Here is a 217990-nt window from a genome sequence, read left to right as displayed (position 1 = left end):
CAGCACCAGTGTTAGCGCTTTGTGACTGAAGCAGACCCACCCAGGCAGATTCACAGAGATGCCGCCTCAGTATGGGAAGTGGTCCAGATTGTGTCAGTACTGGTTTCTGAAGGTGTTTCAGGGCAGGACATGGTTTAGTAGTAGAGCCTTTTATCGGGGTATTTCATGTCCATTATCACATGGGGATCCTCCATAAGAGGGAGACTTCTCCATTTTCTAGACTTGCTCTGTCCACTACGGTAGCCATTAGTCATGTAGCTATTTAAGTTAAATTAACTAAAATGAAACAATTAAAAGTTCCTCTATCCCACTAGCCACCTTTCAGGTCCTCGGCGGTCACGAGGCCAGCAGCCACCACGTTGGACAGTGCAGATACAGAACATCTCCGTCGTCATACCAAGTCTGATTGGACAGCCCTGGCCTGGAGACACTGTCTCAAGCTCAGTGAGCTGTTCTGTACTGGAACAGGCAGGATTTAGACCCAGGTTTTTCTGACGCTAAAACCCATGCGCTGTACTACCTTCTCCCTGCCGCTCACGTATTTCTAAGAGATTTGGGGCAGAACAGAGGCACAACCACACTCTAACATCAGGCACGAGGAACTGAGGGGCAGGACAGCAGTGGGGGAACGTGGCTCAGACAGGCGGGGCCCCGGCAGGCAACATGCGTGGTGGCAGAGCATCTTGAAATTAGCCTGTGACTCACCTACTCTGACATTTGTTTTATTTGAAGTCTTACGACTGGACGGTTAGCACACCACATGTATAAGAATCGTCCCCCTGCTCTCCCCACGCCACGCCCCAGCCTGCCTTCACTGCCACTGGAAGATTGGATGAATGAACTAAGAGGGACTCTTCTGAGGCTTATTAAACTCATTTTTGGGTTTGCTTTCAAGGTCGTTTTCATTTCCCTTGAATAAAGGGCGTTATTTATTTATTTATATAATGACTGTGTTGGGTCTTTGTTGCTGTGCGCGGGCTTTCTCTAGTTGCGGCAAACAGGGGCTACTCTTCGTTGCGGTGCGCGGGTTTCTCATTGCGGTGGCTTCTCGTTGCGGAGCACGGGCTCTAGGCGCGCGGTCTTCAGTAGTTGAGGCATACGAGCTCAGTAGTTGTGGCTCGCAGGCTCTAGAGCACAGGCTCAGTAGTTGTGGCGCACGGGCTTAGTTACTCTACGGCATGTGGGATCTTCCCGGACCAGGGCTCGAACCCATGTCTCCTGAATTGGCAGGTAGATTCTTAACCGCTGCACCACCAGGGAAGCCCCTAAAGGGCGACTTTTAATGGCCATATTTTATCTGGTACAAAAAATGTTTTGTGCCATGTCCAAAAGCAAAGCAATTATTTTTAGACACTTTGTTTTGAACTCTAGCTATTAGCAGTCAGAACTGTACTTTGCAGTGTGTTATTATGTTCCTCAGCAAACACATGGGGATACCGTTTGATTCAGTCTTTTGGAGACCAAACCTTGAGAATGTAGTTTGCCTTTGACTTGGTGAACCCATGTTTTTTGTTTTGTTAATTTAAAGCAGCTTGGGGGCATTCCTTGGCAGTCCAGTGGTTAAGATTCAGCGCTTTCACTGCCGAGGGACGGGGTTCAATCCCTGGTCGGGGAATTAAGATCCCACAAGCCTTGCAGTGCAGCCAAACAAACAAACAAACAAACAAACAAAACCCAGCAGGGTCACGAGGAAGGTGTATAGCCTGGGTTTGAAGTTTGGCACCAAAGGTTAAGTTCTTGAGCCTCCGTTTCTCCAACCTAAAAAATAAGGCTATTTGTTTTGTTGTTTTGCTTAATGAGATATTTTAAATGTAGAAAAAATCGAAAATAATAAAACAAACACTTGTATTATTTAACTGGGTTTACCTATCATCCAGTTTAATAAGTAAAGCATTAAAATACAGCCGAAGAGCCATATACCCTTGCTATTCCCATACCCCTCCCTTGCCAAAGTAATCACTATCGTGAACTTGATGTTTACCATTCCCATGCAAGTCTGTATTCTTTAACTGTGTAGGTATATATCCCTAAAAAAATACAGTATTACTTAAAATTTTAAATGTTATTTTCTATGGATCCTTCCTGCAACTTGCTTTTTTTCCATTCAATATTGATTTTGAGATTGATCTAGGTTGGTACATGTAACTCCAGTTCCTTTTAACTCTTGCATTCAACCATACGAATTTAGCCATCCACTCACCTCAGTAGTTTTCAGATGATCATTATACCATCAAAGCTCTAATGAACATCTTTGTGTCTCTGTGTGTCCCTTGAGAATATGCGCCAGTTTCTCTAGGGCTTTGCTATTTAAAGTGTGTCCCTGGACCAGCAGCAATGACATCACCTAGGAGTTTGTTAGAAATTAAGAATCTCAGATCTTTCCAGCCTACCGAATCAGAATCTGGGTTTTAATAAGATCCCATGGTGATTTGTATGTACATCAAGGATTGAGAAGCACAGCTTTAGGTATGCTAAGAAGTAGAATTGCTGAATGAAAGAGTAGTGCAAATCATATTAAAGATTTGCCAAATTGCTCTCAAAGGTGGTTGCACCACTATAAACTTTGACCAGCAGAATTCTTTTTTTTTTTTTTTTTTTTTGCAGTACGCAGGCCTGTCACTGTTGTGGCCTCTCCCGTTGCGGAGCACAGGCTCCGGACGCGCAGGCTCAGTGGCCATGGCTCACGGGCCTAGCCACTCTGCAGCATGTGTGATCTTCCCGGACCGGGGCACGAACCCGTGTCCCCTGCATCGGCAGGCGGGCTCTCAACCACTGTGCCACCAGGGAAGCCCAATTCTGTTAACTTTTTAAAAGAAATGATATAAACAAGAGGACAATGGGAAAATCCCTTCAACGTGCTGAAATAAGCAACTTCCAACCTAAATTTCTGGGCCCAGACAAACAAAAGTTGAAGGAATTAACCAAAAGTAGAACAGCTTAAAGAAATATGAAATGGTATTCCTTGGTCTAAGAAACAAATGATCCCAAATGAAAGCTTGAAAATGCAGGAAAAAAGATAAAAAGCAATGATAAGAGTAAAAATGCATATACATTTGACCCTTGAACAACATGGGTTGGAACTGCACAGGTCCACTTATAATAAACTTTTTTCCCAATAAATACGTACTAAACAATTCACAGTTGACTGAATCCATGGATATGGAACCACATATAGGGAGGGGTGACTATTCAGATTTCTGACTGTGCAGGAGGTTGGCACCCTCAACCCCCATGTTGTTCAAGGGTTAACTGTATACTTAATGACAGTGGCTGTATAAAACAATACTTTCTTGTGGGATTTAACACTGATATATCATTAAAATCCAACAACGATAGCATATAGGTTGGGTGAGAAATAAACAGATTTAAAGAGTTCTAACGTTCTTGCATTGTCTGGGAAGATGATAAAAGTACCAATAAACATTCGACTCAGATAAGTCTAATAAGCAAGTTGGCATCTAGTGTAATCAATAAAAGAATGGTAAAAGAGTGTATGATTTCCAAATTAATGGGAAAAGTTATTTCAGCATTCCATTAAAATGGGAAAGAAAATAACTCAAAAAAGAACACAAAGAAAATCTAGGAAAAATAAAACTACAGAGTAAGGTGGTTCACTTAACCCCAAATACATAGGCAATTACATTAAATGTAAATAGACTAAATGTTTCAATTCACAGGTAAAGATTGTCAGAGTGGATTAAAACAAAACAAAACAAAACAAAACTACATCCTATTTACAAGAGAGACATTTATAATATAAGGATTCCAAAAGGTTGCAAGAAAAAAACACACCATGCAAACACTAACCAAATGAAAGCTAATATAACTCTATTGATATCAGTTAAGCAGACATTGAGGCAAAACACATTACCAGAAACGGTTTAACACTTTAAAATAATTTTTTTAAATGGTTCAATTCATCAGGGATATAAATCATCTCTAAATTTGGATGCACCTAATTATATTGCTTCAAACTCTGTAAGATAAAAATTGACATAACTAGAATAAGCAAATCCAAAACCATACGGTATTTTAACTTATTGTTTTCATAAATGCTAGGCAAAAATTCAGTAAAAATATATAAATTTAAACAACATAGCAGAATTGATCTGATGAACCTATGTAAAACAGCTGATCAAAAGCTGCAAAATATGGATTTTTTCATGTGCACACTGAACATTTATAAAACAGACGATACTGTGAGTCATAAAAAAAATAAGTCCCACAAATGTGAAAGAATTTAACTCATAAATAAGTTCTGTGAATGCCATCCAATCTAGAAATCAATTTTAAAAATGAGAAAATCCATCTGTATTTGGAAATTAATAAATACTTTGAAGTAACCAGCACGTCACAAAGAAACCAAAACGATAATCAGAAAATATTTTCTATTTAATGGTTTTGAAAAGACTTCATATCAAAACTTATGGGATGCAGATAAAGACTGTTATTATAGAAGCTAAAATTGATCAGCTAAGCAACCATTTTATAAAGTTGTAGGAGAGCAATAACAGCAAAATAAACACAAATAAAGTAGAAGGAAGGAAATAATAAGGGTAAAAGCAGAGTAGAAAACAAACATACAACAGAGGATCAAAAAGGTCAAAAGCTTATTTTTGTAAAGACCAATACAATTGAAAAACCTCTAGTGAGACTAAAAATAGAGAAGGCACTAACCAAAACCAAGAATGAAAAGAGGACATCACTATCAATCCTGCAACATTAATGAACTCTTAACACACGGATTACTTTATAAAAATAAATTTGAAAAGGTATATGATATGGACACATACCTAGAAAATCACAACTCTTCCAAACAAACACAGTAAGATATAAAAATCTGAATATTCCTCTAGCTATTAAAGAAATTAAATCCATACCTCAAAGAAACATCAGACATAGTCACTAGCAAAATTCTATCAAACTTTTAAGTAAGAAATAATGCCAATCTTACCTGTGTTATAAGGTCACCAAAACCTTGATAACAAAACCTGAAACAGACCTTAAAAGAAATTTATGGAACAATCCCACTGATGAAAATAGACACAAAAATCCCAAATGAATTATTGGCGAATCAAGTCCAGCAATATATTTTTAAAAAGATAGTACATCACAATCAAGTTGGGCTCATCAAGGAATATAAATATTTGGTTAAATATTTGAACATCAATCAATATAACTCACCAAATGAGTAAAACCGTATGATCATCTTTGTAAAATGTAGAAAATAACTTGATAAAATTCAGCATCACTTCATGATTTTTGAAACAAATCCAGTGGGAATTGAAACATGCTTCCTTAACCTAGTAAAAGATCCAGGTTCCAGAGCAAACACCATACCTAATATGGAAGACTTTCCCTTTGAGATCAGCAAAAGGTAGAATACTGCTTCCATTCAACCTTTTCTTGGAATTCCTAACCAGTGCAGAAGGTCAAGAAAAAGAAATAAAATGTTGAAGGGAATGGAAAGAAAGAAATAAAGCTACTAATCATTTGTAGATGATACATGCAAAATCAAAATAATTTCTATAAATAAATCGTTAGGATTAATTAGAATGTTTGGTATGTCTGAGAATAGAAATATTATTTGTATATCTATTGATTGCTCTGAAACTTTAGTTAAAACTATTAAAATACAGGTTGCTCTATTCTATCTCCCAAGTTTCTGATTTAGTAGGTCTGGCGGGGGTGGGGGTCAAGAATTTGCATTCTAATCAGTTCCCAGGTGATGCTAATACTCCTAAGTCAGAGGACCACACTTTGAGAACAATTGCTATATAACAGATCAACAACAAGGAAACTTAAAATCACTTACCCAGGCAGGACAGGAACAAAGATGCAGATGTAGAGAAGACTTGAGGACACGGGGAGGGGGAAGGGTAAGCTGGGAAGAAGTGAGAGAGTGGCATGGACATATATACACTACCAAACGTAAAATAGCCAGTGGGAAGCAGCCACATAGTACAGGGAGATCAGCTTGGTGCTTTGTGACCACCTAGAGGGGTGGGATAGGGAGGGAGGGAGGGTGGGAGACACAAGAAGGAGGAGGGGGCTTCCCTGGTGGCGCAGTGGTTGAGAGTCCGCCTGCCGATGCAGGGGACACGGGTTCGTGCCCTGGTCCGGTAAGATCCCACATGCCGCGGAGCCGCTGGGCCTGTGAGCCATGGCCGCTGAGCCTGCGTGTCCAGAGCCTGTGCTCTGCAACGGGAGAGGCCACAACAGTGAGAGGCCCGTGCACCACAAAAAAAAAAAAAAAAAAAAAAAAAAAAGAGGGAGGAGATATGGGGATATATGTTTACGTATAGCTGCTTCACTTTGTTATATAGCAGAAACACACCTTTGTAAAGCAATTATACTCCAATAAAGATGTTAAAAAAAAATCACTTACCCAGGAATCTAACAAAATATAGACAAGGCTCTCCATAGAAAACTATAAATCACAGTGGATATAAACTGAAGACTAAATAAAAGCTACTCCATTGTCATGGATTTTAAGAGTCAATATTCTGAAGATGTCAATTTGACTCAACCTAATCTACAAGTTAGTGCAATTCCATTTAAAATTTCCATATTTTGGGCATCTCAACAAGCAGATTCTGAAATGTATACTGAGGCATCATTGATAACTGAATAAAGAGCATGGACACTTAAGACAAACTCCCTGAGTTTGAATACTGGCTCCTACTTTGTGGACAAAGTGCCTCCAATTTCTCATTTGCAAAGTGGGAAAGAACAACTGTACCTATCACACAACATTGTTAAAAGGATTAAATATATACAGTTTAGATGCATGCCTAGCACACAATATGTACTATGCATGAGTTTAATAATTAAGTAAAATAAAATAAAATAGGGAGATGAAATCTACTGTATATCTTCTAGAGTCCAGAAGCAGACTCATGCATATATGGACAGATGGTTTATGACCAAGGGGGATACAGAACAGTGGGGAAAGAAGGATTATCTTTCCAAATAAAAGATAATAGGAAAAAACACTTCATACTATATATAAAAAGCAATTCCAGGTAGACTACAGATCTAAATGGATTAGGGAAAAAATGAAGCTTTCAGAAGGTCATCCAGGAGAATATCTTCATGACCTTGGGATAGGGAAAGATTTCTTAAATACCACACAAGGGATATTAACCACAAAGGAAAATAATAATAAATTCGACATTAAAATTAAGATCTTGTGTTATTAGAAGAAATATAAGGCTTGTAGACAAAATATATACAGAATTTCACATAACAAAAACCAAAAAGCAAAATTAAAAAATCCTTCCTTAAAACAAAATACCAAAATGACAGGTAACCAAATTAATAAATGGATAAAGGACTTAAGAAGGCATTTCACAAAGCAGAAAATCCAAATGGCCAAAAACAAACATGAAAAAGCAATTCAATGTCATTACTAATCAATCAGGGAAATGCAAATTAGCTCACTATAAACACCAGAACAGCTAAAATTTTTTAAATGTTGGTTAACCGGGTGTTGGTGAGAGTGTGGAGCAACAAGAATTAAGTACCAGGAAAAAATAAATTGGTACAACTACTCATTATAGCATTACTTGGTAAAAAAAAAAAAGATTACATAATTCTATGACCCATCAATTTTAATCTTAAATATATACATCCAAAGAAATATGTACATATGTGAAGCAGGAGATAAATTATAATTATCACAGCAGCATCATTTGTAATAGCCTCAAACTAGAATCAACCTGTATGTGTCCCAACAGTAGAAAGGATATGTAAATTATAGGGTATCCATAACATGGAATACTATACAGTGATGATAAAGAATGAACTGGAGATACATGCAACTAAATGGCTGAATCTTACAAACATGATGTTGAGGGGAAGAATCCTGATGATTGCCATAAAAGAAGAGGTGGTGATTACCTTGGCAGAGGGAGTCTTCACCAGGAAGGGGAATTTGTAGGGTTCTGAGGTGTTGTCAGTGTTCTTTCTTGACCTGTGTGGTGTTTACCTGGATGTTTGCTCTATAATATGCTAATATTATTTATATGTTACTGTTTTATGCACTTTTCTGTGCCTTTTTCCACAATAAAAAAAGGTAGAAGGTGGAGAAGATCTGAAAGGCCAGACCTCGAAGTGTTAAAACTGGGCTTTGCTAAAAGTAGAAAGGTATCAAGAGTTCCAAAAATCTATTAGTTATACATTTCCATGTAGGAATAACCCAGAAAGTGTTGTCAGACAGACCGTTTTTCCATCATTGGAAAAGGGGACAATACTACTGCTATTGAAAGAGGAAGAGGCTCCAGGATGACATGACTGGTGTTTAGATCCTACCTGGGAAGAGATGCAGCATTCTGATGTGCAGGGAGGGGAAGAGGCAGGTAGAAATAAGCAATTGCTGATCCTGTTAATGCCCATGAATCATGCTTTATATATGCTGTACCTTCCTGCCTAATATGCTCTTCCCATTACCTCTTCACCTAACTCCTATCTGGCCTTGAAGACAGCTCAGAGGCCCACTTCTCCAGGAGGCCACAGCCCCTGCTTCCTCCCTCCTAAGAGCTGTTTGTCCCCTATAGTCAGGGTCACATGGCATGGTACCTCTCTGCTTTCCACGTCATGGACCAATCTTTCCCCTTCTGCAGACAAGTGAATCCTGCATTACAGGCTGCCTGGCTACGATCTGGTGCTGACAGTCAGGGATATGGGCTGCACAAGGCAGAACTGAGAATGCACTGGAAGACAGGAGACAAGCATAGAGCTCTGGAAGGGGTTTCCCTTCCCTGGAATTCCTCCCTTCAGGAGGGGAAAGCAGGGAAAGAAAGGAGATTGCCTCTGAGTTGGGACTCAGCACACGTTCCAATCACAGTCTTAAACTAGCCTCTCCCACAGAAGTGAGTAGGGCAGTTATTACCAATCCCACTTTACAAACAGGAAGCTCAGATCCTGAGAAAGAACATAAATACCTTACTCCAAGGTCAGAGGGGTAGAGCTGGATTGCAAATACTCGCTTCTGCAGCCCAGGGTCTTGAATAGAGACATGAGGAGAACACTCAGGAATTCCTTGGTCAACAAAGTCATCCTTTGTCTTCCCAGTCCAGGGTAGACACAGATGCTGTCCTCAAGTATGGAAATGTACAGAGCTTCCAAAATCTTGTTTTTGGAAATAACCGAAAGACAGGGAGCCAAGGCATTGGGTAACCAGCCCCCAGGCAAGGAACTATTCCTACAGCCCAGACCCCTAACCTGCTCTGTTGGTTGGCTATCCTCTGCCTTCCACCTCCATCTGTCTGGCTCAGGCGAAGCCCCTGAGAATCAGGGACATGCAAGTCAGCAAGTGTGTAGGGAGCACCTGGTAGGAGTGCTCAGCAGCTACTGAGGGCTATCATGCTATCTATGGGGGGGGTCTACGGCAGAGGTGGTTAAGTGCCATGCTGGCCTCAGGTCCAGCACTGTCTGGGGAGGTTCGTTTCACTTTCTTACTCTTAAAGACATTCACATTCACCGATTTAGCATATATTTACCAAGGAACCTATGGGCTGAGGAGACCGCTCTGGAAACAATGGTGCCCACTTCTGCCTGGCAATGCTCACCACTCTCCAAACCCCTGACCCGTAACCTGGTACATGTAATGGTGGACTGCTGTCAGACAAAGATCCCTGAACAAACCTGTCCTCCTACAGTCCTATTTCTGCAACTCTCACCAAGTCTAGAACAGCCCTGGGAATGGTCAGTTCAGAGTTCAGTCCCCATCATCAGCTGAGTTATTTCCAAGAAACTGTGCTCTGAGCACCTGCCCAATGGAAGAGAGCTACAAAGTGGCTAGTCTGGCCTTGGGTACCGAGTAACAGAAGGGACATTCTTCCAGACCTCAGGATACCTCCCGAAGGCATGGAAAGTCAGTGAAGACGCCTTCTTGCCTCAGGCTCCCAACCGAAGTCCAAAAGGCCTCCCATACTGCTTGATGGGGTTGGGAAACAAGGAGAGAAGTCACGGAAGAGACCATGAGCCTTAGCTTACCCCTGAGGTTTGTTTGTCTATCAACTTGACCATTTCTTAAAGAGTCCCAGTGCCAAGGTCCTGTGCTGCCCATAAAGAAGAGGCCCACACATCCCAAGAGCAGCCAAAACCAGCTCACCCATTTATTTGACTGAGAACATTAAGGAAGACAACAAAATTAAACAATCTTTTAATAAAATTCCTATAGAAAACTCAGTCGCAGGGCAAATACTCAGTTCTCTTTCCCATGTCATTGAGGATTGAGAGCTCCCAATAATAGTCTTTGGAGAATAAGCGGTAGTTTTGCTGGATGTTGCCAGTGCTCAGAAAGAGCCTCCATTTACACATTCAAACCAGTAGTTCCTATTGCACATATTAACATTTTCTGCCATCTAGCACCCTAAATATATGGTACCTCAACAAATAAATTAAAGAATTACATGTGGCATGAAACATTTCAATTTGAACTAATATCCTTGAAAAATCACATTATTACAAGTTTTAATAAATACAGTAAGAACAGCTGGCATTTTACTAAAATACTGAATTTTAGGCCTGGAGTTTATTCCATAAATAGTTTCCTTTTCATTTGCTTTCTGTCTTGGATACATTTGCTCAAGTATTATGCTCTATGAAGTGAACTCTTTCATAGATGCCATGTAAAAACTGTATTAATATGTGCCTCATTATAGAAGCAGCTGGAAGAACTGGATCACACAGTTAACTAAGAAGTACCTTAGGAAAAAGCTCTGCTTTTGTAAACCTTTACAACACAGGCTGAAGAAAATCCAACTAACATCATTTTTATATAGAACTCCCACTAGAAATTTTATAACTATAGATATATATGTGCCTCACCAAGTAGATTTTCATCAAGTCTGGCTGGGGTGCTGCTCTCACAGTAAAGAAGTACCGACAAAAGAATGAATGTTGCCACAGGTTTAAAAGATTTCTTTTCAAAAATAATCATAATTTCAAATTATATTATAACTTGTAGTTTACACAATTCAAAAAGGGAAGAAAGAAAGCTTTCTTTTAAGCCTCATTTGGAAAGTAAGAACAGCTACGAGTCCCCAGGTGTGGAAAAGTTGGCTGAGTGATAACACTTGGTCACAATATGAAAAAGAAGTATTTACACCTTTCCAGAGAAGTACCAAATACTTACAAAAAAAACAAAAACAAAAAACAGAAGACAAAAAACAATCTCTAGTAGCATTCCTTGGCGTGCAAAGTCAGCAGGAAATGATTATCCATAATGTTGACAGTTTGCATGATGAATCTTGGAAGCATTCAAAAGCAGAGGGTGGTCATCAGGGATTGTTCAGATTAGGTTTCTGTGGGATGCCATTGTTTTTAATTTAACTCTGAGTTCCAGGATTTCATTCCCTTTATAACATCTCTGGCAGGGTCATGTTCAATTTAGTGCAAGTGCAAAATGAAAACTAAACGAAACCAACAAATACATTAGGAGCGAAGGCTGATCGTTAGGATCTGTAGTCTTTCCGAACCGTGTGGGCCATCCAGTTCACTTTAGTAGTCCAGCTTTCCCTGAGTGCCTCATCAAATTTTTGCTTAAATTGCTTCAGTGCTTCTTCTTCACTCTTCCCTAAGGCCAGAGAGTCCTGAAAACGAAGGGAAAAAGTCTGATTTTATATATTCTCTGTAGTGAGGTGCAAATCTCAAACTCTGCAGGAGGCTGACTTGGCCACACAGCATACCCCGTGTCCTTATTCAAATACCATTTATGGGAGAGAGAATGAACACCAAGGTATGGTGATAATATGACCTCTGCCAGAGGGTTTTTGAAGATGAAATGAATTTATGACTACTGTTAAGACAACTACTTAGCTGCTTGTCACTACCACTCCTGGGTAAAACTGTCTCACAGGAAATGACTTTGTTCCATTCCCTTTGAACATCTGAATGAAATGGGTAGGTACGGCTGAGCTCTATGCTCACAAAGTCCAATTTACAAAGAAAAGAGGTTTATACCTTAAGATACTGTATATCCTTGACTGATGTGAGCTCAGGAAGCCCTGCAGTCAACATCAGTGCAAAGAGAGTGATGAAGAGATTCCCATGCCGTCGTAAAATCAGATATGCATCCTCACAACACTGGCGGAACCTTTAGTTGGTGCAGCAAATCACAAGAGTATGATGTTAGAACAGAAATAGCAAATTTCATAAAGGAAAATGAGAGATATAGCTAGACTTTCCATAAGAGCTGGAAAATTTCTACTGAACTAAAGGTTCATTTCTGAGTTTTACCCTTTTGAAAATTGTCCCAGGACTAAAATTTACATAAAATAAATCAAGCTCTCTAAAACCACACGTATCTTTTTCAAAAACAAAATTAAATAGAAATTATATGATAAAAGGCAATTTAACACTTAACCTAGGCTTTTTAATTCTATGTGTCACAAAAATTAATTATAAAAAAGTGGTGATTATAATCCATAAGGATTTCTAACCATACTTCTAGATTCTAGATTTGTGGTCTGACTCCAGAGACTTTTAATTTCTTTAATGCCCCCCCAAATCAGTGTCAACGGATTTGCATTGTACCTTCCTGTCATCTTGCCTTCCCTCTCTCTCCTCTTCAAGCTGGTCATTCAAGATGACCACCCAATCCTATCTCCCTAATTTTGCCAAAGAGGAAAATGGATCCAGAGTTATATTCTGCAGAAACCCATGCGGAACTGGAAATGATGATAGCAATCATTTGGTAAACATATGGATGAGTTGATCACATCATGTAACATATCTCTCATTATCAAAATATCCCTGAAATATAATTATTTTTGTCCCCATTTAAAATGAAGAAGACAAGATGACAAGTAATGTGCTTGGAAACCTACAAATAGCAAGGAATAGATCAGAGATCACAAAGTCTTTCCCTGAACCCTGACTCTCTTACTGCACTTCACATAGAATGACAGCAAAATGCCAGTCCCTCTCAGCATCTCACTATCAAATGTCTTAACAGTTTCAGAGAATTTTCTAATACAGGTAAAAGGTGGTATACTATTGGAATAAAACAATAATTTATTTCAAATTTCTAGCATTTTTTTCCTCTTCTTTGAACCAGAACAGGATCTGACAGGCAAGTTCCCCCAAAGCCTCCTGTTAGCAGACTGACTATCTCCCCAGTCTAAATATACCTCTCAGCTAAATGCTAGTCTAGCCGGTCAGTTGAGAAAACATTAGATGCGTTTACGCTGACACGAGGACAATACTCACCGGCCAAACTTTTCCGTGTTTCCTGTTTTTCCTTGTTGAATCACATGAATGAAATCATAGGTAAGAATAAAAGGCACTCTCTCCCTTTTAATGCCAAATTTAGACTTGAAATTTCCAAGAATATGTCCAAAGTCAATGTGGAAGAGCTGGAAAACAAATGGGATTTAATTTCCCCTTTTTTTCTGGTGGGTTCCAAATAAAAACGCAAGGCCTCAGCAGTCCTAGACCCCCACGCACTACATCAAATGGAGTAGTAGTAGTAGAGACACTACACAGCCTCCTGGATCATTTGGGAAAAGAGTGCTCTGACATTCGAAGGTCTTTTATATTCAATAATAACCCTGATATTAAACTGCATATACACAGTGGGAAAGATGAATCTTTAAAAAGAAAAATACATCCAAATAATAAACATGTTTGATTTTAAAAAATCAAATAGTTTTACACACAGAAACAAAACAAAAAGAGAGTACATCCTTGCCCCACCAGTTCCCTCACCACCTTAAGCACTACTACTTAGAGGTAACTTCTCCCAACCCTTCCATGTGTTTTTCCTGATATATGTCTCCATTTTTCGAAATAATATGTTTATAATTATTTTTTACTTCCTAATTTTGGATTATTATGGAAGGTAAAGATTTAGTACTCCTGTGCTGATGTCATGCCTCATAATGCAACACATTATATCATAATTTCTGGTTAAATCAATATCCAGTGTTTATATTGTTTGAAGTACATAAGCCATGTGGTAATAGTATACTATGATTACACTTCCTTTTCTTGCTCATCTTTTTTCTTGAGAAAACTATTTTTTGTCTTAGTGTTCTATGATCTATGGTCATTATATGTTCTATGGTCATTATATGTTCTATGGTCATTAATTCTTCACAAAATCTTAAAAATCTAAAAATCATTTCACAACGGTTTTCCACATGGTCAGGTAATCTGTTAGCTCCTGTCTGGGCTGGCTGTTCTCTAAGCCTGCCAAAGAACCATCACCCCGTGCTCAACCTTCACTCTCCTCCCATTTGCAGTCCCTGTTTCCTGGGTTCCACATCATTTTCTCTTTTGGTGTACACCAGGCTTTCTCACTTTTGGCATTACTGACATTTAGGCCCTATAATTTTTTGTTGTGAGGTTCTATCTTACATACACTATAAGATGTTTGCTGTAGACCAGGCTTTCTCACTTTTGGCATTACTGACATTTAGGCCCTAAAATTCTTTGTTGTGAAGAATATATAAGATGTTTGGCAGCACCCCTAGCCTCTACCCACAGATGCCTGTAGAATACCCCCTCCCCCATCCTGACAGCCAGAATTGTCTTCAGGCATTGACAAATGTCCCCCAAGGGCAAAAGCACCCCAGTTGAGACCCTTATTTTCATGGATGCCCTTCTTCTGGCATCCTCCTGAAAAAAGATGCAGAAGAGATACAGCTTTTGAAACCTTATGTTCGAAAATGTCTTTGTTCTACATTCATACTGAAAGTCCGGTATAGAATTCTAGGTTAGAAATCATTTTCACTCAAAATCATGAAGGCTAATTCCCACTGTCTTATATAGTTTCCAACGCTGCTATTTAGAAGTCAAGTCTTTCTGACTCCTGAACCCTGATAAATGGCTTGCTGTATCTCTGGGAAGGTTTTAAGACCATCACTTTATGCCTGATGCACTGAAATGTCACAGTGAATGGCCTTAGTAAGGGTTTTTTCATCTACTGTAAGGGAACTTTCGTGCCCTTTTGACTGGATAGTCACAAACATCAGCTTTGGGAAATGTTTTTGTATTATTTTTAGGTAAGTTCCTTCCTTTCCTCTTGTGCACTACTTCTTCTGTAACTTTTATTAGGCTAGATGGTGAACCTCCCTGGACTGATCCTCTATCATTTCTGGATCCTCTTTCTTCTACTTATCAGATATCTTGGTCCTTTTGGGGATATTAAAGGGCAATATATTGCCTGGTGCCTAAAAAACAGAATCTGGGCCAAACTGCCAGGATTTAATCCTGGTATGTCCACTCTCTGTTGTGTCCATCTTCTCACCTGTAAATGGGGATAGCACTACCACTTACTCTGTACGGTTATCATAAGGACTGAAGGAGTTCACGTATATAAAAAGAACTTAAAGAACTGTGCTTTCCACAAGGTAAAGCGTTCAAGAAATGTTAGCTGATCCTTAGTTTATACTTCTTCTATTTTAATTTTATTTGTTCCTCTTTTTAATTTCTAAGAATTCTATTTTCTAATTTTTAAAAATAGAATCTTACTACTTCATAGATGCAGTATCTTTTCTGTTTTTACTTCTTAAATCATCCTCTGTTTACTTCAGGTACTGTTTTCCCAGAGTTCTTCTTTCCCCCTCCCCCCATTTTGCTTGATTTGGTCTGTTTCATGGTGGAGGCTTTCAACAAATGTCTGATCATCTTTGGCTGACCATTCATATTTAAGAATGAGTCACTAAAAAGATGAATGAAAAATCTATGGACATGGTAGGATTGTTGATCAGTGGGCTTCCTTGCAGAGTATCTGGGGAGAGACCTCAAAAGTCAGCATGTGTAAGCCTTTTCACTGCAACTGATCAGTTTCTCTTGAGAAGAACCATCTAGTCGATTGCGAGAGTGGGAATATACACCTGGTTGCTACTGTGCTTGGAGCAAAGCAAGAAGAAATGGCTGGGAATCATACCATTTATCATGCCAACTTTCACTCCGTCCCTATTTTTCATATGGCACCTTACCCTTAGCTTCCATAGAACCTGTTTGTCCTTGAGGCAGAAGAATTGGTTTCTTCAGGGAATAAATCCTCTAGTCCTTCTTGGAGTTGGGAAGGAGATATAAGCACCTAATTGCTCCATATATAAACTGCCAATCAATCCTGTTTTCAGCCTCTTCCCCTTTCCCCACCTTCAGCAGCACCTAGTGCCCCTGATTCCAGAGCTTTCCTCAGACTGACACACCCTTCCACAAGTAGCCATTTTCTCAGCTTCGCCGAGTCACTGCTATTTTTCCATTTTGCTTTTGCTCATCCCCAAATCTGTTGATGTCTTTCACCCACTGTTGGCCTCTTTTCCTATTATCTTTGACTTCTTGGATTTACATATTTCTTATTCCTCAATATATTAGAAGGGCATCAAGAAAGAATGGAGAAAAACCTGTGTTTCAGCCTGATTAACCAGAAGTCGGAGGGAATCCTTTTAAGTGTGAACACAAGGTTCAACTCTCAAAAGCTCAAGCCAGAACTACCCAGATCTCCAAGGAGGTGTAAAACTCTGGGTCCCACCTAGAGCCAGAGTTCACAGAGTGACTCAGAGTCTTTACTCTGGAATGCCCCTAGTGTCAGGGAATTCTAAGGGTGGCTAAACTGAAAAAGTCTCAAATTATTTCATCTGTCTTTGCTTAATATTAAAGAATTTACAAACAAAAGTCACTCTGAAGAATGAGAAAATTTTCACTTCAAAACTAAGAGCTTCTTTATATTAAATAACCTGGTCTAGCTCCCTAGCTACCCCAAAATGATATTAGTCATACTCCGTATCGCCTTACTCCAACAGATGATTATATTTGATATTCTAAAAGAAAAAATGACTCAAGTGGGGTTTGTCTCAACTTTTTCTTTTTTTAACACTTATCTTCTTTTTTTTTTTTTTTTTTTGCGGTACGCGGGCCTCTCACTGTTGTGGCCTCTCCCGTTGCGGAGCACAGGCTCCGGATGCGCAGGCTCAGCGGCCGTGGCTCACGGGCCCAACCACTCCACGGCATGTGGGATCTTCGCGGACCAGGGCACGAACCTGTGTCCCCTGCACCGGCAGGCGGACTCTCAACCACTGCGCCACCAGGGAAGCCCCAACACTTATCTTCTTTAAAGTTAATACATCCTGCACATTATCTGCTCCTTCTGCTCTTAGGTACATGTGTGTCCCCAATACAATTTCTTATATTGAAGAATAGGTCACTTGTAAATAACCTAAATATTTTTTAAACATTTAAATAAATGCTTATCACCTAACTTCAAGCAAACAAACCAATATATGAAGCAGGTGGCATATGATACAAAGGGTGGGAAATAAAAGGAAAGACAAATCATGACTAAGACTCATAACGAATCTGAGTTTCACAAGAGACTGTGCTGCACATAAGTAACAGCATCACTGAGGCCCTTGGCACTCTGGGAAGTTGCTTACCTGGCCAGTTTTTTTGACCATGATGTTATCACTATGTCTGTCACCAATCCCAAGGACATAAGAAGCTACACAGTAGCCGGCACAGGACAGGGTAAACTCCTCAATGGCTCGGTCCAGGTCATCCCTGAATAAGAGAAAAAAATAGGAGCAAGGAAGGTTTTCAGCCTCCAAATGTGTGGGATGGAGCCAATCCACACTTCTGTTTCCTTTTTAATGTGAGAACAACTGCAACACAGAGCCGCCAAAACCATATAAGGAGAAGATGCCGGATCAGCCAAGACTGAGGATGATGATCAGAGGAGCACGGCAGGGAGGAGTCAGCAGCAGGCTTGTTCAAAGACATCAGGTAACTGGACATCAACTATTCAAACTGCTGTGTCCTGGCGCTCACATTTCCGTGGGCGATTGGGGGGTAGGTTCATATGCATAGTAATGAGAGGAGACCATCAGCTTGGCTGAATGATGCTGGGCTTTGGAACATTTTTGTAGTTTTGACTGAAGACTAGAATTCCATATTTAAGAGTTAAGTATTGCAGTTCCAACAATTAAAGTCACTGACTTAAATCAGAAGTAACTAATATAGACCCTTTAGGGACAAGGCCCTAAAATCAAAATTTGAAAACTAATTCTCACATACAAGTTCTTGGATTTTTTTTTTATTCATTTATTTATTTTTGGCTGCATTCGGTCTTCACTGCTGCATGCAGGCTCTCTCTAGTTGCGGCGAGCAGGGGCTACTCTTCGTTGCACTGCACGGGCTTCTCATTGCGGTGGCTTCTCTAATTGTGGAGCACGGGCTCTAGGAACGTGGGCTTCAGTAGTTGCAGCATGCGGGCTTCAGTAGTTGCAGCACGCGAGCTCAGTAGTTGTGGCACATGGGCTTAGTTGCTCCACAGCATGTGGGATCTTCCCAGAAGAGGGCTCGAACCTAAGTCCCCTGCATTGGCAGGTGGATTCTCAACCACTGCGCCACCAGGGAAGTCCAAGTTCTTGGATTTTGCCAGTGATAACATTTAAGTCTGACTTCAAAATCTTCAGCCAAAAATACTTGCAGTGTTTTCCCCTCACTGTGAAATTCCTTAATTTCCTATGTATTAGGGCTTTTCCAACACAATAATTGTAAATAACACAATTCCTAGCACTGTATTTTTTAGTTTGGAGAGATCAGTCTACAAACTCATTTACTTCTATTTTAAAAATCTATTGAAAATTTACTTAGGTTCACACATTCACATAATTATGGAAGTTCATGCACTTAAAAAGTTATGTTATTTGTTAAACACTTAAATTCTTAGATTTTTAAACTACTGCCCAGCTCTGAAATTTGATCTAGATGAAGCAGAATTCAATGCTAATCTTCTGTAAGATTTTAGGAAGGCCTATTTGTCATTTTGATCCAACCTGAAACGAAGCAATAAATAACACTAATATTTCCTCTAGGACACTGATGATTCTAACTGCGAGAACAGTTATTTGTTTGGCGGTTTGTTCAGAAGAATGATAATCAAACAAAATACACTAACCCAGAATTGTATTCTTTAAGCCAGTTCAGAAGGGCATCTTTGTTGAAGGCTGCTGCTGCAGCCACATTGCTACTGTTCAGCTGAATGTCAGCAATCGTTTCAGAGGTGCTCACAACTTCAATGAGGCCAGAGTGGTCTCCTGTTGCTAAACAGCCATAAGGCAGCATCCTGAAAAGAAAAAAAAGGGGCATAAAGAGTCACATGTGTATGCTATCCATAAAATGAAACACTGACAGAGTATGTTTTTTCTTTGATTTTTAAAAAAGTTTTATTACTATTGATAACCTTGCCATTACTGTATCAGTCATATAGAAAAATATTAGTTCCACTTTCTATTAGAGTGTAAATATCCTGGTGAACAGATGGAGTAATTTACTAAACTCCAACGTGCCAGCTAAATGTGTAATTTGTTATCTAATTATCCTGGTGAAATATTCTATTTGTTTGTGTAGGTGGACACAAGCACATCAGATAAAGGAAAAGTCTTTCATTTTTACCCTAAATTTCGGGGAAGGGAACCGCCCTTTCTGTAGCATCTAGTAGATGCCACACAGCAGGCTAAGCACTCTACACATTACCTTGGTTAACAACGACTCCATCCTTCCAGTTGTCCAAGCCCAAGACCTTGTAGTCTTTCACTTTATCTCTCATGCCTAATATTTACGTACCTTGAAAATGCACAGAGTCTAAGTAGTTCTCTGTCTCCACCCTTCCTTAAGCTACCACCCTAGTCCAGGTCACCATCAACCCCTATTCAAAATTCAAGTTTCCTAATTAGTCTGCCTGCTTCCACAGCACAGCTGTTCTAAAGGCAACAGCAACATAATCCATTTAAAATATACACATATTATGGCATTCCCCTGATTGAAGTTTCAGCCATGACTTCCCACCTAATGAAAGCCAACCCGCCTGTTGCAGCTCACAAGGCCTTCAGTCTCGTCCCTCTTCAACCTCTCTTAGTATCTGCCCCTTGCTCACTTGTTCTTACTATACTGGCTCCATTGCTATTCCCCAGACATATCAGGTACAATATTCCCTCATTCCTTTATCTGTGTTATTTTCTCTACTTGGAACATTCTTCCCCAAGACATCTACATGGTTTACTCCCTTACCACTTTGAAATCTTTGCTGAAATGTCACCGTCTCAGTAAGGGATTCCTGAATCATCCTATTTAAAATAGAAACACAGTGACATACTACCTGCCATCTCTTCCTTCCTTTATTTTCCTCTATAGCCCTCAACACCAGCCAACATCCTGTGTACATTTTATTTATGTGTTTGTTTACTATCTGTCTCTACCATTAGGATGTAAATTCCATCAGCCAGGGATAATTTGTTCACTGTGTATCCTCAGTACCTGAGAATGTGTCTGGGCACAAAGCAGGCACTCAATAAGTATTTCTGAATGAATTAAACAAACAATAACAAAATCCCTATAAATAGGTAAATTCCCAATTTTACAAATGAGACATAAAATTAATTTGCAAAAAAGTCATACATTTAACCAAGTGGAAGATCCAAGACTTAAAACTAGGTCTGAGTGGCTCTAAAACTATCTTTTTTACCTAACACAGTCTACAGAGTCACTGTGTAAGAGGTCTCTCAGGCTGCTTCTTGTGCCAAATAATTTTTGCTAAATCTATAGGTAGGATTTTGCTTTGCTTTGCATTTATATGATCCCTAGTGAAAATAAGCATTTTCTCAGGTCTCTTTTAGCCATTTTATGTAGAATTTCTTTTGTGAATTAGCTAATCACATACTTGGTCTATTTATTAGAGTTTTAAACATTTTCCTTAGAGATTTATATGAGTTCTTCATATATTAATATTATCCTTTTCTCATTTTGGTTGTCAACATTTTCTTCAGTTTTCTAAAAATGGTATTATCACTAGAGCAAATACAAAATGGAATAAGATACCTCGCAAAGTTCAAATACAAGTCAGGTGACTACAGAAAATGCAATGGATGGAATTCACGGGTTCTATACATATATGAGTGCCGCTATGTGCCAAGCATTGTGTTAGCTGCTGGTGACACAGAAATGAGCCAAAAATGCAGTCCCTGCTCTCACTGATCAGACAAACCACAAATGCACAATGTGCATATGATCAATGGATAACTGAGAAGTGCCAGTAGAACGTGTCAATAGTCAAGAAAGACCTCTGTGAGGAGGAAGGACATGTGGGACAGAGGAAAGTACAGGGGGAGCACAAAAGCCAGGTGAGGAGAAGAAAGAGTCAGTGTTGGAAAGACCACGCGGACCTCTACCTGCCACATAAGGACTTCACCAAAGAGAAAAAATGTGTGAGTGTGTGTGAGTGTGTGTGTGTGTGTGTGTGTGTGTGTGTTGGGGGAATGAATGCGTGTGGTAGTGTGTGTAATAATCAGATAAAAGAGGAGAGTTTCACTTAATAGTCCCTAAATTTCCTTCCAAACAACAATTCAATTTTATGCCTCTTTAAGCACTTCCCTAGTTCTAGCAAAATACGGTTTGGAAGCAAAATTGTGAAACTTCATGCTGACAGCCTGATATACCAATAGCCTGCTTTACATATGCATTATTAATTTATTTCTCTTTTTTAAAGTTTATGCTTCACTGGAAAAGGTAGCTATGGAGAATGAAAGTTTTTACCAATACCCCTATCCTTATTGTGACACAACACATGTGAAGTAAACACTGTCTGGTTAAAGTGCACTTTGGCTCACTTTCCTACATCTCCTGCTACCCCACTTGCAGTTAAACTGGGCAAAAGTCCAACAATTTCCTCTTCAAAAGCAGACAATGATGAAAGCATTTAGTGTCTTGAGGAGGGAATGTTCACAATGGGAAGGAAAAAACATCCTTGTCATAGAGACAGTTTGACAGAAGTCAAGCTGGGGACAAACTCTTGGAGCCCTGACCACCTTACGGGGGTACCCTTTGTACTCAACTTCTTATAAAGGCCATGACAACGCTTAGTAATGTTTATCTTCCTTTCTCAGACTCTCTGACCCAAGGAGCAATTTGTTATCTTTCCATTAAAGCAAGAATTGTAAAATGAGATAAATTCTACAGCACTGGGGATGGCAGCCCCATCACCCTACTCTGAATGAGTATGTAGAAAGTTTTCTCTGGCCTTGACTCCAAGTCTCAGTGGTACCTTAGCCCATTGCTTCAAAAGGAGGCAAGTATAATTCTTTTACCTAAGGCTTGCATTGCTTCCATCTTCTTCCTTCATCCTTCTAACTACTGAAACCAGTGTCATTAGAACTGCTGTGTAGCTCTCTTAAAAGGGAAGTAAACCCCATTAGTGCAACTCAAATATGAAGTCACAGTGAAGACAACTCTCCAAAATTCAATGTCATCTGTATGGGGGCGGTGGGGGAGGGCATGAGATGGGACTGTCAAATCTACCAAAAAGCCAGGTAGATTTACATGCAGCCTATCAGACTTGACAGAAAAGTCTAATTACCTATTTGTTGACCAAAGGTCAGGGTGTTCTAACATATTGATGGCTTACAAATGTTCTAATTTGGCATGGAAGATACCAAAAGAATATTTTGAGACATCAGAGAAAAATGAAAATGAGAAATATGTATTTTCATTCATGCTAACATGGCACTTTTGCAGGTGCTAAAATATTCTGATCAAAATAGTAATGTGTAGAAGGTATCTGAAGATTTGACATTGAACTTAAAAGAGTGTGTGCTACAGGAACAGGTTTAACCTGAACAGCTGGCCAAAAGAAAAACATGTACAACAGGAACACTGGGGCATGTATATTTATAGAAACAGTAAAAAATGTTTGGTGGGAAAAAAAAGCTATTGGTTTGAAAATGAACTCAAAAGAATTGAAGTCCTGCATATTTTTTTAAACATGGGGTCAGAGTACAAAAAGTCAGCAAAGATCTCACTGAACAGACAAGTTCCTTTTTCTTGTTAGACACACATTGCTTCCCCTCAGACAGATACCAGGTTTATTTCTAGCACTCCCACATGTGGCTGCCTCCCTTTGCCTGAGGTCACAATGAATTTTATTTGATGCTAAATGTGCTTTACAGTTAAATAGAATGGGTAAAACAAAAAACTAAGAGAAAGGAACTTAGTTGAGGCTTTCAATTAGTCTGACTGAACTGAGGACAAAGGCTTTAGCTCAGCCTTTCGTAATTAACAAGACTCATCATATGGCCAGAATCTGCTCTTAGCAAAGGAGACCACTATGTAGCTCATGTGCTGACCTTGGAAAGAACCAACAAGTTACGAGCCTATGCTTGAAAAGTTTTCCCCATTTTTTATGGACAAATGAAGTAAAACCATTTTCATTGGGGTTTACTTTATAAGAAGGGTCAATAAACTTTTACTGGACTGAACCAGATAGTAAATATTTTAATTTTAGGTGCTGTAGACTATAAGGTAACTAACTCAATTTTGCAGTTATAGCATAAAAGCAGCCATAGACAATATGTAAACAAATGGGTTGTGGCTGTGTGCCACTAAAACCAAAAGAAAAAAGAAAAAAGGTAGGCCAGACCCCTCTGGGTTTGTGTTCCCCAGGGAGAGTTTCTTACAATCACCCATTCTCCTCTTATCTACATAGTGTTTCTTATGAGTAAGTGACTGACCAAAAATTTTGCTACCTATTCAAAACCACCTATTCTATTTTTACAGAGCTGTATTAGAAATTACTGCTAATTTAAAAGCAAAACTCTTTGTCATTTATGGTACTCAAAGGTCCTTTATATATGAACTATAATCTCACTTCTGTATTCCAATACTTCTGTATTTGGTATTCCTACAAGTCCCATTCAAGGAACAAAACCCACAGCAAATTGTTCTTTCTACCTCAATAGCACTAGAAAAGTTTATGCTGGAAAAAAATCTAAAGACTAAAAACCTCTTAAAAAAATCAATGGACAATTACATATTTGGGGCACCAGAATACTTTGATAAACAAATAGTTACTAGATAGGTCTTACCACAATTTTTCTCACTTACACTACCAAAATAACAGAACTGAAACCAAGTTTAGTGTCTGACAGACCCCAATTTGAATCTAGCTCCACCACTTATTATTTTTGTAACCTCTGACAAACTGTTTAAAGTCCCTTAAGTTTAAATTTCTCATCTGCTAAAAAGGAATAACACAACTTCATAAAGTTGTAAATTACATGTCATTACACATGTGAAGAACCTAATACAAAACCTGGTTCAGTCAATAAATATCAACTGTTTTAAGTTTTTAATAAATTAAACTTAAAATGAAATCAAGAAATACTCATAATCTTGCAGGGATAAAGTCAATCACAAGTGTAACTGTTTCTAGCAACCTTGTGGACAAAGTTGCTGTAGATACTAAAACACATTAAAAAATAACAGATAAAGTAAAAAAGTTTTTTAAAAGTTATGATTAATAAAGAAAAAAAGGAGACTTCTATATCTCAGAAATATAGATTATTCATAGTAGTGGCTCAGGAAGTTACTGACTTGGTTAACATTTTAATGCCCATGAGAAAAGAGACATGGTCTTGAGTCCATGAGAGGCAGGATCTGGACTCGGCAGGAGCTGGGGATCTAAAAGGGTTGTCAAATGTATATCGGGAACTAGAAAAGGTCTGCTCATTGATGAGACAATATACCATGAAAGTCTGCCATCTAACCTGGGCCCTGGGTGGGCAATAAAAATGGGTGGGGGGTGTTCATGAAAGTGCAAAAAAACTCAAGCCTTCCCATATTCTTATGAGATTCAAATATAATATAAATACTTGTGAAGTATGAGAGCCTGAAGGCAAAGAATTAACATAAAAACTGATTGATCATGCATAAAGAGCTTGGGCAAAAGCACAAACTAGACCAAAATTCATTTTGGGGGGCAAACTTCCACACCCTAGGGAGGAAAGGACCTTTACAGAAAACACAAAACTCACCAATAACAAATTCAAAACCAAATATTGTTAACTACACAAGGAAATGAATAAGATTAAGCAGATAAATGAAAAGGTGACACCCTAAGAGATAAAACAGAACAATATGAAAGAGATGCTAAAATGATGAAAGACATGAAGAGGAATAGAAAGCATAAGAAGAGTACAGTATTAAAAAAAGAACAGGCATACAAAACAAAATCAAATACAACTCCTAAATAAAGTCATTGAAATAAACATACTATACTGATACACAAGAGATTAGACAATACTGAAGAGATAATTAGTAAAATGGAAGACAGAATAAAAGAAACTACAAAAAAATGTTGCATAAAGAAGGAGAGAAATAGGAAAGAGGTTAAGAGAAATGCAAGGCAGAACAAGGAAGACCAATATACATCTATTAAAGTTGCAGGAGAAGACTGTGAGAGTGAGAGAACTGCAATGTTGAAGAACATGGATACATTCTGTAGAAACTAAAAGAGGTGATTTTCTTCGATTGAAAAGATACAGTAAGAATGGGGAGGTAAAAATAAATTTAAAAAATCCATACACAGACAAATTACAATAAAACTGCAGAAATGAAAGGCAAAGAGAAATTTTTTTCTGCAATGTCAGTTTAGACTGACAGCAGACTTTAAAAAATAACAACAGAGGGCTTCCCTGGTGGCACAGTGGTTGAGAGTCCACCTGCCAATGCAGGGGACACAGGTTCGTGCCCCGGTCCGGAAAGATCCCACACACCGCGGAGCGGCTAGGCTCGTGAGCCATGGCTGCTGAGCCTGCGTATCCGGAGCCTGTGCTCCGCAACAGGAGAGGCCACAACAGTGAGAGGCCCGCATACCGCAAAAACAAAAAACAAAAAACAAAAAACCATGGAATAACATCTTCAAGGTTTCTTTGGAAAGCAGCTGTATAACCAGGTAATGTCAGCAAAAACAGGGAGTTAAGGACATTTGAAAATCCACTCTTCCATAAAAACAAGAAGATTGGCAAAAAATTGTCAAGAATCAACTATTTCAGTAATATGGAAATACAAAAATGGGTTGCAACAATCTGGGGAGTGTTTCTTGAAGAAAATGGCTGAATCTCAGTTGAGTTTTACTGTTACTTATTCCAATTTTACCTACTTCCCAGTTCTGCAGTAGACTTGGCAACAAATGGCACATAATCATTGTGACTACAGCAATCTGGTAGCCACTAGAGGGGGCAAAAATGGGGTTGGAGCTCCTTCAAAGCCTCATTTCTACGTAACTGTCATTCTTTGAACTCTCTAGTAGTTTCCAGGAAGATCCCACTCACACTGTTTCTTTGACCTGACTCAGACCTTGCCTACTGTGAACTGCCTTTTAGCTGGCGGTGTTTCTCAAAAATAATCTGAATCAATTGTTTAACACTGCAGCTGTCTTAGGGGTAAATAACAGTTGGGGCAAACAATAAGCTAACTAAAAAACTTAAAGAATAAACTGTGGAATGAGATGTTCACAGGAACAGTGAAAGACTACAACATTCCCATAGGAATCTAGAAGCCATGTGCATGGCGATGGTTGTATGCATTCCTGGGGCTGTGCAAATGGACAGGAAAGAAGCTAGAAGGCCCTAGCTCTCACCTCTTACTAACTCTGAGGCTTACACAAGTTAAGGCTAAGGCACAGCTCTGAACTACCTGGCTGACTCCTGACGGAATGCCCCAACATGCACACAGAACCCCTCAGTAAAGACTGAAAGACTTAAGAATTCCAGGCATTTAGGGAAATCTGTGGTCAATCATTAGCTGACCAATAAACTAACCAGGCAGAGAAATCAGTGACCATACACAACAAAGAACAAAAACCTTACATAATTAAATGAGAAGTCACAAAACAAACAACAAACGGCAACAACAAAAAATCCTAAACAAGGGAGAGAATTTGATTTTCAGGGTTGTGAAATTTAAAACCCCTATTTTAAGTAAGTTCAAAGAAGTAAAAGGAACCATGTCTAAAGAAAAAAAGAGAAGTACAAGAATGATGAATTACCAAACAGAGACTATAAATAGATATCATTTAAATGAACCAAATACCATGACATTTTTCACAGAACTAGAACAAATAATCCTAAAATTTATATGGAACCACGAAAGACCCCAAATAGCAAAAGCAATCTTAAGGAAAAAAAGAACAAAGCTGGAGGTATCACACTTCTAGACTTCAGACTATACTACAATGCTACAGTAATCAAAACAACATGGTACTGGCACAAAAACAGACACATAGATCAATGGTGCAGAACAGAGAGCCCAGAAGTAAACCCATGCATGTATGGTCAATGAGCCTACGACAAAGGAAGCAAGAATATATAATGGAGAAAAGATGGTCTCTTCAGTAAGTGGTGCTGGGAAAACTGGACAGCTACATATAAAAGAATGAAAACAGGGCTTCCCTGGTGGCGCAGTGGTTGAGAGTGCGCCTGCTGATGCAGGGGACGCGGGTTCGTACCCCAGTCCAGGAAGATCCCACATGCTGCGGAGTGGCTGGGCCCGTGAACCATGGCCGCTGAGCCTGTGCGTCCGGAGCCTGTGCTCCGCAACGGGAGAGGCCACAACAGTGAGAGGCCCGCGTACCGCAAAAAAAAAAAAAAAAAAAAAAGAATGAAAACAGAACATTTTCTCACACCATATATGAAAACAAACTTAAAATGGATTAAAGACCTAAATGTAAGACCTGAAACCATAGAACTCCTGTAAGAGAATGTAGGCAGACAATTCTCAATTTCAAAACTTACTACAAAGTAATCAAGACTGTGCACAGAGACAGACATGTAGGTCAATGAAACAGAATTTAGACTCCAGGAAAAAACCCTCACATTTACAGTCAATCCATGTTTGACACAAGTGCCAAGATAATTCAATGAAGAAAAAACAGTCTTTTAAACAATGATGCTGAGACAACTGGATACCAATACCAAAAAAATGAAATTGGACTCCTACCACATACCATGTAAAAATTAACTAAAAATGGATTAATGACCTCCTAGATAAGGGCTAAACTAAAATTTTCCGAAGAAAGGATAGGCATAAATCTTCATGACACTGGATTAGACAATGGTTTCTTAGACCTGACACCAAAAACACATGCAGCTAAAGAAAAAAACAGATAAATTGGACTTCATCAAAGTAAAAAATTTTGTGTACCAAAGGACACTACTGGGCTTCCCTGGTGGTGCAGTGGTTAAGAATCCGCCTGCCAATGCAGGGGACACGGGTTAGAGCCCTGGTCCGGGAAGATCCAACATGCCGCGGAGCAACCAAGCCCGTGTGCCACAACCCCTGAGCCTGTGCTCTAGAGCCCGTGAGCCACAACTACTGAAGCCCATGTGCCACAACTACTGAAGCCTGCGTGCCTAGAGCCTGTGCTCTGCAACAAGAGAAGCCACCACAGTGAGAAGCCTATGCCCTGCAACAAAGAGTAGCCCCTGCTCGCCGCAACTAGAGAAAGCCCGCGTGCAGCAGCAAAGACCCAATGCAGCCAAAAATTAAATAAATGAATAAATAAATAAATTTTTTAAAAAAAGGACACTATTAAGAAAGTGAACAGACAACCCACAGAATGGGAGAAAATATTTGCCAGTAATTTATTTACTAGAAGTCTAGAATTCAAAATATATAAAGAACTCACAACTCAAAAGACAAATAATCCAATTCAAAAATGAGCAAAGAACTTGAATAGATATTTCTCCAAAGAAGATATACAAATGACAAACACATGAAAAGCTGGCCAACATTATTAGTCATTAGGAAAATGAAAATTAAAACCACAATTAGAAAATTAACAAAATTGCAAGCAGAAATTGACAAATGCCACTTATAATGGTTGGTTTTAACATATCTCTGAAGTGACAAACAGGTAAACGTTTGATGAGAATAAAGACTTGGGCATAATTAACAAATTTGATCTAATGGACCGATTTACAATCTTATGGTTAATAATTACAGCATCTGGAACCTTTTCAATCACAAATGTGACAGAAAAACTAGACATATGGTAAGGCATAAATAATCTTAAGAAATATGACCCTGATCTTATACAGACCACATAATCTGACAACAGTCAGTTACAATAAAATTAGACGTCACAGGGACAACAACAACACAAAAAGTCCAGTGCAATTTGGGAGTCAAAATAATTTAAACTAGTTCAGGAGTTGAAGAAATACAAATGGAAATAAAACATTTAGAACTGAATTCCACGGGGCTTCCCTGGTGGCGCAGTGGTTGAGAATCTGCCTGCCAATGCAGGGGACACGGGTTCGAGCCCTGGTCTGGGAGGATCCCACATGCCGCGGAGCAACTGGGCCCGTGAGCCACAGCTACTGAGCCTGCGCGTCTGGAGCCTGTGCTCCGCAACAAGAGAGGCCATGACAGTGAGAGGCGCATGCACAGTGATGAAGAGTGGCCCCCGCTCGCCACAACTAGAGAAAGCCCTCACACAGAAATGAAGACCCAACACAGCCAAATAAATAAATAAATAAATAAATAAATTTAGAACTGAATTCCATATAGTGTGATATGATATGAAAATGCATAAATAAGTACATTTTAAAACTTATGGGATGCAGCTAAGGCAGTAGTTAGAGGAAACATGGTTTTAATTTGTATATATGAAAAAAATGGAAATTAATGTTCTATGTGTTCATCTCAAAAAACCAGTACAGAATTAACACAAGTAAAAGGAAGGAAACTATAAAGATGTAATCAATGATAAAACAGAAAATGAAAACATAAAACTAGAAGGCCACTCTTTTAAAATACTAAGATGGAAACCTCTAATAAGGCTAAAAAGGAAAAAATATTGCATACAAAATAATTTTACAAATGCAAAAGGAGAAAAAAGTTAAACATAGCAGAGGTTTTTAAATTACAAGAGGATATTATAAAAAAAAGTATGGTAATAAATTCAAAAACAATGATGAACTGGACAATTCTTAGCCTCCAAGTGACTCAAGAGGGAAAACAACCCAAAGAGTCCAATAACCATTAAGGAAAATCAGTAGTCAAAAAAAACCTAAATTCCAAAAAATCAACACTAGGACCAAACTTTTGCAGAAACAGAAGAGAAGAAAGCATATCACGTTTAAAATTTGGAAGATAAAATATAAGACAGCATCTTTAAGATAACTGTACAGGGAAGGATTTTTTAAAAATAATAAAACAAAAAGCATAAACCTTGAAGTAACCTAGGTAACTTATAGCAGAGAGAAAACACAATACGTATAAACATTGAAAAATTACTCAACCCAACAAATGCAAATTAAAATTCTATGAGATACTGTGTTGTATCCATTAGATTTGCAAAAAATTAACAAGTCTGATTGGCAAAGAGATATTTCTAAGTAGAAACGTAACACTGGGACAACCATTCTGGAAGCCACTTGGGCACTGGTGGTAAGGTTGAAAATATGCATGCCTTATGACCTGGCAATTCCACTTCTGGCTATATAAACTGAAGAACTCTGCCAAACGTAAGAGAAGTGTGTAAACTTTAGGTTTAAAAAAATAAATAAATAACAAAAACAAATGAACCCAAATAGCTTCTAATAGGGGAATGGATAAATTTTTGTATTTACTCAAAACATTAATAGAGAAATGAAAACAACAAATTAGGACTTCACATATTAATCTTGATAGATCTCAAAGCATGTAATAAAAAAAGTAAACTTCAGAAAGTTACATGTGATACGACACTATTTCCTGGAAGTTCAAAGCATTCAATGTATACACAATATAGAGTTAAAGCACAACAACATATATATCACAGTTTAGAATAATGGTAAATCCTGAGTTGTGAGAAAGTAGAAGAGGATTAGAATGCATTAAGTTTATCTGCATATTTAATTCCTTTTTTAAAGAAGTAAATATGGAAACATGTGAACATCTGTCATTTAGTAGCTAAATGTATACTCAAGTCTGGGTTTAAGAACACAAAAAATGTTGTCAAGTATCATCTATATTTCATGTTTGAAATATTCCACAATTAAAAAAAGAACTAGGTAAAAGATGAAGTTATTCATTAATAACTAGCATAGAAAAAATTTTTTTAATTGTATGGCCCTGTATTGTATCATGAAATATGTTTAATGTCTTTTCCCCCTTGATTAAAAAAGGAGTACACCATAGAAAACTAGCTAAACAGGTATACCAAAAGGGGGAACAGGGAGGAGAGATTGTATCACCTTTAATCCTACCACCCAGAAGTAATGTCTACTATACATTTTAGTTTCTGTCAACAATTTAGTGTGTCATTTTTCAGGAATTTTTAACTGGTTGAAATCATTCTATAAAAATATTTTTTTGTATCTTACTTATCTCATTTGACATTTGAAGACAGTACTTTCTCCAAATTGTTAGCAATTCTCCATAAACAATACTTTTAAATACCTGAGATGTTTGGTCACGTGTGAAAGCTAATCATCTTTTAAACTGTTATTCTATTGAGCAAATGTTCAAAAGAGTGGCCCAATGGTTTTTTTACTGTAAATAAGTCAAGGATGAATATCTCTGTGCATAAGTCACTGTTCACATTTCTAATTTTAAATTCTGGAAATATTGGATATAGGGAATAAATAAACTTGATTCAGAGAGGTTTATATTCATTTAAAATGGTATATGACAATATTTGTGTTTTTGTTACTTCAACCATGTTCCAGACTACATTTCACTTAACAGATTTTTGCAAGGAAATCAATGCTATCTAATTGTTCTTTTAATTCATACTTCTACATTAGAACTGACAGTCTTCGCATAATTATTAGTTTATTTATTTCATAACTTGAATGGCCTTTTCATATCTTCTCCCCATATATTTATTTCTATGAACTCTTTAAATATTTAGAATTATTATCCCCCTGTCCTGTTGATTATGAATATAATGCCTAGAGGCTTGACTTTTCTTTGTTGGCATTCAAACCTTATATTTTTATGTGGTCTTATTTGCAATTATCTTCATCTGCTCTTTATCTTAAAAGATTTTATAATAATTAAACTTTAAAATCCATTATGTTTCCTCTTTCTTTGTCTCCATAAACCTGTTCTACTCATTGTCTACCCCTAACAATGGTGGCCCGCAAAACACCCTGAAAGCCCACCTAAACACTTCCCTTTCGGGAAGGTTAGAAGAATCAGTGTTACTAAGCTAAGTAAGAAGAGAGGCAGGCCCTTCTCTGGCTTATCACTCCCATGACCACCAGTCATCCTTCCTGAGACCACCTTCAAAACCACAGATTGGGCTATGACTCTTCCTGTCACATGTATAGTTTTATACTTGATGAGGTTTCAATAAGATAATGTGTTTGAGAGCACAGTGTAAACTATAAAGCGTTATATAAATATAATTATGAATATGACCAATAATAATAGCAGGAAGAAATCAAAAAATCAAGTTTTTATAATTTTTAAATTCTACTGTAGAAGGACTACAACATGAGATAAAAATAAATTCACTAGAAATCTCACCTAAGATCCAGACCAGCTTCTTTCCAGAGTAAATCCATCAAGCGCAGCATTTGGAGTGTCAACATATCCTGCCGTAAATCTAAGGGGAAAGAACCCTGCTATGTTATAAGTGCTTTCCACTTTATGCTTAATAACATTTATTCAAGATTAGCTAATTCAACCAGAATTAACTGGCTGGGAAAAAACATTGACAAATAACTGCTCTGTTAATTTTTTTCCAGAATTTTAATGCTGACCATATTCATTATGTTAAATACTAGGTTTGTTGGTTAGCATGCTCCTATAACTATTTCAGAAATTAAGTTTAAAAATATTTTTAGTTGTTTACCATGTGCAAGCTACTATACTAATTGTACGGGTGCTGTAATACTGCTATAATACAGTAATGCTGTGTTACAGCATGCATACAATTCACATTGCTAATTTTTTTCTGCTTGGTTGTCTTTTGTGATGCAGAAGAAATTCTTAAGAATCACATAAGTGGGCTTCCCTGGTGGCGCAGTGGTTGAGAGTCCGCCTGCCGATGCAGGGGACACTGGTTCGTGCCCCGGTCCGGGAAGATCCCACATGCCGCGGAGCGGCTGGGCCCATGAGCCTTGGCCGCTGAGCCTGCGCGTCCGGAGCCTGTGCTCCGCAACGGGAGAGGCCACAACAGTGAGAGGCCCGCGTACCGCAAAAAAAAAAAAAAAGAATCACATAAGTAACTGTATGATGGGTTCACAAAACTGTAATAGTTGATTTTATTTATTATCATGTCCAAGAGTAATTTTTAGGTAAGAGGTGGTGAAAGTACAGACTTCCACATAATGACATTTATACTATCAAGTGGGGTTAAATGTCTAGGAAATACTAAAACTTCTTTTAAAAAGAGTTGTAAGCAAGAGGAATGGATAAAGAAGATGTGGTAATATATACCATGGAATATTACTCAGCCATAAAAAGGGACGAAATAGTGCCACGTGCAGAGATGTGGATGGACCTAGAGATTGTTGTACAGAATGAAGTCCGAAAGAGAAAAACAAACATCGTATAATATCGCTTATATGTGGAATCTAGAAAAATGGTACACGTGAACTTATTTGCAAAGCAGAAATAGAGTCACAGATGTAGAGAACAAACTTATAGTTACCAAGGGGGGAAGGTGGGGTGGGATAAATTGGGAGACTGGGATTGACATATATACACTACTATGTATAAAACAGATAACTAATGAGAACCTACTGTATACCACAGGGAACTCTACTCAGTGATGTGTGGTGACCTAACTGGGAAAGAATCTAAAAAAGAATGGATATATGTATACGTATAACTGATTCACTGTGCTGTATACCAGAAACTAACACAGCACTATAAAGCAACTATATTCAAAAAAAAAAAAGTTGAAAGCACATTCTATGCTCAGCACATATACTTATGTTATCTCACTTAATTCCATTTAATAAACCCAACACAGAGATGCTATAATCCTCATGGACAAGAAGATCCTGAAGCTCAATGAATTTTATGTGATTTGCCTGCAGTCGCAAAACTAACAAGTGGTAGCAGTCATGACTGCCTCCTGGTTGGTGTGATGACCTCACAGGCATTGCCTTCATGCAGTGTGGGTAAGATATGTTAATTAAAACACAAAACTATGGCGGCACTATCAAAATTGCTATCACTGAAACAGGATGTATGAATATATTATTGAAAATATTCTCTTGCATTTCAGAAGCTTTTTACCAAAGGAGTAGACAGCTTTGTATTTTGTAGGAAAAAAGGAAGGTTTATTAGAACAGTGTATGTAAGTAAGCTGTAGAAATCATTCTCCAAAGCGAAAAAAAAGGGGGGGGTTGGTTTATGACATGCCAAATTCAAATTTAGGACCACTGATAGCTACCTCTTGGCTGCCATCTGTTTGTTATACATTTACACATCACCTTTCAGATAAAGCAAATGGACAGCAAATGAAAAATACTAAGGAATTTGGCACTGTAAAAACCTCCGTACATACCATCACCATTTTTAAAAATCACTCCAACTGAATCCTCACCAAACACCTTGTTGTTGTACACCAGCCACAAAGGCTTCATTTTGGAATCCATGTATTTACACTTTTCAATACTGAAAGGAAGAAAGGGGAAAATTAGCCCACTTCAGTTTAAAGATACGGCAAGACTGTAACGTTGCCATGATATACTAGGCTTGGGAAAACCCCTCACCTGTTCCAGGTATACAGAAGTCAGAACGAGAACATTTCCTCTTGGCAGAAAAGCAACCGCAATGCTAGCCTTGGCTGGCATGTAGTGACGCCAGGTGAGCTGGACTGAAAACCCAGATTTGCCCTTCTCATGGCTACATTTAAAATTCCTCCTTTTCTTCCCTTATTCTTCCTTAACTTTATGTTATTATACATAAACAATAAAAATCAGAATTGGATTGTAAGTCCATTCTTGATTCCTTAAAGAGGGATCAATTTTGCATACTGATGTACTGAACATAATTATCACTTTCCCATTATTACTTTTGTAGGGAAAGTAAAAATGAGAAATAATTTTCTAAATTCATTCAAAAATCTCATTTTGAAATACAAAAGTTTAATTAGTAAATAATCTATGATGGCTGCCAACATTTTGCTTACATAGGATTTTCAACTCTTAGAAACCAGTAGTATAGAAAGCAAATTTAATTACATACAATTGAAAGGAAATGAACTTGCATTAACTTTCACTAATCCCACAGGTTAAATTTAGCTAGAAGGCATATGTCCTATTAACACAAGAATAACTTTTGAGAACTTTAACATTTTCCTTTTTTAATTATATTCCACTTACTGAGGCTAACAGCTGTCCCTACTGCTCCCCTAAGGCAGTCACTCAGAAATCCCTTCTGCATTGCTATTTAATGGGAGATTCACTAAGCACAGTACAGAAGGTCACTTACTAGAGTTCTGAGAGGATAACACATGGGTTCAGAGGTGATTGCAGGTCAGAGAGGGCTTCCCGATAAGCATTCTGTTTTAAACAAGTGTGCATTGCTTCTTTCCCTTTGGCTCTATTTAGCTTCATTGCATTCAGTTTGATTAAACTATTTAAAGTTTTTAATTTATTGAGTGCTTCAACCTGAAAAATAAGTTTCCCCACCACCAAAATTCATTTATGTTAAAAATAATATCATGTGATAATATTAATCAATACCATTCCCTCACCACCCTCCTCCCCACAATACACACGCAGGACAACCAGCTAACGTAAAAACAGTGCTTGCTTTATGGCAAGAATATTAGATACAACGAAATAAATTAATTGTTACCACTTGTTACTTAAAGCACCATTTTTCAAATGTTCTTGAACGCTTTTCTTAAATAAAATCTTATAAATTAGAGAAAAGTAAAGAGACGTAGATTATAGGTAAGAAGATAAGTATGAAACTTTACTCAGAACTCTGCAACTAACTGAGTAACAGAATTTGAAACAATTAATCTGAACCACTCTAATTGGGCAACTCCATAGTACGAAAAGCCTGGGGTTGACATTCAACCTTACTATCTTTGTCATCACTCTTGTATAACATCTTCTCAGTATGTCTCTTTCCACTAAGAGTATAAAGTAAATTTCTGTGCAGTAAAATAGATATGAATATAGACAACAGTAGCTATTGTTCAAGTCCAAATTAAGTGGTTTTTATAATGAGGTAACTCTGGCTATCAAAACTTATGCAAAACAAAAAAAAATCATGCAAGTAGTACAAGGGGAATCAACAATGGCCAACTGAATCAAAACCATGTGTTTGGGACTTCCCTGGTGGCGCAGTGGTCAAGAATCCGCCTGCCAATGCAGGGGACACGGGTTCGAGCCCTGGTCCGGGAGGATCCCACATGACGCGGAGCAACTAAGCCTGAGCGCCACAACTACTGAGCCTGCGCTCTAGAGCCCACGAGCCACAGCTACTGAGCCTGTGTGCCACAACTACCGAAGCCCACGCGCCTAGAGCCCCGTGCTCCACAACAAGAGAAGCCACCGCAATGAGAAGCCCGCGCACCACAACAAAGAGTAGCCCCCGCTCGCCTCAGATAGAGAAAGCCCATATGCAGCAACGAAGACCTAGTGCAGCCATAAATAAATAAAACCATGTGTTTAAAAGTCAACTTTACTGGGCTTCCCTAGTGGTGCAATGGTTAAGAATCCACCTGCCAATGCAGGGGACACAGGTTCGAGCCCTGGTCCGGGAAGATCCCACATGCCGTGGAGCAACTAAGCTCGTGCGCCACAACTACTAAGCCTGAGCTCTAGAGCCTGCGAGTCACAACTACTGAGCCTGTGTGCCATAACTACTGAAGCCCGCACGCCTAGAGTCTGTGCTCTGAAACAAGCCACTGCAATGAGAAGCCCCCGCTCGCTGCAACTAGAGAAAGCCCGCACACAGCAACGAAGACCCGACACAGCCAAAAATAATAAATAAAATAAATAAATTTATAAAAAAAAAAGAAAAGTCAACTTTATTGTTTAGTAACTCAAGGTCTTTCCATGTAATATTATGTAAGACCCAGCCTCAGCCAGCTATAAAACATAAAAAGGAATATTTTATTTTATCATTATGTCATTAAAACTGGAAACAAATGATAAAAACAGAATACATATATCAACATGTGAATTGTGTATAACAAGCATATAAAATATGTAGGCAACAAACATTATGAACACCATGGCTTGCATTTTGATGAACAGGAGATTTATTTTACACCATGTTTTCATTTTTGAACTTTGCTTCTATGCAAGGAAACCACTAAGACTCTGTAGGGAGGTGAATTCGGCATGCAGTTTCTACAGACAGGCTGAGGGCTTGCTCACAGGAAACTGGGAAGGTTCTATGTAGCTTGATGATAAAATTGAGATTGCTAAAGCTTGCCAAGTTAACCATCTGTCAAAACCACAGACACCCCATTTCTCAACAATTTCAGGAGCTGTTAAAAACACTGGTGAAAAGGGAACTCGCTGAAAAATGGGCTATGCAAACAGGAACTTTTTGAAGTATTTCAAATTTGAATTTCTTCCATGTTTGTACAGTTGTGAATTTTCAGGGCCTAACCCTAATTATGTTGATATCCATTTCCTGGAACAGCGTTCTGAATACCCACATGGCCATAAGTCAAATACTTTAAGTGTTTCAACACCTTGTCACACTACAGGTTTACAGTGATAACAAGAACTGCCATGTAAAGGGTACAATCTTCCCCTGGCTGTTCATCAGTCAAGAAAAGAGTAAAAATAATGTGATCAGACATATGTCATATGTTTGCTGGTATAAAAGTCAAAGCGAGGTTCCCAGAGAACCAAAAAAACGTCCAGTGTTGTCTGCTCATATGAATGAGGCCAAAGAAGTAGGGACCTCATCAAGTGGGGTCTTAATAGACTTTGTTAAAATTTGGATTTTGTTCTCTATGCAATGAAAATTACTGCAGGGATTTTAAAAAAGGAATACATCTACATTTTTTTTTTTTTTTTTTTTTTTTTTTTTTTTTTTTTTTTTTTTTTTTTGCGGTATGCGGGCCTCTCACTGTTGTGGCCTCTCCCGTTGCGGAGCACAGGCTCCGGACGCGCAGGCCCAGCGGCCACGGCTCACGGGCCCAGCTGCTCCGCGGCATATGGGATCCTCCCGGACCGGGGCACGAACCCGCATCCCCTGCATCGGCAGGCGGACTCTCAACCACTGCGCCATCAGGGAGGCCCTACATCTACATTTTAAAAAGATCATTTTATCTGCTGGGTAGAGAATGAAGGTACGTGCTGTGTGTGTGTGTCTGTGTATGTGTGTGCGCACATGCATGCGTGCAGAAGAATGGAAACAAGGGGCACAATTTATGAGGTTAATGAAGACATCCAGGTGAGAAAGGATAGTGGGTTGGACAAGGATGGTAGCCATGAACACAAGAGAAATTGATAGGTATGAGATATCTTTAAAAGGACTATAAAATTAAGGGGACTAATAGTATCTATCTCATATTCTTGTGAAGAATAAATGGCCCACAATAAGTGGTGAATAAATGTTAGCTATTATTACCATCATTAAAGGGCTTTCCAAAAAGGAGGGATCAGATACAGTTATTTTAACATGAATAAAAACCCGTAAATATTAAAATCATCTATGAAAACCTACGGTAGTTCCTCTGGCAATGCAAATGAGTTAAAAACGTGTAGTGGGGGCTTTCCCTGGTGGCGCAGTGGTTGAGAGTCCGCCTGCCGATGCAAGGGACACAGGTTCATGCCCCGGTCTGGGAAGATCCCACATGCCGCAGAGCGGCTGGGCCCGTGAGCCATGGCCGCTGAGCCTGCACGTCCGGAGCCTGTGCTCCACAACGGGAGAGGCCACAACAGTGAGAGGCCCGCGTACCGCAAAAAAAAAAAAAAAAAAAAAAAAGTGTAGTGGAACTGGAAATTATAATACTACAGAGAGCTGATATAAAAATAGGGTGTGATACCACAGAGGTATAGGAATGAACAGAAGGTTAGGAGTGGGTAAACAAATGGCCTTCAAATGAGATAGAGAAGTTAGAAAAGGTAAAAAGGTAGGGGAGTCTTTGCCACAAGGAAAAAACAAAGTAGTACCAAATAGTAAAGTCTGGGAGAGAATATTTAATACTACAGAAAGTTTCAGTTAGGTGGATTGAATATACTGATTTCAGTTTATATCAGCTAGATGAAACTACCCTGCTAATACTTACAGCTTACATACTGTAATACTTACAGTCACATACAGCTTATGGTCTATGTTTACGCCATGACAATAATAAACACCTCATTTCTCTAACATGTACTCATAGGCTTAGACACACTAAAAAGTTAATAAATCCCCCAATACTTTCATCAACGCTGAATGATGCCTGTGAACTCTCCTATATCAATCAGACTGAAACTGACTTTCCCCTGGCTTCCCCAAAGGGACCCATGGCCTTTTACCATAGCAACTGCACAATGGGGGAAAGGAAATAATCAGAACTTTCAGGGACTTCTGGACACTGGTTCTAAATTGACACTAATTCGAAGAGACCCAAAACATCACTGAGGTCCACCAAAGTAGGGGCTTATGGAGGCCAAGTTAACAATGGAGTTTTAGCACAAATCTGTCTCATGGTGGGCCCAGTGGATCCCAAACCCATCTTGTGGTTATTTCTCTAGTTCTGGAATGCATAACTGAAACAGATATACTCAGGAGCTGGTAGAATCCCTATGTTGTCTCCCTGACCCGTGGAGTGAGAGCTATTATGATGGGAAAGGCCAGGTGGAAGTTATTACAACTGTCTCTTCCCAAGAAAACAGTAAGAACATTCCTGGAGTAACTGTACACATTAGTATGATCATCGAGGACTTGAAAGATGCAAGGTGGTGATTCCCATCACATCCTCATTCATCTTGCCTATTTGGCCTGTGCAAAAGATAGATGACTCTTAGAGAATTACAGTGGATTGTTACAGCATTAACCAGGTGGTATACCAGATATAGTTTCCTTGCATAAACACACCCCCTGATACGTGGTATGCAACTACTGATCTGACAAGTGCTTTTTTTCTCCGTATGTGTCAATATGGACGCCCGTAAGCAATTTGCTTAAGTTAGCAAGGCCAACAGTACACTTTCATTGTCCTAACTCAGGGATACATCAATTCTCCAGCTCTATGTAATAGTTTAGTTTGCCGGAATCTTGATCGACATTCCCTTCAGTAAGATATCATGCTGATCCATTACAGTGATAACATTATGCTGATTGAACCTAGTGAGTAACATGTAGCAACTACTCTAGACTTAAAGAAATTTGTATGTTAGAAGGTGGGAAATAAATCCGACAAAAATTTGACGCCTTCAATCTCAGTGCAACTTCTAGGGTTCAAGTGGTATGGAGCATGTCAAGATATCCCTTCTAAGGTGAAGAATAATTTATTTGCTTACAAACAAAAAGAAGGCACAACACCTAGTGGGCCTCTTTGGATTTTGGAGGCAACATATTCCTCATGCACTTTAGCCTATTTACTGAGTGATCCAGCACCTCAAAAGGGGCCGGGTTTTTTGTTTTGTTTTGTTTTTGCGGTACACGGGCCTCTCACTGTTGTGGTCTCTCCCGCTGCGGAGCACAGGCTCCGGACGTGCAGGCTCAGTGGCCATGGCTCACGGGCCCAGCCACTCCGCGGCATGTGGGATCTTCCTGGACCAGGGCACGAACCCGTGTCCCCTGCATCAGCAGGCGGACTCTCAACCACTGCACCACCAGGGAAGCCCGAGGTGCCGGTTTTGAGGGAGGCCCAGAACAAGAGAATGCTCTGTAGCAGGTCCAAACTGCCACGCAAGTTGTGGCCACATGATCCAGCAGACCTAATGGTGCTTGATCTGTCAGTGACACATAGGGATGCTATTTGGAGCCTTTGGCAGGCTTCTATAGGTGAATCACAGCACAGGTCCTTAGGATTTTGGGGAAAAACAAACAAAATCTACCATGCCCTACTGATAACTACTCTCCTTTTGAGAAATAGCTCTTAGCTTGCTTCTGGGTTTTAGTAGAGACTGAACGCTTAACCACTGGCCACGAAGTAACCATGCAACCCAAGCTGCCCGTCATGAACCAGGTGTTATCTGACCCACCACACATAAAGATGGGCAAGCACAGCGGCATTCCATCATCAAGTGAAAGTGGTTATATACGAGACTGGGCCCAATCGGGTCCTGAAGGCACAAGTGACATAAAGAAGTGGCCCAAATTCCGTGGTTTCTCACTCCTGTTATACTACTTTCTCTATCCTATCCTGCAGCATGGCCTCATGGGGAGTTCCTTATGATCAGTTGACAAAGGAAGAGAAGACTTAACCATGGTTTACAGATTATTGGATTACAATATGTAGGTACCATACAAAAGTGGACAACTGTGGTACTAGAGCCCCCTTCTGGAACATTCCTGAAGGACAGTGGTGAAAGGAAATACTCTCAGTGTGAAGAACTTCAGAAAGTGCACCTGGTTGTTCACTTTGCTTGGAAGGAGAAATGGCCATATGTGCAATTATATACCAATTCACGAGCTGTGACCAACACTTAGCTGATGGTCAGAGACTTAGAAGGAACATGACTGGAAAATTAGTGACAAGGAAATTTAAGGAAGAGGTATGTGATAGACCTCTCTGAATGGGCAAAACAATAAAAGATATTTTTGTCCCACTCTATGCTCACCAAAGTTTAACCTTGGAAGATTTTTATAACTAAGTGGATAGGATGACCCATTCCATGTATACCAGCCAGCCTTCCCTCAGCCAACCCGGTCATCATCCAATGGAGAACAGTGGCAGGGATGGAGGTTATGTATGTGCTCAGCAACATGAACCTCCACTCACCAAAGCCCACCTGCTACGGCCACTGCGGAGTGCCTGATGTGCCCGCACCAGAGACCAACACTGAGTGCCCAATGTGGCACCATTTCCTGGGGGTGATCAGCCAGCTATGGAGTGACGGGTTGATTACATGGGACTGCTTCCCTTTTGGAAAGGGTAGTGTCTTATTCTTACTGGAACGGACACTCTGGATATGAATTTGCCTACAAACAATGTTTCTGCCAAAACTACCATCCATGGACTTATAAAACACCTTAGCCACCATCATGGCATTCCACATAGCATTGCTTCTGAGCAAGGAACTCATTTCACAGCAAATAAAGTACAGCACTGGGCTCGTGCTCATAGAATTCACTAGTCTTACCACGTTCCCTACCATTTTGAAGTAGCTGCCTTGATAAGACAGTGGAATGGCCTTCTGAAGACAATTACAGTGCTGGCTAGATGTGAATACCTTGCAGGGCTGGGGCAAGGTTCTGTAGAGGGCTGTATATGCTCTGAATCACCATCCAATATATGATGCTGTTTCTCCAATAGCCAGGATTCACAGGTCCATGAAGGTGTGAAAATGGAAGTAGTACCCACTCATTACTACCCCTAATGACCCACTAACAAAATTTTTGCTTCCTGTTCCTGAAATCTTATGCTCTGTTGGCACACAGGTCTTAGTTACAAAGAGAAGAATGATTCTACTGGGAGACACAACAATTCCATTGAACTGGATGGTAAGACTCCTGCCCAGCCATTTTGGGCTCCTCATGCTTCTGGATCAACAGGCAAAGACGTACATTATGGTGCTGGCTAGAATGATTGATCCTGACTGCAAAGCAGAAATTAGGGAAGAGTATTTCTAGAATATAGGTGATCTCTTAGTATTACCATGTCCTGTGATTAAGATCAATGGGAAATTACAAGTCAATCCAGGCAGGACTACTAATGGCCTAGACTCTTCAAGAATGAAGGTTTAGGTCATCCCAGCATGTAAATAACACAACCGAGGTGCTTGCCGAAGACAAAGGGAATACAGGATGGGTTAGAAGATGGTAGTGATAAATACCAGATGTAATCACGTGATCAGTTACAGAAATGAGGACTGTCATGAATATCTTATTTTGTTATGAATATGGGTGTATGCACACATATATACACACATATATAACAAATATCTTTGTTTCCTTCTCCCTCTTATTCCCTTAACATGTAACATAAGATACATTAACTTTATATCATTACTTAAATCTTAATATTTAAGTATTATTAATTTTACAACACACTATTTAATTTACAGGGCATTAAGGAGAAGAACAAACGCCACTCAAGGATATTATCTCCTCCTCTGAGAAAGAAGTTAATGAGTAATTGGTGGTACTCAGCGTCGTTGTATCATGTTAGGTGGAATTTTGACCTTGTTATTGGCTTTATTTAGAGATTAAGTAAGGGTTTAAGGAGCTACATATGGATGCCAAGTTGACCTGTGGTGGCTAATTTTACATATCAACTTGACTGGGCCTCGGAGCGTTCAGATATTTGGGCCAACATTATTCTAGGTGTTTCTGGATGAGATTAACATTTGACTAGGTAGACTGAATATAGCTGATTGTCCTCCCTTATGTGGGTGGGTGGGCCTCATCCAAACATTTGAATAGAACAAAAGGCAGACCCACCCTCCTGCAAGACAAAGAAGGAATTCCACCTGCCTGACTGCCTTGAGCTGGGACACTGTCTTTTCCTGCCTTCAGACTTGAACTGAAACAATGGCTCTTCTTGGGTGTCAAGTCTGTCTGCTTTCAGACTGGTACTCATATACTATTGGCTCTCCAGGTTCTCAGGCCTTCAGACTCAGGCTGGAACTACACCACCAGCTCTCCTGGATTTCCAGCTTGACTGACTGCAGATCTTGGGACTTCTTGGCCTCCATAATCACATGAGCCAATTCTTCATAATAAATCTCAATCTCACCCACCTGCCCCCTTCACTCTTTCTCTATATAGACACAAACACAACTGTCTCTCTGTAGAGCACTGACTACCACACTCTCCAACTAGCTAACGAGATCATCAAAACCCACAACAAGTGTCATCTGCACTGTGACCTCTTGCCTAATGCCCTAAGCTAGAATATGTGCCTCTTTCTTGTGCTACCGTACATAATACTCCCATTCATAACACTGCCATCACAATATCACTAATTTGTATACCTACTCTGTGGAATATAAAATCCTTGATGACAGCAACATAGCTAATATGACTTCACATCGCCAACAGCAACACAAACCCTAGCACACAGCAGGTTCTGAGTAAACAGATATTAAACCATTTAAAAAAATCTTCTTGTGTTATGTTAGATAATACTCAATTTAGGAAAAACTACTGCTAGGGAACAAGAGCATATCGTTGCTATCTGTCAATGAAGGATTCCAGCATGAAGAAGCTAATACAGGGCTGCTTTACCTGAGGCAGAAATGCTCTCATCTCATCCTTCAGGGGACCAAGAAGCCACCAACAAATCAAGCTTGGGCCAGGGTTACGTTTCTCATTTGCAAGAAAGCTCTTTAAAAACCATTACTATTTGTAATTACTTAGCGGTATAAGTCAGGATTATCTCCAAAATAAAATACACAAATAACTGGATACTGAGACAACTGTCAACAATAACGCCCAGTGAAATTCTGTGTTCAATAAAACAGCATCATGGTTCTGTTTAATGGCTTATGTTTTATTTTAGCTTCAAAGATACATTTATATTGATAAAATGACATTGTTGTCTATTTTGTAAAATGGATCTATCTTTAAGTTTTGATTTAAAAAAGGGAGGTTTTGCTAAAAAGGTTTGAAAACTCCCGGTATAATAAAAAGAGATTTAGTTTTATAGTTGGACAGAGCTAAGTCTGAAACTTACTCTTTTACTTAATAGTTGTGGGTTTTTAGGCAAGTTACTTAATCTCTTGGAGAGACTGTTTTTTCACCTTGTCAAATCCAGACAGTAACAGTAAATACTGTGGCACATTATTAGGAGAGTAAAATAGCATACTTTAAACACTTAGTATACTTCCTGGCATACAGTAAGCATTTAATATCTGACCTATTAGTATCACTAATAACTCATCACCTGAAATGATTAGAAAATGAAGGCCTAGGAAGAAAATGAGGGAATGTGGGAGAGCATCACAATTTCAGGCATGTATATATAGTTTGAAAAAGCAGCTTGAGGATTCTGAATTCTAGAAGCTGTAACACCTACAAACTTAGGTGTCAAAATATCTCAGTTTAAAACAAATGGCAGAGTGTATGAATCATAAATACTATACTAACTGGAAAGAGTAACTCAGGGGTATGGAAAAACAGCATCTAAAGATTTCATAATCTTTGTTACCATCAAATCCATTGTTAAGCATGTCTAAATAGGTATTTCCTACTAAAATTTAAGGCATGGTGTTAATACTATGAGGAATCCTAATTTTTCAGATAGCATTCAATTAATAATATTCTGCTGAATTTGTTGAAACTTCATTTCTTGGCTTACAGTTTGATTAAAAAATGTATTAACTGGGTTCCGTTATTGAAACTTCTATGAAATACTGTGATAGGAGAACTAGCACATGACACAATTTATCAAATACCATGTGACAAAGTGAACATGAAGATTAAAATAAGCTGATACCTGCTTGGAAAGCGCTTTCATGTGACCTACACTTCCCCGGCAGTACGCTTCAAGGATGACACCAAACTGTACTGAAACAGCAGGAATGTGCACTTCTGACCTGCAGAAAGTTAATATTATGGAGATTTATCAAACACTTCAGGTCACCAAATAAAAATACTGACTTCTTTATTCTATTATGAAATTAACTTATTATGCTAATCAAAGAAAGGGAGAACACATCATCTTGTACACAATCACAGATGGGATGCTCAACTTTTAATTCTTTAAACACTATAGTTCAAAAAGATATGTGATTTTATCATTAGTTAGTTGTTTACTCCAAGAAATCCAAAGTTATCACGTCTTATTTGTTTTTTGGAGTGAAATGGTAATATTACCAATTTACAGACAACTCAGATGAAACACAGATCTGACTCAGATCACAATTGACTAATCCCTCAATTAGCTTCTATGTGATATTTTTTTTCACTTAAAGAATGGTGTACACATTTGAAAAAGGAAGGAATACCTTATTTTGTTATTCCTTGAGGGATTTAAAAATAAGAAGATTGAAATGGATGAGAAAAGAAGACAAGTTAAAAACAAGAAAGGAAAAACTATGGATAATAAAGAAATCAAGATTCAGAAATATAACTCCTAAAATTAACATCAAAATACTATACAGCTTATTTTCCTTAAGAAGCTTAGCCAAAAAGGAGAAAAGTTATTTTTTTCTGTTAATGATTAGCTTCAGTACTCTGAAGTCCAGATGGAAAAAAATCACAAATGTCCAAGTATAGTCAGAAATGAGGAATTAACAACCATCCTAGGAAACAAAAGAACTTTAGTTCTCTCTCCCTATTTTACTCCTATATAAACTTGGTTTAATAAGATTCATGTATTTCTGAAAATGACCTAGTTAATAAAGAAGCTAAAAATAAAGTTGCTGTTGTTATAGGAAAACTTTAAAATCTTTATTTATGCAATGGTAGCAATGATGATACCACTACCCAATAAGTACGTTTTTAGTCCAAAAATATTAACACAATAAGTATACTTTACTGGAAAATAGCAATACATTATAATAATAATTATTATTAATTATAATAATTATAATAAAAATTATTAATTTCAGTTATAAATCAAGGAGGCCTAAAGGGACACTTATCTCAGTTACTTTTCCAAATCATGAAAATTGAGAGTCTGGGTATCAAGAAATAGGAGTAGATACCAAGAAAGCATAAATGTTATGGATGGCTCAGAAACAACTAAAGCAGCTAGACTGTTTTACTACATGCCCTGTATTATGCTGGTTAATATTTACAAAAGCACGTGGTGGACTTGATTTGAAATATAAAAGACTTACCTAAGGTGCCAAAATAAAAACTGCCCTATCCTCCGATTAGCAAGTGCTCTTTCTAGTAGGAATCTAGAGAGGGCACAATCAAGAAAAGGCTCATATTTTAAAACTTGCACCAACTGTAAAAGATATTGAGAGAGTTCTTCATCACTGAAAGAAACAAAAGACAGAGTAAGTCACTCAACAATCGGTGCTGGAAAAACACCCCTTCCTATCAAACTTAACAAATACTAACTTACTGAAACACAATGGTTCTTTTGGGTCAAGCTTGGGGCACACTTACATTCACTGTTTCACTGTTACAATAACATAAGAAAAGCTGAGAACTTCTGATGGGCAGAAGAGTGAAAAGGAGCAAAGAACAGATATATGGGGCATTTTTGTTACGTTAACTAGGTTTATAAAACTGATGATTGTATTTACAATCAGCCGAGAGTTATAATAAAATTAGGTAATAGTTTTCTGATCATGCTGAAAAAGTTACGTACTCAGTCAACCAACCAGCTTTTTAAAATACAAATTCCATCAGTACTTCAACTTATTTTCCTTTCATATCATTGGGATTAAGTAATTTTTGCTCCCAGAAAATGAATGAACAATTAAAATCTTCAAATAGTTTGAAGGATAAAGAGTGTATTTGTAAGTGGGAACGGATTCATTGAATTGATGCAATATTATAATTAAATGAGCTGAATTATTTAATGTTCGGGCTCTCTATTTTGTATCCACCTCCAAACCATTCACATGTAAACGCACTCCCATCAAAGGCAATTCCAGTAGTCAGGTAAGATATGTATCCCAAGTCCTCTACTTGGTGACTATAGTCTTGGTCAATAAATGGTTAAGCAGTAGTCTAAAGCAGACCAGGGAATGAAACCTAGGATACTGACCTGGGACTGAAACTTAGGATACTATACACCAGAAAAAAACCTCATACCAGAAAATTTAACATAGGAAGACACATTAGAATTACCTATATGGAACATGGGGATCACAGCAGTCTCCTCCTAGGGATTAATATACTTAAGAAAAACACTTAGCTCAGTCCAAGGGGGGCCAGGTAGCCCCTCCCCTTCAGATCTCCAATGCAAACAGAGAGACTGAGGAACAACTGGGAGGCTCATTTTTTAAAACTATCTATAAAACCATCTTAAGTTTATTGTAAAATCCATGCCCACTATAAAATCTATAAATAGTGTGAAAGATAGAAGTATAGAAAAGAAGAGGCCTCCTCTTTCCTTATACTTCTTATTTCACTCCCCCAAAATAACCACTGTTGAAGAGTTTGTATAATTTGTTTTGGAGATCACACAATTTAAAACATAAATGATTTATTTTAAAAAGAAGAAAAGGAAAAAAAAGTATCACAGTATCCATAATTTTCTGAGAACTTTTGTTTTTCAAATAACCATACAGTATAACCCCTCATTTTGAGGCTAGTAAGAAACTGGATAAACCTGAAAATGCCCGTTGTCTAAGACTGTCTCAATAATGACATTTCATCCAATAAATCCCATAGATTCTCACACATGTACTACCCTAAAGAGACTGTACAAGCATTTCACTGTAGCATTGTTTGTTAAGAGGGAAACTTTGAGAAAATTTAAAATGTTCCTCAATAGAGACATGGAGTAAATATCATACATCTCTATGAAAGAATATTACACAGTAGTGAAAGGAATAAACTACATTTATATGTAACAGGAGAGACTGACCTCAAAAACTTAATGTTGAATAAAGGAAAAAAACTATGTAAAACAATATATATGGCAAGACACAGTTGTGTGGTTTTTAAATGTACAATATTAACCCATATCTGTATTTTATAGATATATAAATGTGGTAAAAACAGAAAATTATGGTATAGAAGGATATACACCAAATTCGTGATAACAGTTGCCTCTGGGAAGTGAAAATCATCAGGATTGAGTAAGGAAACTATGAGGACTTTAGCTGTAACGTTAATTGCTTTAAAATACAAACTTAGGGCTTCCCTGGTGGCGCAGTGGTTAAGAATCCGTCTGCCAATGGGGGACACAGGTTCAAGCCCTGGTCCGGGAAGATCGCACATGCCGTGGAGCAACTAAGCCCGTGGGCAACAACTACTGAGCCTGTGCTCTAGAGCCCGCGAGCCACAGCTACTGAGCCTGCATGCCACAACTACTGAAGCCTGCGTGCCTAGAGCTCATGCTCTGCAACAAGAGAAGCCCATGTAATGAGAAGCCCGCACACTGCAGTGAAGAGTAGCGCCGCAACTAGAGAAAGCCTGTGCGAAGCAATGAAGACCCAACACAGCCAAAGAATAAAAAAAAAAAAAAAACTTTTTTTTAAAGTTTAAAAAAATAAATAAAATACAAACTTTAAAAAGTCAAAAATATTAACATTTAAAAAAAGAAAAAATATTAACATTTCTTAATTGTGGGTAGTGGACAGAAAAGAGTTAACAGAGGGGCAAGCCTGACTGCTATCCTTTGATAAAGCATGCTTACAAGGTTAGCCCTTGACTGGCATCTGAGAATGTAGATTTCGGAAGGCTTCCCACCACCCTAACAGATAAGAGTGGCTTACTGTGCCTAAACTGTTTTTGCAAAGAGTATGTTTTATGCTCAACACCCATTTTTGTTCCAGGAGTCTAGAATTTGGGAATATGCTAGGCAGAGGGTGCTTATGTGACTAGCACTGCCCTCCCTGCAAAAAAAAAACAACCCTGGCCACCAAGTCTCTAACAAGATTCCCTGGTAGACGGCATTCAGGTGTACTGCCACAACTTGGTGCTAGGGGAATTAAGTGTATTCCGTGTGACTCCACTGGGAAAGAACTCTTAGAAGCATCTCCCTGGTTTCCTCCAGACTTTGCCCCATGAATTTGTTTCCTTTGCCAGTTCTGCTCTGTATACTTTTTCTGTAATAAATCTTAGCCAAGAGTGACTATATGCTGAGCCCTATGAGTCCTCCTAGTAAGTCATGGAACCTGAGGGTGTTCTTGGGGACCACCCGATGCAGTTTTTGCTTGCTTTTTTGTTTTATCATATAGAGTGGTGGCCCAGTGGTTAAGACTCCATGCTTCCACTGCAGAGGGTGCAGGTTCGATCCCTGGTCAGGAACTAAGATCCTGCATGCCAGGCAGCCACGCCAAAAAAAAAAAAAAAAAAAAAATAGAGAGCAAGAGTGGGGGAGGATCGGAGGAGATGGGGCGGGGTGGGGGGGGAGAAAACAGGAGAGACTGAGAGTGGGAGAGAGTGGGAGGAAGGAGGGAACAAATGCTTTGAACTCAATCATCCCTATCCTTTTCCTTTCTTACAAGACATTCAAGCAGACATCAACTTCTCTTCCCACCCACAAGTTATTCCTTGACCCAAAAAAGCCTCCTGCAGGAGATACCTCATCTGTTGCAGACAGCCCACAGCATATTCTCGCACGTACTGATCTGGATAGTTGAAATCTAGAAGCTCCAGGGCCTCCCGGGGGGGCAGTTTAGGCCAAATCTGAAGTAGTGCCTGAAGCTGTTTAAAAATTGAAACTGGTTCAGAAATTACAGGAGAGAAAAGTAATCTATTTTCCTTGGTACACAGGAGTAGAGATGGGTCAAAAGAAAGGAGAAGCATACTTGCAGTTACTAAGGCCTCAAAAATCCACTGTTGTTAATACAGATTAATAAAGATTGTCTCTGTTGAAAGATTCTATCGGTAAGCAAGTGAAAAAGCTATTATGTACTTACCTGGAAGTAGAATGATACATTGAATATATGAATTCTACAATCACTAGCCATTAAATAATTTTTTAAAGGAAAAAAAGATGGGGGCAGAAGGTGGGGGGGAGGGTGAGAGGAAGGGGAGAGGGGAAACAGCAGAGGGAAATAATCAAGAAATACTTAAAGGTCAAATTCAAAGTACAAATAAATATAAGCTGCAAGGCTCAAACTAATGAAAGGCAATTTACATATAAAAAAGTATATTAATAACAACATAAAATTATCTTGAGGAAGTTTACTTTTAGTTCTTAATATTTTTAAGAGTATCACTTTACAAAACTTTATTGACTATAACATGTTTAAATCCGTTAAATCACAGTACCTAGTTATTTTATATACACAAGATAAATACAGCCAGTTTCCCATTTACAGATGCCACTTGGAAATGATCTAGATATAGGATAAAAAAGAATCCCATGGGGCAATGAGCTGGGAGTACTGGTGAAGGGGGGGTTCAGGTGGACATGGCCACACCTTTGGAAACCCTAGTTCCAGAAAACCCAAATCTCTAGAAAGGATTCTTACCTGCCTCCCATAAGAACACAGTGAGACTCATCAGGGTTGATTTTTTTTTTAAAAGGTCGATTTTGGAAAGAGTCCCTTCTTCCTCATGGTTTTGATATGTTTATAGCTTACATTCTTATCAGGGATGGTAAGTTGGGAAGAAAAGTGGTTATGGAGGAAAGCGAAACATTTTTTGATAATTATGATTTGTGGCCCTCCAAAGCTCAATCTTATCGGACAAAATCTTATTCCTTAATATCTGATTTATATTGTTGGGTTTTCTTGGGTATCACTTATGTAGCACTGACATCAAGTCCAAGGAAGAAACACAAAATGTATGCAAGATGAGAGCTACAAGAATATGGCAAATAGATGGCAATGGTTGGAGGCTTTTCTCTCAATTGCCTGCTCAATCTCAAAGTCATGTTGCAAGAGATGGCCTGCAGTACCTGCTGCCTGCCTTGTCGTTTGTCACTTGAGCATCTGTGAGAGACTTGGGCTTTGAAAATTACATAAAAATAATTTACATTTTATCATTTTAATTCTCCAAATTACTCAACCTCTCATTAACTTGCCAAGTGCTCAAAAAAAGTCAATATCTAAATGAGTATCTAGCAGCTAAGTTAAAAGGTATCTTCTCATATGAATCATATTTAAAAGTTCAGTTCCCTAATGATATAATTTTTTTAAATTAATTTTCAATTATTTTACATTAGCAGAAAAAATAACCCTTTTGAATAATTTTTAAAAGTTGACTGCATTGCCTTTTTAATATACATTTACATAAATTACTAACATGGATATGAAATGTGATACATTACAATTTACATAATGAATTACATCAGTTATTCAACAAATACAACAAAATGTTAGTTTTTACATTTTAACTTTTACCTTAAATTTTGGTTCAATTATTCTTAAACTTGTACTGAATAAAAAGATTGTCTTATACTTGTTCTTTTAACATATAAAGTACATATATGCATACACTACATAGGCAGATATACACTTATCTGTGGTATCAAAATCCCACGGGGATGGGGCTATTAGGGGAAAATATGTAAAAAGGGTCCTAAGGAGTGTAATAATGAACAAAAGTTTGAGCAATACTGCTTTAAAGATATGAAACACCTACGTCACCCCACGTTTTATCACTGATGGGGCTCCCTGCCCACTGTCCCCAAGGCCCTAATGGACTAGCAGTCCTCCTTATGGATAAAGGGGACTGTTTCTTGAGGGTCTGAAATGATAGCTAAAAAAACCCTCCTAGCATCCCCAGTTAACACGTGGAATATACACTGCTCCACAAAAACAATACCGTAAAGGATAGATAATGTTATGTAATACCAGAGATTCAACTATGGTATAGGTTAAAAACAGCCCTACTATTGAAAAGTTATAACTTTTGCTAAGATTATTTATAATTATTAAATCAATAATATAAACATAAAATTAAATAAATTACCAAAACTCATCACTTCAGTTTGGGGAAAGCTATGGAAGCAAATAGGGAAGGGAAATCTGACTCAGCCATATAAATAGTGAAAGCAGTGCTGACTAATTAATTACCTGTCTGCTGCAGAGACTATTGAAACCCCTTCTGCAGTATGCCAACAGAATGTTTTCCTGTGGATTAATGGGAGGCTACCCTTCTATAGAATTTTCACCCGTGGCATATGCCTGCAGAATATGTGCACCAGGCTCTGACTCTCCACTTCTCTTAGGTAGTCAATTCATTGAAAATACAGTTTATATTCTCTTGTACCAGTTCAGTGTAACTGGCAATGGGATAGGGTTGGGGGAGAAGCCAAAACACACTACTTTTTATTCTGCTGATTTTCTTTTCTAGACTACTAAAAGGGGGAATTAGGATCGTGAAATTCATGCCTTCCCATACTTCCTTACACACATTTAGGTTTTTCTATAAGAATATTAAGTTACACTACAGACTTTCTTCTACCACAATGGAGGAAGTTAAGTTATATCTGAAAACAGTGCTCTTTAGATTTACTCATGGAAATGAAACAAGTATACTAAACTAAACTCCTCAGTGTAAAAATTTCTGCCCCTGGGGTTCGAATAAAGAAATATTAAGCCTGAATTGTCTCATTCCATTTTCTGACAGTTGACATACAAAACCTCCCTCTCAGATATCTTAAGAGTACAGCAAGAAATTTTTTTCTATTCTAATTATATGCAAAATAATAATATGATGCATTTCTTGGATAGGCACTTAGAACTGAATGCTATTCATTGAGAAGTAGGCAAATGTGCCAGTTAAAAAATGCTTATATTCAGGCTTCCCTGGTGGCGCAGTGATTGAGGGTCCGCCTGCCGGTGCAGGGGACGTGGGCTCGTGCCCGGGTCCGGGGGGATCCCGCATGCCGCGGAGCGGCTGGGCCTGTGAGCCATGGCCGCTGAGCCTGCGCTCCACGGCGGGGGAGGTCACGGCGGTGAGAGGCTCGCGTACCGCAAAAAAAAAGAAAAAAAAAAGCTTATATTCAACCATTAGGGGGTTTCATGGAAAACTAACCTTGAATTTAAATAAATAAATGGTTAGAAGACAGCTGTGTCAGGACAATTAAAATCTATCTAGATGACAAAAATAGTTCCTTTTCAGAGTAATTTTCATGTGATCTGTGTAACCAGTTTAAACAAGGCACATCATATAATTTTGTAACATGATTCCAAAAAAATTGTTAGACCCTAGGAATAAAGTCAAAAGAAATACTTTCTAAACTTAATTTATGAAGTAAAACAATAAAATCAAAGATTTAAAAAAATATACCTGGTTAAAAGAAATATACATTTCTTGACTAAATTTTTAAAGTCATTATAGATTTAATAAGACAAGAAATATTTTAAAAAGATCAGCTGAATTCAAGTAAGGTGAATATCGTTATTTTAATATGCCAAATGTATTCATTCTGATTAAGAAATAATTTCAAGAATCTTTCTGTACAGCACTGATAACCAAGTGAATTTAATAATGCCAGTGCTTTTTCACATAGTCTTGAAAATTAAATCAAGTAGCTAACATTTGGTGGCTTTTTTTGGATCAAACATTTTTCCCCCTTTTTCTTTTCTGCTTAAAGGCAAATATTCCTCAATACTGACCAACTTTAAATAAACAGTAAAATTGATCTGAATGGCTTATGATCTAAAATGTTAACTTTTACAAATAGAGATAATTTTCAAACAATACATATTTATTTTAGGAGACTCACTGCAAAGAGTCTTAAGATTAAAACCTTGGAGTTCATTGATGAAACTGTTAGAAGTAGCCCAGAACCTACCACATGCTGGTAGTAATTACAGATGATTACACCAAGACCTAAGTCTTAATTATCTTTAGTAAAAGATATAGAAAACCTACCCGGAATCTGGGATTTTGAAATCTCAAAACTTTCTGGTTTACCATTTAGACCAGAATATGTAAGAGTTTAAAACCTCAAAATTTCTCCTGCAGGGCTTCCCTGGTGGCGCAGTGGTTGAGAGTCTGCCTGCCGACGCAGGGGACACGGGTTCATGCCCCGGTCCAGGAAGATCCCACATGCCGCGAAGCGGCTGGGCCCATGAGCCATGGCTGCTGAGCCTGCGCGTCCGGAGCCTGTGCTCCACAGCGGGAGAGGCCACAACAGTGAGAGGCCCGCGTACCGCAAAAAAAAAAAAAAAAAAAAAAATTTCTCCTGCAGAAAATTACCCAACCTTTGGAAACATACCTATGTAGGAAAGGACAAGTTACATGAAATCAACAAAGTAACATATACTGCTGAATGGAGTTACAGAAATGATCTTTTGTTACCTGAGCAACATCCTCAAGTTTATTCCACTTGATTGACAGCAGTAATTTTGGCAATGACTGTGGGAAATTCTCTCTGCAGTCTTGTCGCAAAGTCCAAATAAGATCCATTTCATTCTCACACAGTTGAGACAACGGATCCCTGTCCAAGATTTCTTTCAGTACAGCAAGAAACTTCTTTCCACCTCGACTCTAAGAAAGTAAAATTATTCATTACAGAACTAAACTGTGTAAACATCACGGGCAAACCTTGAACACAGGGGTTAGAGGCACCAACCCTCAAGCAGTAGAAAATCCCTAAATTCACAGATTCAACCAACCACGGTTCACGTAGTACTGCAGTATGTGTTTATTAAAAAAAAATCCACGGGCTTCCCTGGTGGCGCAGTGGTTGAGAGTCCGCCTGCCGATGCAGGGGACACGGGTTCGTGCCCCGGTCTGGGAAGATCCCACGTGCCGCGGAGCAGCTGGGCCCGTGAGCCATGGCCACTGAGCCTGCGCGTCCGGAGCCTGTGCTCCGCAACGGGAGAGGCCACAACAGTGAGAGGCCCGCGTACCACAAAAAAAAAAAAAAAAAAAAAAAAAAAAAAATCCACTTGTAAGTGGATCTGCACAGTTCAAACCCGTGTTGTTCAAGGGTTAACTACACAATGAATTTTTCAACAATTTATGAGCTTTAAAATTTGAGATATTGGGCTTCCCTGGTGGTGCAGTGGTTGAGAGTCCACCTGCCGATGCAGGGGACACGGGTTCATGCCCCGGTCCGGGAAGATCCCACATGCTGTGGAGTGGCTGGGCCCGTGAGCCATGGCCGCTGAGCCTGCGCATCCGGAGCCTGTGCTCCATAACGGGAGAGGCCACAACAGTGAGAGGCCCGCATACAGCAAAAAAAAAAAAAAAAAATTTGAGATATTAACAATCTAATTCTGTAAAAAGTTGGATACCCCTTTTAAAGTTTTTATTAAGCTGAATATTAAATTAGTAAGCTAAGGATGAAGGAAAAAATTATTGTTTTTTAAAAGGAAGAAAAAAGAATACTGTTAAAAAATCTGTATGCAAACACTAGGTGGCAGAATTGTAATTTGGATTAAAAAGAAGTCATTATTTGAACTGAGTTTCTCACCTTCCTTTTTTAATTTTTAATTTCTATAAAGAAAAAATCAAAGATGAACCAAATTTATAAAGTTTTTTTAAAAAGTTAATAGGTGCCTTCTTGGCTCTGAGGCATTAAAACATTTAGAGTAAGGACTGAAACTTGGCTAAAAGTAAACAAAAAATCCCATTTTATCCCATTTTCTTTCCCAATCCTTATAAGAACATATTAAAATAAAGAAAATGGACCATACTATGTTTTGGATCCAGACTCTGAATTACACTAACATTAAAAGAAAAAGGGGGGCTTCCCTGGTGGTGCAGTGGTTAAGAATTTGCCTACCAATGCAAGGCACACTGGTTCGAACCCTGGTCTGGGAAGATCCCACATGTCGTGGAGCAACAAAGCCCGTGCGCCACAACTACTAAGCCTGCACTCTAGAGCCCGCGAGCCACAACTACTGAGCCTGTGTGCCACAACTACTGAAGCCTGCGTGCCTAGAGCCTGTGCTCAACAACAAGAGAAGCCACTGCAATGGAAGCCTGAGCACCGCAATGAAGAGAAGCCCCTGCTTGCTGCAACTAGAGAAAGCCCATGCGCAGCAATGAAGACTCAACGCAGCCAAAAATAAATAAATAAAATAAATTTATTAAATAAAGGAAAGAAAAAGGTACATTTCCCCATACTTAAAGATAAGCTAAACCATTTAGGCGAAAGCATATCCCTTCCTTATCCCCCACCTCCCCAAAAAAATCTCCAGAATTATCTGACAAGATTCTGTAAGGATTTATATTCCATTAGCATATTATTTTGTACTTGAAATTATTTTAACTGGGATTTCATATAAACATTAAAATAAATAAAAGTCACATCACTAATTTTTTAAAGTAGTGAGATTCAAAATAGTATATGCATATGTAAAAATAATTAGGATGACATGATTGTCGATGTAGAAAATCTGAAAGAATCAACAAAAACACCATTGGAACTAATAAGCAATTACAGCAATTGTGGGATACAAGGCCAATATATAAAAGTAAATCCTTTTCTTATGTATTAGCAATAAATAAGTGGAATTTGAAATTTAAAATGCAGTAACATTTACATTAGCACCCCAAAATAAGGAAACAGGTATGAAATTAACAACATACGTACAGGATCTATATGAGAAAACTACAGAACTCTTATGAAAGTAATCAAGGAATTAAACAAATGGAGATATATTCCATGTTCACGAATAAGAATATTGTCAATATTCTTATCCATGAACTGACAATCACAATATTGTCAGTTCTTCCCAACTTAATATCAACAGATTCAATTCAAACCCAATTTAAATCCTAGTAAGTTATTATGTGGGTATCAACAAACTGATTCTAAAATTATATGGAAAGGCAAAAGACCCAAAATAGTTAACACAGTATGGAAGAAGAAAGACCAAGGTTGAGGGACTTCCCTGGTGGCGGTTTCACATTTCCTTATTTTAAAACTTACTACAGGGACTTCCCTGGTGGTGCAGTGGTAAGAATCCGCCTGCCAATGCAGGGCACATGGGTTCGAGCCCTGGTCCAGGAAGATCTCACATGCCGCGGAGCAACTAAGCCTGTGCGCCACAACTATTGAGCCTCCACCCTGGAGCCCACGAGCCACAACTACTGATGCCCACACGCCTAGAGCCCGTGCTCTGCAACAAGAGAAGCCACTGCAATGAGAAACCTGCGCACTACAAGGATGAGTAGCCCCCACTCGCGGCAACTGGAGAAAGCCTGCACGCAGCAACGAAGACCCAACGCAGACAAGAATAAATAAATAAAATTTATTAAAAAAAAAAAACAAGGTTGAAGGACTGACACCATCTGACTTAGATGAAAATAAACGTGAAAAGCAAAACTATAAAACTCCTAGAAGAACACATGAGAAAATCTAGATGACCTTGGGTTTGGCAATAACTTTTAACCTATAACACCAAATGCATGATCCGTCATTGAAAGAATTGATACCTTGGACTTCATTAAGTTTAAAATTATCTGCTCTGCAAAAGACTCTGTCAAGAGAATGAAAAGATAAGGCACAGACTTGCAAAAAGACATATCTGATAAAGGACTGTTATCCAAAATATACAACGAACTCTTACAACTCAACAACAAGAAAACAACCAGACAAAAAAATATGGATCAAAGACCTGAACAGACACCTCATCAAATAAGATATACAGTTGGCAAAAATATATATATAAAATGATGCTTAATATCATATGTCAGCAGGGAAATGCAAATTAAAACAAAAATGAAGTATGACTGTATACCTATTAGAATGGCCCAAATCCAGAACATTGACAACATCAAATGCTACTAAGGATGTGGAGCAACTCTTATTCATTGCTGGCAGAAATGCAAAATACTACAATCCCTTAAGAAGACAATTTGGCGATTTCTTACAAAACTAAACATACTCTTACCATACAATCCAGTAATCAGGCCCTTTGGCTATTTACCAAAAGAAGTTGAAAACTTATGCCCACACAAAAACCTGTAAACGGATGTTTATTTGGCTTTATTCAAAATTGCCAAAACTTGGAAGCAACCAAGATGTCTTTCAGTAGGTGAATGGATAAACTGTAATACATACAGACAATGGAATATTATTTAGCACTAAAAGAAATGAGCTATCATCCCACAAAAAGACATGTAGGAACCTTAAATGCATATGACTAAGTGAAAGAAGCCAATCTGAAAAGGCTACAGGTAAAATGATGCTGACTACAACATTCTGGAAAAAGGCAAAACTATGGAGACAATAAAAAGATCAGTGGTTGCCAGGGATAGAAGGTAGGGTAAGGGAATGAACAGGCAGAGCACAGATTTGCAAGGCAGAGAAATTACTTGGTATGATATTATAATGATGGATATATGTCATTATACATGTGCCCAAACCCACAGAATGCACAACAGCAAGAATGAAATCTAAGGTAAACTATGGACATTTGAGTGTTATGATGTATTAATGTAGATTCATCCTTAGTAATAAATGTACCATTCTGGTGAGTGATGTTGATCATGAAGGAGGCTATACATGTGCAGGGGCACGGATATATGGCAAACCTTTGTACGGTCCCCCCAATTTTGTTGTGAGCCTAAAATGCTCTTAGCAAAAATAAAGTCTTAAACACACACACACACACACACTCTCTCTATGTATGATTACAGTTTTATATTCAGAGCCTCAATCTAAAAAGGGTATGCTTTATTTTACAAACTTGACTGAATTTCTTTTTTCTTTGCAAAATGATCATGAGAAGTTATCAGAATTTGAAAATGTAACTCCTACACTTACATATAAAAGTGAAACCTGTTACTGCAAACAACAAAAAGTATAAATTGTTCATGCCTGAGAAAGGCAGACTGCTGTTAAGTTAAATAGCGCAAAACCTAGCAGACTACTGTAATTTCATGGATCAAAATTAGACGCTACAGACCTACTGTAAGTAAATATCCTGAAGACTTAGGAATAAATAAAGAGGGAAGAGCAGGGGGTTAGCTGTATAACTGTAGTGTGATTGTTTAATGAGCTATGAAAAGCACAGCACTGGATAAAGCCAAGGTAAAAACAAACAACTACCAGAAATGTGGCAGTAAGCCAAAAAAACCCCACAGAATCTTACATCCTTTTACAAAACTCAAAACAATCAGCAACTGATGAACTTACACACATATTAAAATGCTTGCATTAAAATAATGGTAGAGGGCTTCCCTGGTGGCGCAGTGGTTGAGAGTCCGCCTGCTGATGCCGGGGATGCAGGTTCGTGCCCCGGTCCGGGAGGATCCCACATGCCGCAGAGTGGCTGGGCCCGTGAGCCATGGCTGCTGAGCCTGTGCGTCCGGAGCCTGTGCTCCGCAATGGGAGAGGCCACAACAGTGAGGGGCCCGCGTACCGCAAAAATAATAATAATAATAATGGTAGAAAGCAATGAAAGTTAACACCTATATTCTCTGCTTTGTTTTTGTTTAGATTTTTCATAATTATATATACATTATGATATAATAGTGATTACTGACCAAAATAAAACACAACATATATATCTTGCAAATGAAAAAAATGACTATGGCTCTTTCCCATTCCTTACTGGGGTGGTGGGCCTGGAAAACTCATCTGTCATATTCAGAGGGGCTAGAAACTCAAAACAGCGTGTTAGCTGTGTGCTTGTCAAGGATGGAATTAACTATGTGTTGGCCAGACTGACCAACACACAACTGGGGATGAGACAGCCCATGTAGTCAGGGCTGGTGGGAAAGAGACTGAGAAGATGTTTATACGATTGGGAGATTGATTACAGAGGATTGAGCAGATAAGTAAATATGTTAAGGTTCATAGGAATCCAGATTTCTCACTGTCAGAAAAGGTAATTTAAAATATGTTAAGGCAAAGGCTAGAATAAAATCCTGTGGTGGTGAATCCAAATTGGAGACATTGATAAGAACTCATAGTTTTTAACAGACAGATAAAGAAATATATCTCCGTGCCTATATATGCTCAAATAGTATGCAGTCAAACACATACTACCTAGTTCTGTTTCAGGAAAAGGCCTAGATGCAATTGCATGCCAAGGGTAATGAGCATACCCAGTGCCCAGAACTTGGATTCTAAATACTTTTAACAAGTAAAAGGAATCAGGTCTCCTGGGAAAAATGACTGAATCCGAAGCTAGGGTAGAGAAAATACCAGATGAGCCTTGGAACACTTTGTTGTACCAGAAAGAAGGAAATGCTCAAAGAATGATAAAGACATGTCAAAAAGACTCAAGACGGAACATGAATGGGTTGCCACTGGCCAAATCTAGGAAAAATCTGAACATCAAAATTAATGACAGTTACTAATTATAAGTCATTAAATAAAACAGAAATCAGAAATCCAATAATTTTTTAAAGTAAATAAATGGGGGAGAAGAAAAACCTCGACCCTATGGTATGTCAAACTAACAAATCCAAAAGGAAAATAAATTTGAAAATCAGCATATGGCAAACCACTGTAATAGTACTGGTTCAGGCAAGATATATTAATATTAAAACAAGTGGGTGAAAGTTAGATGTGAAACAATATGTTTACTTAGTCTCAAAATATGCCCACAAACTACTTACTTATTAACTTTACTGTAGAAAAACCTAGTAGACACTATCCTAACCAAGTGATAATAATTAACATCAATAGTAATAGGACAAGTTGACACTGTTTGCCTTTGAGTAAAATGCAGTAAGAACAAACTACCACTTCAATCTATTTATGCTAAAAATGCGTAGCTGGAATCTGATCATGACAAAACATTAGGCAAATCCAAACTGAGTGACATTCTACAAAGTAACCGGCTTGTATTCTTAAAAAACATCGGAGTCGTTAAAGATAAGGAAAGACTGAGAAACTATTCTAGAATGAAGAAAACTAAAGACACATGTTAAAGAAATGCAACAAGTAATCCTGGGTTGGATCCTGGACCTATAAAGGACATTACTGAGACAATTGGCTAAATATGAATGGAATGTGTGAATTAGACAACAGAACTGTATCAATATTATTTTCCTGATTTTTATGAATTGATTCTGGTTAGTTATGAGAATGTCCTTGTTTTTAGGAAATATACACTGAAGAATTAAAGGATAAAATGTCATGATGTATGCCACCTCATCTCAAATGATTCAGAAAGAACTGAATACACACACTCAAAACGATAAAACAAATGTGGTAAAATGTTAACCGTTGAGGAAGCTGGATGAAAGTTGTATGGGAATTCTTTGTACTCTTCTCCCAAGTTTTCAGTGAGTTTGAAATTTTTAAAACAATGTTTGCTCTTCCCTTCCCTAAAATTGAAGGCTGTAAAGACCCCAAATCATTCTACTAAGAAAACATTCTAGGTAGATCCCCAGAACCTCTGAACTAAAGGCTGAGTCATCATCTTCATTAACAAAAGCCAGCCATTAAGATTTTGTGTCTGGGTTTCTGCAATTAGAAAATAAGACAAACTTGATAATACACATTTTAAATTAGAGCAGGGTTTCTCAACCCCCATGCTCTCTTGTTGTAGGAGGATGGTCCTGTACATGGTAGACAGTTTAGCAGCCCCTGAACTCTACTCACTACGTGTCAGAAACAACCTCCCATGACTTGAGATAACTAAGAAAATTTTGAGACAATGCCAAATGCCCCACTGAAGGCAAAATAGCCTCAGGTTGAGAACCACTGGATAGGAAGATCAAAAGCTGCCAATTCAATAATCATAATTCACAAAGATCACATTTTTTTCTATTCTACAGACCCACCATCCTTGGCAACCACCTGTTTTAAAAAATGCCAACACTGGGACTTCCCTGCTGGTCCAATGGTAAAGAATCCACCTTACAATGCAGGGGATGCAGGTTCGATCCCTGGTCAGGGAACTAAGATCCAACATGCCATGGGGCAACTAAGCCCATGAGCCCCAACTAGAGAGCCTGCGTGCCGCAAACTACAGAGCCCATGTGCTCTGGAACCCTCACGCCACAACTACAGAGCCCACGTGCCCTGGAGCCTCCGTGCCACAACTAGAGAGAAGCCCATGCACAGCAACAAAGATCCTGTGTGCCGCAACTAAGACCTGATGCAGCCAAAAAAAAAAAAGAAAAAAAAAATTGCCAACACCTATTAGGCTTAACACCATCAAAAGAACAGAAGTGTTGGGAAGGATATGGAAAAACTGGAATCCTTTTGCAGTTGGTGGGAATGTAAAATGGTACAGCCACTGTGGAAAACACTGGCAGTTCCTCAAAAAATGAAAAATAGAATTACCATATGATCCAGAAATTCTACTTCTGGGTATATACCCAAAACAATTGAAAGCAACATCTCAAAAATATATTGTACACTCATGTTCACAGCAGCATTATTCACAACAGCTAAAATGTGGACGCGAGCCAAGGGTCCATTGATGAATGAATGGATAAACAAAATCTGGTTCATACATACAATGGAATATTATTCAGCCTTAAAAAGGAAGGAAATTTTGACATGCTATAACATGGATGAACCTTAAAGACATTACACTAAGTGAAATAAGCCAGTCACAGGAAGATAAAATACTGTATGATTCCATTTATATGAGGTTTCTAGAATGGTCAAATTCATAGAGACAGAAAGTAGAACAGTGGATGTCACGGTCTGAGGGGAAGGGAAAATGGGGAGTTGTTTAATGGAAAAAGAGTTTCAATTTTGCAAGATTAAAAAGTTCTGGATATCAACTGCATAACAATGTTTTAAGTATATTGTGAATATACTTAACACTTGTGAGCTGTACATTGGAAAATGATTAAGACGGTAAATTTTATGTGTACTTTACCACAATTAAAACATTTTTTTAATTCCAAAAGCAGGTTTAAGTTCCTTAGTAAGATGTTGGTAAATCAAAAATAAATTTTATGTGTGTACATATTATATGTATACATGTTTTTTATATATATATATACACCTATAAATGTACACACACACAATTCAACAAGTCAACTTACCATGATCTTATTAAGGAATGTAATGCTCTTGGCATATACATGAAAGTGGATTACACAGTGGAATGAGAACTTAGTTCTCTTCATTCCTTTCATTCAAAAGACCATGAAGTGCCTTAAGTATTTAAAAATACTAATCAGTGGGACTTCCCTGGTGGTCCAGTGGTTAAGAATCCACCTTCCAATGCAGGGGACGCGGGCTCGATCTCTGGTTGGGGAACTAAGATCCCACATGCTGCGGGGCAACTAAGCCTGCATGCTGCAACTACTGAGCCCACACACCACAACTAAAGAGAAGCCTGCACCACAACAAAAGATCTCGCATGCTGCAATGAAGATCCGCGGGCTGCAACCTTAAGACCTAACGCAGCCAAATAAATAAATAAAAATATAAATATAAAAATATAAAAATATAAATCAGTAACAGTTCTAGGATACAAGGGAAAATGCATAACATAGGAATCCTTTAATGAGAGAAAGTAGACAGGATCAGGGATCAGATCTGCTGAGATTCGAGTGGTAGTGAAACACACAGTTCCAGGAGGCATTCCGGCTCAGAATCAGAGGATACAGGGATGAGAGGAGGCCAGGGGGAGTCGTCAGGGGAGTTATCACAGGATCTGCATATGGAGCAGCTGCTTTGGTCAGGCATGCCCCTTGCTCTGTTTATGCTGAGCTGAAACAGCAATGGGATCAGCCCTAGACTAAGGTGAGGAACATGGGTACTGAGTCATAAGGAGCCACCTGATCTCAGAAGGTATGGAAATCTTCATACAGGAGACCCACTGTCAGGACAGTCTACCCTAAGTCTTACAGATATTGAACACAGATTACAGTGAATAAGCAAACAACCAGGGAGTCACAAGTACAAAAGAGCTAAACTAAGAATCACCAAATATTGAGAAAAATCCATATGAAGACAGATAGATGTCAAAAGCAGAAGCAAGACCACTTCAAAAACAAGATTATTTAATTCCTCAGAGAGAACTAAGGTGACATTATAGCCATGAAAAAGGAATTAACAGAAATCTTTTAAAAGATTAATAAAATTTTGAAAAGAAAAAAGAAACAAACTCCAACCTAATAATAAAAGAATGCAAGTTAAAATAATGTGACACCATTTTTATGTTCACAGTGTGGGTGTGTTGTAAATTTTACCTGTTTTAGGGTATGCAATTTGGCAGAATTCTTATTAAAAAGGGACATACTTTTCAATCTATAATTTCATTTCTAGGAATCCATTGTACAAAATACAGACATGTATATAAAGATGTACAAAGTATTCATTGCAACACAGCTTCAATGGAAAATAATTAGAAATAAGCAAAACATCCATCAGTAGAGGTATGAATATTTAATAACTAATGGCTACCAATAGTTAATGCCATGAAATATAAACAAGGCTTTATAAAGAGAGCAGTGGAGCTCTTCATACAGACATAACAAGATCCATAAAATGCGTTACATGAAAAAGGACGAAAGATCTCATATATTTTTAAAATATATAGATATTTACACACAAAGCTAAACTGCTTATATAGTTATCTCTGGGTGAGAAAGGTGGCAGTTATTTTAAAAACTTTCATTTTTGGTTTCACACAATTTATTAACGTACCCACCAAAAAAAAAAAAAGTACATCAAACCTGGGCAAGAGGGACTTCCCTGGTGGTCCAGTGGCTAAGACTCCACACTCCCAATGCAGGGGGACTGGGTTTGATCCCTGCTCAGGGAACTAGATCCCACATGCTGCAACTAAGAGTTTGCGTGCCACAACTAAAGATCCCACATGCAGCAACTACAAGATCCCGCATGTCGCAACTAAAGATCCCGCATGCCACAGATAAAAAAAGATCCTGCATACCACAAAGATCATCTTGCACATGGGATTATTAAAAAAAAAAAAAAAAATCCAGGCAAGAATATTGCATCGGCAGTAAGGAGGGAACTCTCTGATTTAGGTAAGGTAGCAGTAGATCACAGCAGAAATAATAAAAATTAATTTACGCTTCTGATGTTCAAGGAGCAATATTAAGACTAATAAAAGGTAACTAGGGCCTCCCTGGTGGCGCAGTGGTTGAGAGTCCGCCTGCCGATGCAGGGGATACGGGTTCGTGCCCCGGTCTGGGAGGATCCCATATGCCGCGGAGCGGCTGGGCCCGTGAGCCATGGCCGCTGGGCCTGCGCATCCGGAGCCTGTGCTCCGCAACGGGAGAGGCCACAACAGTGAGAGGCCCGCATACCGCAAAAAGAAAAAAAAAAAAAAAAAAAAAAAAAAGGTAACTAAAAATAGGCATAAGAATGAAGATAGGCCATATAAGTGTTATTTCTTTCTTTTCTCTTTTTTTTTTTTTTTGCGGTCCGCGGGCCTCTCACTGTTGTGGCCTCTCCCGTTGAGGAGCACAGGCTCCGGACGCGCAGGCTCAGCGGCCATGGCTGACAGGCCCAGCCGCTCCGCGGCATGTGGGATCTTCCCGGACCGGGGCACGAACCCGCGTCCCCTGCATCGGCAGGCGGACTATCAACCACTGCGCCACCAGGGAAGCCCAATTTCTTAAACTGTAATTATATGTTTCAGTAATTGCCAGACAAGCTGGTAAGTGTATACTTATAATAAACTTACTTCAGGGCTTCCCTGGTGGCGCAGTGGTTGAGAGTCCTCCTGCCGATGCAGGGGACGCGGGTTCGTGCCCCGGTCCGGGAAGATCCCACATGCCGCGGAGCGGCTGGGCCCATCAGCCATGGCCGCTGAGCCTGCGCGTCCGGAGCCTGTGCTCCGCAACGGGAGAGGCCACAACAGTGAGAGGCCCGCAGACCGCAAAAAAAAAAAAAAAAAAAAAAAAAAAAACTTACTTCATTAAAGAGAGCTACACTTGACCCTTGAACAACATGGGGATTAGGGATGCAGACCACCTGCACAGTCGAAAATCTATGTATAATTTTACAGTTGATACTCTGTACCCAAGGTTCTGCATCCATGAATTCAATCAAACTGCAGATCATGTGGTACTGTAGTACCTATTTAATGAAAAAAAATCTGTGTTTAAGAGGACCCACACAGTTCAAACCTGTGTTGTTCAAGGGTCAACTGTACTCTTAAAGCATTTGTAGTAGCAGATAACTTGCACTGAAAGGCTACTGAAATTTTTGAGAACTCTAATGGTAAAGCAGAAAACAGCCTGCGGAACAGCCAAAACAATCTTGAGAAAGAAGAATGGAACTGGAGCAATCACGCTCCCTGACTTCAGACTATGCTATAAAGCTACAGTAATCAAAACAGTATGGTACTGGCACAGAAACAGACACATAGATCAATGGAACCGAACAGAAAGCTCAGGAATAAATTCGCACACTTATGGTCAATTAATCTACAACAGGGCTTCCCTGGTGGCGCAGTGGTTGAGAGTCCGCCTGCCGATGCAGGGGACACGGGTTCGTGCCCCTATCCCGGAAGATCCCACATGCCGCGGAGCGGCTGGGCCCGCGAGCCATGGCCGCGGAGCCTGTGTGTCCGGAGCCTGTGCTCCGCAACGGGAGAGGCCACAGCAGTGAGAGGCCCGCGTACAGCAAAAAAAAAAAAAAAAAAAAAAATCTACAACAAAGAAGGCAAGAACACAAGATGGAGAAGACAGTCTCTTCAATAAGCTGCACTAGGAAAACCAGACAGCTACATGTAAAAGAATGAAATCAGAACATTCTCTAACACCACATACAAAAATAAACTCAAAATGGTACTATAAAAATCCTAGTGGAAAACATAGGCAAAACACTCTGACATGAATCAGAGCAATATTTTTTTGGATCTGTCTCCTAGAGTAACTGAAACAAAAGCAAAAATAAACAAATGGGACACAATTAAACTTAAAAGCTTTTGCAAAAAGGAAATCGTAAACAAAGTGAAAAGACAACCTACAGAATGGGAGAAAACATTTTCAAACGATGCAAGCAACAACGGATTAATTTCCAAAATGTACAAACAGCTTTTACAGCTCAATATCAAAAACAAACAAACAACCCAATAGAAAGATGGGCAGAACACCTAAATAGACATTTCTCCAAAGAAGACGTACAGATGGAAACAGGCACAAGAAAAGATGATCGACATCTCTAATTATTAGAGAAATGCAAATCAAAACAACAATGAGGTACTACCTCACACCAGTCAGAATGGCCATCAACAAAAAGTCTACAATTAAGAAATGCTGGCAAGGGTGTATAGAAAAGGGAACCTTACTACACTGTTGGTGGGAATGTAAACTGGTGCAGCCACAATGGAAAACAGTATGGAGTTTCCTTAAAAAACTAAAAATAGAGTGGCCATATGATCCAACCATTCCACTCCTGAGCATATATCTGGAAAAGATGAAAACTCTAATTTGAAAATATCCATGCACACCGATGTTCATAGCAGCACTATTTACAACAGCTGAAACATGGAAGCAAACTAAATGTCCAATGATAGACGAACAGATAAAGATGTGGTATTTGCATGTGTACACACACACACACACACACACATGCCACAATGGAATATTAGTCATAAAAGAATGAAATAATTCCTATTGTACAGCACAGGGAACTACATTCAATATCCTGTGATAAACCATAATGGAAAAGAATATGTGTATATGTATATATATAACTGAATCAGTTTGCTGTATAGTAGATATTAATACAACATTGTAAATCAACTATACTTAAATAAATTTTTAAAAAAATGAAATAATGCAATTTGCAGCAACATGGATGAACCTAGAGATTATCATACTAAGTGAACATACAAATGAACTTATCTACAAAATAGAAATAGAAAGAGACATAGAAAACAAACATACAGTTACCAAAGGGGGTAAGGTGGAGGGGATAAACTAGGAGTTTGGGATTACAGATACACACTACTATATATAAAATAGATAATCAACTATATTCAATATCTTGTAATAATCTATAATGGAAAAGAATGTGAAAAAAATATATAAATATATATGAAACCGAATCAGTTTGCTGTACACCTGAAACACTGTAAATCAACTATACTTCAATTAAAAAAGAAAAAAAGGTCTTCCCTGGTGGTGCAGTGGTTGAGAGTCCGCCTGCCAATGCAGGGGACACAGGTTCGTGCCCCAGTCTGGGAAGATCCCACATGCTGCGGAGCGGCTGGGCCTGTGAGCCATGGCCACTGAGCCTGCGTGTCCGGAGCCTGTGCTCTGCAATGGGAGAGGCCACAACAGTGAGAGGCCCGCATACCGCAAAAAAAAAAAAAAAAAAAGAAAGAAAAAAAGAAAAGAAAGAAAGGGAAACAAATGAAAAAAGAAGACAGCCTGGGCCAGATGTTTCTCCGACTAACCAACATTAAATAGTGCTTTCATTCTGTGTAAATAACAAAAGCATATACATTATCTCCATTTGCCTCCTGGCTTCTATCGTCCATTCTATATAGAATGGCATTACTAAAGTCACTTGAAAGTTATAAACTGGTGACATGAAAAGAAAAAAACAGATTAAAACTCAGCAAAGTCTTAAAGTGAAAGTCAAAAAATTAAATTAAAAAATATAGATGGTAGAAATATTATATATATTGTAAACTAAATAAACAAAGTAATCTATTTTGTAGTCTTTGGGCAGAAACTATGGGAATGGTGTATGTAGCAGAGACTGCTATTTGTCTCTCAAATGCATTCTCCCCTTCTTACTTTATTAACTACAATCTCTTACTCTTAGCCAAGCACAGGACTGCCGGCTAACGACTACATTTACAAGCCTCACTTATAATTAGGTATGGCCATATGACTAAGTTATGGCTAGTCAGACATGAGCAGAAATGAAGCATATTAATGATATCCTCAAAAAGAATGGGTACAGCCTCTAGTTTTGCTTTTCCTGTTCCTGTGGGCTGGAAAGTAGTAATGTAGGAAGCTGAAGCACCAATATTACATGAGACAAAAACTACATATCAACATGAAAGAGCGCCAAGATGCAAGAAACCTGGGTCCCCAGCACTGCGAAACCTGCCTTGAATATATCTGCTCTGTTATATCAGAGAAATAAAGAAAATTACAGCCTCCTCATTCAACTGAATAATATTAAAAAAGATGGTATTGTTAATCTATGAAGTGTCATAGCATCCCTTACAGACTACCTGCTGAACCTGTGCTTGTATCAGAAAAGGGCTTACCAGCTGAACACGGACCAACCACAAACAGCTGCCATTTAACAAAATATTAGCATGTTCATACTCACACACACTCAGACTGTTCTTGCATATGAGTATGGTCTCCTGTAAGACATGAAGGTAACTAATAATGAACACAACTTTGTAATAATGGCTATTTTAAAACCTTGATACTTACTGATACATTAGCACTATCACTGCTTGCAATCTCAGCTGCCTTTTCAATAATCTGTTTAAAAAAATTAAGAAAATTAAAATTTGGCTCTTGTATTCGTAAAATTTTAAGTGTAAATTACTACACTTGTACATAGACTATAAGGAGCTACATATGATCTGGCATTTCTATGGTTTATAACCTAAGCATGAATTTTAAATGCAAAATGGTATTATGCAGTGATTCCCAGTCTTCAAACTCTTGACAACCAGGAAGCAATGGTATTACTATAAAGGACTGTTAACTCCCAGGGTACACTAGGATTGTCTATAGATAAAATAAGCAGTGGCTTGTATATGTGAACAAAACTTTAATATAGGTAAATATTTTCTGGTTAAGAAAATGCAAAGTTATGCAAGAGTTATGAAACAAAGAATAAGTTTTTGTCATTTGTCATGTTTTCTTCTGAATTAACAGATATCAAAAGTAGAAGTAATGTCAAGGGAGAACATAAAAATATTTTTAAAATTCATCAAGTTCAAAAGAGGCCCTGATTCTTGAAAAGATGGGGAACCCACTAGTCTACTGGGAAGGCTCAGCAGGTAAAAAAAAATCTCAAGATCCATGTCCAGTTACTGAGTTGACTAATTCTCCACAAATAATTTAACTGAATCCTTATGTGTAAAATGTACTGGTAATTTCCATCCTATTTCATAAGGTTGTTATGTGATAAAATGAGATTATATTTAATAAAATTAAGCAATAACCATAAAAGTTGATTTGAAAAGCAAAATGTATACAAGTACAGCAAAAAACATTAAATAAAAATACAAAGAACTTTCACTTTTTATATCTGCATTATATTTTTAATGATCATATATGAAATTGTACAATTAAAAGAAAACCAATAAATATAAATATGTTATACATATTTAAAGACTAAAATCTCCATCCCAAGTAGATCTTCAAAGACAGACTCTCTACGGGATCAGAAAGGCAAAAGCAAAGTTTAGTGGCCAGTTGTAGACGACTCTGTTGACAACAATGCTGAAACAGAACATTTTAAAGAAATTGGATTTATCTTGAAATATTAGATTAAAAATACTTAAATTTGCCCAAGATGTTATATTTGTAAAAACACTTCAAAAAGCAACTCATTTGATACAAAAGAAATTATAAATGACCACTGAACACATACCATAATTGAACACAAAAAAAGTCAGAGCTTGGACTTTTAACTGTATCACAAGTAGCTATAGTTTATGGATAAATTCCTATTCTAAGGAATAAAGCCATAGCAGAAATGTAATGGATGCATTAAAGTGTACCTTCTTCTACTCTATGTAACACTAAGGTATATGGTTCTTGACATGTGAGATTTCTACTATTGTAATAATCAGAAATTTTAATTTTGTTGTATATTACTGATCGGAAGAACAGTTTAAAAAATGAAATGAAAAATTACTTCTAACGTGGATAAAATTCAACTAAATTGAAAGTAAAGAAACATTTGAGTTACATTAATTTAATTTACATACTATATTTAAAATCTACTCTGTATAGGTCTGATAGTGCTGAATGTTAAATACAATTAAGTGTATAGGTAGATTCGTTGAAATTTTAGTATAATACCAATTTTTAAAGGCAGCTTGGTCTCACATGGATTAAGTAAATCAAATAAAATTCCTGTTTATTATGTGAGAATTTGCTCAAAGATTTCCTCACGAAAATCAGCATCAATCATACCTGAAACAAAGAGGCCAAACCTGAAGGTACAACATATGACAGCTCAGCTCTCTTAGCATATAAATGATCACAGCCCAGTTTTCAACCCCCACCAGACACTCTCCATATCCCCAAAACATGCAGCTTGTAGACTTAGGAAATGTGTTGAGAAACAGAAGCCCTTGCTATAGATTCTACAAAAATAACAGCACCTTAGGAAGTCCTACTACATTAATATTCAACATAAATAATCTGTTCTTTGAATACCAACTCTAACACAGTAGTGATTGTCTTTAATCTAACCAACATGCTGGGCACGTTTCACATGTTTATTAGAGTTACATATGAATGCATTTATAGCCCTTGTAACTGAAAAGGACCTCAGAGAACAATTATGATTTCCTCATTTTATAAATGAGGAATCTGAACTCCAGAGGGGCCATGTCTCACTCGGTCAGTGATAAAGCCAGTACTAAATACAGTTGGCTTCCTGCTCAGTGGTCTTTCCACTGAACCAAGATGTAAATGTATATGACGTCTTGAAAGAAAAAGACATATATCACTTAAATGATAAACATATAGAGCCGAGAACTAATAATCCAATTATTTCATACACACTGGACCTTTAAATAATTAGCTTACCTTATCAAAGGGAGGATAGTAATAAGGTTGTTTTTTATTCTCTGGGAATCTGATGTGCAAAGCTGTTGCATTTTCAGTATATGGATTTGTTTGAACAGTTCCCATTGGATTCAACATTTCTTCAAGTTCATCTAAAACATGCAAATAATTTTGATTCTTAGGAAAATGTTTTTGAAACTAAAACAAAACTTTAATGGATTTCAATCCATTACTTTAAAAGCGTGTCACCTAAGGAAGTTCGGCAGACAGTATCAGTAAGCCTCTAATTATCTTAATGCTTGGCACAAAATTTGAATATGAGTTTATATACATCTTTAAAATGAAAAAGTTAACAGGAATTAATAGCTACCTCACCTCTTTCTTCAAATGTGTTCAAGTATTCTCAATCTACAAAAAAAAAAAATTGGAACTGCTCTCGTCCCATCAAAATTAGGTGGTCTATAGGAATTTTTATTATTTCATCACTATATATCAATTTCTTAATCACATATGTTCTGATTTCCATGGTCATCACAGTACCCAAACTGATATTTTGAGAGTCGTTAGTAACATTCCTTTTGACAAACCTAATGTTGGTAATGTTTCTCTATGATCTCATAACTGCTGATGTAGTTAAACACCTTCTCTGGTAGTTTCACAAACATTCCATCCAAGTGGTACTTCTTTTTTTTTTTTTTTTCCCAAGTGGTACTTCTTTAACCTCACCAACTGTGACATTCTTCAAGGCACTCCCTCCTCTTCTCTACCACCCTAAATATGTTCCATTCACAGATTGGGCATGGCAATCAGAATTTCAATGTTATCTTAAACCCTAGAGCTCATATAACTTTCTCATTTCACAGAGAAGTAAACTGCTGAAGAGACACTAAACTCTGAGAAAACAAGAGTTAGCAGTACAAACTAAAGTCTCCCCTCTGCAAACTAATTTCTCTTTTCTTATAACTGATTTTTTGCACAGTTGTTCTTTTGTACTTCCTAAGGAAATAAAAGATACAAGTACATTCTGTCCAGGCCTAATGTCCAGGTAGTATGCACACTGAGAATTATCTCCCAAAGCTGGAAAATCTTTACTAAGTATTGGGTGGTCCAAAAGGTTCGTTCAGTTTTTTCCGTAAGATGGCTCTAATAGCACTTAGTTGTCTTTAACTTCATTCAAAACAATTTTGTTAGATTGTATGTGACAGCTGTCATATAAGCGTGCATTTAAAAAAAGACTTATCAAAATTGGTGAATTTTTGTGTAGACATTTTAATATTGAAGATGGAAGAAAAAAAGCAACATTTTCGGCATATTATGCTTTATTATTTCAAGAAACGTAAAAACGCAACTGAAACACAAAAAGATTTGTGCAGTGTATGGAGAAGGTTCTATGACTGTTCAAATGCGTCAAAAGTGGTTTGCGAAGTTTCGTGTCATAGATTTCTCGCTGGATGATGCTCCACGGTCGGGTGGAACAGTTGAAGTTGACAGCTATCAAATCGAGACATCAACTGAGAACAGTCAACGTTATACCACACGGGAGACAGACGACATACTCAAAATATCCAAATCAAGTGCTGAAAATCATTTGCACCAGCTTGGTTATGTGCATTGCTCTGATGTTTGGGTTCCACATAAGTTAAGCAAAAAAAAAAAACCTTCTTAACCATATTTCCGCATGCAATTCTCTACTGAAATGTAATGAAAGCATTCCGTTTTTAAAACAAATTGTGACGGGAGATGAAAAGTGGATGCTGTACAACAATGTGGAATGGGAGAAATCGCGGGGCAAGCGAAGTGAACCACTACCAACCACACCAAAGGCCGGTCTTCAACCAAAGAAGGTGATGTTGTGCATATGGTGGGATTGGAAGGGAGTCATCCATTATGAGCTCCTTCCGGAAAACAAAACAATTAATTCCAACAAGTACTGCTCCCAATTAGACCAAGTGAAAGCGGCACTCGACAAAAAGTGCCTGGAATTAGTCAACAGACTGATCTAAAACGCATAATCTTCCATTAGGATAATACAAGACTGCATGTTTCTTTGATGACCAGGCAAAAACTGTTACAGCTGGGCTGGGAAGTTCTGATTCATCTGGCTGTATTCGCCAGACATTGCACCTTCGGATTTCCACTGATTTTGGTCTTTACAAAATTCTCTTAATGGAAAAAATTTCAATTCCCTGGAAGACTGTAAAAGGCACCTGGAACAGTTCTTTTCTCAAAAAGATAAAAAGTTTTGGGAAGGTGGAATTATGAAGTTGCCTGAAAAATGGCAGAAGGTGGTGGAACAAAAAGGTGAATATGTTGTTCAAGAAAGTTCTTGGTGAAAATGAAAAATGTGTCTTTGATTTTTACTTAAAAAACCGAAGGCACTTTTTTGACCCATCCAATATTTACAAGTTTCAGCTCCTTAATCAACCCTTTGTTTATCCTGTTTAATACTCTCACATCTCACAGATTCCATTTTGACCTGGACTGAAGGAATTCTCATAATTTATACACTTCTGAAGCTGATTTCTCAGCAAATTAATACCCTATATTTGTGCTATCTAGTAGCGTTATATTTATTAGTCCTATCAAATGCAACCTATCTAAAGTCAAGTGTAGCAATTTAGTATTATCTGCCCCAAACATATGGAGAACAGAACACTGCACAGAATATGCTATTTTATTTAAGAATAGGAAGAAAAGTAGAAATTTATATTTGTATTTTCTGCTATATACATGAAGAATTCTGGAAATATAAAAGCAACCAATAAATGTGATTATAAACCTTCTAATGATGACCTAGGTACTCTAGAAATTAGAGTATTTGTAGTTCCTGTGTTTCTGGCTTGCTCGTACTAGGATAAATGTGAATTCTAGAACCAAACATGCAGAACAAACATCTTTTGTTAGAGATAAATTCAGGCCATGATATGCCAAGTTAATTGCAAAAAATTGTCAATTTTTCTAAAAATATCAGTTAAGTTGCTTACTGATTTTGGAGAACATGTGTGAGTCTAAATTAAGATTTTCAAAAAAGTTTACTGCTGAAATGAATAATTTTTACTCTAACTGTGAAACTACAGTTCCTCTTAAGAAGAGCACACTGCTCTCCTATATTTGGGGAATAATGTGCTTAGTGAAAATTATTGGAGGTATATGCAGGAAAGGGTAGGAATAAAAGAATATACACAAATAAAATGCTAGGATGTGAGCAGTTTATAAATATGTTCATGGATAACTGATTATCCAAAAACAATTTCTCAGGTAGCAATTACTAAAATAGAACATTTTTAAATGTCTGTCACCCACAAAATAATTTTTAAATGCAAGTAAGGGCACAATTTTACTATATATATTAACCAACTATGAAGACCAAAAAAAACCCCTCACTATTATAATGCAAAGATAACACTGAAAATTTCCCACATTTGGGAAAGCAGTAGGAACAATGGAAAGAGTCAAGCAATCTTTTGCACAAATCCTAGGTTTGAAGAACCAATTATGTAAGACTGACTTATGGCTGAACTTCACTTTTCTCATCTATAAAATGGGACAAAGCCATCTACCTCACAGGGATACTCTGAGTAGTATTTGAGAAATATAGGCTTGTGGAAGGTGTTCCTCTTAGCTCAAATTTCAAGATAACACCAACTAAAGAGGAAGTGTCTTTACTATCCTTCCCATGTTAGTTAATGTTCCTTCTAGTGCAGAAGCAGAAATTTAGTACAACTAGGAACCACAGAGATTGTTATAAAGAAGACATTGTTCCTTAGGAGAATGTCTCAAAAACCTGTAACAATAAACATTTAAAGTGAGAAAATAGTTATCAAAATAAATATATTCAGATACAAATCACTTCTAAGTATATTAAAATAATCTTGGGAAATCTGTTTTGGAATAAACAATAAAAATACGAAAAGATGGTTTCTTTACCGGACTGAAAAAAGAGTGAGTCATAAAAAAATGTTAACTAGTCCACATGCCAAAAATTATTCTTTAACACTAAGGATTAGGATGTAAATCTTACCAGGAAATGAAGACCAGCTGTGCAATATTATATCTCCAGATCTCAACTGTCCTTTAAAGTCAAAAACCATCGTATTTACCCAGGCTACAGGATAATCCTGTTGAAAAGATACCACTGCATAAATATCCTAAGAATAAACTTTAAGGTGTGAACACGCACATACCCTTTGCTTCAGTAATGTTAGTTCTAGAAGTTTCTAGCTTTCTAGATGATTTCCTCCAAAACCATCCAATATAAAAACAAGATGTACATGGAAAGATGTTCAACATCTTTATAATGGTTAAAGAAAATCCTAAAAGCCAATTAATGTCTCAGAATAAAACACAGTATCCAAAAAGTAGAATATTTATTGTGCAGCCATTGCAAACGATGAAGAATTTTTAATGATTCAAGAAAATATGTGTGATATGTTAGATTATATGTTTTAAGAGCTTTCAGTCTATATAAATCTTAATTTAGCAGAAGGCAATGTCTCTAGGTATTGTAGAACTTATTTATATTTCTAAAAAGGAAGCACCAAGCTATTAGGACTTTTACGTAGACACTCAGACTAATTAATCTGGTCACAGTCTATGAAAAAACTATAAATACTTGAACACTCTGAGTAAAATTCTCTATCAGTGGAGGAAAAAAACTAAGGAAATAACTCTTATGTGACTTTTTAGACAATAAAATTCATTTTTTAAAAAATTATATGATAATAACCAGAGGAAAGGCTTATATTCTCATGTTAAGAATAAAAGGATACAAATTCATGTAGATAAATAGTCACGAGACTTTTTAAAATTCATAAAATTCATGTCTCCATCCTCCAAAAAGAAACTTTCCATAAAGAAAATTAAAAAGACTTGAATAAATATATGAAATGGAAGATGAGAACATAAGAACACGTTCACCATCCTTTATCCACAATTTCAAAGTCTAAGAAACTCTGACAACTAAAGCTTTGTTCGTAACTCATTTAACAGTAAAACATGACCAGAAATAACATGAAGCTAAATGACAGTCTTCATTTGTCTCATTTAGTGTGAATATTCATATATTTCACTGCTAGAAACTGATGTGTTTGATTACAGAGTTGTGTCCCAGACTCTACAAGGTGTGTTGAGTGATCTATGATCTTTCTAAAATGGATAAAATTGTGAATTCTCAAACATATCTGGCACCTGAAACTTCAGTTAAAGGACTGTGGACCTGTAATATTTTAAATCTCTTCATTCTTTTTAAACTATTTTCTGAAAAGGATTACACTTATAATAGAACACTTACAGTATGACATATACTAAAATAAAGTTGCCAAAAGAAAAATGACAAGGACATAAAATGGAGACTTACTGTCTTTTTTAGAAATCAATTCTTAGGGACAAAAGTTATATGACATAATTTCATTTATATTATTCTATTATTTCAAAGTTTTAAAATTATTCCATTATGTTATTATTAGTCCATTATAAAAAATTTTCAGAAATTAGTATATAATTACCACTTTTCCAGATTTCCTGATGGTCTGATATTTAGAGGGATTAATAGCTTTAGTTGATTTCTTCGTTTTCACTTTATCCAAAACTGCATAAACAGCGAAACATAATCGAGCCATTCGTGGCAGGTCACAAGTATTTATATCAAATTCCAGTGGTTCATTCCAAATATGATCATTTTTCCCTGATATCTCTGAGCTTACGACGGTTTTACACAGGAGTTCAGTACCATGAAAAAGGCCAGCCCTGACATGAACCTGTAATGATGGAGACAAAAACAAATACAGAATCATGAATACTGCACCACTAAAACACCTTTATTTGGGAGAATGAAGAAACATATACTGGCAGAAGCAGACAAACTCTAGGAAAGCCTATTCGTCCACAGAACCATTAGACTATAATTCATGAGCATATAATTCACCACACTGTTAGTATAACCTATTGTTCACTTACTAAGCAGACCAGCTAAAAAATGCCAAAGGTCTCAATGGTATAAATGGGTCTAAAGAAACCAAGACCATAAATATAAAAACTACTATCATATGCTTACTTCCATTCACTTCATTTACTTGGGGCCTTGTCTTAGTTATCTGTATAGCTGGGAAGGAAGGGGTGGATAAAATGTCTCCAAGGTCTCCTTCTACTTCCAAATAATTTATGAATTGGTCAGTATAAAAGTCAACTTAAAGTTTTCTAACCATATTTATGATTATCCTACACACTACTGTCTTTCATTTTTCTCCTAAAGACTCAGGTCCAGAGTGATGCAGGACACAGGTAAAGTATTCCAGAAACTTTTTTTCAGTCATTTACATGGATTTTTTAAAACAACATGACATGATTATCTCCGATTTAAAACTGAGTGGTAAAAGTAGAACTAAAAACAGTACTAAAACACAGAGACTGGGAATTCCCTGATGGTACAGTGGTTAGGACTCCATGCTTCCACTGCAGGGAGCATGGGCTCGATCCCTGGTCGGGGAAATAAGATCCCACAAGCTGCAAGGCACAGCCAAAAGAAAAAGAAAAAAAAAAAAATGAAATACTTTAAGATCAAACTTTTTTTAATCAATTAATTCAGATGTGACATCAGCACACAGTAGTACTCAATATAATATTTACAGATGAAATAAATGTATATGTGGAATTATTTAGGTTTATCTTTCTTTAGTTTAAAAAAGCTTATCAGAATTCCCTGGTGGCGCAGTGGTTAAGAATCCGCCTGCCAATTCAGGGGACACAGGTTAAAGCCCTGGTCCGGGAAGATCCCACATGCTGCGGAGCAACTAAGCCCATGCACCACAACTACTGAGCCTGCACTCTAGAGCCCGCGAGCCACAACTACTGAGCCCTCGTGCCACAACTACTGAAGCCCGCGCGCCTAGAGCCCATGCTCCGCAACAAGAGAAGCCACTGCAATGAGAAGCCTGCGCACCGCAATGAAGAGTAGCCCCCACTTGCCGCAACTAGAGAAAGCCCACATGCAGCAACAAAGACCCAACGTGGCCAAAAATAAATAAAATAAAATAAATAAATTTATTTTTTTAAAAAAGCTTATCAATAAGAATTCTGACTTGTTAAAAGAGTTACTGTCCTAATTTTGAGTAGATACCAAAAAATGTCTAGATATTAAAACATATTCTATAGTAATATAAAATTTTAAATGTTGATAATAGCTTTAATTTTTAAAATTATTACAAATATTTATAATATATTACAAGTATGAGTTTTAAACCTATAAAATAATTAAAATGATGCTGTACTGGCGTAAATAAAACTATAGGTTAGTAGACTACACTCTTCATAATGTGACAAGGAAAGGACAGCTTACTTTAATAAATAGTACTCATTTATCTAACTCCTGCAAAATAAAGAGATGGATTAATGGTTAAATATTTTAAAATCACAGAAAAGCAAGTTAAAAAGAAAAATCTTTAAAAATCTATCAGAATAATCATTGAAGCTGGGTGATTAGTTCACGAAGTCGATTATACTATTCTATTTTTGTGTATGTTTGAATTTTCCCTTAAAAACATTTTTAAACTAAAGGAAGAAAATTGAAGGACTTCCCTCGTGGTCCAGGGGTTAAGACTCCGAGCTCCCAATGCAGGGGGCCCCGGTTCGATCCCTGGTCAGGGAATTAAATCCTGCATGCCGCAACTAAGAACCCGCAAGCTGCAACTAAAAGATCCTGGGTGCAGAAACTAAAAAGATCCCACGTGCCGCAAGGAAGATTCCCGTGTGCCACAACTAAGACCTGGTGCAGCCAAATAAATAAATAAATATTAAAACAAAAAGAAGAAGAAGAATATTGATCATTTACTCCAAATACAGGTAGATCATTATAACACTAAAGATTAAAGTATAGGAGTTACAAAGGACTACTAAAAACACTTTCAGTAAACTCTCAGGCCACCAGGAATTTTCATCTGAATACACAGCTGATTCCCCTCAACTTCACGGGAAAAGGGGTATTCTTTCTGCTCAAGGCCCCTGGTTCCATCTTGCTCCAACTTCCCAAGTACTCAGACCTTTCTCCTTTGCTCTTCTACATTGAAAAATAATCTTCCTCCCCAGGAGGCAATGAACCTATTAAGTCTCTCCCATATCAAACTCAAACAAACAAACAAACAAAACAAAAACAAAAAACTTCCCTAGAACCTAACTAATCTTAATGAGAATAGCATCAACAGCTTAGACACTCTATGTCTCCTACATTCAATCCATCATGAAGCCTACACTGTATACAAGGAGGAAATTATTTGATATAATCTTAAATGAAAAATGAAATAATACTATATATACTCATTAAAAGCATATTCACATTTTGACAGTGTGCAGAGAAGAATACAAATAAAAGCAGTTTATAGTAGGATACCAAGAATATTGGTGTTCTGTCATTCTCTTAAGTGATCTTGGATTATATTTCATAATTTTATCTTTTTTCTTGGTGACTGAATGCATGGCATAGGATTTTTTTTTAAATAGATCTTTACTGGAGTGTAATTGCTTCACAATATTGTGTTAGTTTCTGTTGTACAACAAAGTGAATCAGCCATATACATACATATATCTCCATATCCCCTCCCTTTTGAGCCTCCCTCCCACCCTCTCTAGGTCATCGCAAAGCACCGTGCTGATCTCCCTGTGCTATGCTGCTGCTTCCCACTAGCTATCTATTTTACATTCGGTAGTGTATTGCATCACTATTTACAATAGCCAGGACATGGAACCAACCTAAATGTCCACTGACAGATGAACGGATAAAGAAGATGTGGCACATTATACAAGGAATATTACTCAGCCATAAAAAGAAACGAAATTGAGTTATCTGTAGTGAGGTGGATGGACCTAGAGTCTGTCATACAGAGTGAAGTAAGTCAGAAAGAGAAACAAATACCGTATGCTAACACATATATATGGAACCAAAAAAACAAATGGGGGCTTCCCTGGTGGCTCAGTGGTTAAGAATCCGCCTGCCAATGCAGTGGACACGGGTTCGAGCCCTGGTCCGGGAAGATCCCACATGCTGCGGAGCTACTAAGCCTGTGCGCCACAACTACTGAGCCTGCGCCTAGAGGCCGTGCTCTGCAACAAGAGAAGCCACTGCAGTGAGAGGCCCGCACACTGCAATGAAGAGTAGCTCCCGCTCGCTGCAAGTAGAGAAAAGGCCACACGCAGCAACAAAGACCCAACGCAGCCAAAAATTAAAAAAAAATAATTTATTTTTTAAAAAATGGTACTGATGAACCTAGTGGCAAGGCAGGAATAAAGACGTAGACATAGGGCTTCCCTGGCGGCGCAGTGGTAGAGAGTCCGCCTGCCGATGCAGGGGACACGGGTTCGTGCCCCGGTCCGGGAAGATCCCACATGCCGCGGAGCGGCTGGGCCCGTGAGCCATGGCCGCTGGGCCTGCGCGTCCGGAGCCTGTGCTCCGCAACGGGAGAGGCCACAACAGTGAGAGGCCCGCGTACCGCAAAAAAAGAAAAGACGTAGACCTAGAGAATGGACTTGAGGACACAGGTGGGGAGGGGGAAGCTGGGGCGAAGTGAGAGTAGCGTGGACATACACACAGTATCTTTTTTTAATTGAAATACAGTTGATTTACAATGTTGTGTTAGTTTCAGGTGTACAACACAGTGATTCAGTTATATGTATATTATATGTATTATAATATATATAATTCCTTTTCAGATTCTTTTCCCTTATAGGTTATTACAAAATATTGAGTACAGTTCCCTGTGCTATACAGTCCTTGTCGTTCATCTGTTTTATATACAGTAGTGTGTATGTGTTAATCCCAGCCTCCTAATTTACACCCCCCTTTCCCCTATGGTAACCATAAGTTTGTTTCCTATGCCTGTAAGACTCTTTCTGTTTTGTAAATAAGTTCATTTGTATCTTGGACAACCTAAATGTCCATGGACAAATGAACGGATAAAGAAGGTGTGGTACATACATACACAATGGAATATTACTCAGCCATAAAGAAGAATCAAATAATGTCATTTGCAACATGGACGGACCTAGAGATTATCATACTAAGCGAAGTACGCCAGAAAGAGGAAGACAAATATGATATCACTTATATATGGAATCTATAATTTTATCTTTAAAATATTTTAAGATTAATATTCTAGAAAGTATCACATAAAATAGACGGATGCTCTAAATTTAAGATTGTAAACACCAACATAACACCAAATGCACATGATCAATCCAAAACTCATTAAATTTAATGAAGGTATGAATGAAAAGGGAAATGATTTTTTTTGGTATTACTTTTTTAAAACAACCATTCAGGTTTCTCTCCTTGTTTTTAAACCACTAGTTTCAAGATTTAGTAGCCGTAGCCTTAACCAACCTTTGTTTAAGTCCATGGCTCTATACCACCTTAAATGGTGTTTCCCTGTGTATCCTGAAATTAGGCAAAGAAGTCTGGGGGCTTTCATTTTTAGTTTGTGAAAAACACAATAAGGATAATTACAAAGAAGGATTTACATAACAATACTTTTAGGAAACCTTTGTGTCTATCTTTATGCTATTCTCAAAGTATCTAAACTATGAGAACCTGACAAGACTAGTATTTTTAACAGCCAGGACAGAATAGGAATAAGCAAAAGCATACTGAAACACAATTTCTCATTTTCATAATTACTTTATTCTGTAAAGAAAATTTTAGTTGCCTGTAAGAGCTATAAAACAACACTTTCTCCTAAGCAATTAAGAAATGGTCCCATCATGAAATGCTCAATAAATGGCATTTAGCATTAGTATAATTATATGAAAGGTAGGAAGAGAGAGAGCACCAAACCTGGATTTCTAAGTTTTCTCTCCCTTTCTAATATACCTCAGGAAGACAGGCAATGGGTGGGAGGTCTTAATTTATCAGGAGGTTAAGAAGGGTTCCACCACTGTTGTACCAAACATTATATCAAAAGGAGTTCAACAGGCAGACAAAAAAAAATGGAGAAACATACTGTCTGTGCAGAGACAAACTCCCCTGGCATGCCTGAAGAACCAAAACACAGCCTAGTACAGCTAGATGCACATGAGGACCATGGCAGGTGCCTGAGTTGGAGAGGCCAGCAGCAAAGTCCGTGACACTTAAGACCACTAAACAGAATGCAACTGAAACAGCGAAAGAACTACTTTGTCCTCGGGGTAGAGATGCTTGGGTATAAGGAAAGGTGTGAAAACAGAGGCGAGGAGAGCAGTGAGGAGGCTGCTGTTGTAATTCAGGGAGAGACAGTAAAGGCCTGGACTATGCAAAGGTCTGGAAGGCAAAGAGGAAGAAACAGATAGTAAAGAATATTAACGAAGTAGGATCAACACTATGTGATCAATTGATTATAGATGGTAGGTAAGGGGGAAGGGCAACTCTAGCTGCCTTACCAATTATAAGAGCAAAGGCAGCCTCAGGGGGAAGAGAATGAGATGGGGAAATTAAACATAAGTTGGCTTTAAAAATGTGTATGTACCATGCGAAAATAGAGAATGGAACTGAGTAGATACCTGGGCTGGAAGCAAAGGCTTGAGAACCATAAGCAAAGGGAGTAGAGTTTTTTCAATTTTCTTACAAAGAAGATATTAGTTATTGTTTTCCAAGATCTGAAGAATATAAGCGAGAGGTAAACCACTAAGAGGTACTGAGGCAGAGTCCACATGCCTGAAGCCAACAATCCACCTGACCTCTGAGGACCTTGCCATCAAGATCTCCACAGTACTTCCTCTCACTCCCTTCAGCCACACAACCCACGATCACACCCTGAATTTGACTTGACCACACCCTAGCACCTCCAAGTCAATAACTCCTATAGCTTACTCTCCAACTATCTCACCTTCCAACTCCCTCCAACACTCCCAAAGGAACACTTCCCTGCCCTCACTAAGGCCTCCATTTCAATAATCAACACCTCCCCATTTCTCCATTAGCTTTGTTTGCCTTCACCCTCACCAAAACCCTTTGCCAGTGCCTGTCTCTCCTTTGCCATACTCATCTGAGGCCCATGTCCTGGATAAACCTGATTACCTGCCTCTCCTCCATGCCAAATATTATTGGGCAGACCAGCACCATGACCACCCAAAGCCAAATGTAAAATTATTCTTTCATCACTACAAGAATTATTTCTTACCTTTCCTTCACTGCTGAGAACTTCCACAGAGTTACTCTCCTCTGAAAGCCCTATTTAAGCTACTTGTTTTGTCGGGTTGTCTATTACTTGAAGATGACATGTTCTGAAGGATATGTCCTATCTGTCAATCTACTCTGTTTAGAAGTTATGAAACATTAGGGCAATAAAGTACTAAACAACTATTATTTATAAGGAAAACAAGTAATGAGGAAGACCAAATTATGTACCGACTATAAAAATCAGAATCCAGTACTTACCAACTACAGATAGATCATTGTTACTAAATTCTGAAGTCATGTGGGTGGCGCAGATTGAGGATAGGGCGTACGTTACATGAAGTAGAAGAGGCTTAAGGTGTATTTTCTTCCTGAAAAATGCAGGTTAATTCATAGACACCTGACACTCCACAGATCTCCATGTAAAGGTGTATGGCTGATGGGATGGGGTTGTCATCTATTCATATGTAAACCCCATGTAGGAAATTCATGTCTATAAGACTACTTTAATTCCACTCTAGGCTTTGATCTTATATATATCAATAATCAATATCAGATATATATATATATATATCTGAGCTTAAATGGCCACAACAAAGTCTCTGCTGCCTAATCTTTATCCAAAACCCATTTTTGAGTAAAAATACATATACGGAACTTCCAGAAAGTCATGCAATACATTTATTTCTTCGGAAAGTCCAAATATTACCATTCAACTACATACTCACATGGTTGAGTATAGTACTTAGACTGAATTACACAGAATGACTTTGGTATCACACAGAGTGATTTTTTCTGAATTGCACTGTCAATATTATATTTTAAGTCTACCCAGTGAAAGATATTATAAGAGACAGATATGTGAAACATTATTTTACCTACTATAATGATGTTGTCAGGGATTTTGGTGTGCACTTTATCACCCACTGTGTCTCCTTCATAAGGAACTGCTAAACATCTCTCCATTTCCAACATAAGGATGAACTACAACCATATGAATAACTAGATTATTTTTATCTCAAGAGATCCTAAATATTATAACTGATCATGTTTCCTTTGCTTTGGCTACTATGTATACTGTCAGCAGAGAGTGAAATCGGTAGTCCACATCAAGCAGTTATACAGGATCCTATTATAAAACGACCTACTGCGAATCTTGCTCTTGGCTTTTTCAACTATTAAATATCCTCGATTATTTTTTAAAAAGTCACACTTTGTATATTTTTTTGTGTATATATGAGAGACTGGGTGTGCGTGGGGGGGGGCGAGGGGGGGACATGCAGCGAGCTTACCTCAAACCATTTGTGAAATGAGATTAGATAAATCATAAATAAAACAAAACACACATAAAACTTTCGTATGATAGGATGGAAGATAAGCATTTCAGAATAAAAATGATATTCAATACTTACTCTCAGTGACATTAAAGACTTAGGAATTTATCACCTTTTGTATACAGAATATATAGTTTATTCAGAAAAATCACAAGTTTAAAAATAAATATTTTTCCATGTTTTTGTGATAAAAACAAGCTACTTAAAATAAATTGCTGAGCTTAAAAACGTTTGCGTCTCTTGGTTTTTGACAGTTTTTGAGAAATAAAAACAAATGAGCCCACTACGTTATAAGTACTCAATAAATGTTAATACTTAAAAACCAAAACAAAAAATGCTGGTTATAGTTCTATCAACCAACCTCTGGCAAAATTCAGATATATGGAACACAGTAAAATTATGGATCAGTTGGATACAAAGCTCAAAAAAGAACTCAAGTATAATGACCTAGGAGAGTCCTATACTAGCTGTAAACAGCAACAGCCAAGGGTGTGGTGTGGAAAAGGGTAACAATAAAGAATGAATCTAACTTGGGTGTGGTAACAATAAACAAAAATGACCCTGCACATTCTGAAGAAAACTGTTGAAATATCAATCATTCTCTAATAGTCAAAGTGTGATATATTTAAGACCAAGTCATTAGGACTATGTCTGATAGAGAAATCTCCTGGTAATTCACTAAAATGATTGAAATTCATACATGATTAAAAACAAACAAGAGAAGAAAAAATTATCTACATTTAAAATAAAGTGAAAAAATCTGTGTTTTCTGAGCTTAGAATTTCCCGTAGTAGAAGACATTAAAGAAGGTTTTTGTTTTCAGAAAAAGCAGTAAGAAAAACCATTCTCTAAATTTATATCATGTGAAATTTTGCCAAAATTGTCACATTTCCTGATGCTTTGTCTGAATCACCCTCAGGCTCTGAAAAGTTGAGAATTTTAAAGGACCATCATGTTTAATTACAGTCACATGTTTCATTGTCCAACTTCAGTAAGCTTCCAAAGACACTTTTTCACAAGTCCCAGAATACTTGGAGATGGAGAGAAGGCAGGCTTTGTTATGTAAAGGACGTTCCACTGTGCTACAGCAAGGGTGTGCCAAGCCTGCAGAGACCGCATTCCTGAACTCACCAATTAAAAATGTTGTGTTGGCCAAGATGTGAAACTTTTTCCCAACATCAACACCTCATTTCCTTCTTGTTCGAAGATATGGCCCAAATCCAATACATTTACCCTTCTGATATTAGATACCCAAAGAAAGATCAGTAACATGAATAGGCTGAAATTCCCAGGGTTTCATGAAGTATATCACAATAAAAAGGCAGGTTTGTTCTGGCTTAGTGGGAGGAGTCCTGTGCTACCTTTAACTAAGGATATAAAGATGTTAGAGACAGTTACATTAAAATGTATTCATTCATTGCACAAATATTTATTGAGTGTTCTAGGTACTGAAATAAGAAGATAAAAAGATTAAGATAGTTTTTTCTTTCCGGAGGTTGTATCTATTTTAACAGGTTAGGAGTGGTGAGAGCCATGTAACTACGCTTATAAGGTGTTATGATTTTTAACTAGGAAGAGTCAAGTTATGATGTTTTGTTTTTGTTTGTTTGTTTGTTTTTTGCGGTACGCGGGCTTCTCACTGTCGTGGCCTCTCCCGTTGCGGAGCACAGGCTCTGGACGCACAGGCTCAGCGGCCATGGCTCACGGGCCCAGCTGCTCCGCGGCATGTGGGATACTCCCGGACCGGGGCAGGAACCCGTGTCCCCTGCATCGGCAGGTGGACTCTCAAACACTGCGCCACCAGGGAAGCCCTCAAGTTATGATTTTTGATACGGAGTATATCTGAGCTTGGAATTCTCTGGGTTTATCATGCTTAGGGTTCATTGGGCTTCTTAAACATGTTATATTTATGTCTTTTGCCAACTTTGGAAAGCTCCCAGTGATGATTTTTAGTGTAGTTTTTCTCAGCTTCATTCCTTCCCTTTTCCTTTTGAGATGCAGATTACACACGTGTTAGACCTTCTGATATTGTCATATAGGTATCTGAGACTCTGTTAAGTTTTTTCTCCTCCAACCATTTTTCTCTCTGTTCAAACTAGAAAATTTTATTGATTAATCTTCAAGTTCACTACTCTTTCCTTTCACACTACTTCTATTATTGAGTCCATTGAGGGTCTTTTTCCCCCAGTTTTTTAATTAGCTGGCCCTCCTTATCCACAGGTTCTGCAACCACAGATTAAACCAGCCACTGATCAAAAATATTTGGGAAAAAAACTTCCAGAAAGTGATAAAAAGAAAAACTTGAATTTGCTGCACTTCAGTAACTATTTATGTAGCATTTACATTGTATTCGGTATTATAAGTAATCTACAGATGATTTAAAGTACAGGATGTGGGGCTTCCCTGGTGGCTCAGTGGTTGGGAATCCGCCTGCCAATGCAGGGGACATGGGTTCCAGCCCTGGCCTGGGAGGATCCCATATGCTGCAGAGCAACTGAGCCTGTGCGCCACAACTATTGAGCCTGCACTCTAGAGCCCATGTGCCACAACTACTGAAGCCCGCACACCTAGAGCCCACAAACCACAGCTACTGAGCCCGTGTGCCACAACTACTGAAGTCCGCACACCTAGAGCCCGTGCTCCGCAATGAGAAGCCACCTCAATGAGAAGCACACGCACCGCAATGAAGAGTAGCCCCTGCTTGCCACAACTAGAGAAAGCCCACGTGCAGCCACGAAGACCCAATGCAGCCAAAAATAAAATAAGTTTATTAAATTTAAAAATAATAATAATAAAGTACAGGATGTGCATAGGTTGTATAAGAATACTATGCCATTTAATATAAGGAACTTACTTGAAATTCTGTGGCTTTTGGTGCCCTCTGGGGGTCCTGGAACCAAACCCCTGCAGATACTGATGGACAACTGTATATCTTGGCTGAGACTTTCTATTTTTCCATTCCTTTTCATTGTTTGTGTTTTGCCCTTAGTTATTAGGGCATTTTTATAATAACTACTTTAACAGCTTTGTGAATAATTCCAACATCTATGTCATCTCAGCACTGATGCCTGTTGATTCTCATGGTCCATACAACTTGAGATTTTCCTGGTTCTTTATATGCCAATTAATTTTGAAATATATCCTACACATTTTGACTATTATGTTATAAGACACTCGGTTTTGTTTATATTCTACAGAGAATGTTGATGTTTGTTTTAGGAGACAATGGTTAGGTTCAGGCTGCAAGTTCCAACAAACCTTCTGCGAGTTGTGGTTCCAATCCCAGTTCAGTTTTCAAATCCTTTGCAGGGCTATCTGGATCTGTCCTGCATGTGCACCACAGAGTGACTAGCCTGAGACTTGGGTGGTGGTTCAGGCCACAGTTCAGTTCTCAAAGTATATAGGCAGTTATGACTCTGATCCATATATGTACAGCTCAGGAATAAACCTAGAAGTTTCCTGAGCTCGTCCTACTCTGAAATCATCCAAGTATTTTTTGGTTGCCTGGGGCTCCCCTCTTCTTGTCACCTAGCCAGAAAACTGAGGCATTATTCCACCACATTTCCTACAACTACGCCAAAAAGAGAAGGACAGAAAGGGAAAGGTGGGAGGCCAATCAGTATGTGTCCCATTCTCTTAGGGCTACAACCCCTCTAGTCAAAGAGGAAGGCTCAACTCTGCATTTTAGGCCTGTCCCCAACGCTGTTGCTCCTGCCACTGCCACTCTGCCACTGCTGCCACAGGACTTCTTGGGAGACATGGGCAAGTAAGAACAGAGAAAAGAACAGAAAACAAAAAAGAGAGGGAGAAAATGGGGAGATCCCCACTCTCTCTGAGAATTAGAAGAACCCATTCCAACTAGTGCTATAATTAGAGGGCTTTCTGAGTTCTCTCTGTCTGCACTAATACCATCTTCTAGATTTTGAGCAGCACTGATATAAGGCTTCTGCTGAATATTAAGATGCAGACCTGAAAAGGGAAATGCCACGAGGCGGGGAAAAGATCAACCAGGAAGCTGTATACTACAGAATTCTAAGCGCTTTAACAGTGAAAGCCATTCAAATGCCAGTCAGGCAGAGTAGTGAATCTTCACTGAACACCTAGGATTTCATTACAGACTCCAGAGAATCATTTGCCCAGTAAGATCTCTGGGACTGCCATTACAATGGATTTCACTACCGTGATTACGTTTTACTATATGACATAGGTTACTTTAAGGAAGAGAGGGATTTCCCTGGCGGTCCAGAGGTTAAGACTCTGTGCTTCCACTGCAGGGAGCGCCAGTTTGATCCCCGGTCTGGGAACTAAGTTCCCACATGCTGAGTGCCATGGCCAAAACAAAACAAAATAAAACAAAGGAAGGGAGATTATCCTTCAAGGGCCTGACCCACTGGTGAGCCCTTAAAAGGGACCAGGATCTTCTGGCAAGAGATTCAAAGCAAGAAAAGGATTTAATGCTTAAGAAATTCTCTGTTTCTAGAGTTGAAAATAGAGAGAGCCACACAGCTAGGACCTGAAAGGTGCTTCTAGTAACTGAGAGCAATCCCTAGCCAAAAGCCATCAAGCAAAGAAAACCTCAGGCCTACAACTGCAAGGAACTGAATGTGGCCAATAACTTGAATCATCCTGGAAGCAGATTCTTCCCTAGAGCTTCGGGAAGGAATGTAGCCCAACTAACACCTGGATTTCAACCCTGTAAGACCATAAGCAGAAAACCCAGCCAACCCATGCTCAGACTTCTGAACAACAGAAATATGAGCTAATAGATAGGTGTTGTTTTAAGCTGCTAGGTTTGTGGTAATTTGTTACACAGCAACATAAAACTAATTTGAGGGGTTATTATGAACTTAATGACAATAAATTTATCAACTTAAATTCTTCAAAAGACAAAAATTATCAAAGCTGACACAAAAGAAACAGAAAATATGACTATCTATATATCTATTAAAGAAATTAAATTTCTAATTAAAAACCTTCCCATAAAAAAACTCCAGGCTCAGGTGGCTTGGAGTAAATCCTACCAAATGTTTAAGGAAGAACTAATACCAATCCTACATAAACTTGTTCAGAAAATTGAGGAGGGGCAGGTTTCTCAACTCAATTTATCAGGTCAACATTTTCCTGATTCCAAAACCAGAGGAAGACATTACACAAAAAGAAAAGTGCAGACCAATATTCCCCGCGAACACAGACATAAAAATTCATAACAAAATATTAATAAATCAAATCCAGCAATACATAAAAGGGCTACTACATCTTCAACGTGTAGTACGTATTTCAGAAATGCAAGGTTGGTTTTAACTTTTGAAAATCAATCAAATTAACTGACCAAAATATAAAAACTACACAATCACCTCAATAAATACAGAAAAAGCAGTGAACAAAGTGCAACGTTTTCTATCCCTTTCAGGATAAAATCTCTTGGCTAAGTAGAAACAGAAGAGAATTTCTTGAATAAAGGACAGGTACGAAAAACCTACAGGTAATAGTATACTTAAAGTTGGAAGACTAACTGCTTTTCTTTAGGAACAAAACAAAAATGTCTACTGTGATGGTTAATTTCGTTTGCCCGTTTGACTGGGCCTTGGGGCATCCAGATATTCTGGGTGTTTCTGTGAGAGTGGTTTTCCCCCCCACCCCCGATAAGATTGACATTTAAATGGTAGACTGGCAGAACACAGATCACCCTCCTTAGAGTAGGTGGTGGTAATCCAACCAGTGGAAGAAATGAGTAGAGCAAAAACACTGGCCCTACTTAGAGTAAGAAAGAACTTTTGCCTGACTACCTAACACCAGCTCTTCCTGGGCCCTGAGCATATCGGACTTCAACAGTAACTCCCTGATAGGCGCCTCCAGGTTCTCAGGCCTTCGGACCAGACTAGAACTAAACAATCAGCTCTTCTGGATCTCCGGTTGGCCAACTAATCATGTGAGCCAACTCCTTAAATAAGTCTGTGTGTGTGTGTGTGTGATTATCTTCTGCCCCCTTTGGAGAATCCCGACTCATACATCTACTCTCAGCAGTTCCACTCAACATTATACTGGAAGGCCTAACCAGTACACTAAGAAAAGGAAAACGTTTGGAAAGAAAGGAAGGTCCCTGCTCCGCATCTACCCCTCGCCTTTTTTTTCCCCCCAGATATCTCTTCAACATTATAATGGAACTCCTAACCTGTGAAGCAGTTAAAAAGAATGAGGTGGACCTACAAGAAAGTCATGCCATAACTGCATTAATTTACTTAAATTCAACTATGTAACCCCACTGGAAAGAGGAAAAGGTAGAAGAGGGGGAACTAGAGAATTAGCTGGAGTGGGGGGGAGGGTACTTTAAACTAAGCCCATTATTCCTATGAATATATGACCACAAACTATAGAATCAATCCAACTTGAAATAGCTGATGGAAGTTGTTAAAACCTATGGAGATAAAGTGTCCTCACAAATAATCTGCCAATGACAAAAATAAAGCATAATGCTCCAGAAAAATAAAGCATGTAGTGAATGCTTATTTGGTCTCCTTCAGGAAGAAACTAAGTAACAACAAAAGGCTGTAACAACAAAAGCATTAAATAAGTAATAAATACAATAACCTAAAAAATGGGAAGAACAAGTAGGAATTCCAATTTTTAGACTATAAATTATACACGTATACGTTCAAACTACTAAGCAAAATCATACATATATGTTAAAAAAAACACTCCATAAGACTTGAGGGTATCTTTGCCCATACGTGATTTCTGCCTTTAGAAATCAGGGAGGGAGGAACCAAGATGGCGGAGTAGAAGGACGTGCTCTCACTCCCTCTGGTGAGAACACCAGAAGCACAACTAGCTGCTGGACAAACATCGACAGGAAGACACTGGAACTCACCAAAAAAGTTACCCCACATCCAAAGACAAAGGACAAGCCACAGTGAGAAGGTAGGAGGGGCGCAATCACAGTAGAATCAAATCCCATAACTGCTGGGTGGGTGACTCACAGACTGGAGAACACTTATACCACAGAAGTCCACCCACTGGAGTGAAGGTTCTCAGCCCCACATCAGGCTTCCCAACCTGGGGGTCTGGCAATGGGAGGAGGAATTCCTAGAGAATCAGACTTTGAAGCCTAGTGGGAATTGATGGGAGGACTTTGACAGGACTGGGAGAGAGACTCCACTCTTGGAGGGCACACACAAAGTACTGTGCACATCAGGACCCAGGGGAAGGAGCAGTGACCCTAGGGGAGACTGAACCAGACCTACCTGCTAGTGTTGGAGGGTCTCCTGCAGAGGCAGGCAGTGGCTGTGGCTCACCGTGGGGACAAGGACACTGGCAGCAGAAGTTCTGGGAAGTACTCCTTGGCATGAACCCTCCCAGAGTCTGTCATTAGCCCCTCCAAAGAGCCCAGGTAGGTTCCAGTGTTGGGTTGCCACAGGCCAAACAATGAACAGTGAGGGAACCCAGCCCCACCCATCAACAGTCAAGTGGATTAAAGTTTTACTGAGCTCCTCCCACCAGAGCAACAATCAGCTCTACCCACCACCAGTCCCTACCATCAAGCCTCTTAGATAGCCTCATCCACCAGAGGGCAGACAGCAAAGCAGAAGCAAGAAGAACTAAATCCTGCAGCCTGTGGAACAAAACTACATTCACAGAAAGAGAGACGAGATGAAAAGGCAGAGGGCTATGTACCAGATGAAGGAACAAGATAAAACCCCAGAAAAACAACTAAATGAAGTGGAGATAAGCAACCTTCCAGAAAAAGAATTCAGAATAACGATAGTGAAGATGACCCAGGGCCTCGGAAGAACAACTGAGGCAAAGAGCAAAGATTCAGAAGATGCAAGAAATGTTTAACGAAGACCTAGAAGAATTAAAGAACAAACAAACAGAGATGAACAATACAATAACTGAAATGAAAACTACACTACAAGGAATCAACAGCAGAATAACTGAGTCAGAAGAACGGATAAGTGACCTGGAAGACAGAATGGTGGAATTCACTGCTGTGGAACAGAATAAAGAAAAAAGAATGAAAAGAAATGAAGACAGCCTAGGAGACCTCTGGGACAACATTAAACGCAACAACATTTGCCTTATAGGGGTTCCAGAAGGAGAAGAGAGAGAGAGAACGGACCAGAGAATATATCTGAAGAGATTATAGCCGAAAACTTCCCTAAAATGGGAAAGGAAATAGCCACCCAAGTATAGGAAGCGCAGAGAGTCCCATACAGGATAAACCCAAGGAGAAACATGCCGAGACACACAGTAATCAAATTGGCAAAAATTAAAGACAAAGAAAAATTATTGAAAGCAGCAAGGGAAAAACGAAAAATAACATACAAGGTAACTCCCATAAGGTTAACAGCTGATTTCTCAGCAGAAACTCTATAAGCCAGAAGGGAGTGGCATGATATACTTAAAGTGATGACAGGAAAGAACCTACAACCAAGATTATTCTACCCCGGAAGGATCTCATTCAGATTCGATGGAGAAATCAAAAGCTTTACAGACAAGCAAAAGCTAAGAGAATTCAGCACCACCAAACCAGCTCTACAACAAACAACTGCTAAAGGAACTTCTTTAAGTGGGAAACACAAAAGAAGAAAAGGATTCACAAAAACAAGCCCAAAACGATTAAGAAAATGGTCATAGGAACATACATATCGATAATTACCTTAAATGTGAATGGATTAAATGCTCCAACCAAAAGTCACAGGCTTGCTGAATGGATACAAAAACAAGACCCATCTATATGCTGTCTACAAGAGACCCACTTCAGACCTAGGAACACATACAGACTGAAAGTGAGGGGATGGAAAAAGATATTCCATGCAAATGGAAATCAAAATTAAGCTGGAGTAGCAATACTCATATCAGATAAAACAGACTTTAAAATAAAGAATGTTATAAGAGACAAGGAAGGACACTACATAATGATCAAGGGATCAATCCAAGAAGAAGATATAACAATTATAAATATATATGCACCCAACATAGGAGCACCTCAACACATAAGGCAACTGCTAACAGGTATAAAAGAGGAAATCGACAGTGACACAATAATAGTGGGGGACTTTAACAGCTCACTTACACCAATGGACAGATCACACAAAATGAAAATAAATAAGGAAACTGAAGCTTTAAATGACACAATAGACCAGACAGATTTAACTGATATTTATAGGACATTCCATCCAAAAACAGCAGGTTACACTTTCTTCTCAAGTGTGCACGGAACATTCTCCAGGATAGATTACATCTTGGATCACAAATCAAGCCTCAGTAAATTTAAGAAAACTGAAATCATATCAACCATCTTTTCTGACCACAATGCTATGAGATTAGAAATGAATTACAGGGGGAAAAAATGAAAAAAACACAAGCACATGAAGGCTAAACAATACGTTACTAAATAACCAAGAGATCACTGAAGAAATCAAAGAGGACATCAAAAAATACCTAGAGACAAATGACAATGAAAACACAACAATCCAAAACATATGGGATGCAGCAAAAGCAGTTCTAAATGGGAAGTTTATAGCTATACAAGCCTACCTCAAGAAACAAGAAAAATCTCAACTAAACAATCTAAACTTACACCTAAAGGAACTAGAGAAAGAAGAACAAACAAAACCCAAAATTACCAGAAGGAAAGAAATCATAAAGATCAAAGCAGAAATAAATGAAATAGAAACAAAGAAAACAATAGCAAAGATCAATAAAACTAAAAGCTGGTTCTTTGAGAACATAAACAAAATTGATAAACCATTAGCCAGACTCATCAAGAAAAAGAGGAAGAGGACTCAAATCAATACAATTAGAAATGAAAAAGGAGAAGTTACAACACACAACGCAGAAATACAAAGCATCCTAAGAGACTACTACAAGCAACTCTGTGCCAATAAAATGGACAACCTGGAAGAAATGGACAAATTCTTAGAAAGGTATAACCTTCCAAGACTGAACCAGGAAGAAACAGAAAATATGAACAGACCAATCACAAGTAATGAAATTGAAACTGTGATTAAAAATCTTCCAATAAACAAAAGTCCAGGAGCAGATGGCTTCACAGGTGAATTCTATCAAACATTTAGAGAAGAGGTAACACCCGTCCTTCCCAAACTCTTCCAAAAAACTGCAGAGGAAGGAACACTCCCAAACTCATTCTATGAGGCCACCATCACCCTGATACCAAAACCAGACAAAGATACTACAAAAAAAGAAAATTACAGACCAATATCACTGATGAATATAGATGCAAAAATCCTCAACAAAATACCAGCAAACAGAATCCAAGAACACATTAAAAGGATAATACACCATGATCAAGTGGGATTTATCCCAGGGATGCAAGGATTCTTCAATATACGCAAATCAATCAATGTGATACACCATATTAATAAACTGAAGAATCAAAACCATATGATCATCTCAGAAAAAGATGCAGAAAAAGCTTTTGACAAAATTCAACTCCCATTTATGATAAAAACTCTCCAGAGAGTGGGCATAGAGGGAACCTACCTCAACATAATAAAGGCCCTATACGACAAACCCAGAGCAAACTTCATTCTCAATGGTGAAAAACTGAAAGCATTTCCTCTAAAACCAGGAAAAAGACAAGGATGTCCACTCTCACCACTAATATTCAACATAATTTTGGAAGTCCTAGCCATGGCAATCGGAGAAGAAAAAGAAATAAAAGGAATACAAATTGGAAAAGAATAAGTAAAACTGTCACTGTTTGCAGATGACATGATACTATACATAGAGAATCCTAATGATGCCACCAGAAAACTACTAGAGCTAATCAATGAATTTGGTAAAGTTGCAGGATACAAAATTAATGCACAGAAATCTCTGGCATTCCTATACACTAATGAGGAAAAATCTGAAAGAGAAATTACGGAAACACTCCCATTTACCACTGCAACAAAAAGAATAAAATACCTAGGAATAAACCTACCTAGGGAAACAAAAGACCTGTATGCTGAAAGCTATAAGACACTGATGAAAGAAATTAAAGATGATACCAACAGATGGAGAGAGATACCATGTTCTTGGATTGGAAGAATCAATATTGTGAAATGACTATACTACCCATAGCAATCTACAGATTCAATGCAATCCCTATCAAATCACCAGTGGTATTTTTTATGGAATTAGAACAAATCAACTTAAAATTTGTATGGAGACACGAAAGACCCCGAATAGCCAAAGCAGTTTTGAGGGAAAAAAACGGGGCTGGAGGAATCAGACTCCCTGACTTGAGACTATACTGCAAAGCTACAGTAATCAAGAAAATATGGTACTGGCACAAAAACAGAAACATAGATCAATGGAACAAGATAGAAAACCCAGAGATAAACCCACGCACCTATGGCCAAGTAATCTATGACAAAGGAGGCAAAGATATACAATGGAGAAAAGACAGTCTCTTCAATAAGTGGTGCTGGGAAAACTGGAGAGCTACATGTAAAAGAATGAAATTAGAACACTCCCTAACACCATACACAAAAATAAACTCAAAATGGATTTGAGACCTAAATGTAAGACCAGACACTATAAAACTCTTAGAGGAAAACATAGGAAGAACACTCTTTGACATAAATCACAGCAAGATCTTTTTTGATCCACCTACTAGAGTAATGGAAATAAAAACAAAAATAAACAAATGGGTCCCAATGAAACTTCAAAGCTTTTGCACAGGAAAGGAAACCATAAACAGACGAAAAGACAACCCTCAGAATGGGAGAAAATATTCGCAAACGAATCAACGGACAAAGGATTAATCTGCAAAATATATAAACAGCTCATGCAGCTTAGTATTAAAGAAACAAACAACCCAATCCAAAAATGGGCAGAAGACCTAAATAGACATTTCTCCACCGAAGACATACAGATGGCCAAGAAGCACATGAAAAGCTGCTCAACATCACTAATTATTAGAGAAAGCAAATCAAAACTACAGTGAGGTATCACCTCACACCAGTCAGAACGGGCATCATAAGAAAATCTACAAACAACAAATGCTGGAGAGGGTGTGGAGAAAAGGGAACCCTCTTGCACTGTTGGTGGGAATGTAAATGGATACAGTCTCTGTGGAGAACAGTATGGAGGTTCCTTAAAAAACTAAAAGTACAATTACCATATGATCCAGCAATCCCACTACTGGGCATATAACCAGAGAAAACCATAATTCAAAAAGACACACGCACCCCAATGTTCACTGCAGCACTACTTACAATAGCCAGGTCATGGAAGCAATCTAAATGCCCATCAATAGACGAATGGATAAAGAAGTTGTGGTACATATATACGATGGAATATTACTCAGCCATAAAAAGGAACGAAATTGAGTCATTTGTTGAGACATTGATGGATCTGGAGACTGTCACACAGAGTAAAGTAAGTCAGAAAGAGAAAAACAAATATCGTATATTAACGCATGTATGTGGAACCTAGAAAAATGGTACAGATGAACTGGTTTGCAGGGCAGAAGGTGAGACACAGATGTAGAGAACAAATGTATGGCCACCAAGGGGGGAAAACCGTGGTGGGGTGGGGATGGCAGTGTGCTGATTGGGATTGACATGTATACACTGATGTGTATAAAATTGATGACTAATAAGAACCTGCAGTATAAACAAACAAACAAACAAACAAAAAATAACTAATTAAACTTTCTTTGGGTTATTTGTATGGAAATATGTTAATATAAATGTTTCAGACATTTCATGAAATTTCTAAAAATCTTATATGCTCTGGTATAATGTTATAAGTCATAATTCTAGTTATTACTTTAAAATGTATATCTCAGAAATAACTAAATTTCCTTGTCAATTGCATTATTATGAACTTTCATCAAATCTTTAACCGTGGTCATTTTTAAGTCTTTTGTCACTTAGAGACAGTTCTGGGTGTACTCTGATGCTTTCGCAAAAATGTTCCTATAAAATGGTTTCATCTTCAGGGAATTCATGGAAAAGACTCTGACAAGTACAGGCTTCTGGTAACTGACTACTGCCGAACTGAATGAATAAGCATTTTCAGAACTCTAGTGGAAAACTGATGAATTCATAAAAGTGCTAACAAAAGATCAAGATAAAAAAAAAATTTAATTACATGGGACTGAGTGAACTGATGAGGATGATTATAATTTTTGTGACTTTCTGTTTGAATAAAAAAAAAAAAAACCCACAAGGACTCAGAGGCAAAAAATATACAAATTAATTTTCACCTGCAAAGTAAAGGAGCTGTTACAGTGAAGGATTACTGGACTGAATGTCAATATTATGACATAGTATAAGTGTGTTTCGTGTTTGGTAATTGCAATCTTTGTTGCTTTTGTGGTCATCCATTTACAATGCTTGGTGTCAGTTTATCTCTTGTAAAAATAAAATACAGTGTGTGTGCGTGAAAAAAAAAGTCAAAAAAACCAAAAACCATAAAAAAAAAGAAATATAATTCCCTAGGAACTCTACTAAATATTTAATAATCCAGAGGACCATCCAAGATATAAAGTGAAGAAATCAAATTACAGAATAATATACATAACATCATCCCTTTTCTTTAGGAAACCGACCAATCAACAAAATAAACACAACCATATGTTTATATATATTTGTATAAACCATATGTGTATATATATTTGTAGAAACATGGAGGTCACTCAAGGCCTGTTGACCTTGAATCCCATATGATGGTAAAGAGATGGGGAGGAGAATCAGCAACCTTTTTCCTTAAATCATGTTTGGACTTTTATTGCCTGTACCAACAATCATGTTATACTTTTGCCATTGGAAAAAATTAATAAAGAAAATTTAAAGGGAAAAATTAAATTACCACTAAAATAGAAAACAAAGGCTAATTGGCCATAACCATACTCATTAAGAATTAAAATCTAGCTAAGAATAAAAGTGAAAAAAATCCCTTATTTTAATGACAGCTACCCAAAGAATCTTTAATGTCCATTTATAAAAGCAAGCCACTGGTAATCTTTGGCAAGGTGCTCCTGAATATATCCTCATGCCAGCAAACATCTCAAACTAACTGAATCTCCTTCTTGGATCACAAAACTATTCACTTAATTTCCTGCCAAGCAAAATAGAGGAAAATGTATGCTTTATACTTTCAGACAAAATGCCTTGTTAAGTCTTAACTGTAGGGGTGGTGCGATAAATCCTCATGTGTTAACAAGTTGTGGTCTACAATAGTCATGTATTTTATTTCAGGAAATAATATTACATTTTCTGTGTTTTCAGCAAGTTTAAGTGGAAAAAAAGGGGGGAAGGGGTAAGAGAGGCTATTGTGCAGCTCTAAGCAAAGCTGAGAAAGGAGAGTAAGCCTGCACAGAAACTTGTGACCTATAGGTTTGGCTCAAATTTCACTTGCTGAATTCTTGATCTAACCCAATTTCTTTTCCATAATATACACTGGGAAAATGTCAATCTATCCAGTACATCTCAAACTATTCAAAGAATATTTTAAAACAAAAATTCTTTTTTTTTTTTTTTTTTTTGCGGTATGCGGGCCTCTCACTGTTGTGGCCTCTCCCGTTGCGGAGCACAGGCTCCGGATGTGCAGGCTCAGCGGCCATGGCTTACGGGCCCAGACGCTCCGCGGCATGTGGGATCCTCCCGGACCGGGGCACGAACCCTTGTCCCCTGCATCGGCAGGCGGACTCTCAACCACTGCGCCACCAGGGAAGCCCAAAACAAAAATTCTTAATTGTCCTATATACCATACTCTATCTCCTGTAGTTAACCAATATGGGTAAAATTCATCTCCAATGTGACTTTCACTGAGCATATCAGTGACTTATTCAAATAATGGAGCAGAAGATAGATTCAAATCTTAACAAGTACTCACTTTTACAGTTTCTTCTGTGTTAAGTTTATTTCCCTTAACCAAGACAATTTGGAAAGGGTTGTTATTTTCCCAAACATGCTGAAAAAAAATGAAATAAACACAGAGTATTTTAATGAAAGAAATGAATATTCTATGCTAGCAATGAAATCGCCTTATCAGTTCTCATTTCCATTGGTAAAAGAATGAAAATACACCTCTGAACTAACAACTGAAAATCACATATATTAAATTAACCATCACAACCACTAGCACTTAGTTCTCAAGGCAAAACAGGCAGCATTCCAGTATTGCTAAGAAATTCACTAAACACCATTAAAAAATAGTATTAAAAGTTTTGCATAAATTAAGAATTGACCAATAAATTAATATAAAGATAATAACTTAATCATCAAGGAATGGTTAAACATGCAATTTCTTAAGACTGAAGAACTATTTTAAAACTGTTATGTTCTAATGAATACAAACTTAAGATTTGCTTTATACAAATATATTACATTCTAGAAAAAAATGATGCCTTTGTTACATTTAAAGTCTAAAAGTATTCAATAAGAAAGAAAGAAGAAAACAGACAAATTATACCAAAATACTATTATAGATAAACTGACAGAAATGAGATATACCAGAAAATCAACTGTCTCTGCACATCTAACTTTTCTACTAGAATGCTCAACTTGCTCTTTGAAGTCCCACATTTAGCTCTAATCTCAAAATATATCAAATTTGAGGGCATTTTTCTTTTTTCTTTTTTTTGTTTTGTGAGGGCATTTTTCTTTAGCACCAAAAGATAATCGAAAACTTAAATGGCCTGTTTACAATCATATAGCCTGAGTAAGGAAAAAGAAGGGTAGCTAAAAAGATAATTACTAATAAAAGATAATTACTAATAAATGGTGATGGATCTTTGCCAAATATGCATTAATCTTCTGTGGAATATTAATATTAATTCATATTAATAGTTTGTGGAAAATATGCATTTTCCACAGAAGGAAAACTGAGCAAAGAATATACGTGTGAGGCTTAAGCATACAACCTAACCAAAAAAAAAATATCACGTGCCTTTTGGGGTTACCAAAGGTTCACACATGAAACTTACAGAAATAATTCGAGTTTTCTTAGGTGGTAAAGGAAGAGGAAGGTTAGATGAATTTCGATTTATGGCAGCCTCTATGGCAATCATTTCCTGTTCATACAGCTTCTTGATCTTGCAACATTCCACAAGTATAAAATGGGGCAAGGTCCTATTCATTACACAGTTCCGGATATACTACAGTGGCAAGAAAGAATAAGGTAAGGATTTTCAAGCAAAACTTAAATCAACAGAAGAATAAAATTAAGCTGAACAACACCAGAACAAATGCACTGTGAAAGTGTATCTTAAATAACAACTCAATGTCAAGAATATGAGAAATAAAAATCACAACATAAAACTGCTACAATTAACTGAACATCTACGTACCTGAGAACTGAACTAGATACTTCTTATATGTCAGAGCTAATCTTCATAACTCTAAAAGACAGATTTTCCCCTTTTAATAGATTAAAGAACTGAAACTCAGAAGGCTAAGTTACACAGCTAGTATCTTTAACACCTGGATTTAATGTCACTTGTCTGACTTCTTTTCTGTTTGCTAAACCTTGGAGAAATATGTGCCACAGTGCAGATGTTCTGTTTTCTCTTCTCTGCACTTAATACCTGACAGTATGACCAACTGGCACACCTTTCCAGGGGCAGGACGTGATCGTCATAGACTGTGATGCCACACTGCAAGCTCTGACCAGTAAGTCAGGAAAGCTGAATATGTAGTACACATGTGGCCATTTTTTATAAGTCCTGAGGTGGCCACATTTCCATGGATCCCTGAGGCAGACCTGGTACCTTTTCAGCACAGGGCTCCAGGCACCCATTACTGCCTTTCCATCAAAAACGTACTGGCCATATGACCTTGATGCTCTGTGTCATTTCCATGAAACCAGGATGATTCTCCGGAGGCATGTAAGAAGAGGGGTGGTTAATCACATTACCAAAGATTCCTAACATAATGAATAGAAATCCAATGTACTCCTCACTATAATAAATTTTCTATAGAGATATAAAGTGTGATTCAGTATATTGTATTCAATTCAGAACCACTGAAAATACACTTTTGGAAAAAAAAAATTCCCGAATGGCCTATAAGTGGGAGTTAACATGATACTATGACAAATATATTCATTCAAAAACTTTTCACTATGAAAGATGTATCATTTCATTTCCTTCAGGTTCCTTCACCTTCATTGTATATTTTCTTTCTCACATGACCTTGTACAAAAAACACACACGTCTTTAGTTTTCTTTGTAATAACAAATTCCAGTTTGAGCAAAACAATATACTTTCCCCTTACTAAGGTTTAAAAAAAAAAGTGTTAAATTAAAGAAGCAGGAGGCTACTTAAAAGATGGCAGAAGGCTTCCCTGGTGGCGCAGTGGTTGAGAGTCCGCCTGCCGATGCAGGGGACACAGGTTCGTGTCCCGGTCTGCGAAGATCCCACATGCCGCGGAGCGGCTGGGCCCGTGAGCCATGGTCGCTGAGCCTGCGCGTCCAGAGCCTGTGCTCCGCAACGGGACAGGCCACAACAGTGAGAGGCCCGCGTACCGCAAAAAAAAAAAAAAAGATGGCAGAACACGAAGGGAAGAAGTCAGTACTTAGATGTTACCACCAAGCACTTTTCCTCTTCCTTCTTCCTCTCATGGGCTAGAGTTCAAGCACTTACTGTCAGAATGCCACAGATCCCAAAGCTGTGCACAGAGGTTATAACTGCTGCTAGACTTTCTACCTACTAAATCAAGGATTAAGGGCTGCACTAAAAATCTGAAAAAAAAAAAAAAAGAAGGGGAGGATACAAAATCCCCTGTTACCTGGTAATAAATCAGAGCTCCTTCTCAAACAGACATCACTTAATAACTGGCATGCCTGTATCCCTCTTGCTTAAGACAAACAACAAAAATCACAAATAAGATTAATCACAGGTTTCCATGGTGGCACAGTGGTTAAGAATCCGCCTGCCAATGCAGGGGACACAGGTTCAAGCCCTGGTCGGGGAAGATCCCACATGCCGCAGAGCAACTAAGCCCGTGCGCCACAACTACTGAAGTCAGTGAGCCTAGAGCCCACGAGCCACAACTACTGAGCCTGCATGCCACAACTACTGAAGCCCATGCGCCTAGAGCCTGTGCTCCACAACAAGAGAAGCCATGGTAATGAGAAGCCCACACACCGCAACGAAGAGTAGCCCCCACTCGCCACAACTAGAGAAAGCCTGAGCGCAGCAAGGAAGACCCAATGCAGCTAAAAATAAATAAATAAATAAATAAATAAAAATTTTAAAGAGTAATCACATATTTTCCTAAAATTCTGTTACTATTTACCTCTAACTTGACACTTAACCCAGTATTCTTTATGTAACGACCATTTTTTAGTCTCCAAAGGTAATTTCAACAAAAATATCCTCAAGTTCCTTGAAGGCAAAGCTTCTTTAAATAGCATACCTTATGCTGGGGGAAGGGGTGTCACAACGCACATATCTTATTTAAACTCCACTATACTCCAAAAATAACCTGAGGCACATCAATTCCCTGCATAAGACATCTCCTCAAAGAATTCATGACTAAATGTAAATAAACGGTAAATTGATAGTTAAAACACATACCTGGAACTGAATTAGTGGGTGATCACCAAACACATATTCTACTCTCCCACTGATTTGCAACACATAGTCATAGGGGCTAACTTCATCTTCTTTCCCATGAATAGTCAAACGTTTTTGGATTGCCAATTCATTTATTTTGATAGGATTCATATTAGGAGATACTTGAAAGCTAAACACATCCTAAAAAGGGGGAGTAGAAAAAAGAAGCAATTTTGTATTTACACTGGTAAAAAAAAATCACTCTTTACATTTGTACTTATTATTAAGTACTACACTGTACACAACTATACATAATGTTTACACATGTACATCCTTTACATTTAATTTCCAGTAAATTTTCTTTCCCCCTACCAATCCTGGAAAATCATTTTTTAACCTAAATGAATACCTTGTTACAGTTCATGTCATTTTTAGTTTAGTGTTCCCACATGCTGCTTCCCAATGCTGGTTATCAGCAGTAATGGTGAAATGGCCAAATGAGAATTTTATAGAATTTGGGGGGGGGGGGAGATGCATGTATGATGGAGTAGGTTGCCAAACAGCCTTTATTCTGAGATTCTGTCACTCCTATTTTTTGATGGTAAAATGTTTATTCACTTATGAAATAGTGCTGGCAATAAATTACGGTATGGGGTTTGGGTTTTTTTTAAAGCAATAATAGCCTAAATAAAAATCTATAAACTCGGGCTTCCTTGGTGGCGCAGTGGTTAAGAATCTGCCTGCCAATGCAGGGGACACGGGTTCGAGCCCTGGTCCGGGAAGATCCCACATGCCGCGGAGCAACTAAGCCCATGCGCCACAACTACTGAGCCTGAGCTCTAGAGCCCGTGAGCCACAACTACTGAGCCCACGTGCCACAACTACTGAAGCCCGCGTGCCTAGAGCCCATGCTCCACAACAAGAGAAGCCACCGCAATGAGAAGCCCATGCACCACAAATGGAGAGTAGCCCCCGCTCGCCGCAACTAGAGAAAGCCCGCGCCCAGCAACAAAGACCCAACACAGCCAAAAATAAATAAATAAAATAAATAAATTTATTTTTTAAAAAATCTACAAACTCTATGTGACTTCCTAAAACTATTTCATAACTTAAAAATTTACTATTCTGTATGATCAGAAACTCTAAGAGTTTTTGGTTTAATCCCTGGGAAGTATCTAGCCAGAAGAAAAGGAGACTAAGGAGACATGATAGCTATATTCCAATTATCTGAATATCTGGCATGTAGAATAAAGGGAGATTGAATGGATACTTATTAAATAGGAAAGTATAACCAGATGAGCAGAAGTCACAGAAAGCTAGCTTGAATTTAATTTTCTAAATTCGAAATTTAAATGTGTGCTTGCTCACAGTGAAAACATGCTACTTCAGTAGGCAGAGGGCTCCCATAGCAACTGGATGTATTTGGTTAGAGACACAGGATATAAAGGATGGTGAAAAGAATTATTATGTTATATAAAGAGTCTGCCTAGATGATGTCTAAACTCCTTTCACCGTTAAGTTCTATGACTGCTTGAATCCAATAAGGTTTTACATCTATATTTCTCTTCTAACTTCAAAACACTTCTTTTCACATATACTTTGTTACAATGATGATCACATTAAAATTTGTATATCCAGTAGAGGTTTGACCCATATGTGATGAAATTCAAACTGACCTAGATGGACAAACTGCCCAGAGCAGGTATTTTCAAGTTGAATTCTAATCACCTTTTAACAGTAAAATTCCCTATTTCAACTCTTTCAACAATGCAGAATTCCCTAAACAGTATTTTAAATTTGATCTTTACACTTTATGATACCCAATTCTTGGCTTAAATTGAACTTGAGTCTCAACATACCTCAGTATAGAGTGGCAAATTATTTTCTTTTTTTTTGCTCTAGACAAACATCCTTTGCAAAATGCCTGAATGTAGGATCCTTTTTTTACATCTGACCTAACAAATACTTAATAACATGTTTTTGGAAAGATGGCCGACTTGATAAAATGAGAAACACCTGGAAAAAATCCTGGCTCTACTGCTGACCAGCTATGAAGCAGGGCACAAAAGAACTCAAACTTTTCTCCCTGTCAGTTTCTTCACTATAAAATGGGGTTAAAATAACAACACTTTATTAGGTTGTTGTGAGAAGTAGAGAATATATTTCAAAAATACCTTTCATAATTCCTGGCATAGTAAAGTGCTCAACATAGAATGGCTACTGATAAAGGTTTTGTTATTGTTATCACAGTAACTGAAGAACAGAACAAAATATCCTTGTACTCCTACCCTAATTCCAAGGCCAGAGACTAAATGATAAAATGAGCACACTTCATACAAAGGCAGTAGCATAATCTAGTTTGTAAAATTGCTATGAACCTTCAGATACAGATTAACTGTATATACACTCTATTATAATGCCCAATTCCGAACCGGCACTTAGTTCACATATTCACAGAATGCAAATGTAAGAAAATGGAAAAAAAGAGCTCTTTGATCAAACCTTTCATTTTATAGACAAGAGAAAAATCACATGAGAAAATAAAATTATATCTACATTAAACAACATTATCTATACCAGGGGTTGGCAAACTTTTTCTCTAAAGAACCAGGCTTTGCTAACAACATATGAGTATCTGTCGCATATTCTTCTTTCTTTTCTTTTTAACATCCTTCAAAATTCTTTGAGTTTTTTACATCCCTTTAAAAATATAAAAACCATTCAAAACCACTGCAGTTTGCAGACCCTGATCTAGACAAAAATGCATCAAAAAACCATATATGTGCAAAGGATGTGTCACTTTAGGTTGTCACATATAATCCTAAATATATTTCCATCTTAAATCTAAAAATGCTCTTTGTCAGTGCTTACTAGGTGAGCAACAGCCTCCTCTAACATTGGTGCTGCATTCTGGTAAAATTCACAAATTTATTATAAAGTATTTCTTAAAATAATATAATACTACCTGACAATTTTCAAAATGAACAGCCACAATGAGCTTTCCTCCGTAAAGTTTATCTTCTAAATTTTCAGGAATGGATGGTTCATGCTCTGGTGGATAGGTTTGCTTTAGCCAATCCATCCAAGACAATCCCACAAGCGACTGAATCTTTTCCTCACTGAATCTGCGCATTTTTATTCGGAATTCATTCACCTCAGGATCCTTCAAGGCATCAAATTCATGCAAACCTAAACAAAAATTTTAGACGTGTCATTTTGAGTAGCTAAGAGAATACAAAATATACTCAAAAAAAGATAATTTGGATGCTTGGTTTTTATGAAGCCAACAAAACTGAGTGGGAAAATATTATGAAAGATAAAGAGAATATTATGAAAGATAAAAAAAATTCAAAATAAAATAATGAACTTCACGTATAGAAGATGAACATACAATTAGATTTCTAAAGAATACAAACTTGAAACCTCTTAAAGAAATATAGTTGGTTACCAATTTTAAAAAGATAATCACTGAAATTCACAGTACTATTTTAAAACCACATATGAAAGAGCCACAGTTTTTCTTCACAAATCAAGTAAATCACATTTAAAATATTTAAGAAAGGCTAAGAATCTGAAAACTTTACAAATAAGCCTAAAACTCAAGTTATTACTTAACTTAAAACTCAGTAAACTTAAATTTTATAAACTTTCAGTTTACTGTGATTTTTCACCAATGGTTATAGTATATCAGTTAGTCAAAAATCTCATAAACATAAAACTATTTTTTGTTGTACTGAATTGTGAACCACTTCTGCCATGAAGATAACTATATAACAGCCTGTTCATAAGCTTATAATTATTCTAATAAATAATTCTAGATATCTAAAATAATAAAAGAACATGTATAAATTTTTATATGTGCATTAATTTTTACCTATCAGATTGGCAAACATTTTAAAATTGGACAAAACCTTAAGCTGGAAGGGACAGAAGAGAAATAGGCATATTTAATATTTATTAGAACTCACACTCACACACACACACGTTTTGACCTTGGTATTCCACCAAAATGAACTGCAACCTGAGAGACTCAGGACCAACCAGTGAAAGTCAAATATGTTCCCCAAACCAACCACGTAAGATGCCCAGCTTCTTGTGAGCCCACCTTGAGCTTCCTCCTGCCAACAACTTCCATCAGGCATAGATGAAAGCCATCCACTTTCTCTACCATAAAACTTTATCACTGGGGCTTCCCTGGTGGCGCAGTGGTTGAGAGTCTGCCTGCTAGTGCAGGGGACGCGGGTTCGAGCCCTGGTCTGGGAGGATCCCACATGCCACGGAGCGGCTGGGCCCGTGAGCCACGGCTGCTGAGCCTGCGCGTCTGGAGCCTGTGCTCCGCAACAAGAGAGGCCGCGATAGTGAAAGGCCCGCGCACCGCGATGAGGAGTGGCCCCCACTTGCCACAACTGGAGAAAGCCCTCGCACAGAAACGGAGACCCAACACAGCAAAAATAAATAAATAAATTAAAAAAAAAAAAAAAAAAACTTTATCACTCCCTTGCCTGACTTTGAGTCATTGCCAAACACAAAATTCCTTTATTATAGCAAGCTCTGAGTAAAAAGTCTGTTCTCATTTGCATGATTGTTTATTTCCACAAATCTATGGAAATAATTGTACAGATAACATGATATCAGTACAAGCATGTTCACTGTAGCTTTGTTTATAATAAATAAAAAACTGGAAATAACCTAAAGATAATCATTAAGACCTGGTTAAAAAAATTAAGATACATCCATATACCATGATAGAGTGGTACAAGTGCTAAAATGAATGAAGTAGATCTGTGTTGTTAGGATAAAAGTCCCAGATATATTAAATATATAAAGCAGGGACACAATGGGTCTCGCAAGATTTCTTTTATGCAAATTCAAAAGAAAGAATATAGAATGCATATAAATTTTTGCCTTGAAAATTGAGATAATATTAACAGCATTTCATAGTGTTGGAGAGGGAAGCACAGTGGTGCAAGCTGTTACTTTTCATTCTGTAGGGCCAAATCAATACTATATCATTTGAATATATTCACGTCAATGAGTGTCATCTTGATAGTAGACTTACCTGCATTGTATATTTACGTCTATTAAAACAGTCATTATTTCTAAAATAAATATTAGCATCAATTTGAGGTATTAAATATAGAAAAATTAAAATGTTTAAGTTCCATAATACAACAAAGGTAAAATCTTGAGGGTACAATATGATTTCTTGGATAGTTTTAGATCTGGAATAAAATATATTACTCTAAATCAGCTATGTGAATGAACTGTAATTTAAGTGAACTACCTTAAGTATCTTAGAGCTTCTTCCTTTGCACTGTTCAAACTATTTCTATTCACAGATCATCGGTACTACAGATAAGGACATGGAAATGAATACCTAATAATAGATACATCTAACAAAAATCAAACTCTTTATCTCCCTTTATCTACTAAAAGTCATGTCTAATCCACTTTCTAAATGTCTCTCAACTCTGTCTAGTTCTCTTAGGTCCTACAGCCATTACCTTAATCCTAGCTACCATCATCTCTCCCATGGATTAATTATTACATCAGTTTTTCATTTATTTCTCTACTCACAATCTTAATCCCTCCAATCCATTTCCATTCCCCAACCTAAATAATTTTTCTAAAATGAAAATCTGATGACGTTACTCCCCTACTTAAATCCCTTCAATAGCTTCCCAATTGCTCTTACGAATTAAATCTCTACTTTTTACATGGCCTGGATGGCTCTGCATGCTCTGAAGCCGGTTGCCTCTCTGGACTTCCTGCTTATCCTAGCTGTCCCCTTAAGCAAATCATAGTCAATTTCTTTTATTCCTTGAATAGGCCATCCTTCCTATATGCCATTCCCACTTGCTTTTCCTTTTTCCATCTCCTTTTACTTACTCAACTCCTAATGAGCGCTTAAGTCGTGGTTTAGCTGTTTGTCTGCAAAGAGGAAATCCCTGACTCGCCCAGTTGATTTAAATGACCCTCCTTGACTTATAGCAGCTTATACATTGTATTGTAACTGTCTGTTTACTGATCCATTATTTCCCACTAGATTGTGAGCTCCAAGCAGACAAAGACCACATCACCCAAGTTCAGTGCTGTGGTTCTCAAGTATAAACACTCAATATAAACTGTTGAATTGCAATTGCTATTGTTTTGGTAATTTTTTTCAAGATAATATAAATAAGGGACTCTTTTCACATAACTATGAGAGTCAACTGAAAAGTACAGATTTCTTTCATACATCCCAGACTCACTAAATCCCCATCTCTGACAATCTGCTTTTTAAGAAACTGATGAATGGTTACCTAATCTATAAGAAAGGAGGCAAGTGGATTTCCCTAGTGGTCCAGTGGGTAAGACTCCGTGCTCCCAATGCAGGGAGCCCAGGATGTGATTCCTGGTCAGGGAACTAGTTCCTGTATGCATGCCACAACTAACAGTCTGCATGCTGCAACTAAGAAGCCCGCATGCCACAACTAAGAAGTCTGCATGCCACAACTAAAGATCCCGCAGTGCCACAACAAATATCCTGTGTGCCACAACTAAGACACAGCACAGCCAAAATAAATATTTTAGGGCTTCCCTGGTGGCGCAGTGGTTGAGAGTCCGCCTGCCAATGCAGGGGACACGGGTTCGTGCCCCGGTCCGGGAAGATCCCACATGCCGAGGAGCAGCTGGGCCCGTGAGCCATGGCCGCTGAGCCTACGCATCCGGAGCCTGTGCTCCACAACGGGAGAGGCCACAACAGTAAGAGGCCCGCGTACCGCGAAAAAAAAAATAATAACATAAATAAATAAATAAATATTTTAAACAACAACAACAAAACAAAGGAGGCAAGAATATACAATGTAGACAAGACAGTCTCTTCAATAAGTGGTGCTGGGAAAACTGGACAGTTACATGTAAGAGAATAAAATTAGAACACTCCCTAACACCATACACAAAAATAAACTCAAAATGGATTACAGACCTAAATGTAAGGGCAGATACTATAAAACTCTTAGAGGAAAACAGAGGCAGAACACTCTCTGACATAAATTGAAGAAAGATCTTTTCTGATCCACCTCCTAAAGTAATGAAAATAAAAACAAAAATAAACAAATGGGATCTAATTAAACTTAAAAGCTTTTGCACAGCAAAGGAAACCATAAACAAAAGAAAAAGATAACCCTCAGAATGGGAGAAAATATTTGCAAACAAAGCAACCAACAAGGGATTAATGTCCAAAATATACAAACGGCTCATGCAGCTCAATAACAAAAAACCAAACAACCCAATCAAAAAATGAGAAGACCTAAACAGACATTTCTCCAAAGAAGACATACAGATGGCCAAAAAGTACATGAAAAGATGCTCAACATCACTAATTATTAGAGAAATGCAATCAAAACTACAATGAGGGCCTCCCTGGTGGCGCAGTGGTTGAGAGTCCGCCTGCCGATGCAGGGGATACGGGTTCGTGCCCTGGTCTGGGAGGATCCCATATGCCGCGGAGCGGCTGGGCCCGTGAGCCATGGCCTCTGGGCCTGCGCGTCCGGAGCCTGTGCTCCGCAACGGGAGAGGCCACAACAGTGAGAGGCCCGCATACCGCAAAAAGAAAAAAAAAAACTACAATGACATTATCACCTCACACCGGTCAGAATGGCCACCATCAAAAAATCTACAAACAATAAATGCTGGAGAAGGTGTGGAGAAAAGGGAACCGTCCCACACTGTTGGTGGGAATGTAAACTGGTACAGCCACTATGGAGAACAGTATGGACGTTCCTTAAAAAACTAAAAATAGGGGGCCTCCCTGGTGGCGCAGTGGTTGAGAGTCCGCCTGCCGATGCAGGGGATACGGGTTCGTGCCCCAGTCTGGGAGGATCCCATATGCCGCGGAGCGGCTGGGCCCGTGAGCCATGGCCTCTGGGCCTGCGCGTCCGGAGCCTGTGCTCCGCAACGGGAGAGGCCACAACAGTGAGAGGCCCGCATACCGCAAAAAGAAAAAAAAAAAAAAAACTAAAAATAGAACTACCATATGACCCAGCAATCCCGCTCCTGGGCATATATCCAGAGAAAACCATAATTTGAAAAGATACATGCACCCCAATGTTCATTGTAGCACTATTTACAATAGCCAAGACATGGAAGCAACCTAAATATCCATTGACAGAGGGATAGATAAAGAAGATGTGGAACATATGTACACTGAAATATTACTCAGCCATAAAAAAGAACGAAATAATGCCATTTGCAGCAACATGGATGGACCCAGAGATTGTCATACTGACTGAAGTAAGTCAGACACAGAAAGACAAATATCATGATACTGTTTATATGTGGAATCTTAAAAAAAAAAAAGGTACAAATGAACTTATTTACAAAACAGAAGTAGAGTCATGGATGTAGAAAACAAACATGATTATCAGGGGATATGGCAGGGGGAGGGATAAATTGGGAGATTAGGATTGACATATACACACTACTATATATAAAATAGATAACTAATAAGAACCTACTGTATAGCACAGGGAATTCTACTCAATACTCAGAAATGGCCTATATGGGAAAAGAATCTAAAAAAAAAAAAAAAGGAGTGGATATATGTGTACGTATAACTGATTCACTTTGCTGTATACCTGAAACTAATACAACATTGTAAATCAGCTGTACTCCAATAAAAATTAAAACAAAAAAAGAAAGAAAGGAAGGAAGAAAAAAGAAAGAAAGAAAAAGGAAGAAACGGATGAAGCCTGAATTGGGGAACTACTATAAAGATCTCTTAAAAGTAGAAACTTTGCCAAAAATAAAAAGTTAGGCTAAGGAATTTAATTTTAAGCCTAGTTAATTGCCTATATGTCTTTTGGTATGAAAATTTGATAGCATATCTTAAATTTTAAGAGTACTGTATAGTTTACAGTCAAATATAAATTTTTGATATTAAAAATGTACTGAATGAACAATTTCTTCATATTGAAGATACTGTTAAAATCCTACAGACTATGTATTTCCTTCACTTTAAGGTATGCCACAGCTTTAGATAGGTGAGGAGAAAAAGGAAGTGTTCAAATATTTTTTTCAGGATGCTGACAAAATCCTCTGATCAAGATTTACTACTGGGTATTTGGAGAAATTAATGCAGGAGTAACAAGTACCTTCACTACAGAGAATAATCAGAACCCCAGCAGTAGCTCTATAAATAATTATTGAGAATAAACAGAAAATGAAATAATTAGGCATATCGTCTTTCAGGAAAAGGTATTTTTAGACCCATCAGGGCAGTTCTGTCTGTAAAGGTTCTATTGTTTTCGCTGGGGAGGAGGAGGCAGCAAACTTGTTCCTGAAGTTAAATTGAAATAATTGTTCATTGTTTTCCCAGGAGGCATGACCTCACAAAGTCCCGGTTGTAGTCATCACATACAAATCAGCAACTGCAAAAAATGACTTGTTAGGTATTTAAAGTAAAATTTCATTCTAAAACATCAAAACAGACTTACCCAACTTCCTAAATGACTGTTAACATTTGAATTTGTGTATATGATCATAAGGCCAGCTTTCCTAAACTGCTGAGGATCTAAAGTACAATTTATAAATTTTAAGAGCTTATAAACTGTTTAATTCAATGCAATAAAACACTCGTGGCATTTTCTTAGTCATTCAAATTGCAGGGCACATTGCATAAAAAAATTTTTGTACAATAAGCTTTATACACTAAATGAAATATGAAATATGGTACATTGTTTATAGAAAGAGAAATTCAATTCTAATATATATTAGATATCTGTGCTGTTAGTAGGGAGAAGTTAGAGTTGTCAAATTTAACAAAAAAAACACAGAGTATGTCCAGTTCTATTTGAATTTTAGATAAATAGTGAATGACTTTTTGGCATTAAGAGTATCCCATAGATCTACTGTACTTTTATTTGGTAAATCTGACAAGCTTAGGTACAGATAATGGTGGCTAATGATTCCATATGCTTTGAAGATCAAGACCCAAAGAGAGCACAGTGATCTAAGTTTTGAAAAGATGGTAAATCTCAAAAAGACACCTATATTCTTATAAAAGTTAACTCTCTCTGTGATGCTAACCTTTCGAATTGTCAAATATTTCAGCTTCCCTAAATATCAGCAGAAAAATACAGAAAAACAGTATTTTCACAAACACGCACACAAAACTGCTTAAAAAGAACTATATCAAAATATTATCAGTGGATTTCTTGTCCTGGATAACACTATAAGTGATTTTTTTATTCTTTCTGCTTTTACATATACTCTTTTTTTTTTTTTTTTTTTTTTTTTGCGGTACGCGGGCCTCTCACTGTTGTGGCCTCTCCCGTTGCGGAGCACAGGCTCCGGACGCGCAGGCTCAGCGGCCATGGCTCACGGGCCCAGCCGCTCCACGGCATGTGGGATCTTCCCGGACCGGGGCACGAACCCGTGTCCCCTGCATCGGCAGGCGGACTCTCAACCACTGCGCCACCAGGGAAGCCCTTACATATACTCTTTAATTCAAAGGAAAAATTTTTACTAATGGAGAATAATTAAAAGTTAAAAGAAATCTTTGGAGCTCTAAAAACTAGAAAGGAATGCTTTCTATTGAAGCTATTAATATATTTTTGAAAAATCTGTATGGTATACAATTACAAGCCTATTTAATGGGGGAAAAAGTCATTGCCAAAGCAAACTAGCTATCATCTGAAATAATCAAACATTTTTAAATACCAGGGTGTCATTCAGTAAATAAACAGCTTCTGTTTTAAGTACTCAAAGGGAAGAGTTTAGTCCCACTGTGTAATCATTAGCTAGCCTGAATTAACTGTAGGTCAAGATCAAAGAATAGTATCTTAAAGGTACTTACTATCTTAAAGGGGATGGTACTATATGATCCTATAAGAGTGAATGTGATCAATACAGGTAGCCAATCCAGATCCAACACTCTTCAGATATTTTTGGTTTTCTCCTTTAAGCCTCCTCCTCAGTAATCCCTTGCAGTATGCAAATTCAAGTTAATACCCTGTCTAAGGAAGGACACCACTGGCCCTTTAGACATCTAAGATTACTATAGCAAGAGAGACTGCTCCGTGTTTATTGTGTTACTCACAATTCTCCCTGAAGTTAATATGCAAAGAATAATGTGGGCATGATATATCTTGACTTGCTATAAAAGTAACTTCTACTTAAAAGATAATTTTACTTATGGAGTAAAATTTATGGAAGCATCAATCAGCTTAAAGTCTCGGCTAGCATAGAGAGTTGTGCATAAATTACGTTCATACTACAGAGGTAGTTCACAAGAAACTGAGGGTGCATCTCTAAAAAAGGGCTTCTCAAAGTACCTGAGGCAAAGGAACAACTTTTTTATTTCAAATTTGCAAAAAACCAATACTTTTATAAAATAAAAATAATTCACTAGACATATAGATTGCCAACAAGCACATGAAAAGATGCTCAACATGGCTAACTATTAGAGAAATGCAAATCAAAACTACAATGAAGTATCACCTCACACTGGTCAGAACAGCCATCATTAAAAAGCCTACAAATAACAAATGCTGGAGAGGGTGTGGAGAAAAGGGAACCCTCCTACACTGTTGGTGGGAATGTTAACTTGGTTCAGCCACCATGAAAAACAATATATGGAGGTTCCTCAGAACACTAAATATAGAGTTGGCACTTGATATAGCAATCCCACTCCTGGGCATATATCCAAACAAAACTATAATTCAAAAAGATACATGTGGGCTTCCCTGGTGGCGCAGTGGTTGAGAGTCCGCCTGCCGATGCAGGGGACACGGGTTCGTGCCCTGGTCCGGGAGGATCCCACATGCCGCGGAGCGGCTGGGCCCGTGAGCCATGGCCGCTGAGCCTGCGCGTCCGGGGCCTGTGCTCCGCAACGGGAGAGGCCACAGCGGTGGGTGGCCCGCGTACCACAAAGGAAAAAAAAAAAAAAAAGATACATGCACCCTTATGTTCATAGCTGCACTATTCACAGTAGCCAAGACATGGAAACAGCCTAGATGTCCGTCGACAGATGAATGGATAAAGAAAATGTGGTATATATACACAATGGAATACTACTCAGCCATAAAAAATAATGTAATAATGCCATTTGCAGCAACATGGATGGACCAAGAGGTTATCATACTAAGTGAAGTAAGTCAGAAAGAGAAAGACAAACACCATATGATATCACTTATATGTGGAATCTAAAATATGACACAAATAAACTTATCTACAAAACAGAAACAGATCACAGACATACAGAACAGACTTGTGGTTTTTCAAGGGGGAGGGGAGGGGGATGGATGGATTGGGAGTTTGGGATTAGCAGATGCAAACTATTATATACAGAATGGATAAACAACAAGTCCTACTGTATAGTGCAGGGAACTATATACAGTATCCTGTGATAAACCATAATGGAAAAGAATGTATATTTATGCATAATTGAAACACTTCTTTATACAGCAGAAATTAACACAACATTGTAAATCAACTATACTTCAATAAAATAAATTAAAAAAAAATAAGTCACTGGAAAAGAAAAAGATAAAAAATTACACACACCCTTGGATGTTGTGGCAATATCACATTGCTACAGAAGTTTATTCTCGATTTCTATACTTACTTTATCTCAGACTGGTAACAATGTACAGACCAGCACTGGTCCACGGACCACACCTTGCAAAGCAACGTCTTAGATCATACTGACTACATGTTTATACAGATAACAACAAACATGTTAAAAATTCAAAATAAGAATTTTTTAAATTACCTTTTCCTATAAGGACTCCAATTTTTGAGTCTAATTTTTCCCCTGGGTCACAACTTCTTGTCACTAATTTGAGAACTGGAAGAAAAGGTCTGACATCACAGAGTCTTCTTGTTTCATCTTCAAGCTCCTCATATACAGCAGTTTGATTCACACATGCAAACATATAGGAGTCAATTTCCATAAGGAGGTTAAACATTGGGTAATTATGAACTTGTTTCCATAACATCTGCAGGAAAAAGTAATAAGACATTTTCTGAAATGGAAATACTTGCTCAAGTGTACAAAGATATATCTACAAGGATGCTCACTGCAGCACTCTTTGGAAAACTCAAAAACCGAGGACAAGCAAAATGCTTAGCAATAAGGGATCAGTTAAGTGAATTACGGAATATTACAGAACTATAAAAATAAAACAGAAAAACATGGTAACATGGAAAGCTATATGAGATATAGTAAGGTTGGTCTCTTTTAAAAATAGCAAATTGTAAGAGAATATGAACGGTATTTAACCCATTTTTGTAAAGTAATATAATGGTATAATGCAAACAAAGCATTTATATAAACAAAAGTATTAAATGTGAAAATCTATGGAGAATAAGAATCACTGAAGACTTCCATATTTAGCATTCTTGTGAACATAAATAATTTCTAATTAAAAAAAAGAACATTTAAAGTATGTATCATCTATCACCCCCATACAAAATTTACATTATTTTTGTCCTGAATTCTTTTCTATTCACCAGAGTTATCTCCATTAACTAGCACTGTCCTGTCAGGATGAGCAGAATCAATTTCTCATGATCTCCCCTGAAGTCTCCTGGATGAGATCATATAAAAGGTCACCACACAAACACAAGGTGGATTACATATTTTAACTGCAACCAGGACAAAAGCCAACAGCTGAGGGATAAAAATTGTGGCCAATCCTCAGATTCAGTTATATAAAACAAACAAGAGGGGCTTCCCTGGTGGCGCAGTGGTTGAGAGTCCACCTGCCGGTGCAGGGGACACAGGTTCGTGTCCTGGACCGGGAAGATCCCACATGCCACAGAGTGGCTGGTCCCGTGAGCCATGGCTGCTGAGCCTGCGCGTCTGGAGCCTGTGCTCCGCAACGGGAGAGGCCACAACAGTGAGAGGCTCACGTACCACAAAAAAAAAAAAAAAAAAAAGAGAGAGAGAGAAACTGATGCTAGGCAAAAAAAAATAACAAAAAATAGGTAAATTGGACTTCTTCAAAATTAGAAACTTTTCTGTATCAAAGCACACTATTATGAGAGTGAAAAGGCAACTCACAGAATAGGAGAAATTATTTTCAAATTATATGTTTGATAAGAGATTACCATCCAGAATACATTAAAGAACTCCCATGACTCAACAACAAAAAACAATTGAATTAAAAAATAGGCAATGGTCTTGAACAGGCAATTCTACAAATGGTCCATAAGAACATTAAAAGATGCTTGAAATCATTAGCCATTAGGGAAATGCAAATAAAAACTAAAATGAGGTACCACTTCACAGCCATAAGAATGGTTATTACTTTAAAAAAAAAAGGAAAACAAGTGTTGGCTAGCATTTTGAGAAACTGGAACCCTTTTGCATTGCTGGTGGGGAAGTAAAATGGTACAGTCATTGTAAAAAAAAAAAAAAAAAAGTTTAGCAGTTTCTTAAAAAGTTAAAACAGAATTACCATATGATCCAACATATGGAGAGCAGGGATTCATACAGATACTTGTGCACCAATGTTCAGAGCAGCATTATTCACAAAAGACAAAAGATGATTATAACCAAAATGTCCATCAAAAGATGAATGAATAAACAAAATGTGGTATATCCATACAATGAAATAATATTCAGTCTTAAAAATGAATGAAATTTAGATACCTGTAAGAACATGAATGAACTTTTAAAATATTATGCTAATTGAGAAAAGCAGACACAAAAGGTCGACTACTGTGTGATTCCACTTACATGAGGTAGCTCGAATAAACAAATTCATATAGACAGAAACTAGAATAGAGATTACCAGGGACTAGGAGAGGGGAAGTTTATTATTTACTAAGTACAGAGTCTGTGTTTAGGATGATGAAAAGTGCTGGAAATGGATAGTGGTGATGGATTGGGCAACACTGCGAATATACTTAATACCAAGAAACTGTGTGCCTAAAAATGACTCTTACGGTAAGTTTTATGTTATACATATTTTGCAACAATAAGTTTTTTTTAAAGGAGCAAGGTTTCAATGGTTAATTCAGCTTCAGCTATAGCCACAGGCATCCATACCTGTCACTTGTGACTATAAAAGTAAGTGCACTCTCTGCCCCTGTAGGGTGCCCAAAACAATTAAAAAGTGATCCCTTTTCACTTCAGGGATTATGCAGTTCTAGAATTCTTATGTCTCCCTAATGAAGAAGCTTGGAAAAGAGTTAAAAGGCTGTCCGAAGTCAAGCGCTTTAAAAAGGTTTGTCATAAATACTTTTTCTTAAATATGTTATAAACCCCAATTTCCACATTGGGTTCAGCTATTTGAAAAACATTAAAGAGAAAGTTTAGGAAAATAATTTTACTTACAAGTCATAATCTTCACAAATCAATAGTACTCACCAATTCGCTTGAAAAAAATCATCCAACAAAACATGCAAGCCTTGTTATGTGAAAGAATTTGCTTTCAAAGGAGCACATAGCATTCATTACTGGGGGAAAAAAAATCTATTGAACAGCAGAAAACCTTTTATTCCCCCAGAGTGACCATGAAAAATAGTGGGGATCGGGACAGAAAATGGGGATCAGAAAGGGAAGGAAAAGGAGAGAAGAGACAACCAACAAAAAATCACTTGAGGAAAAAGAAATGTGATAAGCTCAAAGACAATTAGTACAAAGATCTTACCTCAAAATAAAACTTTCTAGAACAATGTCAAATTCCTTTTGATAACCTGAACAAGGCTTTCAAACTAGCTAACATAAGCTAATTTGTCTTCATTCAGGTATCACACGTGGATTTTTTAAAAAATTAAAAGTGAGTGGGAGTGAGAATGAGAATGTTTTATATAGCCAATAAACAAGATCCAAGACACAGTATGGATCAAAATCTTTAAAATATAATGACTTATAAACTTCTCTCACATTTACCATATGATTTACATTAATAACATTCTAAAATGGAGAAACATTTTCCCCTAAGTGATATAGTAAGTAAGCTATGTTTATAGAAATTCAGCCTGATAACATACCTGTTTAATATAGGAAATGGTAGCTTCCCGAGGTACCTCCAACTGGATATAAATCCCAGTGGGCAAAAGGAAATCCACGGGTATGGAGCCATCAGATGCTATCTGTGAATCCACTGCCCAGATGTCAAGGATGTCTGCCATAGCAGGAGGCATTATGAAGCGGAAGCACATTCATAACCATGGGGCTCTAGAATTCAGTAAGTAAGACTTAGTGAATTAATTAGCCGAATTTTATACTAAAACATGATAAAGTTCACTAATCCATAATTAGTCCTTGGATTTCAATATAGTCAACAATGTAACAAGAGGTCAATTAAGTTAAGCAAGAGTAAGGCACCATAACTTAAAAATACTTTTGGTTATCATTATATAAATTACGTATATATACCATACTGATTCAAATTCAACATAATAAGTATATGACATGTGAAAGATGAAAGGTTTAAGGAGTACAGGCTCCTGGGAAATCCAGTTAACAACCACTCGACAGGGGATTCTCTCCAGACTTTACTTAGAGAATTGATATCCGCTTTTTCAACCAAATTTTTCTTGGAAAACTCCATGAAAAATGGCAGGGCTTCCCTGGTGGCGCAGTGGTTGAGAGTCCGCCTGCCGATGCAGGGGACACGGGTTCGTGCCCCGATCCGGGAAGATCCCACATGCCGCGGAGAGGCTGGGCCCGTGAGCCATGGCCGCTGAGCCTGCGCGTCCGGAGCCTGTGCTCCGCAACGAGAGAGGCCACAACAGTGAGAGGCCCGCGTACCGCAAAAAAAAAAAAAAAAAAAGGCAATCAAGAGGGCATTCCTTCAAAAATAATTTTCTATCAAGCTCACGAGAGAAACAAAATGTCATGAACTTAGTCCTATGACCCACCACCAAAGTATTAAAAGGACCAAATCCCCCAAACCAGCTGGCAAGGCCCTTTATGCTATGACTCTGGCCTGTTTTCCTTTGCTTCTCTGACTACTCCACAATCCAGGCTCTTGTGCCACAAGTGGCTTTTGCCTCCTGCTGCTAGATCTATGTTCACAGATATGTTGACACTGCCCGTACCAAACCACTATTCCAACAAATGCACCCTTCAACTGGGCCATTTAAGTCTCATCTATTCCTTAAGGGCTTCCTTCAAGAAAGCATAACAATAATCCTGGGAAGAACATGGGCACTGAAGTTAAAAAAAACAAAAAAACAAAACAACGTTCAAATCCCATTTATTCAAAACATTCAAGTATCGTGTCAAAAGAGACAGGTGCCAACTTGAAGCATTTTGGGGCATCAAAAACAATAATGACATCCATGGATTGAAACACATGAAATATATACAAATGTGAGACAATAATGATAGAGAAAAACCCTTTATTGGTCAACTTTGGAGACTGATTTGAAACAACCTGGGAAATTTAAATATGGATTAAATATCAGATAATTTTAAGGAAACTGTTCATTTTGTGAGGTATAATAACGGAATGTTATGTTTCTAAAAACCAGTCTTTATCAGTCAGAGACACATAATGAAGTATATATAGGGATAAAATGACACTATGCTTGGCATTTGCTTTAAATTATTCCATTTTTTAAAACGTGAATGGGCAGCTGATTTCAACAAAGATGTAAAGGTAATTCGATGAAAAAAAACAAAGTCTTTTCAACAAATGGTGCTGGAATTACTAGACATCCATATGCTAAGAAAATGAAGCTCAATCCATATCTCACATCAAAAATTATAAACTCAAAATGGATTGTAGGCCTAAATGTAAACACTAAAACTGTAAATCCTCTAGAAGAAAACATAGGAGAAAATCTTGTGATCTTGGATTAGGCAAAGAATTCTTAGATACGACACCATAAGCACAATTCATAAAATAAAAAATTGATAAAATGAACATCACCAAAACTAAAAACTTCTGCTCTTAAGGAAGACACTGTCCATATATAAAAAGACAAGCCACAGACAGGACAAAATGCTTACAAATCATATAAAGAAGTTGTATCCAGAATACATAAAGAACTCTCAACATACAATAATAAGAAAACAGCTCAGGGCTTCCCTGGTGGCACAGTGGTTAAGAGTTGGCCTGCCAATGCAGGGGACACGGGTTTGAGGCCTGGTCCAGGAAGATTCCACATGCCGTGGAGCAACTAAGCCCGTGCGCCACAACTACTGAGCCTGCGTGCCGCAACTACTAAAGCCCATGTGCCTAGAACCGGGCTCCACAACAAGAGAAGCCACCACAATGAGAAGCCTGCACACTGCAACAAAGAGTAGCCCCCGGTCGCTGCAACTAGAGAAAAGCCCACGTGCAGCAATGAAGATGCACAACACAGCCGAAAATAAATAAAAATAAAAAAAGAAAATCTTGAATTCCTAAATTTGTTTAAAAAAAAAAAAGAAAAACAGCTCAGTTTTTTTAAATTGGCAAAAGATTTGAACAGAGGCTATCAAAGGAGATAGATGGATGATAAAAGGGCTCAATATCATTAGTCATATAAATTAAAACAACAGTAAGACACCACTACACACCTCTTACATGGCTAAAATTAAAAAGACCAACCATACCAAGTGTAGACAAGGAAGAAGAGGAACTGGAACTCTCATACACTGTTGGTGGGAATGTTAAACACTAGAGCTACTTTGGAAAACAGTTTGGCAGTTTCTTAACATACACCTACCATATGATCAAGTCATCCCACTTCTAAATATATACCTAAATGAAATGAAGGCATATATCCATGTAAAAACTTGTACATAACTGTTCATAGCAGCTTTATTTATACTAGCCCCGAATTGGTAAAAATTCAAATGTCCATCAACAAGTGAATGAATTTTTTAAAAAGTGGTACACTCATACAATGGAATACTACACACTCAAAAAAGCAAAAACAAACAAAAATCCACTACAGACACATTCAACAATGTGGATGAATCTCAAAATAATTATGCTGACTGAAAAAAGCCTGACAAAAAGAGTACATACTGTATGACTCCATTTATATAAAAGTCTAGAAAATGTAAACTCGTCTATAGTGACAGATCAGTGGCTGCCTTGTGTGGGAGAGGGCAGGGAAGCAGGAAGAGGTAAGGAGGAGGGATTACAAAGGGACACAAGGAAACTCCTGGGAGTGGTGGATATGTTTATTTACCTTGATTATGGTGATGATGGTTTCAGGGGTGTGTACATATGTCAAAATATATCAAATTATATACTTTAAATATGTGCAGTTTACTTTAAGTCAATTATCCCTCAATAAAACTGTTTTTAAAAGTGACAGAAATAGATGAAATGAGAGGCAAAATGTTGGTATTTACTGAAGCTGGGTGATGAGGAGTACACTGTATTACTCCTCTGTTTTTGTATATGTTTGCTATTTTCGTAAAAAAGGTTTTGTTAAATCCCATCTAAGGACGTCCCTGGTGGCGCAGCGGTTAAGAATCCACCTGCCACTGCAGGGGGCACAGGTTTGAGCCCTGGTCCGGGAAGATCCCACATGCCACGGAACAAGTAAGCCCACGCACCACAACTACTGAGCCTGCGCTCTAGAGCCTGCGAGCCACAACTACTGAGCCCGCGAGCCACAACTACTGAAGCCCATGTGCCACAACTAGTGAAGCCCACGCGCCTACAGCCCATGCTCCGCAACAAGAGAAGCCACTGCAATGAGAAGCCCGCGCACTGCAACGAAGATCCAACGCAGCCAAAAATAACTAACTTAAATAAATAAATAAAGATTTTTTAAAAATCCCATCTGTACCATTTACCAGCTATGTGAATTTTGGTAAGTCACTTAAACTTCCTGAGCCTCCATTAACTAAAAAAGGGATTCATAATAAAATGCTCCTCCTGGGAACACTGTGACAAATGAAGGAGCTAATATGTGAGAGCCTGACATATTGCAAGTTCTGCTAAATGACAGCTTTCTCCCTTTACTGAACATTCTGGCCATTACTGATTCCTCCCTCCTAACTCTTACACCCCACAGCCTAGATCCACCACACTGACACTGTCATAAAGGTCCTGAATCTTTCAGATGTGCAAGCCTTGTTTCTGTAGGCAGAACGGAACAACGATTAAAGACTGTGTTCTTAGAGTCTAACAGCTTAGTTGTAAAACCTGGCTCCATCATGCGCTAGCAGAGAGATCTTGGGCAAATCACATGTCTTCTTCCTACTTAAATTCCTTTATCTGTGAAATGGTGAAAACAACAGTAACTTCCTCATAGCATACTTATTAACACTGAGTAAAGAATGCCTGGAATATAATAAGCCCAATGTTTGTGGCTACTTATTAGTTTTTTTTTAATTCAAAAACTGTTAGTTCTTTTGAGCTGTGAGCCACATACATTCAACTACTTTTGTTTCCCCAAAAGTGATTAGCAGGTAGTAGCCATTTGTAATTGTTTAATGAACTTAAGACCAAACACTATTATCCCTACTCCAACGATTAAAAAAAAAAAAGGAAAAAAAAAAGCTCACAAGATAATAGAATTTGTAACACCTAAAGGTAAGTACTTACTATGTGTCAGCATCCTACTGAAGTCTTACACGTGTTACTATATGTTATCCTTACTACTACCCTGTGGTAATACGACTCCTCCTCAAGAAGTACCTGAGACTTAGAAACTCTGAGCTCTCACGGATAAAAAGCAGCAGTCCTAGGATTTGAAGTTGGGTCTAACTCTAGAGGGTGAGCCCAACACCACACTCTACATAATAACTACTAAAGCACCATAAAAAGAGCCTGAGACATTTAACCATAATAAACCACATTACGGTGACTGTAAGCTCCTTGAGGTCTTGTGCCATGCTTCTTAAAATACTGTCTCTCACCACAGTGTACAGAGAAATCATTATACACAGAAATTCTAAACGGATAAACTTTCACAGACAAGAACAAAACTACACAAAGTTACTACAGATGTCATTAACTGTCGCTGATCCTAGAAATGCTTTAGGCAAATCACTGCAGAACAGCCTTTAGAGATTGTCTTCAGTGGAGGAGCTTCTCAACTTTCCAAGTATTAGGCATTCAAGAAATATTTGAGGAATGAAAACATGCTACATCTAATTTTAAAGACCATGCTTTGCTTACCTTCAAATACCACTATGCAAAGACAAACAGGGGAAAGCCATCTCCTGAACACCAAGTACTACATATGAGGTAGGAGTTGTCAACAAAAGCTGACAGGACAAACTAAAGTTAGCATTTAAAACTGAGATGAGTTTATGAAACATCAGCCAACTGTCACATACAATCAAGATAAAGCTGTATACTCCCCTGGTTTCTTCAGCATAGATTTTTGGCAAGATTCTCACAACTGAAGCCAAATCACCTGATGAATATCCATATTAATACAGGAGCACGAAACTATAAAAACAAAAACTCTGAGACCTCACCCTTACCAGACAACTGGAAATGATGAGACTTCCTGAGCCTCTGGAGCCCAGAGCAGCAACCTTTTCAAGGAGACATATTGCACCTCACTACCCAACGGCATCAACTCCCCAGATTCAACTTCTAAACTTCTCGGGTATTAGAGGCAAAACCACTATGGCAGATTTAAGAATTTCTTGGTGAAGTAGTCATACCTAAAATGAATTACAAGAATGAATTCATGGGCCCCTACCTTCCTTACTTTCTAGATATGTCATTCAACACTCCCACACATACTAGCCTTAATCCAGCCTTGCTGAACTGCTGATACTTGCCAGCATTTCCCATACTCTCTCCTGCCTCCTACCTTTAACCTATCATCCCTCTCCCTAGGTCATCCTCAGCTACATATGTCCTGACCAACTCTTAGTCTTCTAGACTCTTGGAATCTACCCCTAATACTCCTCTGTGCACCCAAGCACCAGGGCATATCTGTGTCAAAGCAGGAGCACACTATATTGAAGCTTGTTGCTTAGTGAGAGCTTCCCAACCTCCTACTGTTTCTGGCTCAATAAATATTTACTTCTGGCTTAATGAATGAATTCGAATTCTACGCAAATCACTAGAACAATTATATTGGATCATTAAAAAAGTGATTTTTGGGGCTTCCCTGGTGGCGCAGTGGTTGAGAGTCCGCCTGCCGATGAAGGGGACACGGGTTCGTGCCCTGGTCCAGGAAGATCCCACATGCTGCGGAGCAGCTGGGCCCGTGAGCCACGGCCGCTGAACCTGTGCGTCCGGAGCCTGTGCTCCGCAACGGGAGAGGCCACAACAGTGAGAGGCCCGCGTAACGCAAAAAAAAAAAAAAAAAAAAAAAAGTGATTTTTTTGTTGTTGCTGTTCTTTCGGCCGCGCTGCGCGGCATGCGGGATCTTAGTTCCCGACCAGGGATCGAACCCATGCTCCCTGCAGTGGAAGCACAGAGCGTTAACCACTGGACCGCCAGGGAAATCCCCCTTTAAAATGTGATTTAGGGACTTTCCAAGTGGTCCAGTGGTTAAGAATCCGCCTTCCAATGCAGGGGATGTGGGTTCAATCCCTGGTCAGGGAACTAAGATCCCATGCGCCACAACTACAGAGCCCACGCGCTCTAGAGCTCACGTGCCACAACTACAGAGCCCACGTGCTCTGGAGTCCATGTGCCACAACTAGAGAGACACCCGCGGGCCGCAACAAAGACCCGACGCAGCTAGCTAGCTATCAATCAATCAATCAATCAATCAATAAATAGTATTAGGAACCGGCAAAGTAAATTGCAAGGGTCAAGTATTTCTCTCCTGCCATCTCAAAATGCATCGTAAAGATTAATCCTTTAGCTTTACAGTTAACCATGCTCTTTGCTTATTAAAGCAACATCACACCAATCTCCAAAATCAATTCCCCTATCTTTAATTTTTTTTTAAGTTATTGAAGTATAGTTGATTTACAATGTTGTGTAAATTTCTACTGTACAGCAAAGTGATTCAGTTATACATACAAGTACATTCTTTTTCATACTCTTTTCCTTTATGGTTTATCACAGGATATTGAATATAGTTCCCTGTGCTATATAGTAGGACCTTGCTGTTTATCCCTCTATCTTCTATTTCAAGGACAAAATTCTCATATTGAAAATATCAACTTTCTGACATAAAATCATCAGAAAGATTCTAATGATTCATCAAAATACTGATGATGCTTGAAAAGCAATACTGTGTTTAAATGAAACCTAGAAATGTTTTTCTCAAAAAGGAGTGAATTATCAAAGGGAATACAGTAGGCCCTCTGTATCCATGGCTTTCACATCCGCAGATTCAACCAACCACGTATCAAAATTTCACAGATACAGGATAATGACTGTATTCATTATACTACACCATTTTATATGAGGGACTTGAGCACTGGCAGATTTTGGTATCTGTGAGGGCTCCTGGAACCAAACCTCTGTAGATACTGAAAGTGAACTGTAATGAAAGGTTACGTCCAGGTACCTAAATTTCTACCTTGGTATTACCATATTAATAAGTTACTAATAACTGAGTTAGAATGGTTGTCAGACTTTATAAACACTACAGATAGACATATACCACGTAATTACAGCCTAACATATAGGCTGTACTTGTGTGTCACTTTAATAAAAGCACTTTTATTAGACCACTTCTCAAGGTTTTCAAAGTACTTTAAGTTAAATACTACCTAAGAGACTGGTTTTCAATCTTCATATTCAATATTCTTTCTCAATAAGTATTTTACAAATACTTAAAAAATCTGAAATGAAATTATTCATATAATTTACATACATATATGCACGTATATACATATACTCATATAATGTCCTAATTATAATATAAAGGGAAAATAAAAGAAAATAAGACTGTATATTTCAGTATGTGAATACTTGGACATAACCATACCCCTACACAATGAAGTAGTCAGAGGTTTGAATCTATACATAGAATCACCATGGATGTGACGACTACAAATGCAGACTGATCAAATGCCATAAAAGCCACTGGCGCCACTGATTTTACAAATCTTTATCTTCCAAGTTTATATCTTCCAAAATTAATGTATTAAAATCATGTAAAAAATGCTGTGTATTATATTTTTATGTAAATAAAGTTCAGATCTAGGCTCAGATAATAATAAGACTTTTAACCATTACATAATAGTAGCACCTCCCCCAGTCACTGTATCAGCAACAGGTACAACAATATCACCCCCTACACATTTCAAAAGCATCTTATAGTGGGGGGGATTTCACACTGTCCAGTTTCAGAACCCCTGCTCTAGGACAATTCCTACTATTTCTCAAAGGATTAATGGGGTCTCCACAATTCATCTAGACCTAACTGTAGTCTGTATTTAAAACAATAATGAACGTAATTTCCCATACATTTCTACTTGACAATCAATAGTGTTTCTCATATTTGGCTATGTTGTCTTTGGCTAATTCTTGAAGGGTAAGAGAAGCTCTAAGTCAAGAAAACTTCAGCCCCCTAACCAATCAGAGAAATGTAAGGCCAGTATAATTGGCTCTTAGTTTTCAAGACCCTTACTAAACATACTGATGGGGTAGTCTAAAACTACAGGGGAGTGTATGGCTGATTCATTTTGTTATGAAGTGGAGGCTAACACAACAGTGTAAAGCAACCATACTCCAATAAAAATTAATTTAAAAAAATTTAAAAAAAGAATATAAGCCATCTATTACCCGGCAGAAAAGTGAAAGAAGGATATTTTTTCTCCTGTATCTCCCAGCTTGGAGTGTGCATAAAGGAACTGATGGCTACAATTCACTTTTATTTCTGTCTGATACAGGAGAATAATGGTTCTCTTCTCAATTCCTCCTAGTTCCTTTCTAATCAGTAAAGAAAGAGAGGTGCACCAGTTCTAACATTTTAGAAAGAAAAACTGGCCCCCCAAGTTAAGAGACGCCTCATTCCTCTATGTCTTGATGATTTACAGTTTTTTCAAAATAATTGATAGAAGTTTATGGAAAAATTGAGCAGAAAGTCTCCTCCACAGCTTCCCCTATTATTACCTCATATTAGTGCAACACATTTGATACAAGTGATGAACCAATGTACTATTATTAAATGAAGTCCATAGTTTTAAAAAAAACAAAACAAAACAGGACTTCTCTAGTGGCACAGTGGTTAAGAATCCGCCTGCCGGGAAGAGATATGGGAACATATGTATATGTATAACTGATTCATTTTGTTATAAAGCAGAAACTAACACACCATTGTAAAGCAATTATACTCCAATAAAGATGTAAAAAAAAAAAAAAAATCTAGCTGCCAATGCAGGGGACATGTGTTCGAGCCCTGCTCTGGTAAGATCCCACATGCCATGGAGCAACTAAGCCCATGCGCCACTACTGAAGTCTGCGTGCCTAGAGCACGTGCTCCGCAACAAGAGAAGCCACTGCAATGAGAAGCCCGCAGACCGCAACGAAGAGTAGCCCCCACTTGCTGCAACTAGAGAAAGCCTGCACGCAGCAACGAAGACCCAACTCAGGCAAAAATTAATTAATTTTAAAATTCCTTTAAAAAACAAAACAAAACAAAAAACTACAGGGTAACTTGTAGCACTTAAGAGCTTCTTGCATAACACTTTTTAAAAAATTTTTATTGGAGTATAGTTGCTTTACAATGTTGTGTTAGTGTCTACTGTACAGCAAAGTGAATCAGCTATATGTACACATATACATTTTTTTCTTTTTTTAACCTTTAATTTTATTTTTTTAAACTGAAGTATAGTTTATTTACAATATAATGTTTCAGGTGTGCAACATAGTGATTCAATGTTTTTATATATTATACTCAATTACACTCCATTTGAAATTATTACAAAATAATGGCTGTATTTCTCTGTACTGTACAATATTTTCTTTTTTTTTATAGATCTTTATTGGAGTATAATTGCCTCACAATACTGTTAGTTTCTGTTGTACACCAAAGTGAATCAGCCATATGTATACATATGTTCCCATATCCCCTCCCTCTTTGAGCCTCCCTCCTGAGCCTCGCTCCCATCCTCCTTATCCCACCCCTATACACATAACTTTTAAGGTAAGTATTGAGAGAGGGGGCATACTCACAAAATGTGCTGTGCTGTAATTAAAAATAGTATGTCCTAGGCTTCCCTGGTGGCGCAGTGGTTGAGAGTCCGCCTGCCGATGCAGGGAACACGGGTTCGTGCCCCGGTCTGGGAAGATCCCACATGCCGCGGAGCGGCTGGGCCCGTGAGCCATGGCCGCTGAGCCTGCACTCCGCAATGGGAGAGGCCACAACAGTGATAGGCCCGCATACCGCAAAAAAAAAAAAAAAAAAGTATGTCCTTTATCTGATCTAAAACTGACACTGTTGCTAAACAAATAAGGTAACAAACCACGTGGTAACAGATAAATCTTTTATAAAGATATTCTGAAGAAAATGAAATTACTGCTACATAATTGAAAATAAATATATTCTGGTTCCTATTTCCCTTAGTCACCCTTATTTTATAGGACCATCACACACAAGAGTCCAGCCTGAGAAGTAACTCAGAGTTTCAGTTTGGAAGGTACCTTAGGAGTGACAGACCCTTCCTATTTTAAAGATAAGGAAACTAAGGCCCAGATGAATCAAGTAAATTACCCAGGTAACACAAAAACAGAGCCAGGATGGAAGTAAGATTTTTTTTCCACGCAATTAACATACTCTGTACTTATTTTTTCTTTACCTTTTTTTTTTTCCTTCTTTTAAAGGAAATGTTCTTCACAGGGTGACTCTAGCACAGGGTTAACCTAGTACAGCAAGCACAAGATGGTACCTCAGTCTGGTATCACTCTTTTGTTTGAGCATTAAGCAAATGATCAAAGGTTGAGGACAAGCATGAAACTACTTATGAAAACAACTTTCAAGGAAGCTATCAGAGGGCACAGGAACTTCAGTAGTGACAATTAGCTCAACTAAACACTTAGACTGTAATTACAAACCCATATCCTGTCAATTGTTCACTAGCAGAAAGAGAGGAAAGGGTTTAGATATTCTCAGCTTCCCTAGCAATGTGCCAGCAGAACTACAGGATTTTACTTCTTTCAATCAAGTGATAAGTAGAAACCAACATAAACTTGTTAGATGAACAAGTAGTTCACACAAAAACTTCTTTGGAAAATCATGGAAAAAAAATTTAAGAGAGATTGAAAGTGAATTTTTTTAAAATATTAAATGCAACAGTATTTACCTAGTATTTATTTCTTTACTATTATAAGATATAGCTAGAAGACAGGTTAATGTTCATAAAAGAACTGGAAGGGGCAATGTACTTATCATGAACACCACATTTATTATCTCAACCTTCAGGTTTCAATCACAGACAATTTAAGTGACGGGATTTTGATTTATCTGGGTTTCTGTCCTTCCCCTTCCCCCACTTCTACTGTTCAAAGACAAGAAATCAGCCTTGTTTGCTGATTTGTTTACAATGAAGTATGCATTATACTGAACACTGAAAAACTGAACAATATAGAACTCCATTTGATAAAGATGGTTATTTTATCTGAATCATTGTAATTCCATGTAAAAGGTCTCTCTAAAGTAATTCTACAAATTATTAAAGAATAACTGCTAAAACAGTACTGTATACCTTATCATTTATATTGAAATAACATTCAAATTTATCCTCTTAAAATAGAAGGTGGGGGCTTCCCTGGCGATCCAGTAGTTACGAATCCACGCTTCCACTGCAGAGGGCATGGTTTTTGATCCCTGGTCGGGGAACTAAGATCCTGCATGCCGCGTGGTGCGGCAAAAAAAGAAGAAGAAGAAGAAGAAGAAGGTGGCACTCTAAATAGCCTTTAGAAAATATTTGCAAATATGCACTGAGCCTTGAAAACTTTTTAAACCTACTAACCCAGTAATTTACCTATTTAAAAACTTGAGTTCAGGAAAATTTTCATACACAAAGCAAAAACATACAAATGTGACAAACTTGCAAATAACCTAACGGTCCAAATATCAAGAAACAGTTAGACAAACAATGATATACCCATTTGATGGCATATTAAGCAGCTATTTATACTGAAGTCTGTCATATGTGTACAATACTATGGACATGTTTATAGATGATATGGATAGAGTAAAATGTAAAGCAGTACAAAAAGTATAATTAGAATTCTGTTAACTGTAAAAAGGAAAAAATCGTAAGTATAATCTAATGCATGGAAATTTAGGCTGGAAAACCAGAGGCTGGGAGGGGGAAAGGGAGGAAGGGGGAATTAGATGAAGTTAGTCAAAAGTATAACCTCCCAGTTATAAGATGAATAAGTACTAGAGATGTAATGTACACATGATGAAAATAACTAACACTACTATACATTATATATGAAAGTTGTTAAGAGAGTAAATCTTAAGAGTTCTCATAAGGAAAAAACGTGTATTTTTTCTATTTCTTTAATATTGTGTCAATATGAGATAACAAGTTTTCATTAAATCTACTGTGGTAATCATTCCATGATGTATATAAGTCAAATCATTACATTGTACGACTTATACAGTGCTGGATGTCAATTATATCTCAACAAAACTGAAAGAACAAAAGAAAGAAAGAAATTAAAGATGGAAGGAAATATACTAATATAGTTCAAAAGTAACTATAAATAAATATTTGCTTTTTTCAATGTTTCATTAATGAGAGCATACAGATTATATACTTTTTTTAAAAGTTCTATTATTCAAGACACTTAGAATAGTCCAAAGGAAGAACTCAGGTTAGAGCTAGGCTAGCTATTCTTAATATGTTGGTGTTCATCAGTATTTCCAAACGTCAGATTTTCATTCTTAGTAGTTAATGTTAATATAAACAGAATACATTTATAAATACTTAATATGCCTCTGTAAAACAAGTATATTTCTTATAAGCCAGATTTATTTCAATCTCTATGGATGCAGAGCAATTTTTTAAAACCACAACACTTAATATACCAAAAGACGGCTTCTGTGTCTAACCTAGACACTGACAAGACTAACTCCTGTATTGCTTAAGCAACTCCTCTCTTTTAAAACTTTTCCCAACAAGCAACCTATAATGCACAAACAGCTGGTAATCACAGTAAATATCCTGAAAAGGAAAGTATATATCTAAAACTGAAATAGTACAGGGAATTCCCTGTCAGTCCAGTAGTTAGGACACCACACTTCCACTGCAGGGGGCCCGGGTTCCATCACTGGCTAGGGAACTAAGATCCCACAAGCCACATGGCATGGCAAAAATAAAAAAAATTTTTTTAATTTTAAAATTGTACAAATTTAAATGAAATATATAATATTACTAAATTCCCCTCCAAAAACCAGATTACTATCCTAAGATCTTAAAAGACATAGCTCCAAAGTATAAATTTCAAATTCAATAAAGGAATCATTTCATAAAATTATCTAGTATGTAAATGTTACTTTTTCTATTTTGAATATTTAAAATAAAGTCTAATCTTAAGCCACTGAACCCGTCATTCTGTCATTCTCTTTAATCTAATATAAAGTTCATTAATATCCAGATCCACAAAGATTTATTATTGAAACACTAAGTAGTTCTTTTTGTAATATTGTTTCACTAACATATTTTTTGTATAGCTTGGACTTCATAACCTTGGATAACTAATTTATGAATAAGAACCTTCCACCCTGCAAAGTTAAAGGATTAAATAAAACAGCACATACAGAAAAGAACTTTGCATAGCACTTTACATAAAAAAAGCACTCAAGGGACTTCCCTGGTGGTCCAGTGGTCAAGACGTTGCACCTCCACTGCAGGGGACATGGGTTTGATCCCTGCTTGGGGAACTAGAATCCCGCATGCCGTGTGGCAAAAAACAAAAACAAACAACAACAAAACACAAAATCTCAATAATTGATGACATATTAATTTATAGTGAGACCACTTTCTTTCCAACAAAAGGAACAGCCATGCCTGTATTCACAGCATAAATCATCAGTCTTGTTTGCTTGATGTGAAAGAAATTAAAACAGTATTTCTTAAAAGGTGGTCTCTAGTGACCTACAGGTGGTTTGCTCACATGCATTTCCCAAAATTAATAAAATTGTCTACAAAAATCCCACAACACAACTCTATGCTAGCAGAGCTGTGCTGTTCAATTTCCCTCGGGTAACAGTTAATGGGATGCTTCCAAATCTGAGCAAATATATTTTTACTTCACTTCTGCTACAGCATTTACTTTTGTTAAGTATTTATTGTTAGTATTATGTTGTATCATTCACCTTAGGATCAGTGGCTCGAAACTAATTCAAAGAGACCAAAATCAGAGGGGCAAAAATTAAAGTTACATTCCTTGTAACAAGACAAACACAATTTAACAACTGCAAAAGAAAAAAAAAAAGGTTCCAATGATAACGTTAATGACAATACTCAGAGAGAAAGCAGAATGAGTACTGCAAAATTCCTTCACCAAGAGGGGAGAGAGCAGAAGCAAGAAAAAACTACAGTCCTACAGCCTGTGGAACAAAAACCACATTCACAGAAAGATAGACAAGATGAAAAGGCAGAGGGCTATGTACCAGATGAAGGAACAAGATAAAACCCCTGAAAAACAAGTAAGTGAAGTGCAGATAGGAAACCTTCCAGAAAAAGAATTCAGGATAATGAGAGTGAAGATGATCCAGGACCTTGGAAAAAGAATGGAGGCAAAGATCAAGAAGATGCAAGAAATGTTTAACAAAGACCTAGAAGAATTAAAGAAAAACAGAGATGAACAATAACTGAAATGAAAAATACAATAGAAGGAATCAACAGCAGAATAACTGAGGCAGAAGAACGGATAAGTGAGCTCGAAGACAGAATGGGGGAATTCACTGCCACGGAACAAAATAAAGAAAAAAGAATGAAAAGAAATGAAGACAGCCTTAGAGAACTCTGGGACAACATTAAACACACCAACATTCACATTATACGGGTCCCAGAAGGAGAAGAGAGAGAGAAAGGACCTGAGAAAATATCTTCAAAAGAAAGCTGAAGTAGAAATACTCATATCAGATAAAATAGACTTTAAAATAAAGAATGTTACAAGAGACAAAGAAGGACACTACATAATGATCAAGGGATCAATCCAAGAAGAAGATATAACAATTATAAATATATATACACCCAACATAGGAGCACCTCAATACATAAGGCAACTGCTAACAGTTATAAAAGAGGAAATCGACAGTGACACAATAATAGTGGGGGACTTTAACAGCTCACTTACACCAATGGACAGATCACACAAAATGAAAATAAATAAGGAAACTGAAGCTTTAAATGACACAATAGACCAGACAGATTTAATTGACATTTATAGGATATGCCATCCAAAAACAGCAGATTACACTTTCTCCTCAAGTGCACACAGAACATTCTCCAGGATAAATCACATCTTGGGTCACAAATCAAGCCTCAGTAAATTTAAGAAAATTGAAATCATATCAAGCATCTTTTCTAACCACAATGCTATGAGATTAGAAATCAATTACAGGGGGAAAAAACGTAAAAAACACAAACACATGGAGGATAAACAATATGTTACTAAATAACCAAGAGATCACTGAAGAAATCAAAGAGGAAATCAAAAAATATCTAGGGACAAATGACAACGAAAACACAATCCAAAACATATGGGATGCAGCAAAAGCAGTTCTAAGAGGGAAGTTTATAGCAATGCAAGCCTACCTCAAGAAACAAGAAAAATCTCAAATAAACAATCTAACCTTACACCTAAAGGAACTAGGGAAAGAAGAACAAACAAAACACAAAGTTAGCAGATGGAAAGAAATCATAAAGATCAGAGCAGAAATAAATGAAATAGGAACAAAGAAAACAAAAGCAAAGATCAATAAAACTAAAAGCTGGTTCTTGGAAAAGATAAACAAAATTGATACACATTTAGCCAGACTCATCAAGAAAAAGAAGGAGGGCTTCCCTGGTGGCGCAGTGGTTAAGAATCCGCCTGGCAATGCAGGGGATACGGGTTCAAGCCCTGGTCCGGAAAGATCCCACATGCCACAGAGCAGCTAAGACCATGCGCCACAGCTACTGAGCCTGCGCTCTAGAGCTCACAAGCCACAACTACTGAGCCCAAGAGCCACAACTGCTGAAGCCTACATGCCTAGAGCTGGTGCTCCAAAACAAAGAGAAGCCACCACAATGAGAAGCCCACGTACCGCAACGAAGAGTAGCCCTTGCTCACCACAACTAGAGAAAGCCCGCGCGCAGCAACAAAGACCCAACACAGCCAAAAATAAATAAGTAAATAAATAAACAAAATTTAAAAAAAAAAGAAAAAGAGGGAGAAGACTTAAATCAATAAAATGAGAAATGAAAAAGGAGAAATTACAACAGACACTGCAGAAATATAAAGCATCCTAAGAGACTACTATAAGCAACTCCATACCAATAAAATGGACAGCCTGGAAGAAATGGACAAATTCTTAGAAAGGTATAACCTTCCAAGACTGAACCAGGAAGAAACAGAAAATATGAACAGACCAATCACAAGTAATGAAATTGAAACTGTGATTAAAAATCTTCCAACAGGGCTTCCCAGGTGGTGCAGTGGTTGAGAGTCCGCCTGCCCAAGCAGGGGACGGGGGTTCATGCCCCAGTCCGGGAAGATCCCACATGCTGCGGAGTGGCTGGACCCGTGAGCCATGGCCGCTGGGCCTGCACATCGGAGCCTGTGCTCTGCAATGGGAGAGGCCACAACCGTAAGAGGCCCGTGTACCGCAAAAAAAAAAAAAAAAAAAAAAATCTTCCAACAAACAAAAGTCCAGGACCAGATGGCTTCACAAGTGAATTCTATCAAACATTTAAAGAAGAGCTAACATCCATCCTGTTAAAACTCTTCCAAAAAACTGCAGAGGAAGGAACACTCCCATACTCATTCTATGAGGCCACCATCACCCTGATACCAAAACCAGACAAAGATACTACAAAATAAGAAAATTACAGGGGCTTCCCTGGTGGCGCAGTGGTTGAAAATCTGCCTGCCAATGCAGGGGACACGGGTTCGTGCCCTGGTCCGGGATGATCCACGTGCCACGGAGCAACTGGGCCCGTGAGCCACAACTACCGAGCCTGCGCGTCTGGAGCCTGTGCTCCGCAACAAGAGAGGCCACGACAGTGAGAGGCCTGTGCACCGTGATGAAGAGTGGCCCCCGCGTGCCACTAGAGAAAGCCCTTGCACAGAAACGAAGACCCAACACAGCCAAAAATAAATAAATAAATAAATAAATTTTTTTAAAAAAAAAAAGAAAATTACAGACCAATATCACTGATGAATACAGATGCAAAAATCCTCAACAAAATGCCAGCAAACAGAATCCAACAGCACATTAAAAGGATCACACGCCATGATCAAGTGGGACTTATCCCAGGGATGCAAGGATTCTTCAATATACACAAATCAATCAATGTGATACACCATATTAACAAATTGAAGAATAAAAACCATATGATCATCTCAGAAAAAGATGCAGAAAAAGTTTTTGACAAAATTCAACTCCCATTTATGATAAAAACTCTCCAGAGAGTGGGCATAGAGGGAACCTACCTCAACATAATAAAGGCCCTATATGACAAACCCAGAGCAAACTTCATTCTCAATGGTGAAAAACTGAAAGCATTTCCTCTAAGATCAGGAACAAGACAAGGATGTCCACCCTTGCCACTATTATTCAACATAGTTTTGGAAGTCCTAGCCATAGCAATCAGAGAAGAAAAGGAATTAAAAGGAATATAAATTGGAAAAGAATAAGTAAAACTGCACTGTCCGCAGATAACATGATACTATACATAGAGAATCCTAAAGATGCTGCCAGAAAACTACTAGAGCTAATCAATGAATTTGGTAAAATTGCAGGATACAAAATTAATGCACAGAAATCTCTTGCATTCCTATACACTAATGATGAAAAATCTGAAAGAGAAATTAAGGAAACACTCCCATTTACCATTGCAACAAAAAGAATAAAATACCTAGGAATAAACCTACCTAGGAAGACAAAAGACCTGTATGCAGAAAACTGTAATACACTGATGAAAGAAATTAAAGATGATGGCAACAGATGGAGAGATATACCATGTTCTTGGATTAGAAGAATCAATGTTGTGAAAATGACTACACTACCAAAGCAATCTACAGATTTAATGCAATCCCTATCAAATTACCAATGGCATTTTTTACAGAACTAGAACAAAAAATCTTAAAATTTTTATGGAGACACAAAAGACCCCAAATAGCCAAAACAGTCTTGAGGGAAAAAAACAGAGTTGGAGGAATCAGACTCCCTGACTTCAGACTATACTACAAAGCTACAGTAATCAAGACAATATGGTACCGGCACAAAAACAGAAATACAGATCAATAGAACAGGACAGAAAGCCCAGAGATAAACCCACGCACCTATGGTCAACTAATCTATGACAAAGGAGGCAAGGATATACAATGGAGAAAAGACAGTCTCTTCAATAAGTGGTGCTGGGAAAACTGGAGAGCTACATGTAAAAGAATGAAATTAGAACACTCCCTAACACCACACACAAAAATAAACTCAAAATGGGTTTGACACCTAAATGTAAGACCAGACACTATAAAACTCTTAGAGGAAAACATAGGAAGAACACTCTTTGACATAAATCACAGCAAGATCTTTTTTGATCCACCTACTAGAGTAATGGAAATAAAAACAAATGGGACCTAATGAAACTTAAAAGCTTTTGCAAAGCAAAGGAAAGTACAAACAAAATGAAAAGGCAACCCGCAGAATGGGTGAAAATATTTGCAAATGAATCAACAGACAAATGATTAATCTCCAAAATATATAAACAGCTCATACAGCTCAATATTAAAAAAAACCAAACAATCCAATCAAAAAATGGGCAGAAGACATAAAAAGACATTTCTCCAAAGAAGACATACAGATGGCCAAGAAGCACATGAAAAGCTGCTCAACATCACTATTAGGAAATGCAAATCAAAACTACAATGAGGTATCACCTCACCCCAGTTAGAATGGGCATCATCAGAAAATCTACAAACAACAAATGCTGGAGAGGGTGTGGAGAAAAGGGAACCCTCTTGCACTGCTGGTGGGAATGTAAATGGATACAGCCACTGTGGAGAACAGTATGGAGGTTCCTTAAAAAACTAAAAATAGAATTACCATATGACCCAGCAATCCCACTACTGGGCACATACCCAGAGAAAAGCCATAATTCAAAAAGACACATGCACCCCAACATTCAATGTGGCACTATTTACAATAGGCAGGTCATGGAAGCGACCTAAATGCCCATCGACAGACAAATGGTAAAAGAAGATGTGGTACATATATGCAATGGAATATTACTCAGCCATAAAAAGGAAAGAAATTGGGTCATTTGTAGAGACGTGGATGGATCTAGAGACTGTCATACAGAGTGAAGTAAGTCAGAAAGAGAAAACAAATATCGTGTATTAACGCATGTATGTGGAACCTAGAAAAATGGTACAGATGAACCGGTTTGCAGGGCAGAAATAGCAACACAGATGTAGAGAAGAAACATATGGACACCAAGGGGGGAAGTGGCGGGGGCAGGGGTGGTGGGATGAACTGGGAGATTGGGATTGACATATATACACTAATATGTATAAAATGGATAACTAATAAGAACCTGCTGTATAAAAAAATAAAATTCAAAACAAAACAAGATTCCTTCATCAAACTACACACTAGGTGCTGCATAATATCAATGGCATAGAACATGACAGAGCAATTCCTACCTCGTGTGTATATTAGTAGACATTTTGCTTTATGAAGGCCAAAACCCCTGGAGTATCTATCATGGCTCCTGAGAGAGAAGTGTTCAGTGACTTTTTGTTCTGTTTGTGAATGAAAAGCCATGCAACCAGAGTAAGGATTTTTCATTTGGTTTGTTATTTTGTGAGCCATGATGTAGAATCAAAAATAGCAGCTGCATGTACTTCTCATGGAATTTAAATTACCAACACAACATCCCTGTGTCAGTCTTTACTTGTAATCAATGCATTCACAAGTGATCTAACTACAGATACAAGCACCTGACTACAGTCTACTACAGTTGTACCTAAGGGTTTACATATTTTTTAGCATGCAAATAGCACGCTATTTTTTATCACAAATGAACTTCCTTTATATTATAGTTAAAGCATATTTTTCTTACATGTGTAAGTAGATTATATGACCTATAAATTTCTTTTCAGTATAGTAAAACAAGTATTATAAAACATACTACAAAAAGGGGGTCAGGTCTAACAGGGTTTAGAATCTTTATTATAAACTTCTTTAAGATTTTTTATACATATTGTAAAACTTCTTAGAAAGGTACTTTCAAGAAAGGTTTTACCAATTTGTATCCCCACTACATTAATGGATGTACACAGTATCCATCAACAGAACTATAATAAAGCTTTTTAATCTTTGTCAATTATTTAAAGTTATCTGAGTTAATCTGCATTTCTGATTACTTGTAAAATCAAAAATTTTTTAAAGACTACAAGAACTCCACGGGGAGGGAGAGAACAGGCGGAGCGTAGGAGGGTAAGACACCATTCCCAAAGAACTGTCTTACAACAGATTTTTGAGTTGAGGCCTTGCTCTTTGCCTTGCTGCTGTTAATGTACTCCAGTATACAATAACACAGCAGGGCTTCCCTGGTGGTGCAGTGGTTAAAGAATCTGCCTGACAGTGCAGGGGACACGGGTTCCATCCCTGGTCTGGGAAGATCCCACATGCCACGGAGCAACAAAGCCCGTGCGCCACAACTACTGAGCCTGCACTCTAGAGCCCGTGAGCCACAACTACTGAGCCTGCGTGCTGCAACTACTGATGCCTGAGTGCCTAGAGCACATGCTCCGCAACAAGAGAAGCCACCACGATGAGAAGCCCGCACACTGCAACGAAGAGTAGCCCCTGCTCAGCACAACGAAGAGTAGCCCTGCTCGCCACAACTAGAGAAAGCCCTCACACAGCAAGGAAGTCCCAATGCGGCCAAACATTTTTAAAAATAATAATAACACAGCTGACTGAGCCCAGTACTATAGGGGTGAGGGGACAGGTAACATGAGGGCTGCCCCAGAGCTCTTTTGGAGGAAGAAGGAGACCCAACAGAAGCATTACTTGGGACCGCCCACAACATCGTGACTCCCTCTCCCTCTCCCAAGTCCTTATACACTCAAAGCAGTGGGCAACTGCTGAAAAGAGAAGAGGGTTATTTTCAATCTCTCCATATTTTGGTTTTAGGCATGTGGCTTATAAATAAAATTTGCCTGAGATGTTTAAAAAAAAATCAAAAATTTTTTATATTTACTAGAATTTGTGTTTCTGTATGTCTGATCACACTGATGTAATTTATGTTAGAGGTCATTTCACTTCAACATTGTCTTTTTGCATTTCATAGTGAATGATACCACATGGAAATGTTAGAACTGAGTTGTGCTTTTATTGACTTGTTGCTTGCTTACCTTAGGCTTTGAAACTTTTAACATATTAAAGCCTACTATCCAAATAAACTGAATACTTCAGTATCTTAGAGATTATTTGCTCTGAGAATAATTCTTACTGTGATAAAATAGAGCACCCCACAATAAAATCCTGTTTTCCAAGGGAAAAAAAATTCCAAATACATTCCAATACCAAATATTCATCTGCAGTAAATTTAAATTAAACTACAGTTTATCAGATAATGTAATGCCCTAAGTGGACTTCACAGAATGCTGACATATCTATCTGTCATTCATGTTACATTAAAAAATTATTAGGAACTACGTTTTTTCCATTTTAATTGTATTGCTGCTATTTTTTCCTTAAAAAAATCCATTCTCAGCATACTCTGTGTACTAACATAATGTATTCAGTATTCAAATAAAAGACATTCTGTTTTTAAAATAAATTAAATCAAATTACACCAACTGTTGTCACCCATGGCCCATTTTGGAGTGTCAGTGTTTTTCATTTTTAACTGGTATGGTATCTTTCTCTACTGAGGATTTTTATGTGCTAAGAATTTAGGCCTCTCCAAAATCAATCAAGGCTAATTCCAGAAGCCTATTGTCTGAGAACTTACAATCTTGAAGATCACACAGAGCAGCAGAGTCTGAGCAGTAGTCTATGCTTTAAGACAGGTTTAGAAATGCAGTGAATCTCAAAATGCACGTGGAACGTCGAACCACAGCGTGCTCTACAATTCATACTTTTTACCCTACCTTTTTCTTGCTGCTTCCACTGACAATCTCTGAAGAAATAATAAGGTTTGAAACAAGCCATATAAATTAGAATTATTTAAAAGATAGTAGAGAATTTTAAATAACTCCCACATTCCCAACAACTTTTTAAGTCACTATTGTCAGATAAAAGTATAAATAGAAATTTAGATACATAATCCATAACAATGACGCCAATGGGGAGTGGAGACAGGACATTCTTGGTATTATTTCTTCAGACCAAATGGGCTAATGAAAAAATTTAATTCAGCAGATTCCCAGGTCTAAAGAATGTTAACAATCTTCCTACAAAGATTATAAAAAAAAAAGTCATATCACCCCACTATCCCAATAGATTGTATACTGCTAACGTCTTTAAGATACTCAATTTAAAATTATTTAAGTGGTTTTGATTCAAATATTTAATTTTTATTAAATGCTAATTGCTTTTTTTCAGTGTTCCTGGTTTTCAGTCTGCTCTTCTGTATTCTAATCTAAATGTTCAATCATACTTACCAACAAGAAAGAAATAATAAATTATTCTAACTGGATATATATTACCAAGAAAGATATATTTCATCCCCACAAGGTTCTCCCTTCACCCTGTCCCTTCTCTTCCACTTCCAAATGAATAGTATTTGGGGCATGGGAACTAACTGTTAAACCTACTTCAATCACTGGTAGACCGTTAACCATGTTTTAGGGTGATTATTTTCCTGAATATATCATATTAATAGGACAAAGACTTACTACTAATATCTACTATAAAATATGGTGACCTTCTGTAGCCACTGAAGATACAGCTGAGGGAATTCTCCTACATGATGAGCAAGTACTTTCTTTCTATTTTAAAATATTTTTCTTGTTTAAAATAATATATAAACAGAAAAGTAACAAACGAATTCCTGTAAAACAAACCACCAGCCAGGTCAAGAATTAGAACATTGCCAGCACCTCAGAGACTCCTTGGATTTTTGTTCCAGATACCAACCCCCTCCCTCATCTCTCAGGAATTCTGACTTCTGTGTAGCCCATTTTTTCATTTTAATCATTTTAGGTAATAGCACTAAAGTGAAGCAAATAATTCTGGCTTACTGGATACAATTTTGTACCTATCATGGGATACATATTTTAGACAAAAGTTTCATAGTCTGGACAACTGCTTCTGTTTTTCAATCCAGTAGCAATGGAACCAACAGACTAACTAGGGTTGGGTATTTTTGTTTTTTTGGTTTTTTTAAATGACAACAAACCTTCATTCAAGACATGGTATTCAATCAGTCCTGGTACTTGTTTATAACAAGTGACATCAAATAATCAGCAATGACTGTATAGCAAAGGGTACCCACATATAAGTGCTGTGAGAGTGAGTCATGAGCCAGACTGTACAAGTGTGTAGTGATGCTGGTGAGTAACTAACCAACATCTAGGAGCTGAGCCAGTGCCAGAAAGCCATCTGAATGGCAAACAGTAACATGAGAAGAATGTTAAATAGCTTACAGCTGTAGAAAAAGCACTATCCCAGGCTCTGAACCTTTTAGTTATTTCCATCTGCTGTCATTTTGAACATAAGTTGTACAATGTAAAAATTAAATGAGAGTCCTAAAATGCTAGGGTTTCTCCCAAGCCATTTCAGGATTATTCTTCTGCACACTGGTGTAAGTTTGGTCTATGCAGGTACTTGTTTGTCTGTTTTAAAACTCTTCCTTGGAGACCAATTTTCCTCATAAACTATCCAGCCATGAATGACAAAATGCTTCTGTGTGTAGTTTTCACAGCCCCTTTACTACCGACACTAAACAGGGAATACAAAAAAAAAAACCTAGGAAAAATTGAAGAGATATCTGTCTCTGGTACCAACTTTTCTTTCACTGCCTATTCTCTCTACAGAACACATCAGGAGAGGCAGGCTGATAGTGTCATCTCAGTGCTAGGCCTCAATCAAGAGAGAAGAGAGCAAAAATGATTGGAATGCAAGTTAACAAATATTTACTAAGTACTCATTCTGTTTAAGATGCCATATCACACACTTGACTGGGGGAGGAGGGGATCAAAAAAATAAAACGGAGCGGTTTGCAACCCAGTGTGTACCAGAGCACTGAGGTCTGCTGAGAGAGACTAGTGGAAGGAGGTATGTGTTCTGTTTCATTCAGAAGGTGCTCCTTCTCAGACTGCTGGGGAATATAAAATAAAGACAGATACTGAAGCTGACAGGACTGCTTGCCGTGTTGTCCACCTCAACCCACACAGAATCTCAACCACAAGAGATGAGGATGGAATATTGGAGTACCTGCTTAAACGTCACAAAGTGGGACAGAAAGTAGCATTAGCTGGGGATCAGGAGACCTCACCTGCAATGGTGCGGCTGCACGACAGTACCACTGTCATGAAACCCCTTCACTGCCTTACTGGGAGGTACGCGGCTTGGAGGATAATAATTCAGCATGGGTCACTACTTCTAGGTTCCAAAGAAATCCGAACTCTTCATCTATTTATGCTTCAAACTCGGCATTTGGATACTGTGCTGTATTTAATTTACAAGACTACATTGTAGGTAATCTAATAGATTACATTTTGTTTCCAAAACGTCAAACAGCATTATTTCTAAAATGGCATTATTTTTTTCTTGGGATGAGAACTTTTAAGATCTACTCTCTTAACTTTCAAGTGTACGACAGTATTATTACTATAGTCACCACGCTGTACATTACATCCCCATAACTTGTTTATTTTATAACGAGAAGTTTGTACTTTTTGATCCCCTTCACCCATTCTGCCCATCCCCCACCACTCCCCTGCCTCTGGCAACCAACAACCAACCTGTTCTCCGTATCTATGAGTTTGGGGTTTTTTGATCGTTTGCTTATTTTATATTTCACATATAAGTGAGATCAAACAGTACTTCTCTTTCTCTGTCTTAATTATTTCACATAGCACAATGCCTTCAAGGGCCGTCCAGGTTGTCACAAAAAGCAAGATTTCCTTTGTTTATGGCTGAATAATTTCCCTTTGTGTGTGTATCTATATCTACCTATCTATAGATAGATACAGATACACCACAATTTCTTTATCTATTTATCCATCAATGGACACTTCGGTTGTTTCCATGTATTGGCTATTGTAAATAATACTACAATGAACATGGGGACGCATATATCTTTTAGTGTTTTTGTTTCCTTCAGACAAATACACAGAAGAAGAAATGCTGAATCATATGATAGATCTATTTTTAATTTTTTGAGGAACCTCCAACTATTTTCATAGCAACTACAACAATTTACATTCCCACCACTGCAAAAGCGTTCCCTTTTCTCCACATACAACACTCGTTCTGCATTTAGGATTTTCTCCCATTTGCTAAGTTGCCTTTTCTTTTTGTTGATGGTTTCCTTTGTTGTGCAGAAGCTTTTTACTTTTTATTTTATTTTATTATTATTATCATTATTATTATTATTGGCCACGCCATGTGGCTTGTGGGATCTCAGTTCCCCAACCAGGGACTGAACCTGGGCCGTGGCAGTAAAGTGCCGAATCCTAACCACTAGACCACCAGGGAACTCCCTGCAGAAGGTTTATAATTTGATGTAGTCCCACTTGTTTATTTTTGCTTTTGTTCCCTTTGCTTTTGATGTGAAATACAAAAAATCATCATCAAGACCAACAACAATGAGGTTAAAGCCTATGTTTTCTTCTAGGAGTTTATAGTTCCAGGTCTAAAACATTTAAGTCTTCAATCCATTTTCAGTTTATTTTGTGTATGGTGTAAGATGGTGGTCCAGTTTCGTTCTCTTGCATGTGGCTGTCCAGTTTTCCCAACACCTTTTATTGAAGAGGCTGCCATGTTCCATTGTATATTCTTGGCTCCTTTGTCATAAATTAACTGACCATACATGCATGGATTTATTTCTGGGCTCTCTATTATTTTCCATTGGTCTATATGCCTGTTTTTAATGCCAATGCCATACTATTATGATATCTATAACCTTGTGACGTAGTTTGAAATCAGGAAATATAGTGTCTCCAGCTTTGTTCTTTCTCAAGAATGCTTTGGCTACTTGTGGCCTTTTGTGGTTCCACAGAAATTTTAGGGTTCTTTGTTCTATTTCTGTGAAAAATGTCATTTGAATTTTGATAAGGATTGCATTGAATCTGTAGATTGCTTTGGACAGAATGGATATTTTAACATTAATTCTTCCAAATCATGAGCATGGAATATCTTTCCGTTTATTTGTGTCTTCTTCACTTTCTTTCATCAATGTCTTAAAGTTTTCAGTCTTTGACCTCCTTGGTTAAATTTATTCCTAGATATTTTACTCTATTTCTTGCAATTGTAAATGGGATTGTTTTCCTAATTTTTCTTTCTAATAGTTCATTGTTAGCATATAGAAATGCAACAGATTTTTGTATATTGGTTTTTGTATCTGCCAACTTTACTAGATTCATTTATCAGTTCTAACATATTTTTGGTGAAGTCTTTAGGGTTTTCTATATACAATATAGAATATCATGTCATCTGTAAATAGGGACAGTTTTACTTCTTTTCCAATTTGGATGCCTTTTTTTTTCTTGCCTAATTACTCTGGCTAGGACTTCCAGACTATGTTGAATAAAAATGGCAAGAGTGGGCATCTTTGGTCCCTGATCTCGAAGGAAACGCTTTCAGCTTTTTCTTTTCACCAGTATGATGTTAGCTGTGGGCTTGTCCTATATGGCCCTCATTATGTTGAGGTACGTTCCATAAATACACAGTTTGTTGAGTTTTTATCATAAATGGATGTTAAATTTTGTCAAATTTCTCCACCTATTAAGATGATCACATGATTTCCATCCTTCATTTTGTCTGTGTGGTGTTATCACATTGACTGATTTACAAATGTGGACCATCTTGCATACCTGAAATACATCCCACTTGATCATGGTGTATGATTCTTTTAACGTACTGCTGAATTTGATTTGTTAATATTTCGTTGAGGACTTCTGCATCTATGTTCATCAGGGATATTGGCCTGTAATTTTCCTTTGTTGTGGTGTCCTTGTCTGGTTTTGGTATCAGGGTAATGCTGACCTCATAATATGAGTTTGGAAGTGTTCTTCCTCTTCTATTTTTTGGAAGAATTTGAGAAAGACTGGTAATTCTTCTTTATTTGTTTGGTAGAATTCACCAGTGAAGCTACCTGGTCCTGAACTTCTGTTTGTTGAGAGGTTTTTGTTACAGATCAATCTCTTTACTAGTAATCAGTCTGTTTAGATTTTCTATTTCTTCATCATTCAGTCTTGGAAGGTTGTATGTTTCTGGAAATTTATCCATTTATTTTAGGCTGTCTAATTTTTAAGTAAAAGCTACCATTAGAGGTCCATTTGACTTCACTTCTCAGTTTCAAAACTGACATCATGTGGAAACTGAGGGAATATTCTCAAGGAATTTAAAAATGTATTGGTTAAAACATTCACAATGAAACAGAGCTTTAAGAATCCAAATTATCGGGCCTCCCTGGTGGCGCAGTGGTTGAGAGTCCGCCTGCGGATGCAGGGGATACGGGTTCGTGCCCCGGTCTGGGAGGATCCCATATGCAGCGGAGCGGCTGGGCCCGTGAGCCATGGCCGCTGGGCCTGCGCGTCCGGAGCCTGTGCTCCGCAACGGGAGAGGCCACAACAGTGAGAGGCCCGCATACCGCAAAAAGAAAAAAAAAAAAAAAAAAAGAATCCAAATTATCTAACAGAGCATGGAAAACTAGCTCAAAAAGACTTATAATTACATGATAAAGAGTTCTGCCTAATGACCTGGAATGAATTTAAAACAAGCCCCCAAATTCTTTTACCTTCCTCCTATTAAGAAGTGAGGGCTATGTTCCCTCCCCTTGAATCTGAATTTGGTGACTGCTTGACCAATTAAATAAAGCAGAGGTAATATACTAGTAGACCCAGGTTTAAGAAACTGGCAGCTTCCACTTGTTATCTATTCCAACACTTGTTTGTGAGATGCTCATTTTAAGAGCCATATATAGGTGTTTTGACCAACCCCAAATGACTGCCAGCACCAACAGCCAGACTTCTTAGTGACTAGGCCTTTACCACTCTGACCCTCAGACTTTTTTTTTTTTTTTGGCGGTATGCGGGCCTCTCACTGCTGTGGCCTCTCCAGTTGCGGAGCATAGGCTCCGGACGCTCAGGCTCAGCGGCCATGGCTCACGGGCCCAGCCACTCTGCGGCATGTGGGATCCTCCCGGACCGGGGCACGAACCTGTGTCCCCTGCATCAGCAGGCAGACTCCCAACCACTGCGCCACCAGGGAAGCCCCTGGTTCAAGTTCTTGACCACAGTGCAAAGGCATAACAAAATGGATGTTTTACATCACTAAGTTTTGTGATAGTTTGTTACAGCAACAGATAATTGGATATACTAAGTTAAGAGAATAAATTATACTACAGCCAAGAATTGATTCATTTGGTTTTTTTTAAATAAATTTATTTATTTTTGGGGGGGCTGTGTTGGGTCTTCATTGCTGCCTGCAGGCATTCTCTAGTTGTGGTGCACAGGCTTCTCATTGCGGTGGCATCTCTTGTTGCAGAGCATGGATTCTAGGCGCACGGGCTTCAGTAGTTGTGCCTCATGGGCTCTAGAGCGCAGGCTCAGTAGCTGTGGTGCACAGGCTTAGTTGCTCCGTGGCATGTGGGATTTTCCCGGACCAGGGCTCAAACCCGTGTCCCCTGCATTGGCAGGTGGATTCTTAACCACTGCGCCACCAGGGAAGCCCTCATTTGTTTCTTGAAACACACACACACACTTCCTTAAATACATTTTTCTCAATGGCATTTCTCATAAGAAATCTTTTCTACTTATATACAAATAGCTTCATTATATTAGCAAATAAGTTTACCTCTGAAACTATAATCACTCAGACCAAAATCCTATTGATATTTAAATGGAACTGAGAAATAAAAGCTGAAATTAAATTACCAGTTATAATCTTGTCCAGTAATCTAGTGTCATTTCCCTCAGAAAAGGAGGTATATTTCCATTACTCAACTTTGATCTATCAAACTTCAGTTACAAAAACTATGAAGACAATTTTCTTGAAATCGTAACTACTGAAAAGTAGAATCCAAATTTATGAACAAACTGATACAAGCTCTAGTCAGCTTCCTTAATTAGATGTTTGTTCGTAGAATTCTTATGTTTTCCAAAGAAAACACAGAATATTTAAACAAGTTCTTAATTTAATATTTCAAAACCAACTAACATATTTGTCTACAACTTGGCACGAACACATAACCTCAGAATTATTTCATCTCCCATAATAAGCTTCCATTCACTATAGGACCATGATGAAGTTTGTACCCAGAACCTGGATAAAGTTACAGAACTATAAGCAGCCTGGCTGTGATAACAAGGAACCAACAGTGATGAAAAGCAGCTTTATCACCTCATATTCCTTAAAATTTGCATTAGAAGAAGGTGAATGTAGGGACTTCCCTGGTGGCGCAGTGGATAAGACTCCACGCTCCCAACGCAGGGGGCCTGGGTTCAATCCCTGGTCAGGGAACTAACTAGATCCCACACGCATGATGCAACCAGGAGTTCGAATGCCGCAACTAAGGAGCCAGCGAGCCGCTTAAAACTAAGGAGCCTGCCTGCCACAACTAAGGAGCTGGTGAGCCACAACTAAGAGGCCCTGGAGCTGCAACTAAGGAGCCCGCCTGCCACAACTAAGACCCAGTGCAATCAAATAAATAAGGAAGGTGAATGGAGACACAATGGAAACACTTTCCTTGTGCCTTTTAATGTGAATCACTAAGGAAGTAGCATGTGTGTGTTATAAATCTTCTGAGTACAGATCTTTTATTTTATACATTAAGAACTAAAACCTACAGAAATAAGATGACTTTCTGAAGACCACTGTGGTAGAGACTGCTTATCTCCTTCCACAGTTATGGGACTGTGGCTGTGCACTTGGCACACTAGATATTCCAACCTCCTGTGCAGTAAGAATGATCATATACTAAGTTCTCTCCAGTGGAATGTTGAGTGGAAATGACCTGTGTCACTTGAGGTTAGGGCGTTTAAGAAAGTTTGCATGCCACCTACACCTTCTCTTTCCTCTTCCACTGGTCACAAAGGAAGAAAGAGTCATGAGACAAAAGAAACCACCTGGAATAGAACCACCTACCAAAGAGGACCATCCAGTTTGGACTGTTCCATGAGTAAGAAATAAACATCTATTATGTTGGAGATATTATTCATTTTCAGTCTGTTACAGCAATTTGGACTTCACTAATTTAGTCAAACACATAGTTTAGGTAGCTGCAAGGCCGTGATTAAAAATCACATATGAACACAAAAGACTGCAAATAGCCAAAACAATCTTGAGGAAGAACAAAGCTGGAGGTATCATGCCCCCTGAAATAAAACAACATATACTATAAAGCTACAGTAATCAAAACAGTATGGGGGGGGAACCTCCCTGGTGGTCCAGTGGCTAAGGCTCCGCACTCCCAATGCAGGGGGCCCGGGTCCAATCCCTGGTCAGGGAACTAGATCCCACATGCCACAACTAAGAGTTTGCATGCTGCAACTAAAGATCCCTCATGCCACAGTGAAGATCCCACATGCTGCAACGAAGATCAGGCATGTCACAGCTAAGATCCAGTGCAGCCAAACAAAAAAACAAACAAATAAATAAATAAATATTTTTATGAAAGAAAAAACCAGTATGCAGGAATTCATGGCCGTCCAGTGGTTAGAACTGCACACTTTCACTGCCAAGGGCCCAAGTTTGATCCCTGGATGGGGAACTAAGATCCCACTAGCCATGCAGCACAGCCAAAACAAAACAAACAAACAGTATGGTACTAGCACAAAAACAGACACACAGATCAAAGGAACAGAAAAGAGAATCCAGAAATGAACCCACACTTATACATCAATTAATCTACGACAAAGGAGGTAAGGATATACAATGGGGAAAAGAGAGCCTCTTGAATAAATGTTGTTCAGAAAACTGGACAGCTACATGAAAAAGAATCAAACTAAACTACTTTCTTACACAGTATACAAAAATAAACTCAAAATGGATTAAAGACCTAAAGGTCTGAAACCATAAAACTCATAAAAGAAAACACATGCTGCATGCTCTTTGACATTGGTCTTGGCAATATTTGGGGGGGTATGTCTCCTCGGACAAGGGAAACAAAACCAAAAATAAACAAGTGGGACTACGTCAAACTAAAAAGGTTTTGCACAGCAAAAGAAACTATCAACAAAATGAAAAGGCAGCCCACTGAATGGGAGAAGATATCTAGAAACAAGATATCCAATAAGGGGTTAACACCCAAAATATAAACTCATACAACTCAACATCAAAAAACAAACAATCCAATTACAAAATGGGCAGAGAACCTGAACAGATGTTTTTCCAAAGAAGACATACTGATGGCCAACAGACACATTAAAAAGATGCTCAGGGCTTCCCTGGTGGTGCAGTGGTTGACAGTCCGCCTGCCAATGCAGGGGACACGGGTTGGTGCCCCAGTCCGGGAAGATCCCACATGCTGTGGAGCAGCTAGGCCCGTGAGCCATGGCCACTGGGCCTGAGCGTCCGGAGCCTGTGCTCCGCAACGGGAGAGGTCACAACAGTGAGAGGCCTGTGTACCACACACACACACAAAAAAAGATGCTCAACATCACTAATCATCAGGGAAATGTAAACCAAAACTACAATGAGATACCACCTCCACCTATCAGAATGGCTATCATCAAACAAAAAACCAAGTAACAAGTGTTGGCGAGGATGTGGAGAAAAGGGAACACTGTGCATTGTTGGTGGGATTGTAAACTGGTGCAGCCATTATTGGAAAATAGTATGGAGACTCCTCAAAAAATTAAAAATAGAACTGCCATATGAGCCAACAATTTCACTTCTGGGTAATCTGTCCAAGAATAATCAAAATATTAATTCAAAAAGATATATGCACTCCAATGTCTACTGCAGTATTATTTACAACAGTCAAGATAGGGAAGCAACCTAAGTGTCCATCAATAGACAAATCGATAAAGAAGATGTAATATCTATATCTATAGTGGAATATTACTCAGCCATAAAGGGAGGAGGGGATCTTGCCATTTTTGACAACATGACTGGATCTAGAGGGCATTATGCTAAGTAAAATAAGTCAGATGAAACAACAAATGCTGCATGATCTCAGTCACAAGTGGAATCTAAAAACCAAACAAATAAAACAAAATGAAAACAGACTCATAGATACAGAGAGCAAACAGGTGTTTGCCAGAAGAAAGGGGGGTGAGGAATGGCAGCAAAATAAGTGAAGGGGATTAAAAGGTACAAACCTGCAGTTATATAATAAATAAGTCACAGGTATACAATATACAGCATAAGGAACAGGGTCAATAATAACTTTGTATAGGGATAGATGCTTATTAGACTTATCTTGGTGATCATTTCATAATGTATGCATATTTCAAATCACTATGTGGTACACCTGAAACTAACATAATATTGTACATCAACTGTTTCAATTTAAAAAAAGAAAAGAAAAACCTCATATATGCACCCTCAGTTACATTCAGTCCAATGCTCTGTGTACTCTACCACTGTGTTTTCCTTATCACCCTTCTCCAACCAAACAGAAAATGGAATTATGAAGAGGAGTGGGCAACAACACTCATGAGGCTAACATTATGATGTCCCCAAATCATTCACTATTTAAACTCAACAGCTTTAATCCTTGTTTATCACTTTACACATACATTTTTTAATCCCCTGGTAGAAAAGAACATGTTGACAGCTCTCTTTCTCCTCCTGACTAGTCACCTGACTAAAATTACTGTATTTTTCATAAGTAAGCGTAGAGACACAAAGTATGTTGAATTTGAGGCAAGTAGAGCCAAGAGCGCTTTCCAAGAGAAGGGGATATTTTAACACAGACTTGAAGAGGAAATTGGCTAGGCAAAGGGAAAAAGAACATATGCGAAGACCTAAGAAACCTTAAGTATTTGAGGAATTCAAAGATTACCCTTTGGAACAGAGAGAGATGGAAAACAGGCAGAATGGTAGTGGAGGGGCTGGCCAAATCTCCCTTCTGGTAGGCCACATTAAGGTATTGCTCTTCATGCAAAAAACAAGAGGAGACTCAATGAAGAATGTTAAACAAGTGAATAAAAACTGATCGAATAAATTAATTTTTATACACTACAGTGAGAAAATGAATAGGCAAAGAACATAAACCCAACAGAAAAATGGGCAAAATAATTAAATAGAAATTTCACAGGAGCCAAAAGTCCCATAAACATATGGGGCGGAGGGTGGAATATTCATCCTCATTAGTCACCAAAGAAATGTAAATTAAAACCACAATGAGATACCATTTCATAGATCACTGCTGGAGGGAGAATGAATTGATTCAACCTCTTCCAAGAAGTTTGGCATCAAAAATTCCATTAGTGGACTTCCCTGGTGGCACAGTGGTTAAGAATCCTCCTGCCAATGCAGGGGACACAGGTTCCACCCCTGGTCCGGGAAGATCCTACATGTCGTGGGGCAACTAAGCCCCGTGCCACAGCTACTGAGCCGCACATCTAGAGCCCACGCTCCACAACAAGAGAAGCCACCACAATGAGAAGCCTACGCACTGCAACGGAGAGTAGCCCCTGCTCACTGCAACTAGAGAAAGCCCGCACACAGCAACGAAGACACAACGCAGCCAAAAATAAATAAAATTAGAAAAAAAAAAATTCCATTACTAGGTATACATCCTAGGAAAACTCTTATCCAAGGTTGTCACACGTACATGGGTATTCAATGTGAAATTTTTCACAGTATCCAAAAACTAGACACAACCTAAATGTGCATTAATAGAATGGATCAATAAATTATGTATTTTACAATACAGGAAATTAATACAGCTATACACATCACCATGAATGAACTGTACTAACAATGTAAAATCAAAAAAGAATATTTGATTTCATTTACTTAAACATAAACATAAAGTCAAATATTGTTCAGAGATGCAAACAGAGATGGTAAAGTTATAAAGAAAAGCTCAAGAAAATAACAAAAGATTCAGCAAAGTATAGCTTGGGGAGAGGGAGGGAGATACGATCGAAGAAGGCACTTATTACTGATCCAGCCGTTATGCAGAGTTGTTCATTTTTCATCATTCTTTAAACTATAAATTTAAGTTCTCATGTGCTCTTCTGTATAGACGCTAAATTTCACACTTTTTAAAAATGGATTAACAGCAATAACAGATGTAAAGCCCCTCGGCAGCATCTGGCATGGAGAATCCATTTGATGGGAACCCACTCCCCATTTTACTGTGACTATGACCTCAGTGTTAGTGATAAACCTAAGTTCTAGATTTTTGCTATCACCCACAGTTGCTTCTTCTCCTCTATTCCTACCTAAGAATCCTGACCGTCCTCATGCCCCTAACTACTCCTCCTTATCACCTTTGTCTTTAACTCTAGATTCTAGGAGGGAAGTGACATCAGCATCTACAGCAAGGAATTGTGATCCTGCTCATCTCCATTCCTGCCATCCTTGCTGAAACCTAGATAGTGAGTTCCTGAATGACAGGTACAGGCTCTTTCATCTTTGCAGTTCTTTCTGCACAGTGCTTGATACAGGACCTCAGTAACTATTTGTTGATTGATGAATAAATAAATACATTACAGAGCTCAGCTACTAGTGAAAATAAGATTAAAGTTTAAAATCAGGCTGGTGCTTCCTCATGTTCTCTAAGCCCTTTCACAGTTTTAAAGACTCTCTTGGCTGCTCAGGAACAACAGAAAGACAATTCCAAAGTTGCTTTAAAATCTCTGCCCACAAAAATAGTAGATGTATACTCATCAGCTGTATATAATAATCTCCATTCATTAATAATTCTTAAAACTCTGAATAAAAAATTTAGATCGTGGGCTTCCCTGGAGGCGCAGTGGTTGAGAGTCCGCCTGCCGATGCAGGGGACACGGGTTCGTGCCCCGGTCCGGGAAGATCCCACATGCCGCGGAGCGGCTGGGCCCGTGAGCCATGGCCGCTGGGCCTGCGCGTCCGGAGCCCGTGCTCTGCAAGGGGAGAGCCCACAACAGTGAGAGGCCCACGTACCACAAAAAAAAAAAAAAAAAAAAATTATATTCTTCTTCAAAGTAACATAAGTGATTTTCCATTTCAATTTTTACAATTATAATTTACTATTATTTTATTTTTAAAATTACATTTAACATGTACTCTATGTATAATGCATAAAACTAGTTCATCCTCTACATAAACAAAACGATGATATTTGATAACATGTGACTGTTTAGCAAGCTCTTATATTGGAAAACTGTACTGAGATCAACAAGGCAGCCATTTATATTGCCTTTTATATACTACTTCCCCTGTCATGTGGCAGTCAAACGGCTAAGTGAGATGCTCACAGCAAAGAGAACAGTTTTGAAAGGTCATGCTACACAGATAGCCAGAATTTCTTTCACAATATCCTTATTGTCTGTGGTAGACTATACGACAATCTAACCACAGCTATTTTCTGTGTAAAAGCAAAAAGCGTGTTATCAAAGAACCAGAAACAGTAGGCACTCAACAATATAATCTTTATGAACATTTTTCTAATGCAGAAACATCCAGTGCATATTAAAGAAAAAGAATCCTGAGTCAAAGACAAAGAACTGGGGGAAGAGGAACTAGTAAAAACTGGAAGCCAAGTGTAAACCACTCAGTTTATTCATAATATTCATATAACATGATAAGAAGCTTCTAAAGTAAACTTTTTCAAATTAAAACATGTGATTTACCAAGGAAAAGCATAACTATAACAATATTGAAGCATGAATATGATCTATTTCAAAATTTCCAAATCTTAATGACAATCGCAAACAAGGTACAAAGCTTCAAAATCCTCTCTGCAGGGTACTCCCCTGGTGGCGCAGTGGTTGAGAGTCCGCCTGCCGACGCAGGGGACACGGGTTCGTGCCCCGGTCCGGGAGGATCCCACATGCTGCGGAGCAGCTGGGCCCATGCGCCATGGCTGCTGAGCCTGCGTGTCCGGAGCCTGTGCTCCGCAACGGGAGAGGCCACAAGAGTGAGAGGCCCGCATACCGCAAAAAAAAAAAAAAAAAAAAAAAAAAAATCCTCTCTGCAGAAGTTGTAATCCCAACAGCACTTTTTTTTTCCCTTAATAACTTTTATCAGTCTATTATCCATCTGAACAAGGAATGTCTTTTCCCAACTGTTACACAGACAATGTGTCAGTCAACAGCGTGATGAAAACTTCTCCACCTCCTTATAAAATTTCCAATTTTCAAGTGTATCCTTTGGGGGGAAAAAAGCATTCTAACTCATTTAATCATCTTGTCCAATCCTGGGAGATCATAGTTATTCCTACCCAGTAATCAAAACATATAGCTTTCTCCTAAGCCAAGTGAAGGCACTTGGTACATTAAACACCACAGCCAGGTTACATAGACAGAATAACCATAAGTTTTTGGCAATGAATTCTTTTCAAGGGTCCATAATTTTAATTCCTGTGAGGATCTCTCACTAAAATTTAACCAGGTGACAACTTTCTTTACCAGTTCTGACCTTATAGCAGAGCATGAGGATGTGTTACTTCTAAACCTACTAGAAAATGATCTAAGATAAACCTTCTTTTAAGGAAATAAATATACTTAAAACATTCCACTGTTCAAAACCAAAAACAAACTATAAACCAAATCCAGGCAAAGATGTGGAGAAATTATAACCCTTGTATATTACTGGTGGGAATGTAAAATGGTGCAACCACTGTGGAAGAAAATATAGCAGTTCTTAAAAAATATTTAAACAAAATTACCATATGATCCAGCAATTCTACTTCTGGGTATATATCCAAAAGAATTAAAAGCAGGGAGGAAGTCACACAGATATTTGTACACCCACATTCATAGCAGTATTATTAACAATAGCCATAAGGTGGAAACAACTCAAATTTCCCTCAATAGATGGGCGGGTAAACAAAATATGGTATGTACATACAATGGAGTATTATTCAGCCTTAAAAAGGACACTGTGATACACGCTACAACACAGATGAGCCTTGAGGACATTATGCTAAGTGAAATAAACCAGCCATGAAAGAACAAACATTGTATGATTCCATTTATACGAGCTACTCAGAATAGGCAAATTCACAAAAACAGAAAGTAGAATAATGGTTATCAGGGATTGGGCTGATAAAAAAGTTGTGGAGAGGGATAGTGGTGATGGTTGCACAACACTGTGAATATATTTATGCCAGGAAATTGTACATTTAAAAACCGTTAGGGACTTCCCTGGTGGTGCAGTGGTTAAACAGTCTGCCTGCCAATGCAGGGGACACGGGTTTGATCCCTCGTCTGGGAAGATCCCACATGCTGCAGAGCAATTAAGCCCGTGCGCCACAACTACTGAGCCTGTGCTCTAGAGCCCATGAACCACAACTACTAAGCCTGCGTGCTGCAACTACTGAAGCCCGCGTGCCTAGAGCCTGTGCTCTGAAACAAGAGAAGCCACCGCAATGAGAAGCCTGCATACCACAACAAAGAGTAGCCCCCGCTCGCCACAACTAGAGAAAGCCCGTGCGCAGCAACAAAGACCCCATGCAGCCAAAAAATAAAAATAAATAAATAAAAACAGTTAAAATGGTCAATGTTCAGGAAGAACACACTGAGCTCTTTCCAAATGCCCACATTTGTACATATCCCAAATTTAATGATTCCTTCATTTATGAAATTTATAAAATTCCTTCATTACTTATTTCAGAGGGAAGTTACTGATAGGATGAAATATGATGATAAAATAAGAACAATAAAGTCACAGAGTTGTAGATGCTTAACATTTATTTAAGCTCACTCATGCTGAGTACTTGTCATGATGCACTAGTAATAAATGCCATTTTACTGGGACACAATTGGAATCATGTGTTTTGGAGATCACAGAGGATCTTTGAATATGTTAAATCTGAAAATGTCAAGGGTGAGGCTAATGTATTTTTACTTCACTAGCTTTAGGCAGCTAAGGTACACTGGATTTAGAGACAATTTGGACTTCTATAGCTGTGGGGGTTTTTTTCTTAGTATTCAATGTCAATGAGCAAAGTAACCAGACCTCTTCCATCAATTTAAAGGAAAAAGTCTTTATTTTATTTTCTGGCTGCACTACGTGGCTTGCGGGATCTTAGTTCCCCCACCAGGGACTGAACCTGGGCCCTCGGCAGTGAAAGCTTGGAGTCCTAACCACTGGACTGCCAGGGAATTCCCAGGGAAAGGTCTTTAACTGATCATGAGTGTTGCTTCTGTACTTCTGACACCATCTCTCAATGAATCATGATGTGATTTGGAAATCCCCTTTTTATTAAAGTTTTTTAAAAGGGAGTACTCTTGGGTATTTTATTTCTCAATTTACAGATAGAAGCAACAGCAAGAGAAGGCCCCCTTGACAATGTGAAATGAGCCAACTTATTCTTTCAATCCATCTCAGTCCCTATATCTGCTCTGAGTAAAGAAAAGTGAGCAATACTGTGCAAATGAAACTGAACATTCAGATGCTTTGTACGCATGAAGAAGCTTACCTAATTCATGTATAGCAAGTGTTAACTTATCATAAAAAATAAAAATAGTCAAACGGGTCAATTTTGTTATGCACATTTTACAATTTTAAAAAGCCCGGGGCTTCCCTGGTGGCGCAGTGGTTGAGAGTCCGCCTGCCAATGCAGGGGACATGGGTTCGTGCCCCGGTCCGGGAAGATCCCACATGCCGCAGAGCAGCTAGGCCCGTGAGCCATGGCCGCTGAGCCTGCGTGTCCGGAGCCTGTGCTCCACAACGGGAGAGGCCACAACAGTGAGAGGCCCGCGTACCACAAAAAAAAAAAAAGCCCAAATCCAGGGACTTCCCTGATGGTCCAGTGGTTAAGACTCCACGCTCCAAATGCAGGGGGCCAAGGTTCGATCCTTGATCAGGGAACTAGATCCCGCATGCTGCAAGTAAAAGACCCCGCATGCTGCAACTAAGACCTGGCCCAGCCAGATAGATAGACAGATAGATAGACAGATTTTTTTAATTAATTAATTAATTTTAAAACCCCAAATCAGAATAAACTTAATTATCAGGAACTACAAGGCCTTCATGCATCCAATCCACCTTTCTCTACTCTTCCTACTTCCCTGTGGGATTAAAAAATCTGTTTCATTGTACATCCCCTTCTCTTATCACTGCCTCCGACACTTCAAACATCTGGCCTCACGGTTAGCCACAAGCTACACTGCTCAGCCACAGCCTTGCCTCTCACCCCTCCTGTATCCTCACCCCTGGATCTGTACCTCCACCATCAAAAAGAAGAAAACCCGAAGTCTACAACCTGACTCTAGCTCTTCTACCTTCACAATGCCAGCTTCTACTTCCTCCTGCCTCACTTACTCCATTCCAGTCACACTGGCCCTCTTACTGCTCCTAGAACACATCAAGTACAGTCCACTCTCAGCTCTCCCACCCCTAACCCAAATATCTACCTGGTCTGCTCCCTTAACTTCACTTAGAGCTGTGAGCCCAAATGTCACCTAATTAGAGAGGGTTTCCCTAACCACACCTTATAAAACAGTAAGCCTACCCTTCCCCCGTCAATATCTACCTTTCTCTAATACATTTCCCTAATATATTTTTAATGGTACTGACTACCATCCAACACAGTATATATTTACTTACCGTTTATCTTCCCCACCCTCATCAGAACATCAATCCCATGAGAAAGGAGCCTCTGTTTTTGCTGACTGTTATAACCCCAGCAGCTAGCACAGTTCTTGGTATATTAGGAGGTGAATATATTATTCAATAAATATGTGTTGAACCAATCATGGCCTCCAGTCCCTTGTGCATTACCTTTTACCAAGCCTATATCTCCATAGACAGTTATTCCAAACACCAATGCCAAATTTCTCATTTCCATCTTAAAGGTTATGCTAGCTAAATTCACACTGCCTGCCATGTCAAGTTGTTTATGTTGAACTGAGCCTTTATGATTGGTCAACAATCCTTTCTATCCTATCCTGGTGATCATATTAAGTTCCTCCACCATGGTCTCTGGCCTGGTCAATTCTAATAGTCTCTTAACTGATCTCCTTGCTTCCCCTGTACTCCTATAGTCCATCTTTAATAAAGCAGCCAGAGGAATCTTTAAAACATATATCATATCATGACACTTTTCTGTGTAAAACCTTTCCTTAAAAGATTTCCTTGGGCTTCCCTGGTGGCGCAGTGGTTGAGAGTCTGCCTGCCGATGCAGGGGACACGGGTTCGTGCCCCGGTCTGGGAAGATCCCACATGCCGCGGAGCGGCTAGGCCCGTGAGCCATGGCCGCTGAGCCTGCGCGTCCGGAGCCTGTGCTCCGCAACGGGAGAGGCCACAACAGTGAGAGGCCCGCGTACCGCAAAAAAAAAAAAAAAAAAAAAAAAAAAAAGATTTCCTTGAGTCTAAACTCTTTACCATGGCCATAGGGACCAACATGGCCTGGCCCTGCCTACTTCTTTAACTTCATCTCATGACTCTATGGTCCTCATCCACTCTGTTCCAGAACACTGGCTTTCTTTCCATTCTTCAAATACAGCAAGCTCCTTTCTACCTTGAGATTTTTATGCTAGCTTTATTTTCAAGGGACTGAATCCTTGTCTTTCATACCTTACCTTAAAGTCACCTCCTCAGAAGTAGCCAATAAGTCACTTTATCAACTGCCCTCCTCAGATCTCATTACAATTTGGTATTTTTATTGTTCGTTTCAACAATCGGCTTCATGAGAAAACTTATCGGGACTTCCCTGGTGGCGCAGTGGTTAAGACTCCACGCTCCCAATGCAGGCGGCCCGGCTTCAATCCCTGGTCCGGGAACTAGATCCCACATGCATGCCGCAACTAAGAGTTCACATGCCACAACTAAGGAGCCAGCGAGCCGCAACTAAGACCCGATGCAACAAAATAAATAAATAAAAACACACCTGGCACAAAGCAGGTGTTCAATGAATATCTGCTGAAGTTGGAAATTACTCTATAACATTTTTCCTAAATGTCTTCTCCTTCCAGAATCCCAACCCCACCACTGATTAACTATTTGCCTTGTAGATAACCTCAATCCCCATCTTATTTTGAAAAGCAGGATAAGAAATTCTACAGTTTTCTTCCTCTTTGCCTAAAAACTCCTTGATTCATCCTCTCTTCTCCTCCTCTGGTTTCTAAGCAGAATGGCTGCTCTTTTGTAAGAGTTAAGCCCTTTGCCCAGGTCCTTGATCTCAAACCTTCTTACCTCCTTCGGGCAATTCATCACTCTAATATTTAAACTATTCTACATATTTAAACTACTCTGATGGATCATTCCCTTTCACCTAAAATATACCAAGTGCTAATGCTAAAATATCTTCTATGTGGCTAACTCTTCAAAATGATCACTGTCTCATTTCCTGCACAAACTTCTTGAAAAACATTCTATTTTATACTTCATACTTTTTTGTATTTTGTAAAACCATTTACTTAACCTCTTATAATTCATCCTGGTCTACTCAATCTGTTCTCTCAGTTATCAAGAACCTCTTAATAATTATTATCTTATTTTATTACATAATGAACCTAATAATTATTAATTATTAAGTTGTATTAATGCCCTAGAGGGGTTCTTGAATTTAATTAAATTTAATGCCCTTCTAGGGTATTAAAATCCTTAATCTTTCTAAACATCTCATCCCTCTCAAGAACCTCTCCTTGAAATTCTTTATTATGCTTCAAAGAAAGACACAATACCTTCATACCTTTCCTCTTATTTTTTCTTTAACTGATTCTTTTTAACAACATTTAAAGTTCTGTGCTTTACCTTTTTTTCTCTGCTAGGATAGTGCAAATGTTATCTACTTCCACCGCTTAAACTCTATGTGAATTGCTCCATAATCTGTATCTTCGGGCCCTAAATTGTCTTTTGTCTAAATTTTAGTCTCATATTTCCACATTTAAGGAGATATTCTGAAAGTTCTACCTGTACCTCCAAAATCAAAATGTGTCTCACAGAATTCATATGTTATAGTCCCATCTACTTGGCCCCTAATAACCAGTCTTTCCTTGTGGTTTCCTTACTTATGTTATGGTACCATCATACTTCTAGCCACTCAAAATCTTGGATTCGTATATATGATTTCTTTCTTCCATATTCCCTGCCAAATCTGCCTTTGAAATCTATCCTGCCAAATGAACTCACAGACAACCAGCTTCCACTCCCACCACTCATTCAGGTAGTCATTATTTCACATTTGCACCACTTATCACAGTGACAAGTGCCGCTAAGCACCTAACTTGCCTGTTAGACTATCAGCCCAGTCTAACACACAAGTTAACATTCCCCAGGCAGGGAATATCTGCCCTCGTTAACAGTATAACTAGGGTAGACCATGTAATGTATCATACAGAAGACAAGAGTAAAAAATGGCATAAGATAGTTCAGCAATTACACAATGTTATATGTCAGTTATATCTAAATAAAGTTGGAGAAAAAATATTTGGGCATTAAATTATCTACAAGAGGCTTAAACAAAGATACATACTGTCACACTATAACTCCAGTGCTTGGGGAAATGACTGCTGCATCCTAAGTACATACCATATATTGGTTTAATAAATCACTTAAGAGCTAAAATATTCACTTTATCACCTTCTCTTAACTCTTTACTCTGCTGCTAACTTATTTTCAGCCACAAACATTGTCCTGAAACGGCCTCTGCTGGGGTCAGCAATGACCTCCTAACTGCCAAATCCAAAAGGCTCTCAGTTTTCAATTAACCTCTCTAAAAAGCTTTAAACACTACTGACCCCTCCTCTCTCCTTCATGAAGTTGGGTTTAATCTGTGGTAAACATAATCCTAAGTACCTGACTATCTTAAAACAAGGCCTAGGACCTCCTTCCCATCCCCACCCCAGAATAACTAAAAGATTTAGGATCTAAAGCAAGACTCACATCTTCCTTGTATACTTAACTTCTGAAAAAATAATATTAGTAATTAAAGATACGAAATTGGATCCTTACCTTGAAATGACAGCCCCCATTTCAGTCTTTTAGGCAAACAGATGGCATTACTTATTTTTTAAAAGTGAAGTTTTCATGGAAGACTTTTTCAGATTAGAAGATACGCTGCCAAAAAGGGTGAAGATAAAAGATATTAACACCTAGATGGACTAAATTAAAAATAATTTTACTACTTATATGACATAATTGCTTATAACTGTATTTTTAAATATGGGGAAAATATAGAAAACACATGAACCACAATATTTAAGTTACAGAACGTTACAGCTGAAAGGGAGCTAAGCGGACGTCCTGTGCAACTATCTGAATTCTCTTATGTAGATTACCTCCTCTTTCTTGAAAACTCTTTTCTGTAATATGCTAGTTTTCTTTCTATTTCCCAATCCATTCCTCCATCTGGATCATCAGCTGCTAACCATGAGTAGCTTGTTTCATTTTTCCCCTTTTCTTCTTTAATGTAATATTTGACACGCACAAAATATATGGAAAGACGAATGTAAGCAAGCATTAAGATGAACACTGTAAATTGTAAATCACCACGCCACATAAGAACATCAGTAACATTACCTACATGCTCCTCTCCCCACAACCTTTACCCTAAATATTTATTATTTCACTACTTTTTATTTTATTTTATTTTTTTACAGATGTAATAACCTCCTCAAAGATATAATTATATTAAATTTGGGAAATACAACTAAGTACAATACATCCTTACCCTATGGGTTCTATTTTAGTAATGCTGCATTGGTTTAATATTTGAAAATTGATTGGTAGTATTTACTATATTAACAGAAAAGATAAGAAGAAACATAAAATAATCACCTGCATAAATAAAAACAGCTTTATAAATGTCAACACCCATTAATAGCAAAAACAAAACATAAAAAATTTGTATTTCACTACTTTTTAAAACATACTTTGTCACATATGTATGATGTCCTTAAACAATATTTTGTTTAGTTCTGTGTCCCCTGCTCCCTTTTTCAGCTTGATAACTTGGTATGCTAAGCTATCCCAGCATACCAAGTCTTCGGGGACTTGAATTTTTTCACTCAATCTTTTTCTAAGCTTTATCCATGTTACATTTTCATTGCTCTAAATGGTATTTCACTATATAAATATGCCACAGTGTAGTTATCTACTCTGTTGACAAACATTTGGATGGTTTAGTTTTTTGCTTTTATCAACATTACTATACAAGTCTCCAGGTACACTTACAGAAGAATTTCTTTAGGGTTAGGCTTTAAACCTAGAAGTGGAAAATTGGTGACTCATACATAGGACATCCAAATTCCCAAGTTTACCAAAAATGCCAACATGTCTTCAACTGAATCACCCCACCAATGCTCCAGCAGTATATGAATCGCTAACACATCTTCTCCAATACCTGGTAGAGTCAGATTTCTTAATTTGTAGCAATACAGAACACATAAAATGGTATCACACTGTAATCTGTTTGTACTTGATTAGGCTGAAGATCTAATAATGTTGAAGACCTTTTCACAAGTTTATTAATGATCCATGTTTCTTTCTGCATTGCTTTGTTCACAGTTTTTAGACAATTTTATTGGATTGTCTTTTTCTTATGAAATAATATGCTTTGTATATTCAGGACCAGGACTGGCTACATAATTTGCAGTGCCCAGTACAAAATAAAAAAGCAGGGCCGGGCTTCCCTGGTGGCGCAGTGGTTGAGAATCTGCCTGCTAATGCAGGGGACACGGGTTCGAGCCCTGGTCTGGGAAGATCCCACATGCCACGGAGCAACTGGGCCCGTGAGCCACAACTACGGAGCCTGCGCATCTGGAGCCTGTGCTCCGCAACAAGAGAGGCCGCGATAGTGGGAGGCCCGCGCACCGCGATGAAGAGTGGCCCCCGCTTGCCACAACTAGAGAAAGCCCTTGCACAGAAACGAAGACCCAACACAGCAAAAATAAATATAAATTAATTAATAAAACTCCTACCCCAACAACAACAACAACAACAACAAAAAAAAAAGCAGGGCCACTTATTCAAAAATTAATTTCAAGACAGTAACAGCTTAGCACTAAAATACGTGTGGGGTCCTGTGTGACTGCACAGGTTGTACATCCATAAGGTGGCCCTGTTCACGAAACTAATTCTCTATTACATATATTACAATTTTCCTCCCAAGTTTGTGGTTTATCTTTTCATCTTCCTTACAGTGTTTTTAGATGGACATTAACTTTAATGTAGTCAAAAATATCAATCATTTTCTGAGTCAGTTTTCTGGCTCACTGAGAAAATTCTATAGCCTTCATAAAACTTTATGGCTTTGCCTTTTCATCTGAGCCCTAATTCATGAGTGATTTCCAAGGATCAGTGAACGCATAGCTCTCTCCTCTCAGCCATTATGTCCCATTCTTCATAAACACCATTTCAGGACTTTATGACCTTTGTGATAGTAGCGTCCTAATCATTATTACTGAATTCATTTCTGGGCAAGCCCACTCAGATTGGATTGGAGGGACTGCCCTGGTGGTGCAGTGGTTAAGAATCCGCCTTTCCAATGCAGGGGACACAGGTTCGATCCCTGGCCAGGGGACTAAGATCCCACATGCCGCAAGGGCAACTAAGCCGGCACACTGCAACTACTGAGCCCACATGCTCTGCTGCCCGTTCACCACAACGAAGAGCCCACACACCACAAGGAACATCCCACGTGCCGCAACTAAGACCAACGCAGCCAAACAAATTAATTAATTAATTAATTTTAAAAAACCAAATTGGACTGGAACTTGTGCCACATGCCAAGTCTGGAATTGTTTACATTTGTCAGTAATACTCCAAGTCAGAAATTTTAATAAAAAATTTCAACCATCTGGTTAGAACATTTTACATTTTAAAAAAAGGGAGAAAAGGCTGAAAAATCTTCAAGTTTCATTAAATTGGCAGGAATCAAAGGAGAGCATGATTGTTGTTATTAAAGTTGAAAATCTTTTTCATTTGGAACCTTCAAAATAAAATTTGACTAGGAAGCAAATAATTTAATTCTAGTCTTGGCTTCTTTTCTTTTGAAGTAAGGTCAATAATATGCTTTTAAAGTGAAAGGAATGTTATAAAACAAATTTTAGAATGATGTCAAAGTGTATCAGACTGTTTACTTCCCCCAAAAGAAGGTAATTAGTCAACTCAAAAATAACCAATTTGCTGGTGCAGGATGTTGACAGCTGAGGAGGCTGGTGGGGGGCGGCGCTGGGATAAATGGGAACTCTACGTGCTACCTGTTCCATTATACTGTAAAACTAAAACTGCTCTAAAAAAAATGTCTATTTAAAAGCGAAAAGAGAAAAGGAAAGCAAAAAATAATAACCAATTTGACACAATATAAGTTAATAATGAATGTAAGTATACTGCTTAGTCTTCTTGGACAGTCAACAAAATTACTCTGATTTCTCCAAACACAGAATTCAATAAACTTTATTCTTCAAGTTCCTAATAATCCTTTAGGTAAAAACAATGCTATTAACAACCTTACACATGAAGATCCACTCACAACTTCACTGTGAAAAGAAAGCAAGCAGCATTTATTTGAAGAAAAAGTTCTGGACAAATATCCATTAAACCTTAAAGGGGTGGGGGGAGAATTTCAAAAGCTCATCCAAGCACTGAGAACGGCACATGATGAAACCAAAACCCCTACACAGGTTCTATCTCTGGTCCCTGTTCAAGCAAAAGTACTCTTCTACGGCTTCCCTAGTGGTGCAGTGTTAAGAATCCACCTGCCAATGCAGGGGACACAGGTTCGAGCCCTGGTCCAGGAAGATCCCACATGCCGCAGATCAGCTAAGCCCGTGCACCACAACTACTGAGCCTGTGCTCTAGAGCCCGCGAGCCACAACTACTGAGCCCACGTGCCACAACTACTGAAGCCCGCGCGCCTAGAGCCTTGCTCCACAACAAGAGAAGCCACTGCAATGAGAAGCCCGTGCACGGCAAGAAAGAGTAGCCCCCGCTTGCCACAACTAGAGAAAACCTGTGTGCAACAATGAAGACCCAACAAAGCCAAAAATTAAATAAATAATAAATAAATAGTTGTTTAAAAAAGGCGGGGGGGGCTTCCCTGGTGGCGCAGTGGTTGAGAGTCCACCTGCCGATGCAGGGGACACGGGTTTGTGCCCCGGTCCGGGAAGATCCCACGTGCCGCGGAGGGGCTGGGCCCGTGAGCCATGGCCACTGAGCCATGGCCACTGAGCCTGCGCGTCCGGAGCCTGTGCTCCGCAACGGGAAAGGCCACAATGGTGAGAGGCCCGCGAACCGCAAAAAAAAAAAAAGGGGGGGGGGCTTCCCTGGTGGCACAGTGGTTAAGAATCCGCCTGCCAGTGCAGGGGACACGGGCTCAAGCCCTGGTCCAGGAAGATTCCACATGCCGCGGAGCAACTAAGCCCATGCATCACAACTACTGAGCCTGCGCTCTAGAGCCTGCAAGCCACAACTACTGAAGCCCACATACGTAGAACCCATGCTCCGCAACAAGAGAAGCCACCGCAATGAGAAGCCCACACACTGCAACGAAGAGTAGCCCTCACTTGATGTAACTAGAGAAAGCCCGCGCACAGCAACAAAGACCCAACGCAGCCAAAAATAAATTAAAATAAAATAAATAAATTTATTTTTTAAAAAAAGACTGCTAGTGTATGAGTCTGTTAGTCTGTTTTTCTTTCTTTTTGCTTACAAATGGAGATTATATATTCTGGCTTTTTTAAAAATGCAGTTTCTGAAAAGACCAATATAGCCAGTAAACATAGGGGGAATAAAAGCAATCTCACTGGTACTCCGGAAAATAAAAATTAAAAGCACAATAAGATACCACTGTGTACCCACCAGGATAGGTAAAAATTAAAGAAACTAATAATACCCAGGCTGTTGAAAATGGAGAGCAATGGAAATTTACATTCCTTATGACATAGGAATTCCACCCTACATATAAATCCAAAAGAAATGTGTAAACGTTTCACCAAAAGATATTTACTAGAATGTTCACAGCAGCATTACTCAGACTACCCAAAAAGTATAAACCCAAAACAGAATGGATAAATTATAATACATTGGCACAATATAATACTATATTGCAATGAAAATGAATTTAGTACGTTAGAGCTTTATAAATACAGTCTGATACATAAAAATATGCAAGATGTTAAGCAAAAAAAAAAAAAGCAGAGGATAGTTGCTGTGATGTGTCTTTGGCAAAGGGATAAAGATGTAAAGCAATAAAAATCTATCTTCATATTTGCTTCTAAATATAAGAGGCACTGGAAGATTACACAGAAACTAGTAATGTTAGTTTCCTGGGCAGAGTGAAATATTAGGGAATTCAGGTAGACATGAACTGGGTAGCTGGGAAAAGGGTAGGAGACTGTTTACTTTTTTTATACTTTTTAATGTTTGAACCACAGTAATCTATTACATATTACCAATATAAATAATCCAGAAAAAGGATTCAAAAGCCACATTTATTTTTTAAATCTATTTAGATATGAGCATCTGAATTTAAAAAGATATTTCAGCAATAAAAGTAATTTGCAAACGCCTCAAAAAAATAAAAACCAGAAGTGTGCCTCAAACATCCACAAATAATGGGAACCACTCTTTTACACACTGTAAGAATGAGAATATACCTTTGTTCATCTTACTAAGCTACACGGAGCAACTCACAACTACACGTAACATGGATACATCTCATGAACACATTGGGGTTTTTTGCTTTTTTTTGCGGGGTGGGTGGGGAGGGTCAACTCAAACAACAAACATCAGTTCTGGAGCTTGGAAGTCTGAGATCAGGGTGCCAGCATGGTCAGGTTCTTCGTGAGGGACTTCTCTCTGGTTTACAGACCACGCTCTTCTCACTGTAACCTCACATGGCGGAGAACAGAGAGAGATAGCTGCTTGATCCCATGCATATAACATTCAAAACATGGGCAAAACTAATACTAGGGTGTTAGCGGTCAGAATAGGGGCTGCCCTTGGGAAAGAAGCGAGCAGAAGTGCGTGGGGTGGGAGGTGGTACGCCTAAGAGGAGAGTTTCTGGTCTCCTGGCAGTGGTCTACTTCTTGGTGACGGTTACATGGATCTGTTTGCTTTGTGATGAATCATGACAGAATCTGTTGATGGTGTTTTGCCGTTTACTGTACGTGCTATACTTCGCTGAAGGAAGTTAGAAGAACAAAAACCACAGTGAACCACTGTATCGCAGTTGTTAGACCGACAAACAGATCTCACAGTGCCAACTAACCCCGACCAGTTTACCTTCCTGGCGACAGTGTAAACACTAGTGCGCGGCCTCTAAGGAAACCCAGCTGGCAGGTACGTAGCACGTTTCATTATTCTTAAGATGAAGGGTTTTCCACATTTCAACACCTCTGATAGAGAAACGCATCTTACACTCACTATCACATAGCAGGAAGGCCTCGTGTGAACTTGATTCTTTTTCCTGACGTCCTAATAAGACAACTACAACCTTTAATAGTTTAGTACACAAGCCATGTAAGGACCATGTGAAAAACGAATATATATCCTGGCTGTAGTCTGAAATCTCTGTTGACATCTTTTGGTAAGAATCACCAAAACACATCCAGAATGAGTGTCAGAGGCTTATAAAAATCCACCTCACTATACCCTTAAGATTTATACACTCTGCTGTACATATGTTACACTTGAATTAGGAAAAAAAAAAGTATCAATAAGGATAACAGTTTCTGCTTCAAAAACCCCATGAAATAGTTAAGTTCACAGAACACGGCGGGGGGCGGGGCAAGTCTTAAAAATATGGACAGACTCCCGACCTCACGCTTTAGAAAAATGCAAATTAAAACTACACAATTTTCAACCTGTTTACCATGGTACTTTGTTGGCAAGGCTGTGAAGAAATACACGTCATCTGGCATAACAACAACATAATGGTAAGTATGTGAATTATGTAACCTTATTGTGGTAAATATTTTGCAATATATACCGGTATCAAAGCATTACATTGTACACCTTAAATTTACACGATGTTATATGTCAATTAAATCTCAATAAAGCTGGGGAAGGGGGAGAGAAACACACATCATCTCTTTTCATTGGTGGGAGAGTCAGGGTCCAAACATAAGGGCAATTTAGCAATATCTATCAATATTACAAAGATATATGGTCTTTTATTAGTAATACCACATCTGAATTTATTCCATAATTATATACTTGCATATGGGCAAAATGCCATGTGTACAAGGTAGTTCACTGCAATACTGTTACAATAATAAAAAAACAGAAACAAGCCAAACGTCTACCAACAGGGAATTGGTTAAATAAATTATCCAAAGGGAAATCATACAACTTAAAAAACAAAACAAAACTATATACTCTATGGAAAGATCTTTGGTAAAGATCTCCACTGTTAAGTAAAAAACGCAATGTACAAAGGGGAGGGTAAGAAGAACAACAGGTATAATACGCTACCTTTGGAGTTGGTGAGTTTTTTGGATGGAAAAAAGTGTCTGTACTTTTACTGCCTTTATTTATGTACAGAAACTCTAGAAGAATACATAAGAGGCTAATAAATAGTTTCCAGGACAGAGTGGAGTGTTGGAGGAATGCAGTAAATAGGAACAGGGTGGCTGAGGGCTAGAGGTGGGAGAGTTTCTACTGTTTAACTTTCTTATATTGAAAAGGTTTTTAATCCCATGGGAATCTATTACTATTATACCTAGATTAGTAAATTAATAAACCAAAATAGGGTCCAAATACTATCAACATACACACATGATGACAAAAACTATTCTTTTACTGTCTCTGTAATTGAGGAAACAATATTATCCATCTCAATGAAGTCTGTAGTGGAAACACATCTATCTGGCCTAAGTCATCAGCCCAAGATCTCTAATACTAGTTTCCTTGAGAAAGTATGTTTCCTCCAAAATTCCATTTTGCTTCTCTCAGAGTCAGGGTCAACCTCCTTTCCCCTAGTTATATAAAGCCTCATGTCTCTTCTGAACAAAAGCCTCACCTAAGGATTCTCACATTCTCACCTGTAAGTCCAGGGGTTAGTCTTTTCTACTCACCAGTAATTCACCCTAACAACTAAATCATGGTCTAATAAATAAGGGAATGTACAAAAGGGAGGCATCTAGTGTTTGCCACCAACAGCATCTCCTCCTTAAACTAAAAGAATGAGATAATCCCTACACTGAATTGTCCTCCATACTGAATTATATCATCCATCTCTCATTTACCTAAAATGCAAGACACTATTTGACTAAATTCTGGTAACAACAAGATTAAGTATGAGAGAGTGTGGGGTGCAAGCCTCTGTGCAGATGCTGCTGTCTGTCCATCAGGCCAGCTCCTATGCACCTACACCAGTTCAGGCGGCATTTTCTCTAGAGCCCTTTCTGATTCCCCATGGCTTACTCCCATGGGATCTTGCTGTGACTTGTATGTAACTCATTTATTACAGTGCATTACAAATATTAGTTTGTTTATCTCCCCTGCAGGACTGTGGATCCCTCAGAGCAAGTAGAGAGTCATATTCATATTTACAATCCAAGTACCTGCAAAATGCCTTTGATTAGGGCAGGTAATCAAAAATGTTCACTGAATGAACTAAAGAAACTACACATGTAGCTAAAATCCCACTTAACGTTCTGCTTAACTTAACCAAAGGCATTTTACTTCATTCAGTCCCTGTTTTGAAGAAAACAGCAACTCCAATAACACTTTTCCTTACTGAAATATATCAGTATCTTAGATGTAAAGCTTTCATATATATAGAATCACTGAAAATATTAAGAAAACATCTCAATCACTTTAGAAGTGTTACATAAAACTATGTAAAAAGTTAAGTATGTCTACTAGGGCTTCCCTGGTGGCACAGTGGTTGAGAGTCTGCCTGCTGAAGCAGGGGACACAGGTTCGTGCCCCGGTCCGGGAAGATCCCACATGCCGCGGAGTGGCTAGGCCTGTGAGCCGTGGCCACTGAGCCTGTGTGTCCAGAGCCTGTGCTCCGCAACCGGAGAGGCCACAACGGTGAGAGGCCCGCGTACCATAAACAAACAAACAAACAAACAAACAAACAAAGAAATAGTTAAGTATGTCTACTAAAAGTTAATCAAGGGACTTCCCCGGCAGTCCAGTGGTTAAGAATCCATGCTTCCATTGCAGGGAGCACAGGTTTGATCCCTGGTGGGGGAACTAGGATCCTACATGCCACATGGCATGACCTCCCCCCCGCAAAAATGGTAATAAAGTAGAAAAACAGCTGCTATTGGAGTGCTAAATTTTTATGAACTTTTGTTCACTTTTTGTTTTAAAGAAACTATGAGATATAATGATAACAAGAAATAAGTATATATAACATTTTCTAAGAAGGTAGACACTGTTATAGGGACCAAGCATTTCTCCCAGAGTCTCAAACACTAACTGATACAGACACTCCAATAAGTGCTGTCCCTTGTGGCTTGAGGAAAAGGAAGCAGAGAACAGAATAATCAACTATTCAAATACACCTAAGAATTGTGCAACAGACAGGTGTTTACAATTCAAAACGGGTTTTCAAATTTTATCAAATACTTGGGCCTCCCTGGTGGCGCAGTGGTTGAGAGTCCGCCTGCGGATGCAGGGGATACGGGTTCGTGCCCCGGTCTGGGAGGATCCCATATGCCGCGGAGCGGCTGGGCCCGTGAGCCATGGCCGCTGGGCCTGCGCGTCCGGAGCCTGTGCTCCGCAACGGGAGAGGCCACGACAGTGAGAGGCCCGCATACCGCAAAAAGAAAGAAAAAAAAAAAAAAAATTTTATCAAATACTGGCAAAAGCTGGGAAACAAGGAGAAAAGCAAACTTTAAGGATGCCTTTTAAATACATCCTAGTTAACCTAGTTAACATAAAAGATAGTTATTCTTTTGTACTCTGCTTTTTCTCTTTAACAATCCTGGAAATTACTTTGTATCAGTTCATAGAGATCTTCCTGATTCTCTTTTTACATCTGTACTGTACTTCACTGTGTAGATATACCACTGTTTATGGGTATTTAGATTGTTTCCAATATTTTAACAGTGTAAACTATTGATATCCTCCTGTTCTGCTTCCCCTCAAACAACATCTCAGACAAAAAAAAAAAAAAAAAAACTGGCTCTACCAGCCAAAACATATCAAACTCAACCAACACTCCCACTGTCCCTGACACAGCCTCAGTCTAAGCCAGGGGTCCCCAACCCCCAGGCCATGGACCGGTACTAGTCCATGCTCTGTTAGGAACCGGGCGGCACAGTGGCAGGCGGGCAAGCAAGCAAAGCTTCATCTGTATTTAGAGCTGCTCCCCATCGCTCACATTACCGCATGAGCTCCGCCTCCTGTCAAATCAGCGGCGGCATTAGATTCTCATAGGAGAGCGAACCCTACTGTGAACTGCGCGTGCAAGGAATCTAGGTTGCGTGCGCCTTATGAGACTCTAATGCCTGATGATCTGAGGTGGAGCTGAGGCAGTGATGCTAGTGCTGGGGAGTGGCTGCAAATACAGATTATCATTAGAGAGAGGTTTGACTGCACAGAGACCATAATAAATCAATTGCTTGCAGATTCATATCAAAACCCTATCAGTGAGTGGCAAGTGAAAACAAGCTCAGGGCCCCACTGATTCTGCATCATGGTGAGCTGTATAGTTATTTCATTATATATTACAATGTAATGATAATAGAAATAAAGTGCACAATAAATGGAATCCTGAAACCACCCCCTTCCCCAACCCTCTGTGGAAAAATTGTCTTCCATGTAACCGGTCCCTGGTGCCAAAAAGGTTGGGGACCTTTGGTCTAAGCCACTATCAGCATTTCTGGGCTGTTCTGCTTCAACACCCTCCTAATCAGTCTCTCTGCCTCCACTCTAGCTGCTCTACAGTTTGTCTGTGTCAGAGTAACTACAATGTACCTCACAGAGCAGAAATCAGATTACCCCAACTGTTTGCTTAAAACCTTACAAAACTTCCCACTGTAACCCTACCTGAGTTGCAACTATGCACTACAAAGACCTTTTATGATCTGGTACTTGTCTACCTCTGACCTCATCTTCCATTCTTCCTCACTGACTTCTTTCTCGTCATTTGCTTCTTGTTCCTCTCACACTTACTTTGTTCCTAACTTAGGGCTTTTGTACTTGCTATTCTTTCAGTTTAAAATGTTCTGCCCCAGGTCATCTACCACCTTCTAACATCCATGTCTCAATTCAAAAGTTACCTCTTCTAAGAAGTTTCCTGTGTACCACTACAATTAAGATTGTGACCTGGTTCATTCCCTACCACTTTACTACCTTCATAATACTTAATAGTACTTGCAATTCTCATTTATTATTTACATGTTTTTTTCTTCCACAGGAAAATACAAAAAGTCTTGAGGATAGCTTGTAATCCATGTAACTTTAACTCTCTATTATTTTTTAAACTTTTCTATTAAGTCTGAAATTGTTTCAAATATTTCTCCATGGAATTGCCTATTCTGGACATTTTATATAAATGGAATCATACAATACATAGTCTTCTGTGACTGGCTTCTTTGACTTAGCATAATGTTTTCAAGGAACATCCATACTGCAGCATGTGTAAGAATTGCATTCCTTTTTAAGACTGGATACTATTCCATTGTATGGATAAAATGCATTTTGCTTATCCATTCATTAGCTGTGGACATTTGGATTGTTTCCACTTTTTGGCTATTATGAATAAGGCTGCTTTGAACACTCATGTACAAGTTTTCGTATGAACATGTGTTTCAATTCTCTTGGCTATAAACCTAGCAGTGGAATTGCCGTGTCATATGGTAATTCTGTTTAACTTTTTAAGGAACTGACAAACTGCTTTACCAAAACAGATGCACTACTTTACAATCCAACTAGCAATGTATGAGGATTCCAAATCCACATGCAACATTTGTTACTGCCCATCTTTTGATTATAGCCATATTTGTAATGTGAAGCGCATCTCATTATGGTTTCAATTTACATTTCCCTAATGACTGATAATGTTGAACAATTGTTCACGTGCTTATTAGCCATTTTTATATCTTCCTTGGAAAAACATTTATTCAAACCAGTTTATTTGCCCATTTTTAAGTTGGATTATTTAAATTTTTATTATTGAGTTATAAATGTTCTTTATATTATTATATATATTCCTTATCTGATATATGCTTTTCTAATATATTTTCTCATTGGCCCTCTGTTTGAACATTAGGCTCTGAGTTTTCTTATTAATCTCTAGGTTCAGAAGAAAGTCTGTCAGTATTAACTTACAACCATACCTGACATATTAAAAACAGTTTACAAGAATTTGGTATCACTGACAAATGGTTACCTGAAACCCACATTTTATAGGAAATACAATAATTTCTTTAAGGACTTGAAGTCACAGATTATTCATCTGTTGTCAATGTTAAATAGTATTGTAAGCAAAAAACACCCTTGATATACAAAATGCTGACAGCCAATTTAGCAAATAAAATCAAAAACACAATCTTCTAACCTTCTTATATTTAAAAATACATATATAGTAAAATAGCTTCCAACAGCACTTCATATGTAAGGTTAGAAATTAACATATTTTAGAAACTATTATTTCTGACTACGGGAGAAGAAACAAACTTCTCAGACTGGCATACAAGGCCTTCTGTGATCCACCTCTTCCTACCTATTTTCTTAAACTCCCTCCCTCTTTACATTACAGCTGGCAGTTTTTTAAACACCTGTGACTAAGCCCTGGTATCACCTCCCACAGGAATACCTCCTTGCCCACCTCTGTCCTGAAGACCAGTTTAGAAATGTCTATTCCAGTGGTTCTTAAACTTTTTGGTTTCAGCTTCCCTTCACACTTTAAAAATTACTGAGGACTCAAAAGCTCTTGTCTATGTAGGTTATATCTATCAATATTTACTGAATTTGAAATTAAAACCAAAGATTTTAAATTTTTATTCATGTAAAAAATAGTAAACCTATTAAATGTTTACTTAAAAACATTTTATTTTTAAACATACTTTAGTTTTAAAAACCATATTTTTCAAAGAAAACCTTTAGTGAGAAGAGTGATACAATTTTACACTTCTGCAAATCTCCTTAACGTCTGCCTTAATAGAAGACAGCTAGATTCTCATCTCTGCTTTGCACCCAATCTATTGAGATAACACAATTTATATTGCCTCTGGCAAACTCCATCGTATATTCGTTAACAAATAAGGGCGAAAGAAAAGCAAATAATGTCTTAAGTTATGAAAATAGTTTTGACCTTGCAGATCTCTGAGAAAGAGCTAGGGGACCTCCAGAGGTCCCCAGACTGCACTTTGAGAACCACTGCTCCATTCTATGCCTCCCACAATACCGTGAAGAGGCTCTATCATTTGCACGTAACACACAGTATTAGAATTATCTGTTCATTTGTCTGTCTCTCTTAAAGCTCCTTCAAGCCATGAGCTTTCTTCAACTTTGCATCCCCAGTGCCTCATACAGCATAGAGCATATATCTTCTCAGTAAACATTCCATGAATAAATGGTAAATATAGGAAAATATTCACACACTCTAACAGATAAAGGTATATGTGAATGAAGCAGATTTTCCATGGCCAACTCTTCAGCTAACAGAAATATGTAAAAGAAAAATCTTATGATAAATTGACAGCAATGCTAGAAGTAGAATAAAGGATGCATTCAGACCTGGCATAATCATATTAGATTAGAACTTTACAAAGTTCAGCCCTGAGGGAAAAAGAAAAGAACATCCTAAAAAGCATCTTAGACTATAAACAAACACCCCCTGCTCCAGCCTTCGAACTAAATAAAAGTATCACCTCTGCAACAAGGCAATTAAACCACTGTTTTAAAAAAAACTGGGGAGGGGGGGTTGGTGTCAAGGTAGGGAGAGTGCCCGGGATGGATGACTAATGATCAAACAGGTATTCTCAGCTTATGAATTTCTTAAAATTTTGTCAACCAGCAGAAACTAATTAAAAAAATAAATAAATAAACTTTAAAAAAAAAAAAAATTTTGTCAACCAAATTAGAATATGAAAAACATATTTTCCTGGCTTTATTTGCATTGTTTGATTTCAAATCAATGCCTCCTTACATTTCTATGAATGAACATCACCCTCCCAATCCAATTAAACAACAACATTATAACATCATTGAAGATAGGACACATATTTGCCTCTCTCACTTATACCTAGCCCAGTACCTCAATGCTCAACCAATATCTCTAGGTTTGTTCAATAACTGGGTATCTGAAGAAGTGCTTGTGCCAGGGAAAAAGAAATCCTTTTAAAGTAAGGCCTGGGATGGGGTTAGGGTGGGATGTCACACTAACCAAGTCGATGAGAAAAGCTCCTGGAACAATTCTCAAGCATGAAGGGTAAATTCAATGCAGAGCTAAAGGAGCCTGTGGCCCTAGGGAAGCCACTGCAGCCTGAACACCCTAGAGGTGGCGGCCTCTTTCTCTAGGTCTCCATTCTCAACTGTAAAATAAAGCTCTAAAATGCAGAGGCTCTCTGCCATAATTTTCAGGAAGTCTCTACCTTGCGTGCTTAGGAAAGCCCCAACCTCTTGGAATAACAAATCTGACATTCCAAAGGTCTGAATTTTGACCAGAGTCAGCTCACTAGTATTCCACATCATATTAGCAAAGCATTCAATTACTGTTAAATCACTTACAACACAGGTTAATACTGTTACCACATTTTCTAGACAAATTACTTGACCTCTTAAAGAGAAAAGGCCATGTGAATATTTTAGAAAATAGTCATTAAAATAATTTCCCAGTTCCTATTATGTTTTATAAAAGCAGATTACTTAAACTTTTAGTAGTTAAAATCACGACATATTTTTCACTGGCACCACAACCTGTAAATATGGTACCACACAGACACTCACTTTGGCATACTCTTAGAACAAGGTTCACAGAACAATAATAATGGCATAGTTTAGAAAACAGACTTTTCCGGGAGTTCCCTGGTGGTCCAGTGGTTAGGACTCAGCACTTTCACTGCCTTGGCCTGGGTTCAATCACTGGCCGGGGAACAAAGATCCTGCAAGCCACGTGGCATGGCCAAAAAAAAAAAAAAAAAAAACAGGCTTTTTTTCTGAAGGGGAGAGAAACTACTATCCATTATGTTCACTAAAATTTCACTATATTCTCATTTTTATTTATTTTTTATGTGACTATTCAAAAAGCCTCAGGGACTTCCCTGGCAGTTCAGTGGTTAAGACTCCGAGCTCCTAATGCAGGGCACATGGGTTCAATCCCTGATCGGGGAACTAAGATCCCGCTTGCCTCCTGACGCGCCCCCCCCCAAAAAATAAGAAAAGCCTCATATGGCCTTTAAATTAAGTGGATAGAACAATGATTATTATTCTCATTTGATATTCTCACCAACTGTTAAGAACATCTCTATAAAATTAGCTAAAATCTGGTCATTAAATGCATGACACACAATTCCTTATGAATTCTTAATTTCTGCAATTTCTTTCCTAGCATACTTTGAGCACCAGCCTTTAGAAAACTCAGTAAGGGGACTTCCCTGGTAGTCCAGTGGTAAAGAATACGTCTTACAATGCAAGTGATGCGGGTTCAATCCCTGGTCACGGAACTAAGATCCCACATGCCGCGGGGCAACTAAGCCCGTGCGCCACACAGTTACTGAGCTCATGCGCCTCAACTAGAGAGCCTGTGTGCCGCAAACTACAGAGCCCACGCGCTCTGGAGCCTGCATGCCACAACTAGAGAGAAGCCTGCCCACCACAACGAAAGATCCTGAGTGCCGCAACTAAGACCCGACGCAGCCAAAAAAAAGTAAATTTAATAAACTAAAAAAAAAAGCTTGGTGGTTTGACTCCAGAGCCAGTTTTTTTTAAATAAATTTATTTATTTATTTTCGGCTGCCTTGGGTCTTTGTTGCTGTGTGCAGGCTTTCTCTAGCTGTGGCGAGCGGGGGCTACTCTTTGTTGTGGTGCGTGGGCTTATTGTAGTGGCTTCTCTTGTTGCGGAGCACAGGCTCTAGGCGCGCGGGCTTCAATAGTTGTGGCTCGCGGGCTCTAGAGTGCAGGCTCAGTAGTTGTGGCGCACGGGCCCAGCCACTCTACGGCATGTGGGATCTTCCCTGACCAGAGCTTGAACCCATGTCCCCTGCACCAGCAGGCGGACTCTCAACCACTGTTCCACCAGGGAAGCCCCCAGAGCCAGTTCTTTAAAAAAAAAAAAAAAGAGGGGCTTCCCTGGTGGCGCAGTGGTTGAGAGTCCACCTGCGATGCAGGGGAACACAGGTTCGTGCCCCGGTCCGGGAGGATCCCACATGCCGTGGAGTGGCTAGGCCCGTGAGCTATGGCTGCTGAGCCTGCACATCCGGAGCCTGTGCTCCGCAACGGGAGAGGCCACAACAGCGAGAGGCCCGCGTACCGCAAAAAAAAAAAAAAAAGAAAACTCAGCAAGTATTAAAATCAACATTAGGAAGTCCATTTCCCATTTCAAATGATTCTTCCCCTTACAAAAAGAATCAGGATTTCCTTAATTCAATCAGCAGGGCAACAGTTTCTATATAGACTAAGAGATAGATGTGTTAACACACAATTATAAGCACATCAGTGGTTTGTTTATAAAATCTTCAGTGATTTTCAGACTTGAAAAGAAACATTCAGAGGACTATCACTGTTTCATTCATTCAGCCACATGATAACTATACATGCTCAGCAGAAAGAGGCACCCCAGGAATGAATGAGTTGACACATTACATTAAGTAGAGGTACATTAAATGTGGGGGAGGAAGCAATGTGCAGAACAACGTTTAGAGAATGCTGTTTTTGTTTCTTTAAAAAAAGGAAGGGAGATATATAAATACAAATATATTTGCTTATACAGCACTTAGGAAAAATGCATTTGTAATCACTGGTTGCTTCAAGGAATGCAAATTGGGTAGCTGGGAGACAGGCAGAAAGGAGACTTCACTGTACACTCTTTGTTTCCTTTTGAATTTTGAATCATAGGAGTGTACTCCTTGTTCAAAAACAATAAATGTTTAAAAAACCACAAAATCCAGCATCTTGAGGCATCTAATTCCTGTACTTGAGGCATCTGATTCCTGCCAAGTACAGGAAAGGGCATTTTCAATCCCCTCTACCAATCGGATCTTTCACCTCTGAATGCAAAAACACACACCTCACATGTGTCTCCTTTCTTTCTTTCCATCCTTTTTCTCCTTTCCTCGTCAGCCAAGGTTATCTCCATCTGTCTTTCCCCACTAGCTCCCTTACTGCCTACAATCTACATTTTGTCCCACCCCTCAATTAAGAAAGTTTTATTGCCAAGTCCCTCAAGACCAAATTCAAGTGTGGCTTCCAGGATGCCTTCCCTTACTAGTCTAGCTCACACTGACCTTGGTCTCCTCAGAGTTTTAGGGTTTTTTAAAACACAATTAAACATTACCCTGTATGTTGTCTCTCTTTTTTTTTAAAATAAATTTATTTATTTATTTTTGGCTGTGTTGGGTCTTCATTGCTGCACACGGGCTTTCTCTACTTGTGGCAAGTGGGGGCTACTCTTCGTTGCAGTGTGTGGGCTTCTCATTGCGGTGGCTTCTCTTGTGGAGCACGGGCTCTAGGCATGCAGGCTTCAGTAGTTGTGGTGCGTGGGCTCAGCAGTTGTGGCTCGCGGGCTCCAGAGCGCAGGCTCAGTAGTTGTGGCCACGGACTTAGTTGCTCCGCGGCATGTGGGATCATCCTGGACCAGGGATCGAACCCGTGTCCCCTGAATTGACAGGAGGATTCCTAATCACTGCGCCACCAGGAAAGGCCCTATATGTTGTCTCTTAATGTTGATTTTTACTGTATATGTCTTGTACCCTCAATCAGAGTAATGGCTGGGAAAAGATGGATTTATTTTCTCCATATGACATATGATATTTCAATTCTGAAATTATTAGAACTTTTTATTAACCTCTAAAGAAGTTCTAAAATTTCATTTTACCATTTCTAACCATGAAACTTAAGACTGACATCTATATCCCATCCAAAAAATTAAAGGGAGAAAAAAAAAGCCAAAATATATTACTTATTCAACTAGTAAAAATCTCTCACTTAAAAGAAGCTCAAAAAGCTATTTCTGATGTAAAATGCAAAACTATGAAACTTCCAGGAGAAAATCTACGTGACCTTGGGTTTCACTATGAGTTTTCCAGCCAACATCAAAAGCAGGATCCAGGGACTTCCTTGGCGGTACATTGTTTAGAACTCCACGCTTCCAATGCAGGGGGCACGGGTTCGATCCCGGGATAGGGAACTAGGATCCCACGTGCTGCATGGCATGGGCAAAAAATTTTTCAAAAGTAAAAAAAGAAAAACAAAGTACGATCCGTTGGGGGAAAAATGGTAAGTTGGACTAATTAAAATTAAAAACTTCTGTTCCGGGCCTCCCTGGTGGTACAGTGGTTGGAAGTCCGCCTGCCGATGCAGGGGGCGTGGGTTCGTGCCCCGGTTCGGGAGGATCCCACATGCCGCGGAGCGGCTGGGCTCGTGAGCCATGGCCGCTGGGCCTGCGCGTCTGGAGCCTGCGCTCCGCAACGGAAGAGGCCACGACAGTGAGAGGCCCGCGTACCGCAAAAAAAAAAAAAAAAAAAACTTCTGTTCCGTGAAAGACACTGTTAAGAAAACCAAAAGCCAGGTTACTTACCATTGCAGTGGGACAGTTAAGCAACAAGAAGCTGGGATGATTTAGAGTTGGAAACATTAGTAGAAACTCATGTTTAGTTTAACATGGAATGAGATGGTTAAAAATAAAAATATTTATTTAAAATTTTAAATAACTAAAAATTTTAAAAACAAGGGACTTCCCTGGTGGTCAACTGGTTAAGAAATTCCATGCTTCCACTGCAGGGGGCATGGGTTTGATCCCTGATTTGGGGAACTAAGACCCTGCATGCCACACAGCACGGCAAAAAAATTAAAAATTAAAAAATTTAAAACTAATAAACAAAATAAACGAAATATCCATAGAAATTATATATTCACAGGTTCAGATATTCACATATTTCCTTGCTCTGTCAGCCAAGAAGGCCTAGAAGCAACGATACCCTAGTAGTAATAAGCGCACAGTGCTCAGACCTTAGTTTCTAAAGACCATCCTCCAATGAAAGGAACCAAGGCCCCTTGGAGAAATGACTGATCCTAGGAGTGAAGAAGGAAATAAACAAGATAAGCCCTGAACATCTTGTGGTACGAGAAAGTAAGAAAGTGCTAAAACAACAACAACAACGTAAAAGGACACAGAAGCCAACTGAAAAAGTTCCCAGTGGCCAAGCTGTAACGTTTTGAACAACAAAATTAAGTAGTATTGAATTATAACCTAAAGTATAAAAATCCACAAGTCCACACTAATATAAATGACTAAACAAAAAAATAAATGGGAGTTGGGAAGATGTATATCCCATGCAGAAGAATTTCAAGTAATTTATGTAGATACGCACCCCCCTCAAAGACATGGAGCACAGCTCCCCTCTCCTTAAGTGTGGGCTGCACATAGTGCCTTTCATTCAAAGAGCATAAGATGAAAAGGGTAAGAAAACAATAACTTTACAATGGAGAAACCTGACAAACACCATATCAGCCAGGTGATCACCCTCAACATCAACAATGTAAGTCATGTTGATAGTACGTGATGAAAATGCACTTTATCTCTGTAGTCTTCCTCCCAAAAAGTCATAAGTACAGTCTAATAATTTTTTAAAAATCATCAAGAGAGATCCAATTAAAGGATACTGTGCAAAAACACCTGATCAGTATTCCTCAGAACTGTCAAGGTCTTCAAAAATAAAGAACGTCTGAGAAACTGTCAGCTAAGAGGAACTTTAAGGAAATACAGCAACTCAATGCAATGAGGTATCCTGGACAAAATGCGAAAACAGAAAAAAGACATTAGGTAAAAACCAAAGAAATCTAAATAAAATATGGACTTCAGTTAGTAACAATTTATCAACACTGGTTTGTTAAATGTAACAAATGTACCACAGTAATGTTGATAATAGGAGAAACTGGATGCAGAGTATATGGGAACTCTGGACAATCTTTGTAATTTTTCTGTAAACCTAACATTGTCCTAAAAAAAAATTTTTAAACTACCTCTGCCTTCAGATTCTCAAAAATGCTTTTATCATTCCATAATTCACGATCCAATCTTAACTTCTCAAGAATTACCCCTTGGGCTTCCCTGGTGGCACAGTGGTTAAGAATCTGCCTGGCAATGCAGGGGACACGGGTTCGAGCCCTGGTCCAGGAAGATCCCACATGCCATGGAGCAGGTAAGCCCGTGCGCCACAACTACTGAGCCTGCGCTCTAGAGCCCACGAGCCACAACTACCGAAGCCCGCGTGATACAACTACTGAAGCCCATGCGCCTAGAGCCCATGCTCTGCAACAAGAAAAGCCACCACAATGGGAAGCCCATGCACTGCAACAAAGAGTAGCCCCCACTTGCCACAACTAGAGAAAGCCTGCATGCAGAAACGAAGACCCAACGCAGCCAAAAATAAATAAATAAAATTAAAAAATAAAAGAATTACCCCTTACTGTAACATTTTTCTCTTAAAAATTATACTCGGGCTTCCCTGGTGATGCAGTGGTTGAGGATCCGCCTGCCGATGCAGGGGACATGGGTTCGTGCCCCAGTCCGGGAAGATCCCACATGCTGCAGAGCGGCTGGGCCCGTGAGCCATGGCCGCTGAGCCTGTGCGTCCGGAGCCTGTGCTCCGCAACGGGAGAGGCCACAACAGTGAGAGGCCTGCGTACCACAAAAAAAAAATTATCCTCTTGGGGAGGGTCTAAATTTATTATCCTTTTCTATACAATTTACCCCTTGCCTTTTTAGGCTTGCTTTTATATTAACATATATATAAGAAAGAATTGTTTTTTCTACTTTGTCAACTGGATGCTGAAGTGGAAGTCAGCTTTGTCTTTTTGCTGGCCTTTAAAAGTTTATCACCGTTTTGCAACCATGATAATAATAATTCAGGTACAAAAAAAAAACCTCAAGGGATGTTAACACTGGTGAAAGTTCGATGAGAAACAGGGTCTTTACTTGGACTCAAAGTGTCCTCCCACAAAAATACTTATCAATGACAAAAGCAAAAATTAATAACTTTAAATGGAGAAATCAGGCTGACATCACTTTAATCGAGTAATCAAAGTTAAAATGACCAACAATGGAATGAACTGCCATCATGCATATGCTGAGGGATATACAATATCATTTCCATGGTTCTCCTGACAAAAATGAATAATCTGGATCTAACCATGAAGAACAACAAACCGAAAACAGGGACATTCTACAACATAAACTGACCTGTATTTTCCAAATATATCAAAGTTATTAGAGACAAAAAAAAGGAATTGTTCCATGTTAAAGAAAATTACAGAGACCTGAAAATCATACTCATAATGTGATACTGGACTGGGCAATGGTGGCAATAGTGTAAAGAGTATAATTAATACAACTGGTATAACTGGAAAATGGATCGTAGATAATAATATTTTATCAATGCTATATTTCCTAAATTTGATAACTATAATATGGCTATGTAAGAGAATGTCTACTGATAACGCGCAATAACTTGGATGGATCTTCAGGGCATTATGCTGAATGAAAAAAAGCCGATCTCAAAGGTCACATACTAGAGAATTTACATAGTATTCCTTTTTTTTTTTGGCCACGCCACTCAGCTTACAGGATCTTAGTTCCACAAACAGGGAGATCGAACCTGGGCCCCCAGCAGTGAAAGTGCCAGGTCCTAACCACTGGACCGCCAGGGAATTCCTTACGTAGCATTCTTAAAAATGACAAAATCATAGAGATGGAGAACAGATTATTGGTTGCCAGAGGTTAAAAAGGGTGGGAAGGATGGAAGTAGCATGGGAGAGTCTTGTGATATAACTGTTGTATGCTGACTGTGGTGGTGGATCACACAAATCTATACATGTGATGAAAATGCACAGAACTAAATACACACATAAATAAGTACATGTAAAACTGGTGAGTTTTGAATAAGGTGGATGGATTGTATCAAAGTCAATTTCCTGGCTTTGATTTTTTCTATAGTTATGCAAGATGTTACCACTGGGGAAATATGAGTAAAAGGTAACCAGGATTCTTCCATATTATTTCTTACAACAACATGTGAATCTACAATTACCTCAAAATTAAAAAAAAATTAAATGGTGCCTACCATTTTTTTTCAAAATGTTAAATTTTTATTTACGAAGCTTCTTTGTTGTGCAGAAAAAAATGCTGTTACAATCTCACTGTAACTGGTAGGTCCTCACCAATCACACCTATCCACACTCCAGCAAGAGTCTTACACAAAAACCTAACAATGCTTACAATTTCATTTGGGTGAAGTCCCCACAGAATTGAACTTCATTCCTTTTTGGGATGACTACAATGTACATAACAATGTTTGGAGTATGCTACTGTTTTACTTTTAAAGAGGGGAGGGCTTCCCTGGTGGCGCAGTGGTTGAGAGTCCGCCTGCCAATGCAGGGGACATGGGTTCGTGCCCCGGTCCGGGAGGATCCCACATGCCGCGGAGCGGCTGGGCCCGTGAGCCATGGCCGCTGAGCCTGCACGTCCGGAGCCTGTGCTCCGCGACGGGAAAGACCACAGCAGTAAGAGGCCCGCATACTGAAAAAAAAAAAAAAAAAAGAGGGGAGATATATAAATATGTGGGTGTGTGTATATATATATATTTGTTTGTTTGTTTGTTTATATAAACGGAGGAAAAACCGTTGCCTCAGGGAATGAAAATTGGGCGGTGGGGGAGAGGGTGGAAAGATTAGCATTTCTCTAGGTTCAATGTTCCTAAGGCCCAAGGCTTTCTTCAGTTTAGGTCAAACATTATCAAGTGCCTACTATATGCCAGGCACTGTGCTAAGTATTTTAGTGATGGTTGCAGGGTGAAACTAAATTATACAAGACACTACAAGAGATGGTTCCCCACACTCAGACAGGGGTAAATAATTAGATATGGGAATTTCAAAGGAATGAGGTGAAATCTAAGACAAGGTACAGGATACAGAAGTGGGGCTCCTGGTGCAACCTAGTCGGTTTTGTAGAGGAGTACACCTGAGCTATAAAAGGCTGAATAAGAGCAAAGCTGGGGGTGGAGGGAGCAGAAAGCTTTCTCAATGTGGATGGATGCTGTACCAACAGCTGTATGTGTTATTAACATATGATGAGGTGTTATTTTCCCATTTTGCAAATGAGGAAATGAAGGCACAGAGAGAACAGATAACTTGCCCAAGATCACATGGCTAATAACTTGGAACCGTCTGGTTCCAAGACAGTAATAGAAAGGTTGAGTCTGGTTTTAGTATCTGCCTTGGAAAGACCTGGGCTATTTCACTCCTATCCTTTATTCATCTCTCCTTCACTTTTTCTCTTCCTTCATTCTCCTAGCTCTCTAGATTTTCTCCTACTCATCCTCCTCCCTTGTCTCAATCATTATAATGGCCCTTCTCTCTCTCTGTGCCCACACATACCTTGCAAACCTTGATTTCAAATCTGGCCACTTCAAAACTAGGCAAAACTATAGCAAAAGATTAGAAACAATTTCAACGTTAATTCATATACAAATAGAGAAAATTTATGTTATATTGATACAACAGAATACTAAGAAACCATGAAAAAGAATAAAGCCGTTCTGAAACTACAGATCCATAATATCAAATATCTTTCTAAGTAATAAGACAAGACACAAAGAAAAATGAGTATGCCACTCTACCATCTGTGACAGTGGGGGTTTACGTGTGTGTATATTCATAAAGGCATAGGTTATCTAAGGAACAACACACAAAAACTTAAAAGAGTGATTTCCTCCTGAGAATGAGGAGAGGCAGAAGACTTACATTTCACTGTATTTGTTTTAAATTTTATATGATATGCATGTATAAACTATTAAAAATAAATATGTATCTAAATAAATAGTTAAATAGAAATAGAACTACCACACGATCCAGAAATTCCAATCCTGGATATATATCAGAAAAAAAACAAAAACATTAATTTGAAAAGATACACACACCCAATGTTCATAGCAGCATTATTTACAATTGCCAAGATATGGAAGCAACCTAACACACACAATGGAATACTATTCAGCCATGAAAAATAATGAAATCTTGATATTTGCAACATGGATGAACTTGGAGGGCATTATGTTAAGTGAAATAAGTCAGACAGAGAAAGACAAATATTGTATGATATCACCTATAAGTGGAATCTAAAAAATACAACAAACTAATGAATGTAATGAAAAAGAAACAGACTCAGATATAGAGAACAAACTAGCAGTTTCCTGTGGGGAGATAGAAGTAGGGAGGGGCAAGATAGGGGTAGGGGATTAAAAGGTACAAACTACCATGTATAAAATAAGCTACAAGGATACATTGTACAACACAGGGAATATGGCCAATATTTTATAATAACTATAAATGGAATATAATCTTTAAAAATCATGAATCACTACATTGTACACCTATAACATATAATATTGTGTATTGACTATACTTCAACAAATTTTTTAATTTTTTAAAAAATTAAAAAAATAGGGACTTCCCTGGTGGCACAGTGATTAAGAATCGGCCTGCCAATGCAGGGAACATGGGTTCGATCCCTGATCCGGGAAGATCCCACGTGCCACGGGGCAACTAAGCCCGTGCGCCACAACTACAGAGCCTGCACTCTAGAGCCTGCAAGCCACAACTACTGAGCCCGCCTGCCACAACTACTGAAGGCTGCGTGCCTAGAACCCGTGCTCTGCAACAAGAGAAGCCACCACAATGAGAAGCCCACACACTGCAATGAAGAGTAGCCCCTGCTCACTGCAACTAGAGAAAGTCTGCGCACAGCAACAAAGACCCAACGCAGACGAAAATAAAAATAAATAAATAAAATTTTAATTAAAAAATAAATAAAAGTTAAAGGCCGGAAGGTGGTTGTCTCCTTGGAGACTATTACTTACTTGCTTAGTAACAATGGGCCTGCATTCACTCTGAGTCACGAAATAGTACCAGGGATTCTTGAGAGCTTATTCACCCAACCTGGGTGAGCACATAATACCACCAGTGTAGGACCAAAACATGGCTAATACTACAGAGAATTAAGAACACATAAACTTTTTTTAATAGTAATCTTTTATTTATTTATTTTTATATTTTTTATTTTTGGCTGTGTTGGGTCTTCTTTTCTGTGCGAGGGCTTTCTCTAGTTGTGGCAAGCAGAGGCCACTCTTCATCGCGGTGCGCGGGCCTCTCACTATCGCGGCCTCTCTTGTCGCAGAGCACAGGCTCCAGATGCGCAGGCTCAGTAGTTGTGGCTCACGGGCCTAGTTGCTCCACGGCATGTGGGATCTTCCCAGACCAGGGCTCGAACCCGTGTCCCCTGCATTAGCAGGCAGATTCTCAACCACTGCGCCACCAGGGAAACCCAATGCTATTGTTTTTGATAACAAACCTTGGAGGACTATTTGATCCTTCAAACCATACATATGAAAGTATAACTGATTTATAAAGACAACAAAAACTAGGTATCAAGAATCCTGAGTTCCAGGGACTTCCCTGGTGGCCTAGTAGGTAAGACTCCACTCTCCCAATGCAGGGGGCCCGAGTTCAATCCCTCATCAGGGAACTAAATCCCACACGCATGCCGCAACTAAGAAGCCCACATGCTGCAACTAAAGATACCACATGCGACAACTAAGACGTGGTGCAGCCAAAATAAATAAAGACATATTTTAAAAATAATAATAATAAAAATAAAACTTTAAAAAAAATAAGAAAGAAACCTGAGTTCCAATACCAGTTTTGCCAGTAACAAGCCTAAAATCACTTCTGAATTTTTTTTTTAATTCTTTAAAGTGACTTCACCTGTCCAGCTCTGAGTTCCAGCCTGGGTGAAGAGAGCAGACAAGGCTGGGACAGTCCCTGGGTGGTGATCAAGCAGGTGGAACTATAAGCTTACTTCAACCAGAACAGCAGCTCAGCTAGGATTTGTTTATATATTGCAGCTAGCATCTGTTTAGAGAAGGCTTCTCTGTTAGTTCTTGTATGATAAAAGGGACTGTGGCGGTTTCTTATAAAAAGCTAAATATGCATTTACGATACAATTCAGCAACTGCATTCTTGGGCATTTATCCCAAAGAAATTAAAACTTATGTTCGCACAAAAAACAAATGTTCATACTCGTTTTATTTATTTATTTATTTATTTATTTATGCCATACGCGGGCCTCTCACTGTTGTGGCCTCTCCCGTTGCGGAGCACAAGCTCCGGACGCGCAGGCTCAGCGGCCATGGCTCACGGGCCCAGCCGCTCCGCGGCATGTGGGATCTTCCCGAACCGGGACATGAACCCGTGTCCCCTGCATCAGCTGGCGGACTCTCAACCACTGCGCCACCAGGGAAGCCCTCGCTTTATTTTTAACAGTCAAAAACTGGAAACAATCCAAATCTTTCAACAGGTGAATGGTTAAACAAACTGTGGTTCATCCATATCATGGACTTCTACTCAGCAATAAAAAGGAACAAACTACTAATACATGCAACATTTGGATGAATCTTCAGGGAACTGTGCCAGGTGGAAAAAGCCAATCTCAAAAGGTTACATACTGAATGATTTCATTTACATAAAGAACCGCAGTGGGGAATGGAGGTGGGCAGGGTGGGTGCTAGAGGTAGATGTGGTTATAAACATGCAACACGTGGGATCCTTATGGCGTTGGAACTGTTAGGTTCCTTGACTGTGGTGGTGCACACAAAAACCTACACAGGTAATAAAACTGTGTAGAACTTATTACACACACATACAAGTAAAACTGGAGAAATCTGAATAATGTTAGTAGATTGTATAAATGCCAATATTCTGGTTATGATACTATACTATAGTTCTACAAATGTCACCACTGGGGGAAACCTGGTGAAGTATACAAAGACCTCTATTACTTCTTACAACTGCATATGAATCTACTATTATCTCAATTAAAATTTCAATTAAAAATAAAATCCTGAAAAAGAATAAAATAAAATAAAATCCTGAAAACCTAAATCCACATAACAAGAGGCTCCCTGAAAGCTGGAGCCTAGACATTTGACAGTTCCTTGTGCTTTTCAAACTGTCAGTAGTAATGAACTAGTGGGGTTCCCCCGCAATTGAAGCAATCCAGTACTTCCCTAAAATACAATAAAAAGAACTAACAGAAAAATGAAGACAAAATACAAACCCACATTTTCTTATTATTAACTTTTGATTTCTGAAGGCTATAACAGTGGGCATGGCAATGGGCACTGGGATCACACTTTCGAGCAGTGATGCATCAAGACAACTAAGCCTACTCATGAGTTCTTTTTTTTTTAATTTATTTATTATTTTTGGCTGTGTTGGGTCTTCATTGCTGCATGCAGGCTTTCTCTAGTTGTGGTGAGTGGGAGCTACTCTTCATTGCGGTGCTCAGGCCTCTCATTGCGGTGGCCTCTCCCGCTGTGGAACACAGGCTCTAGGCACGTGGGCTGCAGTAGTTGTGTCTTGCGGGCTCTAGAGTGCAGGCTCAGCAGCTGTGGCACACGGGCTCAGCCGCTCCGCGGCATGTGGGATCTTCCCAGACCAGGGCTCGAACCAGTGTCCCCTGCATTGGCAGGCGGACTCCCAACCACTGCACCACCACGGAAGCCCTACTCATGAGTTCTTACCACACCAGTTCCATCTCCTGAAAATTCAACAGAGACATCATCTGGCTGAAGAGATACTTCTCATGTTCTTGAAAAAGATCTTAAAATACTTATGTGGGGGAAAAAAAAACCTCCTGTCTATTCATGAAAAAGCCCATCAGAGCCAAAAAACAAAAACAAAAACAAAACACTTCAGGAACCAATCTCTTTATAAAAAACAACATATGTTAAATGTTCTTTGATGCCTGATAGATTAACTCAGAAATCATTATTTAAAATATTGGGGGGCTTCCTTGGTGGCGCAGTGGTTGAGAGTCCGCCTGCTGATGCAGGGGATACGGGTTCGTGCCCCGGTCTGGGAAGATCCCACATGCCGTGGAGCAGCTAGGCCCGTGAGCCATGGCCACTGAGCCTGTGCATCCAGAGCCTGTGCTCCGCAACAGGAGAGACCACAACAGTGAGAGGCCCGGCGTACAGCCAAAAATATATATATATATTGGGAATTCCCTGGCGGCCCAATGGTTAGGACTTCCATCTTTCACTGCTGAGGGCACAGGTTCAATCCCTGGTTGGGAAACTAAGTTCCCACAAGCCATGCGGCGGGGGGCGGGGGGGCCACCACAAAATACCCGAGATTAAATTAAGGCAACTCAAGGTGTTCTATGAAACTCTTTACGAGAGACTAGTCTGTACTGGGTTTCACAATAAGAGTGCTCCAGATATGAAACTGTCTCTTTTCCAACACTCTAGTTCTACATCTGACTATGTTCCACCTTAATTTAAGTTCAGGTGGAGATATTATAGACAGTATTAGCTCAAATAAATAATAAATAAATTTATTAAATAATAAATAATAGAAGAGACACTGCTTTGGAAAAGACCCCCAGTGTTCTCCTTACTTGGGCAAATAATAAATCCTTCTCCTGAGAAAAATAAACAAATACTAGGGGTTGTGGGAAAAAACATGAAAAATTAAATCTAAGAGTAATTCCCAAGTTTCACACTCCTTTTAAAGTAAAACGCTTGCCAATGATATTAACAAACAGCTCACTCTTTTCCCTCTCTTTGCCAATACTATTAGAGATTTATCAATACACAGCAAAATGTTAACAACTAGGTGATACACAGAAGGAAAACCTAGGGCATGGATACTCCTGATTAACAGCCTTAATACTTAGCAAAACACATTTATTAGTGAAACTGAAAAAGGAAACAGAATTATTCAGCAGTTAAAAGGAAGTACTGATACCACAGTATGGATGAACCTTGAAAACATGATAAAGAAGCCATTCACAATGACCTCATATTATATGATTCCATTTATATGACATATCCAGAATAGGCAAATCTACACAGACATAAATTATTCATCGCATAGGGCTGGGAGCAAGGATGGGATTGGAAAATGACAGCTAAAAGGTTCCTTTTTGAGGTGATAAAATTTTTCTAAAATTGATTTTGGTAGGTTTGCACAACTCTGAAAATACAAAAAAACCTGAAATGTACAATTGAAATGGATGAACTGTATTATACACAAATTATATATCAATAAAGCTGCTGCCAAAAAAAAATGGGGGGGAAGGAAACAGCAGCAGACTCCACAGACAGTAGACAGTAACTGCTTACTAAATATAACAAAAAATAAAGAAATGAAGTGAGGGGATTTCCCTGGCAGTCCAGCACTTAACAAACTCTTGAGATTCCACTGCAGGGGGCACACGTTCCATCCCTGGTCAGGGAACTAAAGATCCCGCATGCTGCACGGTGCAGCCAAAAAGTAAAATAAAAAAAAAAAGAAATGAAGTGAAAGGATTAAATGCTTATATAGAAAAAAGAAAAAACTACAGAATTTTTTCACATACACCTAGTGACAGAAATGCAGAAGCAAAACTGAATCAAGTCTACTGAGTACAGAAATGGATGAAGGAAGTAATAACTGGTTTTAGAATACCTTATACAGATCAACTAAAGAGCTATGCATATTATCTCTGTAGGTCAAGGCTAGCTATCATCCATGGTACAATATACATCAGTTTCCCTTTCTGTCCATAATTCCAACCTCTACTAATTATTTATGTAATTTAAAAGAAGGGAATATGATATTTACATAAACAGTGTGTGGAAGAGTAGAATACATACACATGTATATACTGGAAAAAGCAAAATCTCCCTGAAGGGCATATGAGAAACTGATGGCTTTGGTTGCCTGTAGGGAAGAGAGGAAGGGTGTTTTTGGTACTTTCAAATTTTGAAAGTAGTATCTGTCATGTACCCAAAAAAGTTACGAATCTGCATAAAAAATATCTTTCAGTGAGTCTGATAGTCCTCCACCTTGACAGAGATCCATTAAGCAACTACTCTATAGCTGCTTGGTTAAAAAACATGCCTAAAACCATGCAATGGTACTACCATCCATTCTTCTATATCCATCTTCTCACCAGAGTTCCAGAGAGTGAAACTCTATGTAAGTGGAAACACAGAACACTGGAGATATTCCTCCTGAACAGTAAACACAAGAGACCCAGTTTCCTAGTCTAGCAACTAAGTGATCCCTAAGTCTTCTCTTAAATTCTGAGAACCTAAGAGATTAAATATTTTGCCAACCACATTTGTGTATGGTGTGAGGCAGTGTTCTAATTTCATTCTTTTACATGTAGCTGTCCAGTTTTCCCAGCACCACTTACTGAAGAGGCTGTCTTTTCTCCGCAGTATATTCTTGCCTCCTTTATCAAAGATAAGGTGACCATATGTGCGTGGGTTTATCTCTGGGCTTTCTATCCCGTTCCTTTGATCTGTATTTCTGTTTTTGTGCCAGTACCATACTGTCTTGATTACTGTAGATTTGTAGTATAATCTGAAGTCAGGGAGCCTGATTCCTCCAGCTCCATTTTTCTTTCTCAAGATTGCTTTGGCTATTCAGGGTTTTTTATGTTTCCATACAAATTGTGACATTTTTTGCTCTAGTTCTGTGTAAAATGCCATTGAAAGTTTGATAGGGATTGCACTGAATCTGCAGATTGCTTTGGATAGTACAGTTATTTTCACAATGTTGATTCTTCCAATCCAAGAGTCAACCACATTTGTGTCTCTAGGTTTCCCCTGTTCACATACGTCCTCCCTAACTTGAACAGATTTCAAAGAATCTCTTTAAGGAAAAAGTCTGTGTAGCACAAATCTGAAAACATAAATAGGTGTTAGAAAAATATGTGGGGGCTCCCCTGGTGGCACAGTGGTTAAGGATTCGCCTGCCAATGCAGGGGGACACGGGTTCAATCCCTGGTCCGGGAAGATCCCACATGCCGTGGAGCAACTAAGCCCATGTGCCACGACTACTGAGCCTGCACTCTAGAGCCCACGAGCCACAACTACTGAAGCCCGCGTGCCTAGAGCCCATGCTCTGCAATAAGCCACCGCAATGAGAAGCCCGCACATCACAATGAAGAGTAGGCCCCTCTCGCCGCAACTAGAGAAAGCCTGCATGCAGCAACGAAGACCCAACACAGCCAAAAGATAATTAAAAAAAAAAATAAACTGGAAAAATACGTGTTAAAGTCAAAAACGATAACTGTCTTGGTAAACTTCAATCAAATATAAAAGAGATACTTATAGAAAATGTAAAATGATCTTATTTAAAATAACTTATATATCTGTAATATGTTACTCTTCGTAAAGAGGAATTAAGAAAATATACATGTATCTACTACTTTGTGCCAAAGAAATAAAGGAAAGATAACCCAGGAAAACAGATAGATAGACAGATAGATAGATAGATAGATATGAAAATGTACAGAGAAAGGAATGCAGGCTATATGCCTGAGTATAACAATAATTATCCCTTATCATCTCACACCAGTCAGAATGGCCATCATCAAAAAATCTACAAACAATAAATGCTGTAGAGGGTGTGGAGAAAAGGGAACCCTCTTGCACTGCTGGTGGGAATGTAAATTGAAGCAGCCACTATGGAGAACAGTATGGAGGTTCCTTAAAAAACTAAAAATAGAACTACCATATGATCCAGCAATCCCACTACCGGGCATATACCCTGAGAAAACCATAATTCAAAAAGAGTCATGTACCAAAATGTTCATTGCAGCTCTATTTACAATAGCCAGGACATGGAAGCAACCTAAGTGTCCACTGACAGATGAATGGATAAAGAAGATGTGGCACATATATACAATGGAATATTACTCAGCCATAAAAAGGAACTAAACTGAGTTATTTGTAGTGAGGTGGATGGACCTAGAGACTGTCATACAGAGTGAAGTAAGTCAGAAAGAGAAAAATACCATATGCTAACACATATATATGGAATCTAAAAAAAAAAAGAAAGAAAAAAAAATGGTCAGAAGAACCTAGGGGCAAGACGGGAATAAAGATGCAGACCTACTAGAGAATGGACTTGAGGACACGGGGAGGGGTAAGGGTAAGCTGTGACAAAGTGAGAGAGAGGCATGGACATATATACACCACCAAACGTAAAATAGCTAGCTAGTGGGAAGCAGCCGCATAGCACAGGGAGATCAGCGCGGTGCTCTGTGACCACCTAGAGGGGTGGGATAGGGAGGGTGGGAGGGAGGGAGATGCAAGAGGGAAGAGATATGGGGACATATGTTTATGTATAACTGATGCACTTTGTTATAAAGCAGAAAGTAACACACCATTGTAAAGCAATTATACTCCAATAAAGATGTTTAAAAAAAAACAATAATTATCTCTGAGGAGGGCAATGGGAATGGGGAGAACAGAGGAGGTTGGAGCAGAAAGGTCTGAAAGGGGACTTTCACTTTCTCTTGTATTTTCCTTCTTTATTTGAATTTTTTACAACTAGCATATGGTTACTGAATAACTAGGGACATCTCAGGAAAGGTGAAATGTAATTCCTATTAACTTTATTTTTTAAATAAAACCTGAAAGTAGCAGGAGTGTTATCTTTTTCTAAAAGCATTACTTTTCCTAACAGAAGAAATTACCCAAAACGTGAATCTCTTACACACCATACACATATATGTACCTAAACACAGTCCTGTTAAACAAAATTAAAGAAACTTTCCTGTTCCTCCTGATGTTTCTATTCCTTCTAGAAACCCAGTAACTTGCAAAATGTTCAATATCGGGACTTCCCTGGTGGTCCAGTGGTGGAGAATCTGCCTTACAATGAATGCAGAGGACGCGGGTTCAATCCCTAGTCAGGGAACTAAGATCCCACATGTCGCCGAGCCAACTAATCCCACATGCCACAACTACTGAGCTCACGCACCTCAACTAGAGCCCACATGCTGCAAACTACAGAGTCCACGTGCTCTGGAACCCACGCGCCACAACTACAGAGCCTGTGCCCTAGAGCCTGTGCGCCACAACTAGAGAAGCGAAAACCTGCATGCCACAACTAAAGAGAAGCCCGCACAACACAACGAAAATCCCTCATGCCACAGCTAAGACCCGATGCAGCCAAAAGTACATTAAATAAATATATAATAAATAAATACATCTAAAAAAAAATGTTCAATATCTCTCTAATGCAAATTTCCCCTTCTCAAACCCACTGTCATAGTTAAGCATCCCTCACTGCTCTTCTGGACTGCATATATTGTAACACTTCCCCTCCCTGTCTCCCTACCTTTGAAGGGAATCCTTCCAAGTCTGCCCTCAGATCACAGAAGTGTATTTTATAATTCTACTCCAAGGATCTTGGGCTACTTGTACAAAGGCAATCAAGGGACAGTTGAGCAATTCTCCAAATAATCTGATGATTAGAGGCAACCAAATTAATCTATTTTTAAAATTTCAGACAAATTTTAATAGCTGCTAAAGCAGTCTCATAAAAAGATTGAAGCATTTGGAGTAGAAACTATTGACTAAAATAATTATCCTGCTCGTCCTGGATCGACTTGATATCTCCTTCAAAGAGACAGTAATAGCTTTGGATCCTGGTGTGTAGAAAAATGTGAATACATCTGAGAACTGCCACCAGTGAGGATTTGATATTAAAATTACTTTTCTTTCAAATTAATTAATTTATTTATTTATGGCTGCATTGGGTCTTCGTTGCTGCACACGGGCTGTCTCTAGTTGTGGGGAGCAGGGGCTACTCTTCGTCGCGGTGTGCAGGCTTCTCATTATGGTAGCTTCTCGGTGCGGAGCACAGGCTCTAGGTGCGTGGGCTTCAGTAGTTGTGGGACGTGGGCTCAGCAGTTGTGGCTCACAGGCTCTAGAGTGCAGGCTCAGTAGTATAGCACACGGGCTTAGCTGCTCCACGGCATGTAGGGTCTTCCCAAAGGGCTCAAACCCGTGTCCCCTGCATTGGCAGGCGGATTCTTAACCACTGCCCCACCAGGGAAGCCCTAAAATTGCTTTTGACAGCTCAATATAGGAAAGAGGTAACAATTGAAATGAAAAATTAATATTCTTGATAGTAGCCCTTCCCTCAGAGGAAAAGCAGCAAACAAGCAATGCCACCATAAAGGATTTAGCAAAGTGCCTGCTATATTGTAAGCATTCCATAAATTTTGGCTATCATTATTAATATGCCTAACACAGGGTTAGACCTCCATCTTACCCACCTATGCATTAATTGTACAGGTATAATACAAGTCAATGTAGAAGACAGAATAAATACAATTTTCTTAAGCTTTAGTGATACTTAAACTAAACATTATAGTGTCCACTGTATTTAATTTTGTAATACCTTACAAAATTACCTTTTTAATCATCAAAATAGCTGAATTTCTTTACTTTGTATTACATGCATTGATTACATAAATTCAAAATCACAAAAGGAAATTCAAAGGCACATAATTCAAAAGCACAAAATGATATACAATAAAGTCTCCCTACCACAAATGTCTCTCAGCAACCGAGATTACACTCCCCAGAGGCAACCAACGTATATCAGTTTTTGGGTATCCTTTCAGAAAGCCTGAATCTAGAGAGTTCCCTTGTGGCTTAGTAGTTAGGATTATTGGCTTTCACTACCATGGCCTGGGTTCAATCCCTGGTTGGGGAACTGAGATCCTGCAAGCCACACGGCATGGCCAAAATAAAAATAAATAAGTAAATAAAAAGGATAAAATTATATGTTTATGTACCAATTATCTTCAGAAAAGTAAGCCAGAAAAAGCTGATGTTATTCATTAGGTTTTAACTGAATGGAGCAGTTCCTTATAATATCAACTGCATAGTTAGGAAATAAAACACTAACTTAATGTGTATTCAGTTTAAATTGGTATGTATTTTTCAATTCCTGAAAAAAATAAACTTTGTACATTAAAAAATAAAGAATTTTTCCATTTTAAATAATAATGCAGGGAATTCCCTGGCGGTCCAGTTAGGACTCTACGCTTTTCACTGCCGAGGGCGCAGGTTTGATCCCTGGTCCTGAAACTAAGATCCTGCGACCTGCATGGCACGGCCAAAAATTAAAAAAAAAAAAAATTTAGGGCTTCCCTGGTGATCCAATGTTTTAAGAATCTGCCTGCCAATGCAGGAGACACAGGTTCAAGCCCTGGTCCGGGAAGATCCCACATGTCACGGAGCAACTAAGCCCATGTGCCACGACTACTGAGCCTTCACTCTAGAGCCCGTGGGCCACAACTACTGAGCCCACGGGCCACAACTACTGAGCCACGGGCCACAACTACTGAAGCCCACGTGCCTAGAGCCTGTGCTCCACAACAAGAGAAGCTACCACAATGAGAAACCCACGCACCACAACAAAGAGTAGCCCCCGCTTGCCACAACTAGAGAAAGCCCACGTGCAGCAACGAAGACCCAATGCAGCCAAAAATAAAATTAATTAATTAATTTTAAAAATAAAATAAAATGACCTTAGCAATTTTCTTAAAAAAAAAAATTGCTCCCTTTTAAGATTACATTTTAAGGCAAACGTTATTGACACTGTCAATAATATATGAAGACTTCAAAAAGGACTGTATTCCTTAAAAATATTTTCCTTTACTAAAATCAGATCCCAACCTTAGCATACAACTAACTAGATGTAGTCAGTCCAAAACTTCTCTTAAGTTATTAAATAGTTCATTTTCAAAATGGATAATACATCGGTAGCTTTAGGTCTCCACACCCACTCAGGAATGACGAAAGAATACCTGTAATTTTGTAACTACACAGTTCTCATCTATAGAAACCATTGCTTATAAATGAATTTAAAATAGTGATTAGCTCAAAATAATTACGGAATTTACAAGATAGGATTTTCCTGTTCTAAGTGCTTGCTTTTTATTTTGTAAAATAATACACAGTTTGGGAAATAATGTTAAAGGCGAACTAGGGAACTAAAATAACATTTGTGAGTCACTGAGATTACTGTCAACAGAAAAAAGTTCAGACTTCGAAGAGGGAAAAGACCCACCTGCCCCAATTTGAGCCCACTCACGGCTTGACTATGGGAAGAGGCATACTCAGTAAGAGCTCAACTCTTCAGCAGTAAAGAAAATAATCACAAATCCCCCATTTACAGATTGGACGTGCTATCATAATGGCTTATAATGGCATCACAACCAGAAACTTGCCTGAAACAACTGGGCTCCAGAGTTAAAAAGAAAACCTCCTTTGTGTCCTATGCACCTCCTTCTATGTGTCTGAGTACTACTAATTGTAGATGTAATGTTAATGCTCACATTCCTTTCTCATGTGAATATGAAAAAAAAAATGCTTCTCAATTCACTATTTTTTTAAGTTAAGGGATTAACAACTGTAGTCTATTGGTTCATTTATTCAAAGTAAATTTATGAAAAAAAAAGTAAATTTATGTCTAACTTCCTCTATTCCCAATAATTTAGGATCAAGCTTAGCAACATGTTTTAATATACCACCCAAACAAATTACCTAAGCAGAAGAGGAAAAAAAAAATTTTGTGTTTTCTTATTTAAAAACTCTGTAAAGATGATCTACACAAGCAGACTAGGACCTCTAACTATACGAAGTCATACATTAAGTATCTTTGTTACTTACACATATATGACAAACCACAAAACCACAGTCCAATTGTAAAGCCAAGGGAAAAGGAAAAGCTCATCTTACATTCAGAACAAAGGTATGGGACTTCCCTGGTGGTCCAGTGGGTAAGACTCCGCGATCCCGATGCAGTGGCCCGGGGTTTGATCCCTGGTCGGGGAACTAGATCCCGCATGCCTGCCACAACTAAGAGTTCACATGACACAACTAAGAAGCCCACATGCCCCAACTAAAGATCCCGCATGCCGCAACTAAGACCCGGTGCAACCGAAATAAATAAATAAATATTTATTTAAGAAAAAAAAGGTACACTATATCACATAACTACTTCATTCTTTAACTCTTAACTCTAATCCATAAAACAGGACTATACACATAAAAACTTGTTTAAGAGTAGAGAGTGAAAGTTAATGGTTAAATGATTAGAAAATTGCTTCCTGTTTTCAAATACCCAGGTACTATAAAATGAAGGTGGTGATTATTACACTAAAAAACAACACTTTAAACTTATATAGTCTCGGGCTTCCCTGGTGGCACAGTGGTTAAGAATCTGCCTGCCGTTGGGAGTGTGATGGGTGGGGGCAGGAGGCATGGGCCGGGGGCAGTTCTCTCCTCACTTGTAAACTTGTAGTTTCACAGAAAAAAAATAAATTAAAAAAAAAAAAAAAAGAATCTGCCTGCCAATGCAGGGGACACAGGTTTGAGCCCTGGTCTGGGAAGATCTCACATGCCACGGAGCAACTAAGCCCATACGCCACAACTACTGAGCCTGCGCTCTAGAGCCCGCGAGCCACAACTACTGAAGCCCACATGCCTAGAGCCCATGCTCCGCAACAAGAGAAGCCACCACAATGAGAAGCCTGCGCACCACAATGAAGAGTAGCCCCTGCTCACCACAACTAGAGAAAGCCTGCACACAGCAACGAAGACCCGACACAGCCAAAAATAAATTAATTAATTAAAAAAATAAAAAAGGAAGGGCCCTCTTAAAAAAAAAAAGAAAAAAAGTATATATAGTCTCTTTCAACCTTCCTCTGAAGGACCTAACAAATAAAAAAACTATTGAGGCAATCAGCTATAAGCATAAATTCTACCCCAGTGTTCACAGCAACCTAAGTGTCCATCAACAGATGAGTGGATACAGAAGAGTGGTGTATATATACATATACAATGAATTACTACTCCGTCATAAATAAAAAGAACAAAATTTTGCCATTTGTAACAACATGGATGGATATGGAGGATATTATGCTAAGTGAAATAAGTCAGAAAGAGAAAGACAAATACTGTATGATAACACTTATATGTGGAATATAAAAATTAAAACAAATTAGTGAATATAAGAAAAAAGACTTACAGATATAGAGAACAAACTAGTGGTTACTAGTAGGGAGAGGGAAGGGGGGAGGAGCAAGATGGGGAAGGGCAGTGGTCCCCAACCTTTCTGGCACCAGGGACCAGTTTCGTGGAAGACAATTTTTCCACGGCCAGGGCAGGGACCAGGCTGGGGGGGGGGGGGGGGGTACCGGAGGGGGTTCAGGTCGTAATGCAAAAGATGCTTTAGGCAGTAATGCAAGCCATGGTGAGCGGCAGATGAAGCTTCGCTCGCTCACCTGCCACTCATCTCCTGTGGTGCGGCCCAGTTCCTAACAGGCCTTGGACCACTACTGGTCTGTGGCCTGGGGGTTGGGGACTCCTGGGGTAGGGTATTAAGAGGTACAAACTACTATGTATAAAATAAATAAGCTACAAGAGTATATTGTACAAGACAGGGAATATTTTATAATAACTATGAATGGAGTATAACCTTTAAAAATTGTGAATCACTATGTTGTACACCTGAAACTTACATAATATTGTAAATCAACTATTCCTCAATAAAAAATAAATTTAAAAATAAATAAATAAGCAAAAGCATAAATTCTAGAGTCATACAGACCAGAGTTTGAAACCTGACTCTCCCACTTAAAAGCTGTGTGCCACCTGGCATATTAACTTCCCGAAGCTTCAGTTTCCTCATCTCTTTTTTTTTAATAAATTTATTTATTTATTTATTTATTTATTTTTATGGCTGCATCGGGTCTTTGTTACTGTGTGCAGGTTTTCTCTAGTTGCGGCAAGTAGGGGCTACTCTTTGTTGCGCTGCATGGGCTTCTCATTGTGGTGGCCTCTCTTGTTGTGGAGCACGGGCACGGGCTCTAGGCACAGGCTTCAGTAGTTGTGGCACGTGGGCCCAGCAGCCGTGGTTCGCGAGCTCAGTAGTTGTGGCGCACGGGCTTACCTGCTCCGCGGCATGTGGTATCTTCCCGGACCAGGGCTCGAACCCGGAACCCCTGTATTTGCAGGCGGACTCTCAACCACTGCGCCACCAGGGGAGCCCTCCTCATCTCTTAAATGAGGATATCATTAGTACCTTCATTACAAGTTTGTTATGAAGATAAAATGAATAATGCACAAAGAGGAGTTAGCATAACCTGACACATAGGTGAGCATTCAATAATGTTAACTTTGGTTATAGTTTAATCCTATATAGTAAATCACACAGTTTTTCTAATAGACTATATTGACAGTCACAGCTTCAAATGACAAAAGAACATATTGATAAAAGGAAGCAGGTAACAATAGAATACATAGAATTAAAGAAGTCACTGATTAAAAAATAATTGCCTGGCTCTCAAGGAGAAGATAGTAAATTCTTCCTAAGTTAAAGGTAAAACAATTGTTACTGGTTGGTACAGCATATATAGTTCTCTATCACACACACACACACACACACACACACACACACACACACACACACACAGAGTAGACATTACTTGTAGGTAGAATGAGAATCTAAAACCCAGAAGCCTCTCTGTTAGGGAAAATTTTAATAATTTAATAATGGAATGTTGGGTGAAGTACATCAAGAGTTAAGACAACTAGGGCTTCCCTGGTGGCGCAGTGGTTGAGAGTCCGCCTGCCGATGCAGGGGACACAGGTTCGTGCCCTGGTCTGGGAGGATCCCACGTGCCGCGGAGCGGCTGGGCCCGTGAGCCATGGCTGCTGAGCCTGGGCGTCCGGAGCCTGTGCTCCGCAACGGGAGAGGCCACAACAGTGAGAGGCCCGCGTACCGCCAAAAAAAAAAGAACAAAAATAAAATAATTATAATTGATCATAACATTGTCCAAAATCAACAACCATCTTCTATGGATGTTTCCTTAGGCTCACAGTGCAAAAAACAAGCGTGTTAAGAGAACTCCAGTTGGTTTTCCCCAGGACATGCCTCTAATAATTAACTACAATGAATCTCATTGGAGGAATGATGTCCACGTAGCTGATAAACATGGAACCTAACTTTTGAAAATATACAACTGCAGAAATAAGTTTTAAATAAATTTGTGTTCAGATAACATAAGGGCAGCAATTTGTAATGATTTATAAAGTCAGAGGAAAACACTGATTTTAATAGTATGATATCTAAATACAAGATCTACACTAAATCAGTAGTTCAAGAACAAGGAATTTTAAATGACCATATTTCAACTATTTAATAGAAATTAGTTACTGTGTAACTACATGTAAGTAACATGTCAGAGGTAGTAAATAGCGGCCTGGCTACAAGAAATGAGCACCTCGATTTCAAACAGCAGGTCTTCATTTTAACTCCTATGAAAATGTTTAACAGGTTAAGTGATTAAATAAACATTAAAGAGAACTTCAAATTGCAGTAAATTTATAATTCTGACAATCTGCAATACTCATTTAAATCATAAAAGCTCAATCATTTAAGCTAGTAAAGTACAAATGTCTCAAAATGGAGTTTGGCCTCTTGTTGACAGTCACCTCAAATTTCTTCCAGTGGCTCAGCAGGTAAGGAATTCATGGAATTCAGGGCTTCAAGGTCTAGTAAGCATTACTAAACCTTACTGGTTAAACCATCCAGTCAACACCAAGTTATGTGGGGCAATGCCTGTAGATTATCTAACTCCTTTGTCCCTTCCCACATCTTCTCTACTTCGTAACTACCATTACTTCTAAACAGTACAAAGAGGTAAACATGAAATTGGTAAATATTATAAATTAGTTATTAGAAATGCAAAGAAAAACTATGGTCAGGAAAGTGGTTAAACTGCAGTTTAAATAAAGCTTCTGGATTACCCATGGATTTCTTTTAATCCACATAATCCTCCTCCTGAAGGCATGGATAATCAGGTTCGCATTTCCATTGAAGGCAAATGAGCATTTGCCTGGTGGTCTCCCAAGTAGCCAGAGCAGCAGGAGACAAGCTACAGGGTCAGGGATGCAGCAGTCCCTCCGGGGTTTGCAGTAGGGGATTGTGAGCTGCTGACCTGTGCTCTAACAATACCACAACACAGGGGACTGCCAGATTAACTTTCTTTATTTTGGCAGTAAATTCCCCCTATTAAAGGCTCAAAAGATAATAACCTCAGGTGACCTACTTTAAATAATCAAGAAAATAAGGAAATATACATTCTTGGTGAAGAAGTGGGGGAAAGACAGATCATGGAGCCAGGACTCAGGGGAAGGACGTGTAAATTTTTTGAGGAAATGAGGAAATTTCTAAATTATTGACTGCTTTAGGCTGGAAAAAAGTTAAACGAATAACGGAAAGCTACCTTTGCAATACACCATAGCTATAAAGATACCACATCTTTCCCTCAAACCCTAGGAGAGTTGAATACCTGAAACAACTAAGTGCTGGAATAAAATGGATAGTCTAGCAGAGGTGACAATGCTAGAGAGAGAGAAGAGAGAAAAGCTGAGACTTCATAACATAATCCTTGGCAAAATTAATCTCCAGTTTACCCTAACTTACCCTGCGATTGCAGTAAATGGGATTCTGGGTTTATCAAAGACACATGAGAAGATATGTTATGCCATCCTTTATGATTTTATCACAGACTTAGCCTCCAAATTTCTTTGTTAGATGCACCCTATTGTAACTTGACATTGTAGGATTTGCCTCACTTGACAGGTTCCAGAAGTTATACAATTATTTTTTTTAATTTAAAGCCTTTTAAACACTCCTCCATCTACAAAGTTTATTACTTTATTGCATGTAAACCCGTTATGTTGAAGACTGAAATTCTTTCATTTATATCTCTAAAAGAAAACCAACAATTAGGTTAATCAATTATCCACTTATTCCAAGTTCTAACATATTCTATGCATGAGAGATCTTCCCTTTAAAAAAACAAATAAATCCAGGGAATTCGCTGGTGGTCCAGTGGTTAGGACTCTGCGCTTTCACTGCCAAGGGCCTGGGTTCAACCCTTGGTCAGGGAACTAAGACCCTACAAGCCGCATGGTGGCCAAAAAAATAAAAAATAAAAAAATAATTCCAAGTGTTAAAAATGAAGGGGAGGCTGACCGCAAAGGGGTAGCATGAGGGAATTCTTTGGGGTGTTGGAATTATTCTGTACATTGTTAGTGGTGGTGATAGTTACAAGAATCTAGGCATGTGTTAAAACTCATAGGACTGTACATGAAAAAGGTTTTGTAAAATTTTTAAATTCAATGTCACTCTCCTTTTAGATACGTCTTTTTTATTAAAAACAAAAACAAAAAAAAACCATCAACTCAGAAAAAGAAAGGTCTAAATTAGAGATACGCAACCTGCATTATCAGAGCAACTGGTAGGTAACACACTATACACACCCAACCATACATCTAATACCTTTCATTTTTCCTCTCTCAACTGGAAGCTTGTGACTCAGGATTATTTAACCTGGAGATGATAACATAAAGGTTACCATGGAATATATGAGAGAACAACTTAAAAAGGAAGTACACCAGTTTAGAATCACTCCAAAGGGTAAAGCTGGACCCAGTGGCTGGAAAATACAGGAAGTCAGACTTTGATTATGAGAAAGCAGAAAGGCCTCTTCAAGAAAGGATAGTATTCTTTCACACAAGGTGACCCAGCAGACATCAGACTACCAAAGGCACATAGGCGCTCCTTAGAAAAATAGCTCATACAAATCAGGGAGTGGAGAGAAGGCAGAGGAAAAAAAAAAAGTGTCAAAATGTGGAGAGGGAGATGAGAAGGTAAAAGGAGTGAGAAGCAAAGATGCCCCACACAAGCCTGAAAATCTATAATATTCTCCTTTATCTTCCTTTTCTTCTGCTCTTCTACTAAATTTCCAGTATTGTTCTTCTAGTCTAGGATTTCCTTCTCCAACGTATCTTTTTCCTATTATCTACTCTGACAATGGAATTCTACACCTTGATTTTTCCATACCCTTCTTTCTTCACAAACCTACTAGATAGTCTTTGGGGCTTCAGTCTCAGGCAGGGGGAAAATCCTAAATTATTTGCCTCTTTCTACAACATGACAAGGCTTGCAAGTGAGCAGTTAGCAGAAGCCAAATGATAGGGACTTATCTCTCCAAGATATGGTAAGATATGATAACTGAATCAAATGGTTCAGAGGATATTTACATAAATGCACACAAGGGGGGGGGCCTCAGATTTTTTAAAAAAGGGTAATTGAAATAAATAAACACACCTGTTCTCTGTAAAAATTGCAACCGCTACCCTATAGGATTTGGTATGCAATACTGGACTAAACTACCACATTCTATAGAACCAGTCCCCTCCAGTCAAGACCAGAATTCAATGCTTCTAAAGAACAAAACAAGGCTGGAAAACTTGTATGGTTTCTTATTCACAAAAATACTAATGATCTAGTATACAATGAACAAAATCCACATTTGTTTTTGTTATTAACGGCTTGACGTCTAAATGCTTAGCCTTTTCAGGAGGTACAGTACCTTAATGAAGACTGAGAAAGTAAGGATACGTAATAGAATAACCCTAGGCCCTGTGATCACTTCCTCATTTGCACAAATGTGGGACCAAAAAAGGGTCAAATGTGTTCAGTACATGTTATACTTGGAATTGGAAGATTTTATAATGTATTTCATTCACACATTCATTCATTCAACATTAATTAAATTTTCCAGACACTGTTCTGGTTACTGAGAATACCCCAGGGAAGACCAAGTCCCTTCCATCAGAGGGATTATAATATGTTGGAGGGAAAAGACCATAAACAAATAAACAAGAAAATAAGCAAGATAATTAGCTGATAATGCAGATAGAGTTTGGACTTACTTCTTAGTGCAATAAGAAGCCCCTGGAGCAGGAGAGTAAGTAAAGATCACTCTGACTGCTGTCTGAAAATGGACTGTAGGAGAGCAAGGCCAGAGGCAAGGAGACTAGTTAGGAAGCTACTACCTAGGAACAACTGGGGTGGTGACAATAAAAAATAAAGTGAAGTAGGGACTTCCCTGGTGGTCCAGTGGTTAAGAATCCATCTTGCAATGCAGGGGACGCCGGTTCAATCCGTGGTCAGGGGAAGTAAGATCCCACATGCCACGAGACAAGCTAAGCCCACGCTCTGCAGCTATTGAGCCCATGTGCCACAACTAAGAGCCGGTACAGCCAAAAAATAAATAAATATTTAAAGAATAATAATAATAAAGTGAAGTAAATATATTCGGGATACATTTTGGAGGCAAAGTCAACAGGGTTTGCTGAAGGACTGGCCGTGTGGGTCAGTGGGGAAGCGGTGAGGCAAAGCGATGAATTAAGGATGACCACCAGATTTTTCACTTAAGTAGGTGGAAAAGGCCGGTAGAGGGGTGCTCTTATGAAATGCAGACTGCTGGGGAAGGAACAGGTTCAAGAATGGAAATCAAGAGCTCCACTTTGAACCTGTCAAGTTTAAGATAGAAAAACGAAGTGAAGATATGTAGGCAGGTAGAAGAAATGTGAAGTTCAGAACTGGAGATAAAACTCTGAGAGTCAACAGCACGGTGATGGTATTTAAACCACAGGACTTGATGCGATCACTCAGAGAGAATACAGGTAGAAAAACTTAGAGGGACGGGCTTGGACACCCTGAGGCATTAGGATGTTTTGAATGCATGAAGAGAAGGAAAAGTCAACAAAAGAGATAGAGAAACAGAGTGAAGAGAAGGAAAACCATAAAAGGGGAGTATCCTGGAAGGTTCCTTTATATAATATGATACTCTAATCCACCACCACCACCCCCCATCCTGCTGGCCACACACTCTCAAATTCTATAAACAAAAAAAAAACTGGGGCCCAGAAAGACTGGGTGACATCCCCAAAGTCCCAGCTATCTGGGACCCAGGACCAGGCCTAAGAGCCAAGGTGTGACTTCTGACCCCTAGCCTTTTCACAGTGGCTAGCAGTGCTTCTACTGTTGGGTTCACCAGTGAGACCACAGGGGAGTTTATAATTTAGGGAGAACACAATTAGACTACAAGGAAGGAGATAATTTAGACTACAAGGTTAATGTTTAATTTTCTTCTATGTATTTTGTTTACATTTACAAAGCAAGTTGGATCAAAAGCCTTTATGGATGAGTTTCTAAGAAAAGCAAGAAATACAGATAAGAGGTGGAAAAAGGCAATAAATCAAAACCCAACTCGGTTTTCTCCACTTCTAAAAAACACTGTGGGTCTTCCCCGGTGGCGCAGTGGTTAAGAATCCGCCTGCCAATGCAGGCGACATGGGTTCGAGCCCTGGTCCGGGAAGATCCCACATGCCGCGGAGCAACTAAGCCCGTGGGCCACAACTACTGAGCCTGCACTCCAGAGCCCGAGAGCCACAACTACTGAGCCCGCCCGCCACAACTGCTGAAGCCCACGTGCCTAGAGCCCGTGCTCCACAACAAGAGAAGCCACCACAATGAGAAGCCCGCGCACCGCCAACGAAGAGTAGCCCCCGCTCGCCGCAACTAGAGAAAGCCGGCAAACAGCAATGAAGACCCAACGCAGCCAAAAATAAATAAATTAAAAAAAAAAAAAAAACCACTCTGAAGGTAGAAGACCCTCATTAGGATGTGAATCAGGGGTTGTACAAAAAAGTTTTTTGATTTCAGTCATTTTTGCTTTAGTGAATACAATCCCAGTTTTAAAGCTTAAGATTTTTACTTTGTTCCACACTTGCCTTCTGGAACTAGGTTAAGATCTTTATCCTGACCACCCTTTCCTATGCTACTTTATCATGACTTAAGCAGTTCTGCTTTTACCATAAAAATATTACAGTGTAACCTAAAAATCCCCAAATGATTAATGAACTGCTGAGAATTCTGACTCATTGGAGATGATTTTATTAGGAATCGTATTTCCAAACACCCATTCAGTGCTTCAAAATAAGTACTCATCTAATTTAACTATGATGACTTCACCAGACAATAACACTGCCCACGATGATGTTTACAAAAGCACTTGTCACTCCCTTCGTATGTAGCAATGCAAAAAAAAAGGAGTCTGTTTCCATATTCTTCTCTGTTTATACTCTGTAACAAGTGACAGTTCAAGTGTCACTTAAGATTATTTAAACAGCAAAGCACTTCAAGTTTCATATATCCCACCACCTTGCATCCGAAGCGAATCCTAAAACTCGCTGTTTTATTTAAACAGCAATTCCCACTCGGTACCTGAGACAAGTATTCCAAGGCAGCCTTAGTAAAAAAAAAAAAAAAAAAAAGAGAGAGACTCCAGCATTCTAGGATGAGGCTATAGGATTCGTATTTCGGCCACTGTTAAGATAACAGGCTCCTGTATTAACTCCAGTGGAGGTTACTGCAACATCAAAGCGCTTCGGAAATAAATGTGCCCCCCAAAAGTACACCCGCAGCCAGCAATCAGCAATAGCTAACAAGGGAAGATGCTGCAGCAGAGTTACTCCTAACAGCCTACCACTGACCGAGCACTCGCTTTTCGGTCATGTACATCATCCTGTCCTAGCTTCACAACAACCCTGTGAAGTACGTATAATTATTCCCACTAACAAATCCGGATACTCTGGCCCAAGGCCCCAGGGCTGCTCAGTGGCGGCGCCGGAATTTGAAAACACGACCCTATCCCAACAGTCCAGGATCCCCGCCCCTAAAATACACCCTGCGCAAAAAGGCATCTGAGGAGCAGGAGCTCGCAGGTGTCCGCACAGACACAAGGGGCGAGGACGCCGCCTCTCCGCAGACGCCCCTCAGGAACGCAACCCAAAGGGCCGCGTCCCGGCCGCCCGGAGGCCGGGGAGAGCCGCTCACCTTGGAGAGCCCCGGGAGGGCCTCAGGCGAGCGAGGCACCCCCGCGGGCCGGCGTCCTCCGCGTCGGCAGGAAGCGCGGAGCGGCCACTCAGTCGCCGGCGCCGCAGGCTGTGGCGTGCAAGAGCGCGCCGCCGGCCCGCGCGGGGGCACCTCAGAGGCCCGCCGCGACCGCGCCGCCCCTCAGCCGCGCCGCATTCGGGTCCCGCTCCACTGCACTCACCTGCCCGGCGCTCCGCCGCCGCCGCCGCTGCCGCCGGCTCTCGGCTCCAGGTGCGCGGTTAGCAGCCCAGGCCACCACGACCATCCAGCTGCGGCGCTCCCATGCCCGTCTCTCTCAGTCGCCACCCGCCTGCCCCGCGCGGCGCTACACCAGCCCGTCACCCACGGCCATGGCTAGCTCCGCCGCCGCCGCACCGACCGACGGAGCACGCGCGCGCCGCCGCCGTGCCCCACCGCGCGCGCGCGCGCCCGTCTCAGGGCCCGCCTCCCAGCAGCCCTCGCCCCGCCCCGCGAGCCGCTCCGGCCAATCCCAGGTCTGCGGGCTGGGCGCGGCAGAGCTGGTCGCGGCTGGGAGGGGAACCGCCGCCTAGTCCTCGCCGGTTGGTGCCTGCTGGGAGGCTGAGCCGCCGCTTAGTTTTCTCCGGCTACCCGCCCAGCAGCAGCGCTGCTGTACGGCAGTTCTGCTCCTCTTTGAGGCTCCCGGAGGACTCGGAATCGGGAATCCCCAACAAGCCGCTTTCAGGAGAGACCCGCCACCTGCCCCAGCCTTCGTAGCCGCCTCCGAGAGATTTCTCTGTTCCTAGTTTCCTTGCCGGCCTTCTCTTCCCACCCACTCTCCCCAGTTCTGCGACTCTGAACTGATATCTCGGTTCCTGGGCCCTACACTTTGCTTTTCCCTCACCCCCTGTGTCACTCCTCTTCTGGGGGTGGGGCCGCTAGGTCGGCAGCCCCACAGCTGGCCCTTCAACCCCTGCACTGGTCATAAAGCAAAAGTCCAACATTGCAAGCCCAAGATTATTTTTCTGTGTGTTCATTTTTGCGATAACTAACATTTATCTGCAGAGGCTTACAGTTTACCCAGCCCTGTTCGCATACCTTATCTCCTGTTATCTTTTGACCTCAACCGGGAAATCTCATGGTCCTCTTTCTTAATGGCACACTTTAATTTCACTTACCGAAAAGCAAGAATTTAACTTATTGTAAAGCTACTATATTGTAAGGTTATTGTAACTTATCGCTACTGTAATAGCTCAGGCAAATAGTTGAGTAGTCTGGGATGGAATCTCAAGTAAACCTAATATAAAGCAAAGGTGGCAAACAAGCCTGTGATAAAAGAACAGTTTAGGGCTTCCCTGGTGGCGCAGTGGTTGAGAGTCCGCCTGCCGATGTAGGGGACATGGGTTCGTGTCCCGGTCCGGGAAGATCCCACATGCCGCGGAGCGGCTGGGCCCGTGAGCCATGACCGCTGAGCCTGCGCGTCCGGAGCCCGTGCTCCGCAACAGGAGAGGCCACAACAGTGAGAGGCCCGCGTACCGCAAAAAAAAAAAAAAAGTTTATTTGATCAATGATCCTGATTTAATTGACTATTCATAATAAATCTAGAGCCATACCATATTCAAAAATATGTTCCAGAAGAGTTAGACTTAAAATTATACAAAACAAAGACTTAGAGGAAATTTTTTAAAGAATAGTAATATAACTTTAGCGAGGGGAAACTTTAAGCAAGACAGGAAGCTCAGAATCATCAAAGAAAAATTTTTCTACCTAAATATTTTGAAAGTTTTGCATAACATCACACTAAGACAAGTTAAAACAAAAAACAATAGACGGAATAGAACTGCACAAAACATATGGCAAACACATTATATCTCTAACATAAAAGAGTCTCTATAAATGGATTTTTAAAAAACCAAATAGTTCAATGTTTTTAAAATACAGGCAACGTCTACAAGCAGGCGATTAATGGAAGAGAAAATCCAAATGGTTTATTAAAAAGACGCTTATTTCACTAATAGTCATGAGAAAGCAAATTAAAACAGTAATCCATTTTTCACTCATTAGACTGGCAAACATTAACAAAACCAATCAATGATACATGGGAAACAAGCTCTGATGGGAGTGTAAATGCCACAAACTTTCTAGGAGTAATCTGGGAATAACTATTTAAATTTAAAATACATATACCTATCCATTGACCCAAAAATGCATTAACTCTGCCCTATAGAAAAACTAAAGAAAATACTAATTGTAAGGATGGATCCAAGGATGCTGTGGTGGGTTGAATGTTGGCCCTCTAAAAGAAGTCCACCTGGAACCTGTGAGCATAGCCTTATTTGGGAAAAGGATCTTTACAGATGTAATTAAGTTAAGGATCTTGAAATGAGATCATCCTAGATTTGGGGTGGGCCCGAAATCCAATGACAGGCATCCTTTCAAGAGAAAGGCAGAGAAAGATTTGAGATAGAGACACAGAGATAAAGGGGATGTGAAGAATGAGTCAGTTGGGAATGATGCATGTATAGGCTAAAGAATGCCGAGGATTGCTGGCAGCTACCAGAACTAGGAGGGGGCCACAGAACAGGTTTGCAGAGCCTGCTAACACATTGATTTCAGACTTGGAACTCCAAATCCGGGAAAGAATCAATTTCTGTTATTTTAAGCCACTCAGTTTGTGGTAATTGTTAAAGTTGCCACAGGAAACTAACACAGATGCTTATTGTGTTAAGTGAAGTGCAAAACAAACACAAACAAACTAGGAACAATGTGATTGTCCATAGGTAATGGAATATATGAACCAATTGTACTCCCTCCATACTCTGCAATATTATACACTGATCAATGATGAAAATTAGTTAGACCTATCCGTATTGACCCAGAGGGATGTCCTTGATATATTGCTAAAGTGGAAAATGCAAACTGAAGACGGATAAAGAGTGGTATGATCCTGTTAGTATATTGCTGACCATTTATAGATATATCCATGGGGGCATAGAGAAAGGGATTGAAGAATTTACACTAGGCTGATCACATTGGATAGCTCAGAGAGCTGAAATGTCTTTATAGATATTTGATATCATACTGTTAAAACCATTGTTTGGGGGATATCAGGATATATGTATACATATAGCTGATTCACTTTGTTGTACAGCAGAAAGTAACACAACATTGTAAAGAAATTATACTTTGCTTTAAAAAAATTTTTTTAATTGTATGTATTATCTTATGCCTTTAATAAATACAGCTTTAAAGAAAAAAAAACTTGTGACTAGTGTTTAAATCATGATTAAAGTGGTGAACATAAAGAAAAGGTTCTATCTGTTCAATTTTAGAAGATTCAAATGTTCTCTACTTCCCCACTACTGAGTTCTGAGTTATATATTCAATACATAATCTTTTGGTGTTTTTTAGGGGGTGTTTTCCCCCTTTTTTCCTTCTTCTTACTTATGAGTACTTCCTTACTTCTGATAATTTCCTAGGCTCACAAACATTTTATTTTTTATTTTTATTTTATTTAATTTTAATTTTTTTTTTTTTTGCGGTACGTGGGCCTCTCACTGGTGTGGCCTCTCCCGCTGCAGAGCACAGGCTCCGGACCCGCAGGCTCAGCAGCCACGGCTCACGGGCCCAGCCGCTCCGCGGCATGTAGGATCTTCCCAGACCGGGGCACGAACCCATGTCCCCTGCATCGGCAGGCGGACTCTCAACCACTGCGCCACCAGGGAAGCCTCATTTTTATTTTTCCTTTTTAGAATTTGAGTGCTTCCTCTTCATTTTGTAAGTAATAAATATGCATGATTTGAAATCCAAAATGTACAAATGAACGTTCAGTAAAAGTCTCTCTCTCAGCTATTACTCGCTCTTCAAAGGCAGCCAAAGTTGTCAGCTTCTTGAGCATCTTTCCAGAAGTATTGTATACATTTATAAGCAAGTACAGGTATATTTCTCCATTTTTTAACACATATGGAAGTGTTTGATTCATGCTTGGTTTTTTTTCACATAATATCTATCAGGTTGTTTGATATCAGTGCTTATAGAGTTTATGTATTCTTTTACATTGTTACTGCTATACAGAATAGAAAAAACTGCCCATGTCATAAATTTTCACAAACGGAACACACCTGTATAATTACTTCTCAAATCAATAGAGAACATGACAAATATCTCAGAACCCACTTGTGATCCCTTTCAGTCACTGCCCTATCCCCAGGGGTAACCACAATCCAGCTTCTATCACTAGAGATTCCTTCCTCCTGTTTTTGAACTTTAATTAAATAGATTCATACAGTGTGTGCTCTTTTTGAGTTTGGCTTCTTTTGCCCTACATTTCCTCTACATTGTTTTGATATTCATACACTACTGCATATATAACTGTATTTTGCTCATTCTCATTGTGATACAGTATTTCATTGTATCTGCATTCTATTTTCTGGCTATATAATGTTCCATTGTAAGGATATATCAATACTGTATTTATCTGGTCCCTTATTGATGAATGTTTTTAGACTATTTCCAATTTTTTGATATACAAACAATGCTGCAATGAACAACCTTGAATTTATATCATTTTGTGCATATGCAAGTGTAACCACAGAATAAATCCTTAGAAGTAGAATTATTTGGTCAATAGGTATAGGTATTTGTAATTTTGAAGGATATTGTCAAATTGCCCTCTCTCTGGGATGTACCCTTTACACTCCCACCAGCAGAATACTTGAGAGCTTATTTTCTTAGAATTTTAGAGCTTGGAGCTTGGAGACTTAGAAATTACATTGTATAGCCTACTCATCCTACGCAGGGAGAAATCTAAGCCCTTAAAGATGAAAAGAGTTGCACAAAGTCCTAGAACAAGTTACTTACCATCCCCAAATTCTGAAGGCGGAGGCCTGGATGCTTGTCTCCCTATCAGAGAGAGCCAACAAAGCCTCAAACGTCCTGTCCTGCCACAGATATTGGCATGCTGCCTCTCTCTCTCCTCCTCTTCCCCAACTGCCCTCAAAGACCACTTCAAAAAGGCCCAGACACACACACACACACACACACACGCACACACGCGCACACACGCGCGCGCACACACACACATCAAGGCCACAAACCTTGGGAGAAAGGGAAAAGGAAGTGAAAGGCAGTGGAGGACAGAGGGGACTCAGGGGGAACAAGACACATTCTCCAGGAAAGGAAAGTAAGATATATATAAGGCTTTGAAGGGAAATTCAATAAAACAGTTACACACGCAGGTGAGCACACACATACATACACACGGGTCATAATTGAATTATGTGACTGTATACAACTGTAAAAATAATGAGGCAGGGGCTTCCCTGGTGGCGCAGTGGTTAAGAATCCGCCTGCCAATGCAGGGGACAGGGAAGATCCCACATGCCACGGAGCAACTAAGCCCGTGTGCCACAACTACTGAGCCTGCGCTCTAGAGCCTGTGAGCCACAACTGCTGAAGCCTGCGCACTGCAACAAGAGAAGCCACCGCAATGAGAAGCTGGCACACGGCAACAAAGAGTAGCCCCAGCTCACGGCAACTAGAGAAAGCCTGCACACAGCAACAAAGACCCAACGCAGCCAAAAATAAATAAATAAAATAAATAAATTTATTTAAAAAATAATAATAATAATGAGGTGTTTCTATATGAACTGATCTGGAACAATCTCCAAAATATTATTTAATGAAATAGGCAAGATGCAGAACAGTAAAGTCAGCTATGATTTGTATATGCATAGATTATTATCAGAAAGACAGAAGAAACTATCAGTGGTTGCCCGGGAAAAGGAGAACTAGAGGTTGGGAAACAAGAGTGGAAGGGAGAATTAATTTTTATGGTTATTGTCTTTTATGCTATTTGAAATTTTATCATGCTCACATATTACCTATTATATAAATATAGATAGATAAATATATGTATAGAGAAAGCATATAAAAGAGCTGTAATTTAGCCAGAAGTTTGACCATCATTGAGTAAGGAGAGGCAAAAAACAAGAACGGAAGAGGTGGAGCCCTAGTAAGGGAGCCAGTGAGGCAATGGGTGCACTAGGACAGGAAGGACACTCAAGGACTAGCCTTGCAAGTTGAGAATGCTGATCACACTGTATGTTAAGCACAATTTGTCTTCAGCCTTATTAACTTGCAAGTCTAGAATGGTGTCATTCACTAAAGAAATATAAGTTGAATGTTGAAAAATAATAAATCAGGCACTTTTAAAACCAATTAGCTCTGGTATGCAGGGTTACCTGGATCAAAGATTGTAGCCCCGGTTCCCAAGGGGTTTGGGTGTGACTCCGCCTTGTGGAATGTGAGCTCTTTATCAACAAAGGCTCTGCCCTGTTTGTTGTTGTGGACAAGCCACCTGAAACTGCAGTTTAACCTGTTTCTATAAAAAAGGATGCAATGTAATTAAATTAACATTTTAAATAACCTGCTACCTTGAAGAGCTGGAATCCAGAAATTTCTGGCCCATTAAGAAGGCATCAGAGGCAGAAATGTCTCAAACTGGCCAGTGGCCTATTTGCAGTTTCACCCTGATTCACCCACTACTGAAATTTTATTGGAGAGCCTACTCAGCTCCTTTGGTAGCTCACAGAGCCTTATATTTGCAAAATAAAGCCCTAACTTCAAAGGGAATTCCTTTAGCTAAAAAATGAGCTTCATCAGAGCCTTTTTTCCTTTAAGCAAACACCAAACCAAAGAGTTGACTTTACTTCTGCTTCTTAATCAAGTCTATATTTCAAAATGTAAGTAGAAGAGACAGTTTGACTTTTTGTAGCAACCTTTTAAAAAATATTTAATTACTTATTTACTTATTTTGGCTGCTCTGGGTCTTAGTTGTGGCACGTGGGATCTTTGTTGCAGCATGGGGGATCTAGTTCCCCGACCAGGAATGGAACCCGGGCCCCCTACATTGGGAGCACAGAGTCTTACCCACTGGACCACCAGGGAAGTCCCTGTAGCAAATTTTGATACTTCAATCAAGCCAAGCTCACATGTCTAGAGCAGTCTTGAAATACCTATGCAAATGAATGGGGAAAATAGCAGGTATAGGATGGCTCTGGAAAACAGAAACCTGGATTGCTCAATTTGAAAGACTGGGGACAAGAGCAAAATGTGAAATGACTCCTCTAGTCCTCAATCCCCCAGATTGGTCAAGGGGTGGATAAATGTTCCTCTTACAAGGATCAAGATTTACACATTCTGGGGACTTCCCTGGTGGCACAGTGGTTAAGAATCCACCTGCCAAAGCAGGGGACACGGGTTAGAGCCCTGTCCGTAAAGATCCCACATGTCACAGAGCAAATAAGCCAGTGAGCCACAGCTACTGAGCCTGCATGCCACAACTACTGAAGCCCGAACTCCAAAAGCCCATCCTCCGCAACAAGAGAATACACTGCAATGAGAAGCCCACGCACCGCAACAAAGAGTAGCCCGCTGCTCGCCACAACTAGAGTAAGCCCTCACACAGCAGCGAAGACCCAACTCAGCCAAAAATAAATTAATTAATTAATTTTTAAAAAAAAAGATTTACATATTCAGAGGGTTCAGGGATGCTCCATCTGGACAGAACTTCCACAATGAAATCAGCAAGTTCTTGTCAAGTGTCTCCTTAATAGATACCAAGAGAAATTTATAGAAGACAGTGTTTTTAAATTCCAATAATACACAGACTGTTTGGAGGGTTAAAAAAAAAAAATTGTCCCAGACTCTTGAGAATATTCACTTCTTCATTCACCAGCAACAGTCCCAGGTACTGGATAAATGGTGGTGATATGGGGGTGAGCAAAACAGCATGATTCCTACAGTATCTGCTGCAAAGGAGGAAACAGTGATTAATGAAGTCATCTCATGATTAACTGCAAATTACACCTAAGTGCCATAAGGTGGGAATGCCTGACACTTTGAAAGTAATTAATAACGGAGGAATTTACTGAGAGGAGAAAGCAAGTTTCTCTAAGGAAGGGAAAACTTGCCTCAGTCTGAAG

General features: G+C 38.8%; 1 protein-coding gene across 3 annotated transcripts; it reads right to left on the bottom strand.

Annotated features, from left to right (window-relative positions):
• Positions 1 to 10095: 10095 nt before the first annotated feature.
• Positions 10096 to 210428, bottom strand: PIK3CB (phosphatidylinositol-4,5-bisphosphate 3-kinase catalytic subunit beta). Of its 3 annotated transcripts, none has more exons than XM_081234606.1 (24): positions 210229 to 210428; positions 163215 to 163319; positions 119970 to 120156; positions 116740 to 116965; positions 106951 to 107174; positions 104007 to 104186; positions 101414 to 101584; positions 100321 to 100398; positions 77508 to 77759; positions 76025 to 76121; positions 72025 to 72155; positions 69682 to 69732; positions 54718 to 54906; positions 50039 to 50160; positions 46665 to 46808; positions 45317 to 45416; positions 35233 to 35411; positions 34304 to 34413; positions 32311 to 32389; positions 18920 to 19087; positions 17397 to 17520; positions 13219 to 13364; positions 11971 to 12103; positions 10096 to 11600 (listed from the first exon to the last, which is right to left on the bottom strand). In XM_081234606.1, exons 3-24 carry the CDS (start codon positions 120138 to 120140, stop codon positions 11463 to 11465), a joined length of 3213 nt encoding a protein of 1070 aa, XP_081090732.1. In that variant the 5' UTR covers positions 120141 to 120156; positions 163215 to 163319; positions 210229 to 210428; the 3' UTR covers positions 10096 to 11462. The 3 variants fall into 3 exon arrangements, with proteins under 3 accessions (XP_081090732.1, XP_081090733.1, XP_081090734.1); XM_081234607.1 differs by lacking the exon at positions 210229 to 210428 and adding an exon at positions 210009 to 210074; XM_081234608.1 differs by lacking the exons at positions 119970 to 120156; positions 163215 to 163319; positions 210229 to 210428 and adding an exon at positions 118430 to 118537.
• Between the last annotated feature and the right edge of the window lie 7562 nt (positions 210429 to 217990).

The sequence above is a fragment of the Mesoplodon bidens genome (assembly GCF_964165515.1).
Source record: "Mesoplodon bidens genome assembly, chromosome: 5".
NCBI classification, from domain to species: Eukaryota; Metazoa; Chordata; class Mammalia; order Artiodactyla; family Ziphiidae; genus Mesoplodon; species Mesoplodon bidens.
This window is presented reverse-complemented; position numbering and strand designations above follow the sequence as displayed.

Excerpts from the sequence above, each read along its gene's own strand:
- PIK3CB (XM_081234606.1), bottom strand. The coding sequence starts at position 120,140 with ATGTGCTTCCGCTTCATAATGCCTCCTGCTATGGCAGACATCCTTGAC. Across the intron at positions 76,122-77,507 it reads TCAGGAAATCTGGAAAAGTG|GATTATCCTGTAGCCTGGGT; the intron begins GTAATTATATAC and ends TCTTTTCAACAG. Across the intron at positions 50,161-54,717 it reads AACTTGAGGATGTTGCTCAG|CTTCAGGCACTACTTCAGAT; the intron begins GTAACAAAAGAT and ends ATTTTTAAACAG.